This window comes from Cnephaeus nilssonii (genome assembly GCF_951640355.1).
Source record: "Cnephaeus nilssonii genome assembly, chromosome: 8".
NCBI classification, from domain to species: Eukaryota; Metazoa; Chordata; class Mammalia; order Chiroptera; family Vespertilionidae; genus Cnephaeus; species Cnephaeus nilssonii.
Window position 1 is genome coordinate 81,394,274 of NC_137079.1, and position 258,446 is coordinate 81,652,719.

A 258,446-nucleotide genomic window follows, 5' to 3' on the forward strand; every position below is an offset into this window, starting at 1 on the left:
GCATGAATCTTCATGCATCGGGCCTCTAGTCCTATATAATAAAAGGCTAATATGCAAATTGTCCCCTCGACCAAAGTTCAACCAGAGAGTGGGGCCGGCCAGACCCCATCCATGCACAAATTCATGCACCGGGCCTCTAGTATGTAGTATAGTTACATATTTAATGAGTATTGAGTGCCTACTATGTACAGATATTACACTTGGGACTGAGGGCACTAAAATGAGTACAACATTTGCTCTTTATAATCTAGTTTTGGAATGACACATATCAGCAGGCAATTATTTACTGTCATATATGCCCAAATGGGAGAAATTATAAGGGCTCATGACAGCAGTGGCAAGGTTTTAAGAGCTCAGAGAAAGCTCTCTGAGGAAGTAATGTCTAAGCCAGTGATGGGCAACCTTTTGAGCTTGGTGTGTCAAACTTCTCCAAAAAACTGAGCATAACTCGGGTAGTGTGTCACTTTGAGGAAAAAACATTATTTCGCGATATTTATAGTTTAAATAACATAATTGTATAATTGTTATATGTAATTGTATTTAATAAACCAAAAACTAAATATTTAACTTACCTGCTTAGTGACTTCTTTGTTCATCCGTCAGTCGGTTTCTGTTGGCCTTGATATTATTTAGCTTGTGTGGGGTGCCGTGAACTAAGATAAGTGAAGGGGAGGGGGAATTCTTTAACTAACCTGCCTATTAGTGACTTTTTTGTTGCTGAATTTCATTGGCTAAATCTTCAATTGAAGGTTGGTATTTTGTACACTTCAGGCCCAAGCAAGTGCTACTAACTTCATCTGTCAATCTGTTTCTTTTGTTGGTTTTGATATTATTTAATGCTGAGAATAAGGCCTCACAAAAGTATGTAGAGGGAAAAATTGTGAGTAAAGCCATTGCTATATTTTTCAGGGTGCTAAAAGTGTCTGGTAGTCGGTTCCAGGCACTCCAAATTTCCTGTTCGTAGTGGCACTCCTCTTGATTCTCCAAGTGGCACCTTTCCAGATTCTCAAGCTTTGACCTCAAGTCGACAAACACCTGAGCCCAGATACTGTCTTGAAATTCTGCAAGTTGCATCTCCAAATCATCAATTTGCATCCATTGGAAACCATTTAATTCCAAATTACTGTAGACTACTACATCAGGATACTTAATTATTTTCATGGTCTGTTCTAGACTTCTAAATTGACTAAATCTATCACTAAACTGGTCAAGTAAGGAGTCGAAAACTTGCTGGTACTTCATATGCAAGAGTTCCATTTCATTTTGTACAGCTGCACTGGCCTTCTCAAAATACTTTGTTACTCGAGGAAAATACTTATAAGTTTTAGTTTCTACATCTCGCTTGAAAATTTTAACTTTACTTTCAACAGCTTTTATGTATCCAAACATAACGTCAATACTTTTGCCAAAACCTTGTAACTTTAAGTTCAGTTCATTAATATGAACAGAGAGATCTGTAACAAACATCAGGGTGTTGACCCATTTATCATCATTAAGCTGAGGAAAGTTTCCCAGATCCTTATCGTCAAAAAATACCTTAATTTCTTCAAAGCACTCCACAAAGCACTCAAGAACTTTGCCTCGGCTCAGCCATCTTACGTTATCGTACATCAGCAGTCCACTGTAGGTGGAATCAACCTCCAGTAAAAGTGCCGAAAATTCTCACTTGTGAAGGGGGCGAGCAGCTATTAAATTAACTATTTTTGTAACAACTGACATTAAGTCGTTTAAATCAGTGAATCCTGCCTTGGCACATAAAGCCTCCTGATGGATAATACAATGAAAAGACACAATCGGATGTCCAATAGCTTCTGTAAACAATTTGACAAATCCGACTTTTTCCCCCACCATATTTGGTGCCCCATCTGTCGTCACTGACACAACTTTAGAGATATCAATGCTTAGGTCACGAAATGTTTGTATAACAACCTTACATATTTCGCTTCCTGATTTACTTGTTGACACTGATACTAACTTTATCAACTCTTCTCTCATTGTGAGACCATCAGAATATCGACCAATAATGGCCAACTGAGCATGTGATGTGACATCAGTAGTTTCATCAAGAGAGATCGAAAAATATTTACACTTCCTTATGTCTCTCTTTAATTGATGTTGTATGTTTGTGTTCAGTCTCATTATTCGGTCTTTTATGATATTTCTACTGAGTGGTAACTCAGATATTCTCTTAATAATTGCATCTTTATTCTGCATATCGTGAAATAGAACTGGTGCACATCTTAGGAGAGTTTCTTTAATAAATTCTCCCTCACTGAGCGCTTTTCCATGCTGAGCTATAGAGTGAGCAATGCTCAAACTTGCAGATGTTAAATTTGTAGAGCCTTTCATAAATTTAAGGATGGAATTAGATTGGCTCTTATAAAGGTGTAGCTGCCTGGAAATGTATTCCTTCCTTTCATCCTCACTTTTTTCCAAGAGCTGGGAATGATTAGTTTCAAAATGTCTATTTATATTCCACGTTCTGCTTACTACTGTTTCAGTACATAGAACGCAAAATGATCTGCCATTTTTTTCTATAAAGCCATACATCTCAGTCATTTCTCTTGAAAGGGTCAGCCACTGCTACTACTACTTCCTTTACTTAACCTTAGTTTTTTATTTTTTGGGTTCTCCATCAGGGGGGCAGTGACAGAAGATAGTATTATAGATAGCTTGTTAGGCCTGCAGGCAATTAGGGGTTAACTAGCCTAACCACAAAATGGTGCATATAACTGTCTTTTAGGAAAGGGCAGGGTTAATAAGCAGAAATAGGGGTTAATAAGGATGCAAAACAGTAATAGTGGTGAAATGGAGTCTGCACTATGGAGCAAGATGGTGTTCCTTATGTGAATTAAAATGGCTGCCGCTATTTCTAATGGCGGGAAACAGCACCCATAGCATGCCACAAACCCTCGCCTCTCCCAGCCTCCCCCTCACTTATCTCAGTAATGATGGATTAGAAATCCATGACACCCCAGAACAGTAGATAATGGTTGCTGTGGTTAACTGTTATTTGGTTACTGGTAATGGCAGGGCCCCCAGAGATGCGTCCCCCGCTGCGTTCCGTTGCTCCCTGCTCTGCTGGCGGAAGTCCCAGAACTAGACACTCTGTGCCGGACTTCTGTTGTTTTAGCCTATAGACCTCCGGCACAGAGTGTCTAATAGGGGAAGATGAAACATTTGCGACTAGAGTCTTGGAGTTAGAGTCTAACTCCAAGACTCTAGTCGCAAATGTTTCATCCTCAGGAGTAGCAAATGTTTCATCCTCGGCGACTAGAGTCTTGGAGTTACAGTCTAACTCCAAGACTCTAGTCGCAAATGTTTCATCCTTGGAGTCTAACTCCAAGACTCTAGTCGCAAATGTTTCATCCTCGGCATGCGGCCGCCTCAGCGGCCGCGTGTCATCAGAAATGGTTACGCGTGTCAGTGCTGACACGCGTGTCATAGGTTCGCCATCACTGGTCTAAGCTGAGGCCTGAGGAACAGGTAGGAGTTAGCCAAATAGAATGAAATAAACTGTGCCAAGCAGAGTAACAGCAAACTCAGAGGTCTGGAAAATAGAGCACAGGCAGTTGAGAATTATAGCCTTAGAGCTGTTCATTTGCATAAACTGATTCAAACCCTATAATTTGGTATTCTAATTTTGTGCTTTTCCTAAATAAGTCCCCCTTACCCACCCAACCAACAAATTGTGTAAATTCAGGTCCCAAAAATCTGGATTTGCCCTTACAGAGGAGATTGATCATTCTTTTTAGGCAGCAAAGAATCTTAAGTCCCCTTCAATGTTGGGGGGAAATTCCCTCAATTTTAGTTCTCACTGCAGCAGCATCTTCTATAGAAGCTAAAAAGCCAAACTAGTTGAGAAGTTGAACTCTCTTTCTCAACTTCCCTTGGAGTTAAAGGCCTGGACACTTGACCTAGATTCTGCCAATCACATAAATTAGTAGCTAATTGACACAATGCATCAAAAATGACTGTGGTTAATTCTCTCTATATAAAAATAAAATTTCTGTTGCAGTAGAGAAAGAGGTACAAAACTCAGTATTCATTTATTTATTTTTAAAGAATAGTTTATTGGTTTTTTAGAGAGGGAGAAGAAACATTGATGTGAGAGCAGAACATCGATCAGCTGCCTCTTGCATGCCCCCCCCCCCCCCCGACTGGGAATCAAACCCCAAACCTGGGCATGTGTTCTGACCTAGAATCAAACCAGCAACCTCTCCGTGCACAGGATGAAGCCCAACCAACTGAGTCACACTGGCCAGGGCCAAAAGTCAGTATTTAATGCTTGACAAGAGTGGCTACAATTTCCTTACCAGACCAGTTGTGCAGTATAGTTTTGCAATTGATTCTAGCTTTGTGACTCATATTGACCCTGATTCTCTAGTCCTCTTGTCTATTCTGTGAGCTATACAGTATTCTAATGAAATCTTTTATGCTGAAAACCAGAATCCATCACTATCCTATCTAATAAAGAGGGGATATGCTAATTGACCCTCACGCCGTCACAAAAGATGGTGGTGCCCACAGCCAATAAGGAGGGAATATGCTAATAGACTGCCCCGCCCATAGCCAATAAGGGGGGAATATGCTAACTGACTGCCACACCCTCAAATATGGCAGCACCCAGTCCCCTCGGCCCCACTGGAGCGGCAGGCGCACAGCAAGGCTGGGCCTGCCCCAGGTGGGCCCGGCCACTCCGCGCACCTGCCTCTGGAGTCCCCCAGTCCCCTCAGCCCCCCAGCCGTCCAGGGCCGGCCCGAGGCGCAGGCAAGCCTCGGATGGCAGCTGCCCAGCCGCCCAGGGCTGGCCTGAGGCACTGGCAAGCCCCAGATGGTGGCTGCCCAGCTGCCCAGGGCTGCCCAAGGCTCAGGTATCCAGGGCCAGCCAAGGCTTGTGCTGCCGGCAGGGGCAGCAGCAGAGGTGTGATGGGGCGTTGCCTTCACCTGATTGCCGGGTCACCTCCCGCCCCTGAGTGTTCCCGGACTGTGAGAGGGGGCAGGCCGTGCTGAGGGCTGAATTTTCATGCACCAGGCCTCTAGTTGTTAATGACCAAAAACCTGGTAGTATAATAAGCCAGGTGGAAGAGGCAGAATGGAAGGCACTAAGGATGCAATGCTGGGAAAACGGGGACCCTGAGACAGGGCATCAAATTTACACCATCAAGTAGTGTATTCTAAAGCTGAGAATCCTTGGAAAGTATTCTTCCTAGTGCTCATACTAGATAGATGTGGTTGTGGAGGACAATAAACTAGGGAGCCATGGCTAATTTGAAAAAGAGGACTTGCACATCACCTTGATGATCCTAGTCATGAAAATGGATCAAGTAATTGAGCCTTTGGCTGATCTCTCTTTGGGAAATACATGTTTCCCATAGGCATGAACATTTTTGAAAGTGTACCAGTATATATAGAAGAATGATGTGTATGGGTGATAATAGGTTGTATCATTCCACCCTTATTCCTTATGATGGAGCCCCAATTTTGTTTGCTGTCCATATTCCCAACACATGACTAAGTCATTTATGATAATCCAGTTTCCTTGGCCAGCGATTGGTTTAAGGGGTATAAGACCAATCTAGCCAATAAACGGTGAAGAGATGGCTGCTCAGGGTGTTCTGGGAACGGCACTCCTATTGCATTGAGGAGAATAGACTGGAGGGGACAAAGTGAAGCAAAGAGAATGAGAAGAACAATGACCATTCAATAAAATTAAAGGGAGCTCCAACCTTTGAAAATGTCTCTCGAGAAACCCAAGAGGAACACAGTTATGAAGGCAGGAGGAGGACAGGAAAGAGTTGGGTACTAAAGTGAAGACAATAGAGAGTTTCAAGAAGAGTGAGTTATAAAGGTTGTCAAATGCTAGAGAGATCAAGGAAGAGGAGGACAGAAATCTGCCAATATGGAAATTGATTACTAATTAGAGATCTTTTCAACAGTAATTTCAGGGTAATAGGAAGGGCAAATGCAATATTAAAGAGGGTTAAAGAATGAATGGAAAGTGAGGAAAGCAGCAGGATTATAGATTAAGGATAGTGACAGTAACATCACAAGTGCTTCTCCTTAATAAATACATATTGAATCAATGATTTGATGTTCAAAGGCCAAGTACTGAATGAGAGCTATACCCCTATTCAGGAGTTCAGTATGATGCATCATGTTAAAGGATGCATGCCTAGAGAGAGTTCCAGGGGAGGAAAAACTTTGCTCACCCTTCTTAGTGTCACAAACTGGGCCTAAAAATCAAATTGATAAAAACAGATTAAAGATGAAAAGCATGCAAATTTATTTAATACAAGTTTTATGTGACATGGGAGCCTTCATAAGGAAATGAAGACTCAAAGAAATGGTTAAGCATGAGTGTTTTTATACTAAGTTTTATGAAGAGTGGAAAGTTGTAGGGAAAAAGAAGAAAAGGGCATGAGCGAAGGGTAGTAAACTGGGGAAACTCAGAAAGGCTTGTTCATTGAGATCCTTCTCAGCGTCTCTCCATCTTCAGAGATAAGAATGCTCCTTTCCAAATGATATTTTGGAAGAATATTAACTGACATGAGAAAATCCGTAAGTGAAAGTAACTTCTGGATATAGAGGTATAGGATTGAAATTGTAATTTTCCTACATTTTCTGTTTCTCGTATTCTGTTCTGTTAATCAATTAACATCTAATTTCTAACTAGAAATTGGGAAACTTGTTTTTAAAATTATGTTGAATATTATTGCTGAGAACATTTTATTGTTTTCTAATTTCTGGAGCTTTGTAATTCATTGTGTGATGTCTGGAAACTGCCATTTGGCATGGCTGAAAGGAAAAATGAGAGGATGACATTCTGCAATTCTGACTAATGGAGTTTGTTACGTAAGCATTTACTAACACTATAAATACTAGCAACATTTTCTGTATACTTGTTCTAAAGAAACTTTTGCTTGAAAACACGAGAATTTTTATATGATTTATTTAATAATAAACCAATTGCAGATACAAAAATGTTTAGAGGATTCCAAAATTTAAATTTTTGTTTAAATACAAAGTCACTCTGTAATATGAAAACATATAACATTAGACCTCTAAAGAAAATTTTTTCATCTACAAAAATTTATCTTTCCTATACTAGAAAATATGCAGAAAACAATTTTTCTTGTGAAATTAAATGTACATTATTTACAGTTGAAAAGTAATCTGAATTTATTTCAAAAACGTGGTTATACATATATATATATTATCTTTGTATGCAATTCCCCCCCTACTCATTTTTAAAAAGATCCAAAATATAAAGCAATTGTGCTTTTATAGCAACTGACCAATCAAACAGATTAACCCAAGGCTTGGTTGTTTTCTGAGCCTTTAAGAAAGAGTCTAGACTCTCTCAGAACAGCAGTGTGTCAGCACTTAGCAATGTATGTTTACTAATGGGCCACAGTGCACAGGGGCCTAAAGAATTAATGAAGAATTCAGGTTCATAGCAATCTTACAGATAGTAGAAATTTTAATTTTTAGGGCAATTTTTCTGCAATATTTTTGCTATACTTACATTAGGAAATAAGCTGATGTTTTAATTGATATAATTCTAAAATATGAGTTGGAATCATAAATTTAGAACTATAAAGGAAATTGAAGATCATCTAGTCTAATCCAAATGTACTCCTTACTTTCATGAGAGAACTGAAGCCCAGGAAGAACAGTGGCTTGCCCAAGGTTACAAAACTAGTGAGGAGAGCCACTCTGAGATGGATGCTTTCATACTACCCTGCTTCTGAAACAGGTTCAGCCATCATCATGGGCATATTTCAATTTTAATGTTATATTTTACATTCATAGTTCAATATACTGTGCAGCCAACTAAAAGTCAATCTAGTGAAATCATAATTTTAACAAAGCATAAAATAAGTGTCTTGCAGTTGAAAGAGTCAAGACTTAACTTACACAAGTGGAATGAAAATAGTTCCTATATAAGTTTCCTGTTGCCTTCTATTTAAGTACTGTATTTACAACAGAATCAGAAAAGATCAGACATTGTAAAATTTTAAAAGCAACTTTAAAAATGCTTAAGATATAGCAACTGAAAAAAAAATCTCAAAAGAATGTCTTCATAGTATAAAATGCCTGTTCCTTCACAACTGAATTCTGAAACATTTGGCGAACAAAGAGAAACACTTTGGTTTTCCTCCCTCATCTAACAAAGTCAAGACTAACTCTTAATTATTTTTAAAAACTACAAAAAGGAACATCTTTATAATTTTGTCTTAGAATCAGATAGTTTGCATTCAATTGGAAATGTTAAATTAAAAAAACAATCATTCATAATTCTTTTGGAATTTTAATTAAAAAGAGTTGGGTTCCAGCAGTTCATTTTGTTTCATAGCTACCTGAGAAGTAAGTCCATTGGAATTGGAAACCACCATCACGTAAGGCTGTGGCTGTTGCTCGGTTTCCTCAGTGTCTTCTTTCAAATCATCTTCGACCTCCTTTTTCTCTACTTCCTGGGTAAGAGTTTTTGTGTCCTGAGCTTTGATAACTGAAGTGATTACAGTGCCAGGTGGGTGGGCAACCAGCTGTGAACTGCGAGGAGAAAATGTCACCACAGGTGTAGTAGCACTGAAGGATGGAGATGAAGCCACGCTGACGGTTCCATTGCAAATGGACTGGACATTACTAGTAAGAACCTGCTGTACATGGGCAGGACTCAAGACAATGGAAGGAGGAGAGCCCGGCTTCTGAGACTGTAACACAACATTTTCTTTCAGTACTGTCATGGGCTGTGATGATGGAATGGCTTGTAAAATAAATTTCTGAGACCCAGCACCTGACGATGGATCTGTGCTGGCTATAACTGTTGTGATTGGCACTGTCTGGAGTGTTACTGTATGCAAATGCTGATTCCCAGGAGACACGACCACTGGAACTTGGGTTGGAGCCTGTATAGTCCTATAGAGATTAAGGAATAAAAGTGAGAAAATCACCATATTCTACATCATTTAAAACATTAACATTGACAAGTTATTTTGACAAAATAAGAGTTATGTATTCCAAATGCTACATCCCATATTTTCATCACAACATAACATCATGCCAGACTCTGCAGTAAACACTGTACATACAGAAATACCCAAGAATACCATTAGATAAAATTAAATAACCCAAGGCTTATTAAATAGTTAACAATTGCCAGATTATTACAGGTAAATTTTAGTAAATTATAGTCATGTGGCCTGCCATATATGTGAGAAATGAAATTATGGAGTAAAAAACAAATGTGCTAGGTAGAAAGATGACAAGAAGACTCAGTGCAACTCAGAAGTTCAAAGGAAGTGGAAAGACACAGGGTGACTGAGACCCCACCCACACAGGTAAGATGACTGATTCCCAAGTTCAGATTGCCACCAAAGTCACCATGGTCAGGATCAGTCTACAGCAGGATATTAGCAGCTCTTGTGAAGAACAAAGATAGAAGAGAATATAAGTTGGGTAATGAATATTTAATAGGTGGGGAGGGTGTGGCGAAGAATCAAGGCCAGATGCACTAATATTATTGGGCAGGCAGGGATGTTAGAAGGATATAGAATAACTTTGGGAGCAAGGAAACTTTTCCAAAATGCAACGTGCCTCCCTACTCCTCCTGTCCACCTGAATCAGGATAGCTTGTGTGAAATCTGTGCCTGTGTATGGTACCTGACCCTATACTTAGATATCACTTTTTTAAGGTTTCCCATATCAAGAGTTTACGTACATGTACATATTGATAAAATAGTACTTGGCATATAGTAAGCATACCAATTGTGTCTATAAATATGTATAGCCTTGCAGCTCTAAGTACTATCCCTTTTTACATATCCCTTTATTAATGGAAAAATTAATGCACAGAGATTGAATAGTTTGTCTAAGGTGACCAGTTAGATAAAAAGCCATCCAAATGCATAGCCTATGTGCTTAACCATTCAACACACTGTCATTTCCTAAGTCCTCGAATAGCTTCAGCTAAAGAGGAATATTTACTACTTTATCTATTATTAGAGGCCCAGTGCATGAAATTCGTGCATGGTCTGGGTCCCCTCAGCCCAGCCTGAACCCTCTCCAATTCGGGACCCCTTGGGGGATGTCCGACTGCCAGCAGTTGGACATCCCTCTCACAATCCTGGACAGCTGGCTCCTAATTACTCACCTGCCTGCCTGCCTGCCTGCCTGTCTGGTCGCTCCTAACTGCTCCCCCCTGCAGGCCTGATCACCCCTCACTGCCTCTACGTGCCGGCCAGGTCACCCCCAACTGCCCCCTCCCCTGCCGGCCTGGTCACCCCTTACTGCCCCCTGCCGACCTGGTAACCCCCAACTGTCCCCCTCTGCTGGCCTGGTTGCCCCCAACTGCCCCCCCAGCTGGCCTAGTCACCCCCAACTGCCGCCCCTGCCGGCCTGGTCACCCCAAACTGCCCCCCCTGCTGGCCTGGTTGTCCCCAACTCCCCCCCCCCTGCTGGCCTGGTCACCCCACGCAGCCTGCTTGTTCAGTCGTTTGGTCGTCCCTCACTAACCCCCCTGCTGGCCTGGTTGTAGGCAGCCATCTTGTGAGGGTGTGAGGGTTAATTTGCATATTACCTCTTTATTACATAGGATGGCTGTGAACAGTTACATTTTAATACACACCTCTTCCCTTCCTCCTTCCCTCTCTTAGGTGTGGCACAAGCAATAATGTACTTGAAAATTTTCCATATTGCTAATCAGGGCTAATACTAGACTTTGTTCAAATTAGGAAAAAAATGTTCCTTTATTGAAATACCTGACTGCCATCTGCCAGGAAATATACTTATCTACGATGTAAATATATTGGTTTATTTAGACAAATTCTAAAACAATTTTCACTAATAAAAAATTTAGCAATTAAAGGATAAAATATTATGCACCTTTTTTCAACCACAGAAATTTCTAATATTTTTCTTAATTATTAAGCTGTCAGTTGTGTCTGGTGAAATTATATTACTAAAAAAACAATAGTGTGGTGAAGGCCTGAGGCAGAGGCGGGGGAGGGGAGGGGTGCAAGATAGAAGGGGTCGATGGGGGAAAAAGGGGAACATATGTAATAATTTCAATAAGTAAAGATAAATTAAATAAACAAGTTATATTATAATTAACTATCTTTTGAAAATCTAAGCTTCTTGTAACCAGTGGATAGATACTGGTTTTTTAAAATTTATCAAACTTGACAGGGATACATTCTGAGAAATGCATCATTAGTCAGTGTTGTCATGTGAACATCATAGATTGCATTTACATAAATCAATGATTTTCAACTGATGTGCCATGGTGTGCCACAATAACTTTTTAATTTTTTATTGATTGATTGATTTTATAGAGAGGAAAGAAGAGAGAAAGAAACATTGATTTGTTGTTCCACTTATTTACACATTCATTGTTTGCTTCTTGTATGTGCCCTGAGCAGAGATCAAACCTGCAAACTTGGCATATCAGGACAACATTCTAACCAGGTAAGCTACCCAGCCAGAGCCCACAAGAGTTTTTAAGACATGCAATACCTGGCTATTTAATCAGGGGCACTGACCTCTTTTCCCTTAGATTATCAAATAAAAAAATGACAACAGCCAACACAACAATAGCTATCTGGTGTGAATGCCCTGTCTTGAACCATAAATATATGTGTCATATAATAGAGTTGCATCTTTAAATACACACACACACACACACACACACACACACACACACACACACACACACAATTGATTTCAGAGGAGAGAGAGAGGGAGAGAGAGAGAGAAATATCAACGATGAGAGAGAATCATTGATCGGCTGCCTCCTGCAATCCAGGCATGTGCCGTGAACAAGAGTTGAACCGTGACCTCCTGGTTCGTAGGTCCACACTCAACCACTGAGCCACGCCAAACGGGTTATAGTTGCATCTTACTGGTCACGTTGCATAATAAAGTTGTGTCCGATTGGTTAATACTTGGTACCAGACATCTTTATATACCAGTATAAGTACCTGGTGTGTTTTTTTTAAAGTCACTTTGGAGCAAAAAGGGCAAGTAATAACTTTTTTTTTTGTCAGATCAGCATAAATATATTTTTTGGTGTGCTGAAGAATTTTAGTAATTAGTTTATGTTTGCCATGAGATGAAAAAGGTTGAAAATTGCTGACATAAATCTAGATGGTGCAGTCTACTACATACTTAGGGCTTTCGGTATAGCCTATTCCTTCTAGGCTACAAACATATATACTGCATATTACTATACTGAATATTATAGGCAACTAAATACAATGTAAGTATTTGTGTATCTGAACATAGAAAGGTACAGTAAAAATATGGCATCATAGATAAAATGGTACATCTGTATGGGGCACTTACCATGAGTGGAGCTTACAGGACTGAAGTTGCTCTGGGTGAGTGAGTGGTGAAATAATGTGAAGGCCTAGGACATTACTGAACACAACTGAGACTGTATAAATAATGTCCCACAAACCCTTCCCCTACTTCTTTCCAACAGAGTCAGAAATAGAGCACTGAAACTGTCAATGCTACTCCATGAACAGAGAGGTAGGCTGGATTGACCGGAAATATTGAGGAGAAATTGGCTGGGTAAGACATAGATAACTATAATAGTGACTATCAGGAGGAAGTGAAAGGTGGCCTGAGGATCAGTAGGAATACGAAATCAAGATGAAGAGATAAAGGAACATAGGGGATTATCATGGCAACGTGGTTTTGGCTATTGTGGTCAGATTAAGAATCTTTGTGGTACACACACACATGCACACAAGAGGTTGTTTAACATGAAAAGAGTGTAGAACTGATGACTCAATATTTTGACTTTGACAATGTGTTTTTGGTTCCATGACCCTATTTGGTACAAAAAGCTCTCTCTGGCATTGAACTGATGGAAAAAATAAAACCTATCTACTTTTCATCATTACAACCTGAAAACATTTCCGAAGCACAGGTACAGGCTGGCTCCACACTGCTACAAAAAGCGTTTTCTAAAGTGTCAGTGACACTTAATACTTGTTAAGGTAGCTCCTGTGGACCTGTGTCCTTGTACAGGATCTTAGTCCTCAACAAAGAACTTACAGCCATGTATTCTGAATATGATCAAGCTAGATTTGGGAGGGTTGTAGCATTGTGGGTACAGGCTCCTCTGTGCTGTAAAAGGTCAGTGGCTGTCTGCCTGGACTGAGGTGCTCTGAGTAGATGGGAATATATTGCCAAATCCCTCAAATATCGCTGCTACCAGAGGAAAATAATTCCTCCTGTACCACATACCCTTCCATTTCTTACAGAAAATTCAGCTCCATTATAATCTTACTAGTGGCCTGGTGCACGGATGCATGCACATTGGAAGGAAATTAATTAGAATAAATATTTTAATGTCGCTATTCGCCTTCTCTATAATAGAAGTGTCAACCAAATTCACGATCGACAATGACAGATTGAAACACACGCTTGCGACTGGCACCAGAGAGAGCTTTATATGTATTGCGCATGGGCGAGTCAACTTAGCCTTTTATACTATATACAGAATAAACTTGCTAAATTAGACGTGCTTTCTGATGTAGCTAAACTTTTTTCAGCCCAGTGAAACACCCCAACTTCTCTTTCAGGTAGTTGTCAGCAACACAGCAGTAAATATAACAAATCAGATTATTATTGTAGATCACGCAGGGAGAACAAAGGGTAAAATATTTAACTGCAGCAGTGTTTGACTATATTCTGCGCAGTGAGAAAACCTGAAGTCATTTTCAAGGTCCACCATATAACCAACGGGATCTGGAGGAAAATAAAAGATTAAAAAGAAATAGAGAGCTAAATAATTCTTTAATGCCAATTAGAGATGTATCATTCCTGTCCAATTTCTTCTTTTCAGTCGGGTCAAGTTTCTAAACTTTCTAAATTTCCGTTTTCTGGCTAATGAAAAGAAAATAGGATTCTACCGAGTCTCCTATCTACCTAGTCCAGGACTTCTGTGAGGCTCAAATCAGATGAGGCACAGGAAAATGCTTCACAGACATTTGGTTAAAGCGTAAAATGTCTGCACTTGGCTATAAAGCAAGTCGTGTTCCTGGGCTGAAGAAACTCCAAGGAGGCTAGTCGCTAGGGAGAGGAAGCCAGGTGTTGCTATGTAATGTCATTACCTGGTGCCCACAACGACTGTTTCTGGGCTGGGCTGTGGGCCTCATTTTGCGCCACGGGGTCTCAGCAGCGTCAGCTGCGATTTGGTGGGCTGTTGCTCCAGGGTGGTGCTGGGGCCTATGTCCCACTTGGGGGAAGCCAAGTGTTGCTTTATGGGTGCCAGGTCTACAGTGCTGTTTCTCTGTAAATGGCCAGTGCGCATCATGGCAGCTCCTGCATTGAGCGTCTGCCCCCTGGTGGTCAGTGCATGTCATAGCGACCAGTCAGATGGTTAGAGGGACACTTAGCAATTAGCCTTTTATATATATAGATGGGACCACCATCCATCATTGGCAGAAATGTCGTTATGTGGTGCATGACTATGTAACATTTAGCTTTTGTTGAGTATCTACTCAGATGTTAGGAGGTGTCTTTTAGTTGTTATAACTATCTGTAAGGTTAAGCATTACCACATGTATTATGTAGATGAGGAATCAGACTCAGAATAGTTAATTAATATTATGCAATGTCACATCTAATATTTCACAAAGTTGGAGGGCTCCATTACACATTATTCAATTTTAGAGGCTAATCTATTTAAAAGATCCTAAAAGAAACTATTAATTCTTGAATAAATATTACAGAGAAAGAAGTTATGCTAGGTAAGTATATGGACTCATGTCTGGTACTGAGTCTTATTGAGAAACTGACATTCAGAGTAATAAAGTATCCAAAAGGAAACTTTGATTACAGATGCTAAAAAAACCCAATGAATCACTCCAAGAAGGGGGCCCCAGTGATTAGCTGTGGCCACTGTATATTTCTTATCAATACAAATACATACAATGATGACAAAGGGCCTAGAAACCAATGGAAGGAACCACACACTTCCAATTATCTAATCAGTCATCACATGTAACCAATAGGATCTGGAGGAAAATACAACATTAAAAGGAAATAGAGAGCTAAATAATTGCTTCTTTAATGCCAGTTAGAGATGTATCATTCTTGTCCAATTAAAATGAAAAAAAGTGATCTTTTTATTCCTTGCAAGTCCACTAAAGATTTAAAAGAATTCAATTTTCACAAAGTTAAAGGTTTAAACGGACCATATAAGAAAGATTGAACCACCTAAGTCAATCTTGATCCTAGATAATGTTTGCTTACTTCAAGATCAATTGAACAAAAACCCAGCATTTATATTCTGGAATATAAGACTGAAGTTGACTAATAAAAGTAATCAAAGCCCTAACCGGTTTGGCTCAGTGGATAGAGAGTCAGTCTGTGAACTGACGGGTCCTAGGTTCAATTCCAGTCAAGGGCATGTACCTTGGTTGCGGGCACATCCCCAGAAGGGGGTGTGCAGGAGGCAGCTGATCGATATTTCTCTCTCATCAATGTTTCTAACTCTCTATCCCTCTCCTTTCCTCTCTGTAAAAAAATCAATAAAATATATTTTTTTAAAAGTAATTGAAGAATAATTTTATTAGACTTTGAGGGGCTCCTATATCTTATTATAATTTATGTACTGGAAATTCATGACAGTAGAAACAGAAAAATGGAGTATTACCTTAATTTTCTCCCTCTCTCCATTTTCCCCATTCTAAATCAGCCAAGCAAGCCCCAAATATCTGCAAAAGATCACTCTGAAGCAGACAGAGTTTTCTTAGTCAATCTGTTGTTTCATATCTTTCCTGAGACTATGAAGTGAATTTGATTTGATTAAGCCAACTTCTGCCACTCTGCAAGCCTGAAAAAGAGGACCTTAGATTCTTGGCCTTTCTACCTGTTAGAACTTTGGAACTAACTGTTCCATAATAGGATTTCCCAAGGAATAATGTTTATATCTTGGAACTCAATACATTCCAAAAGGTCATGATATGTCCATTTTTGTTGAATTTTTGCAGCTTCTGACTTTGAAAATAGATCTGAAACCATTCTCTGGGTTTTCTTATGTGTGGGTCCCTTATCATATAAATTAATCCAGTTATAAAAAGGATAGTGGACTAGACTTAAATTGATAGAATAACATCAAGTAATATCAAAGTGTAAAAATAAAGGAAACATTGATACAATCAGGTCTGATACAATCTGTTGACCAAACATTCTAGCTTGAAATCTGTATCATTTTTAAGACCCCTTAATAAATAATGGCTCTGGATCAGGAACATCACATAATACTACACATTGGTAAATTTTAGTTTTCTCACCTAATACTTTGAACTGAAGAATTTAATGATTCATCTTGCACACAACTAATTATGGCCGCTTCTCCGTCTGGGACAGCTTGTACTGGCTGCACTACATGAACAGTCCGGAAGAGCTGGGTAGGATATGCAGACTGTGTGGGCTGCACTGTCCTCAGAACTTCTGATGGCTGTGCAACTTCCACAGGATCTTTGGTTTTAGTAGCTTTAGAATTCCCTGGTTTTAGAACTGTAGTGGGTCCTCCTTTTATCCCTGGACTTGAAGATACTCTTGATCGGCCTGCTTGGTTCCTGCTTGAAGTGGTTGTTGCTGACAGTGATGGATCTGAAGATTCTATGCTGGAACTTGGATCCTCATCATCTATATAAATAAGATCTTTTGGCATTTCCTTAAACTGATACACCAAGCGCTGACCTTCTACTTTTGACAGAATACCCCTTTGGTAATAGTACCTATTCAAAGCAGACAATTTCATCAATATTTTATTCAATTAAATATAAATGAAAAAAATATTCACCAAAATAAAAATTTTATAATTGTGAAGTTTAAAGTTGGAAACAAACAAGTGAGAGAAAAGAATTTCTAAATGAAGGGCAATTATTTTATATAAGATAGTGTAATTAAAACATTATTTTCTAACTATATGTAAAATACACATTTACTCACAGAGAGCAAAGTCCTTATTACCAACTGAATCTAAAAGCAATTTTAATTAGGAGATTGTTAATAAAGTATATGGATTATTCTAGCCTTCACTCCTCAACCTTTCTGTTAACTTGCTGGAATAATCCAATCTAGTACCAAACCCAAGAAACTATTTCCCTTCCATAGTTTCCTTAATGTCGCTACCAGTTTAAATTTGATTCTGTAAACTTAATTCAGTTTTCTATATAAAATTTAATGATGCACAAATAGAAGGGATTCAAATTTTGTCAATAATTTAAATTGGATTAGTAAGCAAAAGTATGTTAAAAAACTGTAATTAAACATACAGTTCTGGTTTAAGGTTATCAAGTTACCACATCATTAATATTTTTAATAAATTTTTCTCAAATACATGTGTATCTTGAAGAATAAATGATAAGACCACAGAGAAACTAAAGTGAGTTAAAGAATAATATTATACCCTAGTTGAAAATTTTGTCTAATCTTATCCTTAAAGCAAAGATTTATTCTATCGTAAGATAATACAAATCATACCTGAGGTTTACATATAAAAATGCACCCCTTAACTTCCTACATCACCACTATTTGTATTTTGTGCTGAATTTAAGTTTAATGGCTCAAAACAGGTTTGGCCTGTGGTCAATTTATAATATCTGATAATATTTTAACACTTTCTGATCCCTTTATAAATAAAATATCTGTTGTTTGCATGAAGATCTTTTTTGGAAGGCAAACATTTTCCCAGATTGAAATAAGATTTCAATTTAAATGCACACTGATTCTATAATCAGTGTGGTTTTAGCATTTCAATAAATAAAATTCACTATTTTTAAAATTCTTTAACTTTTTAGAAGTTATCTATTTTTTTAGTATTTAGGAAATTATATTCTTAACATAATAAACTACAAAAACTTCACATACCTGAGAGCTCTTCCCATGGTCTCATAATTCATATCAGGTTTATTTTTGTGCTTCCCCCACAACCTGGATACTGCTTTAGAATCTACCAATTTAAAAATGCCTTTTTCTCTCTGGGTCCATTTGATATATTTAGGACAAGTAGCTTTGTCCTGGAGCAGTGCCAGTAAAAACTCCCAAAGATAAATGGTGTTTCCTGAAACAAAAGCAATTTCTTTGACCAAAATTTCATTTGAAAGTGCACAATAAAACACAACTAAAAGTTCCATCTGTAATTATACAAAGATAATACATAATTCGTTAGTATTGATAATATAACGATTATAATTTTGGGGCCTAATATAGATTTTGTTATTAGCCCCATATAAGGTATCTCAACAGAGCAATCTTGCCAATTAGATTTGACATGGCTTAGGGAGAAAGCACTTTGAGATGATTTTTTCTTCAAATTTCAGAAGCAGTTATTAAAATACTAGAACCCCAATACAATGTAATAAAATGTCTATAAACTGAAACCTAACCTGGCTGAACTCTTCCAAGAGACTCATTATTATATGAATGAATGGATTATTTGGACAGGTGAGTGAATATCTTTTAAAAGGATTTCTGGGCTACATTATTACCATGCTCTTTACAGAAAATGGCAACTGTATCTCATAAGCATGTTGCAGCAATAAGATCTATTTTAATATGTCAAGAAAGCTGGCAGTTTCTGCTTACAATATGCAGACATTTTAAAGCAATCTGAACGTTATTTGACCCGTAAGTATTATAGGAAAATTACAATAGTACTTACCCTTCCCATCTTTGTTTTTCTTCTTCACAGATATGTTTGGTGTAGTAGCTGGGGAATCTGGTCGTGGTGGTTTAGTTTTTCTCCCTGGAAGCAGAACAGCTCTGCATAAATATTTGCCTTCAAAAGTATGAGTGGACAATTTAGCTGTAAGAACCGTTTTGTCCTTTATCCTAAATTTTTTTTAAAATATATTTTATTGATTTTTTACAGAGAGGAAGAGAGAGGGATAGAGAGTTAGAAACATCGATGAGAGAGAAACATCGATCAGCTGCCTCCTGCACAACCCCTACTGGGGATGTGCCCACAACCAAGGTACATGCCCTTGACCTGAATCAAACCCGGGATCCTTCAGTCCCCAGGCTGACGCTCTATCCACTGAGCCAAACCGGTTTCGGCCTTTATCCTAAATTTTAAGTGCCAAACACTTTCTACACAGATCACATTTATTGGTCTCTTTAAGTGCTATTTACTAAAAATAATTTGAGTAAAAACTTAACCTTAATGTAAGTTAGATCACAAATACATTGAAAATGATATTTTGGCTCATTTGTAAACATAAGGTTAAGTTTAAAACATTGCATCTTGTCTTTGAGTTGACAATACTGACAGTGCTTTCTTAAAATTCAGGGGGAAATTCTTGATTCTGATAAAACTTGAGCTAAAAAAAATCCATATAGGTTTCTAAGTTTTTTAAAGCAGGAAAAGTAGATTTTTAGCTTTTCTCTCTTTTAAATATATTGCTGGGTCCATTTGATACATTTAGGACAAGTAGCTTTGTTAATTCTGCATAGTTAATTCTCAAATTGGAAACTTCCCCAAACTCTAGATATAAAAAATAAATGAAGCAAAATTTTGGTGAACCACAGTAAATTTTTTATTTTCCTGTGTATTTTTAAACATCTCATTTTTCTGTATATTTCTGTTTACAGCAAACAGACTTTATAGTTATCCATTATCCAATCTCTAAACAAGTCCATTCCAAGAGTAGCATTAAACTGTATTTTGTGCAGCTTTAGTCTGGATCAACCAACTACCCTAAAGCATTCTTGTAATCCTCTTTTGCCACTTATCTAGAATCACAATTGGTTGGCAATGTTGCCTGTGATTTAGGTAGAAATGATCATGCTGTCTCAGTCAGTATATGAGTAACAATAAAGATCAAGCATAATTGGATACTTTAGTTAGTACCTCTTACTCCAGCATTCGTGAGGCTGACTCTCTCAAGGGTGAACATAAGTCAGAGAGGAGTGTCAAAAATGTCACTCTTCAGGCCCCTCTTAAGACTACCAAATGTATAAATGTGGAACCTAGTCAGCCAGGTGTCTCAACTTCCATCACTGCAGACATCTGCAGAGAACCCATTCATGGTTGATTGTGTTAATGAAAACAAGTATTAGAAGCCAAGAATTCTGTTAGCTCCTATCCCTATCACTCATTTTATGCTTCCTATTTACCTGTGTGTTTTTCTGATAGATACCATATTCTTTCTTTTTTAAATGTTTTTATTGATTTCAGAGAGGAAGGGAGAGGGAGAGAGAGAGATAGAAACATCAATGATGACAGAATCAATGATCAGTTGCCTTCTGCATGCCCCTGACGGGATGGAGCCAGCAACCCGGGCATGTGCTCTGACTGGGAATCCAACTGTGACCTGGTTTATAGATTGATGCTCAACCACTGAGCCACTCCAGCGGGGCTAGAATTTTTTTTAATTGACTTGTTTTTAGAGAGGAAAGGAGAGAGAGAGAGAGACAGAGAGAGAGAGAGAGAGAGAGAGAGAGAAGAGAGAGAGAGAGAGAGAGAGAGAGAGAGAGAGAGAGAAAGAGAGAGAGAGAGAAATTGGTTGCCTCCTCCACGTGCCCCAACTGGGAGCGGGGATCAAACCTGCAACCCAGGGACGTGCCCTTGACCAGGACTTGAACCCACCACCCTTCAGTGCAAGGGCTAATACTCTAACCCCTGAAGCACACCAGTCAGTGCTCAACAAGGTTTTATTTGAGGAAATCCCATGCAGCCTGGTTTAAATGCATGATGTGCCAGAACAACTTTACAAGATCTTCTGTCTGATGTCCCAAAGTTATTGCTAGCCTGGGTCACTCTTATGTAATTTACTTGTTTGGGAAATCCTAAAGAAATTGATAGTTTAAAATCTAATTATAAACTTAGGTTAAGGCAAGCCTAGGATTATGAATTTTCGAAGGAAGAATTCCTTCACTCAGAGCCATAGCTTCCTTGATATCTGTCTGTGCCAATGGGCATACTGTTTTTCTCTTGTGGGAATAGCCTTTCAAGGACCCCAATTACATGCTGAGGTCTCTGTCCCAGACCCCATCTTCCATTGGACAAAGGCTTAAGCATCTGCCTCTACAAGGGCAATAAAACCCAATCCACCTAAATACCAAACCTGACATGTCCTCATCCCTTCATAGCCGTGGCAGTGCTAGCTCATTCTTACTGTTTTCATTGTCCTCTTAATTTAAAAAAAAAAAAATTTAAATATATTTTTATTGATTTCAGAGAGGAAGTGAGAGGGAGGAGAGAGATAAAAACATCAATGCTGAGAGAGAATCATTGATCGGCTGGCTCCTGTATGCCCCCCACTGGGGATCGAACCCACAACCCAGACACGTGCCCTGACCGGGAACTGAACCATGACTTCCTGGTTCATAGGTAGACACTCAACCACTGAACCACACCAGCCAGGTTCCTCTTCATTTTGGGCTCTAGGAATTTTTCCTTCTTTTTCGTGAAGTTAGGTTACTTGGTAGCTAGTAGTGATGCCATTAACCAAGATATTAAACTTAAAATATTAAACAAATTGGAGCAGAATCAGGATGAAATAAAATGGAATGAGTGTTAGACTTTAAAATGTAAGAATGGTCCTAAAGTTAAAAATTCCCTTTAACACATTCTAACATTTTCTTCTTCAATTACTTACCTGCTGATGTCCAACTTGTATTTTTCCCACTGGAATCTTATATTGGAATCTATGCTGGTAGTTTCCAAACTATGTCCTGTGGGAGTAAGCTGACCTGCCCCTATCTCCAAGCTCTTTCTGAATGTGGAAAAGGGGTTTAGATAAAAGATTGAGGCTTTTCTGTAAGATAGACCAAATATTTTAAATGTATAATATAATCTAACTTTTTACAAAAGAAATCTAATGTGAAGAAATACCTCTTAGTTTATATTTAGTACCCTCAATTTCTTATGTAAGTTTTAATTGGTTTAGAAGTATCCTTAAACAAACATTATATTTAGATTCCACATCAAGACTTTATTGTTTCCCCTAAACGAATTAACCGCTCACCTTTCTTCCTCTTAGGTTGTTCTGGTGAGGAGGCTCCTGGTGAGTGTGCATATGTCTCTTGAACCTGCTGAGTTTCCATCACTTCAGGAATCCCATCTAATGTGACGGATACATGGGTGATTGGGGCAACAACAATGTCATCTTCAGATGAACTAAAAATATTATTATCTAATGGAAATAAATTATCATCAACTTTGTATTACAAATCAAAATAATTTTCATAAAATAATTTTGTTTCTATAAAGAATAAAGTAGAAATAAAATCTTTAAATCTAGTCCCTGCTTTTAATTTCCTCTGCCTGAAATCAGATATCCTACACCAGCACAGGCTTGACAGAACTATTTCAATGTCTCCCTTACTTGACTTCCTATCACCAGGATCTCTTGCTTCTCTTTTCCACTCTTCACAGTGCTACTAAAGTTATCTTCTGAAACCCAAGTCTGATCTCACCATATTATTCTTCTCTATAAAAACTTTACACCGAGGAGGAAACCAAGATGGTGGCATAGGTAAACACCTAAACTGCTGCCTCGCACAACAATTTCAAAACTACAACTAAAAGACAAAACGAACATCATCCAGAAACACAGGAAGGCTGGCTGAGTGGAAATTCTACAACTAGAAGGAAAGAGAAAAGCACAGTGAGACTCAGAGGAGCTGCAGAAGGTAGAGGTACTGAGACGTGCGCGTGCGGAGAGGGCAGGCAATTGAGTAGGCGGCTGGCTTTCTCAAGCGTGAGGGAGACAAAAGCTCCCGACTGCACTGAACTCCAGTTCTGGGCGAGACTCTGGGGACCCAGACTCATTCGGGGAGAAACTGGACTGTCTGGCAGCGGGTGAAACTCGAGGGTGGCTTTCTCTGAGGTGCTTGCAGCGATTACTGTGGGACACTAAGACCCAGAGGCCTCTTAGGGCAGGGCTGACAGGGAAACCAATGCTGTCTGCTCCGCCCTGAGACTCCGCCCCATCCAAGCTGAGCACAGAGGCTTTTGCAAGTCTTGTCTCATAAGGGTGTCTCAAGCACAGAAGTTCTTCCAGCGTAGACACAGCTGATCCTCACAGCCAATTGGCCTGGAGGTCAATTCCTCCCAGTGATACCAACAACAATCAAGGCTTAACTACAACAAGACTGTGCACAGAGCGCACAAAGGGGTGCACCAAGAGTGTCCACCTCAGGCAACTGGGGAGGCTGAGCCACTGGGCCCTATAGGACACCTAGCACACAAAGCCACTCTATCAACTCAGGGAAGCAGCCAAAATGTGGAGACAAAGAAACAGATCACAAATGAAAGAAATGGAGGAAAGCAAATGACTGGATATAGAGTTCAAAACCACAGTTATAAGATTTTTCAAGAATTTTCTAGAAAAGGCCGATAAATTTAGCGAGACCCTCGAGGATATGAAAAAGGACCAACTAGAAATTGACTGAAATAAAAAATATTATACAGAGATCTAACAGCAGACTAGAGGATCGCAAGAATCAAGTCAAAGATTTGAAATACAAAGAAGCAAAAAACACCCAACTGAAAAAGCAAAAAGAAAAAAGAATCCAAAAATATGAAGATAGTGTAAGGAGCCTCTGGGACAACTTCAAGGGTACCAACATCCGAATTATGGGGGTGCCAGAAGAAGAGAGAGAGAGCAAGATACTGAAAACCTATTTGAAGAAATAATGACCGAAAACTTTCCCCACCTGGTGAAAGAAATAGACTTACAAGTCCAGGAAGCGCACAGAACCCCAAACAAAAGGAATCCAAAGAGGAACACACCAAGACACATCATAGTTAAAATGCCAAGAGCAAAAGACAAAGAGAGAATATTAAAAGCAGCAAGAGAAAAACAATTAGTTACCTACAAGGGAGCACCCATACGACTGTCAGCTGATTTCTCAACAGAAACTATGCAAGCCAGATGGGAGTGGCAAGGAATATTCAAAGTGATGAAAAGCAAGAACCTACAACCAAGATTACTCTACCCAGCAAGCTATCATTCAGAATTGAAGGTCAGACAAAGAGCTTCACAGATAAGAAAAAGCTAAAGGAATTCATCACTGCCAAACCAGTATTATATGAAATGCTGAAAGGTATTCTTTAAGAAGAGGAAGAAGAAAAAAAAGGTAAAGATAAAAATTATGAACAACAAATACATATCTATCAACAAGTGAATCTAAAAATCAAGTGAATAAAAAATCTGATGAACAGAATAAACTGGTGAATATAATAGAATCAGGGGCATAGAAAGGGAGTGGACTAACAATTCTCAGGGGGGAAAGGGGTGTGGGGGTGCGGGAAGAGACTGGACAAAAATCGTACACCTATGGATGAGGACAGTGGGGTTGGGGGGGGTAAGGGCAGAGGGTGGAGTGGGAACCGGGTGGAGGGGAGCTATGGGGGGAAAAAAAGGAACAATTTTAATAATCTGAACAATAAAGATTTATTAAATTAAAAAAAAACTTTACACCGAAAATTAAAAAGAAAATTGACATAGCATGCCATGCGAAGCTTCCCACAGTCTAGATCAAACCTACCTTTCCAATTTCATCTCCACCTCAGCTATACCAAAACATTTTTATCTACATCTGATTCTTTCTTACAGGTCTGTGAGTTTGGCTCAACCCACTCCTTCTACTTTGAATACCCTTTCCTGTTTCCTCTACCCATTAAAAGCTTATTTGTCCTTTATAGCCAAGGTCAAAGCTCTCCGTCCATAAAGTCTTTCTCTGGAGTTGTTAGCTAGAGTTAGCTCTCCTTCCAGAAAACATTGTTATCCCTCTCATGACTTTTATTTTTGGTTTTTGTAGTTATTTACATAAATAACTGTTTTCAAAATCAAATTGTAAGACTGAGGAAAGAGGCAATATCTGTTCATTTGTATAAACACTATTGTCTAATGCACTGCTGCGCATAAATATGTGAACATCTTGAATACTTTAGTATTAATTAATTTTGAATTTAAGCACTTTCTTGTCAGAAAAGCCCCAAGAGAACATGAATTTAAAAGCAGATAGATCAGATGGTGGTGGGATGAGGAGCCCGCCCACATACCACAGAGAACTTCGAGTGGCAGAGGTGGCGACATAAAATGGGGCAGATGGAGAACTTGACTGAGAAAACAGATTTACAGGAACCTCTGAATGTGAACTCGGCAACCGGAATTTGAAGTTTCACCATTCCCCTTGGACCCTTGCTGACATCCTGATGTTTGTGGTCATTAGTAACCCCTTGATTTTCCCCTTCCCTTGAAATAAAAGCCAAATTCAGCACTTTCTCAAGTTGGTTCTTTAGGACCCTAGTCTGCCATCTTCTTTGCTTGCTGGCTTTCCAAATAAACTCACTTTTCTTGCCCCCCTCCCCCCCACAATAAATAAAAGCAGATCAAATGTAGCAATGAATTTTATGCCATGAAGTATTAGAAAACTTTTCAATGGATGTTTGCCTATTCACTAATGAATATAGAGATCAGTAAATAATAATAGCTTGGATCCTAAACATCCTAATACTTTCACCAATGAGGTTAAGAGAAGAAATTCTGCATAACCTGCTATTTTACAACTATATAAATTACTTTTTATTCCTAAAGGCCTTACTCCCCAAGTTAAAAGAAAAAAGTCTTATTTAATTGAACACTTCTGCAAAGGTGCCTCAACTAGTACTTTACCTTAAAATGTCCTTGGGACAAAAAAAGTATAAAGCATGGTCTCTGTTTTCTTAATATTTTTCACCTAATAGTGATGGCAAGAATAACTTGTCAAAGTTTATAAACATGAACAATCATAACACATCACCACTCACTTATTCGTTTTTCATCCAGCATAGGGCCAGGAGAATCCATATTGAGGAGTGCTTCAGCAGCCTCAATAGTTTCAATCGTTTCATCCCCATTATGACAGGAAGCTTCAACTATAATACATTGAAAGAAAAACAGAATTAGTATAAGCTACCTGTTGCTTTAAAACCCATAGATTCCGATGTCTTAAACTAGGGTACATTCACTTAATACTTGGGCTTATATACTTACTTTATATCAACATATAAAATCTATATATGACTATTAAATACTTGTCTATTTCTCTCTCTCTTTTTTTTTAATCTGTAAGGTGCAAAAAAAAAAAAAAATCTGCAAGATGTGAGGCTTTTGGGTAAAAGAAACAAGGCCTGGCTGGGTGGCTCAGTTGGTTGGAGCATCATCCGACACACCAAAATTGTTGTGAGTTCAATTCTCGGTCAGGGCACAACTGAGGTTACAGGTTTAGTCCCTGGTCAAGGCAAGTCTGGGAGGCAACCAATCCAAGTTTCTCTCTTGCCCAGCTTGTGTTGCTCAATGGTTGAGCATCAACCGATAAACCAGGAGGTCGAGGTTCAATTCCCAGTCAATGTACATGTCCGGGTTGCAGGCTCGATGCCCAGTAAGGGGCATGCAGGAGGTAGCTGATTGATGAGTCTCTCTCATCATTGATGTTTCTATCTCTCGCTCCCCCTTGCTTCCTCTCTGAAATCAATAAAAATATGTTTAAAATAAATAAATAAGACGAAGGACCTGCCCGGGTAGCTCAGTGGATTAGAGCGTTGTCCCAATGCACAAGGTTACAGGTTCCAACCTGGTCAGGGCACATACAAGAATCAACCAATGAATGCGTAAGTGGAACAACAAATTAATGTCTCTGTCTCTCTCTTTCCCTTCCTCTCTAAAATCAATAAGTGAAAAAAAATTTTTTTTAATTTCTTTATTGATTAAGGTATCACATATTTGTCCTCATCCCCCCATTCCCATTCCACACCCCTCCCCACGCATGCCCCTACACCCCTGTTGTCCTTAACCGCTGGTTAGGCTCATATGCATGCACACAAGTCCTTTGGTTGATCTCTCCCCTTTACCCCCACCCTCCTCTCCCCTCCCTCTGAGGCCCGACAGTCTGATCCATGCCTCCTCTGATCCTGGCTATTCTGGGTCTGTTCTTGTTCATCAGTCTATGTTGTTCATTATTTCCCCTAGATGAGTGAGATCATGTGCTATTAGGAATACACTTATAAGAACCGAAAATGAGAAAAGCAATAATGGTTATGCTGACAGGCAAATGAATCAGTCTGTAAGTGAAAAAATTTTTTAAAAGAATAAATATGAGGGACATTGGACTTGATTAGAAAGGGTTCATGAGAACAGGCAAAATCCCAGGTATGCCACTAAACTAGTATGTCACTGGGTAAGGCATTTTGTTTCTGCAGACTCCGTACTATAAAATTAGGTCCCTTTCACCTCTGACACTGATTCCAACACTCTTGGAATGAACTTAGGTCTCTGTTATTCTCTGACTCTTCTTTCATTCCTTTATAATTATAGTGAATTGTCACCATCTCCAAAAGGTTTTAGTCATAATCACATTATTAAAATCGTGGTAATTCTGGTACCATTCTTCTCTAGTGGGTACTGTAGAACACTAATTACCCCTCTATTAATTTTTTAAATTTTTCTTAAAATTTAAGTGTTTTTCTTAATTTTTTAAAAGTATTAAAATATAAGTGGAAATTTATCCAAGTACATGCTAGATAATTGACATTTCTCTACATCCCAGACAGATGCCCAAAATAGTTGCACAGTAAATTCCTGAATGGCTTTTAGCCCTTAACCTCTAGTCAGAACCAAGAAACTAAACAGCTACAAATGCCCTTTTTTCTTGGATAAATTCAAGTTTCCTAAATGTGATAGTCATTATCCATAATCCCTTATACTGACTTACTGAATTTTCCCCTCTATAATTGTGATAAAAATTACATGTTAATTTTAAGTTTGAATATATATTTACATTCAGAACTTTCAGATTCAAAGTTGAACTGACAGTATGTAACTCAATGAATATAAGCCTTTTAATTTTACATAGGTTAAAATAGTAAATATAAACATAGTACTAGGAGCAAAAGTTCTTTTATCTCAATTAAATGAAAGAGATTACATATTTACACATTGTCCTCTTCCCATTCCTATTCAATCCAGAACAAGATCATTTTCCTTTTATTACTAAGAATGTAACCACATTTCCAAGAAATTAGTAGCTCTGTAAAATTTAGCTTAAGTTTTCATTAGATTATAATACTTATTATCCTAAATATTTCTTAAAGAGTTTACATTTTCTTTAGATTGAAGATCTTCAAGAATCTACAAAATGCTTACTTACTCTCAACTGGCAAAAATATTGAATGCCTATCACTCTTAACTGTGTTAGGAAATGTGGAAAACACAAAAGTTTAAGACATGACCTTTTCCTTTTCTATTGATAACTGGTACTCAGATACTGTCTAAGGAAATAAGTGATTAATTTTATGGTGTAGAATAGACTGACATTCAGGCACTGTGTATTGCTGTAGGTTAAGAAGTCTTCCTAAAAAGATGGACTTAGACTAAGTCATTTACAATAGCTAGGATATAAGTACTTTAAGAGGAAAGGAAAGAAATTAAAAGAATAATAATAGTAAAAGGGAATGAGAATAAGTATCATTCATTTAAAGAAAATTAGCCTTGGCCAGGTGGCTCAGTTGGTTGAAGCATAGTCCTGTACACCGATAAATTGCGGGTTTAATTCCAGTCAGTGCACATATGTAGGTTGTGGGTTCAATCCCTGATAGGGGCACCTATGGGAGGAAATTAATCAATGTTTCTCTTTCATATTGATGTATCTCTCTCTTTCAAAAAATCAATAAACATATCCTCAGTTGAAGATAAAAAAATAAAATTTTAAAAACGAGGTAACTAGTCTATACCATTACAAAACAAAATATACATTTGCTAAAAATTACATAATTTTTCTTCCCCACTCACCTGCTCCACCATCCCGCCATAGCCGACACCCACTATGTTCCATGCACGCGCCACCTGGTGGTCAGCGCACATCATAGCAACTGATTGTTCAGTTGTTCCCCAGTTCTGTCTATTTGCATATTAGCCTTTTATTATATAGGACTAGAGGCCCAGTGCATGATTAAATCATGCACGTGTAGGGTCCCCTAGGCCTAACCTGCCATCCAGGCCATATCCACTGTCCCGCAAAGCCTAGCACGCTCCGCGGACACTGCTGGCAGCCTGCTCCCCGCTTTTGATGGCAGGGGGTCTGCTGGTGCCAGAGCGGACACACAGCTCTCCGCTTTCGATGGCGGGGGAGCTGGGTGTCCGCTGGTGCACCAGGCCTTTCAAAAGCCTCCAGCAGAGGCTTTTGGCCTGGTGCCGGAGCGGACAGACACCCAGCCCCCCCGCTTTCACTTTTGATGGCGGGGGAGCTGGGTGTCTGTCTGCTGGTGCCAGAGCAGACACCCAGCTCCCTGCTTTTGATGGTTGGTGGCGGGATGTGGGCTCGCTGCCCCAGAGGCCCCTTCTGTGCTGCAGCACAGCCATGGCACAGATGCTGAGCTCGCGCCGCCGCGAGCTCAGCGTCCTACCGGCCCAATCAGCCACCCCGGCCACCCGAGTCCCCCCCCCCCCCCCCGCCCCCGCGCCTCCTGGCCAATCGTGGGCATAACAAAGGTGTGGTCAATTTGCATATTACTCTATTATTAGGTAGGATTAATTTGGCTGACTGCCTTCCCAAGGGAGAAATCCATGATGGAATGGAAGGGATAAACTGTTAAAGGAACAGAGAGCTGGGATAATTCCTGAATGATGCATACAAAGAAGTTCAGCTCCTCTCAATTAGGAAAAAACTCCTAACAAAGAACATTTTCTTCCGTAAAAAAATGGCTAATGCTGCGAGTCCCCACAACCTGCAAAGCCAGAAGAGAGGCTCCTTCCAAATATGAGAAAAGTAACTGCAAAGTTCCAACCTTGTGGGCTTGGTTCCCTCCACTTTTATCTATGAACCCAAATATCTATAGGTCACATGGAGGTCAAAGAACAGGAAGATAGCCAATATAAAAAGAGGCAATGATTTCAGTCTAATTGCTGGATTTTTCAAACAGCAATTCAACCATTCATGGAGTCTTCCTCTTTCAAAGGCTTTAAAGTTTTTCTCTTAAGGCAAGCAGTCACATTTTCGAGTTACTACAGAAAGAACACTAGAGAACTTGAATAGATTTTTAAATTAAATTTATTAGAGTGATACTGGACATGACCATATAGGTTTCAGGTGTGGGTTTCTATGTTATAAGATCTGTATATTGCACCATCAAAGTCAAAACTTTTCCCATCACCAAATATTAGGATCCTCTTCCCCCCAACCCCTTCTCTCTGGCAACCACCACACTGTTTGTGTTCACAAGTTTCAGTTTTATATTCCACATGAGTGAAATCATATGGTTCTTAGCGTTTTCTGACTGACTTATTTCACTTAGCACAATATTCTCAAGGACCATCCATGTTGTTGCAAATGGCAGTATTTCATCCTTTCTTATGGCTGAGTAGTATTCCATTGTGTATATGTACCATATCCTCTTTATCCAGTTCTCTATCATGGGACTTTAAAAAAAAAAAATGGAATGCTTCACGAATTTGGGTATCATCCTTGCACAGGGGCCATGCTAATCTCCTCTGTATTGTTCCAATTTTAGTATATGTGCTGTGGAACTGAGCTCTATGCAGGACATTTTGGTTGTTTCCATGTCTTCACCACCATGAATAATGCTGCAATGAACATAGGGGTGCCTATATCTTTGTGAATACTTGATTTCCAGTTTTTCAGGTGTATACCCAGAAGAGGGATTGCTGGGTCATATGACAGCTCTATTCTCAATTTTTTCAGGCATTGCCAAACAGCTTTCCATAGTGACTGTACCAGTCTGCATTCCCACCAGCAGTGAATGAGAGTTCCCTTTTTTCCAACACTTGTTATTGCTTATCTTGTTGATAACAGCCACTCTAACAGGTGTGAGGTGGTATCTTGTCATTTCGATTTGCATTTCCATAATTGCTAGTGAGGTTGAACATCTTTTCATATATCTATTAGCTGTTTTTATGTCTTCTTCAGAGAGGTGTCTGTTCAGGTCCTCTGCCCAATTTTTTATTGGGTTTTTGTTTGGTGCTGAGTTTTATGAGTTCTTTATATATTTTGGAAAGTAAACCTTTGTCAGAGCTGCTATTTGTAAATATTATCTCCCATCTGGTTGGCTGCCTTAGTTTTGTTGTCAGTTTCTTTTTTAAAAAAATATATTTTTTTATTGATTTCAGAAAGGAAGGGAGAGGGAGAGAGAGATAGGAACATCAATGATGAGAGAGAATCATTGATCGGCTGCCTCGTGCACGCCCCCCACTGGGGATTGAGCCCATAACCCGGGCATGCAACCTGACTGGGAATTGAATAGTGACCTCCTAATTCATAGGTCGATGCTCAACCACTGAGCCACACCAGCCGGGCTTGTTGTCAGTTTCTTTTGCTGTGCAGAAGCTTTTAGTTTGATATAGTTCCATTCATTTATTTTTGCCTTTACTTCCCTTGCCTTTGGGGTCAAGTTCATAAAATGTTCTCTACGACCACGGTCCATAAGTTTGGTATCTATATTTTCTTCCATGTAACTTATTGCTTCGGGTCTTTGATCCATTTTGAATTAATTTTTGTACATAGGGACAAACTGTAATCCAGTCTCATTTGTTTGTATGTGGCTTTCCAGTTTTCCCAGCACCATTTATTGAAGAAATTATCTTTACTCCATTGTGTATTTCTGGCTCCTTTGTCAAAAATTATCTGTCCATATACATGTGGTTTTATAGCTGGGCTCTCTTTTCTGTTCCACGGATTTGTAAGTCTGTTTTCCTGTCAATACCATGCTGTTTTGATGATCGTGGCTGTGTAGTATAATTTGAAGTCAGGTAGCATGATACCTCCAGATTCATTCTTTTTTCTCAGGATTGCATTGGCTATTCGAGGTCTTTTGTGGTTCCATACAAATCTGATGATTTCTCGTTCTATTTCTTTTAAAAAATGACATTGGGATTTTGATGAGGATTGCATTAAATCTGTATTTTGCTTTGGGTAATATGGCCATTTTAACTATGTTGACTCTTCTAATCCATGAACACAGGATATTTTTCCATTTTGTTGTGTCTTTTTCAATCTCATTTAATAGTGTTCTGTAATTTTCAGTATATAGGTATTTCACGTTCTTTGTTAAGTTTATTCCTAGGTATTTTATTCTTTTGGCTGCAATTGCAAAAGGAATTTTTTTCATTTCTTTTTCTGAAGTTTTGTTGTTCATATACAGAAAGGCAATGGATTTTTGCACATTGATGTTATACCCTGCAATTTGATTGTATTTGCTCATTGTTTCTAATAGAGCTACCAGAAAACAAAAGATAAAATGGCTATAGGAAATCCTCATACATCAATAATTACCTTAAATGGTTTGAAATCACCAATAAAGAGGCACAGAGTAGCAGAGTGGATCGAAAAACAAAACCCAACCATATGCTGCCTACAAGAGACACATCTAAGCAGCAAAGGTAGATTCAAAGTAAGAGGGTGGAAGATGATTCTCCAAGCAAATAACACCCACAAAAAAAAGCAGGTGTAGCCATAATTATATCTGACAAAATAGATTTCAAGATAACAAGAGATAAAGATGGACACTTTATAATGATAAGGAGAACACTATATTAAGAGAACATAACACTTCTTAATATATATGTACCCAACCAGGGAGCACCGAAATATATAAAACAACTACTCACAGATTTAAAGGGAGAAACAGATCAAAACACAATTGTGGTTGGGAACCTTAATACTCCATTGATAGCTCTAGACAGATCAATCAAACAGAAAATTAATGAAGAAATATCAGCCTGAAATGAAACACCAGACCAAATAGACATAATTGACATTTACAGAACATTTCATACCAAAACATCTAATCATACAGTCTTCTCCAGTGCACATGGAATATTATCAAGACTACTCCATATGTTGTGTCACAAAACTAGCATCAACAGTTTCAAGATTGAAATTATATCAAGCATATTCTCTAACCATGATGCCTTGAGATTAGAAATCAACTGCAAAAATGAAGTAAAGAAACCCACAAATATGTGGAAATTAAACAACATACTACTAAAAAATGACTTGGTCAAAGAAGAAATAAAGGATGAGATCAAAAGACATATAGAAGCAAATGAGAATAATACAACATACCAAAACTTCTGGGATGCAGCAAAAGCAGGAATAAGAGGGAAGTGTATATTATAGGACTATCTCATAAAATAAGAGAAATCCCAAGTAAACAACCTAACATCACATCTTAAAGAACTATAAAAAGAAGAATTAAAGCAACACAAAGTCAGCAGAAAAAAAAAAGCAATAATAAAAATCAGAGCAGAATTGAATAAAATAGAGAACAAAAAGACTATACAAAAATTAATAAAACAAAGAGCTGGTTCTTTGATAAATTAATAAAATTGACAAATCCCTGGCTACACTCACTATGGAAAAAAAGGGAAAAGGCCCATATAAACAAAATCAGAAATGAGAGAAGTCTCCACAGACATCACAGATATATAAAGGATCATACTAGAATCTTATGAAAGATTATATGTCACCAAATTCAATAACCTGGAAGAAATGGATAAATTCCTAGAAATATATAACCTTCCTAGACGAAATCATGAAGAATTGGAAAGTCTAAATAGACCAATCAGCAGTGAGGAAATTTAAACAACCGTCAAAAACCTCTCAAAAAATAAAAGTCCAGGGCTAGATGGCTTCACCAGTGAATTCTACCAAACATTTAAAGAAGATTCAAAACCTATCCTTCTCAAACAATTCCAAAAAATTGAAGAGGAGGCAATACTTCCTAACACATTTTATGAGGCCAAAACCTGGCAAAGATAACACAGAAAAGGTAAACTACCAACCAATATCGCTGATGAATACAGATGCAAAAATCCTAAAACAAAGTACTAGCAAATCTAATAAAACAATACATCAAAAAAAAAAAATACATCATGATCATGATCAAGTGCAATTCATTCCAGGGGCACAAGGATGGTTCAACACATGCAAATCAATCAGTGTAATACACCACATTAACAAAAGAAAGGATAAAAAGCATATGATCTTATAAATAGACAGAGAAACAGTATTTTATAAAATACAATATCCATTTATGATTAAAACACTCAATAAAATAGGAATAGAAGGAAAGTACCTCAACATTATAAAGGCCATATATGATAAGCCCTCAGCTAATAAACTCAAATGGTGAAAAACTGAAAGCTTTTCCCCTAAGATCAGGAACAAGACAAGGATGTCCACTTTCACCACTCTTATTCAACATAGTGCTGGAAGTCCTAGCCAGAGTAATAAGGAAAGAGAAAGAAACAAAAGGCATCCAAATAGAGAAGAAAGAAGTAAAAATGCCACTTTTTGTGGACGACATGATTCTGTATATAGAAACTCTAAAGATTCCACCAAAAAACGATTTGAATAGATTTTTAACTAGATTTTATTTCTAAAAGTTTATGTCCTTTTCATATTCTTGTAAAGATGCACAAAACTTCATTAAGAGACTACTAATGGATAGAGACTATTCATAGTCCTCATTAGGAGACAATTTTCCCTAATTGTAATGAAAAATAAATCAAATCTTAATTATATATTCTATAAAAACAATATTAAAAGTTGTATTTCTCTATAACAGTTAAAATTGGAAAAGGTAAATACCTCAAAAATCCAGCAAAATGATTAAAGCAGAGCACTGTAACACTTCCTAGTAAAAACTTATTTATTTAAAATCTTGTAAATTTAAGGCAGATTTAAAAAGATATTAAAGGCTTTGAAAGTCTATGAATTGAGAAAAATATCCTAATAAAAATAATTTTTAAAACATCAGGCAAATAAGTGACAGATAACTCAACAATTAATTATTATCTTCTAAACATTTATATCACTCTAGATATTCATTTATACAAACAAGTTTTATAAAGTATTTTAAAGTCTGCTGAGTAGATAAAAATGATAAAATTAGAATGTATAACAATTTTGTTGCCTATCGATTAAGAACAAACAAGAAGAATGTCAAAGCATTTAATTGTCAAACTTTTTAGAATGAAAAATTTCAAACATATACAAAAATAGAGAAACTAATAAAATAAACTCCACGTATCAAGGGCCCAGCTTAATAATGTCTCAGGTTATTTTTTAATTTTCAAAATTTTAAAAAATATATGTTTAATGATTTTTAGAGGGAGAGGGAGAGAGAGAATGAGAGATAGAAACATCAATTAAAGAGGAACTTCATCCATAGGCTGCCTCCAGCACATACCCCTACTGGGGATCGATCTGCAACTCAGGCATATGCCCTGACCAGGAATCGAACCAGCAACCTCCTGGTTCCTGAGTCACAGGTGGGGCTCAGGGTTTGTTTGTAAAGTTGATTTGTTTAAGTCAGGATCCAAACAAAGTTCGTGCATTACCATTTGGTAACACATACTGCCTTCATCTTTTTCTTTTTTCTTCCTTTTTGCTGTTTATCAGAGAAGAAACAGGACCATCTGTCTGTAATTTCCCACATTTTAGATTTTGATGATTATACCTCTGTAGTTCCACCTGCCAATAAATTGGTAGCTATATCTAAAAGCTTGATTAGATTCACATTCCTTTTTTTTTTTTTTGTCGCAAGAATACTTCAAAGGCGATGCTGTGTTATTCTATGTGCCTCCTGAAGTAATGCTATAAAATCTAAAGTTATTTTTTCTTTTTAAAAAATATATATTTTATTGATTTTTTTTTACAGAGAGGAAGGGAGAGGGATAGAGAGTTAGAAACATCTATGAGAGAGAAACATTGATCAGCTGCCTCCTGCACACTCCCCACTGGGTATGTACCTGCAACCAAGGCACATGCCCCTGACGGGAATCGAACCTGGGACCCTTGAGTCCACAGGCCGATGCTCTACCCACTGAGTCAAACCAGTTAGGGCTAAAAATAAAAATAAATAACTTTAAATAATTCTTCTCTGTATGATTATCCCACAAATCAATAATTAGGTTCATGTGTTTCAGTTCAATTTTAGAGATTGCTAATTTTCTTGCTTTTGGATTTAAGAAATAAACTGTTTATTTAATTTAGCTTCAGTGCTTAGGTTGGGAAATGCAAAATAAATTGGTGGATCTCACATGAAACAGGAAAGAAAATAAACCAAAAAAAAAGTACAGATAGCTTTTAAAAATATAAATATTTACAAATAAAGTCATCATGATTATCTTCCATTTGTGGAAATATAATTTCTACCATGCACTTTAATAATTTTTCTTTTAGATCCTCAAAAACTGGTAATGGAAGAAGAATCTCCACATAGATAAGAGCTCATAGTCAAATTATTTCCAAAAATTTTAAATAACACAACCCTCTATCAAAAAAACCTTTTGTGGCACTTCAACATATAAATAGATAAAGGTGGTATTTTATTGTTGTACATTTATTTTGTAGATTGAAATTTATTTCAAACTTGATATGAAATCAATGATAAAAATAAAAGTATTCTGATAAACATTAACATTTTAAATCAAGTGTTATAAACAGCTGCAATCATTAACATCAGGGTCAAACCCATAAAAAATAATTTTTTTATTATTGAAAATTTCAAACAAAATCAAAATTATGGACTATAGTATAATGAATTCTCACATACTCCTTCTCAGCATCAATCATTATCAACACATGGTCAATCTTCTTTCATCTTTATGCTACTTACTGCCCTCAAGGTTTACTTTGAAGAAATCCAAGACACAATATTTTATCTCTATAATATAAACCTTGTTTTCTGATGGTCTCAGGCTCTATAGCAGCGGTTCTCAACCTATGGGTCGTGACCCACAGGCTGAGAACTGCTAGCAGGGTCGCCTAAGACCATCGGAAAACACAGATATTTACATTACGATTCTTAACAGTAGCAAAATTACAGTTATGAAGTAGCAACGAAAATAATTTTATGGTTGGGGGTCACCACAACATGAGGAACTGTATTAAAGGATTGCGGCATTAGAAAGGCTGAGAACCACTGCCTTAAGACATCAACAATTCAGAATACACTGCAAAAATGTCACTAGCTACACAACAGGTATATGCATAGTGCTGGTCATTCAGTTATACAAAACTGATAGATCACAGCCAACAATGAATAGAAACCTCTAACCTGATAAATATAATTCCCTTATCCATAAGGGAGAAACAAATTTAGATTTATCAAAAAACTTTCACTGGGTTTCTCCAAACAAAAAATATGAATATATAAGAACATGCTTTATACAAAATAGACAAATTAAGTGTTGTTCATCAATGGGGGCTCAGTCACTTGGCCTGTGACTTTAGGCAAATCATGTAATTTTAACCTCTCTAATTTCAGTATTTTTCTGTTGTGAGAATTAATTGAGACAGTGTGTTTTTTAATCAATCATGTTAATACTAGAGGCCCGGTACATGAAATTCATGCAAGGGGCTTGGCATCTGCCCGCTGCGGCTTCGTCCAGAAGGTCATCCAGAAGGACATCCGGTCTAATTAGCATATTATGCTTTTATTATTATAGATGACACATTGGGGAAACAATGCCATTTTGCTAATATTGTTGCCCAAAATACATTTATCTCATTCCAATGAAAACACATCACACAAAATTAAGAGATATTCCACAATGTCTAACCACTTTTCCTCAAAAGTGTCAATGTTATGAAAGACAGAGGAAATTGTTACAGACTGGAAGGGACAGAGAAGACATAACTAAATTCAGTATGAGATTCCAGATAGGATCCTGGAACAGGAAAAGGACAATAGTATGAAGTGGGTAAAATACTGATAGATCTAGATTTAATTAATAATATTGTGACTAATGTTAATTTTGTTGTTTTTAATTTAAGAATACTTAAATAACTTCTGCTTCTAAATAATTGATTTTCTCAAATACTTCCAACATTTCTGCATGTAAATGTATAATAATACCAGTGCATGCACTGATTTCTAAAACTGAAGAAAATAGCACTAGCATAATGAACTCTTCAAGTTTGAAAAGTCCTCCTAGTTCTGACTGAATCAGAAGAGGAATCTTCTTTAGTAAACCTCAGCACCTTATCCTACATTTGGATCATGGCCTCCTATTTTGCTTTATGTGATGGCAATAAAAAACAAAAGAAAACAAAACTTTCCTTTTTCCCTACTAACAACTTCTCGTTGTTATCAGGAATATAAAGCTAGGTACATAAGTGCTCAGCGAAGACTTGATGAAATGATTTGGTTTGGTTCCTCTTGCATGTATCCTTATTTTGTCACATTCTTCTCAATATACTTAGGAAAGAAAGGAGAGGTGAGAAAGCACTAAGAAACATAGGCAGATGAGAAAGAAAAGGTTAATTTCTTTTTCTCTGCAGGGCTCTAGCTTCTGCAGGTAATAGAGTTATTCAAACCAAGTTAGGAACCTTATATGTCCCCCAAATTATAGGGCTTGGGCATTGCCTAAAACTAGGCTGAAGTAAGGTGCTGCTGGAGGCACACACACCTACCTGTAAGGGTGATGTTGTCATCATCATCATCATCTATGATTTCTTCTTCGGCAACATCCAGGGAGCTCTCAGTAATCATGTCATTGGGCTCTTCCACACAAGCTAGACCCGCATAACTATTGAGAATATCAGCACCAGGAACATGCTCCACAATTACGGCAGGAAAAATAGCTGGATCACCAAGCTGGGAGAGGTGAGGGGGAAAAGGGATCAACAAAAATTTTCTTTTGTTAAATATAACCAAAAATTATTTTACATTGAACATCAATTTAGTTTTTACATCATCAACTACTTGTACTTGACAATCCTTCTAGGCTGCTGTGAATATTAAGACCACATAAACTTTCATTATTAATCTTGAGTATTAACAACCAAGTTTTCATAGGAAAAGTATACTTTTAAACCACATTAAATTTACCAATATCATTAATGCATGAGAAGTTGCATACAAATGTCCGATGAAATAAAATCTCAACAAAAGGTTCTTTGACAAAAAAATATCTGTGAGTTTAAATAAATACTAGAGGCCCAGTACATGAAATTTGTGCACAGGTGTGTGTGTGTCCCTCAATCCAGCCTGCACCCTCTCCAATCTGGGATCCCTCTCACAATCCAGGACTGCTGGCTCCCAACCACTCGCCTGCCTGCCTGCCTACCTGATTGCCCCTAACCGCTTCTGCCTGTCAGCCTGATCACCCCCTAACCACTACCCTGCCAGCCTGATCGACGCCTAACTGCTCCCCTGCCGGCCCGATTGCCCCTAACTGCCCTTCCCTGCCGGCCTGGTCACCCCTAACTGCCCTCCCCTGCAGGCCTGGTCACCCCAACTGCCCTCCCCTGCCAGCCTGGTCACCCCTAACTGTCCTCCCCTGCAGGCCCAGTCACCCCTAACTTCCCTCCCTTGCCAGCCTGGTCGCCCCTAACTGCCCTGCCCTGCCGGCCTGATTGCCCCTAACTGCCCTCCCCTGCCAGCCTGGTCACCCCTAATTGTCCTCCCCTGCCAGCCTGGCCACCCATAACTATCCTCCGCTGCCAGCCTGGTTGCCCCTAACTGCCTTCCCCTGCAGGCCTGGTTACCCCCAACTGCCCTACCCTGCAGGCCTGGTCGCTCCCAACTGCCTTCCCCTGCTGGCCTGATCGCCCACAACTTCCCTCCCCTGCTGGCCATCTTGTGGTGGCCATCTTGTGTCCACATGGGGGCAGCCATCTTTGACCACATGGGGGTGGCCATTTCTGAGTTGGAGTGACAGTCAATTTGCATATTACTCTTTTATTAGATAGGAGGATTACACTGTCACTTGGCACACAGACTGTGTTTAACAACTGCTTTTGACTCAAAAGGGGAAATTAACTTTCATTTTCTTTCTAGTTATAAGATCTTAAAATTTTAGAATTGAAAGGACTCTTAAAGTATAATCTAAGTCCAAGTCACCTCATTTTACAGATGAGGAAGCTGACCCAGAGAGGATTTTGAAAAACCTTCTCAAAAATCAGTTAATTGTTTATGCAAAAAATTCAATGTTGAATGTGAAAAAAGTTTTTTGAATGTATTGGTATAATGTATACATAAATCATAATGTAATAATGAGGGCTATCTATAAAATAATTACTTTTCAAACATAGTAAAAATGCTTTGACATTTATCAACTCTTTTTATATTGTTCTACCTGTCAATTTGTAATGGTATTATTCATTTGCCACAGTTTCATATTAACATTTATCTGCAAATCATCATCCTCCAAACCACTGATATTCAATAAACTTATTGATGCAAAAAAAGAAAAATCAATTAATTAGTGACAAATCTCATTAAGTTACTATCTTCTTTTCAAAAACAATTTCAGGTTTAAAAAGGTTGTAAAAGTAGAAAAAAGAATTCCCCTACAAACTTGATCCACATTCCCTAAATTTTTTTAAAAATATATTTTATTGATTTTTTACAGAAAGGAAGGGAGAGAGATAGAGAGTTAGAAACATTGATGAGAGAGGAACATCGATCAGCTGCCTCCTGCACACCCCCTACTGGGGATGTGCCCGCAACCAAGGTACATGCCCTTGACCGGAATCAAACCTGGGACCTTTCAGTCCGCAGGTTGACGCTCTATCCACTGAGCCAAACCGGTTTCGGCCACATTCCCTAAATTTTTAACACTTAATCATGTCTATCATTCTCTTTCTATATTATTATTTCTACATCTATATTTTTAATGATTTATTTGAAAGCAGTAGACATTTTGGTCCTTTAACTCTAAATACTTCAGAGCATGTTTCCTAAAAACATGAATATTATCTTATGTAAAGATAGCACAATGATCAAAATCAGAGAAGTAATAGTGATATAGTGCTATTATTAAATCTACAAGCCTTATGCAAATTTCTGCAATTTTCTCATTAATGTCCTTTTTAAAAAATGAAAAAAAATTTTTTTGGTTCAGGATCCAATCTAGGATCATAGGTTTTATCTGTTTATGACAACTCTTTTTTTTTTTAATCTTTATTGTTTAAAGTATTACATATGTCCCCTTTTTTCCCTCACCTATCCCCCTCTACCTCTAGCCCACCCCCACTACCCCACCCCAGGCCCTCACCACCCCACTGTCTGCGTCCATGGGTTAAGCATATATGCATACAAGATATGACAACTCCTTTAATCTGGAAAAATTTCTATGCATTTCATATAGAGCAGTTCTTCAGTTTTTCTTTCGTTCATGCTCTTGAGACTTTTAAAAAAGTATGTTTTTATTGATTTCATAAAGGAAAGGAGAGGGAGAAAGAGATAGAAACATCAATGATGAAAGAGAATCATCGATCAGCTGCCTCCTGCTTGCCCCCTACTGGGGATAAAGCCCATAACCCTGGCATGTGTTACTGACCTGGAATTGAACCGTGACCTCCTGGTTCATAGGGTCAACGTTCAACCACTGAGCCACACCAGCTGGGTGCTTTTGAGACTTTTGAAAAATACAGGTCATTTGTTTTGTAAAATGTCCCCCAATTTGGGTTTGTGAGATATTAACTCATGATTACATTGTTTGCATTTTTTGGCAAGAATGCCAAAGAAGTAATGTTGTGTCCTTTCTGATACATCATACCAGAAGGTTCAAACCAGCTATTTGTCCCATTACTAGTGACATTAAGTTTGATCACTTAGGGTGATGTCTACCAGGTTTATCCACTATGAAGTTATTATTTTCTCCTTTGTAATTAAGTATCTTAAGGGAAGATAGCTCAAGAGTATGCATCTAACTATCCTGTTTCTTAAACATATCCCCATAAAGTATTATCTTCTTAAATGTAAGAAAAAGTTACTGCCCATAGATAATTTCAGGTACTTTGCTATTTTCCTTGAGTAAGTCTGCTATATTAAGAATGCTATTTATGGCTTCATTGTAACTAAGCAGCCTCAATTTTTAAAAATGTATATGTTTATAGCACTGTACACTGAGGTTAACTATTACATCTATTGTAAAAAGTTAATAGCCTAAATTTATTATATGATTAGTGTAGGTGCTAAACAGATATTATTGGTGCTTCCTTGAATGCTATGCTCTGAAATTTATAGGTAATAACCCTAAAACAACATATTAGGATCATTTTATTTCAAAATGTTTCTTCCTATTTCAGAAAAGAGGAAGTTAGAAGTAAACTGGCTCTCAAAATCCTAAGTTTTAAACAGAAAGTAGCTCAAAGATTACACTGTAACACACACACACACACACACACACACACACACACACACACACACACAGAGAGAGAGAGAGAGAGAGTAAAGTATCATATAAAGTGTCCAAAGCATAGTTGATTCTGGCCTTCCCTTTCTCTTTTTTGAGAGTCGAATACTGAACATGCAATACAACCTAGTACGAACAGCATGCAATTGTTAACACACATCTCTCCTTAAGAGTTCAAGTTAAGCTCCTAATATTCTAACAAAGCTGAGCCTAGAATTGAGTTAATTTTTACATGACTTCAATTTATACTGAAAAACCCTATGTACTAGGTAAGAATAGGGCTTACCATTTCCATTTATGGCAGATGAGAACTTAGGTTAAGAAATTTACCTAGGATCACCCACTAAGTCAGACACACATAGATGCAATTCACAGGAGCAGTCCTCACCTAAATGAAACCAAAGTATTCCTCCTTATCCAAATCTAGTTGGCCCCTGAAATTTGGGTTAAGTGTTAAGAATGTGGCTATCACATGGCATATCTCCAAAATTTTATCTGAATCTACATAGTTTCAAATAACTACAGATATTTGCTACTACGTTCTTCCTGGTCCTACTCCACTAATCTATAAGTGAACTGGAGAAATTGATTATCCTCCCAAATAAATAGGTCTCAGGAGCCCCTTGTCACATACCATTATACTCAAAGCCACTTCTCTTCCACTATTCGTGTCCCTCCCCAGAGGAAGCCACTGTTACCAGTTTTTGTTACTCACAAACACAGTATAATCAACCATATACTAATTTGCTTTAAACAATCATTTTTCTTTCCATTTAAATATTTTAATAATTTAAAGCTATTTAAAGAAAAATGTCAAACACACAAAAGTAGAGAGAAAAAAATAGTTTCCTTTGAAACAAAAGCTTAATTAAAACTGAATCCAGCCCTAGCTGTTGACTCAGTGGATAGAGCATTGGCCTGTGGACTCAAGGGTCCTGGGTTCGATTCCAGTCAAGGGTACATGCCCAGTTGCGGGCTCAGTCCCCAGTAGGGGGCATGCAGGAGGCAGCTGATCAATGGTTCTCTCTCATCATTGATGTTTCTATCTCTCTCTCCCTCTCTAAAATCAATAAAAATATATTAAAAAAAAAAATGAGTCCAGCCCTAGCAGGTTTGGCTCAGTGGTCAGAGTATCAGCCCTAGGACTGAAGGGTCATGGGTTAGATTCTGGTCAAGGGCATGTACCTGGGCTTCAGGCTCAATCTCCAGCCCTGGTAGGGGCATGTGCAGGAGGCAATCAATGTGTCTCTCTGTCTCTACCCTTTCCTTCCACTCTATCTAAATATCAATGGAAAGCCTGGCCAGTGTGGCTCAGTGGTTGAGCAGTGACCCATGCATGAATCAAGAGGTTACCAATTTGATTCCGAGTCAGGGTACAAGCCTGGGTTGTGGGCTCGATCCTCAGTAGGGGTTGTTGTGCTGGAGGCAGCTGATCAACTGATGATTCTCTCTCATCATTGATGTTTCTATCTCTCCCTCTCCCTTCCTCTCTCTCTAAAAATCAAGACATATTAAAAAAAATCCTACCTAATAATAGACAAATATGCAAACTGACCGCACCTTCGCTACGCCCAAGCCACGCCCACCAGCCAAGCCACGCCCACCAACCAATCAGGATGAGTATGCAAATTACCCCAACAAAGATGGCAGCTAATTTGCATATCAAGACAGCTTAGAAAGAAGCCAAGAGATGCTGAAGGGAGCAAAGCTGTGGAGAAGCAAGCAAGCCGGGGGCGGGGGGAGGGAGGAGAAGGGAGGAGCGGAGGCTGGGCCAGGGGAGAAGGAAGGAGAGTGGGCGGGCTGGAGGAGAAGGAGGGCCGGGGGACAAGGGAGGAGCGGAGGCGGGGCTGGGGGAGAAGGAAGGAGAGCGGGACGGGCTGGCGGAGAAGGCGGGCCGGGGGACAAGGGAGGAGAGCAGGCGGGGCGGGGTAGAGTGCAGCAGGAAACCCTATTGCAGGATTTTTCCTGCAACGGGAATGCTAGTAAGTAAATAAACATTAAAATCAATGGAAAGAATATCCTTGGGTGAGGATTAACAACAACAACAAAAAGAATGAGTCCACAAGGCCCAGCTGGTATAGCTCAGTGGTCACAGTTCAATTCCCAATTGAGGCACATGCCCGGGTTGCAGGCTCAATTCCCAGTAGGGGCATGCAGGGGATAGCCCATTGATGCTTCTATCTCTCTCTTCCTCTCCCTTCCTTTCTAAAATCAATAAAAACACTTTTTTTAAAAAAAAAGAATGAAAAGGGTCACATGGTTCTATGATTTAGAAGGCAGCAATGTGTGAAAAACAAAGATTGTGAATCAGGAGACCCAGGGCCTTCTCTAATCCTATTGTCATGACCTTATTTCCTCACTGTACATGAAAGAAGAGCACTTAACTGATATTGGAAAGGTACTTGCCAGGTTTTCTTTCGTTAAGATATAAAGGTATAGATACTAGTTTACGTTTAAGTTTCTAGCATTACAATAGAAGAGATTATTTTGTCTTTGGACAAAATGGAGAGGTGGAAGGAGTAGCATGTAACCTGGACATATACCTGCCTTTGATATTGCTACTAGCTAACATTTATTAGCACTTAATATATGCCAGGGATTCTGCTTGTTGCTTTACATGGATTATCATCTTGTTTAACCATCACAAATTCCTATGAGGGAGATACATGGGATTATCTATTTTATACATGGGAAATAATTTACCACAAGTCATATAGTTAGTAAGTGGTATAATCTTAACTTAAACTGACTCCAGGGTCCATTTTCTTTACCTGTACATTATTATAGTCAGTCTTAAACACAGTGAATTTTTTTAAAATATATATATATATTATTTTTATTTCAGAGAGGAAGGGAGAGAGAGAGAGAGATAGAAACATTACTTAGAGAGAGAATCACTGATCAGCACCTCCTGCATGACCCAAATTGGAGGATCGAGCCCGCAACCCAGGCATGTGCCCTAACCTGGTGAAGGAAATAGACAAGTCCAGGAAGCACGGAGTCCCAAACAAGATGATCCCAAAGAGGCCCAGACCAACACACATCATAATTAAAATGCCAAAGTTTAAAGACAAAGAGAGAAACTTAACAGCAGCAAGAGAAAAGCAGTTAGTTACCTACAAGGGAGGGCCCATAAGACTGTCAGCTGATTTCTCAACATAAAAGTTGCAGGGCAGAAGGAATTGTCAAGAAATATTCAAAGTGATGAAAAGAAGTACCTACAACCAAGAACACTCTACCCAGCAAAGCTATCATTTAGAATCTAAGGACAGATAAAGAACTTCCCAGATAAGAAAAAGCTAGAGGAGTTCATCACCACCAAACCAGTATTACATAAAATGTTAAAGGGTTTTCTTTAGGAAGAAAAAAATACAAACAATAAAATGGCCCTGGATGGTGTTACTGAGTGGTTAGAGCACTGGCCCTCACAGAGAAGAGTCACAGGTTCAATTCCCAGGCAAGGGCGTGTACCTGGTTGCAGGTTCAATCTCCAGCTCCAGCCAGGGCACATACGGGAGGCAACCAATTGATGTGTCTATCTCACATCAATGTTTTTCTCTCTGTGTCCCTCTCCACCTCTCCTTTCCACTTTCTTGGAAAAATCAATGGAAAAAATATCTTTAAGCGAAGATTAAAAAAAACAAGCAATATATGTATCAATCAATGATTGGATCTGAAAAATAAAATAAATGAACAAGTAAAACAAAATCAGACTCAGATACAGAGAACATTTTGATGGCTGACAGAAGAGGGTGGGGGTTGGAGGGATGAATGAAAAAGGTGAAGGGATTAGAAGTACAAATTGGTTGTTACAGAATAATAATAGGGATGTAAAGTACAGTATAGGGAATATAGTGAATAATATTCTAACAATGTATGGTGTCAGATGGGTACTAGATTTATTGGGATGATCACTTAGCAAGTTATATAATATCTAATCACTGGGTGTACACCTGAAATGAATATAATATTGCTTGTCAACTGTAATTAAAAAATTAAAAATAGGAGAGAAACCAAGATGGCGGCATAGGTAAACACCTAAACTGCCGCCTCGCACAACAATTTCAAAACTACAACTAAAAGACAAAACGGACACCATCCAGAACCTCAGGAAAGCTGGATGAGTGGAAATTCTACAACTAGAAGGAAAGAGAAAAGCACATTGAACTCAGAGGAGCTGCAAAAGGCTGAGGTACGGAGACGTGCGTGCGCGAAGAGGACTGGTAACTTAGTGCGCGGCTGGCTTTCTCAAGCAGAAGGGAGACAAAAGCTCCTGACTGTGCTGGGTGAGACTCTGGGGACCCAGACTCATTCGGGGAGAAACTGGACTATCTGGCAGCAGGCGAAACTTGAGGGTGGCTTTCTCTCAGAGGTGCGTGCAACGATTACCGCGGGACACTAGGGGTCTATTAGGGCAGGGCTGACATAAAGCCCATGTTGTCTGCTCCGCCCTGAGACTCCGCCCCATCCAAGCTGAGCACAGAAGCTTTTGCAAGTCTTGTCTCATAAGAGTGTCTTCAGCACAGAAGTTCTCCCAGCATAGACACAGCTGATCCTCACAGCCAACTGACCTGGAGGTCAATGCCTCACAGTGGTACCAACAACAATCAAGGCTTAACTACAACAAAACTGTGCACACAGCCCACAAAGGGGTACACCAAGAGTGTCCACCTCAGGTAACTGGGGAGGCTGAGCCACTGGGCCCTATAGGACACCTAGCACACAAAGCCACTCTATCAACTCAGGGAAGCAGCCAAAATGTGGAGACAAAGAAACAGATCACAAATGAAAGAAATGGAGGAAAGCAAACGACTGGATATAGAGTTCAAAACCACGGTTATAAGATTTTTCAAGAATTTTCTAGAAAAGGCCGATAAATTTAGCAAGACCCTCGAGAATATGAAAAAGGACCAACTAGAAATTAAACATAAACTGACTGAAATAAAAAATATTACACAGAGATCTAACAGCAGACTAGAGGATCGCAAGAATCAAGTCAAAGATTTGAAATACAAAGAAGCAAAAAACACTCAACCGGAAAAAGCAAAAAGAAAAAAGAATCCAAAAATATGAAGATAGTGTAAGGAGCCTCTGGGACAACTTCAAGGGTACCAACATCCGAATTATGGGGGTGCCAGAAGAAGAGAGAGAGCAAGATACTGAAAACCTATTTGAAGAAATAATGACCGAAAACTTTCCCCACCTGGTGAAAGAAATAGACTTACAAGTCCAGGAAGCGCACAGAACACCAAACAAAAGGAATCCAAAGAGGAACACACCAAGACACATCATAGTTAAAATGCCAAGAGCAAAAGACAAAGAGAGAATATTAAAAGCAGCAAGAGAAAAACAATTAGTTACCTACAAAGGAGCACCCATACGACTGTCAGCTGACTTCTCAACAGAAACTATGCAGGCCAGATGGGAGTGGCAAGGAATATTCAAAGTGATGAAAAGCAAGAACCTACAACCAAGACTACTCTACCCAGAAAAGTTATCATTCAGAATTGAAGGTCAGATAAAGAGCTTCACAGATAAGAAAAAGCTAAAGGAATTCATCACTGCCAAACCAGTATTATATGAAATGCTGAAAGGTATTCTTTAAGAAGAGGAAGAAGAAGAAAAAAGTAAAGATAAAAATTATGAACAACAAATACATATCTATCAACAAGTGAATCTAAAAATAAAGTGAATAAAAAATCTGATGAACAGAATAAACTGGTGAATATAATAGAATCAGGGGCATAGAAAGGGAGTGGACTGAAAATTCTCAGAGGGATAGGGGTGTGGGGGTGCGGGAAGAGACTGGACAAAAATCGTACACCTATGGATGAGGACAGTGGGGTTGGGGGGGGGTAAGGGCAGAGGGTGGAGTGGGAACCGGGTGGAGGGGAGCTATGGGGGGAAAAAAGAGGAACAATTGTAATAATCTGAACAATAAAGATTTATTAAATTAAAAAAATTAAAAATAGCCCAACCAGTGTGGCTCAATGGTTGAGCACCAACCTATGAACCAAGAGGTCAAAATTTGATTCCCAGTCAGGGCACATGCCCAGTTGTGGGCTCAGTCCCCAGTGAGGGGCATGCAGGAGGCAGCTGATCAATGATTCTCTCTCATCATTGATGTTTTCTATCTCTCTCTCCCTTCCTCTCTGAAATCAATTAAAAAAACCATATTTAAAAACAATAAGAGTAAATTTTATAGTATGTGAATTATATGTCAATAAAGATATTACTTTTAAAAAGAAAATGGGAAGAATACTCGATCACAGGGTGATTTGTGAGAATCAAGGTGCATGTGAAGACGACTCTGTAAACTATAAAGGGACCTACAAAATGTTAGGCAGTTTATTTCAAGACTAAAGGAGGTAGTGTTTTCTTGGCACAGAGGTTAACATCTAAAGCAACATCAGGGCATAAAATTTATGTGCTTCTATCAATCACCTCATTTCTAAATGAGAGAACCATCTCTGTCTTCAATATGCTTGGTTTTTATAGATTACGTACCTTCTATAAATGTCATGATGTAGATAAATATGATGTTACAGCCAGTGGCTTTTTATGTATAAGGGGAAAATGATTCAAATATCTGGTAATTAACATAGCCAAAGTACTTCCTTAATCTGATTAACAGAAAATCCTATATAATAAAAGGCTAATATGCAAATCGACCGAATGGTGGAATGACTGGCCGCTATGACATGCACTGACCACCAGGGGGCAGACACTCAACACAGGAGCTGCCCCCTGGTGGTCAGTGCATTCCCACAGGGGAGCACTGCTCAGCCAGAAGCTGGGCTCACAGCTGGTGAGTGCAGCAGCATGGCGGGAGAGCGGCAGCGCATGTCCAACTGATGGCTTAGGCTGGCTCCCCATGGGATATCCCCCAAGGGCCCCCGAATTGCAAGAGGGTGCAGGCCAAGCTGAGGGACGCCCCCTGCCGAGTGCATGAATTTCGTGCACTGGGCCTCTAGTTCATTATAATGCTGTGTTAAGTGTCCTTCCTGTCTTATCTCTGAGACTTCTTTAATATAATACTACACAATAAAATAGAATAAAAATAAAATAGCATTGGCAGTGGTGACAGTGGTGTTCATGATGATGATGATGAAAGTAGCTACTATGTTAAGTAGTTCATATAGTTTATCCCCACCACAATATGCTGTTTTGTTGGCACTGGTCAACCAGCTAGGAAGAGGCAAAGCTTCTGCACTCAGACAATCTTACTCCAGAATCCACAAGCATAACTACTACAATAGACTAGAAGTACTGATCCTACAGATAATTACAGTCATCATAAAAGTTTCATCTTAGTTAAAAGCTTGGGTTTAAAATATACATATGTTTGAACACTATATTACAGCTACAGCTGAAAAAGTTTATTCTATTTCTGTTGGTTCCAGTGGAGATAACTGTTTCTGAAGAAGCCTAGATTCTCTCTTGCACAGCACCATGAAAAATAGAAAGGCCTTAGTGATATGGTCTTTTCTCCAGACTTTCTCAAGATAATGTTTAAACTGTAAATCCCTGAGGAGTTGATTTAGCTGAATCTAATCCCAATTTAGGTCTTTAATGACAACTAGCCTTCTTTAGTATTTGCCCAGATTTTTCTTTTTTCGGTTAGGCTAAATTACAACTTGGCCATGAATTTCAAAAAGTAAAGTAGTCACTGAAAACAATCTTAGTTTTGTTACTAGAGTGCCTACGTTAAAAGTTTAATATATTGTTGATGATGCGCGCGCGCGCCCCTGTGTGTGTGTGTGTGTGTGTGTGTGTGTGTGTGTGTGTGTGTGTGTATGTGTGTCTGGATAAGTATGAACAGAATCAGTTACGAGGTTAAAAAAAAAAGGTAGATTTTGGGAGGTTTATACGAAATCATTGAATATGTACGAGTCATTGAATAAAATATTCAGCAGAACATTCCTGAATATAGGTAGTTTAGTTACAAGAAAGTCTTTTTCAGAATGGAAAAGTCATACTAGCTAATTGATCATAGGCAATGACAGAAATGAGTCATTAAAAAAAGATAATCTAACAACTCCATGTCAAACTATGTCAAAACAAAAACATGTTATAATGTTAAAGGAGAATACTCCCTCACAGAATGAATCTGCAAAAATTTTTAAATCCTGAGTGACAAGTTTATTGGCTTACTGTAGAACCAAGGCAGTCATTTTCAAATATCGGAAAAAAGAATTAGAAAAGAAAAGCCAAATGATTTTGTCTAATTTTATAATGAAGTTATAAAATTTACCTTCCTTATCTCACATATCCAAAACAATCGAGTAATATAAAGTACATAACAGTACACAAAACACTTCTTATATTTTTTAATTTAACTCATCATTACTATAGTAACTGCCACATTTATTTTTTTAAAACTTTTAATATATATATTTTTTTATTGATTTCAGAGGAAGGGAGAGGGAAAGATAGAAACATCAATGATGAGAATCATTGATCAGATGCCTCTTGCACACTCCCTACTGGGGATCAAGCCCCACAACCTGGGCATGTGCCCTGAATGGGTCTCAAACATTGACTCACTGATTCATAGGTGGACATTCAACCACTGAGCAACAGTGGCCGGGCAGCTCCCACATTTATTGACTACTTCCTTTGTACTAGGCTCTTGCTAATGCTTTACAAAAATATGTAAAGCTCATAAACTTGGGAGATAATTCTTTTATTTTTGGTGGAGGAGATCGAAGTTCAATGAAATTTAAAATCTTGTCTGAATTCACAAAGCTAGTAAGTGGTGCCTCGTTCCCAACTTGACATTCCTCATGCCACATCACAGACTCTTAAATCAACAAGAAATATCAACTTTCAGAATTCAATATGTCAAAGAACAAATAAATAACTTGAAAAAAAAATCCCAGGTTAATCTTGAATACCAAATTATTTTTTAACGCGCTTATGAGTTAGGGCAGGAAAGGGGGGGAGGAGTTACCAGTTACTTGAGCTTCCTAGTAGCTGCTTTCTTAAACATAAATGGAATTTTTCCCAAATGTTCTTGTTTAGTTTTATTGCCCATATCAGGAGAAAAAGTGTAATGGGAAAAGTGCACAAGTCATACAAAACCACAAAATATAATAAATCTTAAAACTGTCACCTAAAATATCACCTTTAGGAAAGGAAAATTCTCTTCCCTAACTCCAATCCCCACAAAGTGCAGGCAACTTCCCTGGGCCTGTCTCATACCTTCAGTGCTCAGTGTCACATTAGGTGGGAACAGAGGAAACATATTAAGCTTACAAATGCATTACCAATCACTACATTATAATCTTTCTTTAAAAAAAAAACAAACATAGAATTGCCATAATATTAAAAATCATGGCTACTGTGTTAAAAAAAATCCTGCCTATATGCTAACTTATTTAATATTAGACATATTACATTTATGAACATTATTGAGGACATCACTTGTTAAATTCACTCTAACAAAACACTAGCAATTCGTTTTCTTTTTACTTCACTAAATCAATGGACATTATTTCTCAACATTCTCTGAATAGTGTTGAAGGTGACCCTGGCTTAAAAAAATGTCAATAACACAGTGATATTGTTTATATAATGATTTATACTTTAGGTGTTATGTGTTAAGTGAAATTGAAAGGAGGCAAAATTTTTAAGATCACATAACTAAACTGAGATGCATCAAAGACATACTAATTTCCTGTTTTCCCAGCAAGGCTACTCTAGGTGATTGAGAGAGAACAGAGTTTGAATTAACCAACACAGTCCTCATTAAAAGAATAGCATTTGAGGGAAGATATACAGAATGAATAAATACAAATATTGATTCCCTTCTCTGAGCCTCACTTTCCTCTTCTATAAAGTGAATTTCAAGTACCTACTTCATCAGACTGTTGTTAGAATTAAAAAGGAAAATCCCTGTAAAGCACATGGCACAATGTACAGGACAAAATCCTCAGTAAACACTAGTTACTAAAATTCATCACTGAATGTTTCTGGAGCCTGTCTAGTCCATGTCCCATCTCTATACAATGATCTCATCCATATTCTTTTTAAGACATTGTCCCAGGGCCTCTGTGTGATGGCTAGGGGACATTAAAGGAAGATGCTGCTAAGAAAATAATAAAAAGTTCCAACTATTCCCCTCACCAGCTAGCTCCTCCTTCATAATAATCATCAGCTTCCTTGCTGCCAATAGCCAGCAGGGAGATAAGCCAGGCCAAACACTAGGCCATAGGTAGGATTGTCCTTTCACATAACCTGAAGAGGGCCACAGGCCTTATGCAAAGTCAGACTTTTCCCAAAGATAAATCAGGCTTGTGTTGGGGGCTCTATGGCATAACTCACATGATGAAGGCTTTTCCAGATATACAGAAAAGAAACAAGTGACCTCTGTATGTTAGTTTTATAGGTGGCCAAACTTTTAAAGGATTTGATAAACCTGATTTGCTAAGATGAAAAAAGAGGGCAACAGGCACAAGTAGAGTAGCCTTGGTGGTCCATAGAACCTGGAAGTATATATAAATAACAGAGAATCCACTGTGTCCATGTATAGGTTAGTAGCATCATTTCAACTACTTGTTCTCCACACCTGGTGCTGAACAAGTTACACATAGAATGTTATCAACTCATTCCTTCTACTCTAATTTTGAAATACACATAATCCCTGACCTAACAGAATTTTACCATTCCAGCTGAAAAACGACAAGTTGATGTGATCTATATTCTTATCTATATTTTCTCAGTCTACAGAATACAATCTCATTCTCAAGATGCAACCATGTGAAAAACTCCCTCTGCAATTTGAAGAGTTTTCCAATAAATAAAAAACTCTACATGGAGGTTAGTTTCTCTCTGATTTGTAGTTATTAATCCTCACCTGAGGATATTTTCCCATTGATCTTTAGAGAGAGGAAGAGAGAGGAAAAGACAGAAACATTGGATGTGAGAGAAACACACCGATTGGTTGCCTTCTGCATGCACCCTGAACAGGGCCCTGGCTAGGAGAGGAGCCTGCAACCAAGGTATGTGCCCTTGACCACAACAGAACGCAGGACCCTTTGATCCGCAGGCTCACATTCTATCCACTGAGCCAAACCAGGTAGGGCTCTCTGGTTTAAACACACACATACACAAACCCAATTTCAATCCACAACAGAGTAGATAGAAAATAAATGCACCCATGTGACTACCAACCAGATTTGATAAATGTGATCACTGTCATTTAATGGTTTTTACTTATTTGTAATTTCAGTAACAATTTTTAAAAATTATTTTGAGGTGGATTTCACTAAACATGTACTCCATGAATATTTATTTATGGTCTTAGAACTATAATGATATGGTCACATGCCCATGCAATAAGTGAAAATGTGGAGAAATATCACCCAGAAAAATATATAATGTAGTCAAGAGACTTGTAGAACAGAACATCACTTCTCATCATTCAAACGTCTTCTGATATGATAGGGGCCATAACTGAGCACATATATATCCCATGTCATTTTACCAAAAGGAAGAAGAAAAATCTTTAAGAGGACTCAACTAAAAAATGTATTATAAATGACTAGAGGCCTGGTGCATAAAAATTGTGCACTGGGGGGTGGGGTGGAGGGGTGTCCCTCAGCCCAGCCTACACCCTCTCACAATCCGGGACCCTAACTGCTTCTGCCTGCCAGCCTGATCACCCCCTAACCACTCCCCTGCCGGACTTATTGCCCCAACTGCCCTCACCTGCCGGCCCAATCATCCCCAACTGCCCTCCCCTGCCGGCCATCTTGTGGTGACCATCTTGTGCTAGGGTGTGATGGTCAATTTGCATATTACCTCTTTATTATATAGGATGTTAAATGTTTTGAGAGATATTAAGGGGGAGAAGGCACTCCCTTTCTTCAAGTAGTTGAGCACTTATCTAAGGAAATTAGTTATATATCCTATCTAATAAAGAGGGAATAAGCTAATTGACCCTCACGCCGTTGCAAAGATGGCGGTGCCCACAGCCAATAAGGAGGGAATATGCTAATTGACTGCCCTGCCCTCAAAGATGGTGGCACCCAGAACCATTAAGGAGGGAATATGCTAATTGACTGCCCCTCCCTCAAAGATGGCAGTGCCCAGTCCCCTCAGCCCGCCGGGGAGGCAGGCGTGTGGCAAGGTCAGGGCCGCCTCGCACGCCTGCCTCCGGAGTCCCCCAGTTCCCTCAGCCCCCCAGCCGCCCAGGGCCGGCCCGAGGCACAGGCAAGCTTCAGATGGCGGCTGCCTGGCCGCCCAGGGCCGCCCGAGGCTCAAGTAACCAAGGCCAGCCGAGGCTTGCGCTGCTGGCAGTGGCAGCAGCAGAGGTGTGATGGGGCGTCGCCTTCCCCGGATCTCCGGGTCGCCTCCCACCCCTAGGGGCTCCCCGACTGTGAGTGGGGGCAGGCCGGGCTGAGGTACCCCCTATTCAGTGCATGAATTTTCATGCACTGGGCCTCTTGTAACTATATATATAAATAAATTTAACATGGAAAATGTGTGACATTGATAATAAGTAATACATGAACAAAAGGATAAGGTTAATTCCTAAAAGGATGATTTTAGAATAAAGTCCTGGGACAAATAGATTTTGTCCTAAGATCTTGAAAGATGGATTAGAACTTAAAAAGGTAACAGGTATGAATGTGGAAGATCAAACAATAGGGAAACAGTAAAGTATTTGGGAAAATTATACTGAGGCTGGCAAAGTTAATGTAGTACGAAGAAGAAAAGAGCAGCGCTGGCAGGTTGCTCAGCTGGTTGGAGTGGCATCCTGTACACCAACAGATTGTGGTCAGGCACATACCTAGGTTTCAGGTTCGAAACCCAGTTGGGGTACCTATGAGAGGCAACCAATCAATGTTTCTCTCTCACAATGATGTCTCTCTCTCTCTCTCTCTCTCCTTCCCACCCTCCCTGTCTTTCTAAAATCAATAAACATATCCTCAGGTGAGGATTTAAAAAGAAAGAGTGACAGTCACACTATGAAAAGCTTCTAAGAATAAGTTAAGGTGTCTAGATTGATTAATATAGTCAAGAGAAATCCATCTAAAGTTTTGGTACATGCTACTGTTCTACAACACTTCTTCATTTGCTATATAAACTGAATGTTCCTTCAAGTTCAAATTTAACTTCCCTAAGTTGCAAAGCAGTCAAAGGCTCCATTCTTTGTATCCACAGCACTCGGGGCTTACCTGTGTCACAATGAGTTCTAATTCTCAAACAGTGCATGAGAATTACTGTGAAGCTTCTTAAACAAAAAAACAAAACACACACACACACACACACACACACACACACACACACACACAAAACAACAAGGCACTGTTTACCTTTTAGCCCCTCTGCAGTCTGAGCAAGCCAATTTAAGAAGGAATGTCATAAGACCACCTTCTTATATTGTGATGAAATTCTATAAAAATATTTGTTTTTACTTTCCCAAGCATGTCATCAAGCTTCTCACAAGTGAGCTAAGTCTAAGCATAAATAACTGATTTGCTAAAATATACTTTTAGAACCAAAAAACATGATATATCAAAATTATAAATGATATATCAAATGATATATCAAAATTATAAAAAGCATTAAACAATAACTGACTTTCATTTAATTAAATTCTGGAATATTTGAGCATATAGTCTTAAGAAGGAATGACTCCCGCCCCCTGTGCCTCTCAACGGCCAGATCCGCGGCCGCTGAGGGGGCCTGCCGCGGACACCCAGCTGCGCCTCTCAACGGCAGGGTAGTCAGGTGTCCGCGGCAGCCCCCCTCAGCGGCCGTTGAGAGGCGCAGGGGGCAGGAGTCCCACCCCCTGCACCTCTCAACAGCAGGGTAGCCCCCCTCAGCAGCCGCGGACCATCAAAAGTGGGGGAGCTGGGTGCCTGTCTGCTCCAGCACCAGGCCTTTCAGAAGCCTCCGCCGAGCCGGAGGCTTCTGAAAGGTCTGGTGCACCAGCGGACAGGCACCCAGCTCCACCGTGAAAAGCGAAAGCGTGTAGGGGCCCCTACACGTGCATGATTCAATCATGCACTGGGCCTCTAGTAGGACTATAAAAAAGAATAAATTATTTTAAAAGACAGAAATAATTTTAAACTTTGAATCATTAAAATCCCAACAGAGTTTTTATGTAACTTCAAAAGCTAATTCTAAAATTTATTCAAAACTCTACCCCCTAATTTTTTTGGTGGGTGATTTCTTATCAGATGTCAAATCTATAAAGTGATACTTATGAAAGCATGAAGTAGTGGCACAATAAAAAAGTTAAATGAAGTAGAATATACCAGCAAGTTCAAAACTGAAGTCTCTACATATGGTAATCTATATAATAAAAGCCTAATATACAAATTGTCCCTTCGACTAGGAGTTCAACTGGGGGGGTGGGGCCAGCCGGCGGCTCCTCTCCCTGCCTGGCCCCGCCCCAGACTGCCCCTCCCCACCCCAATCGGGAGCAGGGCTGGCCAGCCAACCACCCACATCTTTTCCCCCTGGCTGGCCCAGCCCCAATTGGCCCCGATCAGGGCTGGCTGGCCAGACTCCACCCATGCACGAATTCATGCACTAGGCCTCTAGTTTAGTATATAACAAAGGTGGCAGCCTAAGTGTGAAAATCACAAAACCTTCAATAAATGGTGAAGGGCCAATATATCCATTTGTGGGAGAGTCCTCAGATCCCTATATCTGTTCTGTATATATAAAAGCCTAATATACAAAGTGTCCCCTCGGGAGTTCGACCAGGAGACCGTTTGTTTGATTGCTCGCTATGACGTGTGCTAACGACCAGGGGGCGGCGTGGAATAAAGGAAGGCCCCAGCCAGCAGCCGGGGAAGGGAAGCGCCAGCCGGCAGCTGGCAGCCAGGGAAGGGAGGCCCCAGCCGGCCCTGATCGCCAACCAGGCCTAGGGACCCTACCCATGCATGAATTTCATGCACCGGGCCTCTAGTATTCTATAGAAGTAGATTTCATCTGAACTGAGAAATAAAACACGTAAGATATACTAGAAGAAAATATTAAGAGACTATCTAATAATTTTAAGGGTGAGGAAAGCTTAATACACATCAAAAATGGTAAATTTTATGCCATAAATATTTAAAATTTCTATAGGGAAAAAGATATGTTAAAAGATGGTAGGGACAAAATATCAGTCTCATGTCACAAAAAGAGTTAATCATTGCCTGTACAATAAATTAGTTAGAAGACAATGATACTGATATAATAGCCATAATATATAAAAAATTACCGGGCAAAAGGATATTAGTAAGTAATTTGAAAGAAATTTAAATGAAAAGTACTTATAATTAACAATTCAACAACCTCACTGCTAGTAGTCAAGGAAATGCAAATTAAAATAGTAAACTGTAATTATCACCAAAAAAGACTGACCAAAAAGAAAATTTCTGATAGCGATGGTTTAGGAAATATACTATTGGTGGTAGTAGAAATTGATACAGCCTTTTGAGAGAATGATTTGATAATATGTTTATGTTTTTAGTAAACTTAGTAAATCTACTTTTAGAAATCCTATAGAAATAATCATACAAGTGTTGCAATAACTTTATACTATTACTAGAGGCCCAGTGCATGAAATTGGTGCACGGTGCGATCCCTAGGCCTGGCCGGCAATCGGAGCGCAAGTGTCTGGCGTGGAAGGGCAGGTCCCTGGGAAGCTGCTGGGCCCCCAGGCCCCCACGCGCCCCCCTCCACCTGCATCACGGCATCACAGCACCCGAGTCCCCACGTGGAGATGTGGTGAACATGGCCAGAAGCTGCGGGATGGGGCGCAGCGTGGGCCACTGGGCTGCCCAGTAGTGCCGCACAGAATCCAGGCAGGCAGTGCACTCTCTCCCGGCCAGCCTCACAGACCAGCTCCTTCACAAACCCACGGGGAGCCCGACTGGCCCCTGTGGTCCCAATGGCTGCAGCCTGGCCCACCTGGAAGAGGCCACGCGGGTGTGGGGCGGGCTCCTTGTGGGTGCCCAACACCTGAGCACAGGGGCTTCCTTGGCATGCGAGCCCTGGTGTACTGGGGGAGGGAAGAAGGATGAGTGAGAGCAAGCTTGGCAGACACCCTGCATTCCCACCGCACCTCCATCCCCATCACCCCTGCCCCAGGTAGCCAGCAAGAGGTCACAGCCCCCACCTGGGCACCATGGGAAGTTGGTCGCTGCCACCCACCCCCAGTTCCCCGTCCCAGCCTGGGGCCTGGCCCCAATCAGGCAATCAGGGCCTGCCGACCACTGGTTGCCGTCTGTGGGGCAATCGGTTGGAGCTGGGTCCCCCACCCAGCTCCTTCAGTGCCTGGGAGCCGGGCGGCGGACCCCCCCATCCACACCCCCGCCACCGCTGGTCACCGTCTGCGGGGTGATCGGGCTCCTGCTCGCACCTGCCTTGGCCTGGCACCACCCATTCACCTGCTCCAACATCCCGCTGCGGTCCCACTATCATCAGGGCCCATCGGGGCTGGCAGCGCCTTCCACTGCCGCCCACTGCCAGTGCCGCATTGCTGACACCCTCCATGTTCCGCGCTGCCCCCTGGTGGTCAGCACACGTCATAGCGAGCGGTTGAACTCCCAGTCGAGGGGACAAGTTGCATATTAGGCTTTTATTATATAGGAAGGATATAATTATACATACATACATAAAGTTGCAATAAAAAATGATAGTACTGGGTAAATATTAGCTATGTGCCAAACATGGTTCTAAGAGTTTTACATACATCAATTCGCTTCATGCTCATAACAACCCTATAATATTAGGTCTGTTATTATCATCTTCATTTTGTAGATAAGGAAACCAACGACCAGAGAGGTTAAGGAACTTACTTAAGGTCACAGAGGTGGCACAAGGATTCAGACCTAGGTGTTCTGACTGCAAAATCTGAGATTTGAACAGCAGCCAAACTAGGATGTTTATTTTAATATTAAAGGCCTGGTGCACAAAATTCGGGCACTGGAGGGGGTCCCCTCAGCCCAGCCTACACCCTCTCCAATCTGGGACACCTCGGGGGATGTCCGACGGCCGGATGTCCCCGGGATCGGGCCTAAACCGGCTGTCGGACATCCCTCTCACAATCCGGGACTGCTGGCTCCTAACTGCTCACCTGCCTACCTGATCACCCCTAACTGCGCCCCCCCTGCCAGCCTGATCACCCCTAATCACCTCTGCCTGCTGGCCTGATCGCCCCTAACTGCCCCCCCTGCTGACCTGGTCGCCCCACGCAGCCTGCTGTTCTCAGTCGTTACTGTTACTGTGAAGACATCCCGAACAATTTGCATATTCCCCTATCATTAGTATAGATTGTTTACAATAGCAAAATACAGTACTGTTAATAGCCAATTGTACATGATCAGAGACTGGTAAAAAAATGATCCATCTGTCATGTGAAAAATAAATGGTATATTAAGTACAAACAGACAAGTCACAAAAATGGCTTCACATACTTTCATTTGTATCTTAAAAACAACTTCTGGGTGTAGGTTTGTATATACACATAGTATTCTTTCGTTTAGGCCTTTGTCTAGAAAAATTAAACATCAAATAGTCAATACTAATATCTTTGAATCAAATTAAGGAATGAGGAGGAAGTGAGACTTGCACTATTTTACCTAGTTTCATATTAGGTGACTTTGTTTTATAATTGGCATTGTATTATTTATTTAATTAAAAACAAATTTAACAAGTGAACAAACAAGCTAGTAGAAGCACCAGTTAGATAAGATGCTAATAAAACTGACACTGCTGGATTTACCCCATGTGAATCAGTTAAGTTTATTGTGCCATAGATTGAAGAACTCTAAATCTGGCCAATTGTTCCAAACATTGTACACTGATTACAATACAGTAAGATTGCATATATCATTGCAAGAGTGTTCAACATCCTTAGTGAAAGTCAAACCGCTAGGGTACAAATGCAGCTCCACTATTTACTAGCTGTATGGCTTTAGGCAAGAATCTGAATCTCTCTCCATGTCTCAATTCCTCATTATAATAAACAGATAATAACATTTGCCGTTTATGGTTAAAATATTTGTCAAGTCCTTGTAATAATACCTGCACAAAACTAATATATATTCCTTTTGTTAGGTAAAAATAAATAACTTTAGACATGTGCATTCAGATGTTAAGCTAAAAGCACCATCTCCCGACCCAAAGACATTAGTAACCTCTCCAAGATAAACTAAAGTGCACCATACATAATAAGAGGAAATAGTATTTTACAAAACTTTTTTAAGGCTATGTAGCTACATATATGAATACTGTACCATAATATAAAATATATGTCTCATAGTCAAAAGTGTGTCAAAGCTACTGCACTGGAGCACACCAGTGAGTGGCTAAAGCTTTATCATCTGCAACCACATCCCGAGAACAAACCTCACCACATCAAGCCTGGGATCTTTCATCTAAAAGGCTGCACAGTAAACACTATTTTCAAACCTTAACATACACAAAAATGTCCTGCTTTAAAGCAAAGTCAAAACACTTTCTCTTCCTAAAATATCTTTTCTATTATCTCTAGATTAAATCCAGATAACTATTAATGTTTTAAAAAATATTTTTATTGATTTCAGAGAGAAAGGGAGAGGGAGAGATAGAAACATCAATGATGAGAGAGAATCATTGATTGGCTGTCTCCTGCATGCCCCCTACTGGGGATTGAGCCCACAACCTGGGCATGTGCCCTTGACCAGAATCGAACCTGGGACCCTTTAGTGTGCAGGTCGACGCGCTATCCACTGAGCCAAACTGGCTAGGGCAACTATTAATATATTTTTAATTGGGACCAATCAATCCTCTCCTTCAAACTTTTTGCCTCCCTACCCAAAGTTCATTTTGATTTTAAGGCACCTTAATCCAAATTCCGATCTTTTGTAGGTTTATTTATAATTTTTAAAATTCTGTCATTTCAATAAACAATACAATCAGCTAAGAAAGTATAATGCCCTGCCAAAAGTAAGAATTTATTTTATTACCTGTAGTAACTCTACTTCTAGAATAAAAACATGATATATTATAATTGATCTATTAAAGTTAGGTACTTGAAATTAGGTTTATTTCAGTATATAAATCAACTTTATTAGGCATATTTTAAACCTATCAGTCCTCAACATATTTTCCCCAGTACACTGAGTCTCTCTTACACCATTTCTCCCACATCATGGCCATATAACCTGTTTAAAATGAAGTAAATTATAAAGTCCCAAGAACCCCTAGCCTACCCCCACCCAAAAAAGGAAGGCTAGAATTAACTTAGATCCTTTTCTTAATATCTCCTGGATCCTTCTTACATTCTAGAAACAGTAATTTGTACATCTTGTATAAATTCAATAAGAACCAATTTAGAAATTCTTCAGTTCAATCCCTTCACTCAAAAGATGATGAAATCTAGATCTAGAGAAGTAAAGTAACTTCCTCAGAGACACATGCTTTGGATTGAAATGACATATGATTATAGGACTGCTAACATCTTTTCATCAGCTTGAAAAAGTAGCCTAGGGTTATAAATATTAATTAACATATACATTAAAATTACATAACTGCAAGCAACTATTACAATACATCATGTACTATTAAATATTTTACACGTTTTGTTAATATGTCTTCTAGAACTTTTCAAATAATTACTTAAGGTATTTAAATCTCATTTTACAAAAAAAAACAAGCTTAACTCCAAAAGTAATACTTCCTTGTTACCACATCACAGTTAAGGTTAAGAGTCTTTAACGAATTAACTAGTACTTAAAATATAAGATCACAATTACTTCCATATTTTTAATATCTAGATTTCTACATTAATAAAGTTTCTCATACTCTCATTTAAAGTAAGTAATTTCTGATACAAATGAAGAAATCACAACAATAAATTTATTAAAAATCCAAATTTTTTCTGGGTCTCATACCTGTTGTTCATCCTCCATGACGTTACTAGCAAACTCAAATACTAGGTCGTTCTGTTGGACAACAGCAGCCATAATAAAGCATTCCCCTTAGATGCACATGAGAAAAATTCCAAACAGGTTCAAGTATCAGGCAGCAGAATCCAGTGACAATTTGGGTAAAAAAAAAAAACCAACTAAGTCTGTGAAGTTACTGTATACACAGGTTTTCTTTAGGAAAGGAGCTTCAAATTTTCTTGGTTTCTTTAGGAAAAGTGTTTCAAATTTTCTGATATGCTATTCAAACTGAGGCAATTTTTCTGAAATTTTTCTTCTCCAGAACTTCTTAGCCTGAAAAACAAAAGTTTAAGTTAGTTACAAAATCATACCCACTTAGAATATAACAATTGATACCAAGGACAGTGTCTCCAAAGTATTTTTGTTAATATTTTTAAACAAAATCAACATGACTAATGAACACACTTTTTTTTTAAGTTAGGTAAATAATTTCTTTGAAGATTTCATTCCTGCTAAGATAAAATCACCTCCCATTACTGAAAATAAAGCCATTCTCTCCACCCCCCAGTTAAACTACTGTTAAAGTACCAAATATTTAAACATATATATATATATCCACCTAGCAACAGCTAGGTTTATAATTACAATAAAGGGCATATAAACAATTTTCTTCTTTCCACTAACCCAGCAAATCACATACATTGGAAATGCTACTCCATGAGTAATTTTATAATGTGTTATTTTTGCCTTAATAGAAACATTCAGACAGTATCTCTATTAGATCTAATATATAAGGATTTAAAAATTTGTCTAATAACATTTAAAGTTTAGTAAGTACTATTTTAAGAGCTTTTAAAAAATAAGCAGAAATTAAAGCCTGCTCTCTGTCCTTTAAAAAGGTTTCTGATAAGTAGAAATGCTTTACCATGCTTAAGCCTGTCTTCAGTGGCTTCTTTTTTAATGCACTGAAATGTATCCTTATCTCTAGCACAGGCTTGCAAGCAACAGGAAGGAAACAGCACTTGACCACGTCATGGCAAATTAGAACATGCAAAGAACTGCACTTTACAATAGTAGAAAAAACAGAAGCACAACTTAAGAGTGAAAACAATTTCACAGTGGAGGGAGAAATGCTTAAAAAGTACTGTCCAAAGGTGTTTGCCTGTTTTTAAAAAAATTATCACTACTAACAAAAGTAAAAGGAAAATTTTAATTTAAAAGTTTATTTTAATTTTATTAAATATTGTATCATATGCTTATAGCCATAAATGAAAATGAAAAGACAAAGATATAAAAATATATCACATTAAATAACATCTAATTCTTTGAAACAGCATTTACAATTTAATTTTAAAGAGACAAGTTCAGGAATGAAACTGAGTTGCTGAATGAGTTTCCCTGAAAACTTAAATCCAGCTAGCATGTGCTAGCCAAATCATATATTCAGTTTCCTAATTTCAGTAAAGCCAATTCCCTATATATTCTGGACTCTAGAGGTCATCATAGATGACTGTGCTGTCCCTAACTAGGTATTAAAATAAAATAAGGGTTAATAATTTAATTCAGGTGATATTTCTACTGACTTAAACTGAATTCTAACTCAGCAGTTTTCCACATTCACCCATCCCACCCCTTTTAATAATGAATTAACTCCAACATTAGGTATTCTTAGCACATTCAGGTAGTTTTTGAATAATGCACCATATCTAAAAGAGAAAAAAAAAGTGCTTTGACCTAAATTGATCATAGACAGACATACACACATAACACTAGCATATGATCTTAGACAAACGTTATTTATAATCTTTTCCTTTAAATTACCACCCAACCCAATTCCTCTATACTAGGCTTGCCCCTCCCAATGGTCCTCCACAGAAACTACAGTATTTCTTGCCTCCCTTCTCAACTTCTGATATTCCCATTCCAGGAACACCTCTCCCATTTCTCAGCACCCATTCAAATCTTTTCCATTCTTCTCAACTGAAATACCATTTCTTTCACAAAGCTTCCTAACCTCTGTGTCTTGACTGATATGGACCCTCAAAAATACAGCACTTACTGCCCATGCCACAAAGTTAACATTAACTGTACATTGTCTTACATTTGAAAATTATGTCCCCCTAATTAAACTGAATAAATGTTCCAGTGCCTACTATTTGCAAAGCAATGTGCCAGGTATCAAGATTATTAAAGAAAAACTTCTCTTGATTCTTTGGGTAAGTAAGCATTGTCTAAAATTTTTTCTGTACCTACCAAATTGTGTGCCCATAGTAATAACAGTATTATATTAATGACAGATACTGTTTTAAAAATCAATCATTAGATATTTAAGCTATTTCTCTATATATTCATTATAAACAATGACTGCAGTACTTTTAATAATAAAGAAACCATTATCCTAATGAAAAAGTTTCTCTGTAAAAGGTTAAATTCCAAAATCTATTCCAAAATCCATTTGTTCACAAATACAAAGTGACACTGTACCAATGACCAATATGAACAAATCTATGTAAAGTTAAGTTTCACTTTCTTTTCCACTGCAATACATATTTTTTCTTACTAGCACTTCCATACTGCTACTATGCTTTAATGTTTTTAAAAATCTCTAAAATAAGGATAAGCACTCAACATACACCTTACAGTACACACTAACAACGGACAGCAATAAACTAAAATTGAAATGGACTGCCCATTTTCATTAAGCCATGTTAGGATAGAGACACCTTTACTCTGGTCAGTAGCTTTTGTTCATCTATAATAATAAAAGCGTAACATGCTAATTAGACCGAACAGGTGAACAACCTTTCGGATGTCATTCTGGACATCCTTCCGGATGAAGTCGTGGCGACGGAGGCCGAGGCAGAGGCAGTTAGGGGCGATCAGGCAGGCAGGCGAGCAGTTAGGGGCATCAGGCAGGCATGCAAAGTGGTTAGGGGCGATCAGGCAGGCAGGCGAGCAGTTAGGGGCATCAGGCAGGCATGCAAAGTGGTTAGGGGCGATCAGGCAAGCAGGCGAGTGGTTAGGGGCGATCAGGCAGGCAGGCCAGTGGTTAGGAGCCAGCGGTCCCAGATTGCGAGAGGGATGTTCGACTGCCAGTTTAGGCCCGACCCCGCAAGGATCCCTGTAAGATCGGGCCTAGCCCGGCAGTCAGACATCCCGAGGGTTCCAGGATTGCGAGAGGGTGCAGGCCAGGCTGAGGGACACCTCTCCGCCTATGCACGAATTTCATGCACCAGGCCTCTAGTTTAAATATGAAAGTTCATAAACTGAAAATGTGTCAGTAAAGAAAAGCTCTTCAACTATTTTATTGGATTAGGCCTTTGATCCCCTTTTTTCACTCCCCTTTTTGCTCTTCCTCTTCTCTGAATAGTTATTTAACCTACTCCAAAGGTATCACCAGAGGTATCACCTATACATATTACAGGTACTTAAATAACAAAGCCCTTAAATAACAAAGGCCCTGTGGATTAAAATGTTTTTGGTAATAGATAAGAGTGAAAATCTAGATCAATAATTCAAGTTTTCATGAGTAAACTGAGTCTCTGTGTCCAAAGTCCCAGTTTGAAAGCACAACAGAACTACAACTAGAATCCTCATCCCCTAAATCAGGACTCTGTCAATGACTACAATATAAAGCCTTGCCTCTAAATCTACCCAAATCTTTTATGCTTAGTAGTTTAGAACACAGATTTCTAAGTAAATACAGATATAAAATGGAGAAAATACAAAATTCCATCTCAAGTTCAGCTCCTGATCTCAAAATCCACTCACTGAGTGGTGTATTAAATAAATCCACCTCAGTGTCCCCTCAAAGTAATGTGTCTAAAACATATCCAAACTGAACTTATCATTTCATTCCTCAAAACTGCTCTTTTGTGAATATACATGTATATTCAAAATGAGGAGAAATAAAGGCCTCTGCTTTACTCTACAAATTATAAGGTCTTCAGTACATTTAAAATTTGTTTTAATTTACTAACCACTAGCTATATACAGTATATCTGTGAACACTCTGCTGTGTTAATAATTTTCAAACACATTTCATTTTCAAAGGGTCACTTAGTCTTCAAAAAGTAAGAAAAAATCTAAGTGAAAATTGTTCATTCAACACAGAGACATAAACAGTTAACTTATTTGCACAGTTTTGCGAGGTCATCTAGTTGGGCATCTACCAAGTAATAAAAACTTCCCTGTCTCTTTGACTTTTAACTAGGTCAGGACCATATTCTTATTCTCCAAGGAGATATGCCAGAGGAATGTCTCAGCAATAAGGTTTCTAACTTCTTATCTCCCAAAAAAGCTTCAGATTTAAGGTAAAATAGTACAGCAAGCAAATCAAGAGCATAAGCTCTAGAGCAGGCGTCCTCAAACTACGGCCTGCGGGCCACATGCGGCCCGCCGAGGACATTTATCCGGCCCGCCGGGTGTTTTTGCCGTTTTGTTTTTTTACTTCAAAATAAGATATGTGCAGTGTGCATAGGAATTTGTTCACAGTTTTTTTTTTAAACTATAGTCCGGCCCTCCAACGGTCTGAGGGACAGTGAACTGGCCCCCTGTTTAAAAAGTTTGAGGACCCCTGCTCTAGAGTCAGACAACTTGGGTTTGAAACTTCTGCACTGTGACCTTAGACAAGTAAGTTAATGTCGATCTCTTTTGCAAAATAGGCATGAGCCATAGTTGCCTCATTTTGTAAAATGGGTATAATAGATAACACCAAAATCTAGAATTGAAAAGATAAGATGTGCAGAATGCCTGGCATATAAATTTCACTCAATAAACATTAGCTTCATTACAGTCTAAGTATAGTGCAAGAGATGTAACAGGTGCATTCCAGGTAACTAATTATTCCTTAAGTTTCATTTCCATACTTCCTGGGAGTCTTCTTTACCACAGCTTTTTGCCAGACTCCAACAAAGAACACCAGAGCCCATTACCAACAAAAGTATAATTCTATTCCAGTGCCTAAAAAATTTGACAACAATTTGATAAACCCAGATGCTTCAGGGCTAGGACCTCACCCTGTCTGGCAAGCTTCTCTTAACACAAGAGTTCCACTATGCCTGTTCCAAACAAAATGAATTTACTGGATTGTAAACACAAAACCTTGAGCCACATTAGCTACTATAACCAATCAAGTAGTTAATTTGTATTTAATGTATTATAAAAGATTTCAGGCATTATAAAAACACATGATTGGCCCCAGCTGGTTTGGCTCAGTGGATAGAGCCTCAGCCTGTGGACTGAAAGGTCTCAGGTTCAATTCCAGTCAAGAGCACATGCCCAGGTTGCAGGCTCAATTCCCAGTAGAGCGGGTGCAGGAGGCAGACAATCAATGATTCCCTCTCATCATTGATGTTTCTAACTCTCTCTCCCTCTCCCTACCTCTCTGAATTCAATTAAAAATAAATTTAAAAAAATATATGATTGTCAAAGTCAGTTTTTAATACTTCAAACACTTGTCTTCTTAATCCCTGACTGAATGCAAATTTAGGTTTTCTGCAAAAGGGTTTTAAACACAGGCCAAGGTGTAAAAACCCGTTAATTAATAACTACATTAAAAATCACTGCTACTCTTTGGAAGCAACTAGGCCACCAACTCATTATACTCAATATAAAAATTGATAGATAAAAAGAACCAAACAAACAAAAAAAGCAAAAGGGTTTTATCTAAGACAATTATGGCCCAAAGAAGGTAAAATTCACCAGTTTAGAGCAAAGGAATGACTACCTTTAATTTGAATGACTTCCTCTCATAAAGCATTCAGATAGTGTTTGTGTTTAGGGGTGTGTGTGTGTGTGTGTGTGTGTGTGTGTGTGTGTGTGTGTATTTATAGGGTTGGAAGTATCTAGAAAACTGGAATTCTGTAATAACCCCAGATGCTAAGTACCTGAACAGAAAGTATTTTTACATTAAGTGGTAATCTAATAAATAACCCTTATCACCATATAGATATACCTATTATAAGTAGGTGTATTACATTGAAAGAAATGCAACAGAAATTAAAGAAAAGTAGAATAAGAAAAGTGAGAGAAAAGAAGCTATGAAAATAAGAAGCAATAAACTATAAACTGTAATGACTGGAATTCTTGTATAATAGACCATAGTTAGGCCTTTTTGTTTATTTTCTAACATGGTAGAATGCTTTATGAAAATAATAAATGAGTGGTATCAAAATAAATTCTGTACAGCCTTCCAAGGGCCTGCCTATTCTAAAAGTATAGAATCACACAATTTTAGAGCTGAAAAAGATCTAAGAATTACTTAGGACAATGCATTCATTGAACAGCTAATTAATTTGGACTGGAGCATTCTGATTTGCCCAAGGTCAAACAGACAGTTAATGGCAACAAAAGCAATAGAGGCTTTAAATCCTAGTCAAGCCCCTTTCTCTACATTAATAGAATTTCGTTAGTATTTTTCTTTTGCAGAATATCTGGAAAAATAAGAATTCCCTTACACAAATATTTATAGCAATGGTCTCTACAATATTTCATGCAACCTCTTGATTTCTGTTAAATCATTTTCAATCATATTTTTACCTGAAAAAACCTGTTAATTAATAACTATATTAAAAATCACTGCTACTCTTTGGAAGCAACTAGGCCACCAACTCATTATACTCAATATAAAAATTGATAAATAAAAAGAACCAAACAAACAAAAAAGCAAAAGGGTTTTATCTAAGACAATTATGGCCCAAAGAAGGTAAAATTCACCAGTTTAGAGCAAAGGAATGACTACCTTTAATTTGAATGACTTCCTCTCATAAAGCATTCAGATAGTGTTTGTGTTTAGGGGTGTGTGTGTGTGTGTGTGTGTGTGTTTATGGGGTTTGCAGATTTTTCTAATATTGCTTTAAATCTTAACGTTTTACTATTATTGTTCTTTCCCAAGTACTATCATATCAAACCATCTTGCTTTACATTGACTCAGCCTAAAAAAATGAAAAGGAAACATTACTAAGCCTTTTTATAAAGCTACCATAACTTACTAACTCTTTAAAATACTTTAAAATTCTAGTGACATTTTTCTTGCTAGTTCTTTACACATTACTGTCACTTACATTTAAAAATTTGTGGATATGGAAAAAAGACAGCCATACCAAAACGTGGTTAGTTATGAAATCAGATTTGAACTTCCCCAAAAAGGATAGTCTCTCAGTTCCTACTAAGGAAACAAACAAAAAAAGAAGCCAGTTGTAAAATAAATCTCACTATATAGCCCTCTCTAAATCATGTGCTCTATACACAAAATAGAAGGGGGAAATACAAGTTAATGTCACTAGAGAAACAAATTACAACTTAATTCAAAAAGAAAATGTTTCTATACTCCAACCTTTAAATTAAAATTATTTTAAATATTCAAGGAATTTAAGAAAAAAATTTAAATGTTTTAAAATATGTTCTTGGAATCCATACGCGTACTATATATTACCACCAATATCTTTTAAGTAACTATCCTGCTACAGGCATCTTTCATTGCAAGTGTGGGGGGCAGGTAAGGGGAAGTAAAAGTATCTAGAACTTTTTCAAAGGCAGTTTTATTTTTGTGTGAATGAAACACAAATTTACGTTTTTTAAATAGGAAGTCTCAGTTAGGCTTCTGCTGACATATGCAAAACTGAAGCAGGTCTTAGAAACCTGAATAAACTCACCTTATTTCAACCATGTTAGAATTTAAAAACAACAACAACAACAACAACGAAAACCCACAAAGTCAATATGATCAAGCCGAACAGGCTGCCTTCTCTCTATGCTTTCACCTTTATGCTGACTCCCAGACGAACAGTTCCAGGACTCGGAGGGCAGACCTGAAATTCCAGTTCTTTCACATTGTTCTCCACTTTCCATCATTGGCCACTGGGCCTACCTGGTGTCAGATTACACTCTGGTAGCATTTGTAGCACTTGCCGAACAGCCAAACAGATCACATACCTAGACCTGTCCATACCTGTGGTCTCAAGATTAACCCTTCTTTTGAGCATGTTCTGAAAACAAAAGCATTTAAAACCAAAGAGCAATACTGAATGGTAAGCAGATACTGCTTTAATTTTGGCCATGAAAAATGTTTAACTTCTTTCTGAAAAGGTTGAAAATAATAATTTTCACAATGTTATTAATTGGTGCTTTTTATTTTGCAAATAAATTGACTAAAGAAACTTTCTTCTCTCTAGCACCCTAAATCAAAAACACACCTATCAAGGAAATACAGACATGCTAAAATATGCTTATCAACAAAACCTATATGGGTATTTAAAAAGTTTCTCTCTATAACATACAAGAATCAACCTAGAAGGAAATTGTTTCATTTCTATGGTTATTTCCCTTTTGAATATTTTCATTTTCTTAGAAGATAAGCTCTAGTGCAGTGGTTTTCAACTGGTGTGCCATAAGAATTTTTAAACCATGCAATACCTAACTATTTAGTCAGGGGCACTGACCTCTTTTCTCTCAGACTGTCAAATAAAAAAATGACAACAGCCAACACAATAGCCATCTGTTGTGAATGAATCAAAATTATGGTTTTCTTGTCAGATTGGTAAAATATTTTTTTGATGTGCTACAAGATTTTAGTAATTATGTGTTCCATGAGATGAAAAAGGTTGAAAATCGCTGCTCTAGTGCAATGATTCCATCTGAGAACATAGATTCTCATTAGTAATAGTGTTTCACTCTGGCCCCAATTGAAGGGGAAAAGCTAGAGATATGTTGTTCAAGTCCCCTAGGAGATTTTGCTACATAACATAACTCTCCCAACTCCCATATTACACAATACTCTTCTAGAAGAAACTCTATTATGTCATAAGAATTACCACTCTTACAAAGAAACACACCATACGCTGAAAGCAAAATATAAAAGTCATATAAATAGCTTAATGGCCATGGGTTCACACTATTAGGTGATAGTTGCTGTTCCATGTATTCAATTGATGGGTCCTTACTACTTTTACTCTAGCTCCCCTCCAGTGGCTCTTCGCCCTATAGGAAGAGTAATTTACCAAAAATGAAAATACAATAAACTCACTCCTGTACTTAAAGCTAATCAGTGACTTCCACTACCTATAGGAAAAAACTTCAAATCCATTAACAGGGCTTAAGTGGCTCTTCATGATGTTGCAAAAGGTATGAGAAAAACATGTCCAGCCAGATTTGTAAACAGGATATCTGAACATCTAGGCTGTAAAAGTGGACAGGAATCTTCTTTGGAACAAGCTTAAAAGTGTCACAATTTTAATACTCTTAACTTCCATCTCAAAATCAGGTATTACAACATTTCTGTATTTTATAATCTCTCGTGGCCCCCTACCCCACCCCAGTATTAAAGAAGCCAAAGTCAGCCTTGCCCCAGTTCCCCCTAAAGCCCTGTATGTAGTGCCCTTTTCCCCAGGTTTCTGTCTGTGCTCATTGCCATGTTCAATCCAGATTTCTCCATGTATTCATGGATGATCATAATCTTTTTCTGTGATCATAGGGTTCTCTTCCAAATCATAGTGGGACCAGACTTAAGGATGTAAATTACAGGGAAGCAAAACATTTTCACCTTTTCCCAAGTTACCAACAAATTGGATAGACTTTAAGATTCCTTGTGCACAAAACTTCTGGCTCCCCATATTGAGAATGACCTACTATTTCAGAGTGCAACCCTTCTATTCTTTAAATAATAAGCTATCGTCCTGGCTGGTGTGGCCTTAGTTGGTTGGAGCATGGTCCCATACACCAAAAGGTGGTGGGTTTGATCCCAGTCAGGGCAGGAAGCAACCCATCAATATTTCTCTCTCACATGGATGTTTCTTTTTCACATCGATCTCTAAATAAAACAAACAAACAAACAAGTAAATAAAACTATCCTATAGAATAAAGAGGTAATATGCAAATTGACCATCATTCCAACACACAAGATGGCCACCACAAGATGGCCGGCAGAGGAAGGCAGTTGGGGGTGACCAGGCCTGCAGGGGAGGACAGTTGGGGGGGACCCAGGCCTGAAGGGGAGGGCAGTTGGGGGTGACCAGGCCTGCAGGGGAGGGCAGTTGGGGGCAACCAGGCCAGCAGGGGAGAGCAGTTAGGGGCAACCAGGCCTGCAGGGGAAGGCAGTTAGGGGCGACCAGGCTGACAAGTGAGGGAAGTTAGGGGTGACTGGGCTAACAGGGGAGGGCAATTGGGGGTGACCAGGCCTACAGGGAGGACAGTTAGGGGTGACCAGGCCTACAGGGGAGGGCAGTTGGGGGTGACCAGATCGGCAGGGGAGGGCAGTTAGGGGCAATCGGGCCAGCAGGGGACCAGTTAGGCGTCGATCAGGCTGGCAGGGTAGTGGTTAGGGGGTGATCAGGCTGGCAGGCAGAAGCGGTTAGGGGCAATCAGGCAGGCAGGCAGGCGAGCGGTTGGGAGCCAGCAGTCCTGGATTGTGACAGGGATGTCCGACTGCCCATTTAGGCCGGATCCCGGTGGGCAGTCTGACATCCCTCGAGGGGTCCCAGATTGGAGAGGGTGCAGGCTGGGCTGAGGGACACACACATGCTCACCCTGTGCATGAATTTCATGCACCAAGCCTCTAGTTTTACATAAGTTTTCAAACAATTGCTGGTGCTCCATGTGAAGATCCTTAAGATGGGATTCTTCCTACAATCATCTTCACAACTCTCTGGCACTTACCTAATATTATAAACTCAATGGCACCAAAAAACTAGAAGTACCGAAACTATAACATGAGAGATGAAATGGAGAAGTAGAAAGCAGGGCTAGTATTGTAACATATACTTATTACAATACAGATATGTAATAATTATAAATTATACATGTTAAGTATATTTTCCTACTGCACAAATCTTAGAAGTAAACATTAAATAGTATTCATAATATGAAGATTTATAATACAGAATAGTTAAAATTTTAGGTCTTAAATGTTTCATAATATAATTTCTCAATCAATTTTTAAATCATTTGAATCTATTTCAGTTACTGTTAACTAAAAAGTGTGTCAACGCCCCTTGCCTTAGGTTTTTTCTAATAGAAAACAGTTTTATTATACTTAATTGATATATACCAAGAGCTAATCAAAAGATCCCACAGTATCCATTTTCTAAAGAAACTATGCTTCTACTGATTGACTGGGTGGTAAAAAGTTGATGAATATTTATTGCACTTCCCCTAAGCTCAGTACTATGGTAAAAAAGAGAGAGAGAATGCATGAACTTATTACCATGAAGTTTAAAATGTATTTCAGGAAATAAGACCAAGACAGACGATTTAATATAATGAAAGCTAGTATTTCATTAAATGCTAAAGCTGGTCAGTCCTGCCAGCATTTCAGAAGAGGGGACAGTCATACAAGCCAAGAAAATACTTTCCAGATAAGGAAGGGCCAAAACTCAACCTTAAAGGAAAGTAGTATGTGGATAGGTGGATAGTAGAGAAAGTAGGGGAGATGAGGGGGTAGGGGGGTTGGTGGGGGGGGGGGCAGGGAGGAGAGGAAATATTGGAAATAGTAGCTTGACAAGAGCTAAGAGTTGATAATGGGAAATAGTAGAAAATGTGGTTAAATAAGTAAAGCAAAACTAAATTATGGAGAACCTTTAAAGTCAGTGGAATTTAGGCTTGCTTTGGGAAGTGGAAAGTTCCTGGGGGGTTTCAAATCAGATTGCAACAGAGTGTGGTCCCTATGTTTACAAAGCCCAATGCAAGTCACATATGTGGGGATCTGGTAACTACCATCCAAAAATGATGAGAACAGCTTAAACAAACATTCCATAGCTTTATTGCTACACTGATAGCTTCTAGCCACCAAGTGTATACTACCCTCCTTAAATTCTTCATTAATTACTTGTAATAGAGACTATCAACAATGGCTTTAAACTGCCCAGAGCATGGAAAATTTATTTAAAACAAACAAAAATAACTTAACTAACTTAATTTACTTCAAGTTTTTGTTCTTTGCCTACAGATTAGAAGAGAAAAATAAGATTTTCAAAAAGATATGACTCATTACCATATAACTTTTCTTACAGGTTATTCAACTGAACATCAAAATTGCCATACATCCCTTTGGATACTAGTGAAACATTGAAATACATGAACTAGTTGCATCTATAGATAATTATATCTTGTCATTTCATATTAAATATTTTTAATAGATAATGGTGATATAGTTACTAGTACTCAATGAAAAAGATGTGATATCGATGACAAATAAAAGTTTCTTAGTCACTTAATAGACACTGCTATCACCAACATTCAAGGAATTTTTACTTTCTTCCAGGATGATGTTTAGAGAGATGAAAATATCTAGTTGACCAATTAAGGCTGCATTAAACCTGATGCTTCATTAGAGGCATTTTCTGCTTTATGGCATTGCCTTACTCTTGGATAATTTAAAATTCAGAGTTGCTTTTGTAGATATAACCAGCACTAATTAGATTTTTAAAAATACTTCAGTATAAAGACAGCCCCAGAAATTGTACAACAGCACAATAAAGTTCATTTATGTTATCATTCGTCGGTAATACCTAATGTTTAACATGTGTTTTACAATTTACAAAGCAAAACTTATATACTACTTTAAGAACCACTGATGTTTTTGCAGATACAAAAAACCATGACATCCTTAAGGAGCTTAAGTAAGAGATGATAGTAAGTTAGAAAATAAATATGTAGAAGAAAGTAACAGCTACCATTTACATATGCCAGGCCCTACACTATATCTGTCATTTAATCTTCAGATCAATAATATCCACCTCACTTTATATATATGAGGATATAAGGATTGAAAGAGCCAACAAAATAAGTTTAGGGACTCTGTCATAGTCATCATTATACTTCCCTATTTTACACAGATGGTCCCTGATAAACATCTGTCAAAGGAATATACAAGGTGTTCAGAGAGAGTTTGGGCAATTGTCTAACTTCAGCTCATGCTCATTCATTTATTCACCCATTCAACAAATACCCACTCAGTACCTACAATATGCCAGACTCTATTCTAAATGCTAGGGATACAGCAGTGAACTAAACAGACCAAAATTTCTGCCTTCATGGGGTTTCTAATCTAGTGATCCTAATCAGAACAGTATGTTCCCCCTCAAAATATGCTGCATTTAAAATGTGGGATTCTCAGGCAATACAGATTGTTATCTCACAACCTATGCATATAAATTTCTACCAGTCTCCTTCCATGTCTATCTCCCATAGCCTCTCAAACCCTGACAACTGGACACAGAAATGTGACCTTTTCTACCATAGTGGGGAGTAAGAACTGTGGGAGAAATGCTTTACCTTTCAGACAGCATGTACGTACATAAGGAAAGGGGAAAAGGAAATCTGGGGAGAGGTGGGATAGATAAAGCTAAATCCAAAGGCAGATTTCCTCCAGGCAATGTTGATTAACCTAGAGGTACCTCAGGGCCCCCATTTCACTTTAATTTGTTGTTGTTGTTAATACTTACCTGAGGATATTTTTTCCATTGATCTTTAGACAGAGTGGAAGGGAGGGAGGGAGGGAGGGAGAGAGGGAGAGAGAGAAGCATCATTGTAAGAGAGACACATTGATTAGCTGTCTCCTGCACGTGTCCCCACCAGGGCCGGGATTGAACCTGCAACCCAGTTACATGCCCTTGACTGGGAATTCAACCCTCTACTCTTTGTTTCATAGCCAATGCTCTAACCACACTGTCCAGGGTTCACTTTAATTTTTAATTAGACTTTGAATGAATTGAAATTTAACAACAACAATTAAGAATATTGGGAGTTTTTAAAATCCCCTTTACAAATATAAACACTTCAAAGAAGAAGAGAAAATTTTTCCTGTATTTGTTTTTTCCTATATTAGATGGCCTTCAGAAAATCTTTATCTGTGCTGTTTATATTCTTTTATTTATTTAGCAAGCGCTCACTAGGGACCTGTCTACCAGATAGGAAAGAGAGTGGCTAAGACATACATAGTCTTTCCTTATGGGCAATCACAGTCCATCACATAATACAGCGGAAGTGGATACAAAGCTTATTCTCCCATGTTATTCGGTGATTATTTACTATGCCCCATCTCTTAAGATTACAAACTTCTTGAGAGGAAAAGACATTTACATTTTTTTCTATATGTTCATTATTATCTAACATCATTTAAGAGAACATTAAGAGTACATTCTGTTGAAAGTCAAATTAGGCCACATGATCAAAGATCATTTACTTTTGTTAATAAAAAATACTTACTTACCGAAATTCTTAATTAAAATGGCAAAAGATTAGTGTTTTCAAATATCTTTTTAGCATTTTATAGAATTTCACATGATGTACTCACTTGCTAGAACCAACGGATTCTCGGCTTCCCTGACTATCCTCAACTGACACATGCACATATATTTTCTTAATCAAACAGAGAAATTCACCCACACCACCAACAAATGGCACAAAAACAGTAAGCCCACATTTAAAAGGGCACTCAAAAATCCTTATGAACTATTTTCCACATGTCTAGCCAAAATCAGGCTTCAATAAACAAAAGAACTACTTAGTTTATTCTTTTAAAACTCCTTAAAAGTGAAATTCATATAGCTTTATAATTTTTACTTCAATCTTTAAAAAGCAGATTAAATCCTTAGATTTGACTTTATTTTTCATTTGATCATTTAAATTTTATTTTTAAAAATAAGATAGTAACATATCAATTTTCAGCTGGCAAAACTATTAATACATGAACTTTTTAAACATATATCTAGAATAGGCAAGTCTAAAAGTCTTCCTTGCAAAAAAATCTTGCTCTGTTGATAATAAGACTGTCATTTACAAGCCAAAAATCACTGAGGTACATAAGACTTAGAAACAAGAACAGAGAATAATCTAGGGAGAAGCAAAAGGTGTTAAAGGGAATCATTCCCTCTATTCAGTGAAGAAATCAGAACTACAATGAAGATCTAGACATTTTCTTCAGATTAATCTAAAGACAAAAGACTTTTCTGATGCTTAGCAATCTAAGAAACTAAAGTATTCTCAGCTACATTTTTTTAGTGGGCCAATATATAGAGTGTCCCCCCAAAATATATACACACACTTTGAGTAATTATAAAGGTAGTGTTTAGTAAAATACATTTCGTTTTCAAAATTGAGCTATCAGCTGTTACAGTGTATATATATTTTGGGGGGATACCCTATAAAATCGCCACTTTTAACTAGGATGTAAACACTAATAATTTCACTAAGATACTTGATTTCTATAAATAGCAAAAACAAACAGGGGAGGGCAGAAGCAGGAGAGAAATCTAAATGAAATTATTTCTTACAATTAAACCATAAAGGAATACTGTAGAAAAGAGCCACATTACAGTTCTTTAATCAGCCTGTCAATTTTAAAATGAAGAAAAGCAATTTGGGCCATGTATTTAATCATCCATTAAGTATTTATGAAATCTACTATATGCTAGGTACTGGGTATACAAAAACAAAGTAGTTCACTGCCTAAAAAAGAAAAAAATATGTAAACAGATAACTACAGAACAATGTAAATAAATAAGTCAATAAAGTAATGAAGGAGTAGAAAGAAAGGAAAAAATACTTGTGAGAACTTGAGAAAACTTTTCGAAAAAATTACATGTGGGACATTTCCTTAGGGAGAAGTAACATCTTTTTTTTTTCAAAGTAGAGAGGATGTGAGGGGGAAGTAGTGGGGGGCAGGGGGACATTCCAGGTAGAAGGAGCAAAAGTATACTTAGTAGCTTAAATCGCTGAATAATAGATGAAATAGCAATTTAATGAAAAACAAACAAACAAAAAAACCCTTTTCTTCCTAAAAGAATACAATATCTAAAATCAGAAGAACTGCATTCAAATCCTAGGTCTGGCCCGGTCAGTGTGGCTCAGCTGGTTGAACATTGTCCCATGCACCAAGAAGCCACTAATTTGATTCCAGGTCAAGGCACAAGCCCAGAGTTGCGAACTCGACCCCCACTATAGGATGTACAGAAAGCAGCCAATCGATGTTTCATTTCATTGATGTTTCTATCTCCCTGTCCCTCTCCCTCTAAAAAATTCAATAAAAACATATTTTAAAAGAGAGAGAGAGAGAGAGAGAGAGAGAGAGAGAGAGAGAGAAAATCCTAGTTCTGCCATTTACTAATTATATTTTCTTGTCTAAGTCAACCCCTATGACTTCCTTTCATTACCTTAAAGTTGTACCATAAAATGCTTTAAAAGTATTAAAGAATCTTGATACACCCAAATACAGAAATAAATGCTTAGAATACTAAAATTTCAAGATCAAAATATTAGCTTATCATTTCAATTGAACCTATACCATATACAAACAGCCAATCTTTTATAGCCTATAAAAATTTCACAAAAGTAAACACATTCTGAATTATGCAAGTTATATTTTCTATATATAATACATCTAATTGTAATCTATACATTCTATAAAATACAAAATAAGCCTACAACATACCCAGAATTAACAAGCGACAAAAGTTTAATAAAACAAGCTTTATACTTAACTGGTCTCACTAATGGGAAATTAAAGCAGCAAATGTACATCTGTGTCTCTGTTCCTTTCATCGTGGTTTAACTGACAGGAAGCAGAGAACAAGATATGGTATACAAACGTCAAGTATTTCCTGCCTTCTCTGCTACATCTTTATGTCTTGTTTTATAAATAGTCCAATAGGTTATGTGAAAATGTGTCAAAATATGGTGTCAGAAACATAACATACAAATGGTGAAGAGTGTTTATGACAACAAAAAATAAAAAAGGTATTCTAAGGTTGGGATCCAAGTTCATAAGGTACACAAAGATTCAGTTTAATGAAAAAGTGTTCTTAATAGTAAGTACCTTACAAATAAAGACTTGAAAATCATAATGATTGAGTAAAAAAAAAAAATCTAATGTCTGAATAATAGAATAATCCCTCAAACTAGTTCACCCAAATGGTTAGATAAGTAACACCTGACCACTCTCCCAACCCTGCTCTTACCTCTCAAAAAAGATAAGTACCACCCCCACCTGCCATCCCTTCCCCCACAAAAAAGCCTTCAAGCAACTGACTCAAAAAAAAAAAGCAGGACAGATAGCTTGCCTCTTTGATCTTTGGTCATTTTTACCATGGCTTGTCAGCACTCTTCTGATGATTATTTGTATCCCCCCAAACAAACTATATCTCTACTCCTTTGCCCACTTCCCTGTGTATCCCAAACTTGACTCACATCATTTATTCACTTATGTTCAACTTTCAACTATACACAAACCAAATAAAACTCTATTTTCAAAAGGTGAATAAATCATGGGTAATGTAAAACATGGTGACTACAGTCAATAATATTGTAGTGAATATTTAAAAGTTGCTGAAAGTAAACTTTAAAATACTCATCACAACAAAAATGCTTTGTAGCTTTCTATGGTGACAGATGGTAACTAGACTTACTGTGATGATCATTTCCAGTGTATACAAATATCAAATCATTAGGTTGTACACCTGAAACTAATATTATGTTATATATCAATTATACTTCAATAAAAAACAAAATTAAACTTAAACATTTTTAATTTAAAAAATATTTTAAATGAATTCTTACTATTAAGGCACTTTAAGTAAACTTCTAATTAATTAAAACTAAAACAGACGTGCTCATTTTTCATTATGCTAGCTGCCTCCCAAACTAATAATTTTTAAGAAATCACCTCAATTCATCACTTATACCTCATATTCTATAAAACTTGGGAACAATGCAACCACATTCTCCATCCATACTGGTCAATTCTTACCTAAGCTATAAGTTGCAACAACTATAATTTCACCAGGTTTAGTGCAATTTCTCTCTTAGTCAATATCCAAAAATGAATAAATATTTTACTGCACCTAAGCCTATGCTGAGCTTCCTGTGACCTCTCTTTTCTAAACAGAACTTAATACACACCTAATAATCATCTTTTAATATATTTTATTGATCTTTTACAGAGAGGAAGAGAGAGTTAGAAACATCGATGAGAGAGAAACATCTATCAGCTGCCTCCTGCACACTCCCTACTGGGGATGTGCCCGCAACCAAGGTACATGCCCTTGACCGGAATCGAACCTGGGACCTTTCAGTCCGCAGGCCGACGCTCTATCCACTGAGCCAAACCGGTTTCGGCCCTAATAATAATCTTTAAGCATGGCACCATGCTCCTAAAATAAGTAACATTTCTTAAGTGAATAGATTGGAAAAGAATTTCATTTTTACCTAGTAACTTTCAATGGAAGGATCTAATTCATTCTTTTTAAGAGCGTAAAAGTTATTACTATTACTAGTACCTTCATAGCATATCTTTAGAATACTTCTTTCTGCTCATATTTATTACCTCAACTGTCCCAAATCTCTAGGAATAAGTGTTCCTGAACCCTGAGAAAAGTAGCCATTTTCTTTACATATTAGGTTCCTTCCCACTGCCTCTGGTTCCGATGGTCAAATTACCCTAAAGCAGTGGTTCTCAACCTTTCTAATGCCTCGACCCTTTAATACAGTTCCTCATGTTGTGGTGACCCCCAACCATAAAATTATTTTCGTTGCTACTTCATAACTGTAATTTTGCTACTGTTATGAATCATAATGTAAATATCTGTGTTTTCCGATGGTCTTAGGCAACCCTGCTAGCGGTTCTCAACCCTGCTAGCGGTTCTCGTGACCCACAGGTTGAGAACCGCTGCTGTAGAGCCTAAGGCCATCGGAAAACACAGATATTTACATTACGATTCATTAACAGTAGCAAATTTACAGTTATGAAGTAGCAACGAAAATAATTTTATGGTTGGGGGCCACCACAACATGAGGAACTGTATTAAAGGGTCGAGGCATTAGAAAGGTTGAGAACCACTGCAAAGGGTAAGAAGTCTCAGAACAGTTACAGTGAACCTGTGTCCAACACTGTCTCAACAATCAAATATGCTAACAGTGGTGTGCAATTATTGTATTCTGTCAAGGGGAGATAAGTACTACATCTTCCTTTCAGTGTATTCCCAAAACTAACAGGCTGTAAATTATCCTCTAACAATACACTAATTTGTCTCTGATCCATAGATTTAAAGATCAAATATAACGTCCAGTTAAGAAAATTCACATAAAACATTTTGAATAAAACTATTTACACAACAAATCTTCTGTTTCTAAATAAAAATTATTTCAAACTGCCTCTCAAACTAAAATACATATAACATTAGTTCCAATTAATTATTCTAATTTAAATCTAAAATCTTTATATTATTTTTCTTTATGCTTTAATACATAAGTATGTATATTTTTGCATGGTATATTTTAAATTTTATATAAATAGTATCATACTGTATATATTCTTCCAGCATACTTGAACAAGTTTCTTTAAGATGTAAATTTTTTAATACAAACGTTATTTTGGAAAGGAAGTAAACATTAAACATTCTCTATAACTTAGTGATTAGAAAAATATTATTACTAAAGATAAGTCATGATTATTAGGCTTCTCTTATAAAAAGAGAAATATCAAAGATGCACAAAACACAAAGTAGATAACCTTTTCCCACTACAACAAAATTATAACTAAACTACAGAATAACCATCAATGAGAACCGCCTGAAGTCTAGTTAAACAGAACTACTATAACTAAGGTTATACAGAAACCACGTGGAGACTGGTAGGAGAGTTGGGGACATGGTAGAGCTTATCTCACACCCACAGGTAGGGGTTAAAAATTGGGGAAAATATCTCAGGTGTGGAGGTCCACCCTGAGGAGCAAAGGGTCCCAGCCCCAAACCAGGATGCATAGCCCCGGTTTCCAGTGCATGAAAGAGAAGTCCCTGTACTTCTGACAGTAAAAACTAGCTGGGATTGTGGCTGAGTGAGACTGAGGGCCACTGGAGTACCAGGCATTCCTCTTAAAGGGCCCTCAACAGATGTACCTGCTGATGGACTCACCTGTTCTGAGCTCCAGCACTGGGGCAGCAGCTGGAAAAGCATCAGGTATATATGAGGAGGGACTGAATTGTCTGGCATCAGAGCGAGGACTGGAGGAGCAACTTTCTCCCCAACGGAAGTGCTGGCAGATGCCACTGTTACTTTGTTGAGCCCTTCCACCACCCAGCTGGCTCGGGCAAGTGCCAAATCAGAGTCTCTATCAACCTGGTTTATACCATTAGCCCCACCCTGGTGATTCCCGGAGACCCGGCCCCACCCAACTTCGGGCCCACACAAGCCACTTCCTGCAACTTATCCATACAAATGGGCAGTCTTGGCTCCTGCTGTGGACTTTCCTAAAATCTCTTTAAGGTTCACAAACCCCAAACAAGTGGTGACTGGCCTGAGCATATCTCGTACCTCTTACTACACAGCACCAAGCATTAGTGGCAGCCTGCCTCGATTTGCAAATTAGCCTCTCCCAGGCATCTCTTAAGCCCAGCGCAAGCAACAACCCTTTGCAAATCAGTTATAGATCACATAAGGTGGCCCAAGCTGGGCACAAGTAGCAGCTGACCTTGGCCTGTACCAGAGCAGCTCAAGAGGTCTGAGAACCAACATACCCAGTGGCCAGCTTCAGACCAAACCAGAGCACCACCCAACCACCTACACAAACAACACAATCAAAGGTTAGACTTGGCAGGCACCAGAGCACTGCTGCTAGAGCAACTCCTGGTCCATGGAGTCAGACCCTGCCCAATAGCTCCTCCACTATAGTCACTTAGCGTAAAGGTCAATCCCTCTCACCAAAGTGCCAACAGCAATCAAAGCTCAACTATAACTAGAGGGCACACACAACCCACACAAGGGACACACCTGGAGCACCCAGATCAGGTGCCAAGGGAGACTGTGACACTGGGCCCCACAGGACACCCACTACCCAAGGCCACTCTACCAAGACCAGGAGACATAGCAGCTTTACCTAATACATAGAAACAAACATAGGGAGACAGCCAAAATGAGAAGATAAAGAAACATGACCTAAATGAAACAAAAGAAAACTCTAAATAAATAACTAAACAAAGCAATCTACCAGGTGCAGAGTTAGAAACACTGGTTATAAGGATGCTCAAAGAACTTAGGGGAAGACTAGATATACTCAATGATTACTTTAACAAAATTATAGAAAGCAAAAGTCAAGATAGAAAACATTAAAAAAGAACCAGTCAGAAATCAAGAATACAATAACTGAAATGAAGATTTGATTAGAGGAAATCAACAGATTAGATGAAGCAGAGGATTGAATCAGCAATTTGGAAGATGAGATAGTGGAAACACCCAATAAGAAGAGCAAAACGAAAAAAGAGGATAGTTTAAAGAGCCTCTGGAACCACATCAAGCTCGCCAACACTTACATCATAGGGATACAAGAAGAAGAGAGAGAGCAAGAAGTTGAAAGCCTATTTGAAGAAATAATGACTGAAAACTTCCCTAACCTAGCGACAGAAATAGACATACAGGTGCAGGAAGCGAAGAGAGTCCCAACAAGATGAACCTAAAGAGGTACACACCAAGATACATCATAATTAAAAAGCTAAAGGTTAAAGACAAAGAAAGAGGCTTAAAAGCAGAAGGAGAAAACCAGTTAACTATAAGGGAGCTACCATAAGACTGTCACTAAATTCTCAACAGAAACTTTGAGGCCAAAAGGGATTGGCAAGAAATACTCAAAGTGATGAAAAGCAAGGACATACAACCAAGATTACTCTACCCAGCAAAGCTATCATTTAGAATTGAAGGACAAAAAAGAGCTTCCCAGACAAGAAAAAGCTAAGGGATAAAGGAGTTCATCACCATCAAACCAATATTACAAGAAATATTAAAGGGATCTCTCTAAGAAGGAGAAAAGTAACGACCAAAAATATGAATAAAATGGCAATAACTATATACCCATCAATAATTACTTTACATGTAAATGGATTAAAATGTCCCAATCAAAAGACATAAGGTGGCTGAATGGATAAAACAAGACTTGTATACTGCTTAAAGAGACTCACTTCAGATTTAAAGATACACATACTGAAAGTAAAGGGACGAAAAAAGATATTTCATGCAAATGAAAATTTAAAAAAGGAAGCTGGGGTACCAATACTTATATCAGACAGAATAAACTTTAAAACAAAGATATTACAAGAGACAAAGAAGGACCCACCAATTTCACTTTTGGGTATTTATTGTAAGAATCTTAAAATACTAATTCGAAAAGACATATGCATCCATATGTTCATTTCAGCATTATTTACAACAGCCAAGATATGAAAGCAACTTAAATGTCCATCAATAGATGAGTGGATAATGAAGATATGGTACATATATTATACAATGGAATATTACTACTCAGACATAAAAAGGAATGAAATCTTGCCATCTGCAAACAACATGGTTTGACCTACAGGATATTATGCTAAGTGAAATAAGTCAGAAAAAGACAAAAACTACATAATTTCACTTATGTGTGGATTCTAAAAAACAAAATAAATGAACAAATAAAATGGGGAAAAACTCATAGATACACAGAACATTTTAATGATTGTCAGATGGGAGGGAGGTTGGGGGCATGGGTGAAAAGAGGAAAGGGATTAATATGTGCAATTGCCAGTTATAAAAACAGTCACAGGGATGCAAAGTACACATACGGAATATAATCAATAACATTGTAATAACTATGTATGTGTCAGATGGATACTAAACTTATCAGGGTGATCACTTTGTAAGATATAAAAATGTCTAATCACTATGTTTTACACTTGAAACTAATATATGTCAACTGTAATTAAAAATAGAAAAAAATTTAAGTAACATGCACAAAGCACCCTATGTTCAATGATGCCTCTCACAAAAAAATTTTCTTTCTGCAAAAGATAGTTCACTTTAGAGATGCCATATATGGAGATCTTTTTAAAACAATATATTTTTTATTTATTTCAGAGAGGAAGGGAGAGGAAGAGAGAGATAGAAACGTCAATGAGAGAGAATCGTTGATCGGCTGCCTCCTGCATGCCCCGCACTGGGGATTGAGCCTACAACCCACATGCCCTGACCAGGAATCGAACCATGACCTCCTGGTTCATAGGTCGATGCTCAACTACTGAGCCACACCAGCCGGACCATATACCTAGTATGGAGATTTTAACAAGAAGCCTGGGGGCCTAACCTCAACAATCTCTTTCTGACTGCCTAAAAGGTACCATCACCACTGACACAGTGATGGTTCCATCAGCATGAATATGTTCTAAATTTCCATAAGAAAATCTCTGGCTAAGTTTGTTTTATAAACTCACTTCTTTAATTCACTCTAAGGCTGAAGAATATACAGCAACTCAAAGTTCTCACAATTAAGAAGAAGAATATAATAAAAAATGTAAATCAGATAATGTCTAATGAGGAATGCAATCTACAGAAAGACATTAATTTGAAGGTATACTTCACCTATTACTATAAAACATATAAAAATTATTGAAACCATGGCCAATTCCTTTTACTGTGAAAATTAAACTTCAAAGTTATTGCACAGAAAGCCCATAGACTGGAAGAGGCCAGTAACTGCCTTCTTCCGCCTGCTAATTTCCCTTTTCTTAATCACAAAGTCACCAACTATATGGAAATAGTGAGGCTCAAAATGGACACTTTCACTTTCTTTGAGAAATGTTGGTTTTCTCATTAGATAGGCACCAAAAATAGAAAAATACTGTATAATAGCTTACATGTAACATAAACTTTAATAAAATTATATTCTATCACATAATTGTGTGGGAGTACCATCATTTATTTAACCATTTCCTATTTTTGGACATTTGGATTATTTCCAATGTTGCACTATTATAGTGTAACATTGTAATTCTCTTACAATGTGATCCTCGGACCCACAGAGGCTCCAGAAACCCTTTCAGGGAATTTATGAGGTTAAAACTATTTTCATAGTAATACTAAGGTATTACTTGCCTTTTTTTTTTTTTTTTTTACCATGTTGATATTTCCACTGATGGTGCAAAGGCAAAGGCTTTTGCCTTTGTATGAATTGAAGCTGTGTCACCAAACCACACTAGTCATTGTATTACCACTAGGTACTCATTTTTAAAAAAGTAGTTTCACTTTTTTTTTTGTTAAATCTCAACAATTAAATACACCTTTTAGTATTCTTATAAAATGTAAAGTACAGTATACATAAAGTATTTCTGTCAAATACTAAAACAGAATCGTTGTCCTGAGGGAAAGCACTAATGCTATTATTGTTAAACCCACTTCTAGGAATATATCCCAATAATTGTGAGCTAAATTAGATGCTTTTTTCAGGGAATACAATTTGTACTTGGGAAAAAAAAAGGTACTGATTCAGAATTGCATATTTGGCAGATATTTTCTCAAAAATAAATAAAGTACACCTATCAATTCAAGGAAAACAGTTAACAGTATCTCTGACCAATGATAAAATGTAAGCTTTCAACTGAAAAGCAGAATTTTAGGAAACTTGTGTCCACTACTTTGAGCTTATCAACTTTCCAATATTTAAGATTTCTGATAAGATCGGTGTACTGTAAAAATGTGATTTTTTAAAAATGTCTAAAAAATTGAAAATAAAATTTCCATGGTTTATATTTATAAATATAAAAATTCTTTACAAGTATAGGCTATTGTTTACTAAACTAGAGGCTCAGTGCACAAATTTGTGCACCAGTGGAGTCCCTCAGCCTGGCCTGTGGGATAGGGCTGAAACTGGTTCTACAACATACCACAAGGGGTCCCGGATTGTGAAAGGGCACAGGCCAGGCTGAGGGACCCCACTGGTGCAAAATCGGAGCTGGGGAGGGACACGGGAGGTTGGCCAGCTGGGGAGGGACCACAGGAGGGCTCCAGGGCATGTCCGGCCAGTCTCGCTCAGTCCCAATTGGCCAGACCCCAGCAGTAAGCTAACCTACCAGTCACAGCATCTGCCCCCTGGTGGTCAGTGCACATCACAGCGAGCGGTTGAGCAGCCTTAACATATCATTAGCATATTACGCTTTGATTGGTTGAACGGATGACCGGACACTTAGCATATTAGGCTTTTATTATATAGGATACCCTTTAAGGGGTCCTTTCTCAGAAGAATAGTATATTAAAAATTCTCTGGGTTACATTTTTTTCCTTGGTAAAATAAAGCTATTAAAAAAATAAATTCTAAAAAAAAAAAAGTAAATTCTATTATGCTTTCCTCATCTCAGTCGATCATAGAGCACTTTGAAAACCACTATGTCATTTTTTCCAATCTTTATGTACATTAGATATATTTAAAAATAGAAGTGAATTATTACAGTACGTATATGTAATTTATGAGTAAAGTTTCTATATTTTGTTTACTGCTATATTCTTCATCTTCAATAATAATGTCTAGCAAACAATAAATAATTGCTAGATGAATCAATAAAAATATAATAAGAAATATAGGAAACCCTCAAACTATATTGACTTATAAAAATTCAACTATAAAATCCTATGACTTCTACTTTCATTTGTTCTTCATTATCTCTGCCACTATTTATATATACATTGTGGAAAATATTTCAGAAAAGAGAGGCAAGAAATTATTATGAAAGCAAAAATCTGGATTAAGATCTATGATTTCACTTCTTATAACAATTTTCATAATTACATTATTAAATTTTGGAAACCTTACATAAAGATTCCACATCAAGCTCAGATGGCATGGTTCAGTGATTGAGCATTGACCTATGAATCAGGAGGTCATGGTTTGATTCCTGGTCAGGGCACACAGTATTACTATGATGTGTCGAGGGCTCCATCCCAAGTGTGGGGTGTGCAGGAGTCAGCTGATCAATGATTCTCTCACATTATTGATGTTTCTCTCTCTCTCTCCTTTCCTTCCTCTCTGATATCAATAAAAATATTTTTTAAAAAGATTCCACATCAAGTTTATAACAAAAAATATTCAAAAACCCTTAAAAGTTCAGGAAAGCAAGGGAGAACATATTTGCCAATGTTATAGCCGATAAGGACCTAATCTCCAAACTTTATAGGGAACTCATACAATTTAACAAAAGGAAGATGAACAATCCAATCAAAAAATGAGCAAAGGACCTAAATAGACACTTTTCGAAAGAGGATATACAGAAGGCCAAGAGACATATAAAAACATGCTCAAAGTCACTATTCATCCGAGAGATGCAAGTCAAAACAACAATGAGGTATCATCTCACATCTGTCAGAATGGCTATCATCAACAAATCAAAAAACAACCATTGCTGGCGAGGATGTGGAGAAAAAGGAACCCTCGTGCACGGCTGGTGGGAATGCAGGCTGGTGAACCACTGTGGAAGACCGTATGGAGTTTCCTCAAAAAATTAAAAATGGAACTCCCATTTGACCCAGTAATCCCACTTCTAGGAACATATCCCAAGAAATCAGAAATACCAATCAGAAAGGACATATGCACCCCTATGTTCATAGCAGCACAATTTACAATAGCTAAAATTTGGAAACAGCCTAAGTACCCATCAGCAGATGAATGGATTGAAAAACGGTGGTACAGCTACACAATGGAATACTATGCTGCTATAAAAAAGAAAGAACTCTTACCATTCGCAACAGCATGAATGGACATGGAGAGCATTATGCTAAGTGAAATAAGCCAATCGGAGAAAGGTAAGTATCACATGATCTCACTCATTTGTGGAATATAATGAACAACATGAACTGAAAAACAAAAACAGATCCAGAGACAGAGAAGCATCAAACTTCAGAGGGGAGGGAGGAGAGGGTGTGTCCTGGGAGGGGCGGGGGAACGGGTAAGAGATCAACCAAAGGACTTGCATGCATGCATATAAGCATAACCAATGGATACAGACACTAGGCGGGTGAGGGTATGTACTGGGGGGTGGGGGTGGCTGGGGAGAGGTCAATGGGGGGAAAAGGAGACATATGTAATACTATATGTAATACTTTAAACAATAAAGAATTAAAAAAATAAACGTTCAGTTAGAATCAGAAATGTTAAGCTATGATTTTAAAAATGTTTCTCACTTTGTTTTCACTATAATGTTTTTAGCACAAAAAGGTATTTTGTACTGTTAACCAATAAAATATTTAGAAACATTTTTTTTTAAGTTCAGGAAGGAATAATTTTGGTTATAGTAAGAATCTTAAGGAAACAAGATGAAACACTGATTATGTCAATAAATTCGGTTAGATGCAAAAGTCCAATTTGGGGAATAAGCTACTTAAAGTTTATCAGTGACAATATATTGTTTCATAAATTTTTTGTTCTAAAATGTGTTTTTAAACATTTGAGTGTGGGATGATTCTAAAGACTAAATTATTTCTAGCAAACTATAGCTCCAACTTGTTAATGGATCTCAACTGGACGTTACCCATCAGAAGTATGCCTAGAGCCATCTTGTTAGTTATATGGGACAGACACACAATCTTACATAACTTAGTTCTGAATCTAATTAATCACATTCACTGAAATACACAGTTAACATTTTTTACCAAAATAGAGTTTATTTACCATTTTTCAAATCAACTTTATCAAATTAAACATTATTTCTGTTATTATGTGAAACAAAAAAATTTTTTATTTCTAAGCAAAATTTATTATGAAATACTTCAACTGAAGAGAAAGAGAATACATTCTCATACCCATCACCCAGCTTTACATTAATATTTTACCATATTTTGTCTCAGATTCTTAAGGGGGGAAAAAGTCATATATAGTTAAAACCTCCTCTGTATCCCTCTACAATCTCATTTTATCTCTCATATATTCTAAAATTGATGTGGCCCCTGTCTGTCTACCTTTACTACATATGTATTAATAAGAGTATTGTTTTATGTACATAATTTGGACTGTACTGTATCTATTTTATTTTTTCATTTTTTTACTGAAAATTATGTTTGAAATAATTGAATCATAGTTAACAAATGACAGACACTCAACTGTCTAGTGGTCAAATATATTTATGCCTGCAACTTACTGTGAAATGTATCAACTACCCATCTATTTAGGGTTCTGAAGGGTTTTACTCCCCTCTCCCAGGGCACTAGAACAGTAAAATGCTGAATGGGTAAAAAGTCATCAATAGTAGGCATCTTGTTCCTAGGAACGATAATGAAAAACTAAATCATCATAAGCTACCCATTTTCTCCATACTCTTTGTAAACTCTTCAGGTACTTCAATGTGATGACACTGCCCTAGAGAACTCTTGCACATAAGTTGCAGCAACCAAGTGCAAGAATGTTCCAAAACTGGAAACAATCTAATGTCATCAACAAGAGACAATGAATACACTCTGGTATAGGCAGACAATGGAACACAGCACTGCAATTAAAATTAAAATAAGTCCCACAGAGTTGAATGAAGATTACTACAGAATATAGTATATGGTGTGATTCCACTAACAAAGTCCAAAGGGTTAATGAGTTGTCCCATTATAATATCACGCATCCATTTAATGTTTTGATATAAAAATGTGATGCATATAAACTAACAATTAAGCCAACACCTCATTTTTATAGTTTTACTACAAAATTTTTTAGTTTCACTATTATAGGACTATTTTCTAAAACACAGAAAATAACCAAATTTTTTCATTTAGATTTCTTATATTGTACCATACAACTTTGCACAACCACAATGACCACTATATGACAGAGCATCCATCACGTAGATAATGAACTTTACATGGCTTCACATCATGTAAGGTCATACTGGTTCCTGATACCTTGAAGAACTTCAAATATATAGGGTAGAAGACAAGACAAGGATAGATCCAAGAAAACACAAATTTTATAGAATAAAAGAACTTATTTAAGAAGTGGCTGCCTCTAGGCAGCAAGATGAGAATAGGAAGGGGTAGAGGAGAAAAGCCACTTTCCCTCACAGGCCCTTCTATTAGATTTTAAACAATGTACATATATCACTTCATAAATATACTAGAGGCCCAGTGCATGGATTCGTGAACCAGTGGGGTTCTACAGCCTGGCCTGAGCGGATCAGGCCAAAACTGGCTCTCCAACATCCCCAGAGGGGTCCCAGATTGCAAGAGGGTGCAGGCGAGGCCAAGGGACCCCACCAGTGCACGATTGGGGCCCGGGAGGGACCACAGGAGGGCTCCAGGGCATGTCCGGCCCGTCTTACTCAGTCCCGATTGGCTGGACCCCATCAACAAGCTAATCTACCTGTTGAAACGTCTGCCCCCTGGTGGTCAGTGCGCATCATAGCAAATGGTCAAATGGTCAAATGGAAGGTTGGAGACACTTAGCATTAGGCTTTTATTATATAGGATATTTACATTTATATTTTATTAATTTCAGAGAGGAAGGCAGAGGGGGAGAAAGAGAGAGACACATCAATAATGAGAGAGAGTCATTGATCAGCTGCCTCCTGCATGCCCCACACTGGGGGTCGAGCCCAAAGTCTGGCATATGCCCTGCCTGGGAATGGAACTGTGACCTCCTGGCTCATAGGTCGACACTCAGCCAGGCTAACTTTTTAATGTAAAAATCATTAAATCAATCTTCATACAAACTCCAAGAAGCATTCATATTGTTTATAGCTCCTTTTCTTTTTCTTTTTTTGTCATGCTAGCAATCAAACTCAGGCTACAAAATAAGGAGTTAAGAAAGAGCTGATACCATGCTGCTCAGCAATTAAATGAAAGGGAAGTTCTGAATTCTTATAGGGGGAAGAGAATGACAGTGAAAAGAAAAGTTTAGGGACAGTTTTCTGATTATGAGGATGGCTTTAATTCAGATATTTATAACTGGAAAAAAGGAAATCAAAATTGTTCTACACAAAAATTTGTACAAACAAAGCTCAGCTGCATAATTTCTTCCTCTCTGACAATAAAGCAAAAAGAGTGGGATGTCTAGACATTTGTAGTATAGATCAACAGTCATTTTTATTATAGCACACAGACCACTGAACAAGACACAAAGGTAGAGATGACACAAAATATTTTTCTCTTTAGTAGGTTTTCCATACTAACGGGAGGAAAAGATTGCGCCAATAGCCCAAAACTGCTCTAATCATCTGAGTTGTCTCAGTGGTATTACTAATTTAACTTCCAAGCAAAAGAGCAAAATACTCTGGTGGAAATACAATTCATGAAAACAATAATTATTTTCAGACCATTCAACTGATGGGACTCTTCTTCCCACTCCTACAAGAGTCTGTGAATACCTATGTCCCATTAGATGGAATGTAAGGCCAATCTACAAATATGCAATCTGTGATATAAATGTCCAAAGAAACCTAAAAAATTTTATCCAAGTATCACATTGGGGGGAGAGGGGGAAAATATTACTCCCTCCCAGACTCAAACAATTACAAATAATAATAATGTATTTCCCTGGAGAGAAGATTTTCAAAGACTGTAAATGCTATCATAAATCAGGAAGGGAATTTTTCCCCCGTAGCACCCCAAAGATAAGGGAACAGAGAGAGACACCATACAACACCAAATAAAATTAAAAAACAACAAACTAACATTGGCAGAGTGATGGTTCACTGAGATGGAGAGCAGGTCAATTACACTGGAAAAACAAAAATAACTAGTTTCATTCTATATTGTGGTCAATATGGCAGCAGGTTGGGGAGCAGGAGGGCGAAAGCAGAATTACAGAAGAGGAAAGGAGGAAAGCCACAAAGTTGAAAGACACAGCCAGCATGAAATGGAATAGAGAAAGGGATAACAGGGAGCGGAGGTTACATAAGTGCTAATATTGATGATAAACTACTGCAGTCACCTTTCTTACTTGCTAGGGGCTGTGGGCTTCAAAATACAGGGGTGGGCAAAAGAAGGTCTTCAGTTGTTTGTATGGAAAAATATGTAACACAAGAATAAACTCTTATGCAAAGTCAAAACTATAAACCTATTTTTGCCCACTTCTATACTGTTGCTTTAAACTTTAAATGCTACAATGCTAAATAACCGATTAATCGCTCTTCCTAAATCTGTAAATTCTTTTTCTGAAAGTGTGGCCTGTATAACAATCATCTAGGGTACTTATTAAAAAAGCAGATTGATAAACCAAATTCTAGGCCTAATGAGTCAGAATGTCTTGAGTTGAAGCCAGCTGACTGTTACACCAAAGGTTGAAAATTACCACTTTAAAATGTTTAATACCAGGTAGATGTTTTTACTTTGAATGGTTACAATGTGCAGACACCAGACAGAGATTAAGCTGAGGGTCACATGCCTTTTAAAGTTTGCCATCCTTAAATTTAGGCATCATATTAAACAGTATTTGCCCTCCTAAAATTAAAGCAGAAACAAACCTGTCTTTGTATCTAGAAGTTCAAAGTAAATTCCCAACTTGTTATATTTTCACCTCCCCTAGGCCCAATTTAAATAAGCAATGTCACAAAACAATGTTCCAACTATGAAAAAATTCTAATAGTGGAAAAAAATTTTGCAGAAATTAAACAAATGTATCATCTCTCTGAAAAAGAAAACTAGTTTGAACACATTTTCAAAATCATTGGTTAATTTATTTGGTTGCTTATCACCAAGTAATTTAATTAAGGCTTTATTTAGTCTTAAGGAACTACAGACCATTTCAAACAAAGCATTACTTGTTGGAGTGGACTAGCGTGAGCAGCTCTGGGTTAGCACAGCACAACCTTGAGCAAGTCACAGGACCTCTTTGGGCCTGCTTCTTCAGTTATAAAAGTGACGCAGTTGGGCGATCTTCAGCCTTTTTTAGTGCTAAAGTTGTGTAAATCGGTAATTCTAAGTTTAATTCTGATGACTCAGTTTAAACTTATATTCAACCTTATGAAAGGAAATAGTGGGTAGGGGACCACCTAATAAGTTTTAAGGGCCTGTCCTTGCGTCCATGCTTTCTTTTTCCTCCCTTCTCCTTGATTAGCCTTCTTTACATAATAAGAAACTGAAATAAATGAACAGTATCTATCTTATTTAAGTTGCACCAGAATCTTAATTTTAAGAAACTAATTCTTCTACTTCTCTTTAATAAATAAAATCTTAATTATTTGCTTATTTGTGTGCCCCTTAATTATTTGCTTATTTGTGTTTATTTGTGTGCCCCTCTTATGGGTCACTGGATTTTAAAAAGGAAAAAAATTTTCTTTTAAGACAAAAAAGTTTCATTAGATTTTTCACACAAATCAGACAAGAGTAAATAAAGCCTTGGCAATATGCAAACAAAGATGACAGCAAATGGCTACGAGTAAAATATCTGCAGTGCCTTTCTTATAGGACCACAAAATTTATCTGTTAATATCAACAATCCTTTTAAAAGATTAAGAAGTAATAACTGACTGCCTTTCTATCTTCCCTTTCATCTGACAGGCCTTCAAGCACTTAGAAAGTTCATAATAGCAAATTCCCAAAGAGCTAGCTAAATATAATCACAGTGGAAAATAATAAAACTTGGCAACTTTTATTTCTAAGAACTTTATTCATAATCATTGCATATTCTAACTTTACTTTTAAATTTTAGTTTCACAAATAACTTTAATAACTAAAATACTACTATACCCAGCTTCTCAGAGTACCTAGAACTTCAAGGCATACCAGAATGTACACTTGCCAAAATCTCATAATTTCAATAATGAAAAATACTCCAGGAAAAGACTGGACAATCTTTTTTATTATTAAGGATATTAATTTTTGTGTATTTTCATATTTATATTTTTTCCATTGAGAAGTATTTATATTTTCTCTTTTTACCATCATTTGTCCCCCATACCATCCTCCACCTCCACCCACTCCCTTCCTCTCCTCCCCAAACACTGTTGTCCCTGTCCATGAGTTCTCTCTTTCTCTCTCTTTTTCTTTTTAAAATACAAAACAAGCAAATTTTAAGAACAGAAGGAAGGCCAATACTTTTTAAACAAATTGAAATACTATGTTTTCTTAGAAGCTAGTTAGGCTTTTAAGGCTGTTACTCCAAACAAGTTTCCAGTATGAATTTAAAAACTTTATTATTTTTTTCTAATAGTAAATGAATCATTCTAGTCTTTGTTCCTTTTTATTTGAGTCACTTTTACTTATTAACTAAATGGCCGTTCATATTACTTAAACTTCCATCTTGTTTTCAAAATTAAATGTTTTAGTATCATTTCATTAACTTAAGAAGAAAAGGATAGAACAGTCAAGGAGCAACATCTATAACAGTTATCCCAAAACTTCCCCTTAACTAAACGCCAAAACAAAACCACTGTTCTTGATTTTTTTTTCTTAACATCCATATCACACATAAGTACAGTTTCTTGAATTGTAACTTCTTGCTACCCTCAAAATACAATTAAATTTTTTAAAATTAAAATATGACCTAGTTTGCTTTGTGATCTAAAAAAAAGAAAAATCTCCTTTATCCTCAAGTCATACAGGGGGGAGAGGGGAAATCACAGAAAATATAAAGAAAGCTTTACCAAAAAGCCCTATAACTTTCCAGAATTTGAATGCTTTGTTTCCCCCTACTAGTTAAGTGTAATCAGGCATGTGACTGACTGACTACATTTTTTCAGAGAGTTAAAGAACACACTCAGCCATGTTCTTCGACAGGTAAGAACCACCCTCTGTTTACCAGCTCAGGAAACAGCCAGAAGCAAACACCCAAAAATATAATGTTACCTTCAAATATTCTCATTATCTTTAGATACTGTCCTTTGGGCTTGAAAATAAAAAGCAATCCGGCAAGTTTTATGCTGTTAAAATGGCTCCTGTAGATTGGGGAAGTGGTGTCTGTGCTTCAGCTTATGAGTCATACATGAAACTAAGTGTTTCTAAGGGAGGCACGCCCATGTTGCTGTGGACCCAATTATTCTGCTAGGTCAAACATGCAAATCTACAGGTAAAAACGGGGGAGTGGTATAAAAAAAAAGAGCAAGGTAGAGCAAAGGAGCAAGATCTACCTTGATTAAACCATTACTCAGCTCATGCTAATCACCATAATTTAAAATTTACAATAAAATGCAACCAGAATCTACAAGGAGGCAAAGTTAAAAACATCATGTTGTTTTAAAAAAGAAAATCTCAATTTTAAAAGTAATTTTAATATATCAAGTAAAAAAAATTATGAAAGAAAAAAAAAACATGGGAGGAAATGAAAGGGAGATAGCAAACTATCTGGCTTTTAATGTAACAATGAACTGGTGAGTCTAACCTGGCTACTCATTAACCCTTATTTAAAAGGGGTATATTACCATGTAATCTGAAAAGCTAGCAAACTGCAATATCAGATGTAGCTTTATAAGTTTACTAAACAGATAATATCCACTAGAAAATTCAAAGTTCAGTGGAAAAATAAGTGGGATTTAATCTGGTTTACAGTAAAAAAAACAACAACAAACAAACAAGTACAGGGTTAGAAAGGAATTGTTGTTCAATAGAACAAAATGATTTTAAACTGCAAATTTCATAAAACCCTATTTTAAATAAATTATCAATACAATCATGGTTCATAACTCTACTACTTCCAAGAGCTAGCCAAAGTTTTCTTTACCTTTCAAACAAAATTCTCCACAAATAAAAGCATATCATGTGCCAAGCACCCTGCTGTACCACACATGTCTAGCTTGAGGGTACCAGCAAAATATGTGGCTAGTGAAGTTTTGCTCTCCAAGTCACCATACATCTGACAAGGTGCCCAAGCTGAAACATTACTACAATTACTTCCCCTGTGCCCTGGGTGAACATTTATTAATTTATTCTAAGAGCTTAAATTGATCAAAATGGCTTGAAAGCTAATGCTTTCCAAAAGCGCTTTAAATGACCAAGTCCAAGTCACTAGCTAGTCTTCATCCTAATATTTTACAAAAAGTAAATGGGATTTGGCTAGTTGCTCTCCCCTTTAGTTAATTAGTTGGAAGTGATTATTCTGCTTTAATAGAGGCACAGCTGAGAGGACAAGCTGTCACTGACTTAGACAGGAACTTTACAAACTGCTATGAAACATGACAATGAACCATCTTGCTGACTATTAAGTACCTATTTATTCCATTCTGAACACTGCTTGATTTGCTTATCTTTTTATTAAAATAATCCCCGTAGTTAAATAACTTATTAATAAAATTATGCTAGAAAGAAAAAAACATCATTTTTCCTATTGTCAAATGTCATATTTAGTTTAATTTTAGCTCATTTATCCAGAATGACTACTCAGTACCCAAACACCAAGAAAAAGGTCCTCTGAGTAGTCACAGGAAATGTTCACTGGAAAACCCAAGTCATTTCCCAGAGCTGAAACTTAATTTACACAATATCCATATAAGCCTAGTAATTTGATTATCTTTCAGCTAATTAGAAATTATAAGGAGTGAAGAGAGAATAGAAAATAGATGATGTCAAAACAAACAAGTGGCAAAGATGATAATGAGAGAATAAAATTTTAAAAACCTATAAAACTATAAATAAATATAATGTAAAAAGTACTGACATCTGAAGCTAGCCTGTAAGGTTAATACATTCTACATTCTCCCTAAGTATATCACCATACAGTTAAGTGCCTCGAAGTCAGCATAAATTATGATAAAGGTTTTTAAAGGACAAAATGAGTAGCATCCAGTGTGTGAAATTTTTTATGAAATATGTATACTAATAAAAGGGTAATATGCAAATTGGTCAGGACACCCTCACAGTAACGACCGAACAGCAGGCTGCTTGGGGGGGCAACAAGGCCGGCAGGGGGGTTAGTGAGGGATGACCAAACGACTGAACAGCAGGCTGCATGGGGCAACCAGGCCAGCAGTGGGGCAGTTAGGGGCGACCAGTCCGGCAGGGGGGGGGGGGGGGGGGGCGGGGGGGTATTTGGGAGAGTTAGGAGTGACCAGGCCGGCAGAGGGGGGCAGTGAGGGGCAACCAGGCCAGCAGGGGGACAGTTGGGGGTGACCAGGCCAGCAGTTGGGGCAGTTGGGGGCGACCAGGCCAGCAGGGGGGGCAGTTAGGGGTTACCAGGCTGGCAGGGGGGCAGTTAGGGGCAACCAGGACAGTGGGGGGGGGCAGTTGGGGGTGACCAGGCTGGCAGGGAGGCAGTTGGGGGCAACAAGGTTGGCAGGGGGGGAGTTAGGGGCGATCAGGCCGGCAGACAGAGGCGGTTAGGGGTGAATAGGCTTGCAGGGGGGTCAGTTAAGGGCAATCAGGAAGGCAGGCAGGTGAGCAGTTAGGAATCAGCGGTCCAGGATTGTGAGAAGGATGTCTGACTGTCGGTTTAGGCCCAATCCCGGGGACATCTGGCAGTCGGACATCCCCCGAGGGGTCCCAGATTAGAGAGGGTGCAGGCTGGGCGAGGGGACCCCACCCCTGCACGAATTTCGTGCACCGGGCCTCTAGTAGATACATAAAAGGATAAGCTTCTGCTACTGAGAAAATCCATTTATATAAAACACATTACTTGAAAATTGCAGATATTTGGACAGTATTTAAAAGAAGTATTTTTGGCCACACATATACTAGTATATAAGTGAAGTTAAAGACAGAAAGTAAAAATAATTACTCCTCTTCAACAGAAACAAGTATTTTAGCTGTCCCTAAGGAGATTATTCCAGAGTTGCTATTAAAATATGTTGCCCCTTTAATGAAGAGCATCCCTATTAGCATTATTTTACCACCCACAGGAACTAGATCATGGTTCTATTCAGAGCCCCAACAAATCAACCCCGATAGGGAAAAAAAGCAACACAAAAACAAATAAAAAATGGCAAAGCAGCACAGGTTCTAGAGCCAGTCTACTTGGGTTCAAATTCCAGCTCTGCCACCTATTAGCTATGTAATAATTCTGGGGATTACTTAACAACGCTGTGCCTTCACTTATGTAGTACCCACCTCAAAGAATTATTGGGAGAATTAAAATCAGTCCATGTACTACTAGCCTATATAATAAAAGCGCAATATGCAAATCGACTGAACAGTGAAACGACCAGTTGCTATGATGCACAGTGACCACCAGGGGGCAGATGCTCAACGCAGGAGCTGCCCCCTGGTGGTCTGTGTACTCCCACAGGGGGAGCATCACTCAGCCAGAAGCCGGGCTCACAGCTGGTGAGCACAGCGGCCGCCTCCACTGCAGGCGGGTGGTAAGGAGCGAGGGGTGCTGGACTGTGAGAGCCCCAGACTGCGAGGGCATCGGGCCTAAGCCGGCAGGCAGACATCCCCTGAGGGGTCCCAGATGGCGAGAGGGCGCAGGCCAGGCTGAGGGACCCCTCCCCCCCACAGAGCACGAATCTCATACACCAGGCCTCTAGTTTGGAATATAAATAACTTAACTCACAAATAAGAAAATGAACCAGTTTTTAAAATGGTTAAACCATCTGAACAGATACTTCACCAAAGGAGAGATACAGATAGCAAATACTAAGCAAGAAAAGATCTCAACATTACTCAATAAGGAAATGCAATTTAAAGTCAGAACACCACTATACATCATTAGAACAGCTTTCCAAAAAAAAAAGTGCTTAGTGAGGATATGGAGCAAAAACAATCCTCATACACTGTTTGTGGAAATGCAAAGTGGTATAGCGTATTTAGAAAACTCTTATCAGTTTCTTATCAAATTAAACTATACAATCCAGCAGTCCCATTTTGAAATATTTACTCTAGAAAAATGAAGATATATGTTTATTTTTAAAAATCCTACACAAATATTTATAGCAGTTTAATAACCAACAAATACCGAAAACTCAAATGTCCAACTGGTGAATGGCTAAACACATTGTTGTATAACCATACAACGGAATAGTATCAGCAATAAAAAGGTATGAACTTACTAAACTGCTGAAAAACACTACAGCATATATGAATCTAAGCGCATCAGGTTGAATGAAATAAACCAGACTCAAAATATATACTGTACTAGTGGCCCGGTGCACAAAATTTGTGCACATTAAAAGGGGATTAATTAGAGGAAATATTTTAATATTGCTATTTGCCCTTTCTCTGTAATAGAAGTGTCAGAGATGAAAGAAAATTAGTAAAATGTATATGAAAATCTTCCTCCTGTCAGAGTTTGGGGTGCACCGCGGGACCTAGAGTCAAGTCCCTGCCCACCCGTGGCACCTCAAAATCGTGCGAGACCCAGACCCAGCCTGCCCCACCCCCATTGGGAGAGATTCAGACCCAGCCAGCCCCACCCTTGTCAAGCCCCACTAAGCGGGGGGCACAGCCTCAGGTCCCCTGGCCCAGTGCCAGGCAGGGGGCACAGCCCCAGGTCCCCTGCCAAGCCCCGCCAGGTGGGGGGCGCAGCCCCAGGTCCCCTGCCAAGCCCTGCCAGGTGGGGGGGCGCAGCCTCAGGGCCCCATCAAGCCCCGCAGGGTGGGGGGGCGCAGCCTCAGGTCCCCCGTCAAGCCCCGCTGGGTTGGGGGTGCAGCCTCAGGTCCCCTGGCCCAGCGCTGGGCGGGAGGCACAGCCTCAGGTCCCCGGGCCTGGGGCGGGAGGAGCAGCCTGAGGTCCCCCAGCCCAGCACCGGGATGGGGGGGCGCACCTTGAGGTCCTGTCAAGCCTTGCCAGGCGGGGGGTGTGGCCTGAAGTCCCCTGCCCCAGCCCAGGGCCACACAGCCTCAGGTCCCTGCTGATTGCTTATTAAGGCTTATTACAGGAACTCGGCCTCCGCTGTGGGTGCAGTCATCTTGTGTTACAGAAACTCCGCCTCCACTGTGGGCACCATCTTCGTGATGGCATGATGGTCAATTTGCATATTCCCTCTTTATTAGATAGAAAGGATGATTCCATTTATACAACATCCTGAAAAGGCCAAACTAAAAAGACAGAAGTCACATTAGTAGTTGAAACAGGTGGGGAGTAAGGGGAGATAATTACCTACTAAGGAGAAAAAGGAAACAAACTGTTAGAGGTGATAGAAATATTCTTTATGGTGATGTGGTATTGTTATGTGGACCCTGAGAAAGAAGATACCTACACTAAGGGCTCCTCATGGCTAACTGGACTCAAATTTATTAAAAAACAGAGCCTAGCAGCCATTTCTACACAGGGGCCTCTCACGCAAACTGCATTTCAGGGAAAAGCCTGCACAGAACTGCCTGCCTGCACTGTTTCTGCAATCTGAGCCAGCCCTTATAAAGGAGGTTCCGAAATCCTATTTCAACCAACAGGACTGAGGCTTTCCATCCAAATGGAGCTGCAACTATATCCCTCTGCCTCCCCTCCCCCCGCCCCCAACACCCCCATCAACATCTTCACCAACTAATCAGACCAACTTTCCCTTCTGACCAATGAGCAAAGTGCCTTTGGGACCAATCAAACTGCATGAGGACAGACCAATCAGAGACCAGGAGAAGGGACTTCTGTCTATATAAAGCAGCACCCCACCCTGGCTCTGAGAGTGGACTTTTCCTTTCGACCAAAGCCTTAAGACTGGGTTTCCCTGGCTGAGCTGAATTCAACACCAAAGCTGTCTCACTCAGCAGAGCAGAACAGACCAGACCATGAGAAGCACAGCAGAGGTGTCTTACTAGAGAGAGGCCTGGCCCCAGGGCCGCCTTATAGCCTTGCTGTTTTCACAGCCTGTGTCGCATTACAACTGAGCTGTTTTGCACTGAATAAACTTTCCTTTTTCTCTGCACTCCAAATTGGGGACTCCTGTTAGCACTGTCAGTTGTCAGTTCTACAGATCATAGAACTGTACACCTAAAAAGGGCAAATTCTACTATATATGAAATACTAGAGGCCCGGTGCACAAAACTCATGCATGCAGGGGGGGGTCCCCTCAGCCCAGCCTGCACCCTCTCCAATCTGGGACCCCTCAGGGGATCGGGCCTAAACCAGTAGTCGGACATCTCTCTTACAATCTGGGACTGCTGGCTCCCAACTGCTTGCCTGCCTGCTTGCCTGATTGCACCTAACTGCTTCTGTCTGCCAGTCTGATCACCCCCTAACCACCACCCTGCCAGCCTGATCAATGCCTAACTGCTCCCCTGCTGGCCTGGTCACCCCTAACTGCCCTCCCTGCAGGCCTAGTTCCTCCCAACTGCCCTTCACTGCAGGCCTGGTCGCCCCCAACTATCCTTCCCTGGAGGTCTGGTTCCTCCCAACTGCCCTCCCCTGCAGGCCTGGGTCCCCCCCAACTACCCTCCTCTGCCGGCCTGGTCACCACTAACTGCCCTCCCCTGCAGGCCTGAAAGCCCCCAACTGCCCTCCCCTGCAGGCCTTGTCCCTCCCAACTGCCCTCCCCTGCAAGCCTGGTTGCCCCTAACTGCCCTCCCCTGCAGGCCTGGTCCCCCCCAACTGCCCTCCCCTGCAGGCCTGGTTCCTCCCAACTGCCCTCCCTTGAAGGCCTGGTTGCCCCTAACTGCCCTCCCCTGCAGGCCTGGTCCCTCCCAACTGTCCTCCCCTGCTGGCCTAATCGCCCACAACTGTCCTCCCCTGCTGGCTATCTTGTGGCGTCCATCTTGTGTCCACATGCAGCCATCTTTGACCACATGGGGGTGGTCATCTTGTGTGTTGGAGTGATGGTAAATTTGCATATTACCTCTTTATTATATAGGCTATTTCAACAAACCTAACTTTAAAAAATAAACCAGCTCATGTGTATAAAGTGCTTAATATGGTATTGGGCACTTAGTAAGCACTTCATAACATTATTATTATAATGCTTCATAGTAGAAGCAACCAGTATCAAATACTTCAGGATGACAAACTTTAAATCTCTCAACTATCATGTAAATAAAATGTGGTAACTTAGACTTGTGATGGAAATATATTGTACACACTGTGGGTATGATTATTTCTAAAATTTGATATATACCAAATCAATATATCCTATATAATAAAAGAGAAACATGTAAATTGACTGTACCTCCGCTACGCTCACCAGCCAATCAGGAGTGAGGATGCAAATTAACCAGACAAAGATGGCGGGTTAATTTGCATACACAGGCACTGAGCAGCCTAGGTCCTGGGAACATCCTCGGGACCCAGGCCGCTCCTAGCCTGTAAGCCCACGCATAGGCCCTGCACAGCCGGGGTCCCAGAACGCCCCCGGCCACTCCGGGCCTACGGGCGCAGGCGCCAAGCGGCTGGGGGCAGGGTGGATGTCCCCGCCCTGCAGCCACTTGCACGTGCACCAGTGCCAAGCAGTTGCCCAGGTCCATGCCCCCAGCCCAGCGCCCACAACGCGGGGCTGGCTGCCGGCCTTGGGGGCTGCCGGCCTCGGGGGCATGTGAAGACCCGACGGCCGCCGTGTGGCCCAGGGTCTCCGCACGCCCCCAAGCCCGGCGCCCACAATGCAGAGCTGGCTGCCGGCCTCGGGGGTGAGTCCCCCCCACAGCAGGGACATGCCCCTAGCCCAGTGGACACAACGCAGGGGGTCCTCTGCGCATGAGCTGCAGAGGAAACACCTTCTCTTTTCTTACACCTTTTCTGACCGCTCATTGGCCCTGTACGCCGCCACTTGCAGTGTTCTTGGTAACTTGGGTAATAAGAATCCAAGAAGGTGATCTAGGGTTTTTCCACCACACTCCAGGAGGAAAAAACGAAGGTACGCTGCTGGAGGGGCTAAGAAATGTCATATCCTGCCCTAGCTGGTTTGGCTCAGTGGATAGAGCCTAGGCCTGCTGACCACAGGGTCCGGGTTCGATTCTGACCAAGGGCATGTACCTAGGTTACAGGCTCCTCCCTGGCCGGGGCCCAGGTCAGGGCTCATGCAGGAGGCAACCAACCAAAGTGTCCCTCTCACATTGATGTTTTTCTCTCTCCCCCTCTCTCTTCCACACTCTCTAAAAATCAATGGAAACATATCCTCAGGTGAGGATAAAAAAAAAAGAAAGAAAGAAAGAAATGTCATATCCTATGAAAGACACATCTTGAAAATGCCTAAAGAAAGTTGTCATTTTTTAGTGGTGAAGGGATTGGAGTTCGTGTTGATGAAAACACCTTAGTGGCTGTGGTGGCTGGCAGTGGCTGCAGCAGCAGGGTGATGGGGCTGGCGCCTTCCCCTGATCAGCCCCATCGCCTCCTGCAGAGAGAGGCCAGACTGTGGCTTAGGCCCGCTCCCCATCAGTAGGACATCCCCTGAGGGCTCCCAGTCTGTGAGAGGGGGCAGGCTGGGCTGAGGGAACACCACCCTCCGTGCACGAATTTCATGCACCGGGCCCCCAGTATCTTAATACAAAGCTGTCATGGTGCCTGAAGGAATTTTAAAAGTCTACTAGTATATTTGAATTAGCTGAAAAAGGTTAGGTTGATTGAATTTATTAAATGCCAACTAAAGTTAAGACACTTTTTCTTTAAAACAGAACTTATGAAAAGAATTTACTGTGTCATCAAGGACTCACTTCTTCCCTTTTATTGTTATGCTTTTACTTCAGGTAAAAGCATCAAAAGCATCATACTTATCCTTGAACTCAAATTTGGAAACTGTTAGTATGTAAAAATATAGAACAGTGCACATTTCTAATTTCCCTATTTAGAAATGGGCTTAAAAAATGCTTAGTTTTAATCTGACTCCTAGGTCAAGAGCTAACATGCTAGCATTACCAGAGATGAAAGAAGAAAAGATCAAACCATTAAAATTATTCGATTTATATTCTCCACTATCTAAAAATAAAAATAAAATTTACAAGACTGAGATTTATTGTTATAAACCTTTCAGTGGGACAGAACTAATTTTGTTGACATTAATACTTCTCAAAGTGTAATCCCAGGTTCTGAGAAATGTGTAGCATTTCCAAATGGGAGCTTAATGTAAAACAGTTAATTCTCTATTATCTATTGCTCACTTTATTAAGCAACACCTCCTTCCTGATTCTGCACAGGATATTAGGACCTATCCATAAGGAAGGTCCTCCTGTACAAGTGTCTGTGTGTTTTAAGGAACATACCAAAGGCAAAAGGGGCCATGGCTCTGTCTGGTTTTGCTCACTTAGTGATGTGACCCAACACATAGCAGAAACTCAGAGATTCACGTGAATGATTAACTTTCCTAATTGATGGTACAATTATATTCTCTATGATGCTCCTAAATAATATGCTGACTGCAATCTCAAATTTTTTCATATAGACATGATATTTTATCTTACAATTCAATTTTAAATTCAATATTTAAAGGCAACATATCTTTTACTTCAGTGGATTGTAACCAATGATGCACCTCTGAATTATCTAGAGAAGCTTTTTTTGAAGATACATGCCTACTCCTAGAAATAGTGGGAAGTGCTGAAACCGGTTTGGCTCAGTGGATAGAGCGTCGGCCTGCGGACTCAAGGGTCCCAGGTTCGATTCCGGTCAAGGGCATGTACCTTGGCTGCGGGCACATCCCCAGTGGGGGGTGTGCAGGAGGCAGCTGATCGATGTTTCTAGCTCTCTGTCCCTCTCTCTTCCTCTCTGTAAAAAATCAATAAAATATATTAAAAAAAAAAAAAAGAAATAGTGGGAAGAGCCCAGGATTATAAGAACCACTGCTCTGTTGCTCTGTAGTCCTCGTACTTAATGTAGTTTGTGCTCCTCACACAGCAGCCACTCAAAAAGACACTTGTCACCTTACTATTGAATAATCTCTAAATGTTATGGAAAGGAAATCTTAAACTCATCCTTTGCTACTCTTCAGGTAAAAGCATCATACAGAAATATGTCACAACATCCTAACTGTCCCTTGCCTTACTACTGCCTACTTTCAATTCACCTTTCACTCTGCTATCAGAGAAATTTTCCTAAGAACAACTCTGTGAGAGATGTGATTATCACTCATGGCTGAAAAATAAACTGATTCCCTAGAAGCAAAATAAGAAGCTAGAGTATTTATCATGATTTCTAAGGCTTTCACAATCTGACCTCAATTTGACCATTTTCCAGCCCTATCTTCCCCACTCCTCACCTCTCCCCATTCTCTGCTCTCTTCCCCACAGGTCGTGTCTCTCTCTCTCTCTCTCTCTCTCTCTCTCTTTCTCTCTCTTACACACACACACACACACACACACACACACATTCCAGCCTTCTGAAACCTTCTGGATTGCTCCACTTCTATTTGTTTGCCTTCTCTGGATTTGGAAAGCACTTATTTCCTATCTTATCTCTTCTCTCTGCCTATTGATCCATCCTTCATAGTCTCAAGTCAAATGTGTTTTCTGCATGAAGGCTTCCCTCAACAGCCCCACTTATAGGGAAAGGAGGTCTATATAGAAAGAAGTGACTTGATCAGAGTCAAGTTAATGGCTGACTTGAGGTAATCCTATGTACTCATTCATTTAAATATTTACTAAGCACCTACTATATGCCAGGCACTATTCTAGGCCCTTGTTATACAACAGTGAACAAAACAGACACATGGATAAATGATCCCTACCCACATTGGTGCCTATATCATAGCAAGGGAGAGAGACAAATGTTATAAACTAAATATATAATAATCTATATATATAAAAGGCTAAGTGACTGGCCAATTGGCTGGTACATATGATGCACACTGACCACCAGGGGGCAAACGCTCAACACAGGAACTGCTGAGCTGCGGTGACTTGGCAGCGGTGGTTCTTGGGTGACGCACCCAGGAACCAGAGAGGAGGGAGCCTGATTCCTCTCAGGGCCGTGCAATTTCACCTTTGGCCGTGGGTTATGTTGTTGTTGGGGCACTGTGGGCCCCGAATCTGGTTTACTGCTGAGCTGCAGTTCTTCTAATTAATTTCCTTTCAATGTGCACGAATCCGTGCACCAGGCCACTAGTGTTAATTATAAGTAAGAGACAAAAATAAAATATGTTAGTGATAGGGACAAAGAAGGAAAAAATAAAAATAGCAAAAAGGAGATATGACCTTTTAGATAAACGAGCTAGGGAGGACTTACTTTTACCAGATCACTTTTGAGTAAAGATCTCTGACTGTGTAGACATATCTAAGGAAGAGCATTCCAGGCAGAATAAAGCTTATGCAGCCCAACTGGTGTGGCTCAGTGGTTGAGCATTTACCTATTAATCAGGAGATCACAGTTCAATTCCCGGTCAAGGCACATCCCAGGTTGTGGGCTCAATTCCCACTGCAGATCATACAGGAGGCAGCCAATCAATGATTCTCTCTCATCTCTCCCTTCTCCCTTCTTCTCTGAAATTAATAAAAATACATTTTTTAAAAAAAAGCCTATGCAAAGAGTTTTAAAAGGAAGCTTGCCTGATATGACATGCAAGGAAAGCACAGAGACAAGTGAAGTTCAAATACAAAAAATAAGGAGGATAGTAACAGGAGGAGAAAAGTACTGAAACTAATAGAGAGCATCACTGTTTAGAGATTTTAATTGGAGAGTTTTGAGTAGATAAGTCATAAGATTTGAATGCTGTGTTGAAAACAGACAGCAGTGCCCAGGCGGTGTGGCTCAGTGGTTGAGCATTGACCTATGAACCAGGAGGTTGTGGTTTGATAACCGGCCAGGGCACATGCCTGGGTTGTGAGGTTTGATCCCTGGTAGGGGGCGTGCAGGAGGCAGCCAATCCATGATTCTCTCTCATCATTATGTTTCTCTCTCCCCCTTACTCTCTGAAATCAATAAAAATATATATTTATGAAAACAGACAGCAGAGGGGCAAGGATTGGAACAAGGAGAAGCTAATGCAATAACCCAGAGAAGATAATAATAACTCAGACAAAAGAGGTAACAAAAGAGGGAGGCATAATTACCATTATGGACATGTTGGAGTTTTTTGTTGTTTGTTTTGAGGAATAGTCAAGAAGGACTTTGGATGGATGAAAAGTAGGTCGTGCAGGAAAGAAAGCCTTCAAAACTCCATTTTGGGCAACTGGAAGACTGCGGTTGCCAAAAGTGAGATAGGAAAGACTACATGGTTTGGGGTAGGAGAGTATCAGCAGAGTTCAGTTTTAAACCCACTAAGTTTGAGATGCTCATTAGCTATCCAAGTGGAGATGTCAAATTGAATATATTGTCTAATTGGAGTTGAAGACAAATTCCTGAGCCCAGAATAGAGGTCTGGGCTAGATATATAAATTTGGGAGTCATTAACGTAAATATGATATTAAAGCCACTAATATAAAAGGTAACAATGACAGACTCTTGGGACACTCCAGTGTTTAGAGGTAGGGGAGATGAGGTAAAATAAGCAAAGAAGGCAGAAAAGAGTAGCCAGAAATGCAGCAGGAAAATAAGGCGAATATGGTATTATCCTGAAATTTGAGTAAATATTGTTTCCAGAAAAAGAAATTTTTTTTAATTTAAACAGCAAAACACACATATACACACAAACAGGGCGGGGGGGGGGGTGTCCAAAAGGAGGGAATGAAGAACTTTGCCAAATGATGACAAATCAAATAAGAGGAGGTCTCAGGAAAAAAAAAAAAAAAAGATAATTGAATTTAGCAACATGGACATCGCCACTGATTTTGAAAGAATTTTTGAGTGTGGTAAATGTAAAAAAAAAACCACACCACATTTGATGAGAGAGTTTAAGAACTAATGAGAGGTGAGAAACTAAAGATAGAAAATAATTTTGTTGTGAAGGGGGTCAAGAAAAGATTTTTGTGGGGAGGGGTGATTGATTTTAAGAAATGCAGCGCCTTTTCTACTGCCCAGAACATTCCATTTTGTACTGCAGTTAATTATGTACAAGTCTGTGTCTAAATTGATAAACTGGTAACCCACCTGAGGGCAGAACTGTATTATGCAGCTTCTACAATCAATTGAGATTGTGGACCAATTACCTCAAACTACCATAAAATTTCAATTTTCTTCTTTGTTAAATATTGGTAGAATCTAGAGATCTTGTAATTCTGAAGATCCATTTCAGTTCTGAAGTTTTATGATTCTACTAGAGGCCCAGTGCACAAATTCATGCACATTGAAAGAAAATTAAGTAGAAGAAATATTTTAATATTGCTATTCGCCCTTTCTCTATAATAGAAGTGTCAACCAAATTCACAAATGACAATGACAGGTTGAAATACACACGTGTGATTGGTGCAAGAGCTTTATATATACTGCGCATGTGCGAGTCAACTTAGCCTTTTATAGATATGGAATAAACTTGCTTAATTAAACCTGCTTTCTGATTTAGATAAACTTTTTCTAGCCCAGTGAAGCACCCCAAGTTCTCTTTCAGGTAATTGTCAGCAACACAGCAGTAAACATCAACACGGAACAGATTATAATTGTAGATCACGCAGGGAGAACGAAGGGTAAAATATTGAACTGCAGCAGTGTTTAACTATATTCTGCACAGTGAGAAAACCCTAAGTCATTTGCAAGGTCCACCATTTCTTACTTCTTTCCATTTGGGTCAAGTTTCTAAGCTTTCTAAATCTCCGTTTTCTGGCTAAAGAAAATAAAATAGGATTCCACTGAGTCTCCTATTTACCTACTCCAGGACTTCTGTGAGGATCAAATGAGATGAGGCACGGGAAAACACTTCATAGACATTTGGTTAAAGTGTGAAATGTTTGCACCTGGCTATAAAGCAAGTCATGTTCCTGGGCTGAAGAAACTGCAAGGTGGCTAGTCGTTGTTAGGGAGAGGAAGACGGGAGTTGCTACGTGACGTCATTACCTGGCGCCCACAGCCACCATTTCCAAGCTGGGCTGAGCTGTGGGCCACATTTTGCGCCAAGGGTTCTTAGCAGCAGCAGCTGCAATTTGGTGGGCTGTCGCTCCAGGGTGGCGGTGAGGCCTGTGTCCCACTTGGGGGAAGCCAAGTGTTGCTTTGTGGGCGCCAGGTCTGCGGTGCCGTTTCTCTGTGTGCATCACGTCAGCTCCTGTGTTGAGCATCTGCCACCTGGTGGTCAGTGCACGTCACAGTGACTGGTCAGACGGTCGGACATTTAGCATATTAGCCTTTTATATATATATAGATAGATAGATAGTCTCTCTAAGACCTTTGAACAGTGCTTGAGGAACTGAGGATAAAAAACACAATAAGACTATGTTTTTAAAAATGTCTCCTCATCAAATTTTTATATTGTTTATTGAAAATTACCACATATTCAGGGTAACTTGAAATTCTATAAAACCCTCCAAAATTCAATTATACTTTATTAATAAAAAGTAAAAACAAAAACACAACCACATCCACAAAATCTAAAACTAATATTCTAGAAATCTTTTTTATCTTATGACAGTAAGATATTTAAGCAAATGGTCTTTTATCACAAGTCCAAAAAAGTTCATCTTAGATACATCAAAACTCTATGCCCTTAAAAGAAAGACATCTTTTGCTATTACTAAAATTTAAGACAATATAAGCTTCTTATTTTAAACTAGCCTGATTTACCTCTGGCCAGGGAGCTCAATTGGTTAGAACATCATCCCCATATGACAAGGTTGTGGGTTTGATAGCCAGCCAGGACACATACAAGAATCAACCAATGAATGCATAAATAAGTGGAACAACAAATTTATGTTTTTCTCTCTCCCTTCCTCTCTCTTTAAAAATCAATTAGGGGTGGGTGGAGAAACATTACATGGACTTGTGTTGTGAAATCTTTCTGAAAGAGAAAAAAAATAATAAACTAGCCTGATTTAAACTATGTCTATATTTATTTGATATTATTTATCTATAAAACAATTAAAACCCCTATTTACAAGGAGATTAAGAAAAAGCTTAGTGTTGCCATTTTAATTCTTATAAATGGATGCACTCTATGTTAATTCGTAATTGAAGGTGCACTGATAATTTACTTAGTTTGGCTTTTTGCTTTAGGACTGAATCACAGAATGCTTAGCCTTAAAGACCAAAACCCACCAATATGAAAAAAATACTTTGCTATTAATATTTTTGCTCTCTAATAAAAAGAACCAAATATAAACAGAATAATGGGGAAATTTTAGGATGTTAAAGCAACAAAAAATTCAATTTCTTTTGATTACACTGTTGAGCAAAACAGAAATGAAGAAAGTAACATTAGCAACTAGCCACACAGTCCAATGGTTAAAAGTCCAATTAGCTTTAGAGTGGGTGCCCTAGGTTTGAGTCCCAAGTCCACTGTTAATCAGTTGTATGACCTATAACTCTAAGCCTCTTTTAACTTATGTAAAAGAAATAATGATAATCCCTATTTCACACCAAAAGAAATCACTTAAATTGCTTATTATAGTGCGAACATAATGTGTTCTCAACTACTTATGAAAAAAGGGGAGATAAATAAACATACTGGTAGTATATCCATACTCAACAATAAAATGGGATGAAATGATAAACACAACTTGGATGACTCTCAAAAGCATTATGCTGAGTGAAAGAAGCCAATGTCAAAAGGTTACATACTATATTAGTCCATTGTATGACATTCTTAAAGAGATAAAACTGTAATGATGGAGAACTGATCAGTGGCTGCAGGGATATGAACTACGGAAATGATGTGACTGTAAAAGGAGAATACCAGGGACTTTTGAGGAATGGTGGAATTATTCTATATCCTGATTGTGGTGGTGACTACACAAATTTATCTGTGTTAAAATTCACAGAACTATATAACCCGCCCCCCTTCCAAAAAGGTCAATTTTACTTTATGATCATTTCAAAAACAAAACAATTCTAAAAAATTTCAATATCCCAAAAATCCATTACTCCAGTCCATAATCACTAGGAAAATAGACAAAATCATATTGAGGGACATTCAACAAAATACCAGACCAGTACTCTTCAGTGTCAAGGTAAAAAAAAGACAAGGAACCACCACAGATTTTGAGAGGATTAGGGAAACAAGACTACTAAATGGAATGTAGATATATCCTGGATGGATCTTGTAACAGAAGAGAGACATTAGTAAAAAAACAAAACAAACAAACAAAAAAAGCCTATGAAAATCCTAATAAAGTTAATAGTATTGTACCAATGTTAATTTCTTAGTTTCGTTCATTGAACTGTGATTGATGTAAGATGTTAATATTAGTGAAAGCTGGATGAAGAATATACAGGGATTTTCTATAGTATGTATCCAATTCTTCTGTAAGTCTAAAACCATTTTGAAATAAATTTTTAAAAATTTAAGTGCCAGAATCTTTAAGAAAAAATAAAGTTTGCAGTAATTTCATAAAGCAAAAATACATTTTTTCTCTTTCAAGAACAAACCAATGCCATCCTGCATATTTTCATTACCTCAAGTATAAGCCTGATTAGCTAGTGTAGATTTACACCTACACTAAGATAAAATATATAATCTGAAAGGAATAAAACAGGCTCTACGATAAATTACATGACTTATTAGCCATGCTTGTTCCAATGTATATGTTATGACTTCAAAAATCCTATCAATATTTGATTTCTCAAAGCAATCAGCAGATAGCTGCTACTTGTGCTAGGCTTGGAGGTGGCCAGGTAAAGCCAAGCTGTGAACCAAAGCCTGCCAGGTGGATGGAGTCTCGGATATGGTGCCCACTTGCCGAATCTGTCGGGGGAGGGCTCAGAAAAGGAACAATGGCCACTGCCAGCATTTTTGTCTGGGAGAAAGGCCCCACCACCACCACCACCGCCCACTGTCGCCCTGATGTTGGACAATTCCACATGTCTCTTGTGCCTTTCAAGCTGCTGCCACAGCGCTGGAGCTCAGGGAGTGAGTTCAGTTAGTTCATGTGCAGGCCCTTTAAGAGGAACTGCCTTGGACTCCAGCAGCCCTTCATCTCCCTCAGCCTAAATCTCCACTGGTTTTTACAACCAGAAGTTATGGGGACTTCTCTTACTAGCACTGGAACCCTGGGTTGGGGGGCCTGGTGTGGGGCCAGGACCTCTCATTCCGTAGTAGAGGGAGACTTCTGCAGTTGAGATATCCCTCCCAATTTTTAAGTACTAAATGAGGGTGTGAGACCAGCCCATTTCACATCTTTACTCTTCTACCAGTGTCTATGTGACTACTTCTTTAATTCCCTAGTTGTAGGACTTCCATTTAGCTAGATTTCAAGCAGTTCTGATGATGGTTGTTCTGTAGTTTTGTTGTAATTTTGGTGTAGTTGTGGGAGGACGCCAAGTACCACATTTACTTACACCAGTGATGGGCAACCTTTTGAGCTTGGTGTGTCAAACTTCGCCAAAAAACTGAGCATAACTCGTGTAGTGTGTCACTTTGAGGAAAAAACATTATTTCGCAAATGTTTCATCCTCGGCATGCGGCCGCCTCAGCGGCCGCATGTCATCAGAAATGGCTACGCGTGTCAGTGCTGACACGCGTGTCATAGGTTCGCCATCACTGACCTACACTATCATTTTGACCGGATCTGGTGGGACAAGTTTTAATTGAAGGACCTTGGCCATTTGTGGTATAGTGGTATCAACACCAGATCTTCCTGGGAATAGTCGCTTGGCTCCTGAAAGCGTTCTGGTATTCAAGTTCTGGTTATGTCCTGATCACTGAACAGGACAGGACCATTTTGAGTTGGTTCTGTGGTTACATAGGTACAAATGGAATTGCTGGATCATATGATAATTCTATCTCTAGAACTGCCATTCTGTTTTCCATAGTAGTTGCACCATTTACATTTCCATGAACAGTACATAAGGGCTCCAATTTCTCCACATCCCCGCCAATACTTTATATTTTCTGTTTCTTAATAGTAGCCATCCTAATGAGAATGAGATGGTGGATTTGCTTTTACACAAATTTTATGTGCTTTCTTTTTCCCACAAACATGTGGTAAAAATAGCCCTCTTAAAATATACTCTATAAACTAACAAAAGACATTTGATAAGGTATTGAAAATAGAAAAAGAAGAAAGTCTTTCAAAGAGTATTTTAAGGGACAATAAAATTGCAATTGGTGTGAAATGGCAAAAAGAAAAATAAACAAGGGAGAACAAATAAAGGAAAGACATTCGCACTCAAATCTTAAATTCCCTGATGCCAACTGCCTGCTTAGAGTTTTGAGTTACTTAAGCCTATGTTCTCTCTGCCTTACATCAGATTATTTTCCCTCAGCCCTGCCCCCATCTGTGTTTTGGGACTTTGACCGTGGTCAATGCCTTCCCATCATACTCTTCCTTTCTATTTAAGCTTTGCAACTGGGTCAATGCCTGCCCTATTCAGTGGGTGATTGAGTGGGCAGGGCCCCATCCTTCCCAGTTAATAGAGTCATCTGTGTATCTCAACATAAGAAGGTATCAGTGATAAACACTGATGTTTGGAAAGCTGGGGTAAAACTAGTCCCAATACGACCTTGAAAGCTTGAATTAATTAAATCCTGAAACAGATAAAAAGCTTCACACAAAGCAAGATATTAACACATCCTAAATCAGAAATGTATCCTGGTCATGGTATATTGAATCAAAAAAAAACTTTAACTCAACTAAAAGATTAAACTACAATAAAGACTTAAGACTATCTAGAAGGACTCTCTGGATCTAGAAGTCATTAGCTAAGTACTTTTCCAGATAGCTAAAATAAAGCAAAAAAAACCCACAAACAAAACTTTTAAATCAAAGGTATTTATTTAATAATAAATAGTTTCTATTTAAATTTAAAAAAATAATTAAAATTTGCACACACGCACCCAATACACATACAAAACTTATGGAATAGTTACTACTTTGTCAAAATTCAAGTCATGTATGCTGTAATTACTTTTCAAAGAACAAAAGGTTTTATATTTCTATTTGTGAAAATGAATCCAAGTGTGAAAAGTAAAGGGAATGCTAAGCACCATTAATCCTAAATCGCCATTCTAGCACAAAAGGCAGCAACTGTGTGATAACAAAGTTTCTTAAGTATAGGCTAAATATTAGACTAAAATTTCTTTCTAAGTTCAATAGCATTTACAGATTTTTTGTTGTTGTTAATCCTTACTCTAGGATATTTTTTCCATTGCTTTTTAGAGAAAGTGAATGGAGGGTGGGGGAACAGAAGCGGAAGAAACATTAATGTAAAAGAGACATAGCAACTGGTTGCCTCCTGCACACAGTGGGGATTGAACCTGCAACCCAGGTACATGCCCTTGACCAGGAATCAAACCCACAACTCAGTGGTGCTTGGGCCGATGTGCTAACCATTGAACAACACCGGCTAGGGCTACAGTTTAAAAACAATATGATAATGAAACCATTAAAGAAGGTTAGAAAACAAATATAACTCTAACTTTATTGGCTCCTAGTTCCAGTATTTAGGAAAAAAGCAAATAGACCATGAAGTAATTTGAAAGTTACTTTTCTTAAACAATACCTAAATAATACTGTTTTTTATGTGGCAAAGCTTATGGGCCTACCTAAACATTTGCATTTTCATAATTCATAGTCTACTTAGCTTAAAATTACACAGTATACATCAACTGTAGAATATAAGATATAAATGTAGCAAAAAATAATTTAGAAAAGTCACCCACAATCATATACATTAACTTGGAAAAGGATAAACCAAACATTCAAAGTATATTATCATGTTTGTCATGCTGTACTTTTGAGAAAAACTCAGAGAAATATTTAAATATTTAAAATCATTAACATTATGGAGGTAAAAGACCTGTACTCGGTAAACTACAGGAGATTGAAAAAAAAGATAGAGGAAGACATGAACAAATGTAAGAATATACCATGTTCATGGATTGGTAGAATCAACATCATTAAAATGTCCATACCCAAAGCAATCTATAGATTCAATGCAATCCCCATTAAAATACCAACAGCATATTTCACAGACCTATAACAAACTCTCCAAAAATTCATATGGAATAAAAAAAAAGACCCCAAATAGCCACAGCAATCCTGAGAAAGAAGAACAAAGTTGGAGGAGTCACAATACCAGATATCAAGCTATATTACAAAGCCACTGTTCTCAAAACTGCCTGGTACTGGCACAAGAACAGACATATAGACCAACAGAACAGAACAGAGAACCCAGAAATCTATCCAAGCCATTATGCTCAATTAATATTTGACAAAGAAAGCAAGAGCATACAATGGAGTCAAGATAGTCTCTTCAATAAATGGTGCTGGGAAAATTGGACAGATACATGCAAAATAATGAAACTAGACCACCAACTTACATCACACACAAAAATAAAAACTCAAAATGGATAAAAGACTTAAACGTAAGATGGGAAACCATAAAAATCTTAGAAGATTCCATAGGCAGCAAAATATCAGACATATGTTGTAGCAATATCTTTACCTAGGCTCCTAGGACATTGGAAACTAAGGAGAAAATACACAAATGGGACTACATCAAAATAAATAGCTTCTGCACAGCAAAAGAAGCCATCAACAAAACAAGAGAACCCACTGCATAGGAGAACATATTTACCAATGTTATATCCAATAAGGGCCTAATCTCCAAAATTTATAGGGAACTCATACAACTTAACAAAAGGAAGATAAACAATCCAATCAAAAAATGGGCAAAGGGCCTAAATAGACACTTTTCAAAAGAAGACATTCAGAAGGCCAAGAGACATATGAAAAATACTCAAAGTCACTAATCATCCGAGAGATGCAAATCAAAATAACAATGAGGCCCTGGTCAGTTTGGCTTGGTGGATAGAGCACCAGCCTGTGGACTGAAGGGTCCCAGGTTCGATTCCAGTCAAGGGCACATGCCAGGGTTGCAGGCTCGATCCCCAGTGGGTGGCGTGCAGGAAGCCAATCAATAGTTCTCTCTCATCATTGATGTTTCTATCTCTCTCTCCCTGTTTTTCTCTGAAATCAATAAAAATATATATATTTTTAAAAAACACACAAAACAATGAGGTACCATCTCACACATGTCAAAATGGCTATCACCAACAAACCAATAAGTGCTGGCGAGGATGTGGAGAAAAAGGAACTCTCATGCACTGCTGGTGGGAATGCAGACTGGTGCAGCCACTGTGGAAAACAGTATGGAGTTTCCTCAAAAAATTAAAAATGGAACTCCCATTTGACCCAGTAATCCCACTTCTAGGAATATATCCCAAGACATCAGAAACACCAATCAGAAAGGACATATGCACCCCTATGTTCATAGCAGCACAATTTACAATAGCTAAAATTTGGAAACAGCCTAAGTGCCCATCAGCAGATGGGTGGATTAAAAAACAGTTGTACATCCACACAATGGAATAGTACTCTGCTATAAAGAAGAAAGAACTCTTACCATTCGCAACAGCATAAATGGACCTGGAGAGCATTACACTAAGTGAAATAAGGCAGTCGGAGAAAGATAAATATCACATGATCTCACTCATTTGCAGAATATAATGAACAACATAAACTGATGAACAAAAATAGATCCAGAGACATAGAACATTGATCCATTGAACAGACCGTCAAACCTCAGAGGGAAGGCAGGGGAAGGTAGAAAGGGGCCAGGGATAAGAGATCAACCAAAGGACTTGTATGCACGCATATAAGCATAACCAATGGACACAGACAGTAGGGGGGTGAGGGCATGTGCTGGGGGTTGGTAGTGGCCCTCCCATATAAAGGAGACATATGTAATACTTTAAACAATAAAGAATTTAAATTAAAATAAATAAATAAATAAATAAATAAAAATAAAATCACTAACATTATATCTGAAAAATCTCTCCATTACCAAAATGTAAAGGTTTTAAGGTGAAATATCAGGTAATTTAAGGGACTAGGAGTTCAGCATCCATTCTCTTCCTCAGCCTGGATATCACAATTAGAAAGAACATATAATTGCTGACATCAGAATGCTACTGCAGCCCATTTCTGCCTAACTGGTAACACAAATTTCAAATGCTAAATCCCCACCCCTCCTGACACCTCTGGGAATACAAGTGCGCAAGCTACTTACAACATTAGGCTGTAAATACAGCTCATCTGTTGGGAAAGTTTTGTAGAACCATTTCCTGAATTGCAGAGAGCAAATAATTCTTTCACAATCACCATTTCACTTTTTAAAAAATATTTTTATTTATTGATTTCAGAGAGGAAGGGAGGGGAGAGAGAGAAACATCAGTGATGAGAAAGAATCATTGATCAGCTGCCTCCCGCACACACCCCACTGGGGATAGAGCCTCAACCCGGGCATGTGCTCTGACGGGAATCAAACGGTGACCTCCTGATTCATAGGTCACACTCAACCACTGAGACACACTGGCTGGACTCACCATTTCATTTTGATTCAAGCTAGTTTATCAGTTAAATTTCTTAGCAGACTGCCCTTCTAATTAAATAGCATATAATGAAATCCAAATTGTTTACATAATTACAATTTGAGTTCATCAAATCATGGAGGATTTTCTTTTTTATTTGTTTACTAGAGGCCCGGTGCACAACATTCGTGCACGGGGGAGGGGGGTCCCTCAGCCGGGCCTGCACCCTCTCACAGTCCGGGACCCCTCAGGGGATGTCCGACTGCCAGCTTAGGCCTGAGCGGGCCTAAGCCGGCAGTCAGATATCCCCCGAGGGCCCCAGCTGGCAGTCGGATATCCTTCCCCCACAGGGGTCCTTAGTGTTGCCATGGAGGCGGGAGAGGCTCCCACCACTGCCACCGCTGCTGCTCTCGCCAGCCGTGAGCCTGCTTCTGGCTGAGCAGCACTCACCCTGTGGAAATGCACTGACCACCAGGGGGCAGCTCCTGTATTGAGCGTCTGCCCCCTGGTGGTCAGTGCGGTCATAGTGACCGGGTCATTCCACCGTTGGGTCTATTTGCATATTAAGGTTTTATTATATAGGATCTTTATTGTTGAAAGTGTTACAGATGTTTCCCTGGCCAGTTGCTCAGTAGTTAAGAGCGTCAGCCCTCAGACTGAAGGGTCATGGGTTCCATGGGTCAAGGGCATATACCTCAGTTGCTGGCTCAATTCCTGGCCATCAGGGAGAACGTGGGAGGCAACCAATCTATGTGACATCGATTTCTCTCTCTCTTTGCCTCTCCCCGTCCCTTCACTCTCTCTAAAAATCAATGGAGGAAAGAAGTATGCCATTTAAAAAGCATCCTTGACTTTCTTTGTAATTTTTTAAGCTATTGATTGTATTTTAAATCCTGTTTAAACGCCTCAGAAAACAAACTAATTTCAACTTTCCCTTTAATGAACATAACTACATATACCAATGTTGAAGAACCATAAGCAGTTCTAAAATAGCGTGTTTCAAATGAATCAAGGTGTATTATAATTTTGAGGGGTTTAGTTCTAAATTATATTGTCCACAGGGTGGCAAGTTCACAGTCTTAACTTTGTCTCTGAATTCAATGTACAATTACAGTGTTCAAAAAGCCACATACACATACACACAGGTGAGCAATAAAAATTTACTATCTGATCAACCCTAGGAAGGAAAATTGCCTGACCTCTAAAAATAAAAAATAAAAATCTGTGCTTTGTAACTTCCCTATTTCTTTTAGGAGTGTTTACTTCCTGGCATCTTAAATTTTTCTTAAATGTATCTCCTTTGATCCTTTCTATTTTGCTGAGACTACCTTATTTAGGAAGAGATTAGAAGAAATAAGAGCTGTAAGATTATTATTGCACTACAGGAGACCCTGACTTTGGTTGAGGCCTAACCCAGGGAGAATGAGAGCAAGAATAGGAATAGGAAGATGGGAGAGGACACCACAGACAAAATCCTTCCACCCTTCAGTTCACCCTGCACACTACCACCAAATTAATTTATTAAAACACTTATCGTATTACCAGAAATCCCTTCTAGCTAAGTAAATTCCTTATCCGCAAATTCAAGGACCTTCATAATTAGAACCTTCCAAAATCTATCTAAATGCTCTGCAAGAGTCAAGGGGATTTGTAAAATAAACTTCACTGTGAATGAACCTTGCAACTTCCTGGCTTTCATTCATTCAAATATTTTCTAAATACTCACGGGGTGCCAAGCACTGTTCCAAGTGCTGATGATACTGAGGGGCACCAGTCAAAGCCCCTAGTCCGAAGTTATACTCCTGACTGGACAGTCTTGGGTTGAGAACTTTGAGTGGAAAGGAAATAAGCCCCCAGACATTGCCAGCTCTGTTTCCCAGGAATGGGCCATTGGAAGAACACTAGGGATTGGGGGATAACAAAAAGACACCAGAGATCTGCGAGCACTAACATGGTCTGCTATAGACCCGAATGTATTTTGCAGCCTTATTTCCCATTCCCACATTATTTGTTCCCTCAGTTCAGCCAAAATGTGCTAAGCTAGCAACTGTTAATGTGCCTTTGGCTCCTGCCTCACCTCCTACCATGTCCACCAGCTAAAGGGTAACCTGACTTCAAAGCCCACCTCAAATGCTGCTTTCTAAGCGACTCTTCTCCATTCCCTTCACACAAATCCAGATATTGTGGAGACCTTCAAACTCTTGTAACCAACCCTTAACTTAGTCCCCTCTGAGCATTTATCCCACTATGCACTGTATCATAATTAAAATACCTGTATATTTTAACCTCCTTCAGCAGCTATTTAATACGCACTTGCTACATTCCTGAACTATCTAGGAGCTACAGTGGAAGTACTAAATTATTCCATATTTATTTTTAAATATGTAATATCCAAATGGTAAATGTAAAATGTAGAGACAAATATTCTATATGCTTTTTATTGCTTCAATCTTTTTCTAGTTTTATTGAGATATCATTTACATACCATAAAGTTCTCCCATTCAAAGAGAATTCAAATGTTTTTAGTATGTTTACAGAATCATGCAGCCATCCAATCTAATTTTAATCACCCTAAAAAGAAATCTTGTCCCTACATTAGCAGTCACTTCCTATCCTCCTATTCCAGCCCCTCACCCCCAATCATAGATAACCAAAATCTATCCTCTTTCTCTACAGATTTGCTATTCCAGAAATTTTATTTAAATGACTAGAAGCCCGGTGCACGAAATTCGTGCACGGCGGGGGGTTGTCCCTCAGCCCAGCCTGTACCCTTTCCAATCTGGGACTCCTGGAGGGATGTCCGACTGCCCGTTTAGGCCCGATCCCACAGGATTCGGGCCTAAACGGGCAGTCGGACATCCCTCTCACAATCCAGAACTGCTGGCTCCCAACTGCTTGCCTGCCTGCCTTCCTGATTGCCCCTAACCGCTTCTGCCTGCCAGCCTGATCACCCCCTAACCACTCCGCTGCCAGCCTGGTTGATGCTTAACTGCTCCCCTGCCAGCCTGTTTGCCCCCAACTTCCCTCCTCTGCCAGCCTGGTCACCCCTAACTGCCCTCTCCTGCAGGGTTGATCACCTCCAACTGCCCTCCCTTGCAAGCCTGGTCCCTCTCAACTGCCCTCCCTTGCAGGCCGGGTGCCTCCCAACTGCCCTCTCCTGCTGGCCATCTTGTAGTGGCCATCTTGTGTCCACATGGGGGCAGGATCTTTGACCACATGGGGGCAGCTATATTGTGTGTTGCAGTGATGATCAATCTATATATTACTCTTTTATTAGATAGGATAGAGGCCTGGTGCACGGGTGGGGGCCAGCTGGTTTGCCCTGAAGGGTGTCACAGATAAGGGTGGGGGTTCCCTTGGGGTGTGGGGCGGCCTGAGCGAGGGGCCTGTGATGGTTTGCAGGCCGGCCACGCCCCCTGGAAACCCAAGGGGAGGCCCTGGTATCTGGAATTTATTTTCCTTCTACAATTGAAACTTTGTAGCCTGGGGCGGCAGCCATTTCTGGGGTGGCAGCCATTTCTGTGGCAGTTAATTCACCTTCTACAATTGAAACTTTGTAGCCTTAAGCGGGTGAGCCCAGCCAGGGTATTTGGAAAGCTTTGCTTCCCCTGTTGCCGGTGGCAACCCTGGCCTGCTCTCTCAAGCTCCATTCTGCCGCCATTTGTTTGAATTTGTTTACCTTCTATAATTGAAACTTTGTAGCTTGAGTGGAGGCTTAGGCCTGCAACGGCTATGGAAAGCTTGGCTTGCTCTGTTACCTAGGAAACCTTGCTCTAGGTAACAGAGGCTGTAGCCATCTTGGATTTGGGGTTAATTTGCATACTCGCCCTGATTGGCTGGTGGGCGTGGCTTGGCTGGTGGGCATGGCTTACGTAGCGGAGTGATGGTTAATTTGCATATTACCATTTTATTAGAGAGGATACCATACAAGATGTGGTATGAGGGTTCCAACATCTGTATTGTTTGAATCTTATAGAATAAGAATAATCTCACTATACTTACCTCAGGGAATTTATATCCCAGTGGAATAACACAAGAAATAAACATGTCACCTTTAGATAATAATAAAAAGGAGGGGGCCAAATATATGGTAATAGAAGACGATCTGACTTTGGGTGGTGAGCACACACTGCAATATATTGAACATGTACCACAGAAGTGTACACTTAAAACTTATATAATCTTATAAACCAATATCACCCCAATAAATAAAGTAAAATAAAATAAGAAAAAGGAGAAAATAAAACAGGGTAAACTGAACAGAAAGTAAACCAGAACAAAAGGGAGTCTCTAGGTAGGGTGGTCAGAAAAGACCAATCTGAGAAGATAATGTTGACCTAAGATGTAAAGAGCTGGAAGGGGAATATTCCAGGCAATGGAAACAGCAAAAAATAAAACTGAGAAAAGAACAAGTCTGGCAAGTTCAAGGAACAAAAGGAAGTCAGTGTGACTGAAGTATAATGAAGAGGCAGAGAAAGTAGGAGATGAAGTTGGGGAGGTAAGCAGAGGCCAGATAATCTTGGACCTCAGAGCCATACTAATCTCTTTGGATTTTAAAATGCAATCACTTTTAATACCTTATATTTCTTTAAATACAGGTGTCCATCTATGCAAACACTTGTTGAACTTTTACAGATCTTCTAACTACAACTAATAACAGTAAATATTAAAGAGACTACTTGGGTAAATCCATGGCATTTAATTAGTTATCACTTTATTTTATGGCCCAAGACAGAACATCTAAAACATGAGTACCAATGGTGTTTTGGTAGTCCTGCATATGAATTACAAGCATATGAACGCATCCTTATACATTTATTATCTAATCTTAACCAAGCAAGGTGTATGCCTTACTGACAGTAACTAGCAGCTTTGTCTTAGAATATTAAGGTCATTTTCAAAATCAAGCCAATAAAAACATAGTTGTAATCAATCTCATAATTTAAACCTAGGATGCATTTTTTTCATTGATTTCTAATTAACTGACTGCTTTTCTCCACTCTACTAATTTAAAATATCCCATTGCTAAACATAAAACCTATGGACACAAAATATTTACATATTTTTACATTGTTTTAATCTTTTAAAACAAGCATTTTCACATATTACTTCTACATTTGGTTTTTCAAAGAGACAAAAAATGTTCTTAAAACTCTAGAGACATAAATGTCACCTTTGATAAAAGAACATGTTATCTAGTCCCAACTTCATCTCTATGGCTCTGCCTCCAGGCACTGTGTGCTCCTGCAGAACCAGACTGCTTGCCAGTCTCATACTTGCTCCCTCACCTCAGCTTTTTGATTCACATTCCCCACTTGGAGAAATCCAACCAGTTCTTCCAGGTCCAGGGCAAACATTCTCCCTTCTGTGTCTCTTTTCCAGTCCTCTTCCCCGAGTAGAACTGATTTCTCACCTCTGCGCTTCCACAACTCAGATGCAACCTTACTGGGTGCTGCCTGGTACCAACTGTATGAGCCTGCATCCTGGACAGAAACATTGTCACCCAACTACGCCCTTCAGCATACCCTCAAGTGGACGAACATAGTAAAGCTTTTTGAATTAGTGGATCTCAGTAAAAGCCACCTCCACTTTAGCACCATTTGGTACAATATGATACAAGTCATTACAAAATGCAAGGTCAAGAATTAAGCCCTATTTGGAGATAATTAAGGCAGAGCAGTCTTTACTTCCTTCCAAGTTTGGACATAATTTTTTAGTAAATGGTTTCTTAATAATCACACAATCCCACTATCTAAATGAAACTTTTCCACTCTCATAACCTATTTAAGAACTGTTCAACAAAGTGTGTGAGTGTTATGTATTATCAAGAATTGATGGCTTTAAACCCAGAGCACAGAAAAGGTGAAAGATCTACACAAGTCATACAGCTAATCACAAGGGCTAAAATACGATTCCATTCATATTCTATCCACTACCTCCTAACACGAAGGACCTGAATGAACACCAGTAACTTTCAAAAGCATCTAATTATGCTTGGTATAGAGTAAATGTTCAAATATTTGAGTTAATAAAGATAATTTAAAATATCTTTAGTCGTGGAGGTTTATTTACAATGCAGACATAATCAATCCTTAATCATGCAGATCACATTCACAGATTATTTCAAAGCATACTAGTAACAAAACTTCTGTTCTTAGGAATGGCACTGACCAGAAACCCTCCCTAAGAGCCGCATTTTCCTTCTTCGTTTGTTCCCAGAGGCACAGCAGATTAAACATTATATAGCTCACCCCATTTTCTAATTTCAGCTTGCATTTAAGATAAAGCTTTTGTTTCATTTACAGCTCACATGCTGCTGACACAGCTGCCCCTTCTTCGAAATAAACACAAGGCTTCTATATTTAAAAAACACAGTGAAACTTTGTTAGAGCATCCCCTTCCCAGTCTCGGGCCAATATTCTCTCCCAAGCCCCGCCTCCACCCCAGGATTATCTGTCATCGGCGCTCAAGGCGCTATACTCCTCAGAAAGTCCATTTTCTTTTTTAAACACAGCTCGTCGTAGTGGTATTTTTTCTTCGCAGCTCGTGTGTGTGTGTGTGTGTGTGTGTGTGTGTGTGTGTGTGTGATTTTTCAAAGGAGGGGAAAGAAAAGATCCCCTTCCCACGCAAAAGAATCTGAGGGACGGTGGACCGCAGCCCGGGCCCCGGTATCTAGTTGGGACAAACTCGCCCGCTGGGCTCGGGCTCCGCGGGAGACCCCGGAGGCTGCGTGGCTGATTCCACGGGGACTGGCAGCTGCGCGGACAGGAAAGCTCACCCGCGGGCACCCGGGCTGGTCGACCCGCCGCGCCGCCCAGCGGGGATCTCCCGCCCGCCCCAGGCGAGCGCCCCCCCCCCCCCCCAGGAGGCTGCTTTGTGCTGGGAGGGGGTGTCGTGGGCTCCCAGCTGGGCGCGGGCTCCCCGACCGGCCGAGCGCAGGGGCAAACACGCCCCGCGTCACTCGGGACCGTCGGAAGGGGGCGGCCGAGGAGGTGAGACGAGGCCGGAATTCATCTCGCACCTCCCGAGCACTCGGAAAGGACGGCTGGGGACCGGAGCGGCGGGAGGGCAGCCCCAAGGAAAGTGAAACTCCTTCCCGGCAGTTCGGCCCCGCCGGCCCGGGCGGGAGGCGAGGAAGCCGAGCGCACTCGCCCTGCAGCCTGCCCGGCGCAGCACTCGTGACTCCCACAGCCCAGCCCAGGGCGCGGCGCAAGTAGCAAGTACACTCGGTCTCCTTTGGCACACCCTCACCTGGTGAGGGGAGCCAGTCATTGGAAATACAATAAGTTAGTTGTCCATGCCTCTTAGTAAAAAAAAATAATAAAATAAAAATAAAAACAGGACGTTCCCATACCGGGAGTCGAACCCGGGCCGCCTGGGTGAAAACCAGGAATCCTAACCGCTAGACCATATGGGAAGCGCTGGTGAGGACGCCGCAGTGACTCACCTGACGAGCGCCCGCGCCCGCGTTGCCTCCTCTCCACGTCTGGTCGCTGCGGTTCCCGCCGCTTCTGCGCCACTCGCGCCGCTCCCTCCGCTCCCCACGCGCCCCCGAGCGAGGGAACCAGACCGGTCCCGGCGCGCGGGCGTCGCGGAGGGGGAACGCGGGCGCACCGCCGCCTCAGGAAAGTTCTGAGGCAAACCCCGCAACTCGCGGCCGCGAAACCAGCGGTTTCACCTTTCCTTTCCTTTCCTATTTTTTTTTTTTTTTAACTCCGCCAACGGCCCCCAGCCTACAGGTCCGGGTGGCTCCGCTGGTCAAAGTGCGTGCGGAGTAGTTGGCAAAGTTGAGGGCGGCGACGTCTCGGGGAACAGCTGTTTGTGTTCGGGGCGGGGGCGGCGCGCGAGCTCCCTGGCCCCGAGCCGGCGAGCCTCCTAGAAGGGTGGAGGTTCTGGGTCCCAGGGGAAGAGAAAGGAGGGGTGACGCGGAGGCTGGAGGCTTCGGGTGAGCGCCCGTCGGCGTAGGTCCCGTCGCGCCTTGCCCCTTCTGGGTGACCTCAGCCCCTTTATACCCACCCCGCCTCTCCGGAGCCGGAGGCCCGCCCCTGGGGGGGAGGGGACGAGGAGGAGATTCGGCGCGCGGATTGCGTCCTCCGGGCACCCGTAGTTGGGAACCGGGGAACCCTGGTCCGGGCCGGGAGGGCGGCGTCACGGCTCCGAGGCTCGGGTGGGCCTCGTGCCGGCTGGGCTGCGTCTCGCCCCGGGAGGGGAACGCGAGCGTGGGCCGGACCCGCGGGCGACGCGCGGAGCGGCTGGTCCCGTCATGTGAGTTGGGTCTCCGGCTCTACACAAGGACGTGTTGTTCCCCTGGGCGGCCCTTTCTCCCGCCCGCCTCTCCTCCGCCACAGCCCCCGTCCCCCGCCCTTCGGTTAGGGGCGGGGTGGACCGGCCGGACCGGTTCTCCGGGCCGGGTGGAAACCCTGCCCCGTGGAGCGCCCTGGGGGCACGGAGGACGGGCTCTCGGGAGGGCGGTCGGCGGCCCGCGGGACGGCGGAGGGCTCCAGCCACGACACGACTGGGGGTCGCCGCAGCCTTAGGGTCTCTTTCGGGCTTGAGCCGCGGGATGTTGTGAAACGAGGGTGGGACTGTGGCCGCCGCCGAGTCCTCCGCCTACTGGAGCGGCCAGCCCTGGGAAGAGGAATGAATTCCCCCCCGTCTGCCAGCTGAGAGGTCCCGTGCGTGTTCCAGCTCTCTCTGGCCCGGAGGCTCAGAACAAATTGCATTAACTGATGGTCTCGGAGGAGCCACCATCTCCCACCAGAGGAGTCTTGTGCTTTGTTTGTTCTTTTGGTGCAAGTAACTTGATGTAAAGCAAGCTTTAGGAGTTTATTCAGACCTCCATTACAGCAACCTCCCAAAACGCCAGAAAGGGAGAGGGAAGACAGATCTTCTCTAGGATGTTACTTATTTCTTCACACTGATGGACATGAACAAATGGGGCGACGGCTTTTTTAAGCTGTTTTATCTAAGGGAGTTTTAAATCCGGGGCAGACTTCTCTACGTGAGTGGCAACACTTTCAGACAAATAATAAACCGGTGCTGTGTATATAGCAGGACAAGATTCAGTAGCAGAGGCTTATGTTTCAAATTCTAAGATGTAAAAAGCATGCAGAGTTTTACCTTTTTAACTTATAAATCAGCTTAGACTTACTTTTCCCTTTTTCAGGGCCGACTACTGGAAGTCACAACCAAAGAAATTCTGCGATTACTGCAAGTGCTGGATAGCGGACAATAGGCCTGTAAGGCAATTCCACTGATAGAGATTCTAATAATGTATTTATGTGAAGTGTTCCTTATTTTACCTAACTTGGAGTTTACAAAACATTTTCATATGCATTGCTCTAGATGTTTCAAAACGTTGAAAATTTTTCTATTATCTTTTTTTGCTATTAATCCTCATCCGAGGATATTTTTCCTTTGATTTTTAGAGAGTGAAAGGGAGGGGGGGAGACAGAGAAACATCCATTGCCTCCCCCACGAACGCTGGGACTCTTCAGTCCACAGGGCAACGCTCTATCCACTGAGCAAAACTGGCTAGGACTTCTGTTCTCTTTTCGTTCCTTGTGTGCCTTCTTCCTTTTCATCGGCCTAAGTTTGTATCTATATGTACCTAAGGCCAATTAATTCACTGTGGCCCTTCAGTCAAATTTAGGAAATGAACATTGAGTGTGGGTAATCTCATCCGTGTCTATGAAACATCCAGTTATGATGGTGGTGTTTTTAACACTGTTACATACAAAGAAAAGTAAAAGTGGAAAGCCCTTAATATGTAAGAAGAAACATTGTAGTTCTTCTTGTAAGTTTTTTGCTCTAGAGATAATTAAATGTATTTGATGCATAGCTTAAATTTGAAAAAAATATCATTACCTCTGTCATGGAATATGAAAATGGCAACTCTGTTAAGCAAATTATATTACTGTGTCTCTTAGTCTAGTTTCAGCTTTTAAGACATGAAACAAAAAGCAGCACCATTGTCTTTTTTTTTTTTTAACTCCTCTCATGCATGTCATAGGACTGTGTACATTAAGCATGTCAAACTCAAAAGCTAACACCGGCCAAATAAAGTTTAAGTTTATGTGGGCCACAAAGAAACAAAAGCTTCAATTTTCATAGAAATGTAGGTTTATTTTGATAGAGATGCTGAATACAAAGGACTGAAATAAATGAGTAATCATTAACATAAAATAATAGAAAATTTTAATAAAAATTAATATTTTTTCTTGAACATTAACTTACCAGACACTGAATAACTGCACAAATTAATAAGCATAATGCAAATAAACCTATTTTTCTTGTTCTCTGAAAGCAAAATATTTCCTTTTGCGCACACCAAACAAGTCAATCCAAGACTACAGTAGGTCCTCGGGTTACGTCAGAGATCCGTTCCTATGGCGCTATGTAACGTGATTTTCGCTGTAAGTCGGAACCCACCTACATAAGCACCTACATCACTCACATGGAGCACATACACAGCAGTAATGAACTGAAACAGTAAAAAAAAATTTAAAAGATAACACTTCCTGACCTTTACTTGTGGTAAATAAATAATAAAAAACATAAAGCACATATGTATATACGTCGAAATGACGGAACTTTTTTTTTTTTATAAATAAATGGGAGTTGGCGACGGAACCATGAAACCACGAACGTCAAGTGCGGGGTAACCCGAGGACTGCCCGTAATGACGTGGCAATCGGCTGCTAAAATATTCGCTGCTAGTGTTAGTGGAGAGAAATGATGAGCCTGGCATAAGGTGCGTAAGGGAAATGAATGCAACACAATTATAGTAATCAGTCATTAGTGAACATTGTAGTTCGTTATTAATTATAACAGGGTGTTGTAAAAATTAAGTTATGAAATTTTCATTGAAATGTTTCTTACATACTGTTATATTGGCTGGGCCGCAAACATATTCATTGTGGGCCGAGAGGATGACATGCTCGCTGTACATAGTACCTATAGGCTTGGGTATTTTAAAAATATAATGCATATTCATATCCTTTTTACTTGGTAGAGTTGGATGCACAAAAGAATAGTAGCCCTGTCTGTAACAATGTTGTATTTGTTTAGTAGACATTTATTTACTATTGTCTGCAAAAGACAGAAACATCAATGTGTCTACAAGGAGTTTGGGTTTTTCTTTTAGGTTTTGCTTTTTTGGTCTTTTTGAATAGTTGCTAAAGTTCTTAACTATCTTGTTTGACTTAGGCCAACCTACACAAACCACTGATAGTGTCTTCCTTGGAGGTAAAGCAGTTCAATGAATTCCATGAGTTATGTAGAGTAAATACTTTCTCTAGGGATAGTCTTTCTGCATCTCCTTGAATTGTTAGTACACACAACTTTAACCTTTACTTAGAAGCAAAATTAATTTATTTTTAATGGACCTGTAACAGTCTTTGTGGTGTCTACTAAATTTTAGAAAAATTAATATGTGAAAAATAAAGGATGAACATTTGCCTTAAAAAGTCACATTTTTAAAGAGGAATTCACAGTACTTTAGAATAGGTCAGGTAATGCGTTGTGTAAGATTTGATTTACAAAACTTATTTTGCCAAGTTTAGCAGATAATTCTTATGTGTACAACCATAGGGAGTATTTCTGGCTGTTTTAAATATGTGATAACATTCAATCATCTACCTCTGTTATTCATCCAAGTTACCATCATTCCTCATAGGTTACCACTTTTTATTTTCTTGTTTAGCCTTCTATTGTTTCTATATGTATATAGATTCTTATTCTAGTGTACATGAAAGGTTACATACTCTATTGTACCATAGTTGTTTTTTTGTTTTTGTGGGTTTTTTTTTAATACATTTCTATTGATTTCAGAGAGGAAGGAAGAGAGAGAGAGAGAGATAGAAACATCATGATGAGAATCACCAATCGGCTGCCTCCCGCACGCCCCCTACTGGTGATCGAGCCCACAACCCAGGCATGTGCCCTTGACCAGAATCGAACCCAGGACCCTTCTATCCGCAGGCTGATGCTCTATCCATTAAGCCAAACGAGCCAGGGCGTTTTGTTTTACTTTTTAACCTTTTGCACTCGGATGTCGAGTGTGACTCGACACGGTTAGCATTAGAATAAAGGAATCGAGAAAAAAGCGAGTGCAAAGGGTTAATTGAACAGTATATCCTGAAGCTCTCCACATTAATTTTTAGGGAGCTCTAATGTAGCAGTTTAATTTTGATAGATTGTTCCAAATTGTTCTGCATAGGAGTTTCACATTTTGTACCATTACCACATTATATAAGAGTATTTGTTTATAATTAAGATACATTTTTAATGTCTCCTTTTCTCCCAATATGGAGAAATATGGTTCTAAGGATCATTGGTTATTGTCTCTTATCTAATGAGGCAAGTAGAGCAGTGTAAATTCTAGAGACTTACTGGTTTTGACACTGCGTTAAGAGGTGTTTCTTTTCTTTTCTTTTTTTTTAAATTTCTTTATTGATTAAGGTATCACATATTTGTCCTCATACCCCCATTTCCATCCCACACCCCTCCCCACACATGCCCCCACCCCCCTGTTGTCCTTAACCGCTGGTTAGGCTCATATGCTTGCACACAAGTCCTTTGGTTGATCTCTCCCCTTTACCCCCACCCTTCCCTACCCTCCCCCTGAGGCCCGACAGTCTGATCCATGCCTCCTTGTTTCTGGGTCTCTTCTTGTTCATCAGTCTATGTTGTTCATTATTTCCCCTAGATGAGTGAGATCGTGTGCTATTAGAAATACACTTATAAGAACCGAAAATGAGACAAGCAATAATGGTTATGGTGACAAGCAAATGAATCAGTGTGTAGTGAGTTTCTTTCTGGGCCAACAGTTCTTTTGAGACCCAATTTCAATGTCCAACAGTTCCTTATGTGTACATGTCAGCACTGACATTTCAGTTCTGGATGGTGGACAAGTGGTGGTAATGCAGGTCCGACTCTGTCTGGTTTGGTCCTGGGCAATCTGCAGTGATGCACAGCTGCTAACTGCTAGTATGGGAAGGCCACATCAGCGTCTTCTGTCTCTGGACTTCTTCTCTTCTGTCTTCATGGCTGGAGTAGTCCTGTCGATTCCTCTCTGTTGCTGGAATCCACATGGTCTCGGAGTTGTTTTCTGAAAATATACAAACATATTCTCGACCAAAAGTTAATAAAGGAATATTTTCTATAAATTTGACTGGGGATCCTATTTCATTTTTTGCCCAAATGATTTTCCTCTGGCTTGTTTTGTCACCTTGTGTGTTTTTCATGGGTGAAGAGGTGTTTCTTGAAGTTAAGATTTTTTTCCCACTCTTGGCTTCATGTCTTGTTTTGGGTCCTCATTACAATCATAGTCACTAGATTAGTCATCAAGTGTTCCTTGTATTTTCCTCCATTAATATGGTAATCATAGTTATATTTTAAGCACCAAAGGAGACCTAGTCAGAATGCATAATAACAAATAATGTAGTTCAATTCTATAGTATCATTTGGTAGAAGGGCCAATTTGCATCAAGTTATTTTGTATCATTTCTGCCGGTCATTTTACTTTTAATTTTGTTATATTCCATTTTCAAATTTACTGTTACTTGAATGTGAACTTTATGATGTTTATGTAGTATTCCTTTGTATTTTCTCTTTTTTTTTTCCAAGAGTGTTGAATTTCATGAAAGAGGAAAGAATCATAAGGAAAATGTTGCAAAGAGGATCAGTGAGGTAATTTACTTTGTTGTTTTTTTTGCCAGTTTTTCTATGTAAATATCAGTCTTTTATTTAGCTTTCCCTTTTAAATGTGTCTTACAAAGATTAAACAGAAAAGCCTGGATAAGGCAAAGGAAGAAGAAAAGGCATCAAAGGAGTTTGCTGCAATGGAGGAAGCTGCCCTGAAAGCATACCAAGAGGATTTGAAAAGGCTTGGCTTAGAGTCAGGTAAAAAAACAAAACAAAACAGCATGTTTTAAAAGTAACACCAGAGGTGATGCTAAGTTAGCTTTTATTATTTCCATGAAGAGGTTATACACTCAGGGTATACTATTAGAGTTTGTCCTATGCATCATAGCCCTGTTTAGATTGTGGAAGTTTGCTCATGCACTTTCGTTTTGCTTTTAAAGCTTCAGATTTTGACACCTCCATTCACAACAACCATACTACCTGGGTGGTTACCTATTCCTAGCTATCCTAGGTCAGTGGTTCATTTCAGAGACATTTGAGTTCTCTAGGTATTCTAATTATTTGGCTAAAAGGATCTATTCATTAAAAAATAAGTATCCTATGCCGAAACCGGTTTGGCTCAGTGGATAGAGCGTCGGTCTGCGGACTGAAAGGTCCCAGGTTCGATTCCGGTCAAGGGCATGTACATTGGTTGCGGGCACATCCCCGGTGGGGGGTGTGCAGGAGGCAGCTGGTCGATGTTTCTCTCTCATCGATGTTTCTAGCTCTCTATCCCTCTCCCTTCCTCTCTGTGGAAAATCAATAAAATATATTTAAAAAATAATAATAAAATAAGTATCCTATATAATAAAGAGCTAATATGCTAAGGGTTGTGACGCCCTCACACCGTAATGACCAATCAGCAGGAGGCTGCGTGCACGGCTGGCACGGGTGGGCGGGGACATGACGCTGCGACCCTCACCGGCGGGGCTTGCTGGGAGTGGGGCCGGCCAATTCTGGGTCTTGCCCAATGGGGGTGGGGCCAGCCAGGTCTGGGACTCTTCCCTTTTAATGTGCACGAATTTTGTGCACCGGGCCGCTAGTTGTATTATAACTGCAGTTCACTTTATCCATGTGATGAAAACTGAATCGTGTTTATATGGTTGAATTACAGTGAATTAACCTTTTATGGACAAATTAACTGATTGTTGCTAGAAGGTAGATACTTCTTTCTTTTTCACTTTTTCATTGAGTATATTTGGCATAAACATTGTATAAATTTAAGGTGTACACTGTGTTACTGTGATACTAATCCTATATAATACAAGGCTAATATGAAAATTGTCCCCTTGGGAGTTCAACCGCTCACTATGATGTGCGCTGACCACCAGGGGGCGATGCCGAATGAAGGAAGGCCCCGGCTGGCATGCGGGGAAGGTGGGGCAGCACCGAACGAAGGAAGGCCCCAGTTGGCAGCCAGGGAAGGAAGGCCCTGATCGGCCCTGATCACCGGCCAGTCCTAGGGACCCTATCCGTACACAAATTCTGTGCACTGGGCCTCTAGTATGTTATAATCCCACTAGAGGCACGGTGCACGAATTCATGCACAATGGGGTTTGGCTGGCCCCACCCCCGATCGGGGTTGGGGGGGCCAATCGGGGCCGGGCTGGTCGCGGGGGAGGGGCCACGGGAGGTTGGCCACCAGCCCTGCCCCCGAATAGAGGGGCAATCGGGGGCAGGACCAACGGGGCTGCAGGAGATTGGCCAGCTGGCCCTGCCCTGATTGGGAGGGGCTGCAGTCTGTTGGCCAGCCCAGCCCCCTGGTCGAACTCCAGGTCGAGGGGACAATTTGCATATTAGCCTTTTATTATATAGGATTGCCATTGTAGTGATATTTATCACATTACATAATTGTACAATATTTTAATCTATATTCATTACTCTATGCTGGCAATTTTCAACTGTTTTTATCTCATGGCACACATAAACTAATTACTAAAATACTGCAGCACACCAAAAATATATTGTTATTTTGCCAATCTGAGAAAAACCATAGGTATAATTTTGATTCATTTACACCAGACAGTTATTGTGTTGGCTGTTGTCATTTTTTATTTGACACTCTAAGGGCAAAGAGGTCAGGTTTTGCATGTTTTAAAAATTCTTTGGGCACACTGATTGAAAAATCACTTCTCTATGCATTGCAGCCATTGCCAACCAGTGGTCCTTGAGGCCCGAAAGGTTGGCAACCGCTGCATTAGAGCTCTGTGGATTATTTACTACTCATTGCAAGTTTGTATCCTTAAGCAGCAGCAGTCTTACTCTCCCCCCCCCCCCCCATTTCCTGGTAACCACCAGTTTACTCTCTGTTTTTTCATAAATTTGACAATTTATTTATTTATTCTGTTATTTATTCTGATGCTGTAACCAGAGAGCCACAACAATGAGGGCTAAATTTGACTTTTTTAGGTCCCACAAAGGAGATATACAGAACTTGTCTTTCTCTTTCTGACTTATCTCCATTCATGCTGTCACAAATTGCAGGATATCCTCCTTTTCTATGGTCGAATAATATTCCCTTGTGTATATATACATGTTTTTTAATCCATTCATCTGTTAATGGGCATTTAGGTTTCCACATCTTGGTTATTGTGAATAATCCTCCTATTTAATAAAGAGGTAATATGCAAATTGACTATCACTCCAACACACAAGTAGGCCGCCCCCATGTGGACACAAGATGGCCGGCAGGGAAGGGCAGTTGTGGGCAATCAGGCCAGCAGGGAAGGGCAGTTGGGAGGGACCAGGCCTGAAAGGGAGGGCAGTTGGGGGCAATCAGGCCTGCAGGGAGGGCAGTTAGGAGTGACCGGGCCAGCAGAGGAGGGCAGTTGGGGGCAACCGGGCCTGCAGGAGAGGGCAGTTGGGGGTACCAGCCCTGCAGGGGAGGACAGTTGGGGGGGACCCAGGCCTGCAGGGAAGGGCAGTTGGGGGAGACAAGGCCTGCAGGGGAGGGCAGTTGGGGGGGGACCAGGCCTTCAGGGGAGGGCAGTTGGGGGCAACCGGGCCTGCAGGGGAGGGCAGTTTGGGGGGACCGGGCCTTCAGGGGAGGGCAGTTGCGGGGGACCAGCCCTGCAGTGGAGGGCAGTTGGGGGGGGACCAGCCCTGCAGGCAAGGGCAGTTGGGGGGACCAGCCCTGCAGGGGAGGGCAGTTGGGGGGGACCAGGCCTGCAGGGGAGGGCTGTTGGGAGGGTCAAGGCCTGCAGGGGAGGGCAGTTGGGGGTGACCAGGCCAGCAGGGGAGGGCAGTTAGGAGTGACCGGGCCTGCAGGGGAGGGCAGTTGGGGGCGACCAGGCCTACAGGGGAGAAAAGTTAGGGGTGACCAGGCCGGCAGGGGAGGGCAGTTAGGGGTGACCAGGCTGGCAGGGGATGGCAGTTAGGGGCAATCGGGCCGGCAGGGGAGCAGTTAGGCGTCGATCAGGCTGGCAGGGGAGTGGTTAGGGGTGATCAGGTTGGCAGGCAGAAGCGGTTAGGGGCAATCAGGCAGGCAGGCAGGTGAGCGGTTGGGAGCCAGCAGTCCTGGATTGTGAGAGGAATGTCCGACTGCCCATTTAGGTCTGATCTCACCGGGATCGGGCCTATACCAGCAGTCAGACATCCCTCGAGGGGTCCCAGATTGGAGCGGGTTCAGGCTGGGCTGAGGGGACACTGCTCTCCTCTCCCCCCCCATCCCCCCCCGTGCATGAATTTCGTGCACTGGGCCTCTAGTACTGCAATAAACACAGGAGTGCATATATCTCTTTGAGATCCTGTTTTTATTTCCTTTGGTGTATACCCAGAAGTGGAATTACTGGAATCTATGATAAATCTATTTTTAATTGTTTTAAAGAACTTCCATATTGTTTTCCATTGTGATTAGACCAGTTTACAGTCACATCAAGAGTGTATAAGGGTTTCCTTTTCAACATACTTTTGCCAGCAAGAAAGTAAATAATTTGAGGGTTTGAAGATACTCAGTTCCAGATAAAAAGCATTTATCTAGCCCAACCGGTGTGGCTCAGGGGTTGAGCATCGACCTATGAACCAGGACATCACAGTTTGATTCTGGTCAGTGCAGATGCCTAGGTTGGGGACTCAGTCCCTAGTAGGGAGCATGTAGGAAGCAGCTGATCAATGATTCTCTATCATCATTGATGTTTCTGTCTCCCTCTCCCTTCCTCTCTGAAATTGATTTAAAAAAATTTTTTTTAAAGCATTCATCTATCTTGTTATAAATTTAGGCTTTAAATGGGGAACTTTTTGTGAGCATTTTTTCCATGACAGATCCATTGTCCTTAAACCAGGCATATTGCAAGTCACAGTTGTTGATATTACATAATAGTGTGGTAGTCAGCATGGAATGGTATTCTTTACTCTAATAAAAACTGCTTTCAGTTAAGTTTTTAAGCAGAATAGCAGTTAATTAACATTGCCCTCATCAAATAAAAACAGTTGTAACCAGACTTTAAAAATGTCATCCTGGATATTGCTAGTTAAAATGGGGAAAGCATTATTTTACAAAGATAAAGCTATCTATACTAATAAAAATGTAATATGCTAATTAGAGCAGACGTCTTCCAGACAGAGCCGCAGTGGCTGCAAGGGCCAAGGGCAGGCAGCCATGGCAGCAGCTACAAGGGCCCAGGGCAGGCCGCTGTCCTGAGGCAGGCCATGGCCGCAGCTGCTGCGAGGGTCGAGGGCAGGCTGCCACAGTGGCCAGCAGTGGCAGCAGCAGCGGGGTGATTGGGGCGGCACCTTCCCCTGATCGCCCCGTCACCTCCCGCAAAGGGAGGCCAGAGGCAGCAGCAGTGGCTGAGGTGATGGGGGCACGCCTTCCCCTAATTGGCCTGGTCACCTCCTGCAGAGGGAGGCCAGACTGAGGCTTAGGCACGCTCCCCTCGTAGAGCGGGCCTAAGCTGTCAGTAGGACATCCCCCCGAGGGGTCCCGGATTGGAGAGGGTGCAGGCTGGGCTGAGGGACACCCCTTCCCCGTGCACGAATTTTGTGCACCGGGCTTCTAGTATGTTTATAAGGGGGAAAAGGATGTTGGCATTCCTGCAGAATTAAAGAGTAATAGTCATCTCATCAAATATATACCTTGGGAAAATTCATAATTTTTGTAGCATTTTCCTGAATGAGGTATATATTCCATTAAAAGTACAACAATTCAGTATAAAGAATTTTTAAAGTTATACATTTTATGTTATGGTCTATTTGGAGATTGTCTTATTTTTTTCTTGCAATATGTCAAGTACATCTTTTTTTTTTAATAACTAAGGATATACTGAGTGGTTAGAAGCACAGGTTTCAAGTCAACCAGAATTATCTCTTATTAGCTATACAACCTTCAATTTTTACTAAAGTTAAGTAGTAAAGTAATATAGTGGTATAAATTGCTTATTACAATGACACTTGTAACAAGTGTTTAATCCTATATAATAAAGAGGTAATATGCAAATTGACCCTCACGCCCTCACAAGATGGCTGCCTATGACCAGGCCGGCAGGGGGGTTAGTGAGGGACGACCAAACGACTGAACAAGCAGGCTGCGTGGGGCGACCAGGCCAGCGGGGGCGGGGGGCAGTTGGGGGTGACCTGGCCGGCAGTGAGGGGCAGTTAGGTGCGACCAGGCCGGCAGGGGGGGCAGTTAGGGGTGATCAGGCCAGCACGCAGAGGCAGTGAGGGGCGATTGGGCCAGCAGGCAGGGGGCAGTTAGGCGCAACCAGGCAGGCAGGCAGGTGAGTGATTAGGAGCCAGCGGTCCAGTATTGTGAGAGGGATGTCCGACTACCGGTTTAGGCCTGATCCCAGGGATCCCCCAGGGGTCCCGGATTGGAGAGGGTGCAGGCTGGGCTGAGGGCCCCCTCCCCCCGTGCACGAATTTCGTGCACTGGGCCTCTAGTAAAGGGTATAATATGCCATAAAAATGCCAATATTTATTTAACTATCTTCTTCCTGGTTAACATTTAGGTTGTTTAGAGTTTTTCATTAGAATGCTCCATTGAGCATCCTTATGTGTGAGTATTTTTGCATTTATCCCTCTACATTTACTTTCTAGAAGTAAGATTGCCAAAACCAAACCTGAATATATTTTGTAGATTGATAGTTAATACTCCAGAAATGTCTCCAACATTAATACTTTTGCTAGAAATAAAATGAATATATTAATTGGTATTGGGAATGACTGGCTAATCTTTAGAAAAAAGTAAAACCATAAAAACTACCTGTTTTTTCATACCCATAGATTAGACAGACTAGCACTGGATTCAGTCATTCTTTTCAGGACTTATTGATCTAATACCAAAAATATTACATTTCTTTGAATATTAGTGAAGGTAAATGTTAATTTTCTGAATTACCTCTGTATTTTTTGCTCATTTTTCTGTTACAGCATTGGATTTGTAAGGGATTTTTGTTAGGATCATTAATCCTCTGTCATATTTGTTATAAATACTTGTCATTTGTTTTTCCTGCATATATGTGTGTGTTTTTTATTTTTGCCATATGCAATAATTATAATTTGTGTGTAGTTAAGTTTAACATTATTTTACTTTGTGGGGTTTTTTTAAATATCCTCCATCTGAAATTTATATTGATGTAAAAACATGAGAGATACTGAGGAGAGGTGAACAGCTTAACTTTTTCCTAAATAATTAGCCAGTCAGTCCAACATAATTTATTAAGTGATCTCTCTTCCCCTATAATAGGAAACACCAGGAATCTGCAGTTGGACCTATTTCTGTACTGTTCTGTTTCAGTCACATGTTTTTCTATTCCTGGATCAGTTTTATACTGTTTGTCTTTTTTACCATAGTTTTAGAATAAGTTTTAATACCTGATAGTACTAGATTCCTCTTTCACTTCTGTTTGGTAGTTCCCCTGGATATTGGTACATGTTTAGTTTTCCATATAAGCTTTATAATGATATGTCAAGTTCCCAAAAGAATCTTAGCAGGTTTTTTATTTTAATAATATTATTTATGTTTTATCGGGGGGGTGGGGGCAGGGAAGGGGTGTTGTATTGTCTACTTCACCCTTCTCTAATCTTTCCTCTAGAAATTTCAGAGCCAAGCATATCACCAAAAACCAGCACTGTCCCCCCCATCTCTGCATCAAATCAGCAGAAAGAAAAGAAGAAAAAGAAAAAAGACCCTTCAAAGGGCAGATGGGTAGAAGGCATAACCTCTGAGGGTTACCATTACTATTATGATCTTATCACAGGAGGTAAGTCATATATGCATAGAGCTGCGGAGTATGATAACTGACAGTTTATTTTGACTTTAGACATCTAGTTAATATTGGAATATTTAAACGGTGAAATACTATAACTTTACATTTTTGCTACTAAATAGTAAAAAAAAAGTATGTGCCCTTTAAAAAGGTACCCTTCTCATAGTGACTCAGTGTCTTAGTTAGTTAAAGCCTTAATATTGGGTTCCTTACAAATAAACTAAAGCTTTATATTTTTTCAATAGAACCTTCTAGAACAATGAGCTACATGTAAATAAAGCATTTTATGTGGAATAAAGTTATTTCAGGTCCACTTCACAAGTGCAGGGGTTTTTTAAATAAAATATACTGTGGAGGAGATTTTCTATCTAAGAGCATACTGAGAACCAGAAACTGATTTCTTTTTTGTGTAGCTATCTTGATTGACTTAGTAAATTACCCCTTCATGAATGTTTTGGATATCAATTTCTAATAAAATGCACAACAGTATTTCTTAATAAAACTATCAAAAAATCTTTTTATATTTTCTTTAAAATGAAATGTATTTGGTATTTTTATTCCATGTAAATTCTGTCATAAATAAATGAATTTGTTATACATTTACTCTTCAAAACCATAAAATTTAGTACCAGAAATAAACAATTAAGTGGGATACAAGGAAGAATTTTCAAGAGCTATAATATAATAGAGATGTAATTAAGATTATATGGGAACCAAAATAGTGAGGAATTAATTGTGATTATGTGGATCTGAGAGTTTACCACTGAAATTACTTACGAGCTGATCTACAAGTTAAAATGAGGATGTCAGGAATGATGTCATCATACCATTTGTATTCCTAGCACTTAACGCAATGTGCCTGGCATGGTGTAGATACTCCATTGGTATTTTGATTGAAAAAGATTGCAGTAGCTTATTATGAGGCTATAGCAGGTATTCCACACAGGTAGAACAATATCTATACTAATAATAGAGGAATATGCAAATTGTCCAGGACGCCGTAATGTCACGACTGCTCAGCAGGCTGCACACACAGCATGCCCCAGTAAGGCTGCTGAGGCTTTCATCTGTCCCTTTCTACACCAGAGATGACAGGGTTCAAGGAGGAAGGGCTTCCGTTTCGTCTTCTCGGCACCCAGCTAGGAGGCCTCCCTGGGGTAGCTCTCCCCTCTGAGCCCTGTGTAGGCGGGTGCTCTGGCCCGGGAGCCCCGAGGGGAGGCGGAGTGAAGTGCTTTCCCTCCGGGACCCCGCTCTCCCTGGGAGTCCGGCTCAGAGGGCACTCTCCTTGGGAACCTGGAAATCTGCCTTCCGGGTCGACTGCACAGCAGCCGGGCCAGGTGAGCCGTGGAAAGATCGACCTACCCATGCGGTTGTGTACGCTGGCGGAGGCCACGCAGCTGCCATGGTTGAAGTCGTCCTTGATGGAGAAGCGAGGGTAGCGGAGATCAGAGTTGGCAATGGAACCCCAGCTCCCTGCCAAATGATGTAGAGCACACGGACCTCAACGGTCCTCGGTCACTTCCTGAGCAGCAGTCAGCCCTGACCGGGGATCAAACCTGAAACCTAAGTAGGTGCCCTGACAGAATGGAACCCAAACCTTTGGTGTGGCAGAGGAGCTCCGGCCCACAGCAGGGGCCAGGGCACGCCAGAGGGGTTTTGTTGAGGGGCCCTGACAGGCAGCCCGCAGCACAGTGGGTTAGAACCTCCTCCTGATACAGCAAGGTTGCGAGTTGGATCCCTGATCAGGGCACAGACAAGAAGCAACCAAAGAGTGCATAATAAGTGGAACAACACACTGGTGTTTCTCTCGCCCCCTTCCTCTCTCTAAAATAATCAATAAAAATTAAAATAAAAAATAAACCCTCTGGCTTGCAGAGTTGCTAAAACAGTTAGAAAGCGAAGTCCTATCCCTTCCCGTTCATTCAGCAAATACTTCATATACTATTTCAATAATCACACTGGGGATGGGTGTTTGTTTGTTTGTTTGTTTGTTTGTTTGTTTGTTTTGGTTAATCCTCACCTGAGGACATTTATTCCATTGAGTTTTTTATTTTAGAGAGAGTGGAAGGGAGGGAGAAAGACAGAAACTAATGTGAGAGACATCAATTGGTTGCCTCTTGCTGAATCCCCGACCAGGGCCCCAGATTGAGCCTGCAACCCAGGTACGTGCCCTTGATCAGAATCCAACCCGGTACCCTTCAGTCCGCCTGCAGAAGCACTATCCACTGAACCAAACCAGCATTTTTTTTCTTTTGAAGTCCTCCTCTAAGGATTTTTTTTTTTTTCATTGATTCTAGAGAGAGAGGAAGGGAGAGGGAAAGAGAAACATCGATCAGTTGCCCAAGCAATCTGACAGAGATGGAACCCACAACCTGTGTATGTGCCCTCACCTGGAATCGAACCCATGACCCTTTGGTGCGTGGGGGGACACTCTATTGATCCACAATGATCAGGGCCTGGAGGTATACTTAAAAAATTTTTTTCAGATCTGCCCTGGCAAGGTGGCTCAATTGGTTGGAGTCTCAACCTGTACACCAAAGGATTTCCTGTTGGATTCTAGGTTAGGGCACATACTTAGGTTTAGGTTAGATCCCAGTGGGTCAGCAGGTGCAGAGGCAGCCTACTGGTATTTCTCTGTCACATGGATGTTTCTCTCTCTAAAAATCAATTTTAAAAACATCCTTAGGTGAGAATTTAAAATATAAATATAAATAAAATATAAATATAAATAAAATTTTTTTCAGATCTAAACTTTGGTTCTTTTTTAAATTTTATTTTTCATTTGCAGTTCACATTCAATATCCTATACTATATAATAAAACCCTAATATGTAAATCAACCAAACAGTGGAATGACTCGTCGCTATGAACTGACCACCAGGGGGCAGACAGTCAGTGCAGGAGCCAGAAGCTGGGCTCACGGCTGGCGAGTGCAGCGGCGGTGGCAGGAGCCTCCGCAGCAGCACTAAGGAGCAGCGAGTTGAGCGGTAGGGAGCAGCAAGCAGGTGGGCGGTAAAGAGCGAGGAGTCTGTGAGAGGGATGTCTGCCTGCTGGCTTAGGCCCACTCCCTGTAGGGAGCGGTAGGGAGCAGCAAGCAGGCAGTCGGACATCGCCTGAAGGGTCCCAGACTGTGAGAGGGCACAGGCCAGGCTGAGGGACCCCTCTTACCCCTAGTGCATGAATTTTGTGCACTGGGCCTCTAGTCTATAATAATAAAAGCATAATATGCAAATTGACCGAACAGCAGAACGACCTTCCAAGGGAAGCTGGGGCTGCGAGGGTCGAGGCAGCTGCAGCTGCGAAGGCCTACTCTTGTACAAATTTCGTGCATCGGGCCTCTAGTGACTATAAAAGGTTGAGCCCTGACTGGGTGGCTCAGTTGATTGGAGCATTGTCCCTTGCACCAAAAATGGTTGCAGGTTCAACTTCCATTCAGGGCACATACCTAGGTTTCCAGTTTGATCCCCAGTCAGGAGTGTACAGGAGGCAACCAATTGATGTTTCTTTCTCTCCCTCTTCTAAAAATTCAATTAAAAAATATATTTGGGTAAGGATTTTTTAAAATAAAGAAGGCTTGAACGTTTGGGAAATAGTTATGTGGTAGAGGTAAAGCATAAGGTTCTTTGAAGATGACATGGTAGAAGAGCCTGGAAAAATATATTTGGGCCATGTCATGGAGGGCTGAGAGGATGATGGTTCCCTTTACTGAGATATGAAATATGGAAACATCATAAGTTTAAGTGGGATGGTAATTAATTCAAATTTGAGGTACCTATAGAATATTCATGTAGCAATTTTCCTAACTCCCAACTCTAATTGATGATTGAGCCTGATGATTAATTAGAGTTGGGAGTTAGGAAGATAAATTGAATCTGGGAGTATAGATAATATGTTAACTTTTAGGAGTATGTGAGATCAAAAAACAAAAAAGAGAACAAAAAGTAACATGGTGGGTAGTACATATATTAAAGGGATGGATAGAAGAAAGCCAGGAAAAAAAAGTTAAGAATGGAAGGCAGGAAATGAGATCAGAGAATTAATCATGAAGAAAACCTTGGGCTATAGGTAGTAGTCTCATTATTATGATCTTTAGAATCATGATCAGTTTCAAACTACATAGAAATAATACTCAGTTTGCACTGAGCCGTAAGTGAAGTGCACGTTATAGTTTAGCAGTGAATCATAAATTATTATATGCTAAGGATTATACATTTTTCAAATTTATATAGAAACTATTATGTCTTTTCTCCCTTCTAGCGCCTACTGCTTGCTTCCTTTTTTCACCATCCTTTATATACTCTTTCTCAGCAATACTTGTTTTTAATTCCTGCATACTTCATCTTGTTCCTCTTTTGAATCATTTGTTCTATATCTCACTCTCCCCTCCCAAGATGTCAAAAGGCTATGTCATTCCTTCCAGATTTTTCAAACCTAAATTTCATGAAGTCTTTAAGAGAAGCCCTACCTGGCTCTAATAATTCCTGTGGAAGTACCAGTAACTTGTAATGATTCTGTCCTTCCTTGGTTATGTAACATTCACATGTATTATTCTGCACAATGCTACTGGATGCATGTTGGTTCTTTTTATTTTTCAATTATGTTTTTATCTCTAGACCTTAGTGTTTTGTACACATTGAATAGCTTGTAAATTTTTGCCAAAGTGAATTTTTTGGAAACTTTTTTAAAGCAAAAGGATTTTATAAATGCAATGTATTTTGTTTTAAGCAACTCAATGGGAGAAACCTGAAGGATTTCAAGGAAACTTAAAAAAGGTAACTGAAGTATATTAATAGTGTCTTTGATTTATTCTTTAAAGTGATTGGCTTCTGGGGTTTTGGTAGAGTTTTATTAAGCAAATTTACTTTCAAATAAGCCCCTCCTCACCCTTTTCTTTTATAATCCTTTTGTTAGTAGGCTGGGTAGAGGTTAAAAGTGATGTCTATTCAAAAACTCCATACAGGGTAAATATTATTAGTTGCCATTCACATGTCCCCTGTCCATCTGTGAAAAATTGTTCCTAGCTTTCAGAGGTGAGACATTCTCTTCCTGAAAATTGGCTTCTGATTGACATAAACCAAGCTTCCTGGCCATGATCTGTACCACCACCCCTAACTCCCAGATTTCAAGAGAAAAGGAAAGGGTGGCTAATTCTGCCTTAGTTATCTAATATATAACTACATTTTTTTCCATCTGTGCTGTTTTTTTCCCTCTCCTTAGACAGCAGGGAAGGCTGTTTGGGTAGAAGGTTTAAGTGAAGATGGTTATACCTATTATTATAATACAGAAACAGGAGGTAAGTATTACCTTTGATCATCCTAAGTATCTAAAATTATACCTGAAACTGCTTCTTAGCCTGCTGATGAATCATCTAAACTAGGGAATTTTAGTATATATAGTGATAAGCATATTTTTATAACAAGTGTGTATTATTTTTTGTAATTTAGAAAAACATTAATTCTCATGGAAAAAAGGATTTCTATATATAATATACTGCACTATGCTATATAATTCTCAGTTGATACTGCATTCATAAACTCTAAAAATTGAATCATTTTTACTTCCTCTTCCATTACTAATTTTTATTTTGATTATTTTAGAAATATAATCATTACCTTGGAAAGTACCTTAAAGATTACCTAGTCAACTTGACTTTTCCTTTTTCAAAAAACAAAACTGATAGTGTTTTTGCAGGGGCTGAGCTTGTCAAATTTTCACTTTTATCAGTTTAATAATGTTCCAGTTATATAAGTATTTACAAAATATGCCTAATGTTAACTATTACATTTTTCATATTAAAAATTTAATTTCATAAAACTGCCTTTCAAGTAATGGTACTTGATTTCTCTGCAGTTAATATCAAAATAGCTATAATATCAGTGTAACTTTGACAAGTTTTTGTTTTGTTTTGTTTAATTCCTACTAACCAAAGCCTTCTGCATAGCATTAAATCTTGTAGGAGGAAAAGGTCTTTTAACCTTTAAGTGGATACCTAGCCTGCCCAATGATAGCAATGGTTCTATCTCAGTTAAGTTGAGATACTGAATCTTTATAGAGATTAAGGAATATATAATGTAGCTCTAGAGTAAGAGCTGAATTTAACACAAAACTTCTCTCCTTACCAGGTATATGATTGTGGGCAAGTCATTGAGCCTATAGATCCTCTTAAGTAAAATAGACAATCACTTATTCTATGGGGTCATGAGAATCAGGTGTCTATAAAATCCCAGAACAGTGCCTGGTATATATTATATATATACAAATTATTTATTATTTATTTCCTGGAGATTCTTTTGTTATTTATGTGAAATAGAGACCCAAAAAAAGTTATTTAAAAAAAATTTTTTTTTATTGATTTCAGAGAGAAAGAGAGAGGAGAAAGAGAGAAACATCAGTGATGAGAGAGAATCATCAACCGGCTGTCTCCTGCATGCCCCACACTGGGAGTGGAGCCCTCAACCCGGGCATATGCCCTGACCGGGATCAACTGTGACCTCCTGGTTCATAGATCGAGAATCAACCACTCAGCCACACCAGCCAGGCAGTAATGTTTTTATTAGTGCTTGAAAGTATCCTATAATTAAAAAGGGATAGTACGTATTGATTTGTCCTCAAAAGTTTTGGTTTATGTCTAGACCAGTGTGATTATTAATAGAGCCTTTCCACTCTTAAAGCTCTCCCAATTGGACAATAAATTTTAGGATCCCTCTCCATTTTATTAAATTAAAAATATAGACTAACTGCAAGATAATTAGAAATGCTATCATTTTACTAAAAGCCCACTAGGTGGCAGTAGAGTTCAATCGAGGTTTTTTTTCCTACTAGAAAAACAACAAATTATATTCATTCAGATTTTTACAGTATGATTTCTCTTTGTAAAGATCCTAGGAAATCTTTGTGGTAAATAAGTTCCAGGAAATCTGATGTGTGCTCATTATTACCTACGTTTCCTGAAATCAGTGTCAGTTAAGTTGTGGTGATCCTTAGAAGGTATTGTCTAGTTCTTAGGCCTCTTTCCATCGGAGCTGTAGTTGATACATCTAGTGAATCAAGGTCTTTTGAGATAAATTTCTAAAAGATACAAGAGTAAGAGCTAACAGAATTCTTATTTATTATTTTCTTGACCGGTGATGGTATAAAATAGCTGCAGAGTTGTCATTAACAATATAAGTGATGGGAAGCATTATATTGGGAATTACTTCTGAATTGAATTGGTAACCAAATAACATGACTACTTTAATGTGTTGGATAGAATCCAGATGGGAAAAACCTGATGATTTTATTCCACACTCTGGCGATCTGCTTTCTAGTAAAGTCAATGAAAAGTCACTTGGCACCCTGGAAGAATCCAAATCAACAAATTCACATAGTGATTCTGATGGGGAACAGGAAGCACAAAAAGTAGAGGTCTCTACAGAAACACCGAAGCTAAAAATAAAGTTTAAGGTAGGTTCTGGATTTACTCTTTACAAAAGTTTATCAATTTATAAAAAGCTCTTCAGGCTTTCTTAAATTTTCTGGTAAAAGATAGATATAAAACCAAGACCTGTATTTTGGTAACTGGATAAGTAGCTATACCATTTATTGTTATCTGTTTGGTAGTAAAACAATAAATTTATTTTTGGACCTCCTAAACTTGAGCTGCCTCTGTAATATTGAGAGAGAGCTGTCTGAACATGCAAATCGGAATGTCTAGGCTACAAATGTTGAGTATCATTAACATACTAGTAGTAATTTAAATCTGAGAATGGGTGCAGTAATCTAGGAAAATAACCTTGGAGAAATTAAACATTTAAGTGGCAGACAGAGAAAGAGGAGCCCACAGGTAGAGTGAGAAAAGAATGATTAGGAAGGTGTGCAGAGAAGCAGAAGAATTTATCCCAGAAGCCAAAGGAATAAAGAGCATCCAGGATTAATTAGGCCTAGAAAAAGGAAAATGTCCATTGAATTTTGCAATAATGAAGTCCTGGATACCCTTCTAGCAATTTCATAAGAGTTTTGGATGGCAGAACTCAGATTACAGGGGGATGAAAAGTGGTTCATTATGTAGTATATATAGTTTGAATATGAAATGAAAGTAGAAATTAGTTGATAGGATTTGGGCTATATATTAATCATGAGAGATTGTGGTAGTGATATTTTTGTTGAGAGGGACCTCAAAGGAGGTAGAAAGGGAATATGAACAAGGGTAGGTAAATAGGTTGATCTTGAACAAGGAATAAACTCATCCTATCTAATAATAGACAAATATGCAAATTGACCATACCTTCAACACACCCACAAGCCACGCCCACCATCCAATCAGAGCGAGCATGCAAATTAACCCAAACCAAGATGGCTACAGCCACAGAGAGCAAGGTTTCCTAGGTAACAGAGGAAGCCAAGCTTTCCGCCTGCCCTGGCCAGGCCTAAGCCTCCACTCAAGCTACAAAGTTTCAATTATAGAAGGTAAACAAATTCAAACAAATGGCGGCAGAATGGAGCTTGAGAGAGCAGGCCAGGGTTGCCGCCGGCATCAGGGGAAGCAAAGCTTTCCGCACACCCTGGCCGGGCTCAGGCCTCTGCTTAAGGCTACAAAGTTTCAATTATAACCCCAACACAAATGGCTGCCGGCCTCGGAGGGAGCCCCAGGCTTGGCTCCGCTCCAGGCTACAAAGTTTCAATTGTAGAAGGAAAATAAATTCCAGATACCAGGGCCTCCGCTTGGGTTGCCAGGGGGCGTGGCCGGCCTGCAAACCACCACAGGCCCCTCGCTCAGGCCACCCCACACCCCAAGGGAACCCCCACCTGATCCGGGACACCCTTCAGGGCAAACCAGCTGGCCCCCACACCTGTACCAGGCCTCTATCCTATCTAATAAAAGAGTAATCTGCAGATTGATCATCACTGCAACACACAATATCGCTGCCTCCATGTGGTCAAAGATCCTGCCCCCATGTGGACACAAGATGGCCACCACAAGATGGCCAGCAGGAGAGGGCAGTTGGGAGGCACCCGGCCTGCAAGGGAGGGCAGTTGAGAGGGTCCAAGCCTGCAAGGGAGGGCAGTTGGACGTGATCGACCCTGCAGGAGAGGGCAGTTAGGGGTGACCAGGCTGGCAGAGGAGGGAAGTTGGGGGCAAACAGGCTGGCAGCAGAGTGGTTAGGGGGTGATCAGGCTGGCAGGCAGAAGCAGTTAGGGGCAATCAGGAAGGCAGGCAGGCAAGCAGTTGGGAGCCAGCAGTCCTGGATTGTGAGAGGGATGTCTGACTGCCCGTTTAGGCCCGATCTCACAGGGATCGGGCCTAAACGGGCAGTCGGACATCCCTTGAGGGGTCCCATATTGGCAAGGGTACAGGCTGGGCTGAGGGACAACCCCCCTCCGTGCACGAATTTCGTGCACCGGGCCTCTAGTTTTATATAAGACGATAAGGTTTTCATTTTCTATAAGAAGGTATGACTATGGGTGAATTGGTATCAAGGAGGAAATTGAAAGAGTCATGCCACTTAGTCTCAGTTTACTCATTCATAAAGAAATCAAGATTGCTTGCTGAGAGTGAGGAGCTGTGAAGAGCTTGACAACATTTATGAATTGAAATAGTCACTGAGCTGGGATGGGAGATCAAATGAACCAAGATTGACAGGCTGAGTGCCCAGCCATGGTAGGAAAGTAAAAAGATTTATACAGTATTACTAGTCCTCTTGCTTTTATGACCTTTCCAGAATCACTCAGGAGCCCAGGTGCCAAAGTAAACAAGATATAGCATTGATCCATGGTTGAGATTGCTGGCCTGAGAGGCAAAGGAATATTGAGGATGCTGGAAAGGGTACTTTGAGGCCACAGCTAGAATCTTGTCATTGCCTGAAATTTCTCTACCTACCCCATAAATCTTGGTGGAACTTAGGGCAAGAGATGTATCTAATTTGTAGAGGAGCAACAGCAAAGATCTTATAGCAGTAGCCACCTCATAGTGTTTATAGTCAAGTTTAGGTAACCCAGCATTCAACTTGGGACAGAAAATTTCAAGCAAACAAAATATTACAAAATTCAGTTAAACAAGGACAAACTATTTATAAACCTATCATATATACCATTAGGTTGCAAAATACAGGCATACCTCATTTTATTGCACTTTGCTTTATTGCACTTCACAGATGTTTTCGTGTTTTACAAATTGAAGGCAAGATCCTCCATCAGCAAAAATATTTACAAGACTCACTTTATTGCGGTGGTCTGGAACTGAACCCGCAGTATCTCTGAGGTATGCCTGTATAGTGAAGATCAAAATCATTGGATTTGAAACTCAAAAAACTGAGGCTAAGGAATTTTTAAGCTCTAGGATGATAAGAATTTGAATAGAGAACATGGTGTCAGAATTGCCACAGTCATCAGTGAATATAGAGTAGTGGCCAGAGGTCACTAGATCATATAAGGAGGAACAGAAGAGAACTGTATAGATGGCAGTATTGTGAGTCTCAGAAGAGGAGACATTTATTGCATGAGAATCAAAGTCAAAATATTTTATTTTTAGTAAAATAAAAATATTTTATTTCTAAAAAATCATGGTCTAGAAGCAGTGAAGATTGCTAAGAGATAGCAGGTGCTTACCTCTAGTTCTATGATACCAATAGCATAAGGGAATGAGCTAATATCCATTCAAAGAATTACAAACAAAACAATATCCCAGGACTGCCACCCATAGTTGTGCAGTTGCAAAGAAATCTAGTCCATAGTCTGCTTGCTAAACTGGGTCACAGGACTTTGTTATCCCAGATGAAGGGGTGCCATAAAACCACCAGCCCTATCTAGGGACTACCATGGGAGCTGCTTATCCCTCCAGGGTGTGTCTTCTAATTTCACATAGCTTCCAGTTGTATAGGACACTAAAGTTATGGCAATGTGGTCAACATAAAGTTAAGACTAATAGGTTAAGGGAGTTATTTAAATAGATAGTGGGTGAGAAGGGTCCAATGACATGGCAGTAAACTCAAAAGGAGCACAGTATAAAGGAAGGTCAATGTTGGATATATAAGTAAGGAGATAAAACACAAAAGAAAAGAGAGGATAAAACAAGCCAGTGTAGCCCTAACTGGTTTGGCTCAGTGGATAGAGCGTCTGCCTGCGGACTCAAGGGTCCCAGGTTCGATTCCAGTCAGGGGCATGTACCTTGGTTGTGGGCACATCCCCAGTGGGGGGTGTGCAGGAGGCAGCTGATCGATGTTTCTCTCTCATCGATGTTTCTAACTCTCTGTCCCTCTCCCTTCCTCTCCAGTCTTTCCAATGATGTGTAAGCACCTAATGCTCTGCATTAAATCCTTTCTCCTTACAATAATAAGATTCCATTAAAGAAATTTTGTTTCTGTCCTAGTAGTACCTTATTTCTTGACTTTGACATTTCAGGTAAAAAATAAAAATAGTGATAAAGGAAATGAACCTGTAAAACAGAAAGAAACAAATATCCAAGAGCAGAATTCATCAGGTTCAAATGAAAAATCCAAAGCTCATAAAAAACCAAACCCATATGGAGAATGGAAAGAAATTAAACAAGAAGTTGAGTCTCAGTAAGTACCTGAAATGTAATCCCACTGTTATTACAAGTATTTTATATCGAGTACTTCAATAAATTATAGTAACTACTTTGAAGGATAAAGTGCTCATTAAAAGTGTAGCTCATTTATTTTATTTCTAGAGTGGTTTTTGTTTTTTTTTTTAAATATGAGTCAGGGGTTATTTTAAAAAGTAAGCTAGTTATTGTTTTCATTTCTTCCAAAATATGACATTTCTGTTGAGCACACATTCACACAGTAACTCAATTATACACACATGAGCATTCTCACACTCATGATTATTATTCTGTCAGAGAAACAAATATCTGCATATTCAACAAATGCTGCATATAATACATCTAAAAGCAAGAAAAAAGTTCTGTTGCTGTCTTCAAAATGGCTTATGACAGTTTTTAAGCCAGTTTAAGAAAACAGCAGTTTTAACAATTGAACAAGATCATGGTGAGATGTTACCTGGTTTATATTACTAGCTTATGTGATCAAATCAGTTATTGTCTTAGAAGCATTTACACAATGAAAGGGAGATCTCACTTTCAGCTTCACAGATTAGTGTTTCTTTACTGCTTAAAAAAAGAAAATCTTCCGGTGGGAAAAAAAGTATCTTCTAATTATATTAGTTAAGCAGTTATTCTCTAAAACATCAATGCTTTGAAATGGTAATGAAAGATGACTAATCTGGTGATACTTGAAATTATTTATTGTTAAAATTGTACTTTAATGAAAAGGTCATATTTTTTCACAAGATAAAAGTAATGCAAGTTTTGGACAACTTTATATACCTGTTCTAATTAGAATTGATTCTCTAGGGGTTACACACCAGAACTACTATTAAAATGTTACAAGGATGGAATCTGGTCAACATAGTGGCATAGGTAAATATGATACTCGAATCTTCCCACAATCACATCAAAATTACAACTAAACTACAAAACAACCATCATTCAGAACTGCCTGAAATCTAGCTGAACAGAAGTCCTACAGCTAAGGATATGATGAATCCACATTGAGACTGGTAGGAGTGGAGACCCAGAAAGGCTGGTCCCACTGATAAAAATTGGGAGAGATACCTCAGCTATGGGACCCCTCATTCCTATGGGGGGTCCCCCTGAGGAATGAGGGGTCCCAGTCCCATACCAGACTGCCCACCAGATGCTGCTTGTTTGAGAAATTGGGTTCCAGTAACATAAAGAGAAATTATAACTTCTGGCTGTAAAAACCAGTGGGGATTGTGGTTCAATGAGCTGGAGGGCTGCTGGAGTCCCAGGCATTTTCCTTAAAGAGCCAGTGCACAGACTTCCTCAGTTCACTCACATCTCCAGCACTGGGGCAGCTGCTCAAAAGGCACCAGGGATATAAGGGGAGGAACTGAATTGTCTGCAGTCAGGGCAAGAGCTGGAGGGGCAACTTTCTCCCATACAGAAGTGCTGGCAGAGGGTGGCAACAGGAGGGTGCTCCTCTTCTGAGCCTTCCCACCATAGATCCAGTAGGTGGGTACCATATCTCAGTCTCCATCAACCTGGCTGTCACCCTGATCCCTGAGACCCAAGCCCACCCAAGCTGTTTGCAATGGCTTTTCCATATGTACAACCTGTCTTGGCTCATAACTTCAGACATTACTAAAATTTCTCAAACAAGCAGCATCTGGCATCTGTGTGCCCTTTACCTCATGCAAAGTTGCCACAGGCCCAGCACTAGCAGCAGCCAGCCTTGGTTCACAGATTGGCCTCACTTCAGCACCTCCAAGCCCAGCACGAGTAGCAGCTATCTAAAGATCACTTTGTAAGTCATGCTGATGGCCTTGGGGCACAATAGGCAGCAGCTGACCTTGGCCTGCATCTTCTGGGAGGCACCTGAGCCAGCATACCCGGTGCACAGCGTCAGACTATGTTGAAGCACCACCCAACTGCCTCAACAAGAAACAAATTCAAGGGGCATACTCAAGAGGCTCCAGAGCCCTATGAAGTAAGTCCTCCTCCATGGGGTGGGCCCATGCACAGCTGATCCTCCACGGTGGTCACAGCCAGTCCTTATAGCTGATAGGCCTAGGGATAAATCCCTCCTGTTGATGTGCCAACAGCAATCAGTGCTCAACTACAACAGGTGGGTGTACATCAAGCATGTCAAACTCAAAGGCTAACACAAGCCAAATAAACAAGGTTTAACTTTATGTGGTCTGCAAAAAAACAAGTTTCAATTTTCGTAGAAACATAAGTTTATTTCAATAGAGACATGCTGAATACAAAGGGCTGAAATAAATGAGTAATTGTTAACATAAAATAATAGAACATTTTAATAAAAATTAATATTTTTTCTTGAACATTAACTTACCAGACACTGAATAACTGCACAAATTAATAAGCATAATGCAAATCCATTTTTCTTGCTCTCCGAAAGCGAAATATTTCCTGTTGCACCAAACAAGTCAGTACAAGACTAATGATGTGGCAATCGGCTGCTAAAATATTCACTGCTGGTATTAGTGGAGAGAAATGGTGTGCTTGCGTATAAGGCATGTAAGGGAAATGAATGCAACACGATTATAGTAATCATTAGTGAACATTGTAGTTCATTATTAATAACTAGAGGCCCAGTGCACAAAATCCGTGCACTGGAGGGTGGGGTCCCTCAGCCCGGCCTGCGCCCTTTCTCAGCCCAGGACCCCTTGCTCCTTACTGCCCACCTGCTCACTCCTTACGACTCGGCTCACTGCTCCTTTGCAGCAGGCTCCTTACCACTCAGCTCGCTGCTCCTTAGCGCTGCCACAGAGGTGGGAGAGGCTCCCGCTACCACCACTGCACTCGGCAGCCGTGAGCCTGGCTTCTGGCTGAGCTGCGCTACCCCTGTGGGAGCGAACTGACCACCAGGGGACAGCTCCTCCATTGAGCATCTGCCCCCTGGTGGTCATTGCACATCATAGCGACCAGTCATTCTGGTTGTCCCCCCATAACGGTTGTTTATGCTTTTATTATATAGATTATATAGATTATGTGTAACAGGGTATTGTAAAAATTAAGTTACAAAATTTTTATTAAAACATTTCTTACATACTGTCATTGGCTGGGCCGCAAAAATACTTGTGGGTCGCATGCGAGCCGCGAGTTTGACATGCTTGGTGTACACAGCCCACAAGGAGTTCCCAGCTTGCGTGAACACGGAGGCTGTGCCACTGGACCACACAGGACACCTACTATATGAGGCCACTCTGTATCAAGCCCAGGAGACATACCAACGCTATCTAATACATAGAAACAAACAGGAAGGCAGCCAGAATAGGAGACAAAGAAATGTGTCCCAAAAGAACAAAACTCCAGAAAAAGAACTAAACAAATGGAGACAATCTACTAGATTGAGAGTTCAGAACACTGGTTATAAGGATACTCAATGGACTTAGGGGAAGAGTAGATGAACTTAGTGAGAACTTGAGCAAAGAGATAGGAAACAAAAACAACTAGAAAACAAAAATGAACCAGTCAGAAAGGAAGAATACATTAAAGGGTATCAACAGTGGAGTAGATGAAGCAGAAATTTGGAAGATAAGCAGAAAACACCCAATCAGAACTGCAAAAATGAAAAAGAATCCAAAAAAAAAGGATAGTGTAAGGAGCCTCTGGGACAACTTCAAGCATACCAACATTTGCATCAAGAGGATGCCAGGAGAAGAGAGGAGAGAGAGCGAGCGCGCACAAGGAACTGAAAACGTGAAAAAATAATATGGAAAATTTCTCTAACATAGTGAAGGAAATAGACATACAAGTTCAGGAAGTGCAGAGTCCCAAACAATATGAACCCAAAGAGGCCCACTTCAAGACATACCATAAATAAAATGCAAAAAGTTAAAGAGAGTATTTGAGAAGCAGCAAGAGAAAAGCAGCTAGTTAACTACAAGGGAGCTCCCATAAGACTGTCAGCTGATTTCTCAACAGACACTTGGAGGCCAGAAGGGATTGGCAAGAAATATTCAAAGAGATGAAAAGGCAAGAACCTACAACCAAGATTACCCAGCAAAGTTATTTCGAATCAAAGGACAGATAAAGAGCTTCCCAGACAAGAGAAAGCTAAAGGAGTTCATCACCACCAAATTAATATTACATGAAATGTTATAAAAAGGTCTTTAAGAAGAAGAAAAGACAAAAAATATGAATAATAAAATGGCCATAAATACTTAGCAACAATTGAATCTAAAAAACAAATGAACAGAAACAAACTCAGATACAGAGAACATTGTGATGATTACCAAATGGGAGGGTGTTGTGGGGATGGGTGAAAAAGGTGAAGGGATTAAGAAGTATAGATTGGTGCCTGACCAGTATGGCTCAGTGGTTGAGCATCAAACCATAAACCAGGTCAAGATTCAATTCCTGGTTAGGGCACATGCCTGGGTTGCAGGCTTGATCCCCAGTAGGGGGCGTGCAGGAGGCAGCCAATTGATTCTCATTGATGTTTCTGTCTCTCCTCCCTTCCTCTCTCTGAAATAAATAAAAATATATATTTTTAAATCCTTTGAGAGAAAAAGAAGTATAGATTGGTATTACAGAATAGTCATGGGAATATAAAGTAGTACAGCCTAGGAAATAGTCAATATATATAGAGAGAAATATGGTAATTAACCGGGACGCTATAACAGGTCGACCAGACAGGAGGAGGTTGCACGCGCAGCGTTGGGGGGCGGGGCGGCAGGGCCTCCACGCACCTGCACTGGGGGAGGGCCTGATCAGCTGCCGGAGAGGAAGGCAGGGCCAGACGGGCAGCGGCCGCAGCTGCTGCGGGGCCCGGGGAGCGAGGCAGGGCTGGACCAGTGACTCAAGGGTGGGCAGTGCCGCACAATTTTGAATCGCGCGCTGGGCTCCTAGTATTGTAATAACTGTGTATGGTGACAGATGGGTACAAGATTCATTGAGATGATCACTTAGTAAGTTATATAATGTCTAATCACTAGGTTGTATACCTGAAATTAATGTGTGTCAACTGTAACTGTAAAACAAATTATTTAAAGTAAGATAATTGTTACTATTATGGACCATTGAAATTGTATATATTAATTAAATATTAGGAAATGTGTATTTAATACATATATAACCCTTTGCACTCGCTTGCTTTTTTCTCGATTCCTTTATTCTAATGCTAACCGTGTCGAATCACACTCGACATCCAAGTGCAAAAGGTTAATACAGGTACCATGATATGTAAATTGACTGTGTATTTTGAAGTTGCAGAAATAATAGACTACATTACTTCAGACCTAAGTGATTTCTTAAGTGACTTACAATAGGAAGATGGTCCTACTATACCAGTGGTCGGCAAACTCATTAGTCAACAGAGCCAAATATCAACAGTACAACGATTGAAATTTCTTTTGAGAGCCAAATTTTTTAAACTTAAACTTCTTCTAATGCTACTTCTTCAAAATAGACTCGCCCAGGCTGTGGTATTTTGTGGAAGAGCCACACTCAAGGGGCCAAAGAGCCACATGTGGCTCGCGAGCTGCAGTTTGCCAACCACAGTACTATACCAATATCTACTATACTTCAAAGTTGAGATTTCTCAGATTTTTGGGTATCTTTTTTCTTGTGATAACTATATTCTAAAGCCATTCTTGTTAACTTTTAATCACTAAGCCAGTTTAATATGTGATGGATTGTGTCTGACTCCCTAAGTAGATTTAATTTCTTAAGGATTTTTTTCCTCTAAAAATAACATACGTATTTATTATAAAAGATATTTTTAAATGAAGAAAAGTATAAAATATCCTATTTTGTTAAAATTTTACAAATGTTATTTTAAATTGCCATATAATATATAATCATTTAGATGTGCATTGATTTTACTCAGCCATTCTCTTTCTGTTGACATTTAGGTTATTTCTACACTTTTTTGTTTTTATAACTTACTCTGATTATTATATAGATACTAGAGGCCCGATGCACAAAATTCGTGCCGGGGGAGGGGTGTCCCTCAGCCCCAGCCTGCACCCTCTTGCAATCCTGGACTCCTTGCTGCTGCGCTCGCCAGCTGTGAGCCCGGCTTCTGGCTAAGCGGCGCTCCAGCTATGGAAGCGCACTGACCACCAGGGGGCAGCTCCTGCGTTGAGCATCTGCTCCCTGGTGATCAGTGCACCTCATTCCGCCATTCAGTTGATTCGCATACTAGGGTTTTATTATATAGGATATAGGATATTACTCTGTGCACATTACTGACTATTTCTAGGAATGGAATAGCTGTTTAAAGATTAGGAGCATCATACAAATTTATACTTTATTAGCAGTTTCTGAAAGTTCCTCTTCCACTGGACCCCCTCAGCAAAAACTGGCATGTATTCAGTATTACATTGTATCTCTCCTTTTACTAAAGTCATCTTGTATGATTTTATAGGTTTTGTAGCTGCCTCTATGTAAGTCTCACATTTGAATTTCTTGAATGTAAGCTAGGTAGCCATCAGTTGGTTCACTGATGTAACCCCAGAATTAAAAACAGTGCCTAGCACATAATAGATGCTTAGTAAGTGGTTTTTAAGTACATGAATAAATTATTAAATTGTGGATTTTATCCATTTCTTATTATTTCTTTAGTAAATATGGTATGAAAAAGCTTATGTGTCTAGATGTGCTGCTGAATTATTTTGTTATTTATAAAACTACTATTCTGAGTCATGGGTTTTTCATGTGCAAACTTTTCTCCAAATATTTTGTGATTTTTTTCTTTTGATTTTACTCCCTATTTATTTATTTCATGTCCTATTTGCTTTAGGTAGATTTTTAAACCCTCTTGACTTGTTCACATAATAGTGATGACAGTGGGCATTCATGTTTTGTTTCTGATTTCAGTGGAAATGTCTCTAAAATTTATATTGAGGATTATATTGACTGTTGATCTTAAGCCTGTTATGTTATTTTTATTATGTTATTATGTTAAGGATGTGTGCTTTATTTCTAAATTCTTCAAGGATTATTACCAGAAATTGATTTTGATAAATTTCAGTAGTCATAGCTTTGATGTGGGGAACAGATTGGGAAATGGTGGTCTGTAGTTTTTGTTTTTCTTTGTAAAATGAGTGATATCTTTATCAGGTTTGGGTATTTGACTTATGCTAAATAGAAAGTTAGATAGCTTTTCCTTATTTAATGTTCTTGAATAATTTAATAGTTCCTCTGGGATTAGAAAGTTTAATAGAAATTACTAGTTAAAGCTGGTCCTGGAGTTCTAGGAGGGAGGTAATTTTTTTATATCTTTCTTTAGTCTCTTGGTTACTATCTGTGACATTGGACAAGTTGCCTTATCTCATTGAGCCTCAATTTCTTCATTTGTAAAATGGGAAAGCAATAGTTCCCAACTAATTTCTAATTTGTTGTGTGGAATACATTAGAAAAGACAAATTAACACATGTAGGACCATGTACGCACTTGGTACCTAGATCACCTAAGATTTCAATTATTATGTATTGCAGCTGCTGTTTTTGGGGAAAGAGCAGGGGCTGGGGGTTATAGCTTCAACTACTTATTCTTGAGTACTAGTCAGTTTCAGTAATCTATATTTTCCCCTAAAATCTTGAATTTCATAAAGACTTTAACATTTAAAACATATGGTAATACAGTAAACTTTCTATAATTTTTTGCCACTGCTTTTTGAGATGTAATTGACATATAACATTGAGTAAATTTAAGGCATACAGTGTGTTTGTTTGATACATTTATATATTGCAAAATGATTGCCACCATAGTGTTAGCTAATAGTTCCACCATGTCACATCGTCTGAAAACAAACAATTTTATTTCATTATTTCCAATTTGGATGCTGTTTGTTTGCTTGTTTGTTTGTTTTTCCTTTCCTGATTACTCTGGCTAGGACTTCAGTGCTCTGTTAATAAGAGTGATGAGAATGGGCCCTCTTGACTTGTTCTTGATTTTAGAGGAAAATCAGTCTTTCACCATTGACTGTGATGTTGGCTGTGGGTTTGCTCTATGTGGCCTTTGTAATGTTGAGTTATGTTCCTTCTATACCAAATTTGTTGAGCATTTTTATTTTAAAAGGATGTATTTTATCAAATACTTTTCTCCATCTGTTGAGAAGCTCATGACTTTTGTCTTTCATTCTATTAATGTGGTTTATCACAAATGATTTACAAATGTTGAACCATCCTTGCATCCCAAGGATAAGTCTCACTTTGTTATGGTGTATGGTCCTTTTAATGTGTTGTTGAATTCCATTTGCCAATATTTTGTTGAGGATTTTTGCATCTACTAGTATATTCATCAGGGATATTAGTCCATGGTTTTCTTTTCTTACATTGTCTTTATCTGCTTGACATCAGGATAATGCTGGCTTCCTGTAATGAGTTTGGGAGTGTTTTCTTCTGTCCAGGTTTTTGAAAGTGTTGAAGGGAAATTGGTGTTAATTCTTTGTGTTTGGTATAATTCACCAGTGAAACCATCTGGTCCATGGCTTTTTTGCGTTGAGAGGTTTTTAATTACCGGTTCAGTATCCTGAGTTGTTAGTAGTATGTTCAAATTTTCTATTTTATCATAACTCAGTTTTGGTAGGTTGTATCCTTTTCTTCTAGGTTATCCAATTTGTTGGCATATAAGTGTTTATAGTAGTCTATTAGTATCCTTTGTATTTCTGTGGTATCAGTTGTAATGTCTCCTCTTTCATTTCTGATTTTATTTGAGTCTTCTCTCTTTTTTTCTTAGTCTAGCTTAAGGTTTGTCTAATTATATTTTTCTTTTCAATAAACTAGCTCTTAGGTTCTTGGTCTTTTCTATTTTTCTTCTTGTCTCTATTTTATTTATTTCTGCTCTCATCTTTGTTATTTTCTTCCTTATGCTAACTTTGGGCTTTGTTCTTCTTCTAGTTACTTGAGGTGTACAATTAGGTTGTATGCTTGAGGTCTTTCTTTTTCCTTTCTGTAGGTGTTTATCCCTATAAACTTTTCTCTTAGAACCACTTTTGCAGTATCCTATAGGTTTTGATATATTGTGTTTCCTTTTTTTTTTCCTGGAAAATACGTTTTGATTTCCACTTGGTTTCACTTTTAACCCACTAATTGTTCAGAAGTGTATTGATTTCCACATATTTTGAAATTTCCAGCTTTCCTCCTAGAATATTGATTTCTAGCTTCTTACCTTGTGGTTTAAAAAGATACTTGGTATGATTTCAGTCTTCTTAAATTTGCTAAGAATCCTTCATGACTTATCATATGATCTATCCTGGAGAATGTTCCATGTGCGCTTAAGAAGAATGTGTATTCTGCTATTGGATGGAATGTTCTGTGTATATCTGTTAGGTCCATTTGATATGCAGTATGTTTCTGTGTTTTCTGTTGGATGATCTGTCCAGTGTTAAAAGTGATTTATTGAGGTCCCCTATTATTGTATTGCTGTCTGTTTCTCCCTCCAGATCTGTTAGTATTTGCTTAATATATTTAGATGCTCCAATGTTAGCTTCATACATATTTACAAATGTTACATCTTCTTGATGATCTCTTTATCATTATAGTATAATCACCTTCTTTGTCTTTGTTTCCATTTTTGGCTTTGTCTGTTTTGTCTGATATAAGCATAGTTACCTTGATCTCTTTTAGTTTCCACTTGCATGAAAAATCCCTTCATTTTGAGCCTGTGTGTGTCCTTAAATCTGAAGTGAGTCTCTTGTAGGCAGCATATGGGTTGGTTTTTTTTAAATATGTTTTTATTGATTTTTAGAGAGAGGAAAAAGAGAGAGATAGAAACACCTATGAGAGAAAAACATCATCAATCAGCTGCCTCCTGCAGATCCCTCTACTGGGGATCAAGTCCGCAGCCCGGGCTTGTGCCCTGACTGGGAATCGAACTGTGATGTCCTGGTCTCTGGGTCAACGCTCAACCACTAAGCAACACAAGCCAGGCGGTTCTTCTTTTTTTTTTTTTTATCCATTCAGTCACTGGGTGCCTTTTGATTAGAGACTTCAATCCATTTAAATTTAAATAATATCTGGATTTACCAGTGCCATCTTATCAATTGTTTTTTGTCTATGTTGTAGTTCCCTTTTTCCTTTTTTCTCTCTTACTGAATTGATGTGATTATGCACAGTGGTATGCTTTGATTCCCTTCTTTATACCTTGTGAATCTATTTTAGGTTTTTGTTTTGTGATTACCATGATGCTTATATAAAACTTCTTATATATCTAAAACAGTCTATTTTACACTGTCTGATAACAACTTCAATCACAAATAAAAAATATATTTTTACTTACTCCTGTTTTATGTTTTTGATGTCAAAATTTAAATCTTTATATATTGTGTCCTATTAACAAATTGTTTTAGCTAGTCCTGTTTTTAATGTATTTGTCTTTTAACCTTTATACTAGAGTTAAGTAATTAACACACAACCCTAATAGAGTCTTTTTTTATTCTGACTATATGCTTTGTATATTCTGACTATGTACCATTTTTTGGGTATATTTTTATGTTAGTAATTAGCAGCCTTTCATTTCAGCTTAAAAACTCCTTTCATCATTTCTTGTAAAGCAGAATAACCTCAGTTTTTTTTGTTAGGGTAAAGTTTTATTGCCTTCATTTCTGAAAGACACCTTAATGGCTAGGTAATATTGATTAGCATTGTATTCCTTTCAATACTTGGAATATATCATCACATTCTCTTCTGGCTTACATTGTTTGCTGAGATATTCTCTGATAGCCTTATGAAATTCTCTTGTATGAGTAAAATTTTCTTCACTTGCTGCTTTTAAAATTCTCTTTGTCTTTGATTTTAAACAGTTTCATTAAAATGTGTTTTGAAGATCTTTTTGGATTACAATTTTGAGGTGACCTATATTAGCTTCAACTTGATGCACAAATCTCTCCCCACTTTTGGGAAGTTTTCACACATTATTTGTAAGCTGTGGGAGGGGCAGGAATTGAGCAGGGCCTCAGGAATTATTGACCAGGCCTGAAACATTGGCAGAATTCTCCATCTCCCATCCCTAATCTCTGTAGAACTCCTTTCTCTAAGTAGGGAGGATATGTAGTTCCCAACAGTTTTTTATACATCTAGCCACTAAAAAGTTAAACATAATGATCATTCTGGTCCATGTTCAAAAAGCTCAGGGAATGGAATGATGGGTTTATTATGCTCATGATAAACAGGTATTGTTCTGTGGACTAGTCAACTGAATATTTATACTAACCAGGTGGATGGTTGAAGGGCTAGTTCCTTAGTAAAAGGGTGCTAGGCAAACAGCTGCATGGAGTCTTTACTACACTAGGACATTGAGATTCCATGGTTTTCATCTTGTGCTGTGTGAGCCCCTATAGGTCTTGTCAGTCCGTGGCAAAATCATTTTCCATAAATACGTCTCACTTACTCACCTATAAACTGTACTGTTAATCATACATAAGCACAATCGTTTCCTTAAACGACACATGTTTTGTGCAACAGGGATAAAATAATAGATGGGAGTTTTACTGGTGTATCCACCTAAATAATTGTTTAGTATCTTAAATAATTTATTTTAAAATAGTTTCCTACTCCAAAATGGCTAACTTCCCACTATTTGAAAGATGATCTTGGGGCTTTGGTGGACCCACCAGTTATGTGAAAGTTTGTCAAGTAATGGTTTTATTTTTATTTTCTATTCCAGTGAGGAGGTAGATTTGGAACTTCCAAGCACTGAAAATGAATATTTATCAACTACAGAAGCTGCTGTTGGTGGGGAACCCAAAGTAGTTTTTAAAGAAAAAACAGTCACTTCTCTTGGAGTTGTGGCAGATGGAGTGGCCCCAGTATTCAAAAAGAGAAAAATGGAAAATGGAAAATCTAGAAATTTAAGACAACGAGGTGACGATCAGTAATTGGAAAAAGCTTTTGGAACAGGATGCAGACTACACATCTTAAAAGCTTCTCTGTGTTATTTCTAAATACTTTAATGCTAAAAATTTAGATTTATTCTAAATGTATTTTATGTGAATTTAAAATAAATCTTTTTTTATGTGAAATTTATTTTTGTTCCTAAAATGGGAGCCTACCACCTTGCATTGTATTACAGTGTATTATGTTCAGTGTCTAAAAATGCTAATTGTCATAAGATGCTATGTATCTGTTACTTAAAACCTGGAAAAGCAAGGCCTTTATTCCATTTTTACTCATTTGAACGTATTTATCCTGCACTGAAAATGCATTACTTTCATACACTGATATTAACTGTTATCCAAGAAATAAGAATCAGACCCCATAAGAGAAGATTCACAGTCCATTGATAGATTCAGTTTTGAGAATCCTGTCAAAAGGCTGATGTAGAAAGTATATGCATATTGCCTAATGTTACTCAACTTAAGGTCAAGGACCAAGAAAAGGACTACAGCTCAATTAGTGCAAATTGGACCACAGGTACAAATGAGTGTTTGCCTAGTTCAGTTCAAGGCAACAACCATTGCTTGAGCATTTTTACTTTGAGCTAGGTTTTATACTAGGACCTGGGATATAAAAATAAGGCATATCCCTGTTTGCAACTTCACATTCCAGCATAGTCCTTTCCCCCAAGTCATGTACTCTGGTTAGCAGTCTTATATGTACTGGAAAATCTTTTTTAAGGTTTATTTAAAACTAGGTAGATGAAAGCTTGAACACAAATAGTAAGATCTCAGGCTTCAGTAAAAGATTTTAGTGTTTCCTTAGACAAATTAGACATTTCTTGTTTTCTAGTTAAGTTTCTTAAAAAATAGAATATTTCTTATTTAATCAATTTGAAATAGATACCTTCTCTATTACTCCAAATTCTTAAAATTATATTTTTATAAATTGTATAGTATTTAATGTTTGGTAGTAAATATTTGTCTTTTTAAGGTTACTAGTATACATGTAAGAAAATGATAGCTTATTAAAAACTTGATGAAAGAGCAAATTAATATTGGGGTGTTTGTTTGTTTTCTAATATCAGAGTCAGCAATGGAAAGCGAATATTTGGAGATTTATTTTTCCACTTGTTCAATTTACTTATTTGGGCATTTCATGAATGTAGACCATTATAAAGAAGTATTATTTACTATTATATACATTCTCTATAGCCCATTTGTCATCTAAGTAATGTATTTTGTTGCTTGACTCCTCAATTGGCATAGATGGTAAGACTATAAATGCAGTACTGCTATATTTTACCCACATTTAGCTTATTCAAAATACACAATTGAAGTCATTTTTAAAACTGCACCTCACTATGTAAAGTCTTTCTCTTTGATGCATTCTTTTTATTTGTTTTTATTATCCTCACCTGAGGATATGTTTATTGATTTGAGAGAGAGAGAAACCTCGATGTGAGAAAGAAACATCATTCAGTTGCCTCCCATATGCACCCTGTCTGGAGATCAAATCCATAACCTAGTAATGTATCTTGACTGGTAATCAAACCCACAACCTTTTAGTGTACCAATGCCCTAACCAACTGAGCCACCTGGCCAGGGCTTTTTGATGCATTCTTTAACTACTTTACCTTTGTAATAAGACAGTATTAGAAGTTTGAAGGTAAACCTTAAACAAACTGGTTTTAAGGATTGCTTAGAAAAGACTTAAACACAAAAATTTTAGTAAGTCAAATTATAAAAAACTACTTTTCTATTTGTTTTGAAAGAATAAGAGAAACTATCAACTTACCTTGAATTTTTCAGAAGTAAAACATTTGGTATGATCATTTCTATTTTATATATACTAGAGGCCCAGTGCATGAAATTCATGCACGGTGGGAGGGGGGGAGGGGTGTCCCTCAACCCAGCCTGCACCCTCTCCAATCTGGGATCCCTCTCACAATCCAAGACTGCTAGCTCCTAACCACTCACCTGCATGCCTGCCTGATTGCCCCTAACTGCTTCTGCCTGCCAGCCTGATCACCCCCTAACCCAGTGATGGGCAACCTTTTGAGCTTGGTGTGTCAAACTTTGCCAATAAACTGAGCATAACTCGGGTGGTGTGTCACTTTGAGGAAAAAACTAACTCCAAGACTCTAGTCACAAATGTTTCATCCTCAGGAGCAGCAAATGTTTCATCCTCGGCATGCGGCCGCGTGTCATCAGAAATGGCTACGCGTGTCAGTACTGACACGCGTGTCATAGGTTTGCCATCACTGCCCTAACCACTCCGCTGCCAGCCTGATCAACACCTATCCACTCCCTGGCCAGCCCAATTGCCCCTAACTGCCTTCCCCTGCAGGCCCGATTGTTCCTAACTGCTCTCCCTTGCCAGCCTGGTCGCCCCCAACTGCCCTCCCCTGCAGGGCTGGTCTCCCCCAACTGCCCTCTGCCAGCCTGGTCATCCCCAACTGCCCTCCTCTTCTGGCCTGGTCACCCCTAACTGCCCTCCCCTGCTGGTCATCTTGTGTTGGCCATCTTGTATCCACATGGGGGTGGCCATCTTGTGTCTTGGAGTGATGGTCAATTTGCATATTACTCTTTTATTAGATGGGATTTTATCTATATAAAGGTTATATATTTTTATTATAAATAAAAAAATACAAATAATAGTGAAATAAGCTTTTTTTAAAGTCCCAATCTTGCACCTCCTCCCCCATGACTACTGTAGATGTTTTTTTCCCCCTAAGCATATTAACACGGTATATGTGAGCAACTATTATGACACTTGGGCTTATGAAGTCTACTCTCTGGATGAAATGTTTAAAGTAGCAGGATCCAAACATCCAAAAGTGATTTTTGATTTTTAATGCAGTTTTTATAAATTCTGAAAACTATCCTGAGGGAACAATCCTATCTAATTTTTAAGTATTGAGAAACTATAATAATTAAAATAGTATGGTACTAGTGTATATAAGGGCATCATATATAGACTAGAGTCTGTTTATGGTTGTTACTGTGCCATTACCACACTGACTTCACTATTGTGTTTTATAATATACTAGAGGCCCAGTGCACAGATTTCTGCACCAGTGGGGTGCACCACGGCTTGGCCTGCAGGGATCAGACTGAACTGGCCCAGTGCACAGATTCATCCAGGACATGTCCAGTCCTTCTCACCCAGTCCTGGGCCGGCCAGCTGGGAAGGGACCCCAGGAGGTTGGCAGGCCAGGGAGGGACCACAAGAGGGCTCTAGGGTGTGTCTGGCCCATCTTGCCCAGTCCCGATGGGCCGGACCCCAGCAGAAAGCTAACCTCCCGGTGGGAGCGTCTGCCCCCTGGTGGTCATTGCATGTCATAGTGACTGGCCGAACGAATGGTTGGACACTTAGCATATTAGATTTTTATTATATACTAGTAGCCCTGTGTACAAATCCATGCGCCAGTAGCTCGCTGCTGCCCTCCAGTAGCTCTCTGCCTGCTGTCCTGCCCTCCTGTAGCTCCCCGCACCCCCCTCCCCCCTACCCCCCTCATAGCTTGCTGCCCTGCCCCCTCCTGTAGCTCTCCACCACCCGCTTGTAGCCAGTAACTCACTGCCGCCCTCCAGTAGCTCTCCACCCGCTGCTCCGCCCTCCTGTAGTTCCCTCTGCCCTCCCAGCCCCCCCCCCCCCACTATAGCTTGCTGCCCTGCCCCCTCCTGTAGCTCTTGGCCACCTGCTTGTAGCCAGTAGCTCACTGTCGCCCTCCAGTAGCTCTCTGCCCGCTGCCCCACCCTCCTGTAGCTCACTCCGTCCCCCAGTTCCCCTCTCATAGCTTGCTGCCCTGCCCCCTCATGTAGCTCTCAACCGCCCACTTGTAGCTCGCTGCCCAACCCTCCTGCTGATGCGTGATCCGGTTGTTACACGGTTAGTCGTTAACACTTCACGGCATAATGACCATTTGCATATTACATCTTTATTATATAGGACTAGAGGCCTGGTGCACGAAATTCATGCACTGGGTAGGGGGGACAGTCCTTCAGCCTGGCCTGCACCCTCTGCAGTCTGGGACCCCTTGGGGGATGTCTGACTGATGGCTTAGGCCAGCTCCCTGGGGGAAACAGGCATAAGCCGTCAGTCAGACTCCTTAGCACTGTCGCAGAGGCAGGATCAAGAACTGGCTGCCCTCTCCCTTCCCTTCGGCCAGCCCTACCCCTGATCATACACCCCCACCCCAATAGGGGGCAGGGCCAGCAGCCAACCTCCTGCAGCCCCTCCCTCTACCTGGCCCCACTCCAGATTGCCCCCCCCCCCCCCCGATCAGGGGCAGGGCTGGCCAGCCAACCACCCATGACCCTCCCCATGGCTGGCCCCACCCCTAATCAGCCCCCTAATCCAATCAGGGGGCAGGGCCCACCGGCCAATTGCCCATGACCCCCAGAACGATCGGGGCTGGGCCAGCCAGCCAACCTACTACCATCTCTTCCCGACAGGCCCAGCCCCGATCCACCCCGATTGGAGCCAGGCCAGCCGGACCCCACCAGTGCATGAATTAGTAATCTATAAAATCGATGCAAGAAAACTCATTTTCAAAAAAAGTTTGGGAGGAAGTATAACAAATTGAAAAGTGTACTGAAATCAAACCTGGAGCACAAAAGAAATGTGTAAATCTGAATTCATAAAGTCCTGAGTTGTTCCAGTTATTAGATGAAAGCCAGGATCTTGGTTAAGCATCAAAACAAACAGTTTTAATCCAAAAGAAAATGATCTTCAAATCTAGTGAGTAAACAAGTGACTAAGAATAGACTGAAAATGGCCCTGTCTTGTGTGGCTCAACGTGGTTAGAGTGTCAGCCTGCACACCAAAGAGTCAAGGGTTAGATTCCCAGTCAAGGGCACGTACCTGGGTTACAGGTTCAATCCCTAGCACCAGTCAGGGGACAAGTGCGGGAGGCAACTGATTGATGTCTCTTTCACATCAACATTTCTCTCTCTCTCTCTCTCTCTCCCTCTCTAACTCCCTCCCTCTCTCTCTCCCTCCCTCTCTCCCTCCCTCCCTCTCTCCCTGCCTCCCTCCCTCCCTCCTTTCCTCCTATCTCCCCTCCCTTCCACTCTCTCTAAAAATCAATGGAAAAAATATCCTCAGGTGAGAATTAACAAACAAAAAAGGGAGACTGAAAATGCATGGGTATTTTGCTTTGAGAGGTTGTTTTATTGTCTTTGAGTATCTTGTTAATATACATAAAAGTATTCCTAATCATGCCTAAAATTTAAAGGCATATTAAAACTTGTTACTCCAAAAAGAATCTGTATAATCTATTTCTGAACTTAGAAAACTCCCGTAGGACCTCTCCATTCTCCTGAAATTAAATCCATATTTCCTCAAGTATAGCATTAAAAAATAAATTTAAAACTATTGTACAATACTCTTAGTTTTTCTAATTTGTTTTGATACAATAATATTTGTTTCATTGCAAAGTACAATATTTTTACTTCATTATGGGCTCTTGTGCTTCAAATAGGACATGACCTCAATCCTTAATTATCACATATAGCCTACCAGTATTATCATGTACTTATTTACATTATGGCTTATAATTCTGTTGCTTAAAGACAGAGGAAGTCTTCAAATTGAAAAGCATCATCAGATGCAATTGTTTCATGAAATCTTTGCTGACCTGATTTTTTCACTAGATGGTATGGCTAATATCTGAACAATTGTTAGTAGATGACATTGACAGCATAGTAGTCCCAGCCTTATTCTTCAGGGGATATGTTCTAAGACCCCCAGTGGATGCCTTTTCACTTAAAGGAAGCACTTTGTGGCCATTATTAAGTAAAGTGGGGATTACTTGAATTTCAGCACTAGGATACAATGACAGTCAATCTGATCACTGAGGAAGCTATGAAGTGACTAAGATAGGTAGGATATACACATGGATACACTGGACAAAGGGATGATTCACATCCCGGGTGGAACATGATCACGCTACTCAGAATAGCACACAATTTAAAACTTATGAATTGTTTATTTCTAGAATTTTTCATGTAACATTTTCAGACTGTGGATAACTGAAACTGCAAAAAGCAAAACCATGGATAAGGAAGGAAATACTGTATTCCTTATGTAAAACAGATAATAAATAGGCAGGTGGATTGGTGGTATGTCTAGTGGTATCCTAAATCCTAGACTCCATCTTCTTCTTTAACTTAGAAAAATCTTAGTTTTTTTCCTTTAGTAGTATTAATCTGAGTAAGGTGAAACAAATTTAAAAGAGTGAGATAATAAATATTCTGCCTGGCTGACCTGGCTCAATGGTTGAGCATCAACCTATGAACCAGGAAGTCATGGTTTGATTCCCAGTCAGGGCACATGCCTAAGTTGCAGGTTCAGTCCCCAGTGATGGGCTTGCAGGAGGCAGCCGATCAATGATTTTCTCCCATCGTTGATGTTTCTATCTCTCTCTGCCTCTCCCTTCCTCTCTGAAATCAATAAAAAAAATACATATTAAATAAATAAAATTTCTGTCACTGATGATATTCAAGCAGAATATAAATGATCATCTATGAGGAATGCTGTAGAAATGAAACTAGCAAAACTGGTTGGTTGATATTTTTAAGGTAATTTTTAATTCTATCATTTTCAATGATGAAATGTAGAGTCAAAGAATAATGTGAGATAAAATACAGAGAAAATTTCAGTTTAGTTGGATAACTAACTGCAATTTAGTGATAAAGCAAAAAAAAAAATCACAGATAATCCCAAAATTTTTACACTAGAATGTGGAGAAATCATGATATTATATATAGAAGTGAGTAAATTACAAAGATTTGAGAATAATAAAACATATCAGGATTAGAAATGTCTTTCCAGATCAAGTTCTGTTCCTGACAGCAGGGTATAAGAGAAAACAGAGTGAAAAAGGCAGACCCCTGCTCTCATACCATCTAGTGAGGACACAGACAAGTTGACAGGCCAGTATTAACATACACATTGCCAGAGAAAGCCCTGGAGACCATGAGAGCTCATCCAACGAGCACCGCCCCGATGTCAGGGTCAGGGAAGGCTTCCCGGAAAAAATGATGTCTAATCTGGGAACTGATGAGGGAGCCAGAATTTGCTGGGCCATGAGGTAAATTATAAAATATAAAAGAGAAGAGGGTTATAGGACAAGGAACGTAAAGATCTGGAGGGGAGGAAGAGGAAGGGCATTTTCAAGGTTCTCAAAGTAATTTACGTGATTGGAGTACAAAGTGTGAGGATGAGACAGAGGTACAAAGATGGGCCAGAAAAGCAAGCAGTGACAATGCATTAAGGAACTTATAAGCCATGTTAAGGAAATTGGACTTTTATCTGAAGGCCATGGACAGTCAATTAAAAGTGTTAATCATTGCTCGGCCAGTGTGGCTCAGTGGTTGAGCATTGACCCATGAACCAGGAGGTCACAATTCAATTCCTGGTCAAGGCACATGCCTAGGTTGCAGGCTTGATCCCTGGTAGGGAGCGTGCAGGAGGCAGCTGATCAATGATTCTCTTTCATTATTTATGTTTCTATCTCGCTCTCTCCCCCTTCTTCTTTGAAACCAATAAAATATATGTCTTTAAAAGAGTTATTCAGTGAAAAGACATAATTAGATTTGCATTTTATAAAGATCACTGGCTGCAATGTACAGCAGGGTTTTTAAATTTTATTTATTTATGACTTTATATATTTATGTATCCCCAAAATTATAAATTACTAGCAGCCCATTTGCATGAAGATTCGTGCAATAGACCTTCATTCACCTCGCTGCCTGCACCAGTTTTTTGCCGGCACCGGGGACCCAGGCCTTGGCTGTGGCCACTGCCTTCTGCCTTCTTTCAGGGTCGGGGCTTGGCCCCGTGCGGCGGCCTTGGGCTCTGCTGCACCCCAGCCTCCCTGCTATGGATCGTAGGAGCCGACCCCCAGTGCTTTCCTGCGATCCGTGCAGGCTCCCCGCTGGTGCCCAAGGCCGGGAAAGCCTCCGCATGAGGCTTTCCTGGCCTTGGGCTCCGCTGCACCCCAACGTCCCTGCGAGGGTTTCCTGGTGGGCGTGGCTGGCTGGGCGTGGCTTGTGGGTGTAGCGAAGGTATGGTCGATTTGCATATTACTCTATTATTAGGTAGGATAGTTGAAAGAAATTAAATAATACTTAAATAAATAAAGGATATCTTCTGTATTCATGGATTGGAAAACTCAATGTTAAAACAGGAATGTTCAGTCCTAATTGGTTTGGTTCAGTGGATAGAGCGTCGGCCTGTGGACTGAAGGGTCCCAATTTCGATTCCGGTCAAGGGCATGTACCTAGGTTGCGGGCACATCCCCGGTAGGGGGTGTGCAGGAGGCAGCTGATCAATGTTTCTCTCTCATCGATGATTCTAACTCTCTCTCTCTCTCCCTCCCTTCCTCTCTGTAAAAAATCAATAAAATAAATATTTTTTAAAAAAACAAACAGAAATGTTCACCAAATTGAATTAGATTCAACACAATTATTATCAAATTTCTAGCTGATCCTAAAATTCGTATGGAAATGTAAGTAATTAAGAGTAGCCAAGCTCTAGCTGGTTTGGCTCAGTAGATAGAGCATTGGCCGGTGGACTGGAGGATACTGGGCTCGATTCCAGTCAGGGGCACATGCCTGGGTGATCCCCAGTGGGGGGCATGCAGGAGGCAGCCAATCAATGATTTTCTCTCATCACTGATGTTTCTGTCTCTCTCTCCCTTGCTCTCTGAAATCAATAAAAATATATTTAAGACAAAAAAAAGAGTAGCCAAAATGTCTTAAAATAGAATAATCAAGTAAAAGGATTCACATGTCCTGATTTCAAAACTTACAAAGCTGCAGTAAACAAGATGAAGATGGTGTGGTGCTGGCATACGCAGAGACAAAAATTAGTGGAATAGAATTGAGATTACAGAAATAAGCCTTTATATGTATGGTCATTTGAATTTTCACAAGGGTGACAAGACCATTCAATAGGGGAAAGAATAGTATTTTCAGCAACTGAATAGCCCCATGCAAAAGGAATGAAGTTTGACCCCTTTGTAACACCATACACAAAAATTAATTTTAAATGAATCATAAACATAAATGTAAAACTATAAAACTTTTAGAGAAGAAAACATAGAAATAAATCATCATAACCTAAAATTAGAGAAAGCCTTCTTAAGACATATGCCAAAAGCACAAGTGATGAAAGAAAACTTGATTGATGGAGTATAGGATTCAAGGAATGTAACTGTGTTACATTCAATTGAAAATATTCTTTAGTTCCAGATTTACCATGAATACTCTGCACTACCATAATGTTTGCTTTTTCCCTGGGATCCCTGTTTTTAGTCCTAAAGATGTGATAGGTCTATGAAAACAAAAGAAAAACACCCAGCCGGTGTGGTGCAGTGGTTGAGCATGGTCCTATGCACATGACTGGGTTTCAGGCTCAATCCCCAGTAGGGGGCATGCAGGAGGCAGCCGAGTAATGATTCTCATCATTGATGTTTCAATATCTCTCTTCCTCTCCCTTCCTCTCTCCAAAATAAATAAAAACATTTTTTTTTTAAAAAAAAAGGAATGTTCAGAGAAAATTATAAACCAGCTTCTGAGTTTGTAAGACCGCCAGTCAAGATTTCTAGATGTAAGGTCCAAAGTATCTTTTGTGGTTTGAAATGTGTCTGATGATGTATGTCTTCAGGTGCTCAGGTGAACTCACTGTGTGGCTTACAGAGCATCAGTCACGGAGATTGCTTAAACATGAGCTGTTGTGGCAATTTTCTGAATTTGATACCAAGCTGTGCATTTTTAGCTTGCATGGCTTTAGAAAAAAGACAGTTTTATTTATTTTCTAAATATGTTTTTATTGATTTTTAGAGAGAGAGGAAGGGAGAGGGATAGAGAGATAGAAATGTCAATGAGAGAGGAACATCATCATTTGGCTGCCTCCCGCACACCCCGTCCTGGGGATGGAGCCTGCAGCCAGGTGACCTCTTGGTTCCTGGGTCGTTCAACCGCTGACACTCTAAACACTGAGGCAACACTGGCCAGGGCCAGGGCTGTGTTCTTAATTTTTAAAGCTCTAATTTGTTCTTTGCATATTGCTCTTATAGTTTTCTGTTTTTATATCTTAGGTCTAGTAGTTTTTCTTCAATCTCTGGGATAATGTAAGCTTCATGAGGCCAGAGACTTTTTTTGTTTTGTTCATCACATTATATTTAATGACTAGAACAATGAGTGCCTAGTATAGTAGGTAGTAGGTGTTCAATAAATATCTTTGAATGAGTGAGAATTAAAAAAAGAAAAAAGAGTTCCTGAATTCTGAAGGGATCAAATAGGGAGAAAAAAAAGTTTCAATTCTGTTTACAAAGGTATAATTTAACAAATTACTAAGTTATAGTAGTTTAAAATAAACAAGTTTCCTTTTATCTGAAAAACAAAAGATTAAAAATCAATACTATTTTAAACAAAAATTCATAAAAATAATAATCATACTCAGTTCACTCAGTGCCACATAATCAATTCTTGTTCATCTTGATCACTTGCAGCATTTCATGAATATAGTTATGCTTTGGAGTTCTATAAATCTTTACCCATCTTATGATGGATCTCAGAGGGAAAGGGGAGGGGGCACAGTGGGAAGAGATTAACCAAAGAACTTATATGTATATATGCATAACCCATGGACACAGTGAAGGCCTAGGGTAGGGAGGTGGGGAAGACGGAGGGGGTCAATGGGAGGGAAAAAAGGGGACATCTGTAATACTTTCAACAATAAATATTTTTTTAAATATCTACCCATTTTAAAGGTATGATTTGAAAGTTTATTCTCAGAGGCCTGTATTTTGGAGTAAGTTAGAGTCTTCTCTATCTTTCTGAAGATAAAACATATTTGCAAAACTATTAAAGTAAAATAATAATGGTTTGTAAATGACAAAAACTTAAAATGACATGGTTGTAGATCTGATTATAATGCAATGGACCAATATTTGTTTTTCTCTGTAACATAACATTTTAAGAAACCTTCTAGATTTACAAATAAATATATCAGGACATTGCAGACTCTTAGAGATTATAATCTCCTGAAAATTCATTTTTAGTTATAAAAATACTAGTATATACATACAAATACAACACAGTTATTATTTCTTTATTTGACAAAGCTTTCCATGTAATTTTAGTATATCAAATCGGCCTAATAAGTTTAAATTTTTTTTTTTATAAAGAGAGAGAGAACAAATCTTTGAGGCATTCCAGGGACCCACTGAAATAACCCAAAGCTATTTACAGGTTTAAAAACAACCTCCTTTTACATCCTAAACCCTGGGAAGTTTGTCAAACATGCTTGACCAAGAAGATTATATGTCATTATGAAACAATATTAAATTTTCCACTTAGTCAAAGTGAAAATAAAAGCTGTCAAACATAAATACAGATTACTTAGTATCATCAAAGCCTAGTTCTTAGGACTCAGAAGATTGTTTTCTTGAGTAATCAAGTATCTCATTAAGAAAAAAATGCTCTTAAAACACACAAAAAAATTTTAAACAAAATATAGAATCCTTGCTTTCTAGGTAGAAAACTTCTCATATCTTTTCTGTAGTAAGACAATATAGAAAAACTTCATCCTTTTGACAGGGTGAAAGAGAACCAAACTCTAATTCTTTATTAGCTTACTTTAGGTACTTAAATTAACTTATTCAATTAAATTTGTTTTAATCTTATTCGGTTGACTATACGTAAAATTTCCTTTCCCAAAGAACTTCTACAACTATCCTAATCCCTCTTAATTTCTCTTTTCTTATTAAAATAGCCAACCTTATTTTATTTTTTAAAAGATATATTTTTATTGATTTCAGAGAGGAAGAGTGAGGAAGAGAGGGATATAAACTTCAATGATGAGAGAATCATAAATCAGCTGCCCCGGGGATTGAGCCTGCAACCCTGACCGGGAATCAAACCGTGACCTTCTGGTTCATAGGTCAATGCTCAACCACTGAGCCATGCCAGCCGGGCAATAACTAACCTTATTTTAGAACAAACCACTTCCTTTTAATTCCTTCAAAATATATTTCCTTCACTGAAAACATACATCATTTCTTTTCATATTAATTAGAATAACCCTTAGAACCTTAATTTTTACTGACAACTGAAATATAAGTAATCAGCATTCTTTAGATTGGCATATTTATGAATCCATTTCATAACCTTTAGAAACATAGGTTCTTTTACTGGCAAAGACAAAACATTTTCATTAACAGATCTAAATTTATTTTTTAGTTTCTCTGTAATAATAGTTCAAAAGTAGGTAAACTTAGACTTATCTAGCAATTAATGTTTCAGTACTTCATGTTATTTAGAAATATCTAGATATTCAATTTTTTATCATTTCACTTAATGTAGTAAAATTCTAAAGTTTCAAGTTAACAAAAAGATTTATACTATGCTGCTGTGAAAAAAGAAATAACTCTTACCATTAGCAACAGCATGGATGGACATGGAGTGCATTATGCTAAGCGAAATAAGCCAGTTGGAGAAAGATAAATGTCACATGATCTCACTCATTTGTGGAATATAATAAACAACATAAACTGATGAACAAAAATAGATCCAGAGACAGAGAAGCATCAACAGACCATCAAACCTCAGAGGGAAGGTGGAGGTAAGAGATCAACCAAAGGACCTGTATGCATGCATATAAGCATAACCAATAGACACAGACACTAGGGTGGTGGGGGCATATCCTGGGGGGGCAGTGAGTGGCCAGGGAAAGGTCGATGGGGGGGAAAAAAAAGAAGACATATGTAATATTTTAAACAATAAAAATAAATAAACATTGTAATGTGTACACAGAATTTATATACATTGCTTGAACTTGTCAATGGCGTTCTAAAAAAAAATCAGTTAAGTATACATACAATATAATTATTGCTAAAGAGTTAAGTTAAAAGAAACCTTTTATTCCATTTATATTAATTTAATTTAATTTCTCCTAACAGTTAACTTAGTTCTACATAAGTTTTACTCTACCAAGTTATTTTTCTTGCTGACAAATTTTGCAAAAGAGATAATATGAACTTACTTAATTGACTAATAAACTCAGGAAAAATCAAAGTATTATTTAATGCTTATGAGTCTAAAGATATGACTATTTAACCAAACCAAACTCAGAACCAGCTTTAATATAAAATATTTTCCCAAATCATGTGATTCTGAAAAGCATTTGGGCTAGCCTGTTCTATTTTGTTTTTTAATATGGAATGCTTCATGAATTTGCATGTCATCCTTGTATCAATCTTCTCTGTATCAATCCAATTTTAGTATATGTGCTGCCAAAGTGAGAACAGCCTGTTCTATTCTTTTAAATGTTTTATCACTCAAATGAGTAATTTTTTTATTGATTTCAGAGAGAGGAAGGGAAAGGGGAAAGAGATAGAAACATCATTGATAGAGAAACACCATCGAAGGGCTGCCTCCTGAATGCCCCCTACTAGGGATGAAGCCCATAACCTGAGCATGTGTCCTGACGGGAATTGAACCTCCTGGTTCCTGGGTCATCGCTCAACCACTGAGCCACACCGCCAGGCAGCCTGTTCTATTTCTGAGCATTTACACTAATAAAAGAGAAAGATGCAAATTGACCATATCTCCGTAATGCCCACCAGCCAATCAGGCGTGAGTATGCAAATTAGCCCAACAAAATGGCGGGTTAATTTGCATACACAGGCATGGAGTGAAGACTGAAGGCTCTGCTGCGGCTGGAACCATGCCTGAAGGCTGAAGGCTTGGCTCCGCTATGGCCTGGATCCCAGGTGCCAGAGGAAAACCAGTGCCGGCAGCCAGGGGAAGGAAGGCCTATTGCACAAATCTTCATGCAATGGGCCTCTAGTTCTTATATAAGCCCTTATTTTTTTAAACCAATTTAATATTACAAATTAGAATTCAATGGTAGAAATATGCTACACCTAGACCATACATACTAGTACATAGACATATATAAACATACAGATAAGCATAAATAGAGATCTCATAGTTGTCATTTTAAATCTCTAGCCTTTGTGTTCCAGGCACAATTCAAGATTCAGAGGAAAACTGGATCCAGATTATGTTTCTGGTAAATGAACAAATTTAAGATTCTGCTTGGATGACCAAAGTTTTGTATGCTGTAAAACAAATAACATCGACAAACAACATATCTCACTCACGCACATTCATACATTTCCCCTCAAATTTAATTTGCCAGCTCTAGACTAAATTCAAAACCAGTTTCAAGTTAAAAACAAAATTCCACACCTGAGTTGAGACACAGACCCAACAAATAACTGATATAATTCCAGTAATCAATTCTAGTTGCTAATTGCAACCTCTCAGGATCCTTTTCCTAATGCAACCAATGGGGGAACCCTCAAACCAAGTCAAATGAGTTCCTCAAGGACCCAACCAAACGTAACAGGGGAGTGTCCCTGGGGTCTTTACCTACAAGGCTACTCACCAGTAGATGTCTTCTAAACCAAGTACCCACTTTCTCTCTCTGCGAAATGAAAGTGCTGTTGGTCAGCCATGCCCAGTCAATGGTGAGCACTGTAGACCTGTCCCTGGAACAATCAGTTCAGGCAGCTGCTCACACAGAACCTGGAGCGACCACTAGCAGCCAGAATTTGCTGAACTGCAGGCAGAAAACCCACTCAGGGCTGAGTCCCAACAGAATCACCATTTGTGTTACAGGAATAGCAAGAGTTTGTTCACCAGACACTAGCAGAGCCAAACACTAGACACCAAGATTATAGTAGAGAAATATTGGCTAATTTATTACAAACCAGAGGCCCGATGCATAGATTCATGCACCGGCAGGGTCCCTCGGCCTAACCTGCAGGGATTGGGCCAAAACCAGCTCTCAGACATCCCCCAAGGGGTCCTGGATTGCAAGAGGGCACAGGCGAGGCCGAGGGACCCCACTGGTGCACAATCGGGGATGGGGAGGGACCACGGAAGGACTCCAGGGCGTCTCCAGCCTGTCCCACCCAGTCCCCATAGGCCAGACCCCAGCAGCAAGCTAACCTAACTGTCGGAGCATCTGCCCCCTGGTGGTCAGTGTGCATCATAGCGACTGGTCAAACGGTCGGACACTTAACATATTAGGCTTTTATATATATAGATGATACCACACAGGAGAATGAGAAGCTAATGTTTAAAAGCCTGAACTCCCCAATGACCTGTGGTTTACAGATCATATAGGGGAAGAAATCACAACACACTTGTGGTTTAGGGGTTAGGGGTTCTGTTGGGAACTCATTGATTGGAGGTAAGGTAAAGGTAATAAGTTATTTCTTCAGGTCTTAAAACAGCTCCAGAATCTCTTGGAAACGTAACCAGGGGTTCATTTCACCTTAAGGGCTCAGGAACTGAAGCATTACTTAGGCCAAGATGTTATCTTTAGCCCTGGCTGGTGTTAATCAGTGGTTAGAGTGTTGGCCCGCACACCAAAGGATCTCAGGTTCAATTCCCAGTCAAGGGCATGTACCTGGGTTGGAGGTTTGATCCCGGCCCTGGTTGGGATGTGTGTAGGAGGCAACCAATCGATGTGTGTCTCTCTCACATCGATGTTTTTCTCTCTTTCTCCCTCCCTCACTTCCACTCTCTCTAAATATCAATGGAAAAAATATACTTCAAGTGAGGATTAACAAAAAAAAAGATGTTATCTTTAGCCTGCCAGAGGTCAGAACCCTGTGACCATTAGTCAGGTGAGGGCTACTGTCTTCTGCTGCCTCAAGGGTTGCTGATTATTTGGGGGGAAAGTCTAGGTCTCTGGGGGTGGCAGTCGTGGGGAGGAGAGGTGATTTCTAGAGCTAGGACTTAAAACAAAATGTAATCAACATCATAAAGACCCTCAGTTTTACAAACACAATCACATTTAGACATACTGGGGATTAAGCCTTCAACACATAATTTAGTCCACCATCTAGATCCCAAAAATTCACATCCATCTCACATGCAAAATAGATTCGCTGCAGTCCCAACAGCTCGAATGCCTGAACCCATTCCAGCATCAGCTCTAAGTCCCAAAGTTCAACTAAATATAATCTAAATCAAGTGTGGAAGAGACTGGAGCTATGACTCATTCTGAGGCAAAAATTGCTCTCTAGCTGTGAACCTGTAAAAACAAATTATCTGCTTCCAAAATACAATGATGGGACAGGCATAGGATGAACATTCCCACCCCAAAAGGGAAAATTTGGATTTTAAACAAAAGGGCTCATGTTTCCTTAGTTTCTCTTTCTGAGAGTTCATTATTGGTATATAAAAATGCCTTTGATTTCTAGATGTTGATTTTATATCCTGCTACCTTGCCAAATTCATTTATTAAGTCTAGTGGTTTCCTGGTGAAGTCTTTAGGGTTTTCTATGTACAATATAATGTTGTCTATGATAATGACAGTTTTACTTCCTCATTTCCAATTTGGCTGCCTTTTATCTCTTCTTCCTGTCTGATTGCTGTGGCTAGGACTTCCAGTTCTGTATTGAATATGAGTGGTAAAAGTGGACATCCTTGTCTTTTTCCTGTTCTTAAGGGAAATGCTTTTAGTTTTTCCCCACTGAGTATTATGTTGGCTGTAAGTTTGCCATATATGGCCTTTATTAGTTTGAGGTATGATCCCTCTATTCCCAGTTTACTGAAAGTTTTTGTCAAAAAAGGGTGCTGCCCGACCGGCGTGGCTCAGTGGTTGAGCGTCAACCTTTGGACCATGATGTCACAGTTTGATTCCTGTAAGGGCATATGCCTGGTTTGTGGGCTTGGTCCCCAGTAGGGAGCATGCAGGAGGCAGTCGATCAATGATTCCCTGTCATCAATGATGTTTCTATCTCTCTCCCTCTCTGAAATTAATAAAAATATTATTTTTAAAAAGGGTACTAGATTTTGTCAAATGTTTTTTTCTGCATCTATTGATACAATCATGTGATTTTTATCTTTCATTATGTTTATGTGATGTATCACATTTATTGATTTGTGAATATTGTACCAGCCTTGCATCCCCTGAATAAATCCCACTTGATCATGGTGTGTGATTTTTTAAATATATTGCTGGATCCGATTTGCTAATATTTTGCTGAGGATTTTGGCATTTGTGTTCATCAGGGATATTGGCCTGTAATTTTCTTTCTTTGTAGTGTATTTATCTGGTTTTGGAATTAGGGTAATGTGGGCTTCATAAAAAGATCTTGGAAATGTTCCTTCCTTTTGAATTTTTTAAATTAGTTTGAGGAGGATTGTTGTTAATTCTTCTTTGAATGTTTGGTAAAATTCTCCTGTGACTCCATCCAGTCCAGAACTTCTGTTTGCTGGGAGGGAGTTTTTAAATTACTACTTCAATTTCATCAATTGATATTGGCCTATTCAGATTTCTAATTCTTCCTGAATGAGTTTTAGAAACATTCTTCCAGTATTTTTCTAGGAATTTGTCCATTTCGCCCAGGTTGTCCAGTTTGTTGGCATATAGTTGTTCATAGTATTTGCTTACAATTTTTTGTATTTCTGTGGTATCAGTGGTTACTTCTCCACTTTCATTTCTTATTTTATTTATTTGGGTCCTCTCTCTTTGTTTCTTGATGAGTTTGGCTAAAGGATCATCAATCTTGTTTATCTTTTCAAAGAACCAGCTTTTGGATTCATTGAACTTTTGTACTGTTTTTGTAGTTTCTATGTCATTTATTCCCACTCTGATCTTTATTATTTCCTTCCTTCTACTTCCTCTGGACTTTTCTTATTGTCCTTCTAATTCATTTAGTTGTAGGGTTAGATAGTTTATTAGTGCTTTTTCTTGTTTCTTGAGGTGGGTCTGTAATGCTATGAACCTTCCCCTCAGGACTGCTTTTGCTGTGTCCAATAGGTGGTTGTGTGTTCATTTTCATTTGTTTGCAGGAAGTTTTTAAATTTCTTTATTGATCTCATTGGTAACCCATTCATTGTTTAATAACATGCTATTTAGCCAAAATGTATTTGAGCATTTTTTAGTGGTTTTTAATATTTTTATTGATTTCAGAGAGGAAGGAAGTGGAAGAGAGAGAAATAGAAACATCAATGATGAGAAAGGATCATTGATACTCTGCCTCCCAGATTGAGCCCACAACCCAGGCTTGTGCCCTGACTAGGAATCAAACCGTGACCCCCTGGTTCATAGGTTGATGCTCAACCACTGAGCCATGCCAGCTGGGCTATTTTTTAGTTTCTTTTATTGTAGTTGATTTCTAACTTCATGCCATGTGATCCAAGAAGATGCTTGGTATGATATCAAACTTCTTGAAATTGTGTAGACTTGTTGTGTCCTAACATGTGGTCTAAGAATGTTCCATGTGTACTTCAGAATTATGTATATTGTTGCTTTTGGGTGAAATGTTCTGTAAATATCAGTTAGATCCATCTGATCTAGTGTGTCATTTAAAGACTTTGTTTCCTTGTTGATTTTTTGTCTGGAAGATCTATTCAGTGAAATCAATGGAGTGTTAAAAGTCCCCTACTATGACTGTATTGCTGTCGATCTCTCCCTTAATGTCCATCAAGAGTTGTTGTTGTTGTTTTTTATGTATTTGGGTGCTCCTGTATTGGGTGCATATATGTTTACAAGGGTTATATTTTCTTGTTGAATCATTCCCTTTAGTATTATGTAGTGGCCTTCTTTGTCTCTTGTTATGGCCTTGGTTTTGAAGTCTATTTTGTCTGAGATGAGTACTGTTCCACCAGCTTTTTTTCTTATATTTAGATGGAATATTATTTCCATCCCTTCACTCTCAGTCTGTTTGCATCTTTTGTTCTGAGGTGGGTCTCTTGTAGACAATCATATACACTGAGTGGCCAGATTATTATTATTATGATCTCTGAACACATAATAATCTGGCCACTCAGTATATATATATATATATATATATATATATATATATATATATATACACACACACACACACACACACACACACACACACACACACACACAGGCTTGGTGCATGAATTCGTGCATGGGTGGGGTCCAGCCAGCCTGGCCAGGGGGAGGGGACATGGGTGGTTGGCCGGCCTGCCTGCTGGTCGAACTCCTGGTAGAGGGGACAATTTGCATATTAGTCTTTTATTATATAGGATATACACTGAGAGGCCAGATTATTATGCATTCAAAGATCATAATAATCTGGCCACTCAGTGTACTTTACAAAATGTTCCCGATTGTTGCCAGTACCTACCTGACATAATTACAATATTATTGACCATATTCCCTATGCTGCATTTTACATCCCCATGACTATTCTGTAACTACTAACTAAGAAAACATGCGTCATGTTTTGTTATCCATTCAGTCACCCCATGTCTTTTGACTGGAGCATTTAATCCATTTACATTTAAAGTTATTATTGATAGGTATTTATTTATTGCTATTTTTATTTTCTCTATGCCTATGATCCTCTCTCTCTCCTTTTCTTCTCCCTCTTAAAGCAGTCCCTTTAACATTTCTTACATTGCCTGTTTGGTGATAATGTACTCCTTTAACCTTTTTTTTTTTTTTTTTTTGGTCTGGAAGCTTTTTATTTCATTTTCAATTTTAAATTATAGCTTTGCTGGATACAGTAGTTTTGGATTTAGGCCCTTGCTTTTCATTACTTTGCTTATTTCATGCCACTCCCTTCTGGCCTGAAGTGTTTCTATTGAGAAGTCAGTTGACATTCTAATGGGAATTCCTTTGTACGTAATTTTCTGTCTCTCTCTTTGCCAGTTTAATTATAATGTGTCTAGGTGTGAGTCTCTTTGGGTTCATCTTGATTGGGACTCTTTGTGCCTCCTGAAATTGTGTGATACTTTCCTTCATCAGGTTGGGTAAGTTTTCTGGCATTATTTCTTTAAACAGGGTTTTTTTGTTCCTTGCTCACCTTCTTCCCTTTCTGGTATTCCTACAATGTGGATGTTGTTATGTTTCATGTTGTCCCAGAGCTCCCTTAAGCCATCTTCTTGCTTTTTAATTCTTTTTTCTATTTGCTGCTCTAAATTGGTATTTATTTCTAAGTTGTCTTCCAAATTAGTGATTTGATCCTCGGCTTCATCCAATCTACTTCTAATTCCTTCTATTGTGTTCTTGATTTCAGATATGTCATTCTTCATTTTTGCCTGGTTCTGGTTCATGGTTTATATTTCCTTTTTCATCTATAATAGACATCTTAGTGATGTGGTGACTTTGTCAATCAATTGTTGCAAGATCTGTACAGCTGAACATCTGATCCTCGCCCTGGAAAAACTTACCTTCTGTTATGCTATTTTCAAGTTTTAATAATAGGCATATATCTAGGTTTGGCTATCTCAAAGGTTTGACATATGACCTAATGTTTATGTAATATTCAGTGCTTATATATATATATTTTTTTTCATTGCTTATTTAAAAGAATAAAAATGCATGGAGATTTCTAGAAGACTAAAATGAAGTTCTTAAAAATATATAAAAGGTTCAGGTAATAAAAGCTTCAATCTTGACATACTACACTATACCATCCCTTATTATCTTTTTCTTTGTCCTCCTGACAATGTCCCCATTATATATTATTCGTTTTTAAAAATTTTTACATTCAATAGTATTTTATATTAGTACAACATAGTGGTTAGACAATCATATACTTTACAAAGTGTACCCCTGATATTGCCAGTACCTACCTGACACCATACAACCTGCACTTCTCAATCTCTTCACCTTTTTCACCCAGTCCCCCAATCTCCTTTCCCTCTGGCAACCATCGGTCTGTTTTCTATATCTATTTTGTTTATTTCTATTCTATTTATTTGCTTATATTGTTCTTTAGATTTCGCATACATTTGAAGTTACATAGTATTTGTCTTCTTCTGAATGATTTATATTTCACCCAGTTATATATTATTTATTGAAGTTGGTTGAATGTATTGATGTAGTTACTGTTTTTATAATGTCAAAGTCCAGGTAAGTTAATTGCAATATAATTTATTTTAGATAAAGCATGCAATTGTTTACTAGTGGGTACTACAATTATATGAGAAAAGCATTAGAACTGCACAGAGGAAAGGTATAATGAAATATTTGTTATGGGATCTATCTTGGACCTGGATGGTGCCTGACTCTCTCCAGTATATGTGACCAAAACCTACAGAAGAGAAAAATACAGCATAACATACATGTAAAATCACTTATAGACTCTTCCTTTTAAAAACTACATTCATGGCTGATTGAATGGCCCAGATACATCCTGTTTATTGAACTGATAATAATGAGTTTTCTATGATGACTAATCCAGTTTAATAAAATCTTTCTCACTTCCTGCCCCTAAAATGTGTATGGAAGGAATGGGGGAGTGATGTACCTTATTTTGTACCTTTTCAGAGCAAATCTCAATTTTTGTAACACTATTATTATTTGCTGGTTTAACATGAAATTTAATAAATGAGCAAGGAGGAGAAAAAGACAAAATATTTCAGCTGTAACAGAGCTCTTTAAAGGTTGTATTGTAGCAATAAGCTTTCAAAACTTCCTTAAAAACATGGCCGAAAACCCAACTGAATGCACAGGTGCTTATGAGAAGGTTGGAACTTGAAGGACTATGAAAGGGTTGAGAACAGAGATGTGTGTCATACCTCTTTATTTCCCCTAGCTTGCATTGATTTGAATATATTTACTTGCTAATTTTCCATCATCTTTATAAAAGACTGAGAAATGTATACTTTGAGAAATGTGATTTATAATAGCATCATTATCCCATAATTGAAAACACTGAGTGTTTGGTAGTCTGGCAGAATATACCCATTAGAAATAACCTGTAGCTCAGGAGACCACAGGGTTGCTATGACAACCAAGCAAAAGAGTTTAATAATAGCTCTCCTTCAAAGCTGGAAAATTGACAGAAAGATGAGAGCTCTAAATGCAGTGGCTTCTCATATAAGTGCAAGCAAGCACCAAATACATTTATTTCTTTGTTCAACAAATATTCATCAAACGCCTCTGCTGGGCCTGGCACTATGTTAGGACCTGTGGAAAAGACAGATGTGGTACATCCCTCCATGATGGAGTTAGTGCAGGAGACAAATAATAAAGAGCAAACAAATCGATAAGCTGATTAATTCCAGCATGTTAGAAGGCCATACAGAAAAGAAAGTAATGGGACCATGACACTAAATAAGCAGTATTTATACAGACTATGGAGAAGAACCAGTCTTAGTATATATTAAAAATCTTGTCGCCTGGCTGGCATGGCTCAGTGGTTGAGTATCAACCTATGAACCAGGAAATCACGGTTTGATTCTGGGTCAGGGCCTGTGTCCAGATTGTGGGCTCAACCCCCACTGGGGGGCATGCAGGAGGCAGCTGCTCAATGATTCTCTCATTATTGATGTTTCTACATCTCTCTCCCTCTCCCTGCCTCTCTGAAATCAATTTTTTAAAAAATATTGGAACATTCCATGCTATAATGACAAGACTAGACTTTGGCTCATGATCTAAGGTACCAGTATGCAATTAGTTTTGTTATTTAATCAGAACAAGATCAACTGCTCTTGCCTTTTCTGTACAGAGCAACAGTAGGAGCCCAGGGAGCTCCCCAAGTCTTTCCAGGGTGGGAAGCCTGGTGTATGTTGGGTCAACTGCAGTAACCCCTGAGATGGTGTTATCATTTTGGCTGCCATGTGGTAAAATCTGGCCTGACACATGGTTAAATAGCAATGTCAGATTGCTATTTAACCCAATAGTCTTTCTCCCCCATACTATAAGAAGGAATCCCTGGATTTTAATTCTATACATGTTGACTCAAAATAAAAACTGTGCCTCCCATGCACTTTTGCAACAAGGTGTGGCCATTGTAGGTAAGATTTGACCAATGTCCCGTGACCGGAAGTGATGTGTACAACTTCCCTTATAGGGAAGTGTCATGCCCTCTCTTTCTTCTTCCTGGTGACTGGAATATGAACATGAGGGTGAACCAGCTTGTACCATGTAGACAAGGACAACACTCTGAGGATAGCAGAACAGGAAAACAGGAAAGCCTGGTCTCAGATGACTTTCTAGATCAGAGCCAACATAATGGATTGAGTTTTTATATCAGAAAAGTCTTATTAAAACAACTACAGGCCTCTGTATATATAACCACACCTGAATCCTAACTAATGTATAAAGTCAGAGAAAGCATGTGATATCTTCTCTGTACAAAGAAGTCCCTGAAGCCAAAACCGGTTGGCTCAGTGGATAGAGCGTCGGCCTGAGGCTTGAAAGGTCCCAGGTTTGATTCCAGTCAAGGGCATGTACCTTGGTTGCGGGCACATCCCCAGTAGGGGGTGTGCAGGAGGCAGCTGATCGATGTTTCTCTCTCATCGATGTTTCTAGCTCTCTATTCCTCTTCCTTCCTCTCTGTAAAAAATCAATAAAATATATTAAAAAAAAAAAAAAAAGAAGAAGTCCCTGAAGTCACTGAGATTCTAGTTCAGGCTGTGCCTGAAATGAGTGCCATTGCTGGATTTTTTCAGTTATAATGAGCAAAAAATTCTATTTTACTTCCTTAAGATCTAAATTAAGGTAATATTGCATAAAACTGAGAGTCCTGGCTCTTCTCTTTCTTTAAGGCAAAAACACATCTGTTTTGGAAGAAATACTTTGCCTGACATTTACAGTAAGTCCTTTTTAACTAATGTTCCCAGAATTAAGAAATAGTGTATCCCAAAATAATATTTCTAATTGAGATATGGTGGCTGTAAGCAGCAATTTTAGCTTTGGAGGTAAGAATGTAAAAGTTTGACTCCACTAGAGTTAGGTGACACCCCACAGGGTAGGTTGTTTTCGGAGAAAATATATTTCAGATATAGATGAAATGTTATACAAAACATCTGTTCCCCACTCTTCCTGTGCCTAGGACCACACTGAGTCTCCAAAGTTAAAGATGTGAGGAATGGAAGTTTGATGAAACAGACCCAGACTACAGCTGGCTCAGAGTCAAAGGGGGGGTCCTTCTCCCTATTCTTCATGAAACCTATTGCCTCCATGGTATTCTGAGGTTTGGCAGCTTTTGGGAACAGGATCCTTTGTTTTGTTATTATTAAAATTTTTATATTTTTATTAAATTGAATTTTTACATTATTATTAAATTGATTATTAAACCCTCTAGGTTCAAAAAATAACATTCTCTTGGGATTCTAGTGGTAGTCACATTTTCTATAAACAATTCTGCCTCTTAATACTATCCTGCTTTATCAAATTTACTAAATTAAATGTTCCTTTAAAGTTAGTTAGAATGATGAAAAGGGTGTAGAAGTTTTTAAGGAGGTATGGGAAGGAGAGACTGTCACAAGTGCTCTTACCTTGAGTCTGATGAGCTTCAAACGTGTCATAAATAATTGAAAATATAAAATTGTGAATATATGCCTTTGGGGGGAATGGATCAAAAGCTTACCCCAGAGCCCTGGCTTGTTTTGTTCAGTGGTTAGAGTGTCAGCCTGTGTACCAAAGGGTAGTGGGTTCTATCCTGGTCAAGAGCATGTACCTCAGTTGAAGGTTCTATCCCCGACCCCAGTCAGGGCATGGGCAGGAGGCAACCAGTCGATGTATCTCTCTCTCTCTCCCCGTTCCTCCCACCCTCTCTCTAAAGTTAAATGGATATCCTCAAGTGAGGACCTTTAAAAAAGCTATCCCCAGATTCTCAACAAGATCAGGTACAGATAATTTTTTAATTCCAGCTCAATTAAAAATGATTAAAGAGCTATTTAATTTCATTCTCTAATCCATATATAGACAAGCTTATTGCTAAATTAATTTCTATTTCATCCTTTTGGAAACCATAATGCTCTTTATTATTTGAACTAAAAAAAAAACTTGCAAAAATATGGGCTCTTTGAGCTTTTCAGATTATGGGAACAGATACAAAAAATAATTACTGTTACTCTAAATCTTACAAATAGTAGTCCTACAAACAACATTATATCGAGAATTTGCTAAAAGATGTGATGATTAATTGGAAAACTGAGACAAGGATGCTTTTCTGTCAAAAGGGATTTCAACACTGCTAGTTAAGTCATTCACTGCACAAGCAAGTGTTGTATACATTCAGCGAAACACTGAATTAAAAAGTCAGAAAGTCTGGGATTTAGTACCAGTTTTATTTGTTACTAATCACATACAAATCACTTATCTATAAAATAATGATCAACATCTATTCCCTAATTCACAAATATATCACGAAACCAAAATTCTTCCTAAGAAAACTTCTTTGTAAACAAAGATATTACTACCATTTAGCTTAGGCTTTAACTGAAAGGTTGAAAATGGCAACCTGGAGAATTTGTCTTATATAAACTATAGATGAATAATTTGGATGAATTATCCATTGTCCTATTTCAACATGAAAAAACAGCTATCAAAAGAAGTCACTGGTGAAGAAAAGTTGGAAAAAAAACTACTGAGAAAGAGCTTTGTGTTAAGTACAGTGCTTAGAACAACCCTGGTATCAAATGGAACAAAATTTAGCCTTAGGCAACTGAAATCATATCTGACCCTTTGAAAGAACACATACTGCTAAGATAAGCATCTTATTTCACCAAAAATAAACAGGTATGTTCTGTAAAATCTTCAAATGGCCCATAAAAATGCCTCCGAATATTTTTTTTAAAAAACTTGTGTGTCTCCCTCTCTTTATTTTCATATGATAGTATATCATTCAAAAATTCTGTTTCCCACTTGAGAGAGCACATGCCTTAGTATTCTGCCACGGTGTGTGAAATATTAGCATTCTGTCACTAGCAAATAGGAATTAGCATGTTATTAAATAAAGATTTAGGAAGATAATGCTATTTGGGTATAGGTAATTTTATACACTATAAGCATCTGGTCATTTATTATGAATAATAACAACCATATCTAGTAAATCTTAAGAGGTAAGCATTTATATTTTCTGGTATTTAACAATGTCGGTTTTATGTGATTTAGTCTACTTCTGGACTTTTCCATACATAGTGACAGAAACAAAGACTAAAGCGTTAATTCACAGAGAAACTTAGAACAGATACAAATACCCTAATAAAATAACCATATATACCACTGCTTAGGGAAATATTTTAGATGAATATACTTTCACTACTGGCCCCCAAAGCCATCATCCACGTTTGTTATTTAACTGTAAACTTTTAATACAAAAATACCTTTAAGCTACTAATAACATTTAGTGACTTACAAAACTGACAGAATATTTCAGTGCTACACAAAACAATTCTATACTTAAAACTTAAAGTTTTAAAGTTCTTTGCTGGCACTTGATTTTATAGTTGATAGATACAATAACTACTAATCAATAAAATACTGTTCTTAGCTTATACATATTTTCAAAACCAATATTACCTCACAAAACAGTAAAGAATAATCATACATCTTGCTGACAAATCTTGTAAGATGAACACCAAAACTATACAGTCAAAATATTTTAAGAATCACAATAACTTTTTAAGACAATGGATAAAAGTTTACACAATCACGTCCAATGGACAAAAGATTTATTCCTCTGAATCAATGAAGCATGTACCAAGTATAGATAAAACACATTGAACCTACAAAGCAAGTTACTGGGGTTTTGTTTTTGTTTGCTTTTTAAGTTTTGTAGATGATTAGTGACACTGCTAGAATGGAATTCTTTTTAGATGGAAACTTGGTCACTATTTGCAAATACATATTTTATATTACAAATTTAAAACTGAAATTTCTTTTCCAACAGTAGAATCCTGTGGGTTTTTTGTTATTGTTGTTTTTACTACCAGTGAGCTTATGGCCATTCTGTACAGTATTACATTCCTTCACATTATAAATAACCATTCAGTCACATTAAACATATGTGCATCTTTTTTTCTTCATGAAAGGGGAGTAAATAACTAAAATATAACAAATTATATTTAAGTTAGAACACACGTTGTATAAACATACTAGTTTAAAGTTTTGGAATTTATTACACTGTTCTGAAGAAAAATATATACTTTCAAAACCCTATCTAGTAATCCCTATCCAGTTTTCTATTTTAAAAATTAAAATTCCAGTTACTGTACTTTAAACAGAATGGAAGGCAAAATGATCATAATCAAATATAGACATATTAAATAATCAAACAATATTGGATTTTTAGAACAGTAAATTATTAAATAGGTTTATTTTTGGAGTGCTTAAATTCTCTAACCTTAAATTACATTAGTATTTCAAATAATACTCTTTCTAAAGAAAACCTGAAATTAATCAACTTTTTTTCCAGTAAAGGGAAAGGGTGTATCTTTTAGATACTTTCCAAAGCAATAAAAACACCTTAGTGTTTCAACCTATCTATAACAAACTCTGCTGCTCCTGTATATTTCACTGAGGTGCTACCTGTACCCACAAATCATCATCAGATAAAGAACTTGAACTTCCTGACTCCGAATCTAGCTCACTGAATCCACCTAAATCCCATTCAGTACTAGATTCACTTGGTATTTCCTCTTCCTCAGTGAGGAAACTCTGACCAGGCTCAAGACAGGAAGGATAAACACGAGCTGAGAGGCAGAAAAAGTTGGAATCAAATTGGAAGAGGCCTAATGTAGTACCTATATTAATCCACTGGTCTCCACTAATGTCATATTCATACACGGTCACTCGGTTCTTTTTCCATTGTGGTGTGCGTGAGGTAATCAGCAACAGTTTTTGGTCATGATTGATGATCCGGTAGTTGCTGGTCTCTGACACCAAAGGAATATTATTAATCTGCCTCCATTCTCCTCTGACTGGATTGTAGACCTTCATGACTGGGATGTCACAGATACAATAGATCTCATCATTGAAGACACAGGCTTCCTGAAAGTCATGGCGCTTAAGAGAAACACACTTCAGCCACATATTGTGGTTAGGATCATAGCAGAACATGCGCTTACTGTTGAGAGCATAAAGATAGTTCTGAATTACCATTAGGTCAAAGGAGATAAAAGAATGGGGTAGCGGAGCCACCAGTGCCCACTGATTCCTCTGAACACTGTAGCATTCCACTTCCTTCAATTTAAGTCCAGTAATAGGGTCTCGCCCACCCAAGATGTAAATGTAGCCATTGAGGTAGGCCACATCCATGCCCTCACGACAGAGCAAGCGATCTGCAAGTTGCTGCCAACTATTCTGAGCTGGTTTATACACCCAGAGGTCTTTCCTGGGCTGGGCAGCTAGATAGATGTCATGGTCCGGAGAGATACAGACGGCTAAGGTGGTTACAGTTCTAGTGTGAGCAAGGCAGGTCAAAGGTGAGGGCACTTTGTAAATATCCCCGGAATACGGGTCACAGCACAGAAAGGGATCTCTAGGGTGACCAAAGAAAATCACCATCTTCTTGGCACACACACCCAGCCTCTGGGGTGGATTTTCTGCTGCATATACAACAGAGCTGCTGCTGCTGCCGCTGCCGTCTGGCTTTGACACCACAGACTTGTACATCATGTCACCATATCGCATCTGCAGAGCCCCTTCAATAAGGTCCAGACAGTACTTCTTCACAGTGGTGTTGGTTAGCAGCCCTTTCAGGTAATCCTGATCTTCATCAGCGAAGTGTGCCCAGCGGACACACTTGAAGACTTCTGCAGCGCTGGGACCCCGCTCCTTGGGAGCCGCCTCCAACCACTGCATGGCAACGTGACACACTGCCTGCTCATGCTCTATGTTTAGACAATCCAGGCGCAGGACAGCCAGCAGCTGGGCCAGGGTCAGATCTGCCAGAGTCTCCTCCCGAATCGGACCCATCTGGCTGAGCTGCTTGAAGTTGTGGGCTATGAAGGACTGGGCCTGTGACCGCAGCTTGCGATGGCCAAAGGCATCAGCGAATTTGAGGATGGCGGTGCAGTTAGCCAGGTCAAGGCGGCGGGCTAGGAAGGAGGCACAGGCTTCCCGCACGTACTCGAGCTGTAACATGTCGGAGGCCGCGTAAAGGCGTTCCACGTTGGCTTCACTCAGGGACACGCGACCGGTGTAGCAGTATTCGACCAACACCTCAAAGGACTCGGCATCCACGTCGTGCATGGTCACATTGGCCTGCTGGCTCTCGTACATGCCGCCGGTGAACATGCTCTTGAAGTAGGGACAGGCGGCAGCCAGCACGTTCCGGTTGCAGGAGAAAAGGCGGCCTGTGCCAGGCCCACTGCCAGGCGTCACCACCTCGATGGTCACATCACAGAGCAGCCGCGAGTCATAGAAGGACTTGAGCTGTGCCAGCAGGGCTGCAGCGTGGGCCGTGTCCTTCAGCTCCTCGGGGCCCGTGAAAAAGGCCGTAACCGTGGGCTTGTGAATCCTCTTGGGCCGTTTCCCACCGCGGGGACTGGCGAGGCGGCGGGAGCGCGGAGCGTCTTCCCGGGACTGCATGGTGGAGATGGCGGCGGGTGCTGAGGGCGAGACCGGGCGCTAGGCTAGGACTGGGCTTCGGCTTCTCCTCTCACCCGGCTATCGCGGGCTCAACGATAACGGTGTCTCCGGGGAGACAACCACACGAGTCCATTTACTTGACTCAGCCCTGTGCCAAGGTGCCACCTGCCTTTATCGCGTAGACCGCGCCAACTCACCCGATCCCAGCTCCACGCCCTTCCTCCGCCTCAGCTCGCCCACACGGAACCGCTGGCTGACACGGCAAGCCGCCACCGCTGCGCTGGCATGGCAGTACCGCTAGGCGTCCAGGAGAACTACGATGCCCAGGTGGCCTTTCGCGCCTCGAGGCATGCCGGGTCCTCCAGACCTACGGGCGTAGGCTTCCGTGCAGAAGCGGCTTGGCATGTCGGGAGTAGTAGTTTCCATAGTATCGCGAGATTTATCTGCCGTTCATTGTTTCCGCTGACGAAATTAAAAACAACTAATTTTTCCCCGATTCCGATTTCGTGTGATGCTAGAACTTTGCGTTTGGAATACAAATTAGGCTCCCGTTCTAGTATTTACTAATTGTTTGCCTTCTCTCTCATAGTGTTCTTTTAAGATCAAATGAGCCCGGCCGGTGTGTTCAGTGGTTGATCGTAGACCCGGAACCAAGAGGTCACCAGTTCGATTCCCGGGTCAGGGCACATGTCCAGCTTGCAGGCTTGATCCCCAGTAGGGGGGTGTAGGAGGCAACCGATCAAGATGTTTCTTTCCGCCCTAACCGGTTTGGCTCGGTGGTTAGAGCGTCGGCCTGCGGACTCAAGGGTCCCAGGTTCGATTCCGGTTAAGGGCATGTACCTTGGTTTCGGGCACGTCCCCAGTAGGGGGTGTGCAGGAGGCAGCTGAACGATGTTTCTCTCTCATGGGTGTTTCTGACTATCCCTCTTCCTTGCTCTGTGTAAAAATCAATAAAATATATATATTTTTTTTTTAAAAAAAAAAGATGTTTCTTTCTGCCCTGGCTGGTTTGGCTCAGTGGATAGAGCATCGGCCTGCGGACTGAGGGGTCCCAGGTTCGGTTCTGGTCCGGGGCGTGTGCCTTGGTTGCGGGCACATCCCCAGTGGGAGGTGTGCAGGGGGCAGCTGATCGATGTTTCTCTCTCGTTGATGTTTCTGGCTCTCTGTCTCTCTCCCTTCCTCTCTGTAAAAAAATCAATAAAATATATTTTTTTAAAAAAGATGTTTCTTTCTCCCCATCTCCCTTCCTCTCTCTAATATAAATAAAAACATATTTTTAATATACATTTTTCTTGATTTCAGAGAGGAAGAGAGAGATAGAAATATCAATGATGACATAGAATCATTGATTGGCTGCCTCCTTCATGCCCCTGACTGGGGATCGAGCCCACAACCCGGGCATGTGCCCTTGACCGGAATCCAACCTGGGACCCTTCAGTCCTCAGGCTGACTCTATCCATTGAGTCAAACCTAGGGCTAAAAACATATTTTTTAAAAATATATATATTTTATTGATTTTTTACAGAGAGAAAGGGAGAGGGATAGAGAGCTAGAAACATCGATGAGAGAGAAACATCAACAAGCTGCCTCCTGCACACCCCCCACCGGGGATGTGCCCGCAACCAAGGTACTTGCCCCCGACCGGAATCGAACCTGGGACCTCCCAGTCCGCAGACCGACGCTCTATCCACTGAGCCAAACGGGTTTCGGCAAAACATATTTTTTTTATAATGAGACAAATTGCATAGGATACATAGGATTCTCTGAATACATATTTGTTCTTACATATTAGTAGAATAATAAGTACTTGCGCAGTTCCTAAAGTCTAAAGTTTCCGTGTTTTAGCTTTTCTTATAGCATCTATGAAAAATGAAGTACCCACTCATTTGAAATCATTGGTCTATAAGGAAAAAAATTTTTTTTTAATTAATCCTCACCCAAGGATATTTTCCATTGATTTTTTAGAGAGTGTGGAAGGGAGGGGCGGGGGGGGGGGGAGGGGGAGAGAGAGAGAGAGAGAGAGAGAGAGAGAGAGAGAGAGAGAGAGAGAGAGAGAGAACATTGATGTGAAAGAAACGCATCGATTGGTTGCCTCCGATGGGGGCAGATCAAGCCTGCAAGCAAGCCCTTGACTGGAATTGAATCTGAGCCCCTTCAGTCCACAGCCACTGCTCTATGCACTGAGCCAAACCAGCTAGGACTGGTGTGTAGTCTTTTAAGATATCTTCTTTCACTTAGCAATACTCATTTCAGGTTCCTCTTGTCTTTTCATGGCTTGATAGCTTATTTTTGTTAGTGAGTAATATTTCATTGTATGGATATACCACAATTTACTTATCCACTCACTAAATGGCATTTTGTTTGCTTGGAATTTTGCAATTGTGAATAAACCTGCTATAGACACGCATGCACTCTTTTATTTCTGGACATGTTTTCAACTCATTTTGGTAAATACTAAGGAATGTGACTGAAGGATTCTATGGGAAGACTATGTTTAGCTTTGTAAGGAACTGCCTAGAGCCATCTCTTGGTTTGGTTTTGTTGCAACCTATTGTTTAACCTTAGTATTATGGGAAACTTTCAACCCACTTTTCGAGGGTGTTCAGAATTCTCATCAATATATGCTTCACCACTAAGGTGAAAATTCATATTATTATCTCCAAAAAATGCCAGGATTTTACTGAGGACAACTTACGACTCCAATGGTCCATTTGAGACACTTGGAATTTCCCTAAGCCTGCCTATTTACAAGGTGCCCTCAAATCTCAATGCTCTAAGATCTATTCTCATCAATGGTCAGTTTATTTTACTGGTATGAGGAGGCTGAAAATAAAATATCATCAGTCTGCCTCAAACTGTACAGTCTCTTAAAGACTGTCTCTTTTACCCTCAGTCCATAATCTCAGGACTCTGTCCTCACCTGAACTCACCATGTGATCAACCAAGCCATTTCTCCTACTCACCATTCCTTCTTTTCTGTGGATTCTCTTTTTCTTCCTTCAGTCTCTATTCTTCTTTTTACCCCTCCCTGCCTCCATGAAAGTACTTTGCCCCCAACTTCCAATAATAAAAACCCTTATTATTAGTCCTTTCCAACCTGTGAGGGAAGGTCAATGACCTGGGCACCTACCTGAGCAGGTATTCTTTAATCCTTGTGGAAGGATAGTAAGAAGCAAGGAAAATCCCTGGGTAAGTGGAATAGGGAAACTGAGACAAGAAAATTAAACAAGCCAATTTGAACAACTTTCAGCCAACTAGTAAATAGCAAGACCTATCTCCCCTAACCAAGGACACTTGAGAGCCAATGGTTTATATCTCCCCTCTCTAACCAGAGAATACATAGCTTAAATCATCCTCACCTTGGAAATAGAGAACAAAGACTCAATCAATGCCATTTGTGTCAGCTAAACCTAAGGACAAATAAAGTCTGGGTAACAGATAACAAAAACCCCATTAGAGCCAGACAGGCCCAAGATAAAAGTAAAACAGTAAAACAGACCAAAGAATAATCCAAACACTCCCCTATACACTCATTTTGATGCACCAGCATATTAAAAATGCACCTGGAGCCAAAACCGGTTTGGCTCAGTGGATAGAGCGTCAGCCTGCGGATTGAAGGGTCCCAGGTTCGATTCTGGTCAAGGGCATGTACCTTGGTTGCGGGCACATCCCCAGTAGGGGGTGTGCAGGAGGCAGCTTGTTGATGTTTCTCTCTCATCGATGTTTCTAGCTCTATATCCCTCTCCCTTCCTCTCTGTAAAAAATCAATAAAATATATTTAAAAAAATAAATAATAATAAAATTAAAATGCACCTGGAAAATTGATGAATATTCTGCTAAAACCCTCCCCTAAGATTCTCACCTGCATGGGGGAAAAAAAAAAACAAGATAAAAAGTCCTCAGGACAAAGACGCAGTATGACTCGCTCTAGAGCACTCCCATGCCCCTTTCTGGGCTTGAACTTTTTACTGCCTCCTAAACTCTAACGGCCCCAGGAGACTTGCAAGCAGGGGAGCAGTGGGCAGTGGCAGCTCGTCCCAGGTTCACCCCCTGACCCTATTTCCAAGACCCTCTTTTCTCTGACTTGCCAGTGAGCCAAAGCAACCCAACCTAAGCTCATTCCTTTCCTATAACATTTCCAGAGAGCCAAAGCAGAGCACCGCCGAGGCTCTCTCCTCTTGTTCCTTCTGTCCTAAGTCCTTCCTTTGTTTCACTGTCCCAGCTTTAATAAACATACTCTCGAAATCACCTAGACCAGTGGTGGGCAAACTCATTAGTCAACAGAGCCAAATATCAACAGCACAACAATTGAAATTTCTTTTGAGAGCCAAATTTTTTAAACTTAAACTTCTTCTAACACCACTTCTTCAAAATAGACTCACCCAGGCCGTGGTATTTTGTGGAAGAGCCACACTCAAGGGGCCAAAGAGCCGCATGTGGCTCGCAAGCCGCAGGGTGCCGACCACGGACCTAGACTCATGTTGTGAAATCTTTCCTATACAAAGTTAGGAAAGTCTTTCTAGACCTCCATAAAAATAGGGAAGAATCTAGTAATCAATTCAGACTGATCTTCAGGGTATATTCTCTTGGGATCCATGATTTATAACAACTTGTGCCACTACTAATGGGTCCCAGAGATCCCACTTTATTATTTGAAAAGCCAAATGGGCCACTCTTCAAGAGGAACTTCAAAGAAATTAGAGCACCGTGAGGCTTACATACAGGCTAACACCTTAGGGGAAAGGACTTTTAGAATCCATTCCCACTGTCTCCCTTCAAAAATTGATTGGTCAGCCCTGGCCAGTTTGGCTCAGTGGAGAGAGTATCGGCCTTTGGACTGAAGGGTCCCAGGTTTGATTCCAGTCAAGGAGACATGCCCGGGTTGCGGGTTCGATCCCCAGTGTGGGGTGTGCAGGAGGCAGCCAATCAGCGATTCTTTCTCATCATTGATGTTTCTCTCTCTCTCTCCCTCTCCCTTCCTCTCTGAAATCAATAAAATATATTTTTTAAAAATTGATTGGTGAACGATAAAAGATTGCAGAATACAAAGAGATTAATCTGTCTCTAATTTCAGAAATAGTTTAGAAAATGTTTGGAAGGACTACTCTGGTCTGACTCTAAATGACTGAACACTTTCCACCTTAGTCACTAGCTTCATTAAGGGTATGTCCAGAAATTAGAGTATTCAAAATATTTTATAGCCCTACCCAGTTTGGCACAGTGGATAAGCATCAGCCTGTGGACCGAAGTGTCCTGGGTTCCATTCTGGTCAAGGGCACATACCCCTGTTGCAGGCTCCTCCCTGGCCCAGGCTCTGGTTGGGGTGCATGCAGGAGGCAACTATGAAGGAGGCAACCAATCTATCTGTTTCTCTCACATTGATATTTCTCTCTGTCTTTCCCTCTCTCTTCCACCCTGTCTAAAAATCAATGGATAAATATCCTCAGGTGAGGATTTTAAAAAACATAATATAAATTAGTGAGGTGATCTCTCTCTGAAATACATACACTAGCTCAACATCACAAGGACTCTGTTGCAAAAAGGTCAAATCAAAACAATGCAAATTCAAGACTTTACAACTTAATTTGAAGGAAACAAGCCAAGACAAGCTGCTCCCTCTAAAACTTCCATAGATAGACATAATTATAGATATTGTAAAGAAAAGGGACATAAGGCTTGATATTAACCAACCTTAAAATGCAAAAGCAAACAGGAGACCAAAAAATTCATCTCTTAATGACTTTCCTCAGAGAAGCCCTCCTTTTTGGGGGGACAACTTACTCACTCTTTTAAATCACAGTTGATGTACATACAATATTATATTAGTTTCAGGTGTACAATACAGTGATTAAACATTTATAGAACTTATGAATTGATCACTCCGATAAGTCTAGTATCCATCAAACACCACACATATTATAACATTATTGACTACTAGAGGCCCGATGCACGAAGATTCGTGCAAGAATGGGCCTTCCTTCCCCTGGCTGCCGGCACCGCCTTTGCTCCGGCCCGAGCTGCCGCCTCTCCGCCATCCCACGCTGCCCAGAGGCCTGGAGCGGCTGGGTGTGTGTGGAACGCCTGCGCATGGCGACGATGCAAGCGTCCCACCCCACCCCCGGCTGCTCGGTGTCTGCGTATGCAAATTAACACGCCATCTTTGTTGGGTTAATTTGCATACTCACTCCTGATGGCTGGTGGGCGTTGTGGAGGTACGGTCAATTTGCATCTTATTCTTTTATTAGTGTAGATAGTTTCTATGCTATACTTTACATTCCCAGACTATTTTGTAGTTACCAAATTGTACTTCTAAATCCCTTCACCTTTTCCACCCATCCCTCTAATCCCTCTCCCATCAGGCAACCGTTAAAATGTTTTCTGTATCTATGAGTCTGTTTCTATTCTGCTTGTTTGTTTATTTGTGTGTGTTTTTAGATTTGACATATTAGTGAAATCAACAACTAATTCTTACTGTGCAAAGCAGAAGAATCATTAATCGATATCTTACCCCTGACATGGGGTCAACAGTTTCACCATTAACACCATTATTCCTCCAGAATGCCTACTAGTATATTGAATCCCTAACCCCTCATAATTCAAAATGTGACCTTATTTGAAGATAAGGTTTTTACAGAGGTAACCAAGTTAAAATGGGGTATTAGGGTGGGCCTTAACCCAGTATGACTAGTGTCCTTACCTTATAAAAAGGGGAAGTTAGGACATGCTTAGAGGGAAGATGATGTAAAAAGACATAGAGAAAAAATGGCCATCTACAAATTAAGGAGAAAGGCCTAGAAGCTCTCTCACAGACTTCAGAAGGAACTAATATCTTAATCTTGGTCTTCTTGCTTCCACAAGTGTGAGATGATAACTTCCTTTTGTTTAAGCCACCCAGTCTGTGGCACATAACAAAGGTCAGCCCCAGAAAACTACTCCAGACAGCTTTCCTTTCCCACTACCCTGCCTGCGGTGGGACACGATCATCTACACCTGACTTGTCTTTATCTAAATCTCTTTTTGCCTCACTAGTACTTCTCAGTACGCTTTCCAGTAATCTTTCTGGGAATAGATTTACTTCCCTAGAGGAATACCAGTATTTTTTTTTTCTCTCCCAAGTGCCTCACCCTTGAAGTCCCTGACTCCATACCTATGTAGCTTTGCCTTTTTCTGAATCTCCTTGAGCATCAGACTTTTTTTGCTCCTATAAAAAACCCCAAACACTTAAGTACAAACTATGTTAATTAAAATTCCTGACTCCCTCTGGGCTGCTCATTCCCCTGACATAAGCCAAACCTGGGAGACTGAACCTCTTGAAGTAGAAACAGACCCTTCCATGAAACTCCCAAGATCACCATAGCATACTTAAAATTAGAAGCCCTCCAAAATTTTCAACCTATGATTCGAAGCCTTAGCAATACATCCTGTAATACTCTGACCCCCACAGAAAAGAAACCCAATGGCTAGGGTTAGTGACTAGTCCAACACTTGCAACCCATAAAATAAACACGCGTTTCCTTTAGTTCCTAACCCTAATACCATTCTGGCTTATATCCCAATCCAACATCACTCACTTCACAGTCATCAATTTATTTTCTGGTTTTCTTTCTTTCTTTCTTTCTTTCTTTCTTTCTTTCTTTCTTTCTTTCTTTCTTTCTTTCTTTCTTCCTTCCTTCCTTCCTTCCTTCCTTCCTTCCTTCCTTCCTTCCTTCCTTTCTTTCTTTCTTTCTTTCTTTCTTTCTTTCTTTCTTTCTTTCTTTCTTTCTTTCTTTCTTTCTTTCTTTTCCAATACATCCCCTTCACCCTGACTAACAAAATCCATTTTGCATTCACATGGAAAAATCAACAATGCTCATAGACTGTCACACCTCAGGGGTTTATTGCCATGCCATGCCTTAGGGTTAATTATTTTTCTACGACCCTAAATACAAACCGGAGAAATTCACCTTTCCTTGCACCTCTTTCCTTATCTAGTATGTAGATGACCTCTGTTTACCTGATTTTGACAACTCTTTTGCTCTAAGCTTTTGCCCACAATAGACATAAAGTTTCTAAAAACAAAATGCAATTATTTAACCCATCAAGAGCATGCTGTCTCCCATGAAGGGAAGACTTTGTCCCCTACATGTGTTAACACCATCATCAAAGCCCCATCCCTGAGAACAAGACGACTCTGAGGGTTTCTAGGAGTAGTTGGCTATTGCTGGTACTGGATCCCTAGCTTTTTCACTTTTGCCTCTCTCTATATGCCTTGACTAAGAAAACAGCAAACCCTGATTAAGACTCTCCTTCCATGCGTGCATTTCAAACCCTGAAAACCTCTCTATGCTCTTTTCTTGCTTTTGGACTTTCCAATTACTCATCACCATTTTCCCCTTTTGTATACAAAAGGGAAGGATAGGCATATTCTTGTTTTCAGGATAATTAGAAGCTTTTCTCTGCAAACAAGCTACTACCAGAAAGAATTTCCCCACTTGGGGATCCCTTCGCTCCTTTCTTGTGAAAGAGGAATTCACTTCATAGCCTAAATGTTACTATCTCTGCCACCCTCAAGCCTCTGGAAAAATAAAACAGGCAAACAACACTCTTAAATTCAAACTGGCCAAACTCTCTGAGGATTCAGCATGCCCAAAGCCTTGCACTTAGCCGTGATGGTCCTTGAATTCTCCACTCCGGTCAACAATGATTAGTCCCTTATGAAAAAATACTGGCAGGCTAATGAGGATTCTTTACGTCCTTTGGTATTTAGGTGACTCTAATTTCATCTCATCCAACATCTATTCTTAAATACTGCAAAAGGCATATTAAGTATGCTCCCATTTATCATCAGCAGGTCTGGTTTCCTTCCCCACCAAAGCCCTTACATGATCTTCAAATTGAAGATTTGATTGACTGGCAAAAGATACCACCGAAAGACCAATCTTGAATCCAAGTGCAAGGGGTCTTACACTACTACAAAACTAAAGGGGTACAACGTGTACCTATTTTATGTTTCATAATTTAAAAATGCAAGACGATTCTGGTTTGGCTTGTAAGGAGCTTGGAAGTCACCACTCATCCTAACAACAAGTACAAAGCTGAATGGACTGAAAATCAACAACTCTTCTTAGATCTGTAAGCGAGGGGAGGACACGGCAAACAGCTGCTCCCAAGATTGAAGAAACAGACAGGAGGACACAGGGAGTCAGACCTTGCCGGAGCAGAGGCCCAGGAGCAGAAACTGCTGCAGGAACACGTGCCCAGGTAGGAAAACCTGAAATACAAGTGTACGAACTGCTGGCGGCTCAGTGCTGACAACTCCGGAGTTAAACATTCCAGAGGACCCAGTGATATTCTGAGATTTACCTGCAGGAGCTTGACAGATTCTCACAGTAAATATGGGAGAAAAACTCCCTCATTTTTTCCGAAGGGAGGAAATGGGAAAGACGCCATTTTTTAAAAAAACGCCAAGGCACTGTGTTCTTAACAAGGCATGCCCTCAGGAGAAACTAGTTAACCAGATCCTAACCCGCTGGGGCCTTATCAGAGCCTACCTTCCCGCTAGCCTTCCAGGTGGGAGAAGGGAAATACCCAACTCCAGCCCTCTCTCTCCCAACTCCACCCTCCTAAGGGGAAGGGAAATAATCCGAACAGTTCAGAGGCACAGGCGAAGGAAAGGATTGCCACTTAGCTAGAGGACAATAGGACCTTTCCTACCGCACCTCTCACCACCACATTACAACAGTTCCTTTTACTGAGTACATCACACCCCGACTGTCAAAACATTAAAGGGCAAAAGCACAATATGAACGTACAGAACAAGCATCAGAACCAGACATGGAAGGGATTTATCAGACTAGGAATTGAAAACAACTGTGAACAATAAGCTAAGGATTCTAAAGGATAAAGTAGGCAGCACATAAGAACTGATGGGCAATGTAAGCAGAGAGCTGGAAAGCCTAAGGAAGAACCAAAGTAAATTATAGAGATTCTGGGTTAAGATGGCAAGATCCTTAACTCACGCTCTCCCACGGACACACTAGATTTACATCTGTATGTGGAGCAATTTCCTCTGAAAAAGAAATTAAAAACTGGTGGACCGACCCATTCACATTGGGCAAATGAAAGGGAAATCACATCAAAATGGGTAGCAAAGGCTGAGACGTAATCTGGCCAGAAATCCCACGCCTGGTGCCGGGACCCACAGTGGGAGGAAACGCAACCCTGGAGCTTCACCCTGAGGAGTGAAGGGTTTGTAACTCACATTGGGCCTCCCACTTTTAAGACCAGCACCTGAGAGACAGCCCGCAAACACCTAGCTTACACCCACAAGATCTGTGAACTGAGAAAAAGCTCTTCAAGGGCTTCTGATGCAGGCTCACCTGCCCCAGGGGGTAACACAAAAACAGCCCCTTGAAAAGTGCCTAGACTTCATGTGAAAGTATTGGTCTGAGGGGCAGGGACCTGCTGGGAAACTCTCCAGGGACGGGAGGCTGGTGGCAATATCACTGTAATTTACTAGTTATTACAGAAAAGGAGCACAGGAAAAGCCAAATATTATAGGCCTTTGGGCAAGCAGTCACCTGGGCAGCTTCACCAGGAAGCTAAAGCTTTACACTCCCCAGTTTACAATCTATTCCCCGAAGATCCCTGAGGGAAGGGACTGGACAGGGAGGAGAATAGACACATGCCCAGTAAAGTTGGGGGGACATCGGGAAGGTATTTGCTGGGAACAGGTCATAGGACAGAACAGGTGTGGCCACTGCAAGGGCGCGAAATTTTAGAATATTTACGCCCCTAAACAAAGGAGTTAACTCTCTTGGTACCTCTTGGCGTGTTGTGCTTGACTCCTGGCTTGCGGGGTTCTTTTGCCCCTGCTTCCTGGCATTCCCCCACTGAATTTCTTGATTAGTTCTAACATTTTTTAAATGTGTGTGTGTGTGTGTGTGTGTGTGTGTGTGTGTGTGTGTAGTCTTCAGGGTTTTCTATATATAAGCTCTGCAGACAGACAATTTTACTTCTTTCTTTCCGATTTGGATGCCTTTTATTTATTTATTTTTGTCTTGTCTAATTGCTCCAGCTATGACTATCAATGCTATGTTGAACAGGAGGTGTGAGTGTGAGCACTCTTGTCTTGTTCCTGACCTTAAAGAAAAAGCATCCAGCTTTTTGTCATTTAGTGATGTTAGCTATGGACTTATAGATAGCTTTTATTATGTTGAGGAGCATTCCTTCTACACCATATTTCTTTTTCTTTTTTTGAAAAAAAAAATCTTTATTGATTTCAGAGAGGAGGGGAGAGGGAGAGAGAGAGAGAAACATCAATGAGAGAGAATCCTGCATACCCCACACTGGGGATCGAGCCCACAACCCGGGCATGTGCCCTGACCAGGAATTGAACCGTGACCTCCTAGTTCATAGGTCGACACTCACTAAGCTTCGCCTGCCGGGCTACACCATATTTCTTGAAAGTAATCATGAAAAGATGGTGAATTTTGTTAAATGTTTCTCTACATCAAGATCATATGAGTTTTAAATTTTTATTTTAGAGAGAGGAAGGGAAAGAGAGAAAGAGAACCATCAATGTGGGAAAGAAACACCGATAACCTGCCTCCAGCATTTGCCAGACAGTGGATCAAACCTGCAACCTGGGTATGTGCCCTGACTGGGAATTGAACCTGCCGCCTTCTGATGTACAGTACGACACGCCAACCAACTGAGCCACAATGGCCAGGGTGATCCTGTGATTTTAATCCTTCACTTTGTTCATGTGATGTATCACATTTATTAATTTGTTAAGCCAAACTTACATCCCAGGAATAAATCCCACTTGATTTTTATTTTTGATCCTTTTAATGTGCTTTGAATACAGTGTGCTAATATTTTGTTGAGGATTTTAAAATCTACATTCATAACAGATATTGGGGTGTAATTTTCCTTTCTTATAGGTTCTTACCTGGCTAGTTGAGACTAAAGAAAGACTCATAAAATGAGTCTGGAAGTGTTTTCTCCTCTTTAATTTTTGGAGGAGTTTGAGAAAGATTGGTATTAATTCTTCTTTAAAAGGTTTGAAGAATTTACCAGTGAAGCCATCTAGATGTGGGATTTTCTTTGTTAGGAGGTTTTTTTATTACCACTTTAATCTCCTTACTTGTTATTAGTCTGTTCAGATTTTCTTTTTCTCCATGATTCAATCATAGGTTTGATGTCATAGGTTTGGTCATAGTTCTATACATCTAAGAATTTATCCAATTCTTCCAGGTTACCTAATTTGTTGACATATAATTATTTGTAGTAGTCTCTTATGATCTTAGTTTTTCTGTATTATTACTTGTAATGTCTCCTCTTTAATTTCTGATTTTTTTAACCTCTCTCATTTTTCTTTTTAGTCTAACTAAAGGTTTATCTTTATCTTTATTTTTTTAATATATTTTTATTGATTTCAGAGAGGAAGGGAGAGGGAGAGAGAGCTTGAAACATCAATGATGAGAGAGAATCATTGGTTGGCTGCCTCCTGCATGCCCCCTACTGGGGATCGAGCCCAAGCATGTGCCCTTGACTGGAATCGAACCTGGGACCCTTTAGTCCAAAGGCCGACGCTCTATCCACTGAGCCAAACCAGCTAGGGCTATCTTTATCTTTAAAAAAAGACACAGCTATTAGTTTTAAAAATATATATATATATATATATATATATATATATATATATATATAATGAAATTAAGATATCTGAAGACAAGTTTTGCTGAAATTTGTACAATTATTGCACTTCTACATAAGGAACAATTTCACTTTATACTTTCTATCAAGATTGTGTATTAGCCTGTTTTCGACATGCTTTCTTCTTACCTGTAGCCACTCAGTAGTCCCCTCGAATGAACTCTGTCCTTTTCTGCCTCTATGTGTGGGCGCATTCCACCTCCCGGCTCCCCTCCTCCTCTGCCTGTCCAAAGTGGTGTTCTTTGTGAGCTCCCTCTCCACTTGACTACTCCAATTAGAAATTACCTCTCTCCTCTTTGACCCCAACCATTTATTGTCTGTGCCATTTATCTGGTAACTAATCCAATATTACCTGGTGGCAGCTTTTGTATTATTAAAATGAACTGCCCTTAAAAAAAAAAAAAAGATTGTGTTTTAAGATTTCCATTTTAAATAGAGCTGAGCATAGTAATTAATCTTTCAATTTTACATATTCCAACTTTGGGAAAAAGAGGGTGGAATTCTGTTCAATATTTTACTGAACTTACACCAGAAATCATATTGTTGATTCACCTCCAAATTTATTAAATTCATCATAAATATATCTCAAAAGCTGTCCTTCTCTGTGCTCTCTGAACATTGCCATTTCATAAAAATTTACAATATTTAAACAACCAAATTGCTGATTCACAGTTAATGACATACTGATAATAGGGTAAAAACTTAGTAATACCTGCAGGCCAGAAACATATACATGCCCTCCCCCCCGCAACACATATAAAATTGGAAATTGGGATATATATGATGCCCCTTAAGGAATTAAATTACAAAGAAAATAAATAACCAGAGAAGATATGTAATCTTAAAAAGGCAAAATAGGTCCCACTCCACCCATTTGCTATTAATTTGATTAAGGAAATGATGTAGCTACAGAAATAATTTGGGCGGGGGGAGGTGAAATGGTAAAAGAAAGCATGTGGCAACCAGAGGATTGGGGGAGGAGCTCCAGGATGGAAGCCTAGGAAAGACTGGACCATATCATTCTGGGCATTGTAGTTCCAGCTCTAGTCAAAGAAGTTGTCCTTTCAGGTCTCATTCTGCAGTGAAGGCAAATGCACCTGCTTCTCACACTGCCTTGACAGTGGTCATTAAAATCATCCAACTTACTATGTAAATTCTGAATCCAAGCCCATGAAACATTCTCCTCACAGTGATTCATCTTATAAAGATTAGACCACAAGAATATGTGCTAAATATATCTAACTAATCCATTTGAAAGTTGTATTTTCTAATTATAAGTTAATATATCAGATAATGACTTTTGGACATTTGATTGTTGATGGTTTGGTTAATCTGAGTCAGTACCCAAACCCAAACACATGAAGGTGTGGTTATAATTGAATATCTAAACTTCTAAAGCAAAGAATTAGGCCTGGGATACAGTTACTCTATCAAGCATCCATTGTAAGATTTGTGTGGTTGGACATCTGATCCTCTCCTTCCATTTTAGTGGGTCATTTTCAATATTTATCAATAGTCAAATATATAGATACTAGAGGCCTGGTGCATGAATTAGTGTATGGGTGGAGGTCGGCAGGGGGGAGGGGCCTCTGGAGATTGGGGGCCGATTGGGGGGCAGGGCCAGCCAGGAGGGGGCACCAATTGGGCCTGAATCAGGCCCATTGGCTGCCGCAGTGCTCGTCATAACCACTGGTCATTCCAGTCATTCTGGTCATTCTACAGTTCTGGTCGCTGGACTTTTATATATATAGACTAGAAGCCCGCCGTGCATGAAATTCGTGCACGGCGGGGGGTTGTCCCTCAGCCAAGCCTGTACCCTCTCCAATCTGGGACTCCTGGAGGGATGTCCGACTGCCCGTTTAGGCCCGATCCTGGTGGGATCATCCTACTGGGATCGGGCCTAAACGGGCAGTCGGACATCCCTCTCACAATCCAGGACTGCTGGCTCCCAACTGCTTGCCTGCCTGCCTTCCTGATTGCCCCTAACCGCTTCTGCCTGCCAGCCTGGTCACCCCTAACTGCCCTCTCCTGCAGGGTTGATCACCTCCAACTGCCCTCCCTTGCAAGCCTCGTCCCTCCCAATTCCCCTTCCCTGCAGGCCAGGTGCCTCCCAACTGCCCTCTCCTGCTGGCCATCTTGTGGTGGCCATCTTGCGTCCACATGGGGGCAGGATCTTTGACCACATGGGGGCAGCTATATTGTGTGTTGCAGTGATGATCAATCTGCATATTACTCTTTTATTAGATAGGATAGAGGCCTGGTACAGGGGTGGGGGCCAGCTGGTTTGCCCTGAAGGGTATCCCAGATCAGGGTGGGATTCCCTTGGGGCATGGGGCGGCCTGAGCGAGGGGCCTGTGGTGGTTTGCAGGCCAGCCACGCACCCTGGCGACCCAAGAGGAGGACCTGGTATCTGGAATTTATTTTCCTTCTACAATTGAAACTTTGTAGCCTGGAGCGGAGCCAAGCCTGCTGTTTCCTCTGGGGCGGCAGCCATTTCTGTGGCAGTTAATTCACCTTCTACAATTGAAACTTGCTCTCTGTGGCTGTAGCCATCTTGGTTTGGGTTAATTTGCATACTCGCCCTGATTGGCTGGTGGGCATGGCTTGGCTGGTGGACGTGGCTTATGTAGCAGAGTGATGGTTAATTTGCATATTACCATTTTATTAGAGAGGATAGCTGTCTCAAAGGTTTGACATTAAATATTTCTAGAAGACTAAAATAAAGTTCTTACAAATATGTATATCAAAATACCCAAAGGGTTCTGATGCTAAAATCTGCCATCTTGAGATTACATGCTGTACTTTCCTTATTTTTCTCTCTGTCCTCCCAAGAGCATCTCCATTGTGGGTTATTAAAGATGGCTGTCTGTATTTAAGTGGTTACTGTTTTATAATGTCAAAGCCCGGAAGGTAAGCTAATTGCAATATAACTTCTTTTAGATAAGATAATGGTACTGCTTACTAGTGAGTATTATAACCCTATGTATAAGAAAAGCATTCAGAACTGCACAGAGAAACAACGTGGTGAAGGATTTAATATAGGATCTACCTTGGAACTTGATGGTGTCTGACTCCCCCTAGTACATGTGACCAAAACCTACAGAAGAGAAAATACAGTCTAGCATACATATATCCATCATTAGAAAATAGACTCTGACTTTTAAAAACTACATTCATGGTTGGTGGAATGGCCCACATAAACCTGTTTTATTGAACTAATAATAATGAGTATTCTATGATGATTAATACAGTTTAATAAAACCTTTCTCAGTTCCTTTCCCTAAAATGTGGGTGTGGAGGAGGGATAGAGAGGTATCTTATATTGGGTCTTCTCCATGAAAATCTCAATTTTTGTAAGACTATTATCATTTGCTAATTTAATATGAAAATTTAAACAACAGGCAACAAGTAGAAAATATTTAGGATGTAACAGAGCTCTTTAGAGTTTGTTCTTCAACAATTACCTTTCAAAACTTCCATAAAAACTTGTATAGAAAACCCAACCAAATTCACAGATGCTTGTGGAAAGGTGGTGTACTTGGAGGAAATATGAAAGGGTTAGGAGTGGAGATGTGTGTCATACTGTTTTGTTTTTCCTAGCATTTACTGGATTGAAAAGATTTATTTCCTTTCTAATTCTCTACAACTTCATAGAAGATAAAGAGAAAACCTCTCAATGCCTCTTTACTGTGTGAGAAATGTGACTTGTAATAGCGTCATTATTTCATAATGGAAAACACTGTTGTCTTCCAGGAAAACAAGTACATCAGAATTAACTCGTAGCTCTGGAGACCAGTGGGTTGCTATAACGACCAGGAAAAAAAAAAGTACAATAATAGCTCTTCCTCAAAGGTAGATAACTCACTGCCCTAACCGGTTTGGCTTAGTGGATAGAGCGTCAGCCTGCGGACTGAAAGATCCCAGGTTTGATTCTGGTCAAGGGCATGTACCTTGGTTGTGGGCACATCCCCAGTAGGAGGTGTGCAGGAGGCAGCTGATCAATGTTTCTCTCTCATCGATGTTTCCTTTTTTTTTTTTTTTAATTTCTTTATTGATTAAGGTGTCACATATTTGTCCTCATCCCCCCATTCCCATCCCACACCCCTCCCCATGGATGCCCCAACCCCCTGTTGAACTTAACCATTGGTTAGGCTCTTATGCATGCACACAAGACCTTTGGTTGATCTCTCCCTTCTCCCCCCACCCTCCCCTATCCTCCCTCTGAGGCCCGATAGTCCGATCGGTGCCTCCTTGTTTCTGGTTCTGTTCTTGTTCATCAGTCCATGTTGTTCATCATTTCCCCTAGATGAGCGAAATCATGTGTCACTAGAGATGTACTTATAAGAATTGAATGTGCGACGGGCAATAATAGTTATGCTGACAGGCAAAAAATCAGTCTGTAGTGAGTTTCTTTCTGGACCAACAGTTCTTTTGAGACCCAATATCAATGTCCACCAGTTCCTTATGAGTACATGTCGGCACTGACCCCTCAGCTCTGGATGGTGGACAAATGGTGATAATGCAGGTCCAACTCCCTCTGGTTTGGTCTCGGCCGGACCCAGGGGGGGCACGGCCTCACCCGGACCCGGGACCCAGGACCCAGGCTCACCCGGATCCAGGGGCCCGCGGCCTCGCCCGGACCCGGGGCCCAGGCTCACCCGGATCCAGGGGCCCGCGGCCTCGCCCGGACCCGGGGCCCAGGCTCACCCGGATCCAGGGGCCCGCGGCCTCGCCCGGACCCGGGGCCCAGGCTCACCCGGATCCAGGGGCCCGCGGCCTCGCCCGGACCCGGGGCCCAGGCTCACCCGGATCCAGGGGCCCGCGGCCTCGCCCGGACCCGGGGCCCAGGCTCACCCGGATCCAGGGGCCCGCGGCCTCGCCCGGACCCGGGGCCCAGGCTCACCCGGATCCAGGCGCCCGCGGCCTCGCCCGGACCCGGGGCCCAGGCTCACCCGGATCCAGGCGCCCGCGGCCTCGCCCGGACCCGGGGCCCAGGCTCACCCGGATCCAGGGGCCCGCGGCCTCGCCCGGACCCGGGGCCCAGGCTCACCCGGATCCAGGGGCCCGCGGCCTCGCCCGGACCCGGGGCCAGGCTCACCCGGATCCAGGGGCCCGCGGCCTCGCCCGGACCCGGGGCCCAGGCTCACCCGGATCCAGGGGCCCGCGGTCATCGATGTTTCTAACTCTCTATCTCTCTCCCTTTCTCTCTGTAAAAAATCAATAATATATATATATATTTTAAAAGGTAGATAACTCACTAAATCAGTGATGGCGAACCTATGACACGCATGTCAGCACTTACATGTGTAGCCATTTCTGATGTCACGCGGCCGCATGCCGAGGATGAAACATTTGCGACTAGAGCCTTGGAGTTAGTTTTTTCCTCAAAGTGACACACTACCCAAGTTATGCTCAGTTTTTTGGCGAAGTTTGACACACCAAGCTCAAAAGGTTGCCCATCACTGCACTAAATGATGTCACTTATAAATGCAGGTGTTTGTCATACAAATGCAAACAAATACCAAATACATTCATTTATTTCTTCTTTCATGAGTACCAACTCCATGTCTGGCACTATGCTAGGAACTGGTGAAAAAGATAGACAAGGTCCCTTTTATGATGTAACGCACATTCTAGTGAAGTAGACAGATAATAAAGAGTAAATAAATCAATGCACTAAATAATTCCAGCATGTGAGAAAGGCCTCGCAGGAAATCAAACAACAAGCCCTGATACTGGACAAAGCAGAGAATGGTTGTTTTAGTATAGAATATGGATATATCATAAACTTGACTTTAAGGGTATGTGAGCTTTAGTAAAGTGAAGGAGTAAAGAATGAAGTCTTACAATCTTTATTAATAAACATAATTTAAAAAAAAAAAAACCTGCTAACTGGAGCATTATTATTATTACTAGAAGCCCGAAGCACGAAATTCGTTCAAGAGTAGGCCTTCCTTTCCCTGGTTGCCGGCACCAGCTTCCCTCTGGCACCCGGGACCCGGGCTGGCTTCCCTAGGGCCACCCACAGGCACCTGGGACCCGGGCTTCCCTCTGGCCCTGGCTTCGTCTGGAATGATGTCCAATCTAATTAGCATATTACCTTTTTATTATTATAGATAGATTATTATGGCTTGAATTCCTCTAGAATGGAGTGGATTCAACATGCAAATAGGGGTTGTTTGTGTTTTTTATTGTTTCATATAAAATATTTAGATGTTGTACAACAACAATCACCATTAATTCCAAAACATTTTCATTGTTCCCAAAGAAACTCCATACCTATCCATTTCCTCTTATCCCTCCATATGCCCGTCCCCCAGTCTTTGTTAACCACTAATCTACTTTCTATCTCTGTGGGTGTGCCTACTCTGTACATTTCACATAAATGGAATCATATAATATATTTTCTTCTGTGACTGGCTTCTTTCACTGAAATCATGTTTTCAAGGTTCATGCATGTTGTAGCATGGAAAAGAACTCTATTCCTTTTTAAGGCCAAATATTCCATTGCACTGGTATTGCTAGTTTTTCATCCACTTATCAGTTAATAGCCACCTGGGTTTTTGTTAGTTATGAATAATGCTGCTACTGGTACACATTTGTGTACCAGTATTGTTCTGGACGTATGTTTTCAATTCTCCTGGGTACATACATATCTAGGAGTGTGAATTTGGGATCATATGACAGTTCTGTTTAATGTTTTGAGGAACTACAAACTGTTTTCCAAAACAATTACACCATTGTACATTCCCACCAGCAGGGTATGAAGGTTTAAGTTTTTCCATATCCTTGCCAACACTTGTTATTTTTTGCTTTGTTATTGTTGATATTGTTTGTTTTGTTTTTGAATATAGTAATCCGAGTGGGTGTGAAGTGGTATCTTACTGTGGTTTTGATTTGTATTTCCCTACAGACTACTGATGTTTAGTATCTTTTCATGCGTTTGATGACTATTTGTATATCTTTTTTGGGAAAATGTCTGTACAAATCCTTTCTTCATTGTCAATTGTTGTTGTTTTTTTTGGTATTTTTATTATTGAATTATATGAGTTTTTACATATTCTAGACACAAGCCCCTTATCACATATGTCATCTGTCAATATTTTTTCCTTTGCATGGGTTGTCTCTTCCTTTACTGATATGGTATAAAACACAAAAGTTTAATTTTTACTAAATCCAATATATCTATTTTTTTCTTTTGTTGTGCCACTGACTTTTTCTTTCATTTTTTTTTTTTGACAAATGTCCTGTATGTCAAGCTGTTTTCACAAAGTATATTCTGAAATAGGCCAAATAAAGAAAAGTTCTGATAATTGAGCTTGTCAGACAGGTCACCTACTGACAATTCTTTGGGGATAGGGCTTTTGGGGAGCTCCAAGTCCATCCTGTCCCTCCAGTGACTGCCAAGCTGCTGTTTTTCATAGCTAGCTGTGAATTTCAAGACTCACATGGAGCTGCAGATTCAGTGTTTGTTGTTTTTAATATTCATATATTTTTCATTGATTTTAGAGAGAGGAAGGGAGAGGGATAGAGAGATAGAAACATTGATCAGCTGCCTCCTGCATGCCGCCCACTGGGATTGCTCCTGAAACCCAGACATGTGCCCTGACTGGAATCAAGCCACGACCTCCTGGTTCATGGGCCAACGAACCTGCCAGGCAGCTTTTTTTCCCTTCATTTTTTAAATAAACATAATCTGGAATGTTGCCAGCCTTTAGTTAATTTCCAAAATTCTACCATATTTATTTTGAGAATTTTTGCTAGTGATGTCATTGCTTTAATAAGGAGCAAATTTGGGGGAGGGAGTGTTGTTACGTCACCATTCAGAATGTCTATATCCAGAATTATTGATACTCAAGATAACTTGAATAAATCTCAAAAGGTTATATACTCTATGATTCAATTTATATAATACTCTTTAAATAAAATAATTAGGATTACAAACTATGGGTTAACAAGGGCTAGAGAAGTAAAGGTTGCTTCCATATCTTAGCTATACTAGTAATGATGCAATGAAATAGGGGAACCTAAATATTTTTTAATTAATATTTTTTATTTCTTCAGATAAATACCCAGAAGTGGAATTGCTGGATCATTAGCAGCTCTATTTTTAATTTCTTGAGGAATCTTCATACTGTTCTCCATAGTGGCTGCACTAATTTACAATCCCACCAACAGGTTCCCTCTTCTCCACATCCTTGCCAGCATTTGTTATTTGCTTATTTACTGATAGCCATTCTGATATAAGTGAGGTGCTATCTCACTGGGTTTGAATTTTCATTCCCCTGATGATTAGTGATGTTGAGCATCTTTTCATGTCTATTGGTATTTGTATGTCCTCTTGGGAGAGAGGTCTATCTGCTCATTTTTAAATCAGATTGCTTGGGTGTTTTTTTTCTTTTTCTTTTTGTTGTTGTTTTTGGTGTTAAGTTGTATGAGTTCCTTATATATTTTGGATATTAAACCCTTATTGGATGTATAATTGGTTAATATCTGCTCCCATTCAGCAGGGTTTTTTTGTTTTGTTTTGTTGATGGTTTCATTTGCTGGGTAAAAACATTGTAGTGTGTGGGTTGTTTTTTTTTTTTCAGTTTTATTTTTGTTTCAAGAAAACTATTTTAGCCCTAGTTGATTTGCTCAGTGGATAGAGCGTCGGCCTGCGGACTGAAGGGTCCTGGGATGGGACCCCGCTCACTCTGCAGATGTCCTTTGAGCCTCAGTGCTGCCCCAGGTGCAGCCTCCAGGGAGGGACACTGCTAAGTCGGCTGCTAAGCAGGACAGGCAGCGGCGGCAAAAACGCCCGGCGGGCCGGATAAATGTCCTCGGCGGGCCGCATGTGGCCCGCCTGCCGTAGTTTGAGGACCCCTGCTCTAATGAATGTCTTTCTGCCTGAGCCTAGTACAGTGTTTAAGACTCCTGGAGTTTAAGACCCCAAAAACACAACCTAGATACTCTCCCCCTCACTAGGTACTGCCTATTCCCTTCCAAAGAATAGCCCATGCTTGTCTCTACTTTCTCATATCTTACCTTGTGAGGGAAGACTTTACTGTTGGCCCTAGCCGGTTTGGCTCAGTGGATATAGCGTCGGCCTGTGGACTGAAGGGTCCCAGGTTCGATTCTGGTCAAGGGCTTGCAGGCTCAATCCCCAGTGGGGGGCATGCAGGAGGCAGCCAATCAATGATTCTCATTTATGGTGTTTCTATCTCTCTCTCCCTCCCTGATATCAATAAAAATATATTTTTAAAAAAGATATTACTGTTGACTTTGTACCAGGTTGTACTATTGTCTGTCCCACAATCTGGATTTGGCTGATGGCTTCTTCATAGTGTTTTTAACTGTTCCTTCTGGCCACTGTCTTTCCTGTAAACTGGAAGTTTATTTTAATGCCTTAATTAAATTCAGGTTCATCATTTCTGGCAACATATTTTTTAATAAAACATAAATTTGTTGTTATTGTTGTCATCTATACTAATAATAGAAGAATATGCAAATTTCATGGGACACCATCACAGTAACAGTAATGACCAAACAGCAGGCTGCATGGGTCAACAAGGCTGGCAGGGGGGTTAGTGAGGGACAACCAAATGATTGAACAGAAGGCTGCATGGGATGACCAGGCTGGCAGGAGGGTAGTTGGGGTGACCAGGCCAGGAGGGGGCAGTTGGGGGCAACAAGGCCAGTTTGGGGGGGCAGTTGGGGACAACCAGGCTGGCAGGGGGGGCAGTTGGGGGTGACCAGGCCAGCAGGGGGGCAGTGAGGGATGACCAGGCTGGCAGCGGGGGGGACAGTTGGGGGCAATCAGGCCGGCAGGGGGGGAAGTGAGGGGTGACCAAACTGGCAGGAGGGGCAGTTAGGGGTGACCAGGATGGCAGGGGGGCAGTTAGGGGTGACCAGGCCAGCGAGGGGGGCGGTTGGGGGCGACCAGGCTGGTGGGGGGGAATGTTGGGGGTAACCAGGCTGGCAGGGGGGGCAGTAAGGGGCAATCAGGCAGGCAGGCAGATGAGCAGTTAGACTCTAGTGGTTCCGGATTGTGAGAGGGATGTCTGACTGCCAGTTTAGGCCCGATCCCTAGGATCGGGCCTAAACCGGGCATTCAAACATCCCCCGAGGGGTCCCAGATTAGAGAGGGTGCAGGCTGGGCTGAGGGGACCCCACCCCCTGTGCACAAATTTCGTGCACTGGGCCTCTAGTATTATAATAAAGGCTATGAGGTCAGACTTTACCTGACTCTTTAGAGGCTTGGTAAACCCATATTTGGCACGTGGCTAACTAAAGCTTCATCTCATTCTAATTCATTCTCACTAGGCTTCTGACCCCAAGCAAATGTTCAGATTAAAAATTCTTTACAAAATACCACCAATTACCTTCAATTAGAATCAAATGTCTGTGGTGTGACATGGTTGGCCATACTCTGAAAGTGATACAGGAAGGTGTATTAATGAGTTGATTTCTGTTGTGGGAGACTAGGGTTCACTCCAGCAAAGACCCTCTGCTGAGCCATTCAGAATGCATTTTAGAAATGTCCTTTTTTAAAATTTTTTGATGCTGAGGCATGTATCTACCAATTCCCACTCTCCGTTGCTTAAGGACTGCCCTGGGTGTGTGTGGGGGGCGGGAGGGCATTTTCTTCCCCTTGAACTTCTGCACTGTAGTTGCAGAAGCACTGCCCAAGATAGTGATCCTTCCAAAAAGCCCTGTGTCAGAAAAGCAAAGTTGCCTGTTACCATGGTCTGGGAGTGTCCACCATAGATACAGCTGAACTCAGAGGCTGGCTAACAGGGTGTGATGTATGACACCACATGCATCAACTAATGTCTCCAATTCTGATCTGACGCCTATAGTCTCAAACTCCTCGTAGCAGCACTACCCACTAGGTCAACTGTGAGAGAGACTGCTAATTGCCCCAGTTCATTCTCCTCTTCTTCCTTTTAGTAATAGTGAGAGCTTTTGGGGTGTAGGGTGAGTGAGAGGGCTAGGCTGGTAGGTTCCCAAAGGAGGAGAAGGGGTTGGAAAAGAGCTTAGGCATTTGGGGAAAGAACCCTGACACTCTGGAAGCTTAATTTCCACCATTTCTAGAAATACTTGGACTGAGACAGGACTTAATGGCAAGAAGGTGATGAGTGTTCGTGTGTGTGTATGTGCATGTGTGTTTTAAAAGCATTCAGTGGGCACATTTGTTTGTGAAAAATCATTTTCCAGCATTATATGGAACCTAACTTTTGGCTATGAATTTACTGTGGAAGGAGAATTAGAGAGATTTGAAATGACCACATAGCAATAAAGCTTGCATGTTGTTGCAAACTGTCTACAATTGAACATAGGAAGCCTGGACACATCTGTATTAAAATATATTAGTTTATTAGTTGATTTAATAATAGAACCCCCTGAGTTTTAACTGAGCACATAGCTATCCATCTAATAACAATAGTTCCCAGGTGACCTTGCAGCTGAATGTGGTGATATGATTAAGTTCTTCCCAGTGCAAAAATGGCAAAAGGGATGTAAAAGTCCTCTAAATTTTTTTTTGTCCTCCATTTTCTCTTTCCCTTTCTTATAGGCTGCAACATAACTATAATTCTGGTGGATGTGCTTTGCCCATGAGGATGAGGACAGCTCACTAGGAGTTGGGGGGAAAATAATGAAGGAACCTAGGTGTTTATGAACAATCTCATCAGGCAGAACCACCCTACCAGCACTTCTGAACTGATTAGAGAGAAACAAGTGTCTTTCTTATATTTTAGAGCTTTTTTTTGGTATAAAAGTTTGGCCTATCCTTTAATACTATATCCAAGCAAGAAACAGGAAATAGTTCATAGTCCTTCTTATACATCTCCCTCATCCCCAGACATGCACCTATAGGTCCAGCCTAATTTCTCTAACCTTTCTTATATCTGTTCCTTACTCATCAAGCACTCAACAACCTCTATTGAATACCACATCATCTTACTATCTGGACTACAACAGCATTCCCTTACCTGTTCTTGCCCCCAGAGTCCTGCACTGTTAATATAGCCAGATGAAGAGTCTCAATTAAACATATTCAATTATGTCAAGTGCGGGAAGCCATCCACTACCGATGCTATCATGAGAGTGCACCAAGGAACGTGAAAGGCTGATGGACCTTTGTTCTGTTGAGATAGTGGTGGCTCAAAGCAGTTTCCTGACCTAATAGCCTCAAAGTAAATGTTTACTGAACCTTACTGATCTTTACTGATCTTTATTGACCTTAGAGACGGTCTGTCTGCTTTACTGAGGGCAAGATGTGTATATAAATTGAATAAAAAGTGGATAAGGCCAGGTTTCAGTGTGACTCTCCAAGAGAGAGGTCTCCACCTGGCCCCCCATGCCTTCTAAATTCATATTTCTTGTATAGTATTTTCATTTGTGCATCAGCCCCTCCTTCAGATCCTGAACCCTAGCCATGCAGGTTGCGGCATTCTGGTGCCACGAACAGGAATCTGGAGGAGAAGATTTGCCTAAGTGAAAAAGAAAAAATGGAAATTCACTGGAAAGGTGGGAAGTTCACCATGTACAAAGCCCGTGCCAGCTTCGGAGTCACGACCGTAAGTGGACGAAGAACGTTTTGATTCAGACAGGTTATAATGGGGAAGAATTCGAGTAAAAGGCAAAAACATCATTGTAAATTTGTAGCTTGCATGCTCAACGATAAAGGAATTAAGGTGTCAAAAGGTTCTCTCTTAAATCAGGTTCAAGGAAAATGACTTCCCTTGTCATCTTTAACTATGTGGCCTCTTGTTCAAACTGCATTATGCCCACTTCATATTGAGGATAAAATATATAACATCTAAGGCCCCGGATCCTCCACCTCTAGTGTGGGAAGGTTCAACAGATAGAGAAAATGGGGCTAACAGTCCTTTTACAAAAGGACTCTTTAGTGCTTTGCCTGAATATTACCATATGACGCCTTGGTACTGGCATATTTTAGCTAAAATGACTTTAGATGCGAGTCAATGCTATGGAGAGGAGAATAGGATAAGATCTATAAACAACAGGCTGAGATCTAGGCCACATTCTAGCTGTAAGTCCCAGGTAATGTAAAACATCTGAAAAATCCATGAAAAGAACTCTGGTTTATTAGAGTGTGCTTGTCTGTTGATTGTTGTCTAATCTGTCTTTTTTGTTTGGTTTGATTTGTTTATTGTTAGTCTATTAAGCATGCCTTTAATTTATCTTCATAGAAAAGAAACAGTAGATGGCCAGGCCATTACTTAATTTCCCCAGAGCAAATAGAATGTGGGGGTGGGGAGAAAAAATATGAGTGGCTGATAACACAGGTCCTAGGAAAATTCCTTAAACAAAGGGAAGTAACTAAAAAAGGCCCCAGCCCATTAATTACTAGGTCTTTTGGTGATCCTGTGAAATGGACACCCACTCTCAGGAGTGTTATTAAAAGTCTCATTTTCACCATGTTTTTATTTCCCAGTCCGTCATTTGAAATTTGGATAGATGAGACATTTCTCACAATTTAGGGATGTGTCTGGGATTTCTATACCCATGAAGAGAAAAAGGCTAGCTTAAGGGAAGGCATGCCCTGCCCAATTTTGGGTGGCCTCTATGTCTAAGCCCCATCTTTCACGGATGCTGTAGAATAGGCCCCAGACTGTTTTCTTTAAAGATTGCAAAAATGACACAAGGAAAATATGCAGGCTGTGTTTGGGCAACAAGATTAGTGTTTCCATAATAATGGGTAATTCTTGAATAATAATGGACCAAATTCAAGGTTGCCTCACAGGTCCCGGGGGCGCTCCTGTTTTTATAAAAAAAAATAAAATAAAATAATACTTTAACATTAAAGCCACTGAAAGTCAGTAAGTTATCTCTGTTACAGAATTTGCTTTAAAAATGCCTTGGATAATAATAATTGGTTTAAAATCTCAAAGTTGTTAAAACATAAATAAATAGATGTAACTAAAATGAAGGATTTTTAATAAAGCTTTTCAGCAATAATTATAAATATATTAATAATAAAAGTCCAGTCACTCAAGAGGAGACTGACTGTACTCTCTGTTAGAGGAAAGGGCCAGTTGCCCTTCTCCCTGTAAAGGCAGAAAAGGTGCAGCAGTAACCTTAGATGTTATCTCTAAGAAAGAATGTAGCAGTTTAAATCCAAGCAGCTAGAGACCTGCTCCCTCCTCCCCCTGCCTTTTCTCCAGCTTCATATGCCTATACATAATTTTCCAAAGTCCTTGGTAACTTAAGGACTAGAACATTGCTGGATTAAATGATAAACATCTCAATATTCCAACAAGTTTTAAGTTCACCTGGTTTTACCTTTTATTACAGAAAATTTAAAAATATATTTCTTAAAGGTAAGAATTTCATAAACGTCAATCTAAGAAATGCTGGCTGTTTACTTTTAATTATCATTGGAAAATTAAGGTTTAGATATTGTATGGTTTTAATAATAGAAGGCAGGACATACATTTAGAAAAAAAAGAAGAAAAAGGTCTGTGCAAGTTGCTGAAGGTATATACAAGTTGATGACAGAAAGAAAGAATGTTAGAGTGGAAATACTTAATGGAATGTCTAAGGCATGGTTATGCATTTTTGAGGGACATGGAAATAAGGTTTGAAGGCTAATTTAAAAGTGTGTAATTTGTGAGGGTTGTGTATGTAATGAGAAGGAAAAGGGAAATGTTGAAAGAGAGAAATGAGTTCTAAAATTAACTATTTGCAAAAGTTGTAAAAGGTCATGAAATCTCAGGGAAGTTTAAACAAAGGCTAGACCACTACCCTTATCTCCCCTGCCAAGGACAGAGTAAATGGTTAATACAGAAAGGGAGGGCAGGACAAGGTTGCTGAATACTTCTTAAGCAAAACCAGAATATTCAGCAGCGAAATTTTAAGACAGGCACATACATAATGCCTCAGACCACCACCCAGCCTGCTCTTCAGATTGGCTGGGGGGTGAGGCGGCATCTGTACTTCAAGGGTCAAATGTTTGCTTACTTTACTTTTTCAATAAAGATGCATACTTTAATTACTTAATAAGTTAGCTTTTCGCAATATAATCAAGGTCTCATATAAACTCATTTATATGAAAAGCCAATATTTTATGAGCAATTGGTTCTAGTAAAGTCCAAAGTAAAATTTGCATACATGTGCAAATAAGCACTAGCCAAAAAGAATACTGTTTAAAAGTAAATTTAAGCTTTAAAAGGAGAAATTTTTGCCGAAACCGGTTTGGCTCAGTGGATAGAGCGTCGGCCTGCGGACTGACAGGTCCCAGGTTCGATTCCGGTCAAGGGCATGTACCTTGGTTGCGGGCACATCCCCGGTAGGGGGTGTGCAGGAGGCAGCTGGTCGATGTTTCTCTCTCATTGATGTTTCTGGCTCTCTATCCCTCTCCCTTCTTCTCTGTAAAAAATCAATAAAATATATTAAAAAAAAAAGGAGAAATTTTTAAATCTCTTTTGCTACTATTTACAAAGTAAATTAAAAGTTATTATTCAAGCATTAAATCTCACTATTAATGAGACACCATAAGTAAAAAGATAGTTACTTTTACTTGAGATGTATGCATTGCAATATTGACCAGCATGTCTCTCTCCTCCCTGTTTTTCTGAAAGGCAACCAAGTTGGTTGCTGTTTAAAATAAAAAGGTTTTTTTAAAGAAACTCCCTAAATGTGGCTTAGAGTTTTATCTGAGAAAATATATGGAGGGAAATGCCCTTCAAATGTCTAGAAATTGTAATTAAAAATCAATGTATCAGGCCTTAAAAAGTAGAAATATGAAAGGATTGCCTTAAGACCTTAAATTACTTTTAGAAATTATTAGAGAACATTAATTAGTTGAGACCTTATCTAAAAATCTCTAAGGGAGAAATGACAAATTTATTCAATATACTTAGGGGTGACTCCAATCCTTCCTCACCCCAAACATTAACAGATGAAGCTAGGAAGGAGTTACTAAGAATTGAGCAGGCAATCTCCTCAGCCCAAGTAACACGGGTACAGCCTGAATTGTCTTTATTAGGACAGATTAATCCTACTGCAAATAGTCCCACTAGAGTCATCTTCCAAAATAAAAACTCTCCTACTATTATTGAGTGGGTCAACCTAGGGCAGTGGTCGGCAAACTCATTAGTCAACAGATCCAAATATCAACAGTACAACGATTTAAATTTCTTTTGAGAGCCAAATTTTTTTAACTTAAACTTCTTCTAATGCCACTTCTTCAAAATAGACTTGCCCAGGCCGTGGTATTTTGTGGAAGAGCCACACTCAAGGGGCCAAAGAGCTGCATGTGGCTTGCGAGCCGCAGTTTGCCGACCACGGACCTAGGGCATCAATCCTCTAAAACTGTGGTTACATATATATAACTCATGGCTCAATTAATATCTCAACTCAGAAAGCACTGCAAGCAGCTTAGAGGAGAAGAACCCCAATACATCTATCTTCCCCTCACTGGGAAGCAATTAGAAATGTTATTGCAGACTGATTTGAATTGGCAAATTGGACTAAGTGGATATTCAGGGCAACTTAGTTGTCACCTACTAAAAAACAAATTACTACAATTTTTATATTACACCCTTATTATTATACCAAAAATTATTAGGCAGGAACCTATTCCTGGAGCATTAACTGTTTTTACTGATGCTTCATCTAATGGTAAAGCTACTTATCATGTAATGAATTCAGACCAAGTCATCCAGACCAGTCACACTTCTATGCAAAGAATTAAATTAGAAACTATCAAGGCAGCATTGCAGGATTTCCAAAAGCTTCTTAATATTATTTCTGATTCTGCCTATGCTGCTGGCCTGGTAAATAGAATTGAGACTGCTCGATTAAAAAGGCTCAGTGACCTGCCCTCACTGGTTTGGCTCAGTGGATAGAGTGTTGGCCTGTGGACTGAAGGGTCCCAGGTTCGATTCCAGTCAAGGGTATGTACCTTGGTTGCAGGCACATCCCCAATAGGCGGTGTGCAGGAGGCAGCTGATCGATGTTTCTAACTCTCTATCCTTCTCCCTTCCTCTCTGTAAAAAATCAATAAAATATATTTTAAAAAAATAAAATGGCTCAGTGACCAAAGTCTATTTATACTATTTAAACAGGTACAGCAAATTGTACAGCAAAGACAATACCCCTTTTATATTACTCATATCAGGGCTCATACCACCCTGCCTGGTCCTTTAACAAAAGGAAATGCATATGTTGATCAATTGGTTGCCTTATTAAAACAGGCCACAGAATCTCATCAGCTTTTACATCAGCCTGCCAAAATGTTGTCTAAATAATTCTCAATCACTTGACAACAGGCAAAACATTATCAAGGAATGTCCCACTTGCATGTTACATTTGCCTCAAGGGCCTAATATAGGAATTAACCCTCAAGGATTGATAAGGGACCATATCTGGCAAATGGATGTAACACATTATACTCCTTTTGGACACGTTGGGGCATTGCATGTCTCGGCAGACACTTTTTCAAAGGTCCTATGGGCCACTGCATCTATAGGGGGAACAGAAAAACAGGTCATTAATCATTGCCTAGCTGCTTTTGTCTTCATGGAAATTCCAAAAAATATGAAAACTGATAATGGAATGCATACACAAGCTGTCATTTCCAGCAATTTTGTAAAAAGTGGAAAATTCAGCACATTACGGGGAATACCATTCAATTCCCAAGGACAAGCAATTATAGAACATCAACATCAGCGGCTAAAATCCCAACTTGAAAAACAAAAAAGGGGAAATAGTAGTGAAATCTCCTGTAAATAGACTACACCAAAGCCTTAATTACTTTAAATTTTTTTCACTTGTAACGCTAATGGCAAGACACCTATGGAATTACACTGGTGTCAGAATAAGCCAGAGGAAAATGGTTTGGTTAAATGGAAAAATCCGAGTCTGGTTTATGGAAGGGTCCTGACCCCTTGTTAGCATTTGGTCGAGGATATGCTTGTGTATTTCCAGAAAACTCCTCCAAGCCCATGTGGATTCCTGCAAGGAATATTAAATTTCAACATGGATCCAAGAGAGGAACTGACCAGACTAATGAGGACCTTGCACCTGGAGCCTCATCTGTACCTGCGGCTGCAGACAATAGACTACTCCAGCCACAAATAGCAATAGCCTCAAGCAACTCGCTGAAGATAAGGAGTGGGAGGAGAATGAGACAGATGACGCACAGTCCAGAGATAACCTGGGGGATGGTGAAGAAGACAGTCCAGAAAGCTGAGTGAATTTGTGAGGAGACCAAAACCCCAAGAACACCTGAGAAAGTTTTCCTTGCCATGCTAGCAGTCACCAGTTGTGTGGTAATGCTACCAGGGGCAACTGGGGAAGTATATTGGACTTATGTTCCTGACCCCCCATGGGTGAGACCCCTTACTTGGGCTGATCCCCCACCTAGTGTAGTTACCAATAATACCAAGGACCTTGGTCATCCAGGGGGACCACAGGTGGGACAAGGAAGTATCTGGGTGAAACATAATTACACGGGTGTCGCCACCCAGCTTCCCTTTTGTATGACACAGAATCCAACTACTGCTCCTTTGTGTGTAGAATTAAAGAGAGGTTTCTGGTTAGCATGGACATCAAAGGAGAGGAAAGCAAAAGCCCAAATACATCTACTATCACTACTTGCTCCTGGGAGAGGTACAGAAAATGTAACCTTACTAAGACACCCCCCCACCCCCACTAAGCCATTAAGTATTATGAATGGCACCCCACTGAGGAAGAAATTAATTGGCAAGACTGTTATAGTGACCACCCCACCAGCAGCAAACTTAATAACAGTTTTTCCTTTGTGGATTGGATCCCCTACGGGTCTTCGTATAGTAATAATCGCACCCTAAAGTGGAGGGGGACCGCATCCTATCTATATGTTGAAGCTAATCACTCCATCTCATTGTATGGAGGAAAATTTGTTGGATCTCAATTACAACATGATAATTGGCCCCTACAAAACATGCAATGGAAATTAGCTGCTGCACCTGCACCTATAAAATGGTATAGTTTTAACTATAGCTTAAATAATTCCATTTGTACCTTATGGGGAACTCCCAATAAGACAGTATTTGCCACCACTTGTGTATTTGATCCTTTTGTACTCCTCTAAGGCCCCATCCAGATGTGCCTTAATGCAACAAGCCATTTGTATGAGGTGTCACGCACAGGCTGCACACTACCCCATTGTATTAATTCTACATTCCGAAAAGTTTCCCTCATGATTTTAAAACAATCTGCTTTCTCTTGGGTTCCTACTAACCTAACCAAGCCTTGGGAATCTCATCAAACCTACCAACTGTTACATGACCTGGTAAAAATCTTAATACGACAAAAAAGATTTCTTGGAATGTTAATTGCAGGACTCTTTGCTCTAGGATTGTTACTTACTTCTGTGGGAATTGCTGCTTCATCCATGGTACAAACTGTTCAAACTTCTCAGTTTGTACAACAAGTTAAGGAAAATATGACTAAGACCTTGTCTATACAAAAAAGAATTGACAGCCAGTTTGAAATAGAATTATTGGCACTAAAGTCTACAGTCTTGTGGATGGGTGATAAAATCCACAGCTTAGAGCAAAGAATGTCCTTACACTGTCATTATAATTTTTCCCAGATTTGTGTTACCCCGTCCCCTATAACAGTACCTTACACCCTTGGGAATCAATAAAAAATCACCTTCTTGGTGCTTGGAGTAAAGGTAACACAACCCTTGATATTTTAGAATTACAACAGCATATTGTACACTTGTCCCAGGCAAACTTACAAACTAGTTCCTTAGATGCCTGGCAGGAATTTAAAAAGGACATGAAAGAGTTTAATCCCTTTCACTGGATCTCCTTATATTTGCCTCTTAGTATAACCATTATTGTCTGTCTCATTCTTGTTCTTATATGATTATTTCTAGTCTGCAGATTCGGAATGAAGAGTCTTAAAAGGACTCAAGCCCTGCAGATGGCATACACTTTTCAAGATTTATTAAGAAAACAAAATGGGGGAGATGCGGGAAGCCATCCACTACCGATATTCTCATGAGAGTGCACCAAGGAACGCGGAAGGCCTGATGACATGGGGGCGGCCATCTTGTGGCCATTGTTCTGTTGAGATAGTGGTGGCTCAAAGCAGTTTCCTGACCTAACAGCCTCAAAGTAAATGTTTACTGAACCTTACTGATCTTTACTAATTTTTATTGACCTTAGAGACGGTCTGTCTGCTAACTGTTTGCCGTGCTTTACTGAGGGCAAGATGTGTATCTAAAATTGAATAAAAAGTGGATAAGGCCAGGTTTCAGTGTGACTCTCCAAGAGAGAGGTCTCCACCTGGCCCCCATGCCTTCTAAATTCATATTTCTTGTATAGTATTTTCATTTGTGCATCGGCCCCTCCTTCAGATCCTGAACCCTAGCTGTGCAGGTTGCGGCAATCAAGTACCTACTTAAAAATTCTCAGTGAAATTCACAAGGAGTCAACTCCTTAGCATGGCATACAAAGCCTTCAAAATCTGATGTTTACCAACTTTGCCAGCTTGTTCCCATCCCAAGCTTCCCCACACATCCTAGGATTAGGTCAAATTACATGCTAGGGCCTCAACATTCCCATCTTTGGAACTCTACTGCCTCTGTAGATCCTTAACTGAGGTTATTTCACCTGTCTCTCTTTTTCAACATTTTTATCCCCCAATTTCATCTATTTCAAGTGGCTCTTCAGAGTCCTGAGCCTCTCTAGAATTATCTGCCAGAGATATCAGAAAATACTGCCGTTTTTTCTGGGTTTTCTAGGCTGGGAGGATGAGAGTCTTTGGAGTCCTGGCAAATCATTTTGACTGCCATGTAATACAATCTAGCCAGACAGATGGTGTAGCACAGATTGTTTTTTATACCACATTATCCTGCTTTGGCATTCTACAAGAAGAAACCCTTGAATTTTTACTAGTTACGTATTGACCCAGAATAAGGATGCCTCTCCCAAGCACTTGCAGCAAGGTGTGGCCATGTAGTTCAGATCTGGACAATATCATGTGACTGGAAGCAATGTGCACTACTTCCCTGTGCACAACCACATCTACATCCTAACTAATGTATAAAGTCAGAGGAAAACATTGCCCCATGATATCTTCTTTGCACAAAGAAAGCCATAAGGTCATTGAGATTCTGGACCATTGCTATTTGCTAGTTTCCCCAAAATTAAGGAAGCATTTGCTCTCCCTCTCTCCCCCCAGTATATTCTTGAGTAAGATATGTTTGATGTGGGTAACTACTGCTGTGATGGGTCTCCAGCTTGCACAGAGGCCTGGCCCAGCATAGAGACCTGGCTGGCAGCGGAATGGCTGCAGCCTGGAAGCATGAGGCCAGGGCCCGGTATGTGGGCCTAGCACACAGGCCCTAACTGGGCTGGGCTGTTAGGCCTGGTGGCCAGGCTTTCCCTTTGCCAATTGGTGCCCTGTGAAGCAGAATTAAGATTGGGGCCTGCAGAACTATCTGTGGCGCTAGGTCCCACCTCCAGCAGTGAGATTGTTCTGGACATCAGCAGCCCAGTGCATTGGAGAGGCTTCAGCCAACGACGAATAGATCCTGGAAAGACTGGCTCTGTTCTGCAACTCTTCCTTAACATTACTATTGATGGGTCCAAAAAAGAAAATTACCTGACCCTCCTGGAACCTATTTCTCCAGAAAAACCTTGTGCTCAGTAACCCTGGTACTCCTCCCCAAGTAGATACCTCTTTCGGGGGCTTCTGAGTCGGGCTCCTTTGGAGCAGGTCCACATCCAGCATTTCACCTGGGGGGCCTTCCCCAGCATACATTTTGGTGTGTCAACACCCACCACCACCAGCCCTCTTTGTCCCAGCAGGCTCTGCATGAATCTTTTTGAGCATTTACAGCTTTTCCCATGCATCCAAGTTTCAGTCCTCCAGCCTCAATGGGGTTTTTACTGTTTGGGAGTATTTATCTAAGGTGTTACTCAAACCAGTAGCCTGTCTTGAGATTTCTGGAGCTCCTATTGTCACAAGTCTTGGCTATAGGCACCAAGTGAAAGATGTCCTTTACCTAAAAGCTCCATGTGAAAATTAATTCCTACTCTTACATTTGCAGTCCCTCTATCTCTATGTCTTCTGCTGGTCCTGATGTAGCTCCACTGTTTTTAGAACTTTCTTTTAAGCATTTATATATATATATTATATATTATATATATATATATATATATATATATATATATATATATATATATATATATATAATATATATTTGTATAGATGAATACTCAGGCTAACCTAAGTGGATATAATAGTGGAACTTTCATGATTACCCACTTAAAGATCAAAGTACTATATGCTGTGTTTTTTGTTAGTGCTATGAAAGCGAAAATGCTATGTTGGCGCTCCTATTTTACTGGGAACTAGTGAATGTGTGCTTATGCTGGAGTAGACAAAAGGCATCCTTTTCCCCTTTATTTAAAGAAGGGTGGGGAACCTTTTTTCTGCCAAGGGCCATTGGATATTTATAACATCATTCTCGGGCCTTACAAAATTCTCAACTTAAAAATTAGCCTACTATATTTGGTCAAACCTTTAATTAACTCATCCCTTTTGCTTGCCAGGGCCAGAGCAAATGATTTTGAGGGCCTTACATGGCCTGAGGGCGAAGTATTCCCTACCCCTCCCTGACTTATAGCATGTTAAGTATTTTGTGCGGGTTTGCTTAAAACCCTTTCTGTATAAATCAGTTCATTAGGTTTTCGGTTGGGGTAGAGCCCTGCAACCCTTCTTCCTGTCAAAATTCTCCTACCAAGAGGGTGTTCTTTTGGTCTAGCTCAGCAGGAATAGGAGATAGCAAACAACTTTGCTGCTGTGGACAAAAGGGGCCACATGCTAACCTGACAGGCTCAGGGAAGGCCTGCATAGCAGTCTTGCAGACTCAGAGACCTAAAGTAACCACAAAGGATGGCCTGAAATTAAACTTTAACTAAAAGCAGTTATGGTGGGTAGTTACCTCCTAGGCAGGTATCTTCACTGACGAAGTCAACATTTACCTTAACTGAGCCTATCAGTCTTTTTGCATCTATGATAACATACCCTTTGAAATGTCTGGGTAGCTTGTAACTTCCCTTTTTCCATACCCCTTGGGGCACAACCTAATGTGCTGGGCGCCAGGACATTCCTTCATTATCTTGTTCATTGTTCCTGCACCCACCTAAGTATGTGCCCATCATTTTACTTTTTATCCAATCCCAGGGGTTTCCCTGCTTTGCTTTCTCCCGCCTCTCTAGTCTATCACCAATGGATTTCATGTAACCCACCTTAGTCCCTTCCCTTTGATTGCAATGTATAAATACAGATGTAACCCGCCATTCTCCGGAGCATTATCTCAATTCATTGAGGTTCTGCTTCCCAGCACGTGTCGACAGTTTGGCTCAAAAACTCACAAAATTCTTTATAGGTTTCAATGGTTTTTACGTTAACGCTGCTCATCTATCTGCTTTGATTTAGTACATTGGCTTAGCACAGCGATTTTCAACTGGTGTGCCGTGACACACTTGAATGCCAAAAGAATTCTTAAAACATGCAATACCTGACTAGTCACTGATCTCTTTTCCCTTAGATTGTCAAATAAAAAGAATGACAACAGCCAACACAACAATAACCATCCAGTGTGAATAAAAATATTATACCTATTTTTTTGTCAGATCGGCAAAAAATATATTTTTTGGTGTGCTACAGAATTTTAGTAATTAGTTTATGTATGCCATGAGGTGACAAAGGTTGAAAATTGCTGGCTTAGCACAATGTTTGATAGAATATTACTGCTCAGAAAACATGGATGTTACATCTCTAGAAAGAAAATACATAGTAATTTAATTTCCAATGTGTACCTTGGATTTTGTTTAAGTAAAAATAAGAATCTGTATTGATTTTTCACTTGGCTGTTCTGATTTTTAAGGATGAACTATAGGCTATGTGTTTTCTGTACTGATGTGGCACTTATTTAATACTTTTGTACGGTGTATAAAATTTTTTAAAAAGATCTGGTTACAAGCAGCTAAAATTGCTTTGGAGGTGAGAATGTAAGTTGATTTCACTGGAGACAGGTGACTTCCCAGAGTAGTATGGTTTCTGAGGAACTATCTCAAAAATGGAGGTAATGGTATGCAACAATATCTGTTCCCTACATTGTATCTTAGACCATGTTTAGTCTACAAGGTTAAAGAAATGAGGAATAGCTGGTGGAATAGATCTGGGTAACCAAATGGCCCAGAGAGAGCACAAAACCCATTGCCTATTTGGTACTCTCAGACTTGGCAGCTTCTGTGTACACTTTTTTTCCTCATTAAAAAATAACTGGTTTTGCATATATTTAATCATCTTGATGGTTCTAAAAATAGCTTATCAATTAATTATCTTAAGATTGGTAGCCACATTTTCTATAAACATTTTTGCCTAATACTTTCATATTTGTTTTATCATATTTGCTATAATGAATATTCTTTTAAAGTTGTAATGATGAAAAGGTGTTGAAATTTTTAAGAGGCTATGAAGATCTCTAGGGGCCAGGACCTCAGGGTTCCTGGACTGAGATAAATTACTTCAGTTTTAGGGAAAAGGCAAAATAATCTTGGTCTGTGCTGTCTAATATAGTAGCCACAGACAGCTATTAAAACATGCTCATGCAAAATGAGGTGTGCTACATATAGTATGTGTGAAATACAGAGTTTCAGACTTAATATGAAGAAAAAATGTAGAATATCTCACTTTTTAAAAAAGATATGGTTACAAGCAGCTAAAATTGCTTTGGAAGTAAGAATATAAGTTGTGATTGATGACTTGTTAAAATGATAATATTTTTTATAGATAGGGTTAAATAAAATAGATTATTAAAATAAAAAAATTAAAAAGCTACAGGAGATATCTGACGAGGGCAGAGGCAAAGTAAAACAGCTAAGAAGCATGCAACATAAAACGATTCCAAGAGTTCATATCTAAAGCAGATTATAGAGGTCTACACAAGTGTGATACACTTTAGGACTACAAAGACGAGTAAGCTTTAGCCCTGGCCAGAGTGACTCGGTTGAGCATTGTTCCATGCACCAAAGGGTCATCAATTCCTGGTCAGGGCACATGCCTGGGTTGTGGGTTGGTTCAATCCCTGGTTGGGATAGATACAGGAGGCAACCAATTGATGCTTCTCCATAACATCAATGTTTCTCTCTCTCTAAATCAATATATTTTAAAAAGAACAAAGACAAGTAAACTTTCTTTTCAAGTTCAGGGGACTGACATATTGCTACAAACTTTTTACATTTCCAGTTTATGAACATTAAAACAAATTTGTACTGAAATGAGGAAAAAACATAAAACACGATGAGTTATAAATCATAATTAAATAATTTCAGGCAAACACTGGTCCCTAGTTTAACAAGCAGTTAGTAGCAAACTACAACTTAAATTTAATCCTAAACTCAAATTAAACACATTATTTGTAAAAAAAAAACCCCAAGTTATTTGCTAAAATTAGTCTTTTTACCCTTTTGAAAACACCAAAGCCACTTATTGTTTGAATTTTTAAAGTATTGAAATAATTAGGATTCTCTAAGGTTTTCAGACTAGAGGCACACAGATATAAAAAAAATTAAGATCATTCTAAATGTTAGAAATAGTAGTTCTGAAAATGACATTGAGCATTTGTTTAAAAATGTGCCAATTAATTGTAAAACTGAGATAAAGGTGCTTTCCTGCCAGGAAGGGATTTCAACACTGCTAGTTGTGTCACACAATGCATAAGTAAGAGTTTCACACATTTAGCAGAAACACTAAATTAAGAGATCAGATAGCCTGGGTTCTAGTGCCAGTTTTATTTGTAACTAATCATGTACAAATCACTTATCTTTAAAATAATGATTAACATCTACTCCCTAATTCACAAACATACCACAAAACCAAAATCCTTCCCAAGAAAACCTCTTTGTAAACCAATACATTACTACTAATTAGCTTATACCTAACTTAAAGGTTGAGAATGACAACTTAAGAGATTTGTCTTATCGATTGATAAGTTGCAAACCTTAATTCTGCAGATGGATAATATGGTTGAGATAAGCACTGTCCTATTTCAAGTTTACAAAACAAAGTTAAGCCAAAAAAGTTGGCCAAAAAAATAACACTATAGTGAAATCAGTTTCAAAACGGTGCTTATACCCATCTGTTATCAATGGAACAAGTTAGCCTTAGGCCACTAGCATGTTGCTTTACTTCACTAGAAATAATGTTAAGCAGGAATGTTTTGTGGATTCATCAAGTGGCCAATCAAAAGACTAAGAAGAAGAAAAAAAAAAAGACTAAGAAGTATGTTGTTTTGTTTTAATCGTTTTTCTCTCCCTCTATTTTTTTCATTCAAAATTCAATTCCCCATCCCAGAGCACACTCCTCAGTACTCTGTCAGGGTATAAGAAATGTTAGCATTTGGTCACTAGAGAATTAACAGAGACAGGGAATTAGTATGTTATTGAACAAAAATTCAAGATAATTGTTAGTGGTGTATATGTACACCATTTACCATGATTATGAAAATCATACAGATGCTCTTAAAAGGTAAGCACCTATACGTTCTTGTAATATCAACGTCAATTTGGTGCAATTTAGTTTCTATTTCTGGATTTTCCCTTACACATCATGGTGATACAAAAAAATAAATAAATAAATATGAAAACAAAAATCCAAGACTGGAGTGTTGGTTCACTGAAAAATACAGAACAGATATAAATACCCTAATAAAATAACTACATATATCACTGCTTAGGGAGATATTTTAGAGGAAATATACTTTCACTATTGGCCCCAAATGCCATCATCCACTTATATTCTTTAACTGTCAACTTTTAATATAAAAATACCTTCAAGCTGATAATTATTTATAGTAACTTACAAAACTGACAGAATATTTCAACACTACACAAAACAGTTCTATATACAGCTTAAAGTTTTAAAGTTCTCTGCTGGCCCTTGATTTTATAATTGGACACAGTAACTACTGATCTCAATAAAATACTGTTTTTAGCTTATACATATTTTTAAAACCAGTATTACTTCACAAAACAGTAAAGAATCAATCACTTCCTGCTGAAGAATCCTCTAAGACAAACACCAAAACTATACAGCCAAAATATTTTAGGAGAGCATATAAACTTTTTAAGACAAGGCATGACTAATGGATAAAAAGTACATTACCCAATGATTTGTCCAGTGAAAAGGATTGTTTCTCTGATTCAATGAACATGTATCAGGTTATATATGAAAAATATGAATTTATAAACCACCTATTTTTAAAATTTTTTGTTTAAAAGGGTGTTTAAATGATTGGTGACACTACAAGAATGATGTCTAAGATAGAAAAATGGTCACATTTAGCAAAAATACACTTTACATTTCAAAATTAGAAGCTAAATTTCTCTTAAAACAATGAAATCATGATTTATTTATTTATTTTTTACTTTCAGTGAGCTTTTCCATTCTGCACTATATTAAAATGAAATCACTATTCAGTAAGCTTTATATGTTCATTTTTTTCCTTTGCAAAAGGGAAGAAAACCAACCCAAATTTAACAAACTATATTAACTTAGAATACTAAAGACTACTTTAAAATTTGTTAAATCTATTACTTTCATTATTCTGAAGGAAAAATATAAACCTTCAAAAGCCAATGAAGTTTCTAGTCCAATTTTCTATTCTAAAAATTAAAAAGTTAAATTTCTTGTGGCAGGCACTAAATAGAATTAAAAAGTTAACAGAAGACTATATTAGATAACCAAAATATAAACAGTGCAAGTAATTAATACAATCCACTGGTGCAATGAATAGTTGAACAATGAAAAAAACACACCAAGCATTCTAATGAATTATATAGTTCATTTTCTGCATATTTTAATCTCAACTTTTAACATAGCAAATTATTATATAGGTTGATTTCATGGACTGTTTAAATTTTGTAACGTAAGTAACTCAAACATTAGCCTTTCTAAACCAAATCTGCGGTCCTAGTCAATTTTGTTTTTCAGGAAAAGGAAAGAGTATTTTTTAAAGATAGATTACATGGCAGTAGAAACATCTTAAGTGTCTCAAAATATTTACAAAGAACCCTGATGATCCTGTGCATTTCGCTGATGTGCAACCTGTACCCAGACTTCATCATCAGAAAAAGAACTTGAACTTCCTGACTCAGAGTCCAGCTCACTGAATCCATCCAAGTCCCAATCATTACTAGACTCACTCCGTGCATCATCTTCCTCAGTAATGAAACTCTGACCAGGTTCAAGGCAAGAAGGATAAACGCGAGCACAGAGACAAATAAATCCAGAGTCAAACTGCAAAAGACCTAACATGGTACCTATATTAGTCCACTGGTCTTCCCTGGAATCATATTCATACACAGTCACCCGGTTTTTTTTCCATTGTGGGGTGGTAGAAGTGATGAGGAGCAACTTTTGGCCATGACTGACAATCTGATAGTTGTGGATCTCTGAGAACAAAGGAATATTACTAATCCTCCGCCATTCTCCCCTAGCTGGATTATAGACCTTCATGACTGGGATGTCACAGATACAATAGATCTCATCATTGAAGACACAGGCTTCCTGAAAGTCACTCCGTTTAAGAGAAGCACAGTTCAACCACATATTGTGGCTAGGATCATAGCAGAGCATGCGCTTACTGTTCACAGCATAAAGATAGTTCTGAACCACTATTAGTTCGAAGGAATAGAAGGAGTGGGGTACAGGAGCCACCAGTGCCCACTGGTTCCTCTGAACACTGTAGCATTCCACTTCCTTCAATTTAATCCCAGTAACAGGGTCTCGTCCACCCAAGATGTAAATGTAGCCATTGAGGTAGGCCACATCCATGCCCTCACGACAGAGCAAACGATCTGCAAGTTGCTGCCAACTATTCTGAGCTGGTTTATACACCCAGAGGTGTTTCCTGGGCTGGGCAGCTAGATAGATGTCCTGGTCCGGAGAGACACAGACAGCTGAGGAGGTGATAGTTTTAGTGTGAGCCAAGCTGGCCAAAGGTGAAGGCATTGTGTAAATGTCCCCCGAGTATGGGTCATAGCAGAGAAAAGGATCTCGGGGATGTCCAAAAAAGACCACCATCTCCTTGGAACACATGCCCAGCCTCTGGGGTGGAATTTCTGCTGCGGATGCAACAGAGCTGCCGCTGCCGTCTGGCTTTGGCACCACAGACTTGTACATCATGTCACCATATCGCATCTGCAGAGCCCCTTCAACAAGGTCCAGACAGTACTTCTTCACAAGGGGCTTAGTCAACAGCCCTTTCAGGTAATCCTGATCTTGATCAGCGAAGTGTGCCCAGCGGACACACTTGAAGACTTCTGCAGCGCTGGGACCCCGCTCCTTGGGAGCCGCCTCCAACCACTGCATGGCAACGTGACACACTGTCCGCTCACTCTCGATGTCTAGACTATCCAGGCGCAGGACAGCCAGCAGCTGGGCCAGGGTCAGATCTGCCAGAGACTCCTCCTGAACTGAGCCCATGCGACTGAGCTGCTTGAAGTTGTGGGCTATGAAGGACTGGGCCTGTGATCGCAGTTTGTGATGGTCGAAGGCATCAGCGAACTTGAGGATGGCGGTGCAGTTAGCCAGGTCAAGGCGGCGGGCTAGGAAGGAGGCACAGGCTTCCCGCACGTACTCGAGCTGTAACATGTCGGAGGCCGCGTAAAGGCGCTGCACGTTGGATTCACTCAGCGACACGCGACCGGTGTAGCAGTATTCGACCAGCACCTCAAAGGACTCGGCATCCACGTCGTGCATGGTCACATTGGCCTGCTGGCTCTCGTACATGCCGCCGGTGAACATGCTCTTGAAGTAGGGACAGGCGGCAGCCAGCACGTTGCGGTTGCAGGAGAAAAGGCGGCCTGTGCCAGGCCCACTGCCAGGCGTCACCACCTCGATGGTCACATCACAGAGCAGCCGCGAGTCATAGAAGGACTTGAGCTGTGCCAGCAGGGCTGCAGCGTGGGCCGTGTCCTTCAGCTCCTCGGGGCCCGTGAAAAAGGCCGAAACGGAGGGTTTGGAAATCCTCTTGGGCCGCCTCCCACCACGGGGACTGGCGAGGCGGCGGGAGCGCGGAGCGTCTTCCCGGGACTGCATGGTGGAGATGGCGGCGGGTGCTGAGAGCGAGAACGGCCGGGCTTCGGCTTCTCCTCACACGGCTATCGCGGGCGCAACAACGGCGTCCCCGAGTCCTCGGAGCTGCAGGGGCCGCGCCTACTTGCCTCAGCCCTGCGCCGCGGTGCTGCCTCCCTTTATCGCGTAGGGAGCGCCTGACTCACCGGATTCCAGTTCCACGCCTCCCTCCACCTCAGCTCGCCGTCAGGGAACCAGCCGCTGACACCAAGAGCCGCCACCGCCGCGCTGGCAGTACCGGCAGAGGCTCTGAACTGCGACTCCCAGGTCGCCTTTCGCAGCTCGAGGCACGCCGGGCACGCCGGACCCACGGGCGTAGGCGGATGAGCGGTAGTCGCTTTGCATGTTGGGAGTAGTAGTTTGAGTAATACCGCGAGGTTTCTTGGGTCAGACTGGCTAACAGAAGTAGAAAAGTGGTAATTCTTCCGAATTTGATGGTTTGGCTTTGGCTTTGGCTTTGAAACCAAGAATAGAAGCCCCATTTTAATATGCATTTCAGATAATTTTTCCCTCTTTTTAAAATAGGGATAATATTCATAGGATTGTATTTGGATGGAATGAGACAAATTGCAAAGGATATAGGAAGCTTCAATAAATGTTTGATTAGAGCAGAAATTGCTAGCTTTCCTTTTAGAACTTTTGAAAAATGAGACACCCCCCTAATTTGAAACCATGAGCAATTTTACAAAGGAAGCCAAGGTTTTCATGTTGCTTCTTTTGAAAGGTTGTGAAGGGTATTACAATAGTTTCTAGAAGAAACGCTATGCATAGGCTCATTAATATGTCTTAAATGAGGTCCTAGAAAACAGCATTTATAGATTACCTCAAATATGCAAGTCAGGAATATAAATAGATGAGCTAATATCTCACCAAATCAACACTTAATCTCCTATGGAGCAAGATTAATTTCACAGCCTCTTTTTTTTTTTCATTTATCAATATAATTTATATTTTTCTGAACTAAAATGCTTCCTTCATTAAGTATAACATTTTCGTAGATTTTTAAAATCTCATTCTTTTTAAAAATCTTCGTTGAAAGTATTACATAATACCCCTTTTTTCTCCCCACTGACCTAGCCCGCCCCTTCTCCCCCCCCCCACCCCCCCACCCCCCGCAGGCCTTTACCACCCTATTGTCAGAGTCCATGGGTTATGCATGGTTATTTACATAGCCCTCTTAATTTGAGTGTTTTCAAGTTCTCTAATACTATTCCTTTTCCTTTCTACAAATCAGTTGAACATTCTGGAACTGTGTTGTTGTTGTTTTTTAATTAAAAACAAAAGTTTTAACGAGTTTAAACAAGTTTTTAAGGAGAGTTTTAAATTAAAATATTTTAACAAACAGACCTTGTATTGTACAAAAGCACAAGATCCTCATAGCTCAGAGTATTCATACATAACCTGACGTTTCTTTTTTTGCTTTTAATTTCTTAAATTTATATAGTAGAGCTGATGCTATATAAAAGTACACACGTGTGGGTGGGGTGTGTGTGTGTGTGCAATGCACGTGTGCATTATCTGCTAGTTGAATTTTCAAAATCAAATGCTTAGAGGCTTTTTCTAAATTAGGGAATTTTTATTTAAAAACCATTCTACTCCTGCTGCTAGTTTGCGATGTGTTACCATTATCTAATGAATTAAATCTTTAATATTACTTGAATAGGTGGAGCAGGAGAATAATTCTCAAATTGTTTTTCTCTCTTTTCCTATTAGCTGAAGTGGGTCTACTGGAAATACCCCAGGAAAGAGACATTAAACTAAGTGGGTCTTTGGGTTCCAGTCTCTACTCTGTATCTCTGTTGGGTATCCATCAGATACACCAGAGAGAATTAAGTTATTAGTAACACTGATTGCTTTCTCACCTACACTAAATACCAGCCGGGGTCTTAGAAGAGAATTAATAGAATATTCATCAGCTTTATGCTGATGTACCTAAATGAGATTTATTCTCTTAACTTCATTTGTCCTTGGGTGTGGCTGGCAAATGGCACTAAATGGATTTCTGCTATCTGTCTCCTTGAGTAGGGTGACAAGCTATTTACCCTCTGGGTTGGGGAGAAGTGTGTTTATTCTTAAGTGTCCTTGGTTTAGGGAAGATAGGATTTACTAGATGACTGCGAACTGCTTTAGCGTCTAGATTTTTCTAGAGGGCTATAAACAACTGTTTTAACTACTTGTTTCAGTTTCCTGATTCTGCTTTTCCTGGCTTACTGGCCTGTCTCATCCCCCTTTCAGAGACTTCCATCCATTAAATCTTTTAGGGGATGATGAGAAAGGTCTGTCTTCAGTAACTGTATCCTGCTGACAAGGTCTGTGGTCCCCTGCCTACATAAGGCATGGAAGTCTCTTTCTGCCTGATCTAAGGGGGCCAAGGGGATGAAATCAGAGACTGGAATAGAGAGGCTGTTAGATTTTCCAAAGTAGAGATAGTCTGGAATCCCCAAAGCATTATCATCTCAATAGGGAATTGTATCATTCTAGAAGCAAAGTTGGTAGATTGTTCCATATATTATTGACTCAATTATTTAGTCCTGTTGTGTCTTATTTCAGGAGGCAGTAATGCAGATGAGCTTTCAAAGTGAGACCTACTAGTATATTGTGTTAACAAGGAATAAGGTATTTAATAAGGAGTATGTCTATGAAAATAGAAGAAAAAAACAAAGGTTAAGAATTACAGCAAGTTATAAACTGGTTTCTGAGTCTGTAAAATTGTCAGTCAAGGAGGCTTAAAATTTCTTTTGCTGCAATAAAAGTAAGCAGTGACAATTTAACAGATTTTTAAAATTTGTGATTTAAATATTTCTGATGATGACATCAGATGTTCAGATAAATTCCATATGGTTGGCATTGCATTAGTAGTTCTTAATAATTCCAAGTCAAAGGATGGGAGGATAATAAAACATTAGCTTGGAGGGTTTGAAGACAACTAGGAGAATTCAGAAATTAATTCAGCTTACAGATAAAAAGAATTTAAACTTTAAAGACAATTAACTGCACTAGAGTCTAATAAACACGATTAGGCATTGTGATTTTTATTGAAACACATTTTTTTTCTGAAATTATTATCATTTTCATTAGAGACTGTATTAAGTCCAGTTTTAATTTTGCCTAATTATTTGCATAAATATAACATGAATAGCAATTGACTATATAGGCTCTTTTAAATTTGTTTTGCTGTGATTTCACTTAATAGAATCTTTAAATTGAACTTCAGTCAGTCCCTCAGGGCATGGAAGCCAAGCCACACAGTTGCCATCTGGCTTTGCCTGCAATACCTATAGGTTTGGGTGGATTTTTCAGGTTCTTGAGGTACCCAAATGTCTTAAGGTTCTTTTGTGTGTGTGTGTGTGCCATTTTTAAGGAAAGCAATCTTCGTAACTTACTTGGAAAGACTGCCATGAACCATGTGAATAAAGGTTATCAGGCCATTTTCCTAAAGGGCTTTTATTGGCTTTAAATTCCATTTTTATTTTTTAAAGTTTTTTTGAGTGACATCCAGAGTCCAGGCATGTCTCTTTTGATTATGACATTCTAGTTAGAGACTTGGTTAATAAAACCACAATTGGAACCTGGTTTTATGTGTCCTATTATAAAGAGAACAGATTCTTATTGTACTTATGTAAATGAATATATTGTCATGAAAATAATAGTTACTCATTAAAGAGTTACCAAATTTTGGAGGGAGTAGGTAGGGAGAAAAATATAAATGCTTCAATATTGTTTATGAGTGTATAATGTACCAAATTATTCTAGGGGGGAACAAGTTTTCTTACATCTGGAAAACAAAAAGATTTTTTAAAATATGTTTTTATTAATTTTAGACAGAGAGGAAGGAGAGGGAGAGAAAGACAGAAACAGCAATGAGAGAGAAACATTGATCAGCTGCCTCCTGCGTGCCCCTTACTAGGGATTGAGCCTGCAACCTGGGCTTGTGCTCTAACTGGGAATCAAACCAGTGATTTTTAAAAATCAGCAATATTTTGAGCAAAGTCATAAGAATAATAAGTATTCTCAGTTCATTCAGTCCCAAATGACAAATTTTTGTTTGTCCTGATTATTCACCAGTATTTCCATGAATCCAGTTATTCCTTAGAGTTCTATAAATCTTTATCTATTTGAAAGAGATGACTTGCTTAGAAATCTGTGATTTAGAGTCCTTTTCATAAATTTTTCTAAAGATGTAACATATTTATAAATGTATCAGAGTAAAAAAATGACTGTCTATAAATGACAAAACTTAAAACAATATGGTTATAGACTTGATTATAATGTAATTGATTTAAAAAACCCTGTTTTTTGTAAGATGTAATATTCCAAGAGAACAATTTTTTGGTAAATAATAATTATTATGAAATGACATAAAAGAATAATACAAAGTTTACATTTTTAGTTTCAAAACACAATCCTATATAATGAAGATGTGATATGCAAATTGACCCTCACGCTGTACTGCCATCACAAGGTGGCTGCCCTGCCCAGCTCCTCCCCAGCCCCATCCCTGATCAGCTTCACCCACTCCAATTGAGGGTGGGGCAGCTAGCCACCTCCCCCCACCCCCCTAATGGCCCCTCACCAAGGCCGGCCACGCCTCCACGCTTTCCCGGGGCTAGGAGTACCCCAGGCAGGCTGCAAGCATGGTATTGGTCAGAGGCAAAGGTCCTGGCTGTCCCTGGCCTAGAGAGTCCAGAAAACCTCAGCAGTGACCAAAGACCAAGACCGAGTGGAGAGGTCCCTGCCGGCACTTATGGCTCAAAGTGCCAGGAGGAGACGGAGAGTCTTGAACCTGCAACCCTGGCATCTGCACACCAAGCCTTGGGGCACACCACGCTGGTGGTGCCTGTGGGTGAAAGGGGAGAGCAGGGAGCTGGGGTGCGGAGCTGGTAGGGGCCTAGAGTCTTCGGGAGCGCTTGCCGAGGTTGCTGTGACCTGCTCTCTTGGGCTTGGTCAAAACCCCTGGTCAGCTCTGCCGCTTGCCTTCCAGGTGCAGCTAGCCCTGAGCAGGCTGGTGGCTCAGAGAAGCAGCTGTCACTGGGCTCAGTTACATAAGAGAAATCAAAGAGCTGAGAGTAATTATCCTCCTAGCCCCTTCCTATGCCCTGGGCAAGGAGGGCTGGGATGAGGGTAATGGAAAATGGCTGCTGCTTTGCATTTTATAATGAAAAGACTCCTGCTATGTAGAGAGGAGAGCTGATTTGTTTCCATCAACACCTGGCGTGTTCCCTGCCCCAGCCCTGAAGCCTGACAGCACCTAGCAAAGGTGTGACTGCACAGCCATGTAGGCCTGGCTCCTGGAACGTTGGGAGCAAGTTTGAGCTGCATTGATTAAGAAAAAAAAAAAAAAAAAAGATTGAAAAACACCTCTCTGTACTCAAATGGCACTATAATATAAAATGCAGATTACAGCATCTGATTTTGTCTTCTGTGTTGATTTTGAGGCAGAGCGAAAATAGGTTCATGGGAAAAGCAGATAAAAACAAAGGGAAAGGGAGGGAGAGGATTCTGCCATCCACAGCACTGAACGTTGTTTTTTGTTTGTTTGTTTTTTGTTATTTTCCCTTCTGTTCTTCAAGTCAGTATATGCCATTTAAACCACTTTATGGCGTTAGGTAATGAGCTAATGCTTCCTCTATTAAGAGTAAGCAGCAGTGCCTTTCATTTGAGTCACATTCAAATGGAGCATACTGAGTGGAGAGAATGGTATGTGTCATTATATAAAGAACTTGGCATTATGATGTTATCTGGCTGAAGATCTTATTTATTTGTCTACATTCTCTAAATGTAGACAAATTAGGCATTGAAAATGAATGTGCATGCTTAAATGCATGACTTTATTTTCATGCGTAATGACCAAACGACTGGTCACCAGGAGGTGCAGTGATGGGTCCCGTGGCACGGTGGGTCTGGGTGAGGCTGCATGGCGTGGTTCAGGGCCAGGGGACCTGAGGCTGCGCCCCCACCCCCACCCCCAGCGCTGGGGCCAGGGGACCTGAGGCCACGCCCCCCAGCCCTGGCGCCAGGACATGAGTCTGTGTCCCCTGCCCAGCAAGGCTTGACAGGGGTGGGGCCGGCTGGGTCTTGGTGTCACCCAATGGGGGTGGGGCCGGCCAGACACTCCATTATAGAGAAAGGGCAAATAACAATATGAAAATATTTCCTCTAATTAAATCCCTTTTAATGTGCATGGATTTTGTGCACCAGGCCACTAGTTTTAATATATAAAGAACAAATAATATGCAAGATTTAAAAACATTGCACATGGCCGTAGCTAGCTTGGCTCAGTGGATAGAGCACCGGCCTGCAGATAAAAAGGTCTCAGGTTTGATTCCAGTCAAGGGCATGTATGTGGTTGCAGGTTCCTCCCCTGCCCAGGCCCTGGTCAGGGCTCATGCAGGAGGCAACCAATCGATGTGTTTCTCTCACATTGATGTTTCTCTCTGTATTTCCCTCTCTCTTACACTCTCCCTAAAAATCAATAGAAACATATCCTCGGGTGAGGATTCAAAACAATAACAAGAACAACAATGCTGAAACTGGTTTGGCTCAGTGGATAGAGCGTCGGCCTGCGGACTAAAAGGTCCCAGGTTCGATTCCGGTCAAGGGCATGTACCTTGGTTGCAGGCACATCCGTGGTAGGGGGTGTGCAGGAGGCAGCTGGTCGATGTTTCTCTCTCATCGATGTTTCTAGCTCTCTGTCCCTCTCCCTTCCTCTCTGTAAAAAATCAATAAAATATATATATATATATATATATATAAAAAGAACAACAAAAAACGTTGTGCATGGCTTATTGGAAGTGTGTATTGAGTACTGGAAACAATTCACAAATGCCCCACTGTGTGGACCAAAAACACCCAGAATATCACTACGAGAAGTCCCCACAGGTAACTATTGTTCTTGGCTTGCCTGAAATCACTGAGAGTTACCCCTGAGAGTTTTCAGTTTGAACTTGGCTCTGAATCTTTGCAAGTTCCTTCCTAGAGTAGACTGAAATTTCTAGAACATCTATTTTAATAAACTATGTATATATAAATAGAATACAGTTCTTATTATTAATTATTATTTGGCAAAGATTTCCAGGTAATTTTCAAGGATATTAAATAGGCCTGATCAACTAAAAAAAACTTCGATGAGAGCCCTAGCCAGTTTGGCTCAGTGGATAGAGTGTTGGCCTACAGACTAAAGGGTCCCGGGTTTGATTCTGGTCAAGGGCACATGCCTGATTTGCAGGCTCAGTCTCCAGTGGGGGCACGCAGGAAGCAGCCAATCAGTGATTCTCTCTCACCATTGATGTTTCTATCTCTCTCTCTGCCTTCCTCTCTGAAATCAATAAAAATATATTAACAAAAATAAAAATAAATAGGCCATGAAGCAAACATTGCTACTCTCCATCCATCCAGTCCCCCCCCCCCCCCCCCCCCCACACACACACACACACACTGCTAGGGTCTGTAAAATGGAGTCAGGGTTTCTGCTTCAACCAAGAGTGATGCTTCCGCATGGCCCACCTTCCCCTCCATCTAACTGGGTGGGCCCTGCTCTGCCCCCTCCTCCTGAGACCTACTGTCTGCAGCCTCCCCCTTTCTCCTCTGGGGGCGGAGCTCCCCTAAGGCTGGGGGGGGGAGGGGACGGGGCTGTGCGGGGCGGAGCAGGGCCTCGGAGGAGAGCTGGGGTGAAGAGTCACAGGGAGGAGAAGGGAGGGATGTGGAGCCTATCCTGTGGGAGAGGCACCGGGCTCCTTGGCTGCCCTTACCCAGCAACTTTTCTAGTGCCCTGCGCAGTTGTTGCCCTCTGCCCCTCGCTGCCTCCCGCTTCCTTTCAAGTTTTGGACTCGATTTCTCTGACTCAGGGCGCTCCCCCCGCCTCCCCCCGCCGCACTGCGTCCCCAGGAACCTGAGGCCACCCCTCGGCCTCTGGTAGGTGCACCTGGATTGTCCCCCCTATAATAGTGCTACCCACTCTCCTGGAGTAGTTAGTGAAATTTAACAAATAAAAAGAAGCAGCTCTGAAGATTATAAATTGCACACTGAGAAAACCACAGGCTGCGGAGTGCTGTGCAATCCACAGCTCTCATATCACCCGGTCCTGCGCCACCCAGTCCGTCCTGGCTCCTGCCCCACCCGCCTCTGCCCAGGGATTGGGCCAAACCCTGGGAGCTTCCTGACGGCTCTCACCTCACACCTCACTTTCCAGGCCAGCCTACCAGCACCCGCAGCAAGCAAACTACCAGTCAGAACAGCTACTGGTCGAGTGGTTGAACTCCCAGCAGAACTCTGGTGGAGGGGACAATTTGCATATTAGGCTTTTATTATATAGGATAGGTACTTGTTTGTTGCCATTTTTTATTCTTTATGCCTGTGTTCCGTCCTCCCTTTCTATTTCTTCCTTTTACCACAGTCCTTTAGCATTTCTTGCATTGTTGATTTGGTGGTATAAAACTCCCTTAGCCTTTTTATGTCTGCAAAGCTCCTGATTTCACCTTCAATTTTGAATTATAGCCTTGCTAGATATTCTTGGATTCAGACCCTTGCTTTTCATCACTGTATACTTCACACCATTCCCTTCTGTCCTGATGTGTTTCTGTTGAGAAATCACTTGGTAGTCTAATGGGAGATCCCTTGTAGTAACTTTCTGTCTCTCTCTTGCAGCCTTTAAAATTCTTACTTTGTCTTTAACATTTGCCAATTTAATTATGATATGTCTTGGTGTAGGTCTTTTTGGGTTCATCTTGATTGGGATTCTCTGTGCTTCTTGGGATTTGTGTGACTTTTTTCTTCCCAAAGTCAGGGAAATTTTCTGTCATTATTTCTTCAAACAGGTTTTCTATTCCTTGCTCTGCTTCCTCTCCTTCTGGCACCCCTATTATGTGGCTGTTGTTTTATTTCATGTTGTCCCAAAGTTCCCTTAAACTCTCCTCCTGGTTTTTATTTTATTTTTTTTCCTGTTGCTGCTCTGTTTAGGGGTTGTTTTTTCCTACCTTGTCTTCTAACTCGCTGATTTGGTCCTCAGCTTCTTCTAGTCTACTGTTGAAATCTTCCATGGTGTTGTGTTTTTTCCCTATGGTTTCTATGTCCTTTATAGTACTTACTGCCTCTTTGTTTAAGTTCTCCATGAGATCATCCATTCTTCCCCTAAGATTCTTGATCATCCTTAAAACCATTGTTTTAAACTTTGTATTTGGTATTTTGGTTGTTTCTATTTAATTTTTTTTCTGGGGATTTCTCTTATTCTTTTATTTGGGGCATACTTATTTCTCTCCTCATTTCATCTCTCTGTGTTAGGTAGATCTGCTATGACTCCCAAACTTGTTATGATAGCTTTATGTTATAAGTGTCTTGTTGGGTTCAGTGGTACAATCTTCCAGATCACCTGAGCTCTATGCTCCAGGAATGTTCCTTATGGGTTATGTGCACCCTCCTGTTTTAGGTGAATCTTGAATGCTGGTGGCCCTTTCATGGGTGGAGTTAACCCTTCAAGCTGGCTGAATATAAGGATAAACCTCGATCACTGTGTATAAGTTGCTGTGCAGGGGCTGACCCGAAGGGGGAATTGTTCCTAGCTGGGCCTGGTACCTGCTGAAATCCCCTTTGGGTGTGCCACTTGTGTGGATAGTTGGGCCGAGTTCTGGAGTAGTCTGAAGCCCACCACTGGTAGTGTTGGATCTGGGTCCACTTGGGCAGGGTTCAGATATAGGTCAGTGTCAGATGTTGTGTGTAAACAGCCTTGGGCTACCTGTCTGGAGCTACCACACTATCCACTGTTTGTGGTTATGTCTACTGGACCTAGGTGTACATGAGAGGGGCTTATCTGTGTACAGGGTCGACTTCCTCCAGCTTAGAGAGGGTGGCAGATCTGTGAAAGATCTGAGGCTCCCTGAGGTCCACCTTTACCTGTCAGCTAGTCTGCCTCTCTCTAAGGTTACCTGGTCTTCTTCCAGAGAATTTGAAAGAAAGACTGAAGAGTGGGCCTATGTTGGCTGTGACCCACAGACCCTTACACAGGTTGAGAGCTTGGTAGGATGGAGTAACCAGACTTGAGAGGACAGGGTTATTGAGTCTTCTACTTAGGGGCTGCATAGTCAGGTACTCAATGAGGGGAAAGTGGCCCCTACTCCAGAGCCAAATTAATTAGTCTCTGCCAGATTCTTCAACTCCAGGTCCCCTAAGAGGAGTGTGCCACAGGTCAGGCTGGGTGCAGCCAGCCATCCCCTCTATAGGAACAAGTTCAGTGGGGCAGAGCCACTGGGACTTGAGGGAAACAGATCAAGAGTCTCCCATTGGGGTTGGTGCTGGCTGAGCCCCCAGGAGGAGCCAAGCACATTGTACCATTCCCAGACAATAGCCTTTGAAGGAGATATACTCTGAATGTCCCAGCTCTGAGCTCAGCCGGGCAGGGGCACCAAGTGTGTATGGGGGGTGGGGGTGGGGCGATCCAAACATTCTCCCATTGGAGGTGGTGCTGACAAGCCTTTAGGAAGAGGGTGGGCACTTATTTCTCTTCCCGGGATAGCACATGCTGAGCTCACAGGAGAGAGGAGTGCCCTTCCAGCTTCCCCTGCAATGTAGTCATACAACCTAGCACTTGGCTTTTTGATTCCCAGACAATAAGACTCCCTGGGAGATGATGCTCTGAAAACCCCAGCTCTGCACAGCACTCAGATCGCCCGGTGGGACTGAATTCAGTAGGGCAGGAACACAGAGCGGTAGGGCAGGCCAAGTGATCAATAGGTGGTGGTGGTGGTAGTGGTGGTGGTGGTGGATGTCAGCTGTGCACTAGAGGTGGGGAAGAATGACTCCCTTTTCCAAAGTTACAGAGTTTGGTCACTGCCTGAGCTTGTGCCAAGAGCTTCTGCAGAAAAAGATCACCCCCAAAGTCCCTGCAGGGTGCAGTTCTCTGCGGGACCCACACATGACAGAGAGGTTTCACTGGTACTTGGAAAACTGGGCAGTGCACTCCACAGGTTGGTGCTATGACAATAGGAATGCTTGACTCTCGGAAGGTGGTGTCTGGGTCTCTAGCAGACTCCCTTCTCTCCCAGGCAGACTGAAACTCCATTGATTTTCACCACCAGATGCAATGTGGGCTCCTCTTCCCATCTGTGTTGCTCTGGGTTGGGGATCCCGACATGGGGTTGAAACCCCACTCTCCTGAGTTGAGTTTTGCAGCTGAGATATCCCTTTGCCTTCTCAGCCACCACACGTGGGTGTAGGGGAGCAGCCCTTTCTGTGTCTCCTCCCATCTTACCAGTCTCTATGTGGCTTCTGTAAGTCCTTGTTTATATTTCAGTTCCGCTATCTTTTGCTTGGCTATACAGGTTAATTGTTCTATAATCTAGCTTTAAATTGGGTTTGGGGTTGGGAACAGGAGAGTGTAGCTTTCACCTACTTTGCAGCCATTTTGGAAGCCCTCTTATAGTCTTCCCTTCTTTGGCAAGCACAGAATGTTTACACTGGTCATCAAATGATCGAATGGTAACAAATCAATTCCCCTTTCTCTTGCTTTCCCTTTTACAGTAGTTCACTTTCTTATTATTATTACTTTTTTTTTTGCAGAAATCATGTTTTGAGGTTTAGCATTTTCTGAAAAAGGTAGAATTTAAAAAATAATTTTAAAAATATATACTTTTATTTATTTCAGAGAGGAAGGAAGGATAGAAACATCAATGAGAGATGCCTCCTGCATGCCCCCTATTGAAGACTGAGTGTGCAACCAGGGCATGTGCCCTTGACCGGAATTGAACCTGGGACCCTCTGATCTGCAGGCTGACACTCTATCCATTGAGCCAAACCAGCTAGGGCAAAAAATAACTTTTAATTTAAGTATACTTGGTATACAATTTTATATTGGTTATATTAGTTTCAGATGCATAATATAGTGACTTTTATGCCTTACTATGTGATTACCCCATCAATTCCAGTAATCATCTGTCACCTTGCAAACTTATCACAATATTATTGACTATATTTCCCTTCCCTTTTTCACCCATTCTCCACCCCTTCCCTTATGGTAACCATCTTTTTGGTCTCTATTTCAGTCTGTTTTGTTGTTTGTTTTTATTTTTAGATTCCATATATAAGTGAACCCATACAGTATGTTTTTCTCTGCCTGATTTATTTCACTTAACATAATACACTCTACTAGTAGATCCAGCCATCCATACTGTCACTAACGGCAAGATTTCTATTGCTGCATAATATTCATATATATTCTCTCTTCCCTTTCTCTTTCTCTTTTTCTTTCTTTTTCCTTTCCTTCCCTTTCCTTTCTTTTTCTCTCTCTCTTTCCTCCCTCCCTTTCTTTTTTTTTCTGTTAATCCTCATCCACTCTGCCTGCCTGCCTGATCGCCCTTAACTGCTTATTTTGGGGTGGGGCCAGCCCGCAAGGGGCCATCTGCCTACCTGATTGCCCCTAACCACTGGCCTGCCTACCTGATCACCCCTAACTGCTGGTCTGCCTGATCAGCCCTAACCACTCTGCTTGCCTGCCTGATTGCTCCTAACTGCCTCTGCCTCGCTCCCGCCACCATGGCTTTGTCCAGGAGGGTATCCGGTCTAATTAGCATATTACCCTTTTATTAGTATAGATATTTAGAAGTGATAATCATACCACTTCTATCTATTCTATTTGTTAGAGAATCAATAAATCCAGTCCACATTCAAGGGGAGATTATACAATGAATGAATGCCAGGAACAGGGATCTCCAGGGTCATCTCAGAAGCTGCCTAGCACAATGAAGAACCAAATGTTTATATGAACCCAAAGTGTTACTGTAAAGATTGCATAATAATTTATTAAAGAAAACATGTACCATTACAATGGAGAAATTTGAGCTAACAAACTTAGCATCACAAATAGTGGAACTTGCAAATATAATACAGTATAAATTTTACATCACCTTTGAAGTAGTCTTGCCAAATATGTTTAATCTAAATTTAATTAATCTTTAGACTTAATTTTTTAGTGCATTAAGGAGATGGATGAAAGTTATCACGAGCATGAAGCAGCAGCCAGACAAATTCAGAATGTAGGCCATTCCCATAAAATCACCTTGTGGAACTCTGCAAAAGGTCAATGTTATAGGGAAAAAAAGTTGAGGGATTAATCCAAAAACTAAAGCGATACAACCAAAATGTGTGAACTTGGTTGGATCCTGAATTGGTCAAAACTAACAAAAACAGCTAAGAAAAGACATTTTGGGAATAATGAAAGAAAATTTAATATGTAATAGCTATTAGAACATGTTATACAATTATAATATTATTATTATTATTATTCAACTACAGGCCCAGTTTATGAAATTTGTGCATGGGTGGGTCCCTACGCTTGGCTGGTGATCAGGGCCCGGATCAGGCTGGTTGGCTGCCACAGTGCACATCATAGCCACTGATCGTTCCAGTCATTCCACTGTAACGGTCACTGGGCTTTTATATAGATAGAAGATTAGGTATAATGGAGTCATTTTATAGGATAATGTCCTTATTATTAGGATATGGTGAAATATTTTGGAGTAGAGTTATGAGGTCTGCAACTAATTTTTAAATAGTGTAACAATCACCATGTGTTTGTATGTGTGCATGTGTGTGTGCTTATATATATACTAGTAGCCCGTTTGCACGAAGATTTGTGCAATAGACCTTCATTCACCTGGCTGCCTGCACCAGTTTTCTGCCGGCACCAGGGACCCAGGCCTTGGCTGTGGCCACCGCCTTCTGCCTTTTTCAGGGTGGGGGCTTGGCCCCGGGCGGTGGCCTTGGGCTCGGCGGCACCCAACATCCCTGCTAAGGATCACAGGAGCCGACCCCAAGTGGTTTCCTGCGATCCGTGCAGGCTCCCCGCTGGTGCCCAAGGCCGGGAAAGCCTCCGCCCCAGGCTTTCCTGGCCTTGGGCTCGCCGCACCCAGCGTCCCTGCTACTGATCACAGGAGCCGACCCCCAGTGGTTTCCAGAGATCGGTGCAGGCTCCCCGCTGGTGCCCAAGGCCGGGAAAGTCTCGGGCGGCTTTCCCGGCCTTGGGCTCGGCCGCACCCAGCGTCCCTGCTACCGATCGCAGGAGCCAACCCCCAGTGCTTTCCTACGATCCGTGCAGGCTGCCCACTGGTGCCCAAGGCCGGGAAAGCCTCCGCCCCAGGCTTTCCTGGCCTTGGGCTCGCCGCACCCAGCGTCCCTGCTACCGATCGCAGGAGCCGAACCCCAGTGGTTTCCTGCAATTGGTGCAGGCTCCCCTCTGGTGCCCAAGGCCGGGAAAGCCTCCACCCCGAGGCTTTCCCAGCCTTGGGCTCCGCCACACCCCAATGTCCCTGCAACGGTTTCCTGGTGGGCGTGGTGGTGGGCGTGGCTTGGTTGGTGGGCGTGGCTTGGGCATAGCGAAGGTGCGGTCAATTTGCATATTTGTCTATTATAAGATGCACAGAGAGAGAGAGAAAACAAACAAATGTGGAAAAATGTAATAATAGTTGAATCTAGAGTACATAGTGTTCATTAAACTGTTTCTTAAAGTTATTTTTAAAACTTTTCTGTGTGCTTGAAGTTTTTTAAAATAAAAAATTGGGGCAAAATTTCTCTTTTCATCTATCTCCAAATAATTCCACTGGTCATTTTTTTTAAGCATATTTTTTTAAATTGATTTCAGGGTGGAAGGGAGAAGGAGAGAGATTTAGAAACATCAAAGATGAGAGAGACTCTTTGATCAGCTGCTTCCTGATTACTCCCTACTGGGGATCGAGCCCAAAACACAGGCATGTGCCCTGTGACCTCCTGGTTCATAGGTCGATGCTGAATCACTGAGTGATGCTGGCTGGGCTCCACTGGTCTTAAGACTCTATTTTAGGTAATCTTTCCTGCATATAGTTTCTCTCTGAGGAATGTCTAAAATAATAACCCCTCTCTTTTTTACTCAAGAAAAAAGAAACTTCCTGAGAACAATTACTAAATAGAGAAGTCTTACCCGCAGTTTCGCTTTCTGTGGTTTCAGTTACTCAAGTCAACCTTGACTTGAAATATTACATAAAAATTCCAGAAATAAGAAATTAATATGTTTTATATTGTTCTGAGTAGCATGATGAAATCTTGAGTCATCCTACTCAGTCCTGCCCAGGATGTGAATCATACCCTTGTCTAGTGTCTCCATGCTGTACATGATATCCAACCGTTTAGTCACTTAGCCATCTAGGTTATCAAATAGACTGTTAAGATATTAAAATGCCCTCAAAAAACTGAAAATGGAACTCCCATTTGACCCAGTAATCCCACTTCTAGGAATATATCCCAAGAAACTAGAAACACCAATCAGAAAGGATATATGCACCCCTATATTCATAGCAGCACAATTCACCATAGCTAAGATTTGGAAACAGCCTAAGTGCCCATCAGCAGATGAGTGGATTAGAAAACTATGGTACATCTAAACAATGGAGTACTACGCTGCTATCAAAAAGAAGGAATTCTTACCATTTGCAGCAGCATGGATGGACCTGGAGAGCATTATGTTAAGTGAAATAAGCCAGGCAATGAAAGAAAAATACCACATGATCTCACTCATTTATAGAAAATAAAGAACATTATAACCTGATGAACAAAAAGATAGATACAGAGGCAGTAAAGCACCGAACAGACTGTCAAATTACAGCGGGAAGGCTGGGGAGTGTTGGGGAGGGAGGGAAAGAGATCAACCAAAGGACTTGAATGCATGCATATAAGTACAACCAATGGACACAAGACACTGTGGGAGTGGGATGAGGGCATGCGACGGGGTAGGGGAGGCTGGGGGAAGGTCAATGGGGAAAAAAATGGAGATATATGTACTACTATATGTAATACTTTAAACAATAAAAAATAAAATAAATCAACAACAAAAAAAAACACCAAAAACATTTGCTACTAAAAAAAAATATATTGAAATGCTTTATGTTCAAGTAACCCTTATAGTAGCCTAATTCTACATCACAATGCCTACATTATTCACCTCACTTTACCTCATTGTATCATCTCACATCATCACAAGAATGGTGAGTACAGTACCATAAGATATTTTGAGAAATCACATTCACGTAACTTTTATTATAATATTTCTATATATAAAAGGCTAAGCGATCATCCAACCAACTGACCAGTAGCTATGACATGCAATGACCACCAGGGGATAGACACTCTGACTGTAGCTATGACGTGCACTGACCACCAGGAGGCAGATGCTCAATGCAGGAGCTGCTGAGTGACTTGGCAGCAGCATTTCTCAGGTGACGCACCCAGAATCAGAGAGGAGGGAGCCCGATACTGGGGTGCCTCACCTGAGAACCGCCCTCTCACAATCTGGGATCCCTCAGGGCATGTCAGAGAGCCAGTTTCGGCCCGATCCTTGCAGGTCAGACTGAAGGACCCCACATGCTGGAGAGACCCCACTCACTCTGCAGACACCTTTGGAGCTGCAGTACCACCCCAGGTGTGGCCAGCTGGGGAGGGACCGTGGGAGGTTGGCTCCAGGGTGTGTCCGCCCTGTCTTGCCCAGTCCCGCCCTGCTGGCCACCTTCTAATTAATTTCCTTTCAATGTGCACGAATCTGTGCACCAGGACACTAGTACTGTTATAGTTGTCCTATCTATATATATATAAAGAGGTAATATGCAAATTAGGCTGGGATGCCATAACAGGTAACAACCAGACAGGAGGAGGTTGCGTGCGCAGGTGAGGCCAGGAGTGGAGATGGAGAAGAGACGGAAGGCCTGCCTGAGCTGGCACAGCAGCTCTGGCGGCCCAGAACAGACACATGCATGTAGAGGGCCCCCTGGGAAGACACATGGACATTCTTTAAATTGTTGTTAACTGAGCCCAAGACATTGACAGAGTCATGTCGGTTACACCCCCCCCCCCCCCAAGAATGAGGGGGTGTTATCAGTTCCTAACTTACCTTTGTCCAGGTTCCGGAAGAGGGCTTTGAGATGTAAAACCAGTCTAGCACTGGAAAAGAGGGAATGAATAGGACCTGGGCCCTCCCAAGCTCCTTTGATCTTAAGTTTTCCGGTGAAACCCTCTTGTATATTGGAAAATAAATAAATGTGCTGCGTGACTCAGGGCAGTCATCTGTCTCTCCAGCAGAAGAGGTCAGCGACCCACCTGGGACCCAGCTTGAATCTATTTCTGTGTCAACTCTCTTTATTTCATTATTTCTCAATCCCCGGCTGCCTCTACCAAGAACCAATTTCATCTCTCTTTCTGTGCTGGCCACGGAAAAGGGAGATATCCGCCGCATCAGGCCCCCGCATTTTGGCACCCAACGTGGGGCCAGAGGCAGGGGATCGCTCCTAGAAGTGTGCGTGCACCACAGACTTAAGGTAAGAAGGAGTGGATTGTTGTAGAATTGAATCAACCGGGTGTAAAAATATGGATAATTCAGGGTCTCAGGAAAGAGATCTCTAGTCACCCCCACCTTCTGCGCCTCCTCCACCTTTCCCACGTCCACCCACTGCTCCTGCCGCTGTTCCACCATTTATGGTTAAGAGCCCGCCTAACAAAGATTTGCCTCCTAAATATGAGTGGGAGCCAGAGCTTGAGGAAAAGAGAGGCAAGCATCACCGTGAGCAGGATGATTCAGATGATGAGGAAGATCTTGCTCACAGTTTTGCAAAAATGGCCCTCGGCACCCGGCCTTTACGGCTAGAAGCAGGCGCACAGCCAAATGTGAAAACTTCAACTTCTGCGCCAATACTGTCCCCTTTACAGCTGACCTTACGGGAGGCAAGACGAGCGGGAGAGGATATTACAGGACTTTCAATGTATCCAGTCGTAGAAAGGCCAGACCCTACCAACCCAGGGCAGATACTGAGAGTGCATGAGCCTATTCCTTTTAAAACCCTCAAGGAGTTTAAAACCTCTGTTTCCATGTATGGCCCCACTTCTCCATTTGTCTTGGGCTTGCTTGACACTGTAACTAGTGAAGCTCTGCCTCCTCTCGACTGGCAAACACTGGCTAAGGCATGTCTTTCCCCTGGAGATTATTTAATGTGGAAATCCAATTGGATTGAACTTAGTGCAGAGCAGGCGGCTAGAAATCAACAACATGGTGTGCCTATCACTCTTGAAATGTTAATAGGAACCGTGGCATATCACAGCTTACAGGCTCAGATGACGTTCCCTTTGCAAGCTTATCAGCAGATAAATGTTTGTGGCACTAAGGCTTGGAGGGGGTTGCCCACTAAGGGAGAAAAGACCATGGACATTACAAAAATTATACAGGGGCCAGAGGAGCCCTATCAGGACTTTGTGGCACGGTTGCTTCAGGCAGTAGACAGAATGGTTGGAGATCCTGATGCGGGATCCCTACTAGTGAAGCAACTGGGTTTTGAAAATGTCAATAGAACATGTCAGGAGGCTCTACGACCCTACAGAAAAAGGGGGTCAATTTCTGAGTTCAGCCATATTTGTGCTGATATTGAGCCTGCCTATGTTAAGGCAGTGACTTTGGCTGCTGCATTGAAGGAGTCTCTGCAGAGGGACCATTCAGGGAGCAAAGAAAAAAGGACTTGTTTCACTTGCGGGAGACCAGGCCACTTTGCAAAGAATTGCAGGCAACAGGCTGCCTTAAGGAGACAGGAAAGTTCTCCCTGCTCGGCAGCCAAGTATTTGTCCTCGCTGCTGCAAGGGGAAACACTGGGCCAGTGGCTGCCACTCCCAGACAGACATTGATGGCCGGCCTATTGACCTACATAAGGGAAACAGCAAGTGGGGCCGATCCTGGCCCCGCCAAACAGTAGGGGCACTGTCACTCACCCCAGCACAGCCGTACCATACCGGGCTGCCGATCGGCCCACTGTCAAAGAACTCTACCATGCCACCCCAGGAAGTGCAGGATTGGACCTCTGTCACACCACCAAATATGTACTAACTCCAGATATGGGGCCACAAGCAATCCCTACAGGGATTTATGGACCATTACCTAAGGGCACCATGGGACTTATTTTAGGGAGAAGTAGTTTAACTATGAAAGGTTTTCAGGTTTTACCAGGTGTAATAGATCAAGACTATACTGGTGAAATTAAAATTATAGCACAAACAACAAATACCATAATTCAAATTTTTCCAGAAACTAGGATAGCCCAGATTATAATTTTGCCATATTGTACAACAGGGAAACTTCTCTCCTCAGAGCTTCGGGGAGAAGGAGGATTTGGATCCTCTAATCAAATGTACTGGGTGCAGCTAGTTAAAAGAGGGCGCCCAGAGCTAGAATTAAAATTAAATGGGAGAAAGAAAAGTAGAGGAGGAACCAAGATGGCGGCAAAGTTAAACAACTAAACTGCTGCCTCGCACAACAATTTCAAAAATACAACTAAAAGACAAAACGTCTATCACCCAGAACCACAGGAGAGCTGGCTAATTTACAACTAAAAAGAGAAAGGAGCACAAACGCTGAAAAGCTGAGGTACGGAGGCGCACGAATCGGGCTGATGGCAGGTGACTGGGCGCACGGCTTTTCTTCAACCCGAAGGGAGACAAGCTCCCGATCACTCTGAAATCCAGTTTCTGGGGACACGTGGGGGACCCAGACGCCTACGGGGAGAAGCTGGACTCTCGGCCATCAGGTTGGAAAGTGAGAGTGACTTTTTTGCAGAGGTGCGCCCAGCAATCAGTGTTTACTGCGCTGTAGTGCGGGACGCAGGGACTTGGAAACGTGGAAAGGCAGAGACAGGTGACGGCAGCCATCGCCGTTTGCCACGCCCTAGCCTAGTGACGCCCTGAGACCCCGCCCCGCCCTGAGACCCCGCCCCACACATTCTACAAACCCGCCCAGGCTCCACACAGCGGCTTTTGCATATAAATGGCCTGTTCGGTGGCAGCTTAACCAAATAAACTGCAGCTCCAGTCAGACTGCTCCAAAACTGCCCAAGCAAAGAGGAGAAAACTAGTTCTTGCTGTAGCTTCTGCTGGGGGACACACAGTACACAAAGGGGTACACCAAGAGTGTCCACCTCAGGTAACTGGGAGGCTGACCCGTTGAACCAATAAGACACCTAGTACACAAAGCTACCCAACCAACTCAGGGAAGCAGCGAAAATGAGGAGGCAAGGAAACAGATCCCAAATGAAAGAAATGGAGGAGAACAAACAAATGGACATAGAGTTCAAAACCACGGTTATAAGGTTTTTCAAGAATTTCATGGAAAAGGCCGATAAATTTAATGAGACCCTCGAGGATATGGTCCTTTTTCATATTTTATAATTGAAATATTTCATATTTTCAAATATTATACAGAGACCCAACAGCAGACTAGAGGAACGCAAGAATCAACTCAAAGATTTGGAATACAAAGAGGCAAAGGACACTCCTCCAGAGAAGCAAGAAGAGAAGAGAATTCAAAAAGTTGCAGATAGTGTAAGAAGCCTCTGGGACAACTTCAAGCGTACCAACATCAGAATTATGGGGGTACCAGAAGAAGAGAGAGAGCAAGATGCTGAAAACCTATTTGAAGAAATAATGACCGAAAACTCCCCCCACCTGATGAAAGAAATAGACTTACAAGTCCAGGAAGCGCACAGAACCCCAAACAAAAGGAATCCAAAGAGGACCACACCAAGACACATCATAATTAAAATTCCAAGGGCAAAAGACAAAGAGAGAATCTTACAAGCAGCAAGAGAAAAACAGTTAATTACCTACAAGGGAGCACCCATACGATTATCAGCTGATTTCTCAACAGAAACTATGCAGGCCAGAAGGGAGTGACAAGAAATATTCAAAGTGATGAAAAGCAAGAACCTACAACCAAGACTACTCTACCCAGCAAAGTTATCATTCAGAATTGTAGGGCAGATAAAAAGCTTCACAGATAAGAAAAAGCTAAAGGAGTTCATCACCACCAAACCAGTATTATATGAAATGCTGAAAGGTATTCTTTAAAAAGAGGGAAAAGAAGAAGAAAGTAAAGATAAAAATTATGAACAACAAATACATATCTATCAGCAAGTGAATCTAAAAGTCAAGTGAATTAAAAATCTGAGGAACAGAATAAACTGGTGAACATAATAGAATCAGAGGCATAGAATGGGAGTGGATTGAAAATTCTCAGGGGGATAGGGGTGTCTGTGTGGGGAGTACGAGAAGAGACTGGACAAAAATCATACACCTATGGATAAGGACAGCGGGGGGGAGGTAAGGGCAGAGGGGGGGTGGGAACCTGGTGGTGGGGAGATATGGGGGGCAAAAAGGAGAAACAATTGTAATCTGAACAATAAAGATTTATTAAATAAAAAAAAATTAAAAGGCAAAGTTTTCCCAGGAACAATAGATACGGGGCAGATGTTTCTGTGATTGCCTCCTGGCACTGGCCCCCTGCATGGCCTCTTCATACAGCCACTGCCAATCTACAAGGCATTGGCCAAGTCTCTCAGTCTCATCAAATGTGCAGCTCATCAAATGTGAAAATTTAGGAGGAAATACAGGATATTTTACACCTTATGTGCTTAATCATTTACCTACTAACCTCTGGGGAAGGGACATTCTAGAGCAAATGGGAGTATTACTAATGAGTCCCAATGCTGTGGGTACAGCTCAAATGTTAAATCAAGGATTTTATCCCATTAAAGGACTATGCAAAAGGCAGCAAGGCAGATTATCTCCTATCCCCATGTCCACCCAGCAAGGGAGAAGAGGGCTAGGATACAGGGAGCCACAGACTTTTCATTAAGGGCCTTGGTCGTCTCTCCGACCCAGAAGACTGCTGCAAAAATTACATGGCTCTCTAACGACCCTGTTTGGGTTGACCAATGGCCCTTAACTGGAGAGAAGCTTCAAGCAGCACAGCTTCTAGTACAAGAACAGCTTGAAGCTGGTCATATTGAACCTAGTTATAGTCCTTGGAATACACCTATTTTCGTAGTTAAGAAAAAATCAGGTGGATGGAGACTTTTGCAAGATCTCCGAGCAATAAATAAAACCATGGAGGTTATGGGCCCCCGTCAATCGGGCTGCCCTCACCTACTGCTATTCCTCTTAATTATGAACTACTCATTCTAGATTTAAAGGATTGTTTTTTCACTATACCTTTGCATCCAGATGACTGTAAACGATTTGCATTTAGTGTCCCTGCAATAAACTTTAAAGAGCCATCGAAGAGATACTGCTGGAAAGTGCTGCCGCAGGGAATGGCTAACAGTCCTACGTTATGCCAGGATTTTGTGGATGCAGCTATCCGCCCCATAAGGCAGCAGCACCCCCAGGCATACATCATCCATTATATGGATGACATCCTATTGGCTCAGGAGAATGTGGACACTCTTCATAAAGCTTTTGCAGACTTACAACACTCTCTCTTAACTATGGGGCTGTGTATTGCACCAGAAAAGGTACGGAAAAGTTCTCCTTTTCAATATCTAGGCAGTTTAATTGAAGGACGTACTGTGCGTCCTCAACGCTTACAAATTCGGACGGATTCATTAGTAACTTTAAATGATTTTCAAAAGTTACTTGGGAACATTAATTGGGTCCGTCCTTCCTTAAACTTGACTACTGCAGATTTAGCTCCTTTGTATGGTATTCTTTGAGGAGATTCCTCACCATCTTCTCCTAGACAATTAACTGCAGAAGCTGGTATTGCTTTAACCAAAGTAGAAGCTGCCCTTCAAGCTGCTCAGCTTGCAAGAGTAGATTTAACTAAACCCCTTCAGGTATTAATTTTCCCTACTACTCCCACTCCCACGGAGTCATGTGGCAGGACCCAGAAGTAATAGAATGGCTCCACCTGGCCCACTCTCCAACCAAAGTATTAACACCTTTTCATGATTTGGTTTCTCAGCTCATAGCGAAAGCACGGTACAGACTAGTTCAATTAGTAGGGCAAGAACCTTCCCTCATTACAGTGCCATTTACCATAGCACAGCAAAATTGGCTATGGCAATACTCTATTAATTGGCAAACAGCTCTTGCTAACTATCCTGGTCAAATTGGAAATCATTATCCTGCTAATAAGATTTTACAGTTTTTGTCTGTTACAACTTTTATCTTTCCAAAAATAGTTAAGCAACAACCTCTCCCCCAAGCACTAACCGTCTTCACTGATAGGTCCAGCTCAGGGAAAGCTGGATTTCGTAGTGTAAAGAGTTCTAAAGTAATTCAGACAAATTACTCCTCTGCACAACGAGTAGAAATCCAAGCTCTCATTTATGCTTTAGAAAACTTTGCCTCTGAACCTGTCAACATCTACAGTGATAGTGCTTATGTAGTTGGAATGGCTACAATTATTGAAACTGCTACCATTGGGCATACAGACTCTGAAGAGCTATTCCATCTGTTTATCACCTTGCAAAGAGTTATTCAAAAACGGCAATTCCCGTGTTTTATTGGCCATATTAGATCCCATTCTGGCCTTCCAGGTCCTTTGGCTGCAGGTAATGAGGAAGTAGATTGTCTCGTTGCCTCAGTAGAGGAGACCACCCCATTTTCCATGGCACAGGCCTCGCATGCCCTGCATCATCAAAATGCCTCTGCCTTGTGCAAGGAATTCCATATTTCTCGAGAGCAGGCTCGCCAAATTGTCAAACAATGTCCTCAGTGTGTTATCCACCTCCCTGTGCCAGCATTAGGGGTAAATCCCTGAGGACTTAAACCTAATCAAATCTGGCAAATGGATGTTACTCATGTGCCTGAATTTGGCAGATTTCGGTGGGTCCATGTCTCTATAGACACATGCTCACGTTTCATTTTTGCTACTTCCCGAACAGGGGAAAGTGCAAAGCATGTAATTAACCAGTGCCTAGCGGCTTTTCCAGTCATGGGGCGGCTCCTAGAAATAAAAACAGATAATGGACCTGCATATACTAGCTCCTCCTTTCAGCAATTTTGTAAGCAATACCAAATTATGCATAAAAAAGGAATTCCCTATAATCCCCAGGGACAGGCAATTGTAGAAAGAGCTAATCGAATCTTAAAAACTCAATTACAAAAACAAAAAGGGGGAGAGAGGTATAATCCTACTCCAGAGAATCAGTGAAATCATACCCTTTACACTTTAAATGTTTTAAATTGTGACGATGAAGGTCACACAGCATCAAACTCCTGGTGCCGTGGCATCTGCCAGTATGG

General features: G+C 40.2%; 4 protein-coding genes across 7 annotated transcripts; 1 reads left to right on the forward strand and 3 right to left on the reverse strand.

Moving 5' to 3' along the window:
- Nucleotides 1-6,698: 6,698 nt before the first annotated feature.
- ELF1 (E74 like ETS transcription factor 1) lies at nucleotides 6,699-125,898 on the reverse strand. 4 transcript variants are annotated; one of them, XM_079779204.1, is made up of 9 exons: nucleotides 125,370-125,898; nucleotides 62,071-62,397; nucleotides 38,454-38,637; nucleotides 25,789-25,896; nucleotides 21,998-22,093; nucleotides 18,691-18,774; nucleotides 17,898-18,090; nucleotides 16,313-16,762; nucleotides 6,699-8,921 (listed from the first exon to the last, which is right to left on the reverse strand). In XM_079779204.1, the coding sequence occupies exons 2-9, from the start codon at nucleotides 62,140-62,142 to the stop codon at nucleotides 8,318-8,320; spliced, it is 1,791 nt and encodes a 596-aa protein (XP_079635330.1). In that variant the 5' UTR covers nucleotides 62,143-62,397; nucleotides 125,370-125,898; the 3' UTR covers nucleotides 6,699-8,317. The 4 variants fall into 4 exon arrangements, with proteins under 4 accessions (XP_079635330.1, XP_079635327.1, XP_079635328.1 ...); XM_079779201.1 differs by having other exon boundaries at nucleotides 21,998-22,165; XM_079779202.1 differs by lacking the exon at nucleotides 125,370-125,898 and adding an exon at nucleotides 95,605-96,028 and having other exon boundaries at nucleotides 21,998-22,165.
- A 123-nt stretch (nucleotides 125,899-126,021) lies between these two features.
- WBP4 (WW domain binding protein 4) lies at nucleotides 126,022-163,237 on the forward strand. Its single transcript, XM_079779229.1, has 10 exons — nucleotides 126,022-126,187; nucleotides 127,089-127,161; nucleotides 131,552-131,614; nucleotides 131,704-131,827; nucleotides 138,640-138,807; nucleotides 143,538-143,584; nucleotides 144,030-144,105; nucleotides 146,062-146,255; nucleotides 150,189-150,349; nucleotides 161,968-163,237. Coding segments are annotated over exons 1-10 (1,119 nt in total). The 5' UTR covers nucleotides 126,022-126,185; the 3' UTR covers nucleotides 162,179-163,237.
- A 24,053-nt stretch (nucleotides 163,238-187,290) lies between these two features.
- Nucleotides 187,291-191,817, reverse strand: LOC307104409 (kelch repeat and BTB domain-containing protein 6). The gene has a single exon (XM_079779345.1). It carries the CDS (start codon nucleotides 191,523-191,525, stop codon nucleotides 189,507-189,509), a length of 2,019 nt encoding a protein of 672 aa, XP_079635471.1. The 5' UTR covers nucleotides 191,526-191,817; the 3' UTR covers nucleotides 187,291-189,506.
- Nucleotides 191,818-230,019: 38,202 nt separating this feature from the next.
- On the reverse strand, nucleotides 230,020-234,928 carry LOC307104385 (kelch repeat and BTB domain-containing protein 7). The gene has a single exon (XM_079779313.1). It carries the CDS (start codon nucleotides 234,345-234,347, stop codon nucleotides 232,308-232,310), a length of 2,040 nt encoding a protein of 679 aa, XP_079635439.1. The 5' UTR covers nucleotides 234,348-234,928; the 3' UTR covers nucleotides 230,020-232,307.
- Between the last annotated feature and the right edge of the window lie 23,518 nt (nucleotides 234,929-258,446).

What these genes read in the sequence shown, in the direction of transcription:
- ELF1 (XM_079779201.1), bottom strand. Translation starts at nt 62,142, where the DNA reads ATGGCTGCTGTTGTCCAACAGAACGACCTAGTATTTGAGTTTGCTAGT. An exon ending in TGACAACATCACCCTTACAG is followed by an intron (nt 25,897 to 38,453) that starts GTAGGTGTGTGT and finishes AATGTATTATAG; the next exon opens with TTGAAGCTTCCTGTCATAAT. An exon ending in TCTTCAGTTCAAAGTATTAG is followed by an intron (nt 8,922 to 16,312) that starts GTGAGAAAACTA and finishes TAATCTCTATAG; the next exon opens with GACTATACAGGCTCCAACCC.
- LOC307104409 (XM_079779345.1), bottom strand. Translation starts at nt 191,525, where the DNA reads ATGCAGTCCCGGGAAGACGCTCCGCGCTCCCGCCGCCTCGCCAGTCCC.
- WBP4 (XM_079779229.1), top strand. An exon ending in GGATAGCGGACAATAGGCCT is followed by an intron (nt 127,162 to 131,551) that starts GTAAGGCAATTC and finishes TTTTTTTCCAAG; the next exon opens with AGTGTTGAATTTCATGAAAG. An exon ending in AAACAAGAAGTTGAGTCTCA is followed by an intron (nt 150,350 to 161,967) that starts GTAAGTACCTGA and finishes TTTCTATTCCAG; the next exon opens with TGAGGAGGTAGATTTGGAAC.
- LOC307104385 (XM_079779313.1), bottom strand. Translation starts at nt 234,347, where the DNA reads ATGCAGTCCCGGGAAGACGCTCCGCGCTCCCGCCGCCTCGCCAGTCCC.